This window comes from Pangasianodon hypophthalmus, chromosome 15 (genome assembly GCF_027358585.1).
Source record: "Pangasianodon hypophthalmus isolate fPanHyp1 chromosome 15, fPanHyp1.pri, whole genome shotgun sequence".
NCBI classification, from domain to species: Eukaryota; Metazoa; Chordata; class Actinopteri; order Siluriformes; family Pangasiidae; genus Pangasianodon; species Pangasianodon hypophthalmus.
The window spans coordinates 5,436,750-5,725,107 of NC_069724.1; the positions used below are offsets into that span (position 1 = coordinate 5,436,750).

The following is a 288,358-nucleotide window of genomic DNA, read 5'->3' on the forward strand; positions in this document are numbered from 1 at the left end:
ATTTACGAGTTGGGTAGTTTGTATTTACGAGTTGTTAAGTCGAGTTGGGAAGTTCGTATTTACGAGTTGTTAAGTCTTATTTACGACATCAGGTGAGTTTAAGGCACTTTGGTTGGAGCAAGATGGCGGTGTACCTTTTCTTAATTAGCTACAAAAAAATACGGCAATTTTTTCTAAACTCTACTTCTAGAAAATGAAGAATAAAGAATGCGCATCAGGAGCGTTTTGCTTTTTTTATGTTATTAATCAATTTATGAAGCCACTGTAAACTTTATCATTACAGATTATATTATATCGTAGTTGGACAATGCTATCATATTTTGTGCAGAGACATGGCACTGCTAAATATCTATTCAATTTCAACTAATTTAATGTCAACTCCAGACGTTGCGTCCGTTGATTCCTTTGATTTCTTACTGACACGCCCCCAACCCAAGAAAATCCGGAGTTTCCCACTCGTAATTGCGACTCTGTGGTGGCGTTCATGTGTGTTCAACTCGTACATACAATCTTTCCAACATGACTTGAACGCACCATTACTTATGGGTGTAACGATGTGACGATTTGGATCGCTGCGTCGATTTACAAGGCAACCACTGAAATGAATCGAGGCTACAATCCTACATAGATCATCCATGGAGTATAATTTAGTATAAATCGATTATTATCAATTAGAATTGATCACAAATCATATTTTTAAACTAATGTGTAAGTAGGTTAGAAAGCTGATTTTCCCAGAACTCTGATACTTTTGCTGTGTTCGTGGTGCCTTGTAAGTGGTAACGTGCAAGTTGTAATAACATCCTTTTCTGCCTCAGCGGGACGTTCAACATGCAAAGTGAAAAAAAAAAAAAAAAAAACATGGATGCCTCCACAAAAGCTTGTCTTTTGTTTGCTCTGTCAGAGCACATAAAGCTCATAAAAAGCTACTTTGTCCACCCTGCTGAAAAAAACAACAGAAACCATCACAACAGTTCTAATGGTTTCCATTACAAATACCATTACAAACCATCAGCTAACCATTAAAACCATTACTATTACCATTATTGGTCCTTAATGGTATCCACTAGACATAACATGCCACCAGTAGAAGGCAACAAATTACGAGTAGAGACCATTATACAGTTTCCATTAAAACCAATACAATTCCCATTATAACCATTAAAACCATTACAGTAGAAAAAGGGTTTCTACTGTTTTTTTCAGCAGGGCACACTTTTACAGTTACAGACCTGAGAGGCTAATGGTCTACTATAGTGAACTTCAAACATTCACGCAATATTTTGGCCTGAAATTGCAGCACAGCAACAACAGCGGACAATAGTGAGCAGTGTTAGCAACAAGCTAGCCAGCAAACAATAGCAAATAGCATTAGAAACAAGCTAGCCTGGTAACTTTAGTGATAAATATAATGTTGATGATTACCTTCTCAAAACAGTGATTAGTATGATCAGTGTTATGGATTTAACCAAGAACTGTGTCTGTATGTTAAGTGATCTAAAGTCAGTACTGCTTTAAACTAATTTAAAAGTAGAGAAGGGGAACTTTACACTGTTCACAGTGTGACCGGTCATGTTGGTTTGACGTCACTTCGTAAATGGGGAAGGATATTTTAATGGTTGTAGGTGGGGAATTGCAAGTTGCAACATCGCCTCAAACGCAGCATTAAAATAGTCCGTCACTATGTCATCATCATTCGTGAAATAACAGTACGCCTACCCCAGTTTCCTAACAAGGCTGGCCACATATTGATCAGAGGCTACTAAATCGTATCATATTGTATTGTATTGTATCGTATCATAGCAGATTCAATGGTATCATCGAATATCAAATTGTTTCCTTATGAATCGAAATCGTATCGTATCATACAAGATTCACTGGAATTGTCAAGTATCAAATCATTGCCTTAAGAATCAAAATTGTATCATATCAAGTCAAGTCAAGAGGCTTTTATTGTCATTTCAAACTATATATATAGCTGACGCAGTACACGGTGAAATGAGACGTTTCTCCAGAACCTTGGTGCTACATAAAACAACATCGTGTGGAACTCTGAGATTTACACCCCTGCTGTATATACAGTACAGTATATGGTCAAATGTATGTGGACACTTGACCAGTCACACTCGTATGTGCTTTTTGAAACATCCCATTCCAGATTTAGTCCCGCTTTTCTATTATAATAATCTCCACTCTTCTTGGAAGGCTTTCCACCAGATTTTGGAGAGTGGCTGTGGGGATTTGCCTATTCAGCCACAAGAGCATTAGTGAGATCAGGTACTGATGTCAGGCGAGGAGGCCTGGGGTGCAGTTGATGTTCCAGTTCATCCCACAGGTGTTCAGTGGGGTTGAGGTCAGGGCTCTGTGCAGGACACTCGAGTTCTTCCACTCCGACCTTGGCGAACCATGTCTTCCTGGGCCTCGATTTTTGCACAGGGGCATTGTCATGCTGGAACATGTTTGGCCCTCTTAGTTCCAGTGAAGGGAAATCTTAATGCTAAAGCATACAAAGACGTTCTATACAATTATGTGCTTCCAATTTTTTTGGCAACATTTTGAAGATGGCTATCATGTGAGCGTGTTGGTCAGCCCACATAATTTTGGCCATATAGTGTGTATGTGGTGGCCTGAGAAAACAACTCAGATGGTGAAATTTTACTTTTTCTGCTATATAGTTCTGAAAACTACAGGCTTTCCTGAACAAATTTATCTCAATCATGTGTAAAGTTATAGCGTTGTAAAGTCTAGTTACCTGCAAAAGTGAAAAGGGAGAAAATTTAAAGACTGTATTCCAATTCCACTGAAAGACACTCATCCTACCTCTACATTTCTAAACTAATCTACTAATGGCAACACATTGCAACCAATTTGTATTTAAGGAATAATTAATTGATTAATAAAAACAGACATCGTAGCTGTGCTGTTATGGGAAAATAATCCACACCAGGGTAGTGTGATACAGCCTGACTTTGAAAACTGACTAACTGTTACAAATTACTGACACTCGAGACTCCTTTCATAAACATTACATAAATGTCTTGTAACAGAAAACTTCACCATATAAATGATAATATATTTTTCTTTGTTAAATAGCAACATGGTTTAAAATTATTTATTATTAGCCTTAGATTATGTGGACTGTCTGCCATACAAATCTCTGTGAACAAGTTGTTACTATAGAAACAATAATATACTAGAACGAGTGCCCTGATATAAACCTAGCATTTATGTAACAGCTGTAATTATTGTCAGAGTCTTACCATTATTGAAAATTAATCCACACGTTCTAATTGGAGAATTCACCCATGCTGTGGTATAAAGAATTATAAGTTCTCAATGGGAAATGTGTAATCACTTTGATTATCAGCAATATCCACATCAGTCTCTGTCTCATCCCCTGAGTTAAAAAAAAAAAAACTTCAAGTATTTCCTGCTGTGTTAATTAAACTGGCTCCTTGCCCACTGTGATCTTTGCAGGCAGACAGGCAAAGTAAAGTTGGAAAGTAACCTAAATCAAAACTTTCCATATAGTTTTGGTTAAAATACATATTTATGTTCTTCTTAAAAGTATATTATTGGCAGAAAATGAAATTTTTCTATCGGGTGTCACCCAGAAGAGGACGGGTTCCATTTTGAGTCTGGTTCCTCTCAGAATGTCTTCCTCATGAGTTCTCAGGGAGTTTTTCCTTGCCACCGTCACATCTGGCTTTCTCATTAAGAATCTAAATCTACGTCTTTACATCCGGATTTCTACAAAGCTGCTTTGTGACAGTGTCTGTTAGCTCTTCCTTCCATGGAAAGAAGCTTTGTAGTCATTCCAAGGACCTCCAACATAGATTATCTAAATATTCCAGGCGTAGCCTAACCCATTATCTTTACATAATTTGACCTATTCAGCTGTACCTAGGCCAAAAAGATAAAATAATAATAATAAACTAATCCAATTTAACAATGATATCTATATATTTACAGGGATGTGCTGTTTTGGCTCAGGTATAGATCAAACTTAAACATGTGGAGACATTGCAGTTACAGAGTCAGAGCAGAGGAACAACATTAACAACATTAACAATTAAATAAATAACAATAGATATAGATGAGAATTTACAGAGTACAGACATACCCAATATGTCAGATTGGATATAAAGCAGCAGTATGATTTGTATGACAAAGTTCTAGAATCATGGCTTATATAGATTCATTTAAAAGCTCCAACAGGCAAATATTACATATTAGATGTTTACAACTAGATTATGATTCTGCACTTCTTCCTGTAATGGAGAAAAGGTTTCTAGCTTTTTAGGGGTCTCCAACATAAGCTACCTAAATAAAGGATTCCAGGCATAGCCTAAAGTTCTGACTCAGATTTTTGTCATAAACAGTGCCCTGAGTCAGCTCGGTTGTTGTCATTGATTAAGGTGTGATGTGTGGAGGACTGAACAGCAACAAGGAAACACAGTGTCACTGATGAGAAGCACCATGGTACATACCATGCCTATATGCTCCAACACGGACCTCAAACCAATCCCCCAGGGACTGAACACTGACCTCACCCTGTTCCTGCAGGGCCTGAACACTGACCCCATCCTGTTCCTGCAGGGCCTGAACACTGACCCCATCCTGTTCCTGCAGGGCCTGAACACTGACCTCACACTGTTCCTGCACAGCCCATCCTTATACTGTCCCCACACACTCCATCACCATCCCTACCCCGTCCCCACACACTCCATCACCATCCCCACCCCCTCCCCACACACCCATCACCATCCCCACCGCTTCCTCACACATTCCATCATCATCCCTACCCTGTCCCCATAGACCCCATCACCATCCTTATCCCATCCCCACACACACCATCACCATCCCTACCCCATCCCCACCCCATCCCCAGAAACACCATCACCATCCCTACCCCATCCTGACACACTCCATCACCATCTCCACCCCATTCCCACACACTCCCAATCCCTACCCCATCCCCACAAACACCATCACCATCCCCACCCCCTCCCCACACACTCCATCACCATCCCCATGTCTTCTGTATTACTGCTATCCTGTCCTAATAGGGTGCCAATGGCAGCCTCTTATGGAAAAGCCTGTGAAAACTGAATGAGTGAGTGAGTGAATTGAGTGAGGTACAAGCCAGTTACCCCAAGTTTCCAAATGAGTTTCCTCAACCATTCTTGATTTCCATTTTCACTACCCTGTGATTGCTAATGTCTAATTGATTATTTGCCCTATTTCTTTATCCTCATTAATAGATGTGTCTGTGGCTTTGGTCTCACAACATACAAAATAAGTTGTTATGACTCAAGCAATTCATCTTGTTTATTAGTGAATCACTTGAGGAAATGCATTAACTGCAGATATCTACATTTGTGTTTTCCCTAATAGTCTACTAGTGAAAAGTGGACAGTTCATGTGATTGCAGCTTTGGTTGGTCTAATGGGCTACTTGCATTCAGTGCTACGAAGCATTTCTATTTAGAAATAGTGCAGGTCTTGCATTGTTTACATTCGTCAGTACAGTGAGACATCAACTTGTCTTCTAACTAATGTTTGTTTGTTTGTTTGGTTGGTTGGTTGGTTGGTTGGCTAGTTGATTGGTTGTTTTCTTATTACTAATATTCATTTATTTACTTATATAAATTATACATAAATTAGGTATTTTCTTACTTCCATAGTAAGCTTGCATGGAGGGGCTTTGAGACTATTCTTATATACAGTATCTATGTGATTGCCAGTAACGTTTATCTTTGGGAGCTCTTGTTCTGTAAAATATTGGCATTGCGAGTTGCTGCTCTCTGCTGGTGTGAGCAGTATAACATAAACTCTTGAAGTATCATACTGCAACCTTATGAGCTTGAAGCGAAGATAAATATGCATTTGATCATGTGTTTCAGAATGAGAAATCAAATTGGTCAAGTTGGTTGATCTTTTTATTCCTAAAGCTGTCTGTTGTCACCATTGAAGTTATCTCACTTGGATTAAAATATATAGTCTACTCTTCAAAAAAAAAGGTTTCTTAAAGGGTTTTTTGGATAGTTAAGGCTTTCTAAAATTGTTCTACTTGGAACCTTCTCTGTTAGTAGTTAAAGGGTTCAACCTTTAAGGGTTCTATATCTAACGTTTTTTTCCCCTAAAGACTGAACTTATGTCTTTTGACTAAAGCCTTTAACTACTAACAGAGAAGGTTCCAAGTAGAACAATTTTAGAAAGCCTTAACTATCCAAAAAACCCTTTAAGAAAACTTTTTTTTTTTTTTTTGAAGAGTAGGCTGTATATTTTAATCCAAGTGAGATAACTTCAATGGTATATATATATATATATATATATATATATATATATATATATATATATATATATATATATACACTATATTACCAAAAGTATTCGGTCACCCATCCAAATGATCAGAATCAGGTGTCCTAATCACTTGGCCTGGCCACAGGTGTATAAAATCAAGCACTTAGGCATGCAGACTGTTTTTACAAACATTTGTGAAAGAATGGGCCGCTCTCAGGAGCTCAGTGAATTCCAGCGTGGAACTGTCATAGGATGCCACCTGTGCAACAAATCCAGTCGTGAAATTTCCTCGCTCCTAAATATTCCACAGTCAACTGTCAGCTTTATCATAACAAAATGGAAGAGTTTGGGAACAACAGCAACTTAGCCACGAAGTGGTAGGCCACGTAAACTGACGGAGAGGGGTCAGCGGATGCTGAAGCGCATAGTGCAAAGAGGTCGTCGACTTTCTTCACAGTCAATTGCTACAGAGCTCCAAACTTCATGTGACCTTCAGATTAGCCCAAGTACAGTACGCAGAGAGCTTCATGGAATGGGTTTCCATGGCCGAGCAGCTGCATCCAAGCCACACATCGCCAAGTGCAATGCAAAGCGTCGGATGCAGTGGTGTAAAACACGCCGCCACTGGACTCTAGAGCAGTGGAGACGCGTTCTCTGGAGTGATGAATCATGCTTTTCCATCTGGCAATCAGATGGACGATTCTGGGTTTGGAGGTTGCCAGGAGAACGGTACATTTCGGACTGCATTGTGCCGAGTGTGAAATTTGGTGGAGGAGGAATTATGGTGTGGGGTTGTTTTTCAGGAGTTGGGCTTGGCCCCTTAGTTCCAGTGAAAGGAACTTTGAATGCTTCAGGATACCAAAACATTTTGGACAATTCCATGCTCCCAACCTTGTGGGAACAGTTTGGAGCGGGCCCCTTCCTCTTCCAACATGACTGTGCACCAGTGCACAAAGCAAGGTCCATAAAGACATGGATGACAGAGTCTGGTGTGGATGAACTTGACTGGCCTGCACAGAGTCCTGACTTCAACCCGATAGAACACCTTTGGGATGAATTAGAGCGGAGACTGAGAGCCAGGCCTTCTCGACCAACATCAGTGTGTGACCTCACCAATGCGCTTTTGGAAGAATGGTCAAAAATTCCTATAAACACACTCCTCAACCTTGTGGAAAGCTTCCCAGAAAAGTTGAAGCTGTAATAGCTGCAAAAGGTGGACCGACATCATATTGAACCCTATGGGTTAGGAATGGGATTGCCCTTAAGTTCATATGTGAGTCAAGGCAGGTGACCGAATACTTTTGGTAATATAGTGTATATATATATATATATATATATATATATATATATATATATATATGTACTAACTAGTAGTAACTTTGATAGTGATTGATAGTGATCTACACCACTATAATGTGAATAAATAGGCTAAATTAATGGCAGAACCACTGGTTTTACATCAGGGAGCCCATTTTGAGAGCTATGGCTTATTTAACACAAACAATCCCTTGCATTGTTACAACGTATACAGTGCCTTATTAATGATGCTTATGCATACAAGAGGGGTGGCTTAATGGCTAGCACTGTTGCCTCGCACCTCTGGGGTTGGGGGCTCGATTCCCGCCTCTGCCTGTGTGCGCAGAGCTTGCATGTTCACCCCATGCTTCAGAGGATTCCTCCGGGTCCTCCGGTTTCCTCCCCCAGTCCAAAGACATGCGCAGTAGGCTGATGTGCATTTACAAATTGTGTGTGTGCGTGATTGTGCAATGGGTTGGCACCCTGTCCAGGGTGTCCCCAGCCTTGTGCCCCCTTGTGTCCCTGGGGTAGGCTCCAGGTTACCCCCACAACCCTTCAGAGAATGAATGGATGGATGCACATAAGACAGTTAACCCGATGAAATAACACGGTAGGATTCTTAGGCTGCTTTTGAGTTAGATGGTTGAAGGGGCACAAATCCGACCACCACCACCCCCCCGCCCCCAACCCAATTTCCTTCCATTTGTTTTGTTTGCCATTGGGCCAGAATGATGTCATCTACTTGGAAACCCCGCCTTCGCGCGCACACATGCGCAGGCACGCACACGCACATATACACACACACACACACACACACACACAGAGAGAGACAGGCGCACGCGCGCGCGCTCGCACGTTGCACAAGATGCGCGACTCCAGTGAAATTGTGCTGTGAGCTCACACAATCGACCGCGGTGACTGCATGCTTATATGCCGTGCACAAACAGCCTATCCTTCATGTGCGACCTGTAAATGAGAGATCTGCATAAACACAGCTGCTGCGTGTTTTTTTTTTAAGATCCTAGAAGCACACAGCTTTAGATTGGCAATGTAAGCGTGCATGCATCGGAGCGGAATTATCACAAGAGAAGCGCGAGCGTCAGTGAGAAATACAATGACAATCCAGCGGACGTAGGTTACCAGTAACGTGAGTATTTTTAATGCATCTTTTATTTCCATTCCTGCATGTCTGAGCCACGAAAATAGCCATGCCTCCGGTTTCATTAATTCGAAAAATGATAGCAGAAGAGCATTTTTTTTTTGGTATTTAAGCATTTACAGGCCAGCATGACTGCTTATGATTATTGTTTATCCCAGAGATTCACCTCACATCACATCACATCATCCCTCTTGCAAAGAAGCGCATAAGCGCACAGCTGGAATAGCCTACTCCCAGCACAGCTCCAACAAATTTTGCAACATCTTGAGGTCGAATAATCTTCATAATAACCAGAGAGAGAAAGAGAGAGAGAGAGAAAGAGAGAGATCTATTACTGGATGCATCACTGCACTGGCCTAACCAGTCATTTTGGTTTCCTGGATCCCAGATGATCCATCTTTTGGGCTCCAGTCCAATCAGTCCATGTCTTTGACCAGGACATAGACTAACATTTTGGTGCTGGCTTTGGTGCAAGTAAAGCATATGGATAAGCTTAATCGAAACTGCATAGCAGTTTTTGGAGGACAGTTATAGTACTTCCAGGGACAAAGGACCAGTCGCGCACAAAGATGAGAGCCAAACGCAGCTGGTTATCCAGAGCGCAGTGATGGGTGACGGTGCGCTAAATGATTTCATTCTCCAGTCTCCACTTCATTTATCATTATCACATTACTGTGCATGTTATCTGGACATGTGTTGCTACAGAAGAGTAAGCAGGAACAAAGGCAGAGAATCAAACAGGATGATGTGTAACCTGCAGTTACGGCATCTGAGTAACTGGATGAGCATGGATGCTGAGTAGGCCTGAGACTGACGCAGACTCAGTGATTTAAGCTCAATGTTAAAAAGTTGCAGTGAGTGGACATAGCTGAAAATAAGATATTTTTAATAAAGACAGAAAAAAATAATACTAGACAACATGTTACTATAGAGTGTAATGCAATTTCTTTATTTATTTTTTACTCCCTTTCTTTGTATCTATAGGTCAACAATTTTGTCTTTATTTGTTAATAACAAAACGCACCATGTTGCATTACTTTCACAATATTTTCACAGGCAGCTGGTGCACATAATTACTCTGCAGCTCAGCATCCACTTTACTGTAACTCACTGTGAATTTACACTATATATGTGACTTCTAACTGTGATTTTACTGTACATCATTCAAAAACCCAACTAGTACAAATGAATCAAAAGTAAATCTACTGAATTTGTTCAGTAGGTCACATGAGTTCAAGTAGATACAGAATCTCAAGTGGAGGTATGGTCCAAGAATGTTTTTTGCAAGAATTGTACATTCGTGAAATCTTGAAACCCAACAAAGAAAATACCCAAATATACTATAAACAATAAAAATGATTAACATCAACTGAAAATACCAAACCGAGTAATTACACTTCCAGTGTTTAACATTTAAACAATAATTTTAAATAAATAAATAAATAAATAAAAATTCAGATATTTGATATCTTTATAAATTTTCTCTGATTTTGAATCTGATTTGAAATGACCTAAATTTAAAAGTGCATTTTATGTAAAGTGTTATATTATCTGTTATATATATTATTCTGACAAGCTGTTACTTATAAGAGTATAGCAGTAAAACTATAATAAAAAATATCATCATAATAATCTTACACGTACATACAATTTACTTTGCTTTGTCAACATTGTTATGCCATTACTGATTTGGCTCTCTGAATGTAACTTTGTTTGAAAAGCAACGAGAAATGTATCTGTGTTAATGAAAATGAAAAAGTCACTGATTGTATACTGAAATAAGCAGAAGAATTTACAATTTTAAAATCATTTACCAGTTTTGACATGGGATAGTTCTGCCATATTTCTCCAGATCATTCTTGTACCCAAGCAAGATGAAACATGATATATCTACATCAATAAATGAGCCTCTGCTAGGAGAGATGTCAGAGATTCACCAGAGGCTCCCAGCAAAATTTTGCAATTTTGGGCACTCTCTTTATTTTTAAACATTTTTCACATGATCACTTCAACAGGGAGCACTGAAGGAAATGGAGTCATGCACAACCTTCTAAATAGTCCCATCTCAGTTTTACGACAACTGTATCAAAAGAATTAACTCTTAATGCATTGACCGAATATCTCAGGCTCGAGAATCAAAGTACTCCTGTCACATGATGTACATTACAAGATACGAGACATATCACATTAAGTATTTACATTATATTACATATAATCACAGTATTTTATCTTTACCAGCCTTTACTAGTCATATCTGTCCTGTCTGCTTCATTCGAGATCCTGCTCAAATAGCTTTTCGCAAACAACTAGTAGCAGTCATACACTCTGTAAGCTGGAAGGAGGTAGTAGCCAGACAAATGCTCTTACTTGATGCAAATATTTTCCTTGTGGGTTTTTCCTATTTCACAATAGGCACCTATGTTTTTCAAATTCCCAAACGTGTTTCTCTGTCAAGAAACACACGTCATGGAGAACAACAGTGAGAATCGTTTTCCCAAGCAATAGATCTATATCACTATTAAACAAAACAAACATGCTTTTCATATAGACTGCACCTCGTGCTGTGGATAAATGTGGATAAATGAAAATTGGTATATTGTAGTGGAGTTCTAAGTGACCTAAATGACCAAGACACCAATAGAAAAAAATATGTTAGAAAAAACTCCATTAATTTGCACACTGGGCTGCAATATTAAAAAATGACTTGTATTAAAGAAAGAAAAGTAACCTAGACAAATGCAATCAAACATTCCACCGCATTAGTTTGTACTATGGCTTAGTGGTTAGCACTGTTCCCTCCAGGGTTGGGAGTGCGAATCCCACCTCCGCCCTGCGCGCGCAGAATTTGCATCTTCTTGGGGGGGTGGGGTTGTGCTCCAGTTTCCTCCCCCAGTCCAAAGACATGAGTTGTAGGCTGATTGGCATTTCCAAATTGTCTGTAGTGTGTGAACATGTGTGTGAGTGTTTGTGCGATTGTGCCCTGCGATGAGTTGACACCCTGTCCGGGGTGTCCCCCGCCTCCTGCCCCGAGCTCCCTGGAATAGGCTTCAGGGGCTCTGTGTAAGATAAGCAGTATGGAAAATGGATGGATGGTCTGTACTACATTCAAAATACTCTAAACATCTTGTCATTAGCATTTTAAATCATAAGTCATTAGAGCATTCAACAGTGTTGTATATGATAATGTCAACATAAGAGTGATGAAAATGCAAAAATCAAGATTTTTTTATATAAAAAATTTTACCTAGCTATGTAATGGACAAGTATTTAATAGTCAGGGTAAGATATAGCTAGCTAATGCTAGATATCGTTAATGTTACCATTAGTGGTGCTCATTACTACAAGACTGCACAGCTACAAAGCATCACATAATTGGCTACTCTTGCATATTATACATTTGGTGTCACACACTACAAGACTGACCAGCCAGGTTCCAATTTCACAGCAATTTGTTGTCCTAGAAGTATGAAAATTCTGTTAAATCTGTGAATATCTGGCAAGAATTAACAGGAGTGCAGTGTGCATACACAGTAACTGGTCAACATGCAGAGGCTTCTAAGCAAGCACATGCTGAAACAAAAGTTTTATCCAATGTGATATAAATAATACCCATTACACATGTACTTTTTGGGTGATAGTACGTATGAGGTGTGTGATCAAAATGATATGTTACATCAGAAAATTTGGGTCAATGTAACCATCACCCCCTTCACCACAGGCAGAAAAAGGCAACGCTGAAAAAAAGAAAGAGGATGAGGATACCATCACCAGGCTCAGTGCGTGGATGTATGCATGTGTGATTAAACGCATGGTGTGATGACTGTGTCCTGGAGTGTATGTGTTTATCTGAAGTGCAGTTTTGCATGAGTGTCCCTCAGACAAGGTCTGTGGCTGAGTCAACTATGTCATATCTTATATTTGTTCTCCCGGTCCTCCATCCCCCCACTCTCTCTCTCTCTCTCTCTCTCTCTCTCTCTCTCTCTCTCTCGCTCTCCCATCCACTACAGATCACTGACATTACATAAGGCTGATTGCTAATGGTACTGGTTGCCACTACTAAAAATAATAACTTGGTGTGGATTTTTAAGAGATAGCATGCTAGATAACATAATATCATAGATTGTTTTTTTGTTGTTGTTTTTGTTTGTTTCTTGGTGTCCAATTAACAGGAAGGTTGTGGATGACAAACAGAAGCTATGATTAGCTTCTGTGTGGTACTCATCACAATTTTGTAATTGTGTGTGATGTGACTAACATTGAGCAAATACATAAATATGATGTATAACATAAAATCGAATATCAGAATTACCAGCCATTTATTTCTTTTTTTCTTTCTGATCTTCAAACATGCAGCTCTGCCTAGCCCCAGATGCCTCCCCTCCCTCTTGACGAGCGCATAGTGGTAATTCAGCGGCCTAAAAGCTTGGGCTTGTGCGTGGCCTCTCCACCAGCCACCTCTCAGTCTTCCTCACGTCTTACCACCCGCAACGAACCCCCACCCCGCTTACCACACAACCAACTTCCTGCATATCGTCTCCATCAACCCTCTAACTCTTTGTCCCTGGAATGCAGGCACAGGCACTTACCCCATGGGCAAAGAGCCAAGGGCGAGAGAGGTGGCAGTACAGAGGACAGCAGCCGGATCCCTAGTCACTGTCACAGCAATGGGACTGTGACTCTGGGTCCCAGACCTTACACACACACTCATAACATTGACATTAAAGTATCAGTGGACAAAGGAGGGACACATTCAGACAAAAGGTTCAGTAGCAGCTTGACTCGAGGTGAAAGTGGCAGAGAGAGCAGAGCCCAGAGGGTGTCTTCACAATTAGCTCCAGGGCAAAGTGACAGGAAATTCAGAGGAAAGCCTTCAGACACCGCTGAGAGGCACCAGATCAAGGCGCAGTATAATAATCACTATCAGAACAACCTCACAGTGTCACCTGGTGGGGTGTTGGAATTTGTTCCAGCCCAAAGACAACAATCTAAATCTAGGTGGACAAAAGAGGAAGAGTTGTTATCAAATCCACGTTTTACAACTGCCAACTACAGGGACGTGCCTTCTGTTGGTAACAAAGAAAACTCCAAACTGGGAACTGTCCATCAGCCTCCCAAACCCCACAGTCTATCCCATCACCTTAGCTCTACCCCATCAGCCCATGCCTCCATCCTGAACACCCACTATCAGGTGACCCCAAACTCTGTCCCCTTCTGGGCCCCATCTTCCTTCCCACAAGTCAGTCAAACCCGGTCCTCACGTATCAGAGAAACACACCCCCAGATACTTCACAGCTTGCCACTATCTCCAACCTCTTCTCGTGAAGGCTTCCCTAGCCCAGATCATACTTGCACTATTGACTTTTCACGTCCATTCAACTGTGATTGTTGGAGGCTGGTGTGCTGTAGAGGAGGGAGAACTCAGTCAGCTGGCTGCAAAGGGGGTACTGGAAGCTCATCTTCTTCATTTTCCCGAGGCCAAAGAGCAAGTGCAAACAACGGAGGTGACGGTGCCATGGGATTGAAGAAGTTAGGAGGGTGTCTTTCCACGGCTTCAACCACAAACACCTCTTCATCCAACAGCACTGTCTCAGAGTGCCAGACAGGGCTTCTTAGGCCTCTGGGCTGTGCATCCTGTTCAGGGGAAGGTGGAGGTTTTGAGAGTCCTGCTGCCTTTCGCAAAAAATTGGTTGGTGGTTGTCTACCCTGTGCCCCATTCTCTCCATCTGCCCCTTTGCGTGCACTGCAAAGTTGTGTCAGTGGCTGCAACCCCAAATCAAGTCAGGCTGGTAGCTCTACTTGTAGTTACTGCAGTAGTGATCCTATAGTAGTGACTTTTAACCCTCACAGAGGGAAGCCTCCTGGCTTTTCCCACAATGCTGGGGTGCATACCATGGGAGGGCACCAACACGATGATGACGATTACAGCGTGCGCACAATTTGGCCTGATGAACTTGCAAAAAAGATGACTCATTCTAAAACCCAACCTAACCATCGTAGTGTAGGGATGAGGATGGGAACAGGAAACTCTTACATGGGCCATGACCAGAGTGCCAGTAATGGAACCAGCCCAGTCATCCTAGACTGCCGTAATCTTCTAGAGTTTACCCGCTCTCAACTGACTGACCATGCAGGACGACGGCGACTCCAGCAAGGCAAGATGGCAGTTTTGGACTTCATGGGGTCAGGAAACAAGAGAGACCCAGGCCAAGACTCTCTGAAAAGGTTGTTTAACAAGGAAGGTGATGCTGGAATGGGAAATGATGATGGTTTAGATGATATGTTTCCAAGCTCCCCTTCCCATCGCTCTCTCACTTCTGAGTCTTCACCCTCCTTCTCCCCTCCACCATCAGCCCCTGGCACCCTGATCAAGCCCAAACCAAGAGGAAGAGATTGGGAGGGTGGACACTCCTTACCATCTGCTCAGTCACTCCATTTGGTCCTTAACTCATTCAATAGAGAGCAAGAAGAGGAGAAGAGGAGAGGTAAGAGGGTTTTTAGGATTCTTGTAAGTACATCATGATTTTGTTCCAATTTTTATCTTCCTGTGCCTGAAAGGAACTCAACTTCACATTTACTTGTTGTGTTCTTGAAATCTGTTGCTTTAAAAAAAAGCCACAGGGTAACGATTGTTGTAGCTGTGGTTAAAAGAAAACATAAAAAGAGAATAGAGCAGCATGATGAGGTGAATACAAACATGACTGATTAAAATCAGTAAAATGATATTATATTCTTGCAAAGTTCTGTAAATACATGCAAGAACTATTTTTCCATGTTCCTCTGCTCTACTTTCTCTGTGCTCTAATCCCTTCTGCTGTTTGTATGTCATTACAATTATGTAAGCATAACAGGATGCTCAAAGCCATATTCAGAGCTAATGCAATTTCAATATAATGTGCAACGTGGATGAAAATAATAGCATATATTATGGAGTATCTTTTGGATGATGTTCTCTCTTTTACAACCTCCCACTTGCTTTCCTAATTACTAGCTCACTTGCACAACAGGTGCACTTATTTCACACAGAGGACAAGATAATGAAAAGGGTTCTGTTTTTCTCTGTCAGTGCACCTCTCCCTTCCGCTCTCATCCTCCCTCCCTGCATCTCTGTCGGATGAGAGTGTAATGACTCCAGATGTGGAAAACGCGGTGATCAGCCCCATTCTACCTTTCCTTTTCTTGGGGAATGAGAGAGATGCTCAGGACCTGGACCTGCTTCTGCGACTGAACATCAGTTATGTGGTCAATGTCACCACCCACCTGCCCCTCTATCACCTGGACACGGGTCTCGTACGCTACAAGCGTCTACCTGCTACTGACAACAGCAAGCAGAATCTCAGACAATATTTTGAGGAGGTCTTTGAGTTTATAGGTGAGTAGATTTTTGGATAGACATAGTCTGTTTGTCCCACAGTGATCCATCTTGTATTTTGTGCCTAGTTTCATGGATTTTTGGTTTTTGGCTCTGTGCCTCTTTTGTGTGTCACTGTGTGAATCTAAGCTGAAGAATCCATCGGGATAATCAGTAAATGAGTAGCACGTATGTTGACAGGCCATTTTCTTTTTCAGAGGAGGCTCACCAGAGTGGCCGAGGTGTGTTGATTCACTGCCAAGCAGGTGTGTCTCGTTCAGCGACTATCGTCATTGCTTACCTGATGAAGCACACCCTCATGACCATGACCGACGCTTATAAATATGTGCGGAGTCGCAGACCAGTGGTGTCTCCCAACCTCAACTTCATGGGCCAGCTGCTGGAATTCGAGCGAGATCTCAACTCTGGTGTTACACCTCGAATCCTCACCCCTAAGCTGAGTGGCCTGGAAACACAAGTCTAAAAAATCTAGAATAATAGATTTTTTTTAAAAGGGAAGGATTAGAAAGAAATGAGGTAGACAAAGAAAGCATGGATTTACAACATGCTTATTGTGGACAAAAAAGTTTGAATAAAAATAATCTGGGTGGAAATGCAGTAGGGTATGCTAAGGAAATATTTAAAAAATGATGTACTTCCACTCTTTTGAGTATTTCTATTGCATAATTATAGCACTTAAAAAGAAGTAGGCAAATGGGTGTTTGTATAATCAACCTCACAGTGATACTGTGCTCATAATAACGTGCCAAGTTTTATAATGTTAAATACTACATAGTAATACATTATAACTATTATTGTATTCTACGTATTATCAACCTGCCCTCATTGACATAACCAATGTATAAAACAGTGAAGGCAGGGAGAAAATGCAATGTAAGGGCAAAAACATGTACTGTCAAGCACAGAAAAAGACACAAAGTGATGAATTTCTCAGACCCGAAAACTGTAGCAAATTTCTCACACCTTCTCCACTGTGCACAGAACTTTTCTAGACATATTATCCAGTAGAGGGTTCAATGCACTTATTTTCTTATCCCAGTTAACGCCAAGTTAGCTGCTGACAAATATTACCACACACAAAGGTTTATTTTGCATTTTTGCCATTTGAATCATCTGCCACTTGTGTTACTACATTTGTGGTTTACATTCTTTTTAAAAACCTCTGTGTGGGAAATGTGCAATAGAAGTGTATGGACAGTGGAGGAGATATTGAATTTAATTATTCCAGCTTGGACACTTCCATAAATGGATATTTTAGATGGAACCTGAGATACCAGAATATGAATATGGTGAATATGAAAAGCAACATTTTTTTTCATGCACACAGACAGAGAGAAACAAAACAGAGAGAGAGAGAGAGAGAGAGAGAGAGAGAGAGAGTCACAATACTGTGCTTTTAATACATGGTGGACTGAAAAACACTAATGGATTCTGTTAGATTTTTTCTTTTCTAATTGAATTTATGAACTGTTATCTATTTTTTAAATCTCTGCAGGCATGAAGGTGCAAGTACAGATTTTATTTTTCTAAGCACTTTGTATATATTTGTTTTTATGTGTTAAAGGTACTAAATCAAATGGTGTGATATGAGCAGAACAAGAAGGGAATGATCAGAGATGAAGAAAAAGTCCATCATTTTACATTTTGGTATGAAGGAAACAAACAACAAGGTTAATTTAATAATTGTTTAATTTTAATTACTGCTTGTCACTCTGAATTGTAAGACAATAGCTTACTTGAATGAGTTTTATTTTATTTTTAAGTTATTTTTACAGTAGGATCTAGATTCTGTTCTTCAGTCAAAACAACAGACTCAAGCTCAAAACCATTGCCAGTAGTTTTAAACCTATAGATGACTGGCAAATGTTGAATTAATGTAAATGGTATTAGATTCTTACCTACCAGGAACAACAATGTGAATTAGTTATAGTTATTATAGTTTTATGAATGGTTTTAGAAAATACAGTTAAACATACATTTTAAAAGGCAATAGTAATATAAGCAACAGCTTTATATTATTTGTGCTTAATCCTGCCATCTAGATACTGACCCTTACTGCTATTTAAATCAGCTTTGCTTATTTGATGCCAATGATTTTCATAGCATTCATTTGAATAAATCAGGGGAGGAGGCAAACCATCTACCTTTGATGATTAGCTATGGAAAATGTCCACCAGTTTAATTCTTCCTTTCTTACCCTCTGATCCATTGTTTACATTCTCTCCTTAGATATAGATTTTGAACAGTGCTCTTATGATACTATGCACCATTCTAACTTTTCAAATATTGGAGTGTAATCTGTGAAAAAGACCAGGCTTTGTTCAGTTCACTGTGATAAGCTTTCTTCTTCCTGAATATTGTCTAGTTTTCAGCCTTAGTCCTTGAAGTCTCCCTTCATCTGTCTTGGCACGCAGGGGTGGGGGGATTTTGTCTGCTGTCTTTGAGCTTTTATCTGCCTGGCTGAAGCAATGCGCTTTCACCCTCCACTGCCGTGTCACAACTAAGTCACTCTCCCCAGAGATTTCCACTTTGCATTCCAGTGCAAATCAGCTGGGCCAGGACGTGGAGCCACTAAAAATCTGAGCAAAAAAACAATGTGAAGTGTACACTCTGTGTGTGTGTGTGTGTATATGTATGTATGCCTCAAAATGTTTGATTCTCACAAGCTAACTGAAATGAAAGTGGCTTTGTTTAATGATTTAATGCTTCATCATTTGGTATGGCCAGGCAAATTCCTGTTCGCAAAGGAAATTGATGACGCTTACTGAATGTGTCAGAGAGTTAAAAATGCTCTGTGAGATCAGACCAATCTCAGTCTAGACACGGATGCTGCTGATAAACTCAGATATTGAGGACAACAAAACATTTAAACTTGAATATTTGTACTTTGGATAACAGTTCTAAGACATCTGTACTGATATTATTTCTTGACATATTCCTTTTAGCACTTGTTGTATTGTTGTACAGTAAGTAATTCAACTTTGATCGTTGTTTGTATTTTTACATACATGTACAACTGCAAGTGGTTCCTCCCTGCTTAGTCAAATACATAAATGCCAGAATACTGTATAGTGACCTTAGTATTAATTCATTATATTCTCTCATTCATACTTAATCTAGATAGAAACTTATAATACTAAGGTCAGGCTATAGTAACAGTCAATGTAGCGCCTAACAATGGAGAGGAAATTGACACTGCGATATCTTGAAATTGTTCAAATTTATTCATGCAGTGTCCATTTTGTCTGTGAGAGACATGGGGATAGATGATGTGGAAAATGTTTCCTTTCATTTTTTAATTGAAACGCCAACCTTAGGCCTGTGCATTAAACTTGGTGGCACAGTGTATGCAGGTTATGTATGTTGCCACCTCACAGCTCCAGGGTTCCAGGTTGGCTCCCGAGCTTGTAAGCATAGGGTTACTGTCTCTCCAGAGTTTCCCACGTTGTTACCGTGTCTGCATGGGTTTCTTCTGGATTCTCCAGTTTCCTCCGACCTCCCCAAAACTGGTAGGTATGTTGACTATTCTAAATTACCCCTAGGTGTGAATATGTGAGTGCATGGAGCCTGGTGATGGACTGGCATCCCATCCAGGGTGTATTCCCAAGTCTTTCCCACTATTCCTGGGATAGGCGCTATATCCACCATGACTGAAGATGAATGAATGAATGAATGAATGATTCAAACCTTATTATAGGTGTGCAGTACAACAGAGTTTTGCTCTTCCAGACATTGGGAAAAAAAGATACATATTGTGAGCAAATTTCTAAAGAGCAATGTTCATATAGGAACCATTTGAAGTGTACTTTTTATTATGTGTTGATTGATCTCTTACATATGTGTTTTTTTGCACCTAATAATGAACAACCAAATGTAAATTTATGTGTATAATTTACTCAAACTTGAAAGTCAGTGTCTATTTCTGTGAGTTTATATTTATTTGTGTGTTATGCCCTTTATTTATTTTATTATTTTATTTTTTTTACAATATTGTGCTTAGTATTAAAAAATGTAAGGTTTTATGAACCGGCAGTTTTTGGAGGGAAAAAAAGCACCCTGGAGGATGAACTGTGTTAAGTGCTGTCCCATTATTGGTGTCCTGACCTTCCCTGCCTCCCTTGATGAAGTAATGTTGGTCCACCTAATTTGACAACAGTGTTGTACTTCATTGCTGTATCTTTATACTTTACATGTAAACTTTCTGCTAAACTGCTAAATAATGATTCTAATGAGACAGTGTTCTATTTTCATATGTTGGCAATGTTTTTGTTTGATCATTACAATTTTTTTGGTGACTCTTTTGATAGAGGTGTATACAAGTACTTGTGGATGACTGGAATAATCTGAATGCATGGTGTGCTTTTTCTACATTGCCCCTCCATCTTCAGCAGTGACCATGCTATACTATATAGTGTGCGGTTGGATGGTGCGGCGTATTCATTTGGTCCTTGTTGATTTTATCATTGTGAATTTATAGGAATTCTTTTGTTTTTTTTCTTTTTTTTACTCAAATCTACTGTGACTATGAGACTGAACTTGTTCTAAAGTAACAATGATAATCAGTCATAGAAAACTGATTATCACTTGTAAGGACTTTGTGGATGATTTACCTCTTTAAGAAAGAGCAGAAAACAGTGTATATTACCACAAAATTGTCCACCTTTATGATGTATTCGGAAATCTCTGGAAAACTAAAATGGTTTGCTGAAATACATTTTTTACAGTAAATCATCAATATACTGTGTCTGGATTTCTTTGCCAGAGTTGTTTTGACAATGAAATGTGACTGGTAGGATGAGGAACCATGGACGTCACCCAAAACTTGGTTTGAAGACCACAAATTTTAGTACAATAAGTAAATTGCTTAATGACATATGCAAAAAGGTCATCAGACAACATAAAAATGCACAGAAAAAGGGCAAAGAAACATACTTAAACTGTTACCCTCATTACAAAGTCTAGGATCTATAAATTTGCAAATTTAACCCTCTAGATTATATAAAATTTAACCTTACATGCTGAGATGGAAACAGGAGCAAGAAATTATACTAAAGTGAAAGTATAGATAATGTGAAAATTTTTTACTCAGTTAGCAGTGAAAGTATGCAAGTAAAGTCAAAAAGTTAATGTAGTAAAGTATTAAAAAGTAAATGTTTAACCTTTGAAATTACGCACACTATATGGCCAAATGTATGAGGACACCTGACCATCACACCCATATGTGTCCTTTCCAAAACCATGAGCATTAACACAGACAGCATAAGAAGACATTCTAGATCATTGTGTGCTTACTTTGTGGCAACAAACAAAGTTTGGAGAAGAATCACATATGGGTGTGATGGTCAGGTGTCCACATACTTTTGGCCATATAGTGTAGGTCACAGCAGGCAAACTGGCTCGATACCTGATAGCTCTTTCTACATTGATGAATTTGATTGGATGCTCTACACTGAAAGGTGAGCAAAATGCAAATAAAATGCAAAAAAAAAAAAAAGTGCTAGAGCCCATTCTATTGATGTATTGTGTACAGACATTGGCTGGATGAGAGAAGAAAAGGCCGTTGTGATTTGTAACTAGTACATTTAAGGTAAGGAGTAAAAAGTATTTTTCTTGGAAATGGGATTAAGTAAGAGTAGAAGTGTCGAATACAGGACTTGATGATGTGTTCGTGTCACTAACTCTGTTGAGTTTTGCATGTTCAGATTATGGGTTCTCTGGTTTCCTACCACCTCTGTAAAACGTGCCAGTAGGTGAATTGGCTATGCTAAATATCCACTAGGTGTGAATGTGTGTGTGCATAGTGCTTTATGATGGACTGGTGTTCCATCTAGAATATATTCCTGCCTCATGCACAGTTTTCCTGGGAGAGGCTGACCGGGATAAAGCTGTAACTGGGTGACTACACAGTCCTTGTTTTTTTCTACCTACAGTTCATGACAAAATGTAATGCCTTAGTTAAATGTATAATATTTCAATCAACTAACATTTGGTTTAAAATGTTTTGGCTAAAATATGACCACTACCAAAGTTAATATCTCATTCATAAACATGGCTGACGTTTCAGACGTGAATAGCCTGGTCAATAAGGTTTGTCAGATCAGCAGTTTTTCCCGGACAAATGAAGTCACTGTGGTTACATAAGTGTTCGTTTTAATATGTGATTGCTGTGTGCTGTGGTTTAGTGCCCAGAGGGGCTTAAATCGATAGGCTGTAGAGTTCTACTTTAGCATGGATTTACCATTACAGGGTACCTACGGTTACAGAATGACGCTCAGGATCAGCTGTCTTACGGGATCCAGACGCCCACTTTGGTGGTGCTGATGACATGCAATCGACTCTGTGAAACTGATTCAGTGCCAGAGGACGTGGGGGCGGGAGCTTGTTCTGAACACCTAGTCACAGGCCACTTCAGTGTTCGAATGACAGAGCAGTGCTAGAATGGTAGAGTGCCTGAAAGGGAAAAAAAACTGGGACAAGAGCTTTTAGGATATGTCTGTTGGACAGTGTATGGAGAGAAAACAAGAGAAAGAGAGAGAGAGAGAGAGAGAGAGAGAGAGAGAGAGCAGTGGTTTTGAAGGTGGTACCTCGTTAAAGCTGTAAATAACATAACACCTTGCATATTGTTCTAAACCTGCATAGGATAGGATTTATTCTGGATTTATTCATAGGATGCATAGGATTTATTCTGTGTGAGACATCTCTTCTAATGTTAGTTAATTGGAATATTTTATATTTATACACATGACTGATGGCATTAATGTGTTGGTTAGAAGATTAGCTTGGGCCTTTAAAGAAAGGCCTTTAACCCAAGTCAGTTTTGCTGTGCTGGTTCAAGCCATGACATCTCCGTTTTCAGTAATGCAGTGTGAAAGCTACTAACTATATAAAAATAATGGCAGTTCAATAGGATTTAAAATTAAAATTGAAAAAAGGTGTATTTTTTATATTTATAAATTTAATGTCAATAGTGCAGTATCAATGTACTATTAATATTTTGTAATTAAAGTATTATTTTACTGTATATAAAGTGCTTAACTATTGCAATGGTTTGCTATTAGATCTTTACCTAAACGTATATAATTATAAGATATAGGTGATGAAATGGAAACCTTTTTATCAATAAAAATGCTTTCTAGGCTGAAATTTTATTCTTTAGCTATGCAAATAATGCCCTTATCATAACTTTGCCAGCAGCTCGTGACATGGTTGACCAAAAGGTGTGTCATGATGTCTAAACAGGAAGTAACAGGCTCTCTAGTCAGGGTAGAAGAACAAAAGGCATATTGCTAGCGCATGGATTTCCACCTCCTGTTGTTTGCACAGTGCACTGTATCATGCAAATCGCAACTGATCAACCTTGTTGTTTTGCTTATTAATCAAAAGAAATGTCAACTTTCTTGCTCTTTTCATAACAAGAGGCAGTAAAATTATTAGTGAACTGATAACCAATAACTTTTCATTTGCCCACTGATTTAAAATAAACAATGACATTTGTACAATTACTCTAAATTTTTTTCATGGAGTACTTAAATAATAAGCCAATTCAGCATCACATCAAGCTATCATTCTTTATTTTACAATGGCCGTTAGTTCACTATGAATATACACGTTGCCTAGTTATACAACTATACAAATTGATACATTTGTACATTTATATATACAGTGGGGTCCAAAGGTCTGAGTCCACATTGAAAATGTGGAATTTTTTTCATTTTCAATTGGAAATAAACAGAAGGTTTTAGAATATTTAACATTCAGGATTCTGTACTATTTCTAGTTCATATTTAAATGTAAGCAAATTTGTGGTAAATTTTGACCATGTTAACTGCTTTGTACAAAAGGTCAAATTTTCCTCATGCCTAATCTCTTCTATTGAAGCATGTGTTCAGACGACACTCAGATGGATTTGATCTAAAATGGATCATAAGGTTTTGCACAAACTTATGGAGTCCGTGCCAGCTTGAATGCACACTGTAAAGCAAAAAAAGGACATACCAAATACTAAGAAACTCTGAAATTCATGTACATATTTCGAAGATTCTACTTTTCCCTCAAGTGGTTGCCAATAATATAATTTGTAATGAAAATTGTTGTATTAAATTAGAAAAGAATGCAAAATAGAAGCATTTTCACTAGTGCACGCAGACTTTTGGACTCCACTGTACACCTAAATACATCCAATAAACATTATTATATACAAAGAATGTATTTAAATAGCACTGTATCCTGAATGTCTCCTATCCTAAATATAGTGTAACAAAATACCTCAGACTACAATGACCTTATGTACCCTAACACTTCTCATATGCCTTTCTTTTACACACTCACATTCAATTCATCTTTTTCCTGTCTACAGTTTTAGCATACATTCATTATACAGCAACACCATCATTCATTTCTAATCCTCCTTTTCACTTTTAACCCATTTCTTTGAAATCACAAGTACACAAGCTTATTTAAAACGGTAAAGCACCTTTTACTTAATAATTTTAATTAATATTTTACATTATTAATGAATTATTATTATTATAACCAATTATATTCATATACAGTTACAATGTAAATATATAATTTACAGAGAATCTACAATGTAATGTAAAGGCATTGTTACGGTTTGTTTTATATACCAAAGGCCTAATTTAAGTTTTTGATTATATTTGATTTTATTTATGTCTTTATCATATATATCTAAATTATGTGTTTGAATTAATGCTAGAAACATTTCAATGAAGTTAATGGAATTATGAAGTAGTCTCCATACAAATAGGTTCACATCCTGAACACGCCTTTCATGTGGGAGGAAACCTGTTAAGGGGAAGAGACTATAACACAGAGAAACCACGTCCATTGCCAGGAAACATTTACTTACTTGCCGAAGCTGTTCACTTGCTTGCAATTTCAAGTGACAAATTTGTCCTTTTGTTCAGCTGAGCTGCATACAGAGAAAGGATCTGTGTCATGGGAGCTAATAGTAATGCAAGCTTGGTTCTGTTGTGTTGTGCTCTCATGAAAATGCAGGAGTTGACATGAGAACATTTTTGAAACTGATGCATTGTGGAAGAAGGCTGTCAGTGGATATGCAAGAGGGAGTCCAAGACAAGGGAAATTCTTCTCCCTGAAAGGATTGAAGTGACTGGACCACACAATTTGGAGGTAATGAGATATTTAAAATAAACTTTTGTAATACAAAGATGTTATATGTTGCTGATAAAGCTTTTGGTTTGTTTGTTTGTCTGAAATCTATTTTGAGCTTTATGAATGTCTGGTTAAAGTGATGGAAATGAGCTTTGGAAAATATGTGGGAAGAGGGTTGGTTTAAAATCACTGCATGAATAACCGAATCCCCAGGCCAGTTCCGAGGATATTGATCATCCATTTGTCATCATTTAGTTTGGTGTACATTTTTAAGTAAAGCAAATGAGAATGTGTAAACAAGACGTTTCCATCTGCTGGGTAAATGTGCTCTTGAGGTACATGATGTAAATATCATGGGTGCGAGGTGCTCTAATCTATGCCCAGTCAGGCACAGATAATGAGCCCCCTGGGGCAACGCCATAGAGACTAAATCCCCAAGAGATTTTCTGATAATGGTTCTTACTTTGGTACAAACACAGATTTTCATGGCTAACAATGGGCACTTGGATTTAACCTTATCTATAAGCCTTTGAATGTTGAACATATAAATGTAATGTACCCACTTATATAAACATGTCCACCTGTCTACCTTTTATCTTTCTTCTGGAATATGCAAAACATAGTTCTCAAATTCCCTTTTCTCTTGTGTTTGTTCCTAGTCCATGGCACGGTGCAGGTGTAGCGGAAGGGCCTTGTGCCTTTGTCTACTTCCATTTTTGATGATGAGTCATCTCTTGGTGTATATTATGGTGACCATATTTGTCGCTATGTCCTACACACCCGAGCCTCAGCCTCTGCCTCTTCATTTCATAGCTCCTGGAGCATCGTTGAACTCTGGAGCTCTTGCATCACATCCACTTAATGCCTTCTGGAACCTGCGTTTGGTGGAGGGGGCTTTGTGGAACCGCCTTCAGCACCTCAAGGACAGAGAAAACAATCCCATATTGAGAGGTAACACCACAGGAGGCAGGGGATCAGGCACTGAAAGTACCAACAGGCATGGAAATGATGGTTCTCCTCCATGTAAACCTGATCATCTCTGGGCATCTCAACTGCCTGATTTTAACACTATGCCTGAGCAGATGAAGGACTTTGTCTTGTCCATGCATTGTCGGAACTATACCCTCCTGATGAACCAGCCTGACCTGTGTCATGGACAAGATACCAAGACAGAGGCCCCTATGCTATTTATGGCAATCAAGTCCCAGGTGGGAAACTTTGAAAACAGGCAGGCCATTAGGGAGACATGGGGGAAGACTGGCTGGGTACAGGAAGAGGCAGGGGGAGAAATGTGGCAGGTGCGCACTGTCTTCCTGCTTGGAAGGCAGGACATATCAACAGGACCCCATCCGGACCTTGAGGCACTTTTACAGCTAGAGAACAGTCTTCATAAGGACATCCTGCAGTGGGATTTCAGAGACACTTTCTTTAACCTCACCTTGAAGGACGTGCTTTTCTGGAACTGGCTATCCGTGCACTGCCCACAGGCCCACTTCATCTTCAAAGGAGATGATGATGTTTTTGTTAGGACTGGTGCTCTCTTAGACTACTTAAAAGGACATCATGCTCCTCTACAAGGGACAAATATGAAAGTAAAGGATGATTTCCTTGTAGGAGATGTGATTACTAATGCTTGGCCCAGTCGCCAGCCCACAGCTAAATATTACATACCTGAGAGTTTTTATAAAGGCGTGTACCCAACATATGCAGGTGGAGGAGGAGTGGTGTACTCTGCCGCTCTGGCCATGCGACTGCGAGTAGTCTCACACTGGGTCAGTTTGTTCCCCATTGATGATGTGTACATGGGGATGTGTCTCCAGAGACTGGGTGTTTCTCCTACTCATCATTCTGGGTTTTTGACCTTCGATCTACCCGAGGCCAAGAGAGAGAAGCCGTGTGCTTACCGCAAAGTACTACTGGTGCATAAGCGCAGCCCCAAAGAGATGCTTACACTGTGGAGAGACCTAAAGGCTCCACTTGCTGAGTGCTAGTGCAGAGACAGGAGGGTAATGGAAAGACTTTCTCTGATTTGTATATTATATACCACGTATAAAAAGCCATGTCTTTCTAAAAACAAGCCAGATTTGAATAGCTACCTTCAGGTATTTTAATATCAGTGGAGTGTAATTATTTGCATAATAAATAGTTCACTCTGTGGTCTGTTTGGTTTGATTATTAATGCTGGTTACTGAAGTCATTATGCATGAGTACTGTGTCATGATAGAATGAACTATTTTTGTTTATTGTAATGAAAATTTTCAATTTGTCTGTTGTACTTTATTGTGCATATATTTAAAATCAATTTATTCCTGAAAAACAAGCTGTAGATTTATGCACAAAAGGTTTATTTTGATAAAAAATGTGTTTGGTTTATCACATAATTGCAAATTATGCAGTTTTGCATTTTCCATGTGGATAAAAGTTTCATGTTTTATTGATATTGTTTGAATTCTTCACTTTATAAAAAGTCCTCTTGTTCTGAGACATGGTAAGATTCCCTGCCAACCACTGCAGTAACGAACCAGAAATCCTGAAACTGCAATGTCAGCATGGTACAATATCAACCCACTTCTGCCTTTTATTATGGGTTATATACTCATATATTGTAAAGGCATTTGTAGCAAGTTTTTTATATAATAACTAAAATGTACCAGACTAAAGTTTTAATAATGTTTTAATAATTTAGAAAAATCCAATTAACCAAAATCAGACTTTTTGTAGTAAGAGACATCTGATGTTTGCAACATTCTTTGCAACATCTTTCTATATCATCTACAGACAAAAAGAAACTATTATATTAATAATCTATTAAATAATTAAATAAATAATTAATTAATTAATTATCTGTTATTAAAATCAGTTCAACATTATTAAGTTTAATTGGTAAGGTGTCTGCACAGTGGGTTTTGCCATTTTATTTTTTTTTCTTTCTAAAATAAATAGGATTTGCATTTTATGGTATCATAAATCGATCATAAATTATGTAAAATATATTTTTCTATTAGATTGCTTTCTGAAACTCAAAGCACTTTGACTATTTTGACCACTCGCTTATGAACCCTGAGTTATTTTATTATCTTTAGTTATTAATTTTGTAACATAGATAACATTAGATCTATGTTGTGTTCAGTGATGTTCTCTAAGACTTAGATTTAGTCTTAGTCTAGATTTTATCTTGAAATAAAGGTTTATTTCTTCACAAATTGGTTTTATTATTATTTTTTTAATTTCATAATTTTACTAGAAATGCTGGTTAGTTGTCCTGTAATGCCCTGGTGTCCCATATGTGGTGTACCTCTGCCTTGTGCCAAATGGAATCCATCATGAAATTGGCCAGGATAAAGCAGTTACTGAAGAATGAATGAATGAATACTGATTAGTGACCGCTTACATTCCCAACAAATTCTGGTTTTCATTTGAGTAAATAGTTCTGCATTAAAAAGCACTAATATGTTACAGCTATAGGCATGATTCCCAAAACATACACAAAAACACATTTCAAAATCAAATAGTCTACATGCATAGTACAAAAATACTTAAAAAAAAATTAGTAAAGAAATCTAACAGAATCCCAAAACAATGTCTGGACATCATGCAACATCATTCTCCTAGGATAATCTGGGGAAATGACAGCACTTATTCTTTGCATCTTAAATATCAGCACAGCGTTAATGGCATACTGGACTCAAAATTAAAATGAAAACGTTAAATATAATGTTATATTTACTTACCACTCTTCAGTCACTCCACTTTACCGCTAGTTGACAGGATTTCTAGGTGGATTTTAAACTTTAAAATTTATTTAAAACAGTTAATTTCAGTACAGTGCAAAAAGAAGTTATTCAATTCAACAATTGATTTCAAACTTCCATTTACGTTTCTGGCAGTGGAGAGTGGAGAGGTGTTTAAGTTTTGGGTAGTGCTAAGTTAGTTCCAATGCCTATAAGTTTTGGGTTGTAGTAAACACTGTATAGGTTTTGGGTGCAGCTGAGCTAGTTACTACTGAGTATAAGTTTAGAGTAACAGTAAACTCAATCCAAGACTGTATAAGTTTTAGGTGGTGCTAGGCTAGTTCCAATGGCATATAAGTGTCAGGTAACAGTAAGCTAGAGCCAACACTTTACAAGTTTTAGGTAGCGCTAAGCTAGTTCCAACACTGTATAAGTTTAGGGTAGTGATAAGCTAGTTCCAATGGCATATAACAGGTAACAGTAAGCTAGATCCAAAACTTTACAAGTTTTAGGTAGCGGTAAGCTAGTTCCAACACTGTATAAGTGTTAGGTAGTGGTAAGCTAGTTCCAATGGCATATAACAGGTAACAGTAAGCTAGATCCAACACTTTACAAGTTTTAGGTGGTGCTAGGCTAGTTCCAATGGCATATAAGTGTCAGGTAATAGTAAGCTAGAGCCAGCACTTTACAAGTTTTAGGTGGTGCTAGGCTAGTTCCAATGGCATATAAGTGTCAGGTAACAGTAAGCTAGAGCCAACACTTTACAAGTTTTAGGTAGCGCTAAGCTAGTTCCAGTGGCATATAACAGGTAACAGTAAGCTAGATACAACACTTTACAAGTTTCAGGTAGTGGTAAGCTAGTTCCAACACTGTATAAGTGTTAGGTAGTGGTAAGCTAGTTCCAACACTATATAAGTTTAGGGTAGTGATAAGCTAGTTCCAATGGCATATAAATGTCAGGTAACAGTAAGCTAGATCCAACACTTTACAAGTTTTAGGTAGTGGTAAGCTAGTTCCAACACTGTATAAGTGTTAGGTAGTGGTAAGCTAGTTCCAATGGCATATAACAGGTAACAGTAAGCTAGATCCAACACTTTACAAGTTTTAGGTGGTGCTAGGCTAGTTCCAATGGCATATAAGTGTCAGGTAATAGTAAGCTAGTTCCAACACTTTACAAGTTTTAGGTAGTGGTAATCTAGTTCCAACACTGTATAAGTTTAGGGTAGTGATAAGCTAGTTCCAATGGCGTATAAGTGTTGGATAACAATAAGCTAGTTCCAACACTTTACAAGTTTTAGGTAGCGCTAGGCTAGTTCCAGTGGCATATAGATGTCGGGGAACAATAAGCTAGTTCCAACACTGTGTAAGTTTTAGGTAGTGCTAAGCTAGTTCTAACACCTCAGAAGCTTTGGGCTGCATTAAGCTATGCAGTGGGGTAAGCTAATTAACTCAGAAGCTGATGTAATTTTTTCAGCCTATGACGTATCACTAAGTATGTCTACAGTAAGTGTTAAAATGTAGCCAAATAGTTTCCTTGTCTAAATATAAATGACTAAAAATAGTTATTTCACAAATGTGGAGAGAGATTGACAGACAAACTGACAGAAAATAGCATTCTCATGTTTTCTCTGAGAAGCAAAAAACAGATCAATCTTTGAGCTGTCTCTTTGAGTTTGCTCTATTAGGTGAAGTTCACATTAGCGCTTCTGAAAAACTGTTTTGTTGATTGGAAAACCAAGAAATATGCTCAGAAAATCATCTGAATATTTTCTTAACGAAAAATAGGCTGACATGGAATAATACTGCAGTAAGTTTAAGGAAGGTGCACTTAAGCATGCCTAAGGAAATTTTATTGCTGTTGAAGTATCCATTTGCTTTTAAAATATCATGAAATAAAAGATACTGTTGACAGACTCGAGTTAAGTAGAAATATTCCCAAATTTATAGTACAGTAATGAAGTAGGCTACAACCAGTGTAATGTTTTTTAGTAGTGTGTAGTTTAGGACACAGTCTTTGCTTTGTGATTAATAAAGTGACAGCCTTCCTTCATAGGAAAAAAAAAAATGGCGTCAATACATCTCCTTGACACTAGGGGCGCTGAACGTTTAACATTCATTGTGGAGTAGATTTGACCCGGAAACAGTCACAAAGGTCAAACGCTGCATTGGCCAACGACTTGTAGACGATTATTTATGCTGGTGAAGCTACATTATTTTGGTACAAAAAATGATTCGTGCTTGTTATTTAAATGTGAAATACATGCATTAAGTGTAGCAAATGTTAGTTTTTATTCTTATTCCATTTAGTGAGAAAGCTTTTAAGTAGTTTAGTGGTTGATTAGCTTAGCTAGTTAGCTTTATCCTGTACGCAGATACAAACTAGCCAGATTTAAACTCGTCCTGTAGTTAGATATGGGCTCGTCTAAAAAACACAAAGAGAAGGATAAGGATAAGAATAAGGATAAGGATAAAGATCGGGATCCGGAGGAGCGCCATCGGGAACACAAAAAGCACCGACACAAGGATCGGGAGAGGGATAAAGAACGCGAGAAGGAGAAAGAGAAGGAGAAGAGGAAGAGATCCCGCTCCCGGGACAGGAGCAGTCGAGCTGCGGAGAAAGAGAGCAGGAGCAGAGGGGAGAAGAGCAGCGGAGAGCCGCGGGTGAAGAAAGAGAAAGTAGATCCCAGCTATGACGAGACTGAAGGTGAGTTTGCAGACATGCTACAAGTCTGCTGTTGCTGGGACTAATTGTCCTACCAGGTTCTACTGCGCATGCGCACTTCACTTGCGTGTCCACAAACTCCTGCTTCTTTCATGCAATCTAATGCAGGAAGCATTTTCGGATCATAAAATGGCTACCTGTAGTTTTCTGATGAGATCACAGTAATGAACTAGATCAATCAGCCAGAAATGCTTGTGGCTAGGGGTGTTAGGGTTTGAAATGTTCACAGTATGATAACCTGGTGTAGAAATATCACGGTTTCACGGTAATAATCGACCATTTAAAGCACACAAGCCAAAATGTGGGGAAAAAAATGTGCACATCCTTCTTAAGGCTTGTGTAACAAAAACCAAAAGGAAACAAATCCACAGATTATTGTTCTTACTGAGAAAGATATTTTTGAGGATTACTTTTCCATAAAATCTCTTACAAACCGTATTTGTGAAAATTCTGTAAATTCGGGGGGAAAAAACATTCATAACCTACTCGTGCTCCTACTCGTGTGTGTACATTTACACATGAGATGACTCACTAATGTAAACCTCGACTTGATTGACTTAATCATATCGTTTGCATGGATTGCTGAACTTTTATATATGGAATATACTGTCAAGTTTAAATAGCTTACTTTTATTACGTTTACAGCCTTTAGCAGATGCCCCCTTATCCAGAGCGACTTCTAGAAGAGTCTCTAAACACAAAAAACACATCTTCATGCTAGTTCACTAGGACAGGGGCTAAGAATACCTTCGAGAACATTTTGTGAAATCCAGTCGCTTTACATTACTGGCATTATTCTTATTTATATAAGAATATAAAAAAAGAAAGAAAGCGAGCCAACATGAACCCGTAAATTAAGACAAATAAAACTAATCATTCAATTATGAATGTAAACTAAATGCAAACGAGCTGTGTCAGGAACGCATTTGCACTTTAAGGGTGATTGATATATGCAAACGAGTTTGTAGGAAATACTGTTTTAAACATGTTTGCAACAGTAGTGGATTACACACAAGGGTTTTCAGTGCAGTGAGAAACGGAGGTTGTTGTAGTATCAAGCCTACTTGCGGTATTGTCTTACAACAACGTGTGCTAAAGTAGGACAAATTGTTAAAACACCGGCATTGCTCAGTATCTAACACTGCTGCTGCTCTGTTAATGAGATTAGTTTCTCTTTAACAAAAAATTTCTTCCATTTGGCTTTATTTGCAGATGCAGGACCGAAATCAGCATCTGGCGATGCTTCACTCAGCATCGAAGAGACCAAGTACGTCACTAAAATATCTTTTTGTACACAGATATTTCTTGTTAGCTACACAAATCTCATTCCTGTTGTATGTCTTTTTCAGTAAGCTGAGAGCTAAACTGGGTCTGAAGCCCCTTGAGCTGAATGAGGGCAAAAAAGGTGAGAATTGTGTAACTGAAACGACTTCACATTAACAAATCTTTGTTTTGAAAATGCATTTTGTTCACGCAACCTTTGTAATTCTTCAGAACTTGGCACAAAGGAGGAGCCTCTGCTGGCTGAAGCGATCAACCCTGTACAGATCAGACAGCAGAATGAGATTAGGGAGAAGCTGGCTGCTCTTAAAGAGAAACGTCTGCTCAATCAGAAACTTGGGTATGAATCTCAGCATACACAACTTAAATACAGGGCATGAAAGAGCTTCTTTGATTTATAGTTGAGTATTTAACTATCCCGTGATGTTCATCTCCCTTTTTCAGCAAAGTAAAGACGCTCGCAGATGACGATCCATGGCTTGACGACACTGCAGCCTGGGTGGAGAAGAGTCGCCAAATTGCGAAGGAGAAAGAGATGGCAGAGAAGAGAGTAAGGCAAAAGGACATGTCATTTATAAAGGGTTTGTTTTTGTGCTACAGTGTGGTGCCATAGCTCTTAATTTCTCTTTCTTAGGCCAAGCTCCTGGAAGAGATGGATGAAGAGTTTGGTGTCAGCAACTTGGTTGAACAAGAGTTTGCACAAAGCAAACAGGTTGGTAAACTCGCCATAAATCTCTGTTGTTAGCTATTAATAACAACCATTGTTTACCATTTTAATTAGTTAAACTGTGATGAGTTTTTTTTTTATTTTTTATTTTTTGTGCTTGGCGAACCCAGAGTGTTATAAGATGATGTTGTTTTCAGGAGGCTTACAGTTCGAAGGATCTTAAAGGTCTTACCGTACAGCACAAAATGGAATCCTTTAAAGAGGGCGAGACGGTCGTTTTGACTCTACAAGACAAAGGTTTTTTTTTTTTTTTTTTTTCTTAAATAAAGAAATATGCTGAAGCACACGGCCTGCTCACTGTATGCTCACGTTTCAGGTGTTCTGGAGGAGGAAGAGGACGTGCTGGTGAACGTGAACATAGTGGATCAAGAGAAAGCAGAGAAGAATGTGGAGCTTAAGAAGAAGAAGCCTGAATATAAACCTTATAATGAGGAGGAGAGCGTGGACGATATGGTCACGGTCAGGTCAATGTTTTGTTTCACAGATCATATTTCTATATATCAGGTTAAACCTTTTCTACATTGTCTATCACTTGGGCGTTTCAGGATATCAGGGTTTGCACTCGAAAAGTGATAAATACTGATTTCTAGAGTTATGATTTTAGTTTGAAATGGGGTTCATTTTGAATAAACAGTTGGAGAAAGCTAAATTCTTTTTATAAGTATAAAACCAAAAAGTGTTTCATAGCTTTACAGTTTTTATAGTGTATTGTACTCCCACTGAGCCAAATAAATTCTTTGAGAGCTGTGATCTTATGAGGTCGCCTCCTTAATTGTGTCAGATGCTGTCTAAGTATTAAATGCTTGCTAATATTACAACATACCTGGCTGACAAATTCAGCTTAAATTTGGAAGTGGAAAGATTTCCAAATGATTATCAAAATCACCCATACACTACAGATGTCATAGATAAAAACTGTGCATAGATAAAAATCTTAACACTTGTCCTATGTCCACCATCTCTTCAGTTCAAGCCAAAGTCTGTCCTGTCGAAGTACGACGAGGAGATAGAGGGCGAAAAGAAGAAGAGCTTCCGGCTGAGCGCTGGCGGCTACGCTGCAGGGGAGAGAGAGCGCGAGCTGCAGGCCATCAGAGAGACTCTGCGCAATCAGGCCCAGTCTCTGGACATGCCAGCTCTCGCTGTGGCCTCGGAGTACTACACCCCACAGGAGATGGTTAGTCAGCCTGTCCCTCACACAGATACTCGAAACCTCTATAAACGCTTTAATACTGTGATGATGTTAGGAGGAGACAAGTCACGAGCACCGCAGGGCAGTTTTATTTTTTATAAATGAATGTGTGCTGTGAAGTGTCCAGATCTTGAAATGATCATAGGCAGAGCAGGTAGGGTTGAATCATAGGTGGTATTTTTATATGCCGTCTTTTCATATCACAACAACATTCCTTGGCTATTTTTCCCAGAATGCATGGCAGTATGCATAATCTACAGAGAGACGAGTTTATGAAAATTGGCTTAAGCACTGTTCAAAATCACAGACTTTTATGGACGTCACATGAGATGCATTAGCATAATCACTGTAATGGTTGACACTAGGTGTGTTACTGGAGTTAAGCTACACATTGAGCATATAAGTGTTTGAAAGGATTGTATTAATAAAGTCAAGGTAGTTATATATTTTTTTAAATTTTCAGTTTCTGTTATGTGTGTAACTGGTTTAATACCAAACCACATATGGTTCTGTTTTCAGGTGGGTTTTAAGAAAACCAAACGGCGTGTAAAGAAAATCAGGAAGAAGGAGAAACCCCTCAAGGCTGATGACCTCCTCATAGACGACTCTCGCAACACAGATTTTGGCTCCAGGTTACACATCCTCCTCCTCCTCCTCCTCAATGAGCTCTTTTTGTGTCCGTCTGCATTGCAGTCTGTCTGACATGATTTCTGCTTGATCCTCTTCGACATCGTTGCTCAGGTCACGAGGCCGAGGCAGGAAGCAGGCCGAAGTCGACGAGGAGATGGAAGACTCTTGTGTGAATGCTGGCAGCAGTAAAACAGACACGCTGCAGCAGTCTGATGACATCCGGACAGCTGACATGGATATCAGCGACGATGGTGAGAAACATTATAAATCAGGACAGAAAATCAGCTTTTTTTGTGCGTGCTTTGTGTTCCAGTTAAACTTGGTGTACGTTTGACTCTCTCAGATGATTTTGTCCCACCGGAGGCTGAAGCCATCGAGGAGGATGAGGCTGAGCTGGAGCTACAGAAACAACTAGAGAAACAGAGGAAGCTTAAACAGAAGCAGCTGCTGAAAGACTCAGGGGAAAAGGTCAACATGTGCCTTTCATTCACCATAAACTGTATGAAATCTGGATTTTATGATTAAATGCTTATGGGGAAATTCATTTGATTGCACACGCTAGTTAAAATGAAGCGTTCATTTAAGAGCCAGAGGGAGTTAAAAAATCTCTTTGGAGTTATTATGGAACAAGTGCAGACCATGTAGGTTTCATATTCCTAGAAATAGGTGTGTTTTTTCTGCATTTGCAGTCATGTCAAGCGATTAATTTATTCTATATAAAAACCATTTTATGGTCTACAAAATAGTTTCGGTTGACTGTTTTTGCTTCACCTAATTAGTTTGAGTTTTTTTTCTTTTGAACACAAACAGAGGCTCCTTAATTTTACTAATATGTCCCCTTTTTGTAAATCAATCCCAGGTGGTGGAACACCTGCAAGTGCTGGGGAGACCTGGAGAAGATGGCGCTGATGACCCAGACAAGAAAAACAACATCGTCTTTAATGCCACGTCCGAGTTCTGCCGCACCCTGGGAGACATTCCAACCTACGGCCTGTCAGGAAACCGAGAGGACCAGGAGGACATCATGGTAAATACAAGACATGCATTGTTGCTAAGCCAGTGTTAACTGCATTGTTCTTGGATCTGGTTTGAAATGAAAAGTGATTTGTGACTGACTGAGCAGAGGTGGTGACTCGAATGCCAAGGCCAAATTTTGTGCTCGCTCTTGGAAACGTCTCCGTGTTTTCACTCTATGACTGTTGGGTGTTATAGTATTTTTTTAATTCTACAATGACAGTCAAAAAGCAGAAGCCTTTTAGAGTTGGCAAAAGTTGCTGCATTTTACTGGAAGTACGAGCTAAGAAGAATTTTGTCAAATGATTAGTACAGATGTTCAGTCTCACTAAGACATGAACTAACAAGTTTAAAAAAAACATCAGATTTGATTTCAGGTTGTCTACGTTACACTATGCAATACATGCACAAGCTTGTATCAGGTGTACTCTAATTTGTAAAGCAATGCAATAAAACGTTTAAATGATTACATTATATGTCTTGCCATAACAGTAACAGTGGGTACTGATGCAGAAAGACACATTACATCCACTAATTTTACAATGTGTAGAGGAAGGAACTGTTTATAGCTCTTCAGTAAGTAGCTTTGCATTACACTGTATAAAATCATGTCTTCAGCTATTTAGGTTTCTAATACATGTATATATGGGATAAACTACTCAAATTGTCTTAAAGCACAGTATTATATCAGAAATGAACACCTGCAGCTTCAAATTTCTGGGACATTGCAGCATTCAGAGAAACTTGTTCATGTGAACTGAAATAGCCTCAATTCTCATTGGGATACATCGTATCTTTGCTGATTTATCTGAATAGCTTTTGTATGGTGGGATTTGTGCAGGACTTTGAGCAGGAGGAAGAGCGAGATGGAGCTGGAGGCTCTGATTCAGACATGGACGATAACGTGGGCTGGAGCACGGTCAATCTGGACGAGGAGCAGAAGCAGCCGGATGTGAGTCTTTACTACATACTGGCAATGTTTTATTTCAAAATATCCTAAATCTAACCTACGTTTGTTGCTGTTGTGAGTTTTCTGAATTACAGAGACATTATATATTCTTGTCTTTAGTTATAACGTTTTAATTTTTTGTTTAGTTTGCCACTGCTTCAACCACCATTTTGGATGAAGAGCCCATCGTTAACTCTGGCCTCGCGGCTGCTTTGCTGCTCTGCAAGAACAAAGGTAAACGCTGAACCTGACTACATTCTGTATAGGTTAAATCTAATCATCTTTATTTTAATAGGCTTCATTAACTCTGTTTTTCACAGGGCTGTTGGATACTCAGGTGCAGAAGGTGGCTCGAGTGCGCGCTCCTAAAGGAGCTTTGCCAAATGACAACTACTGCATTGAAGATAAAATGTGAGCAAAAGTTGTTTTCTGATTCTGAATTTTGTTCCCTCGTGACTTAATATTTAATATACTTCCATGTATTTTTTGATGTATCGTCTTTTTTTATTCGCTGTGTCTGTGTCTTCTGTTCAGGGCCATTGATGACAAATACAGCAGGAGAGAGGAATACAGAGGCTTCACGCAGGACTTCAAAGAGAAAGAAGGCTATAAGCCAGATGTTAAGATTGAATACGTGGACGAGTCTGGGCGCAAACTTACCCCTAAAGAGGTCTGTGCATGCAGTTATTGCGCAACTGCAAGAACAAATGGCTCACTTATTACCCATAATGTGCTTATTGTTCTTTCTGCATGTAGGCTTTCAGACAGCTATCCCATCGTTTCCATGGCAAAGGGTCTGGAAAGATGAAGACTGAGAAAAGAATGAAAAAACTGGAGGAGGAGGCGGTACGTTCTTTCAGCCACCTACCAAGCAGTTTGGACTTAAATCTGTTATGTTTAGTATCATAACTGGATCTTGCCAGAAGAAGAAGTGGACTCAGGGTTGCTGCATGCGTTTGTTATTCATGCTGTGATTACACTGGCTAAATTCTGGGTCTCATTTTACAGTTGCTGAAGAAGATGAGCAGCAGTGACACTCCTCTAGGTACTGTGGCCCTGCTGCAGGAGAAACAGAAGTCCCAGAAAACTCCCTACATTGTCCTCAGTGGTAGTGGGAAGAGCATGAATGCGTAAGTAATTTCAGTGTGTTGGGTTTGTACAGTTACCAGTTTATTAGGTACACCTGTCCTATACATACCTACCTACATACATACATACATACATACATACATACATTAATTGCCCAAAGTCAGGCACACGTAGTCTGCTACTATGCAACCTATGAACCCCTCTCTGCTCCATCCACTGGAAAGGGACCACCATAGGACTACCACTGACCACATACTAATATTATAATGTGTGATGGACACTGAGATGGTAGTGACAGTTTGTTACAGCTGTTTTCATCTGGCAGATGACAGTTCAAGTGCAGACCTGGCAAAGTATTTCAGCAGACTGAACCAAGTACTTTGAAAAAATACTGTAGCAGAGCCGATAAAAGTATGGAAAAACTGTCTGTACTTCAGTGACTCCAGTTTTCACAGATTGTGTAACAGATCCTCATGTGCAGCTTATCCAATCACATGCCTTCTTATAAATTATTTAGCTGCAGGAAGTGGATCTGATGAGAGACAAGCTGCATATCTAGAGATATTAGGTCAGAAAGGGAAGAGTTTTCACAGACTTTCATAGATTTTCATTTTATTTACTCTCTCTGGTCTGAGTACCAAACTGACAGTATGGACTGTTGAAAAAACAAGGTTTAAATATGATTGGAGAGACAAGCATGCATTTTCTTCCCTCCTTGCATTAAATTAAAAATATATTTGTCTATTGGTAAAGTGAAGCAACATAAAGCAAAGCATAATCACTTTAAGTTGTCTTACTTTTTAATTCTTACTGTAAGTATCTGTTTCTGCCATTCAGCCATGTTAGTTATTTATCTGGACACAAGGAATATTGTGTAGCTGGACGTTCAGAAATTTTAGCTCATTACCCCTGACTTGGTGTGTGTGGTGCTGATGCAAGTTTTTCAACTTGTGTCTGTTTTCGGTGAACACTTGGTAGTGCACTTTTTTTCTATGCACAATTTGCACAATTCCTCTAGCTTTTCATCAGGTCAGCATTACTGTTGGCTGACACTGTTCTCAATCCAGCAGAGACATTTTATATATATATATTTTTTAAAACCCCAGTGAAGATGCTGAATCTGGTAGTCGTATCAGTGCCCCACTACTATGCCACTACTGTGTTAGTGTGATTGAGTGCCTGTGAGGAAGGACCGCTACTGACCAGATGATATTTGGGTGGAAGACCAATGGTGGTCCCTTGGCATTGATGGATGGGGAAGAGTTGAGCTGACAAACTGCATAGCAACAGATGTTCAGAAATTATATACCGACACACTTACGTTATGGGTGTATCTGATAAAGTAGCCAAAAAGTAGCTACAAGTAATTAATACTCCAAGTTATGTTATATGAGTGTATAGGTTCTTCATTATATTGTCATTTCTTTTAATTGCTACAGATATAATACTAAATATACACTTTTTTTTTTATATTTTTATTATTTTATCACAGTTTTACATTCTTCTTTTTACAGGAATACCATTACCAAGTAGAAACATCCGTGATCAACATTCTCCTGTACAGTGGATCATCTGAAAAATTTTTCCCTTCAGCAAATATCAAATAGTCACACAGTGTTGTGTGTGTATGTGTGTGTGTGTATATATACAGACATTGTTTAAATCTCATTGTCTCAATCTTTTTTTCCATTAAAAGCTGTTGCTTTAAACTCGACTTCATGGACTGTTATTGTGCTTGTTTTGCCCTTTTATAAAGCCTACATGACTTGGATGAAGTGTGAAGAGTGGGACTTTTTAAAAATGTGACCATAAATGAAAGTTGTTTGAATCAAATGTCATAATGTCTACTGAAAAATAAACTGAAAAAAATTGCATATGATGCGTCTGATGTAAGCATGCTTGTATCCAGCATGTGTATGCCTGTATAGTGTACATATACTCTTACAAAAATGGTTCTTAGCCTTCTAAAGGGATTCTACTTGAAACTCTCCCTGAGAAGGGAAACACTGCTGTAGGTAATCCCAGCTTGCAGGTGTACTACACTTTAGCATATAGTATGAATAAATATCTGCTATTGCCATATACTCTATATCTAGCCATTAAGACTATCATTAGTTTCAAATGCCATAATTTGTTTGACACTAATTACTTTTCATGTTCACATTTAAGGAATACTTAAGCCAGATTCAGAAATATTATTCTTGAAGGACTCCAACTGCTTTGGGATGGATACTTTCCCTTGAGCGATACACCACTACAGCTAGCTAGCAGCACTAATGCATTTATTAGTGTATTCCTGATTTTATTTGCATGGCATATTTATATAATGCATGTTGGGTGTTATATTCTGACAAAGCAGATGGATAAAAGCACAACACCAGTGCAAAACTGTGAATTCTGAGGAATACACTAATATTGGAAAATACACTAATATATCGAATACTACACAATATGACAACATTAAACACAACCATTAAACACTAATTGTATTACCTAATGCTAATATATATACCAAACATTTCACAAGACTGGTTAAACAAAATAAGACAAAAATAGGAATGATTCCACAAATGCAGTGCAATATAGCCCTTGAACTTGTTAAAAAATATTCAAAATTTTTTTTTTTAATTTTTGAACATTGAACTTGAAATTAACAGATTTGAGGGTATTTTAGCATAGAATTAGCAAATATAAAAAAATGTGATTAGCTAGCATCTGTGCTAATGGCAGAAGAACATTAAGGATATTCTAATGATTTGTTAAAATGATTTTTTTTTAATTATGTACTTTCAATCTGTAATTTGCATAACAGGGTTTGTACTTTCAAAGGACCTCATCGGTCAATATCACAAGATCACTGAAAATAATGAAAAAAGAATGAAACAGCTTACATTTCTTCTTCCCATGATCTTCAGGAAATTTGGTTGATGCAAATTCCTGTTGAAAATTTGACTTGTGGAATATTACAAATATTTCATGGAGTTGAATGTGTTCAGGTAACAGGGTTGTGGGTTGTGGACACAAATATGTACATGTTTCATAACCTATAATGGCTGACTCATGGAGCATGAGATGATAAATGGATTCACACATTAATGCATAATAATATGATTTTTCGAAGAACTTTACAGATTACATTTCAATATATAATATATAACGGTTAAGTTATATGTCTGAATTCTCTTTTACCTTTAAATACATATTTGTAAATGGAATATCAGCGGGACACAAATGTCACCCCAATTGTGGAATCACCCGTAATGTAACTGTACTGTGGAAGTGTAATGCATCTGGCTCTAAGCACATTTTAGACATTTATACAGGCTCCTGCATCACCTTCATTAGTACCAGCACCCCCATGAAGCAACCTGATCCAGGACATTGGTGAGTTCAGTCCCTTGAAGCAAGTGTGAAGTGGGTCCCAGGGGTGCATTCACTTCACATTCCCACCTGCTCAGTACAGGCAAGTTAACTAGCATTGAGGGCATTTTTTCCTCTGTGTTTTGGTTGCTATGTTGCGTTGAAGATCCCAGAGGACACCACGAGAGCTCGGCATATTTGTAGGCCAAATGCACTGGCTCTGCGTAACTCTGGCTGCAAGTCCAGACTGTTCTTCCATCTGACAGAATGAAGGAGATCATATGATGGAAAGTTTACATTTTGGAAATTAATGACTACATATGGTAGTAATACTATACTGTACTGTACTGTATGTCTAAGTTTTATGTTTGCCTTACCAAAATTTTCTGAGGAAGATTTAGTGAGATGTTGAGAGACGTCTGTCCAATGATCGCTCTTTTTTTCAGGAATGGAGATTTGATTCTTAAACCGCTCCTAATTCAGTAAAATATTCCATTAGCAATTAATTATCCAGTCAGTTTACATTAAAAATCATAATCATGGTTATATTACCTGTTGTTTTTTGTTCATTGCGTGTGTGCTCTCATGCCATTGGCTTGATGAACTGAGCATACGGTTCTCGTTTATATTTAGCCTGCATCAAGAGAAAATTGGAAAGGAATGATGGAAAAGAGAAGGATAAATCCTACACATTGCAAGCAGCTTCTAACAAAAACAAACCTGTGGAAACAGATTGCTTCTGAATCTGTGGGCAGCTTTTGGTCCAGAGTTAACCATGTCTCACTAAGAGAGGGCGGGTGTCTGTTTAATACTGAATCACTTGCCACTCCATCTAAAATAGGAGTTAAATGGAAGTCCTCTTCATGGGTGGGAATGTATGGGGCTAGACTATCCAAATCCAGGTCACGCATGTCCTAAAAGAAAAAAGTGAGCACATTGTTTTCGCACAAATGTCACAGTGTAAGGACATCTGTATTTGATAAATTGTTTAAATGATTAAATTGTTTAAATGGTTAATTTTGAATTTTGAAAGTCAATATCAATATCAAAAGCTGACATAACTACTGCTAGAAAATCAGACCATACTGAATGACAATGAAGACACTACCATCTTTTATCACAGTGAGGTGTATGTGTAATGCTAGCTTGTTGCTAGCAAGTTGAAAGAACAGCGCAGCTAATATGCAGAATATTATAGCCAAAGACATGCTGCTGTTATGTTTTGTCCAACCTAAATGATATTAATTTTAACCAAATAAAGTTGAATGAACAGTGTTGCATTTTCTTCCATCTGATAATTAGCAAAAATGGTTTCAGTCCATTTTGGCACAGATTTGAATTTTAAAAGCCGATGAATTCTTAATAATGAAATTTAAACACCACTGAGTTCATAGCACTGAAATATCTTACTTAAAAAAACACACATCTGATTGTATTTGTTTCAACTGTATTTGTATTTGTTTCACAAATTGACTTTCAGTAATCAGTTTTCAGATTCATTCATTCATTCATTCATTCATTCATGTCAAATTCAGTTTAAAAAAAAAAAAACAAGTAAAGCATCCAGGCTACCTAGGGATATGCAAAGCCAATTGGGATGTCAGTTCATTCCAGGCTTGATTATTAAGAATTCAATGGCATTTAAAATTTATAGCTTCCATTCAGCTGCTGCACTCCCTTTGTTCTTTGTGATTTCTAAAGCCCATAATGTTATTGTTGTACACATACTCACGTTGGAAAGTGAGCCACACAAAGCAGTCTTGTGCAAAATCTCAGTACAGCTGTTGGTTGGTTCGTCTGGAACAAACAATGATTTAACAATGAGCCTTTTTTAATCCTGAAGCTGATTAATGGGATCTGATCATGTCTGATGGTTTACCTCTCTCACAGGGAGAGGCCACAAGGCTGCTGTTCTTGTCAGTGGTTTTAGATGTTGCCTGATTGGTCTCTTTACGTGTCATCGAAGTGTACGGTGCATGGAAGGCATTCAGCAGGCACTGTGTCTGTTCCAGTGAAAACACCACATCTGGAAGCTCCACTCCACTGAAGTTAAAGACAGACAGAGGGAGATTAGTGGCTGTGATAGCCTATACAATGGCTAAATAGTAATCCTTTTGTGGATGCAATATGTGTGGTGGTTTGGGAACACCCACTGGATGTCGTTATGGCTGAAATTGCAATGATGTCCAATTTTCTCCCTTTTTACTTTTGGATTTCAGATTTCAAAATGCTAGAGGTTTACTTGTGATTGAGAAACGTGCAAAAGAGAAACATATTTTAAACATATAGTTTTCAGAACGTAGTCGAAAAGAGTAGTCAAAAATTCATCATGTGAAGGGTTTTCCCAGGCTGCCACACATATAGCTACAAATACACATTCAAATTCAAACCTTAGAATATAGTTGATGCACACGATTCTCTCTGGCTTCCCTGTGTGAACGTTGTACACAACTGTGGCGTCCGTCTCTACCCAAACGTAGCCACCGTGCTTCTGTAGGAGCCGATACTTCCCAGTGTACACCTGGCCCTTTGAGAATACTGTCCAAGACATTTAAACACCTTTAACACTTTAACCACTTTTTAAGCACCTACAAATTATGTATCAGAAATGTATATTAAAATGCTGGAAATATAGGAAAGATAGCATCAGACACAATCCAAAAGCATGTTAGCAAATGTTGGCAAATCTTGAATAATATAGAGAAATCTGATCTTTATTATAATGGGATTATTATAAAACATGTCTAAGAATATTAAACCTATTTCTATAAATTTTGTAATTTGAAAATTAAAAATAAATTGTCTTATTCTATTGGCAGACAGTTTGGCACATCTCAAGTATTTCTAGAAAGTAGTAAACTTATCTGCCAAAACACCTTTCAAGCTTAATGTTAGTAAAATGTCTAGAACATAGGCTCAATAATCTTATATGTGAATATTTGATTTATAGCAATCAGAAATCTTCAAGATAATTCCATTTGCTAAGATTTTTTTTTTGCTGTGTATATTCATCATTACTTACAACAGAGGTGTGCCTTGAAGATATGCTGGCAATCAGAAGGATGATAGTACTGGTACACAGACTGACCGTACAGCTCAATGTCACTAAAGCCAGTCAGTTCCAAGACCCTATACATGAGAATCCAAAGAAGCACCATGAAAGAAGTGCAACTTGAAGAACTGAGTGTAAAGAATAATGAACTTGACCACTTTAAGTACCCAGAGTGGCAGTAGGTGAACTTCATGTCTGGCTCATGGATGCTCAGGAATGTTTTGAAATTCAGATGAGCCTCCATCTCAATGACTTCTTGCACAGGTAATGATCTGCACAGGAGAAGCAGATAGCTGGATCCTGGAATAGATGACGACCTTTTGTTTCCAGTGCAGTGAATCACCTGTGGGCACAAAGGCAGGTCAGATATTAAAAAGCAAGTAGTGAGGGGTGGAATTTCTTCATTCTGCTGTCAGGAAAAATACCAGTATTTACCTTTTGGATCTAATAGGCAGGGAAAGAGGGTTACCTGCCAGGGAGTCAGCATGTTTTTGACTGCACCTTTGATTCGGAAGAAAACCTCACACTTCTGCTGGTCTTCGCTCCCTCAAGTTGAAGAACAATTGTATTTGGGTTACCAACGTGAAGTCCAATTTAATTTGCCATTTTTATCATTGTATAATAGATGGGAAAAAGAAAGACTTAATAGCATGCCTACCTATTATGCTTGTAAGAATCTCTTTGATCTCCTTGTGATCGGATGGATGAATAAAATCAAACAAACTCCGGCCAATCAAATCCATCTGAAATGCAGAAATAAACCATCTCTAAAATAATGTGATAAAGAACATGTCACAAGATTGAATCTGACATCAGTTGATCTCAAAATTTCGATATATCACATCACAAACATTGTTAATAGCTCACTGAGTTGCCATTTTCTTAGGTACACCTACCATCTAAACTCACTTTATAACTGTATAGTTACTGACTGTAGCCCATTTGCTGCAGTACACAACTCCTCAGTGGCCTCCTACCCCATTAATCTGTGTAAAGGGACCACCACAAGACCACATCTGATAAGATATTTTTGGGTGGTGGACCATCCTTAACACAGCAGTGACACTGACATGGTAATGGGTGCGACGTTGGTAAGAGTTTATCGGGTGCTACAGCTTTGTTGTTTTTCTTCCTGTTGGAAAATCTAACTTTGTCTCACCAAGTTCCAGCTGCCAAAACACAGGTCAAGCTGGTCAAACTGGTAGACCATCTTAGCCAACTGAAAGGTTATTTTCCAGCTTCCGTATTACTTGACTAAACTGATCAATAAATATTTGAGATTTCTAATTGCCTTACTGTTTTTTTATTTTTATTTTTTTTTTTAAAACAATTTGTCTGCAATGGGTCATTAACAGCAGTAATTCAGAAACTGTTTCTACCAGCAAGCAAAGATGGTCTATGAGCTTGGCCTGTGTTTTAGCAACTGGTGGCTGGTCAGACTTAGCTGGATTTTTTAGCAAGATTTTTGAGGAACTCAGTGTCACTGTATGTTTAAGGATTGTTTTCTAACCAAAAATATCTAGCCAATAGCAGTCTCAGACATCAACCACTAAAGAAGGGTTGGAGGATGACTAACAGGGAAAAGATGAGCTACAGTCTCTAAGGGGACTGACCGGCAGAATAGGTGGCCAGCGAGTGTACATAGTGTTTACAACCCACAGCATATCCAGGGTGTCCGAAAAGTCAGGAACCAATGGGAATATTTTGAACAAATATGTTGATCTAAAAATGTGGAGCAAACTCCTCAAAAACATGATACAACGTCTGGGAAAATGCATAAAGGTGAACATGTAGGGCATATGTTGTAAATAATAAATACAAAATTAAGTATAACTAACTGGGAATGAGGTGGTTGTGATTAGAGGTCCAGGGGAACAGTTCATTGCAGGCTGAGGATTTTGTGGGTGAAAATGCCTTTTTGATGAGGGAGGTCAGAGAATAGCCAGTCTGGTTTGAGCTGACAGAAAGACTATGGTAAATTAAATAACCATTCTTTACAAGCGTGATGAGCTCAGAACACCTCAAACCTTGAGGTAGATGGGCTAAATCCACAGAAGACCACAGTGGGTTCCACTCCTGTCAGCCAGGAAGATGAATCTGAGGCTACAGTGGGCACAGGCTCACTGAAACTGGGCAGTTGAAGATTGGAAAAAGACCAGGCAAGGTTTTTCAACTCTTCAACTGTCCATTTTTGGTGAGCCTGTGCCCACTGTTGCCTCAGATTCCTGGTAAAGGCATGGTCAAAGTCACTGTGATCAAATTTTTTACCTCATTCTGATATTTGATGTGAACATGAAGCTGAAGCTTTTGACCTGTATCTGTATGATTTTATGCATTGCACTACTGCCACATGATTGGCTGATTGGATAATTGCATGAAAGTGCAGGTAAACAGGTGTTCCAATAAAGTTGCTGGTGAGTGTATGGTAGGTATACCTGATTTTAAAAAAAATGGCAGACATCTCCATGTATAATGACATTGTGATATATTGCATCCAAGCTTATTTTACCTGTTTGATTCCTATATGAGAGATGACATCCTTTGTGATGAAGATAATCTTGCCACACAAGGACATTAAGAGCAGGAATCCTTCAAGTGTATCTAGTAACCACTTCTTGATTGATTCTGGTAACTCCCCTGCAAAACACTTGGGATTGTGAAGTTCTGACTTCTTCAAAGTTGTTATTTGGCCAAACAGCAGCTTTTCTACACTTACCCTGACTTGCTGAGACAGGATGCATCATAGCTTCTACTGCAGTGGAGTCAGGAATGCCCAGTAGAGCTCTGAGGTGCAAGTAGGAGATTGTAACTCTGATGACAGAAGCTTTATCCAGCTGATCTGCCTCATATGGGGCCAGGGGCAGCAGGGCCGCTAACTCTCTAAACAGCTGGCTTTCTTTCTCCCGTCTGCTCTGAGCTGCCACACGGGATCGGGCCTTCCTACACTCTAAGCACATTCTGAAAAAAGAAAGTCCTAAAAGCTCAAGCCAAGTGTGACAAAAACATGAACACATTTTTTAAAAATTATTGTTCCAATTTTCTCCCCAATTTGGTCACCTGTCAGTGCTCACTCACCAGCTACCAACCAACATTGGAGCGTGAAGGCTAACACGTGCTTACTTTGAGACATGACAAGCCAGCCAACTGCATCTTTTTGAAGTCACAGGGTAGTGTAACACACTCTGAGTATGTGCTATCTGCCCTCTTCCACATACTTGAGCTCACAGATGCCTGCTATTGGCTAGTTTTACTGTGATTGCCAGGGGATAGCAATGCAATCTCTCCTACACAGAGAGCATGGCCAATTTTGCTCCCTTGGCTCCCAGCCATGTATGGCTGTGGCATCGTGTCTGGATTCAGAGACGCAGTAATATTTTGGCTACTAATTGGAGTTCTAGATCTTTCTTATTCCTTAAATGTCCAACTACACGAAACATTAGGCCATAGTTGACATTATTTGTAGGCTATTTGTCTTTGAGTTATTGATTAAACCCATTCAGTTCAAGTGACCAGTCAACTGGCTAATAACTACAAAAACTCAGTAATAAATATAAAATCACGGACCTCCTGGTTATTCTTCATGGACCTCAGGAGTCCCTTGGACCCCAATTTGAGAACCACTGCTATATGACATTAACAAATATACTACAGTCATCCATAGTGGATACACATGCTGCATACCAATTATGTGAATGTACAATTCTGTAAATTCTCTAAACGTCTCTATCACAGTTTCAATATGCTTCAATATGAAGTTACTAGGAACCACTGGAGAATTTTTAGTTGAGAATCAGGGGCACTCATTAACCATGTTAATGAGAGGAGAGAAGAAGTTACTACAAGGCTCATTTTGCGTGCGAGTGCTTGCTTTGGGACGTCAGAGCTGCGTCACTTTGTCTTATCACTTCCCACACTGGGGACCTGCATTCCCTGATTACAGCATTAAACCTCATACAAAGCGTAGCTTCACTAAGGCGGGTTTGTCTACTGTGTCATTCTGAAACAATATCATAAATATCATATGCAAGATGTCCATATTTAATAGTATTCCAATAGCCATACTTACATTCATATAACCTGAAGCATTCCATGTTTGAATGTATTAATTTGAGTATAGAAAAACTGGACATGATATTTCTGTATTATAAAAAAAATAATATACAAATTCATAATAGCCAACTTAGGGATGATAAAGAAAACTTGGAGTGCAAGTGGATGGTCCACCACCCAAATAATCTGATTTCATAAAATATAATCAGTGCTGGAATGTGCTTCAGTAATTATACTTTGTAAGTTTATACTTTATACTTTATACTTTGTTAAGTTTAATTTCAGGAGATTTATACCTGAGTATAATTTTTTTTTTAAATATTTGTATTCTTACTCATTTCCATGAAAATACCCACACATGAAAATGCACATTCTTTTTTAAGCTTTTATATAAAATAACATTTTATTAAGACACTTACAAGTACTTATTAAAAATATCAAAGATTGTGATCTAACTGTCTTTTCTTTGTACTGCTATCCAGTCAATCTCATTTCTGTGCATTCAACTTAATTAATTAACTATATTAAAAACAAATATATACCCTTTTGTATGGCTACCACAACCATCATCTTTGCACAAGGACAGCTTATTAATCTCAGTTGCTCTTCTTAAATGAAACAAACAAACAAACAAACAAAAAAAGAACTAGAAATGGGTGTGAATTCAAACAATTCAACTTAATTATTATTATTTGCACCCCTCAATATGCACTGTTAATGACCAAATTCTTTTAACATTTCATGGCCCACGGTTCTGAATATTTTACCACATTACAAAAGGTTTATTTTTGCAAACAAGTCATAAGTCCTTACCTCACCCTCTTCTGCTTACTGATTTCTGTGCCTGACTTTCCTTGCTATTGGTCAGAAAAATCCCTCAGAACTGCTTCAAGTTGCACTGTTACATTATGGCTTCTGACTAAGTCTTGAAACGCGGAGAGTAAGAATATGAAGGCTTTCAGCTGGCTGGCCAGTAATGTGGTTAACCAAAGATATGTTTATGTTCACACCCATTTCTGATGAGGGGTCCTAGAGCTCCCCACCTACAGACTGTTGTACTGAGGCATGTAAATAAATAAATAAATAAATAAATAGGAACTGGAACTACACATATATAGTATGGCTCCTACTTTGAACACCCAGCATTCAGCCCAAAGTAGCTGAGTTGAATCTGGTGTGTTAAATCATGTAGAAGTCTAAACTCACCTATAATTCTACAGTGCTGTGGCTCTCCAGGAATGGAGTCTGACACCCCAGGCGCATCTTTAGTAACTGCTTTATCAAGACAACCAAAGCGAAATAGCCACAAATGATGTTCACTGGATTCTGAACACTGCTTCGCAAGTGGAAAATTCATACAAGGTTGCATAGCATACTAGAAGCTAGGTAGATGGGCATACCATTCAGGTTTTATGATGAGGGTGGCCATGTTTTTCAACCAGTCAAGTAAAGACGAACAGATTGCAGAATAAAATTTCAACACAAAATTGACAAAAGTTTATAAAGAAGTGTTTATTTGAATGTTATAACCATGGCCATAACTAGCTGTGAGGACACTGTGGTCCAGACAGTGATCGTTTCTAATTTTTTTTAACCTCCCACATAGCATGTCCAGTCGTCATAAGGAAACAGTGTTGTACTGATAATGTAGTGAAAGAATGTAGTCTACTATGTGGAAAAACATACCTGGTACATACTGGTACATTCCATGACCCAGTCAACAGTGTGATATGTTCTCATGACCTCAGAGCAGCTGAGCTTATGTCTAGCTTTTGTTAAATGATATCCAGTGCACATATTATAGGCTTATTATTATAAGGCAGATTATTAACATCTGACTTAGCCATGATAAAAATGTTTGAGTTTATGAGAGAACATTATATAAATATGAGTTTATGAGGGTAATTTGCAGTTTATAAAATGTAATGTACTCATAATACTAGCCAAATTAGCTTGCTAGTTGCAGTAAGCTGATCGCCGTTACATTAGCAGATGTGTCCTGCATTAGCTGTGGGGTATGGCATTTTAATGTAAGCTTGTTCAGTAATCAGTGAGGAGAAGCAAGAAAGAAAATAGGATGAGCACATGCACAGAGATAACTGTAAACCAAAATCATTAAGTCAAACAAATGAAACAGTCTGGAGTCAGAGCAGTTTATGGAAGAATGGAAATATATGACTTAAGATTAGAAATGAGCAATTAGTTTAGTAAATTTGGCATTGTGGTATATTGTGATATACTAACAGGAAAAGAGATACTGCACTTTTAACTACACTTAATGGTAGAGCACCTTTGTACCTATCTGCATGTCCAACAAGCTATGCTCCAACCTGTGCTTTCAAATCATCCAGTGCTAGCCTTCTCCACATTCCATGCATGAAACATAAAAGGAGTGGCAGCAGTCTTTTTTTTTATCGACCAGAATCTGGTACTATTAAACTATTAGAAACTGTTAAAAACTGGAACTATTCGCATGAGGCCTTCACGCCTAGCATACTAAATAGCATTTACATTTGAGCATTTAGCTAGTTTTATCTATAGTTCTATTAACATAGCCTAATTTTTCTCTTCCTTCATTTTTAATTGAACTTGTTTTATTTAAATATACTATATATTTTTTATTTTTTAAATTGCATTTGTATACTTTTAACTCTTAATTCTTGTTTCTCTTTTTCTATTTGTAACTCTTTCCCGTGTAGCACTTTGTGCTACTCATTAAATAAATGAAATGTGCTATATAAATAAACTTTAAAATTAAGTTCAAGTTTATTTTAGTAAAAAATAATTGTTAATATTATGTTTTTATTTTAATAAAAATAATTGTCATATATATGTTTTAATATGTCATATTTATATATATAGATGTGTGTGTGTCTGTGTGTGTGTGTGTGTGTGTGTGTGTGTGTGTGTGTGCTTTAATGTATTTAATCGCTGAGATTAAGCGTTAGTAAAAAGAGCCAGTATCCAGCCCCACTCTGTGACGTAACTCTCTGCTGATTGGCTGAAGTGCTAATCAGTCTTTAGTTCTCACACTTGATTGGCTCCGAGGCGGGACATTTATTGAATGAATAGCGGAAGTCGGGGTAGACAGTGAGGTTGCATTTTGACAGGTTTGAACGCAGAATTAAGGTACAAAGTACATTTAAATGGGGGTAGCTGTTACACGATAATAAGCTTTGGTTGAATGGATAAAATGCGTTTAGGTAGTAGCTGGTTTGGACGTCTTACTGTGGGGCTAATTCGGTAACAAATACGAACAATACAGCTGCCAAGTTAGCGAGCTGAGCTAGCTGTGTTAGCTTTGTTAGCTGGAACTAGTCAGCCTTGAGAAAACTGAAAGTAGAAGTCCATATCTGTTACTAAATAAGCATGTGGTTTATTAAAGCATGCGAGACATTCGTTACAAAGAGATAGAATTTATATAGGTCTAGAAATAGATATAGGTATGTAATTCATTTCAGTTATAAAATGAAAGCTTGTTTTGAAGAGTAAATTTTAGGACAGATAGTAAATTCCACGCGCAGGGCCAGGTCGATTGTTATCAGATGGATTTGGCTGTTTATCTCTGTCTCTCTGTGTACTTGGGGAATTACTGTAAATGAGGCAAAAGTTAAGAGAAATACAAAGGTTTTTAGAGAAAAGGACGTTTCTAGGTGTTTTTAGAGGGAAAAAAGCAATGTTTAAAAGAAACATCTATATGAAATGAACAAACAGAAGCAAAAAGATGTCTGTTTTCTTAAGAACTGTGCTGTGCTGTGTGGACAGAGATGGATAGATTGATTGATAGATAGATAGATAGATAGATAGATGTGGTAAAAGTTAAGTACACAAACCTTTCAGACATAACTTGTAAGTGCTTTTGAGCCTGTAGGAGGTGAAACCATTTAATGTCATATACTTCGTGTAAGTTTTACCACATCTTCTGTACTTACATAAGTACATGCATTTACTCCCTGGAATCTTCTTCAGATCCATGTTTTCGACTGCAAACTTACCATCATGACTATCATCAAGCCGCGAATGTCTCAGTGAATGAGGACGATTGTGCAACTCTCCAACCGACTGGACTCTTCCATCTGCACGTCTGCTAGCTGAAAGCACTTGGACTAAAATCAGACTGGAACGTCCACTGATTTCACCTCCTACAGCCTCAGAAGCACTTGCACAACTGATGCCTGAAAAGTTCTATTTTCTCTAGAAACTTTGTTTACTTTGCTCTATCTATCTATCTATTTGAGATCTTTCACTTTCCGTGGCGAACAGCAGCATTCTAAAGAAAATAATCATGTTGCTGACAAAAGGGTAATAACTTTAACTACCATTCCTTGTCACTGGGGTTGTACTCTCAAGTGTACATCTTTTGTATGTTTATTTAACCTAGAAAGATGCACATAATAAAGAAACTAAAGATAAGGGTGCCATCCCAACGGCAAGGAAAGGTACAGTTTAGTACCCTTTTTTCTTAGGTAGATATGTTGAATCACACATATTTCTCCTACAGAGTCCCTTGTGAGTTCAGTCAGAAGAGCACACTGCTTGTAAACCAGCATGGTGGATTCTCAGTACTACCTCCCCAATGACATTGGGATCTCGATTCTGGATTGTGCCGAGGCCTTCCGGCTGCTGTCATCTAAAGAGCAGCTGTACGCACATTACCTCTCGCGGGCAGCTTGGTATGGCGGTCTGGTGGTTCTGCTGCAAACCTCACCAGAGTCTCCATCCATCTACGTGCTCCTGCAGAGAATCTTCCGGAAGCAGACGCCTGCACAGCTGGACACAGTGGCGGCTGCAGCGGGCCTGAGCTCAGATGAATACCAGGTGAGGAATGGACTTCAGTGGTCTCAGTTAGTAGCAATACAGTGTGAGCGCAAATATCGATATTTGTTTCTCTTTTGGATCAGGCATTTCTTGTGTATGCTGCTGGGCTTTATGCAAACATGGGAAACTACAAGTCATTTGGTGACACGAAGTTCATCCCCAATTTGCCAAAGGTAAAGTGTCTAGAACTGGTTTGCTAGTAACAGTTCTTTCATTAGCAGGTCATCTAATTAAAGTCACAATGACTTTAGATATATACATACTGTTGAGTTTGCCTCTCTCATGCTTTCTGGAACCAAAAGAAAATATATCTCTACTTTTTTCCATACAATTTTCCTTTCATTCATCTTCTGCTTTATCCTGGTTAGGGTGGTGGTGTATCTGTCGTAGTTTATATCCAAAAAAAAAAAAAATTCAATAAGTTAAGGGAATGTGATTATATCTGACAGCAACACAATAATACACAACAAAGCAAATTTAAGCAAGAAAATATTTTGTCAAGATCCTCTCCAGGCATGATTTGCAGGAGGTGCTGTATGACATCTGGCCAAGTGAAAAGAAATGGGTCAAATTGGGGGAATATTATAACTGAGAGTATCCAAAAGATGAAGCAGAAATGCAGAAGATAAACAAAGTAGTAGGAATTAAATCAAAGGGTGTAAAATGTTATTAGAGAATATTTATATCCTGTTCAGAATGTGAGATGCCTATCCATCCATTATGCTGGTCAGAGTCATATTGGATCCCGATCCTATTCCAGGAGCACCGCGTGCGATGCAGAAAAACACTCTAGATAGGACGCAGTCCACTGCAGGGCAACATACACAGTCTCTTACACACACATTCACCCCAAGGGCAATTTAGAGTACCCAGCCAGTATCCATGCTTTTCGGAGGTGGGAGGAAATTGGAGGAAACCATGTGGACATGGGGAGAGCATACACAGAAACTCCACACAGATAATAACCTGAGGGTTCACCCATGCCATACTGATTTCATTTTTAATTGTGTAACTTTTAATATGTGATACGCAACACACTAAACGTCTGCAAACTCTTGCAATTACTTTTGTACAGAAGCTATTGCTGAGTTTAAGAACAACTGCATTCTGACATAACCTACTGAGTATTGAAGGACATGAAGATTTATAAGTCTTTGTTCCATGTGCAGGAGAAGTTTAAGGCAGTGGTGTGGGAAAGCCAGGCCTATAAGGAGAACCCTGCTGAGATGGAGGCTCTGTGGAACAGCTGCTCCCACCTCCTCTACTCCCTGGAAGACAAGCAGAAACAGCTTGGGCTCGGGGATGAAGTCAGTCTGCTCTAATAAACTTTAACCTCCTGGCTTTTTGATAACTCTGTCCTGTATAATCAGCAGAATGAATGATTTTGTCTTGTTTTGTCTTTCAAAGGGGATCTCCACATACTTCTCAGGGAACTGCTGCTTACAAGATGCAGAGTTGGCCCAGAAATTTCTAGACTCCAAGGTGCAATATTTAGACAGTTCTTAATATCTGCAACACCTTTTTTCATTTTTGTGATGTTTTGTGATCTTTGATAGCGTTTTACTGGCATGCTACTGTGCATTTTTAGCTCTAAACTAAAAAAAAAAAGTTTCATTTTTCTTTTTTTATTTTTTGTAGACGCATTACATAATTAAAACCACATGTCTTCCTAGTGGTACTGCTTTTGTTCGAGCACTTTGTTAGCAAATCTAATTGTAATACTTGACATGCAGTGTATATTGTGATAGGTTATTTTTACCATATTGCCTACCCCTCAAGTTTGTAATATTATCCCTCCCCAGAACCTGAGTGCCTACAACACACGTTTGTTTAAGAAGGAGAAAGAAGGGAAACGCTGCTACGAGGTGCGCCTTGCTTCTGCAGTGAAGAAGGGTGAGGAAATAAAAAAGCAGACTGAAAGTTCCAAATTTATATAACTCATGTCAGGAGAATCACCTTGCTTCATGGATCTGTTATGGCTTTTCTCTGAGCTTCTTTCTCATGCCAACCTTACTATATTTTACAGATTGTGCTGTTGAGGGTGAGGGAGAGACTTGCTGTGGCACTTATGACTTTGAGGATGCTACATTTTCTGTTCAGAGAGGAGACTATGCATATCTTATGGAGAAAGTCAGCCAAAACCTGGAAAAAGCTAAGGTGGATTATATAAACCAAATGTTTTCACTGCAGTAACCCAGCTCTTGTGGAACCTTAGAGAAATGTAACTGTTGCTCTTGCTCTTTTTCTTGTCCCTTTGCATAGGCTTACGCTGCCAATGAGAACCAGAGTCAAATGCTGGAGGAATATATAAGAAGTTTCACCTATGGCTCTGTGGATGCACATAAAGAAGGCTCCCGTTTCTGGATAAAAGACAAGGGCCCTATTGTAGAGAGGTGAATATAGAGCGAAAAATTTGGTCTGTGTAATTGAAACTCGCCTGCAGTATACGTCTCGATTGCTTTGCATTTGAGTCATTCCATATCTGGTTCCATATCCAATTACACCATAGTTACACCACAGTTTAAAAAATACGTATTTAATTTACTCCTTTTGGGGAAACGTACTTGAATGCTTTGACAATCTTCTTAACTGAACATGTCACAGGCAAATGTTATTGCGTCACAAAATATAAAAGCCAGTCATGTTCCTATATGCAAATACAGGCTATGCAAATTACTGGAAAGTAATTTGTGCAACCTTGTTATTACACCAGCTTGTAGAGAAATAGGGTTGGGTGGTGTCCAATTGTCATAAACCCAGAAACCTTTTTCATGAGGATAAAAGTATCGTTGCTTCTTTGTCTTTTTGTGTGGTCTACTTATATTGTTTTATGGGCCTGCCATGTCAGAGCAATTTATTATTCAATCTAAAGAATGTTTTGCGTTTTAAGTATTCTGAAATAAAATGAATTATCTCTAATTTACCCCAAAATTCCTCTGCCTGATAGTTACATTGGCTTCATTGAGAGCTACAGAGATCCATTTGGTTCAAGAGGCGAGTTTGAAGGTAAGTAAATTCTCATTTTGCTCTAGATATGCATGATTAGTGGTGCAGATAGCTTGTTACATATTCACGTTTCTGCCCTCTCTCCTCAGGTTTTGTTGCTGTGGTCAATAAGGCGATGAGTGCCCGGTTTGCACAGCTGGTGAGCTCAGCCGAAGTCTTGCTGCCCGAGTTGCCGTGGCCTGCTGCGTTCGAAAAGGATCGCTTCCTCAAACCGGATTTCACCTCGCTGGATGTGCTCACCTTCGCTGGCAGTGGCATCCCAGCAGGAATCAACATTCCAAACTGTGAGTTCCACCATTCAGTGTAGTTTTCAGTGAATTTTGCAGATATTTTGCCATAGTAAACATTGTCTCTTTCTCCAGATGATGATATTAGACAAACAGAAGGCTTTAAGAATGTGTCCCTTGGGAATGTGCTGGCTGTGGCCTACGCAACACAAAAGGAGAAACTCACTTTTTTGGAGGAAAAAGACAAGGTAAGTCACAATGCTTGCTAAAATTTTTAGCAAATATTTCTCCTTGTACATTAGTTTATATGCTATATGTCCTTCTATATTTAAAAGTCCTTCAGTATTGTTCACAGTAAATTGTACATTAAAATGCAATTGATTTTCTTTGTGTAGTGTTATTTATACATTAGTACATTGTACAAGGGTTTGGCCTTATAATGATTTTACCTGTTCTCTTGTTCTTTTATGCCTGCAGGATCTGTACATCAAGTGGAAAGGCCCTTCTTTTGAGGTGCAGGTGGGGCTGCATGAGCTTCTGGGGCATGGCAGTGGCAAACTCTTCATGCAGGTGAGTGAGTTGTGTCTTACAATATGGCCTGGTGTTGTGAAAATGGAAAAGCTAAAGAATATAGGGATTAGAGTGTGGCTCACCGCCTCACATCTTTTTGTGTGTGTAGGATGAAAAGGGAAACTTCAACTTTAATCAGGCTGAGGTCTGTAATCCAGAGACGGGGGAATTGGTGAGTCTATTACACTACACTCTGCTAACCATTTAACTGTAGATGTTAATGGCTGCGTTTGTAACCAGCCTAATGGTCTGTTAATACAGACAGCAGCATTAGAATTCATTTTTTAGAATTCATTCCCGTGAGTTGAGTTTACGTTGCCCATTTTAAAAAATGTTAAAATGATTATAATGAGCACCGACTAAATAAAGACCTCTAGATTGGCCTGATATACAGCAAATCGTCACATAAAAATACACACATACAATACATCTGTCAGAACAAATCATGTTGGTCCTGGTCCTACCTGATATGGTTTATAAACGTGTCTATCCCTTATGTCCAAGTTATGTTATAAATCTAGATATCCGATTACGGTCTGGCAAAGATGTCTTGTTTTTCACTCTTTGAGCTCTGTACTCATTGTGATTATGCTGATGGAGTGTGAGATGCATCCATCTAATATTTTGAAAGAGGATGATGCAGGACATAAATGATTATTTTTGGCTCTTTCTGTTCAATAAGGACATTTTTGAGAAAGTTTCACTGACCTGCATATAATCTAGAATTTGTTAATCCTAAAAAAAAACTCAAGCAAGGCATTTGAATACTACAGTAACATTCTCAGCAAATATTGTTACACCTGCATTAGACTTATCAAAATGTTGACACTAAATGCCTAAAAGAAATTTGTTTTAGCCTATATGTCATGCTTTTAAACAAAGAATGTACATTTGGAATAACTTCATTCTGACCGATGAAAATCTTTGTATAGCAAATCTAGTGAATGTAGCCATTTGATTCCAAACCAAACCACTGCACTGTTGCTAAATTGACAGTGGTTTGACTGGGTTGATGCTTAACTGCACATCTTTGTTTTAGATTACCAGCTGGTACAAAGGCAGTGAGACATGGGACAGCAAGTTTTCCACCATCGCTTCGTCATATGAGGAGTGTAGGGCAGAGTGTGTGGGGCTCTACCTCTGTCTGAACAAGCAGGTGCTGAGGTAACACAAATGCTGACCCACACACACATTCAAGTGTTTCATCTTGTGCACTGTAATGTAGCTGAGATGTTTGCTATGCTTGAATGCAGCATCTTTGGCCATGAAGGTGAAGCAGCAGAGGAGGTAGTGTATGTCAACTGGTTGACCATGGTCCGTGCTGGTCTGCTAGGCCTGGAGTTTTACACACCAGAGAGCAAGAGCTGGAGACAGGTTTGCAACAATTTTAGTTCCAATTTATTGCGCTTTATTGGCATGACTCCTTTACATGCAAAATTGCCAAAACAGTTACATAACACCAAGAACTATAATAAGATCCCAGTACACTGCATTTCTAGTTAATTAGCTGCAACTATCTAGTATGGAAACTTTTTTTAAAAGGTAGACTGCTGTTGGCTTGGTTTTAACATAAGATAAAAAGCTGCACAAGTGGAAATTTGCATTATTATTTGCTGAAGTGATTAGACAAAATCTTAAATCAGATTATAAAGTGCATTTCAGCATTAAACACTGCTCACTCCTTCATGAGGGTGTACTTGCAGACAAATATCCCAGACCTAACAGAGGGATCAGAACTCAAACTGTATTTTGTCTATATCTACAACTAACGGGATAAAAACTACCGAATAGTGTATTTAGATTTTTTTTTTCTGAGCAGACAGAATTTAACGGGATGCATCTTGGCTTTTATAAATCCTTTTCCTAGTTATTGAGAGCCCTTGAGCTTTGGGTCTTGCTGTGTGTGCATTCCTGTGTGTCTTTGTATGTGTTGTAGGCTCATATGCAGGCTCGTTTTGTGATCCTGCGTGTGCTGCTGGAAGCAGGAGAGGGTTTGGTGACCTTGAGTGAGACCACAGGGGCGGATGGCCAACCTGACGCCCTCATCACGCTGGACCGCAGTAAGATTCACACAGTGGGCAAGAGTGCCATCCAGAAGTTCCTCTGCAGTCTGCAGGTACATTAATGCCAAGATTGTTATTTGTGCAGTTTGTGTCACTTGATATACCAAAAAGGTCCTGTGTAAAAATGTAATAAAAACAGGACATAATGGGATGCAGCCTGTCCATTCTGTAGATTATGTACAAGGTGGTGGGATAAGTTTGGCTCACACCATAGTTTCATTTTCAACTTCAACTACTGAAGTGTTGGAACCATTTGATGAAAGCTTTTTTCAAAGTCGAATTTTCCCCCAAAGTTAATAGGAAATTATTAATTTTTTTCTTCCTCGGGCTAAATGAAAATTACTGTGGCTCAGTATTTAAATAATGATAATAATAATTTATTCAGCTGATTGAGGAATAAAATGATTCTGTTCTTTTTCGTTTGAATCCACAGAAAACAGCTTTTTCTTTTACATTGTACATTATAAATCTCTACCTTTCAGATTTGTTAAATCTTTGAAATGAAATAAATTGGCTGTAAAATGCAATGAAGCAGAAAGAAAACATAAATAGGGAACTCATGTTTAAATGCCCCTGTCAGAAATCATGCCCAACATTAGCTAGTTAACAAACTTTAACTAAGCTCATAAGCTTGCTATTGATTCATGAAATTGGTAGACCAAATCAGCATCTCAATAATGATTAATTGTGCAATCCTAATTTTCTGCTGTGTGCCACCACATTATTTATTATTCAGTGACTGACACTGACATGGCTTTAGACACTTTGAAACAAAGAACGTAGAAGTTACAATATCAGGTCTGTGATATGAATGAAACCATTTTCCCCAGGTGCACAAGTCCACGGCTGATGTGGAGGGAGGCCGAGCGTTGTATGACCGCTACTCTGCAGTGACAGCTGATGGAGCTCACAATTTCCTGCGACTCCGTGAGACGGTGCTGCTTCGTAAGGAAGCTCGCAAGATGTTTGTCCAGGCTAACACTCGAGTCAAAGGTCAGCTCTCACTGCTCTGATTCCCTGATTCTGCTAACCAGTGCTCTTTTAAGCCCAGAATTTGCTGCATATGTCCCTGTCTGAAGGTTGCATTCATATTTTAATTACTTAAAAAATATTAACTATTTGCATATTAATGAGCCTATAATTTTATACTTCAACAAACAGAATAAAAAAAGCATCCACAGCTCAAAAATAATGTTATAAAGTTTTTAATATTTTCAGGTGCATTTATTTACTTACACCAGTGTATGTGCATGTGTTTATATACATAAATACATACATACATACATATACATATAGATAGATAGATAGCTTTGGCTACTTGACTTCAAATTTACCCTTTACAACACGGCTTTCTAGTCACATTGTTTTAATCAAAAATATAAACACTAAAAGATGCCACGTATGCAATATTTTAGACCCATTTTCATACGACAAGGGTCGTTTAGTCTAAAATGGAAATTTCTAGCCCTAATCTGATTAGGAGTGTATCAGTGTTCATGGAATTAATGAAATGCTCATACACATTTCATACCCCTCCTCACCAGCCCCCCCACCCCCCCACCCCCCTTTTTTTAAAAGCAAACATTGTATTGCATTCTTGTGTGTTACTATTGAAGTATTTGGTGTGTTTCAGGCGAGGCAGTGGAACTGGAGGAGTACGAGGCGAGTGCTGCCGGACTGATCCAGTCTTTTTCCCAGCGCTTCACTGACGATGCTGTGGAACTGGAGGCTCAGCTGCTGGAAATGGCCTCCAGAGACGTAAACTGCTGGTGCTGAGGGGAGCACTGCAATCTTAGAGCCAGTTTCTCAGATGATAACTGCCATAAGCGTGCAGGTGCAAACTGTATCAGAGAAAGAAATGATAAAATGAGATAGAAAGAGGTTGCAAAGGGTATCTTGGAAGTGATTGTAGGAAAATGCCAAAAAATAAAAATAAAAAAAATCAGAAGCTCAGTTAAATCAGATTTGCTGCATACACATGCACACTGCTTAATGCTTTGCTTGTTCTTCCACAGACAATGTAACAGTTAACTTACTTTTTCTCTCTGCTCTGTGTACACCAATGTCAGTAAGTCAGGTTTTTTATTTAGAATATGCAATCACTCCTCTGTATTTGAGATGGGACCACAGCCTACGCTTCCCACACAGATGGATATGTGTTAAAGCATCGGTGAGAGAAAATGTGCTGTGTGAAGGCGGAGTGGGAGAAGCACTTATGTAATCTAAACCTGTTGCACTTGTGTGAACGTTTTAACAAATACGCTCTGCGTAATCATCTTTATGTAGTGATCAGCAATACATCACATAATCAACTGACTAGTCAAGATGCGAGTTTAGTGGGATGTTTCCTCAGAAATCAGTGATTTACTGGACTTCGATTTTCTTGAAGGCACTTAGAATAAAAGAAGACTATGTGATTGCTGACGAGGCAAGCATTTCCTACCAAATAAAAATCAAACATTTTTCAGAGTGTCTTCTTGTTATCTCTTTTCGTTCCAACAGCAGTTACACTATTAAACATTTTATTACATAAAAACAAGCTTATTATTATACTGTCAACAAGCACTTCGTTGTCTTGTTGCTCTCGTGCATTCATAACATTTGATGCAACACTATATTGGAAACCATTAAAAAAAAATTTACCCAAAAGACAAAAAAGGAGAAACTAGTTTTTTTTTTTTGTTTGTTTTGTTTATTGACACCTCAAAGACATTGATCTGCACAGTGTCACAATTTTAAGTTGTTCAGCTCACTATAAACAGCAAACCTTAGCATATATTTAAGTCCATGTGACTCATATAAACAGGGTAGGGTTTTCCCAATCCTGCTCCTGGACACCTGCACTGCATATTTTACTGTAATACAGTTCTAACACTGATTTCACAAGGATTTTTTTGTTATTATTTGATGAATGCCGCAGGTACGTTGTGGGTAGTTTAAACACTAGAATGTGCAGTGCAGAATGACTACGAGGCAAAGCGTGGGAAATGTTGGACTATACTATACAGAGAGTAAGTAGAAGCGTCACTGTCATCATACATCTGTCTTAGTATTATTACTGAAAAATTAAATAATCATTTTGCAGAATCTACAAGAATCTCTCGCAGATCCCATAGGAATGAACTACAAAACCATTTGGCACGAAATATAAATAAAATACAACTAGTTGTACACAACTACAACCATGTAAACAAGGTTTCCAGTTTTAGTATTCACTTATCTAAAGATAAATTAATAAAACTTTTCAGAAGATTTATCAAATGTACTCCGTTATTAACCAATTATTTAAAATTTCCACTCATTGTGGTTTGTCAGCTGTTCTTTTGCGAAGGTACCGTTGTTCAGCCTCCTCGGTTCTAGGTAACATTATGAGGCTTCCCCTGAAAGGTCCAAAGCTCCGCCTCTGGTCAATCTACTGGATTTCATATCCTGATTGGAGTGCTGGTAAATGAGTGGAGCACTGCTGGTACCCACGTTCTGCAGGTCCTGAATCTGATCATCCAGGGAAACTGGTATTAACTTTCCACTACTTCTCCAGTACAGGCCATACTCGTCTGGCTGGTCCACTCCAAATTTGATGGCGCAGAGTTGTGCCAAAGCTTCTCCACTGAACCCTGCCTTCCACTGCAATGTCTTCACCAAACTGCACTCTCCATCTTGAAACAGCACCTTTACAAACCTCTGTAGGATAGAATGATATTACCACATGTTATATTGTATCTTATATATTATTCTACAAAATAATAAGGTTATTCTGTAAAAGAAGACCCAGTAACTGACCTGTTTTATGGCATTCTGGCTCTTGGACTCTGTGCTACGACGGTGGCTCCACTCCTTCAGGGATTCTTTGACTTGGTGGGTAAGTCCACTAGAAGGTACAGCTTCTGGCTCACTCTGTATATAGCTAAGGCTGGCATAAACACTGGTCAGATAGTATCCACCTGACAATGATGTCAGTGATGAGTTAGTAAAAGTACAACAGAGCATGCCTTATGTAACTTTCTTGTTTAATAATGCATAATATCTCTACCCTCTCCTGTGAGCCAAGAGGTTTCTAGCAGCTCCATCATGTACTCCACCTCTAGAGAAAGCTCAGGCATGTTGCACTGCACTATCACATAGGAAAGAGCTGGAAGGAAGTCATCAGCTCCAAACTCCTGGCCTGTTAAGATTAAGATTAAAAGGAGTACTACAAATTTTAAGGAAATACAAAAAAGCATTTTGGACATTTTGTATGATTATAAAACTAAAAAATATATATAATTCATAATGATTTACATATCTATTCTGTCCAAGTGAAAAAATTCACAAGGTGAGTCACAAGTGATATTCAAGTACTTCAAGCAATCCTCACCAGTATTAGTCTTCATGGCTTTATAGATGAGCTTACAGATCTGCAGGAGCAAAACTACTTTGTCAATGGGTGAATAGGCACGTCTCATGAGAGACATTTTGTGCTTTATCTTCTCAATGCCATGAGCATCAGGCACAGCCACCTGGACTCCAAAAAGGTCTCGTGGAGAAGCATCTCTGGCTCTCTTCATACTTTCAGCCAGTCTCTTAAAGGAGCCATCATGTTCGCGCACATTATAGAGTGCTGTATCAATCTGCCCTTTCAGAGGTTTTAGTACACAGCGGAACAGGGCTTTTTCCAGTGTCTGATCTGCAAAAACACATGTATAGACACACCTAGCTTATTGTCATGAAGCCTAGAATTAATGTGTTATATAAAAGGCACTTCCAAAATTGTTTGGAGTCTGTGCTGTGTACCTTTCTCATCCTCAGGCACTAGGGTCTCAATGGGGGGTTCAAGCTCTCCACACTCCAAGAGGAACACCTTAGCCTGGTTGATAAAGAGACGCAAACCCTGCAGCAGCTCCACAGTGGTTGTCAGGCACTGTGGCTTCAACACTTCCCTTTGCTCCCTCAGGAAGTCCTGTACCAGAGCCCCAAATGCCATACGCCTGTCATGAGAAAGGTCTTCCACCAGCCGTATGACTCTCTTCCCTGGCACAAAGAAGGACACAAAGGCTGCACTCATTTTTCGCAGGGCCGAAACAGACTGGTGGGGAGGATGAGGAGAGGGGATGATAGGGTTACTAGTGCCCCGTGTGAGGGAAGGCTTCTGAGGACTCTCCTCAGTCTCATCAAGGCTGCTAAGGGAGCTGCTGCTGTCTAACTCGGTGAGGGATGGTGCCTTTCTTTTCTCAAGTACTAGTCCGATGTCTTCATCCTCATTTTCTTCTTCACTCTCCACTGTGATTTTTCTTTGTGCCTGTGTATATATACACACAAAAGATGTAAAGCAAATAAACCCTTCAAATGAAACTTTGCTCTGCATTGCATTTGCTTAGGGAATATCATATTCAGAGCATTAAAGTGCAGTAGTTAGTTATATGCTGATGGCAGTTTTGTGTTTATCCTAAAGTGTGATTGAGGGCAGAGTGTGTTATACCTGCAGAAGTGCTTTGGGCAACTGGTAGTCCTCCTCCTCAGCTGTTGGAGAGAGGGTCGTGGTGACTAATGCAGAAGTCTTCTTTGGGAGAGCAAGACAAGGCTGTACATAATCTGAATCTCCCTCAACAACTTCAGCATTGTTCTTATCCTCCTCGTTGCTCTGAACCACTTCATTTTGCTGCACATTCTTTCCTTTACACTTGGCTTTTGCAAGTAGTGGTGGAGGTGGTGGTGGGGTGACAGGGGGTGAGAGTGAACTGGAGTTTTCAGTGGAGACCCGAACCTTTATGCTGCGTTTAAAGTGATGGCGCTTGTGCATGGCACCACGAATGGGATGCTCTTGTAGGAATAGTGGGTTGATGAAGCATAAAGCTCCCTGCCCTGCTCCCAAATCAAGTTCAGAAGGACTTCTGGTGTGAATTGGGCAGAACTCCTGGAACAATGTTGTACTGGTGCTAGTAGATGCGGTAGAATGTTGTGGTTTAGGATTTGGGAGTACAGGTGCATCAGGTACAGGTGGAGGACCATTCCGAGGACCACGAAAGTTTAACTGGGAACTCCAGAACTCTGTATGAAACATGGCAACAGATCATTTTAATGTTCATTGTTATGCTGTACAAAAGTACTTAAAGGATCTTAAAAATGAAGGTTTTGACCATTTTTTATATCTTTGACAAATTTTTATATCATAGTCCAACCTGGGCTTCAATGCTGAAACTAAACCTAACCTATGCTCATACCATAGCCTACATTGTTATGATAGTGACAATCTATATTTACTAACTGACTTTCCACAGTCTTTAAATGACTTGGATGACCACAGTCTACAGTAAAACCACCATGTACTTACCCACACCCATATGAGAGATGGATTCCAACTGTTTGTGGGATGACGCCTTGGCTATGGCCTCTGGCAACTCCAGAGTGAAGGGAAGAACATCCCTAATGTAAAGTAAGTTAAATACATAAATGACCTGAACAAAAACAGTAAAAAGAATTGAATAAGAACTGTCAGATATTAGCTGATTAATACCGGCTGACACAGTAGAAGGCAATGAGTCTACAAAGATCTGGGAAACTTATAGCTGAGCTCTCCAAAGAGAAGGCTGGGGGGTAGAGGTTGACAATTAGTGAATATCCATATTCATCAAATGTAACTGTTCAACACCAAACTCTGTCCAATTGGATTAATATTCATAAATGTATATGATCATCATGTTGTGACTCTTGGTTATCATATTACTCACTTGAGTCCTTCTCCCGGATGACAAACTGTTTGACAAAAGATGGCACACTGTCATCTGCTAGCCTGAGACACAGCATTTTCTTCTGGGATGTACTGGACTTTCGCACCAGGAAAGTCTACAAAAGGTGGAGTAAACATTACATTTGACAATATATATATTTTTTTGTATTTTGTCCACGATTCTTAATCTTTGTGAGCCTTATATTATTTGAAACTGAAGCCATTTCCAAGGAACCACATGAAGACTGAGTTTCTTGTTGACGCCAGAACTATGGGAGTGCAGAGCACCTTAGCCTTTCTGGAGGTTGTGACAAATTTGAACAAATTTTGACTAAAATGCATTAGAGCATTTGGCAGGATCAATTTGTGAGTGGGTATTCCTCACCCCTGGGGGTTCACGCTGTAGGATGTGGAGTGCTGTGGCTGAGTTGATAGACAACTGCAGCCATACGGGGTACGTGAGCAGCAGGCGGTCCAGCACACTGATGCTCTTCAAGGAGCCTCGTTGAGGACATGTCCTCTTCTCTCCTACTGGATGGGCATCTGGATAGTCATACACATGGTCCTCCTGCATCTAAAACATATTAAACAACACCTGAGCACATGACCCGCACAAGCACGCTTCTATTTTTTCTTGGTCAGTCCAAGTAAATATCTAAGGTCTCAAGAATTGCCCCTTAAGAATAATCCTATAGGGTTCATTGTGCAACGAAGTTCGATGAAATCTCAGGCAGTTGTTTTGGATTATTATGTGAGCATTCTACAAAAAGCTTCTCATCACCAATGCTAATTATTTGTAAACAATTTATTACATTTAAATACAAAGAAATAATTATTCTGTAATTTGAATGTAGATAAGAATGTATGAAAATGGTGCAATGCTCAATTTAAATACAAAACAATTGCTTTAACTCACTGAAGTCAAAGAATGCTTAGTTATTTCTACCACTTTCATTAAACAGAAGAATGAATTTGACTACAATTCACACTCGAGGCACCTATTGGCGTAACTCTGATTGATCAAATGTGTAATGATATCATGTCCAAGACTAAGATGAAATGGTTTTCATTTAGTTTAGAAAGCTTTCAGACATGTAACTGGCTGTTTCTGATCTTTTCATCAACAGCATTATTACTACTACTAATTGTACATGGTGTACATAGTGGAGCACAATACATTAGTCTATTTCAAAAGTGCTAAAATATGTATTTATTTTTAACTCAGATGAGTTTGCTTATTTGCTATCTTTACACACATTTCTCATTTTGTGATGCTAAAATGTCATAGTTTTCTAATAATATGATCGGCATGAAGCATGTTTACCAGGGCAGCAGATATGAAATGGAACTTTTTTTAAATAAATTTATGTAATGATCTTTTTTTAAATCCTAACCATTAAGGTCCTGAGATGAACAGTTTAACCGTTTTATTATTAAATTAAATGTTCAGCTGTAAAGAATGTAGTGCCTACAATGAACAACTGAACCATTCTGACTCTCTGAACTTCCCTTTCAGTAAGTATGCTACCTTTTTTAATTCTATTTTCCAGTCATCTCATAGGGATTGTGTAACTTTTTCCATTAATGGTTATTTTCTACACAAACATGTGCCTTATTTCTCCTGCTGACCTCTTGTTCTTACTGGTGTTTGGAAACTCCCCCTGGGGCTCATTCCTCCTCCTGGTCATGTGAGTGCTATTTGTCATGACCTGACTAATTTCCTAACATTTCTGTGTTGGGCTTCTCTGACTGAACCTGTCTATTCTCAGTCCTAACATATCTTTAATATCAGCATAAAAATAAGAAATGCCATTTTATATGATATTTCATTTATATATTTTTATGATGAAATTAGAATTTCTGTCAAACCCAAGCTTTGCATTCACTCCATGAACAAGTTATCCATTGTATGATGTGAGCCTCATGTTTACATCTTATGATGTAAAACTACAAAAACTTTTGCATTATACAGGGTATCCACAAAGTCAAAGATTCCACATCTATTTAGAAAAATAATTATTAAACATGCTGTATGTATGCACCAATGGGTTACACTGATAATTGCGGTTCTCCACAGTTCTAGTCATTCACTAAATCTGAAATCAAAATAAGAATTGGGCAATGTGCAAAAAAATGAAACAGTATTTGAAACTATTATAATATAAAATAAAATACTGATCAATTTGTATTGTATACTGATAGTTTTGGTAGTTCGATGACACTTTGTGTCAAAAATTAAACTTTTTTTTTTCAGATTCGGGATACGTTTTCAGCTAGTAAATGAGCATGTTTTTGCTACCCTTTTTGTGAGAGTGTAGGTGCACACAGCAGAACTGATCAGTAGGAAGTTTTTAGTGTTAAAAAGTTTGGGTACCCCTGGCATGGGCTCTGAGTGGGATGGTGAAGAATAGCAGCAGATGGCTGCTATAGCAACACTGGCCCACACATCCTACTGGGCATTCCCACCCACTTACACACACTAATCTGAAAAAACTTTCAAACTCACTTTAAACTAGTACCTTTTATAGCTCACGGATTTTTACAAAGGACGTTTGGAGAGGTATAGGAGAGAATTAAATGTTGTCTATTGCTTAACCATGTTCTGCATTATAAAGGTTTTACAACATAACTTTTTGTGGTATATTTTATATTCTGTTAGGATGTTTCTATAATTTATACTATATTTTATTTTAATACACTATAGTTCTACATACAATACTATGTACATAGTTCAGCCTTTTCTTAAAATCCTCTAGACATTAGATTTAAAAGAGATTTAAAAGATGTTCTCGGAGTTGGCTTTTCGACAAAAAAAGAAAACAAACCCACAGAAAGATGGGAAGAGATTACAGAGTTCGTGTTTAGGCAGGAGGCGTAGAGCACAGGTCTACTTATAGGGTGTGTAAATGAGCCTAGCAAGTCCAGGCTTGGTGGGGTGGAAGCCTATAAGTATGTGCTTTGGAGGTGTTTGTGGTAATTTTGCATAACAACCATGAGCCTTTAAGTAGTATCATGGAACCATTTAAAATACCGCACTGCTAACTGACTCAAGGTTTAGTATTTGGTTTGGGTTATGTACACTCTCAGAAAAAAAGGGTATTAATAGTACCTTTCCTTGTCGCTGGTGTGGTACCTACAATAGACTATGTAAAGATTTACGGTACATGACTGGACCATAATTACCTTTTAGAGTAAAGCTTTAAAGGTGCATTATATATACTACAAAGGTATACAGGGTGTATGCTTGAGGGTACCACCCCAGCAACAAGGAACGTTACAGTTCTTTCCTTTTTGTAGTTTCTAGAATAAAAATATATTCATGACTATACACCAAGACACACCAGAAGACACTAATCAGATTTAAAGTCAACAACATGTCCAGAAAATGTAGACTTATGTTGATCCAGTCCTATTTTTCCAGGTGCTGGAAAGTGAAAACAGTGTTGTAAGATCACATGAGTGTGAATGAATTGCAGTCAGCACACACATCTCATTTTCAGGACAGACAACTCATTCAAGCCTTGCAGTTGTGTATTTGTGATTGTCAGTGTGCTTTATAAAGCAGTGAGAGGCAGTTGCAAGTTTCTGACTGGGTGTATGTATGAAGAAGGAAGTTTGACACAGTGCTCAGATAAAGTTTAGCAACAACACTAAAGAACTAACCTGTTAAAAGCCAGAGATTTAGAGCTGGGAAAAGAAAGCAGCCACTTACCTTTCCACCTCCTCGAGTTCTCCACTTACAGTAGCTGAAACACTGCCTCGAGCCACAAAGCTGTCAGATCCATGAAATGTGCTGGACAGCAGGATATTAAAACTAATTCTTGGTTTCTTTTTTCTCACAGGGAAAATCGGCAGGTTAGTTCCTCTTCCACGTTTGGGAGAAGATGTCGTCCAGCTTCTTTCCCCCCACTGGGTGAAACTGTGATTCAGGCATTATTCACACTGCGTCTTCCTCTGCGTGCTTTCCACTCTGATCTTTGTGAATGGGCAAACCAAAAGTTCCTGGGCTTTGCTGAAGTCATGTGCGCATGCGCCTGGTTTAACCTGGAAAGTAGCCTACACCTTGTGGGCATTATTATTATTATCATTATTGTTGTTGTTGTTGTTGTTGTTGTGAGCTGGACGCTGAGTCAAGTTCAGAGCAAAACTGACGTCAGTAAAGGCGAGGGAAATGTTTCCTATGCGAGTAAACTTCAATAAAGCGTTTTAGGAATATGGCTCAACAGCTAGTTTGCAGGGCTTTATATTCCACAGTAGGTGCTTCCTGTGTCGCTTTACTACTACTACTAATAATAATGATCTTCCGGCTGCTGCCGTTAGGGGTCGCCACAGCGGAGCTCCAACATGGAGATCCGGTTTATGATCCGCACGTTTGATTTGGCACAGGTTTTACACCGGATGCCCTTCCTGAAGCAGCCCTCCATTTTATCCTGGCTTGGGCAGTGAGAGTGAACCAGCTTGTGCCACTCCAGTGGCTGGGTTTAGTGCCCAGCGTGGGGCTCGAACCCACAACCCTGAGATCATGAGGCTACTACTTCTAAGTACTACTGCTACTACTACTAAGTACTTCTACTACTGCTATTACTGCTGCTGCTGCTACTACTACTACTATTACTGCTACTACTACTATTACTTCTACTAGTGCTACTACTACTGCTGCCACTACTACTACTCCTACTACTACTATTACTTCTACTACTATTACTGCTGCTACTACTACTATTACTGCTACTACTACTATTACTTCTACTACTATTACTGCTGCTACTACTACTACTATTACTTCTACTACTATTACTTCTACTACTACTACTACTACTATCACTTCTACTACTATTACTACTACTATTACTTCTACTACTATTACTTCTACTACTACTACTACTACTACTACTATTACTGCTACTACTACTACTACTACTATTACTTCTACTTCTACTACTACAACTACTACTACTATTACTGCTACTACTACTATTACTGCTACTACTACTACTACTATTACTTCTACTTCTACTACTACAACTACTACTACTATTACTGCTACTACTACTATTACTGCTACTACTACTCGTAATACTACTATTACTACTGTTACTACTGCTACCACTACTATTACTGCTACTACTACTTCTACTACTATTACTAATGCTGTTACTACTACTACTACTACTACTACTCCTACTACTGATAATAATTCTTCTTATTTTTCTCTGCTAAAACAAACCGTGCAGCCTAAACCCTTTTAGGTAGATGCAGTATCTTAACCACTACTCAGCAAAGTGAGATGACCAAACTGGGCCTAAAGGTGGCGCAAGCATTTACATTTTGGCCCACATCTTGAGAACCGTAAATCCTACAGCCAAAATTCTCCCCTCAATAATGCAAATTATTATTATTATTATTATTATTATTATTGCTGCTGCTGTTGTTGTATGATCATTACTAATTAATAACTTATAATAACTTGGAAGTTGGATTTGTAGGAATCTATATTATTGTTGTGTTAAATGATGCTCTTCATCTTTTCCCTCTATCACAAACTGATTTTTTGAAGATCTCATTTCATGTATAGTTAATTTAATAATAGGAAATGGGGAAAAACAGGCCAAATTATTGTCCTAAGTCACAATAAGTTCATACAGACCCACTAAATAGTACACAGTAACATACAGTAGAGCTGCATTTTTCGAGTGCCAAAACATTAAGGAAAATAAATGGCTTAGGAAGATGTGTCATGTAAAAGCTACTGCACCAGCTAAACAATAATTTAGCTAAGAGTTAAGATTAATAATAATACAAGTTGTTCCTAAATATAGATTTTATATAATTTCAGATTTCTGAGATAACTACGGTGCTCTTGATTTATACAAGAAGTTATTCTCAGATTTGGCAAAACACTATTCAAAGAATATTTCCCCTTTTTTTGACAAACCCTCACTAACCATGGGCAGTCAAACACTGCCAAAGAGATTGTATCTGGCTGCAGTTAATATTAAAAACCCTGCAACAGCTGGACCTCCGTTCTTTATCACAGCTTCTTAACCATTTAGCACTTAATCTCCTTAACAGAATGAGGTTTTGACTCTGTGACCTCAATTTGTTGTTGGTTTTCAGGAAAATATTCCTTGCAGACATTTAAATTTACCCCTTTCATGCACCCTCTCGCAAGCTCCATGGCAGAGTGTATAATAACACGCACTCGCTCACACACTGTTGTAGTTAGTTCAGGTAAATTCTAAACCTTATGTATTATATAAAGCACTATTCATCTATCAACTATTATATAATTATATTATATAAAGTTGATAGATGAATAGTGTATTATATAAAGCACTATCAACTATTAATATTCTTCTTAGCTAATATTTAAGATTTTAACACTCTTGACTTAATACATTTACAATAAGTTTCTCTTAAAATTCTAATTTTATAAAATATATTATGGTATGAATTGTTGGTTGGAATGTTTATTTCTTCTTTCTCTTCTTCTTCCTCTTATTGTTGTTGTTGTAAAACATCTTCAAGGTTTCCTGAAAGAAAAATGCAGAGTGGTTTTACTCTACACAGTATGTGTGTGTTTCACAACCACATAGTGTGTGTGTGTGTGTGTGTGTGTGTGTGAGACAGAGAGAGAGAGGGACTGCTTTGTTGATGGAACTCTACAACTCTACAACAAGAATTTCATACGACTGTGATGTGATAAATACGAATCGAATACAAAATATTGTTGTGTATCACATAACCGATTATCAGCACATGTCCAGTTTTCATTAAAGATCCTCACCGGCTTGTGACCAGCTTCTCTTGCCTTCAGGAGAGCGTCCATTTCATCCACCTACAAAAAAAACCCACACACATATATGCATATATCATGTGTGCAAATTATTGTGATATGCATATAAAGATTGAATAGGGGAGTGAAACAGTTGGAAAAAAAAATAGTAATAGTGTGTGTCTGTGTGTTTGTGTGTGCGTGTGTGTGTGTACACACCCTGCCACGCAGGAGCTCAGGATCGCCAATCATGTTCATGATCTCATAGTTGTTCTCGCCCTCTAAAAGCATCCAGGTGATCTTATTGGCCAGAGTCGGGTGGATTTTCTCGACCAGCGGTAACATATAATCATCTGCAGACAGAGAGGGGGAGAGAGAGAGAGAGAGAAAGAGAGTGTGTGAAGTGTTTTTGAGAGGGAGAGGGAATAGTGATAAAGTGAATAGTCTCATGAGTGGGGTTCAGGCACCAGACCCTTTCTATGTACTATTAATGTGTAAAGCAAGAAGAGTTAAAAGCAGGTGCTTGTAGAAGTTTCAGTCCACACACAGAAACATTTGGGGAAATGAAAAAAGTGCATTAAAATGCTGTGCTGCAGAGCAGGAGTGTATATGAGGCATATTTATGTGTGTGTGTTTGTGTATATATGAGTGTGAGACTCACGCGCCATCTGGATCTGGTCGTCTACCGGTGCGGATTCCAACATGTAAATAGTCAGCACCTTCCCAGCTGGTGGATATGTGGGTACATCCTGGGAACATAGGATATTATTATTATTATTATTATTATTATTATTATTATTATTATATTGTAGTATTAAGCATGCAGAATAGTGTTATTTTGTGTGTGTGTGTGTGTCCATCCAAGGGCTTCTCTGTGTTTTGTTTTTCAGTTGTATCTTTGTCCTTCTGCACTTCACTTACAGATGCTGTAGATGTAGAAGAAGCTGTATCTTCATCTGCAGCTGAAGCTGGAACCTCAGCTGCAGCTGGTTCTGGAGCTGCATCATCAGCTGGAACTTGAACCACCACTGCAGCTGGAGGTGGACTTGGAACTGCAGCTGGAGCTGGTTCTGGAGCTGCATTATCAGCTGGAGGTTGACCTGTACCTGCAGCTGGAACTAGACCTGGCACAGTATCTACAGCTGGAACAGTATTTGCATTTGCAACTGTATCCGCAGTTGGAACGGCATCAACGGCTATAACTGTGTCTACAGCTGGCACGGTATCCACAGCTATAACCGTCTTTACAGTTGGCACTGTGGCCACAGCTGTAACCATATCTACAGCTGGCACGGTATCCACAGCTATAACCGTCTTTACAGTTGGCACTGTGGCCACAGCTGTAACCATATCTACAGCTGGCACTGTGTCCACAGCTATAACCGTATCTACATCTGGCACTGTGTCCACAGCTATAACCGTATCTACAGCTGGCACTGTATCCACAGCTGTAACCTTATCTACAGCTGGCACTGTATCCACAGCTGTAACCTTATCTACAGCTGGCACTGTATCCACAGCTGTAACCATATCTACAGCTGGCACAGTATCCACAGCTATAACCGTGTCTACAACTGGCACTGCATCTACAGCTGGAACTGTATCTGCCACAGGAATAGAATCTGCAGCTGTGGGTGTAGTTGTGCTTGTACACACTTCATCCAGACATGGCACCTGACTGGTTGTTAGTGTGAAGATGCCATAGGTCTGCTGATGCGTTGTTGCAAATTGAATCACATCAGGCGTATTCTGGACTACACTGGGCATGTGGTGGACATCTACATAAAGATAATAAGATAATATGAGCCAGAAATAAGCACCAAATGAATAGATATAGTTACAGGCTGCATAGCAGCCATGGAGAGACTCGAACACACACTGTGTAACAAATGTAACACTGATATACAATCAGACAGCTGTGGCTCACATTGAGGCTGGATGGTCTGCACAGTACAATGAGGAAAAGTCATCTCAACCACTTGGCTGCTTGCATAATTGGGAGCCAGTTTCTCAGTCTGTAACACACACATACACGCAGCCATTAATACACTTTATTTCATCTTGTTTCTCTCAGCTCCGAATCACAGGTTGCAGTTAGCTATCCTCATGTGGTAACTCAGAAGTATTAGCTAGAGTAGCTTAAAGCCAGGGTTCTTCAATCTTTTACAGCCAGAGACCCTTTAACTAAAATTTTGAATCATTTTAGATGTTGGTAGATGTTCTGTACTATGTTAACACCAACCTGCATGCTCGCCATCCTCTGGATGTTCTGATGGGCGAGATAAGCCTGGCGTTCCTCTTTGCGCTGAGCCACACCCACGTATAGCACCTTCCTGCCCCACAGCCTGCCGTTCATCCACTTTATGGCATTCATGGCTTGCTCAGGAGACAAGAAGTGCACGAAGCCAAAGCCTTTGGAGCGTCCATTCTCCATCATCACCTGTAGTGGACAGTGAGGAGACGCATTAGGATAAATGTGCTAACGTGGCTAACCATGACTGAGTGTACACCCACAAATATCAATGAATATCACAAAACAGGAAGACGACAGCTATGTTTTGTTAGCGTCAAGGTTCTGTTTTTTTACCTCCATACATATAGCAGTGCCAAGCTGTGGAACCTTTTCATACTAGATACACCCTTCAGAGTCAGTAAGTGGAAGTAGATACCGGTTATTGGGAAAGGAATAAAATGTAGGGATTATTAGTAAGTGACCTTTGCATTGATTATCGTTCCAAATGGCGAGAACTCAGTGCGCAGACGCTCGTCATCCACACTACCATCCAGGTTCTTCACATAGAGGTTGAGACCCTACAGCAGAGAGGGTAGAGTCAGCATCCTGTGTGTGCGTGTGTGTGTGTGTGTGTGTGTGTGTTTACCTGCTCATACTTGTGCTTGAGTTCAGCCTGTCTCTCTACTTTATTCTGCGCTTGGCCCACATACACCTTGTTTCCGTTCAGCTCTTTCCCATTCATCTCATCCACAGCCTGAACATGCACACAAACACATAAACACACACACACACACACACACACACACACACACATACCATTCATCACTGTTTTTCCTGCTTTAAGGAAACTTTCCACAAGGCTGTACGCTAGTACACTTGGCTGCTGTGTACACTCACCCTCTGCGCATCTTCATGCCTCTCAAATCTTACGAAGCCAAATCTTCTGGACTTCTCATTCTCATCGGTCATAACTCGAGCACTCACCACAGGACCTGGAACACACACACCAACAATTTTAAGGCTCCATCCAAACTCTAGAATATGTTCTAATAAAACTTTTTCATAGTGTTTATTTCAAGTGCATATCTAATTATGTTTACGTTAATGCATATAACTCATAAAATTCTATTAAGGATCCTCACCGAACTTGCTGAAGATGTCTTTCAGCTCTTTGTTGTTCATTTCGTCACCAAAGTTTTTGATGTAGATGTTGGTGAGGACTTGGGGACGGGGGTCTGTCTCAGCCTTGCGCTCCTCACGGGACTTAAAGTGTTCAATGAACCTGTAACACAACAGAGACACTGCTATTAGAGTCTTTTTCTAAACACTGCTGTTAGTCTTTATGCCAATGCCACCAAAATTACAACTTGATGTTGACTGACACCCTCATATGACCCTCAAAAGGGCAAATGTCAAAAGAAATCTGACATTTGAACACAGGCTGATAAAAAGTCATAATTTACACATGGCTTACACTTTACGGCCGTTTAGCAGTTTGCCGTTGAGCCTCTCCATCGCCAAATCCGCTGCCTCAGCAGACTTGTAGTGGACATAGCCGTACCCTTTTGACCCCTTCTCATAACGTACAACCTTCAGGAGAGACACGTCACATCAACACATAGAATTAATATCAAACAGAGCTAATACAGGACTTTAGTTTTATTTTTTATTGTTAATCATACTACACAGATACTATTCAGACTAACAGTTCAAAGCCCGAACCTTGCACGACAGGACCTTCCCAAAGATGGAGAAGGTGTCAGAAAGGGCCATGCTGTCAATCGACTTGTCCAGGTTCTTGATGAACAGGTTTCCAATGCCGGTCTTCCTCAGGGATGAATCCCTCTGAGACCACATGATTCGCATGGGCTGCCCCATAAGGAGCTCAAAATTGAGCTCTTCCAGTGCTCGCTCAGCTGAGGAAACAAAAGTGAATTAATTTCAAAAAAAGGCTAGGTGTCTAACACATGTATATACAGTCATATCCAGAATTATTGGCACCCTTGGTAAAGATGGGTGAAAAAGGTTATGGAAAAATATCTTTGTGTTTAATTAGTCTCACACTGAAATTATGAGAGAAATCTAACCTTTAACTATAGTATTTATTCTAAGAAAATTAACAACTCATAAAAATATAGTTTTGAACAAAACTGCATGCCATATAAGGCACATAACTTGGCCTTACCAGTCTAATAAAATAGTAAAAGGCAAAAAAAGGCAGAAATAGTGTATGGAATAGTGCTGTCTTTTGTTCGGTATGGTTTATATTACCGTCGGCCTGATGCTGAAAGTTGATGTATGCGTAGCCGAGTGAGGAGCCTGTCTTCCTGTCCCTGCAGAGTCGGATGGAGTGAATGGGTCCTGCAGGGCTGAATTTCTCCACAAGCATGGGCTCTGTCACATCAGAGTGCAGATCCCCTACATACAGTGCAGCCATCACAGAATTCGTGTTCGTTTCACCTAAAGCAAAAAAATAAATAAAATAAAATAAAAAACTCTGATTTTAAGTGGTGGAGAAAAGCAATAACACCAGCTGAACTGCCAAATGAATATTTAGCAGGCCTACCAACACACAAACCTACTGTTCAACAGACAAACCTTAGTATAAGTACACTAGAAAGTACATTTCTCCACAGAAATCGGGGGAATCTTAAAACATAAAGGCCTAGAAATTCTTAATTGTATCAGTATATTAATAAAATTAAAGAAAAACAATGATAAACAGTCAGGGTATTGTTATGTGTAATATTAGCATTAAATAAATAAATAAATAAATAAATATTTACATTATAAATCAATAAATTATTAAAAGGCTTCTTACCAGAGATGTAAAGTACAAATTATCACGATGCTTGCTGCTGCGAATTACTGCTAATCGCTGCTAATCGCTATCGCTGCTGATCGATGCTTATCACTGCTAATCGCTATCGCTGCTGATCGCTGCTTATCACTGCTAATCACTATCGCTGCTGATCGCTGCTTATCGCTGCTTATCACTGCTAATCGCTATCTGAAGAGATTTCTCTTTTTGTATGTACAGATTATAGGGACAGATTGTGACGCAACAATAGGAGCTTATTCACTCGTGTCATTGTTGCGTCACCAGATTCTGAATTCTATCCAAATTTTCTAACCAAACCAGTAAACATGGCACAGTTGAGACCATCTGGGAGCATGAGTCCCAAGTAATTTAGTAAACTAAGCCCAAGCTCACACTCCAAAAAGAAATAGCTTGAACTATCAGTATAGAAAAACTGTTTTTAATCCTGTCTGTACACAAAAAAAAAACGAACAGGCCAAGTTGCAATAATTCCCACTTATAATACTCTGAGTGACTCTGTTCTGTGGTTATGAAGTGTTTCAACAGTCTGTGATCTTGCATGTTAATTGGCCACAAGGCTTTCGATTATTATTATTATTACATTATTATTATTATTATTATTATTATTATTATTATTATTTCCCACAAACCCCTTTTGTATATCCATTTGTTCCATTTGTATACACCTGATGTATAAACCAAGGCTGATTGCAAATTGACCTTATTAAATAATATCAAATAACAAATAAATAATCTTGTACACTGTATGTAGTGAAGCTGATGCTAAATGTGAAGCCATTTGACTTTCGCCCAAAGTCATTATCAGTTGGGGGTTCGTGTGGAAAGTACAGTGTCTCCTATGACTTGTAATAAGCTCATGTTTGAGCTAAGGATGTTTTACATTGAGATTGAGATTTTATACCTTTATTTATTTACTCATTTGTCTGGTAGTGTGCAAAGGAGCAAACAAAGGAGCTAAAGCTAGCAGGCTAGCAAGGTTCAGTGCTTCCAGTACCGAAGTTAGCTAGCTTTGAATTAGCTAAGCTCTATATCTATGTAAGAGTTAATTACATACCTGTTAAGAGTTAATTACATAACTGTATATCTATGTAAGAGTTAATTACATATTAAACAAGCACTGTTTAGTGTGTAACTTAATTGAATTAGATGTACAGTTCTACAGTGTTTTTTTTTTAAAAAAGATTGCTAGCTTATTGTCTGCTAACTAGATTCCAGATAACGTTAAATGGCTGCATGCGATAACAGGCATTATCCTCAATAATTAATATACACACACCAGAAGTATTATAGGTGTAAATATAAGCCTCTGAATTTGTGTTATAAACTCAAAGACATTTCAGCACTCAAGATTTCTACCTAAAACTGACGAGCCCCAGTGTGGAGCTGTGAAATTTGAGATTCAAAATTATAATAAAGGCCTTGTCACCTAAAATAAAAACATTTATGGACATGGAGTCTGAGAACTAGATTATTTTTATACATCAGCTTACTGTGTTAGGTATAACTCAGTAATGCAGTCAGTGTGTTTGGGTCATAAGAGCAGGATAGAGTTGTGACTTGAGTTGTGATGTTACACATATTTTACTAACATTATAAAATGTTCAAATGTTACAGTTGTCCTAAATTATTAATTGTCATGTTGTTATAGAAAAATAATCCACGCCGGGGTGGTGCGATGAACCAGAGGAGCCTGATTTATACTTGATATTTTGTAAAAGATCTTAATATTGCTAAACTGATATTTTTGAAAATGTTTGAATTACTTTGTGCCACGAAGCATCACATATAATATTTAATATTACATTTATAACAATTATAAAATGGGGATAAAATCTGGCATGTTAAAAAGTAGTAGGGAGATGGAGCAGCAGCGTGGCACAGTGGGCAGCATTTCTCTCTCACAGCTCCAGGATCCCATGGTTCGATCCTGTGCCTGGTTTACTGTCTGAGTTTCTCCAGTTTCCTCCAACCTCCCAAAAACATGTGAAGAAATTTCCCCTCACTATGAACGAGAGTGTGTGTGTGTGTGTGTGTGTGTGTGTGTGTGTGTGTGTGTGTGTGCATGGGGCTCTGAGATGGACTGGGGTCCCATCCAGGGTGTATTCCTGCCTCACGCTTAGTGTTCCTGGGATAGGCTCAAGATCCACTGTGACCATAAATAAAGCGGTTAATGAAAGTGAGTGAGAGAGTTTAATATTAAGGGTTTGGGAATGAGGTTTCAGGTGGAAAAAAGCAAGTCCATTGGTGTTTTTTTTTTTTTTTTTGGTGCTAGTTTAAATGTAGTCATTGGCTGCAACAATGTTGTTTTAAGGCAAATACTCTGAATTAAATCTAATCAATTTCCTCTAATAAATTAAATATCAAACAAAGGGAACTTGTAAATGTGTGTTGTAAGATACACTCACCATCCACTTTATTAGGAACACCTGTATACCTGCACATTCATGCAGTTATCTAATCAGCCAATCATGTGGCAGCAGCACAATGCAAAAATAAATAAATAAATAAAAGATACAGATTAAAAAGACACAGATCAGTTAATGTTCATGTCGGACATTAGAGCGAAGAAAAACTGTGATCTCTATGACTTTGATTGTGGCATGGATGTTGGTACCAGAAGGGCTGGTTTGAGTATTTCATAACCTGCTGATATCCTGGGATTTTCACACACAACAGTCTCTACACTTTACACAGAAATGTGCGAAAAACAAAAATCACTGAGTGAGTGACAGTTCTGTGGGTGGAAACAGCTTGTTGATAAGAGTGATCACAGAATGGCCAGATTAGTTCGAGTTGTAAGGAAGGTTATAGTAATCACTCTTAATAGTCATTCTTTACAACCGTGGTGAACAGAAAAGCATCTCAACATGCACAAAATATCAAACTTTGAGGTGGAGGGGCTACAACAGCAGAAGACCACATCAGGCCTTCAGGGGTCTTTTTGCGGCATTTAACAGAATCTGAGCATGGATAATGCAATATTTTTTTAAACCCCTTGAATTAAAGCTGAAACTCTACACTTCAATCACAGCTTGACTGCTTAATTTCAAACCCATTGTGGTGGTCTACAGAGGCTAAGTTACGAAAATGGTGTCAGTGTCCAAATACTTATGGACCTGACTCTATACAACGCCATGTCAGCCAGGGCCGGACCTTTACCTACTGTTGTTATTTGTATCAACACGGACTTGTATGAGGAGCAACATCCGCCAACCGGAACTCGGATATGAAGCATTCCGTGCGGAGTTAGGTAAGATGGTAGCTAATTAACTAGCACACTTCTGTGCTGTTTGTGATGTTTTTTTGTTATTTCAGTTTGATATTTTTGGATTATACTTCGTCGTGGGTGATTTTTATAATTAGTTTTCATAAACTGGGTGTAGTTCTTTGGGTTGGTAGCCTATTTATGTACCGTTTCCTTCACAGAAATTGCTAGAAATGCTAGCTACAGATTGCTAATAAACCACGGCGCGTCTAGCGGGCTTACATTGTAAAATAAATAAATAAATAAATAATAATAATAGTAATCAGTTATAGCTGTTTAAAGCTTTAATTGAAGAACTCCCGTTCATGAAGAATGTTTTAAGTTAGCTAAAATAACTTCAGCAAGCGAGTCTTTTTCGCGAATTACCAGAAAAGACAATCAAGCTAGTTAGCCTGTAGTAGCCTGTTAACTTGAAGCTAATTTGAAGGTTTGTCGGGTTTGTGGCGGGTTTACGGCTATGACGTTAGTTTGTGAGCCAGACCCGGAATCAGCTTCTTTATTTATTTATATCTTGTCGTACACATTGTCCAAATACAATTTTTGAAATAACTATTCTTGAAATACTTAATTGCAATATCAAATTATATATAAATATATATATACACACGCTCCTCCCTTTTAATTTTTTTCCAGTTACTTTACATATGTTGTCATGTTTTAACACTTAAATTTCCTTAAATATATATAATATGTATATTCCTTAAATATATATAAAATGTATGTATAGATAGATAGATAATATACAGTACTGTGATTTTAGGCACCCTATTGTTTTTTTAGTACAAACATTGTTATAGATTTTTACTTTATGACTTCTACATTATTGTTTCAGTACAAAAACATTTTAGATTTCCAAACATTAGTTTTCCAGCACAAAATTAAATGTTACAGAAAAATGTTTGTATGTCAGTAAAGAAGCAGCAGATTACGTAAGACACCACTTTTCGAGTCGACAGTCAAACTCTCCAGAAGAACTGTGGCTGGATCTGCAAGATGCTCAGTAACACTTACAGCTCATTTCCTTATAAAACTGTGCAAATTGTACCTGAGACTACTATTTTATTTTTTCAAATTCAAATTTTATTTGTTACGTGCATAACCATACACAATACGACTTGCAGTGAAATGCTTTTTACAACTGTTTTTTTTTTTTTTTTTTTTTTAAAAAGCGAAGGATCGTCACACCAAATATTGACTGTTTCATTTATTACTCTTTGTAGTATTTTTTTCATGTAGAAATCTTTGCTCTACAGCTTTTCTTTGCATGTGCCTAAGACTTGCATAGTACTGTATATATATATATATATATATATATATATATATATATAAAGCATTAACAACTTAAAAACATGACAACATATGTAAAGTAACTGGGGAAATAATGGGGGAGTTGAGTTATGCATATATGCTGAAAACATATTCTCGTGATTCAGTATCCAGTGCCAATATAAATCAGCAGGGTGACGTGGACATCAGTGTCTGAGGAAAGTCCAGGAAGAGTGCAAGTTTATCATCCATGTTTAGAATGGTGAAGTAAAGTTTAAAAGGTATGCTGCATGCAGACAGACAGTATCTGTGAAATTGCTCCTTTCTGCACAGAGTCTGGGGTATTCTTCTGCTCAGTGTTGATTGTTTCATGGACTGAGTGGGAGTGTTTTTCTCATGATGTCTGAGAGCTTGGCCAAAATTCCTCCCTTTCACCATGAACCAGAGAACCAAGGTTCTGAGCCTTAATGAGTTTTGCTGCCCTTTGTAGTGATGCTGCTGCTACAGCACGTAGCTGCATAAAATATAACCAGTGATGATTTTGTTTGATTTTGCATCGACATGTGAGAATCTTCCTGTGATCTTTGCTATATGAGCTGTTTAACCAAAAGATATTAATAATCTGTTCCTCTTGTAGGTTCTACGTCGCCAACGATACCAAAGTGCTCTTAGGTTTTCTTCATTACTGGTTGCACAACAGAAATGCCAGTCTAATATCCCTCTTCTAACATCTTGTATTAGATCTAGGTTGTGCTGTACAAAGAAGTAGAAAGTGAGCCGTGTTCCCCATTTCTAGGTTTTTTTTGCTTGGCTGCAATGGACGACAGCAGTGTGGTGAAGCTCTTTGTTGGGAATCTGGCATCGGAAACAACACAAGATGACCTAATAGCACTTTTTGCCCCTTATGGAAAGCTGGAGACGATTACTTTACTGAGGCAGTTTGCCTTTGTCCATCTGCAGGGAGAAGGGGCTGCTGACTGTGCCATCCGTGGTCTGAATGGTATAGAGTTTCGTGGTCGCACCCTTGTTGTTGAAGAGTCTCGAGGAAGGCCTCAGAACTCTATCAAAGTGTATGTGGGGAACCTGAGTGCTCTGTGCACTACTGACGAACTGCACGAACTGTTCTCTCGTTTTGGCAACGTCTTGGAGTGTGAAAAAGTGAAAAGTACGCTGCCTTTGTTGAACTGTTTTGTTTTTAATTGTTTTCTGTTTCTCATATGATTTGATTGTCTCTCATATGCTCACCTGCTGTGATTAACCTTTAGAGTACTGTTTTTCTAATATTGCTTTTTGTTTTCTTTTCTGTGTTTTCTGTTGCAGCCAAGCCAAACTCCTCAGTAGGTTACACTTTTGTACACATGGAGCATCAAGAGAATGCAGAGAACGCCATCGAGGCCCTCCATGGGACCTCCTACATGGGCCGCCCACTCTCTGTGGAACTCTCAAAAGTCCAGCAAACCAAACCAGCTGCCATGTCCAAGGTGCCGTGTGCACGTTGCGGGACACAGGGACACTTCGCAGGTGAGTGTCCCACCAGGCCGCCCATGGAGCACCATCAGAGTCAGGCAGCCGTGCTTGCTGCTGCAGCCGCTGCTGCTGCTGGACTTCCTATTCAAGTACAACAGAGCGTGCACAACTCTTTCTTTAACACCAACACCTCTGATCCGACATACGCAGCTCTAAAGGGTCTGACCGAAGCCAGCGGTTCAGATGGTAAGCCAGTGAGCGCTGCAGTTTATGGTGCCCTGGCAAGTCAAGTGTACGGTGCTGTGGCTGATCAGGTCATCAGCCAGAAAACAGATGATTCAGGCTACCCAGCTGCAGGAGAGGCACCATCAGCCACTACAGCCATGAACCCTGCCTATGGAACAAACTCCTCCTATGCAGGCCCTGCTTATGGGACCATGGGTGGGGCGGAGCCTGACCCGCAAGCCGTATTTGAAGCCGCTCGGCAGCGATTCATCGAGCAGGGACAGCAAGTGTTGGCTGAGCAGCAGGCTGTTACTAAATCAGACCGGGACAGGAGCCCAGTGAGACGTTCTGCTCTGCTGCCTGACCCTGTTCCTCAGCCCATCAGTGCGGCGAGACCCAAACGCCGTGCTCTGCTGCCCACACCACCTGGAGGACCCGAACTGCCTGCTATTAAAGAGGGAGACCCTATTGCGAGGTACAAGCGTGCAGTAATAAATTTAGTCTTTGCATGGAAAGTTTGTCTTTTAAAGAAATACTTTTGACAGTAGGGTTAGGTTTAGTCTTATCCTCTGGCTAGAATCATAATAAAGATTATTTTCATTATTCAGCCAATTTAGAAACCAGATATTTTTGTTGTACATATATAATCAGAAAATCAATAGCCTTTTCATACATTACGTTTTGTCTGTTTCATAGACACACATAAATTCTTTCACATTTCTAAATCTTTGAATAAAAATAAGATAAAAAATGCATTTTTAAATACAGAATATAAACAAAAGTTGATATGCCACCAGATCATGCAACCAAATAGCCAGTTAAATAAATAGGGAACTTGTCAATAGAAATCAAAATGTTAGCCATTTAGCTAAGCTCTTCAATATTAGAGCAATCAATATTATGTTTAATAAATTGAAGAATGCAAAAAAATTCAAGCTCATGATTAGTAAATAAGGGTGTTATATTAGACCATCACACCCATAAGTGGTTCTTCCCCAAACTGTTGCCAAAGTTGGAACCACACAATTGTTTAGAATGTCTTTGTATACTGTAGCTTTAAGATTTCCCTTCTTTGGAACTAAGGGTCCCAAACCTGTTCCAGCATGACAATGCCCCTGTGCACAAAGCGAGCTCCATGATCACATGGTTTGCCAAGTTTGCACTGGAAGAATTCGAGTGGTCTGCACAGAGCCCTGACATCAACCCCACTGAATACCTTTGGGATGAATTGGAACACTGACTGCACCCCAGGCCTTCTCGGTCGACATCAGTACCTGACCTCACTAATGCTCTTGTGGCTGAATGGACAAATTCCCACAGCCACACTCCCAAATCTACTGGAAAGCCTTTCCAGAAAAGAGGAGGTTATTATAAAAGCAGAGAGGGGATTAAATCTGGAATGGAATGTTCAGAAAGCACATATGGGTGTGATGGTCAGGTGTCCACATACTTTTGGCCATATACTATATTTTGAAACTTAGTCCTGAGGTTTGTTTGAAAGAAAAAAAGGGAATTAAAATAATTGTTTACTTTAAATGCCTACTCATTTGAAGATGAACAATTCAATGAATTCTTGCCATTTCATCTTATAAACATGCCACAAAATATGTTGTAATTTCCATCTAAGACTTGAAAAACCTTTAGGATATGAAAATTGTTGAGTAGATGTGTAGAAGATAATTGACCAATAATAATCCGTTGTTTACTTCTGAACACTAAGCAGCAGTTTTTTTTCCCGTGTCTTTTTGTACTAGGTGCTATGCAGAGTATGTCCAGCAGTACCAACAGTACCAACAGTACCACCAGTACCAACAGTATCATCAGTACCAGTACTACTATCCACCACCACCGCCACCCCCACCTCCCCAGATGCCCACCATGCCCATGCCACCTTCAGGGCCGATGGATGCAAATCACTTGGCGGCTCCTGGAACCGGCGCATCTCCAAGAGCGTATGAGCCACCTCCACCACACAAGGATCCCCACCTCCGCAATCCTGACTACTCCCACCACCACATGCCAGAGCCCACATACCGATAGAGCTCACCACCTCACGTGTGTGTGTGTGTGTGTGTGTGTATGCGTGTGTGTGTGTGTGCGTGCGTACGTGCGTGCTTGTGTACTTGACAGTGCTGAATGTGTGTGGCAGTGTTGGTCCTTCTTTATAAGTGATAAGGATAGGGATGCATTAAATCTTTCCATTGGCTTTATGTACCAAACTTGTGTTATTGTTTCATTAGTCTATTAATTAGACCTCTTATATTATGATAAGTTTAAACAAATTTGTTGTGCCTAATCTGACACCAGCCTGTTCCAGGAGCCTTGTGAATTTCTCATAGACAGCAAATGATACAGTTTTGAGCACAGAGCTTCATTTGGCTGATTGGTGGAGGAGTGGTTAATTATTTTCAAGCTTTATGTGCTGTAGTTGTATGTAACTACAGACTTTTTTAAGGAACCAACATTAATGATTGTTGCATGAAGGCAGTAGTGGGAATTTGAAATACAGAGAGGACCTGTGTGGATGATGGTTGAGTGTGCGTGTGTGTGTATGTCTTTGAATATGCCAGATTGTTGAGAGAAAACACTTTCACTTGCAACAGAGCCACACAATAACACACATGAGATCACCTTCTGTATCAAATGGGTGGGATTTGGCTTTGGGCAGAGACATACTCCATCAGTATCGGCTAAATAATACAATAGAACTTGATGTGTTTCTGCCCATTAGGCACAGCCTGAGGGCACAATACGGCATGACCTGCTCTCAGCACGAACCTCAACTCCGATTATAAAATTCACCTGTTGGAATGAGGCTAGGCTACAAAATGGATGGCTAGTGATTGTTAGTCTATCTAGCATTCATCAGCCAGGAAAAAAAAAAGTCTGACTTTTGACTAGTGTATACTCATACTTAATACTTAGTTGTTTTCTTGTTATTTCCATATCTTTATTGACTCTGGGTTGGAGATACCTTTTGTATAGCCTGCAGATTGTGCTGCAGGACTATAAAGGAATAAACTGCCATTCCTAGCTTTGTATCCCTCTCTTACATGGACAAAATAATGTGTTCAGGCGGCTAGTGATGATTAATCTCTCAAATGACTCAAATTACTTTTTTTTTTTTGTTTGTTTGTTTGTTTTTTGTTGTTTTTTTTTGGTCCAAGACCGCAAAGTCCCCTTTTTCTTTCCTCTAAAGCTTTTGAGTCCCCACTTTTTTCATGACAGTACATGTAGTTGCTCATTTAGATGGTTTGATTTTGAGGTTGTAAGGTCTATTGCATTAGGCCTCCAGTTGATTTGAGTTTGAGAATAAAATACAGTGAATATAAATATCTGATGTATTTTTGTTCAAAAGAAAATGTGATAAACTGGTGGATAAAGGTTTTCAGGCAGTTTGAATTAAACTCAGTTCAATATAAAATTTAATTGGCTCTTTTGCTTTCAAATGAGGTTCCCTAATAAGCAGTATATTTGATACTTTTTGTTCAAGTGATTGTTCTCATTTGATTCAAACCTGCCTATTTAACTTAGAGACTAGAGGAAGGAGTCTACATGAGGTTTTCATAACATCTGACCTGTAATGTTTTAATAAATAAATAAATATGCAGGCTGCCAACACATTTTCTTCACAGATCTGCATAAATTGCAAGCAAGAACTCATTGGTTATTATTGTAGGGGTTTGGCTTCAGATGTTATGGAGAATGTTGTAGCATTCCTTCAGTGTGCTTTACAGACCTCAGTAAAATGATTGTAATGAAAAAAAAGGCAGAGAAATCTCTCTTTATTTAATGATCTTATGTCCTCTTTCCTTTAGAATGCACCTCAGACTGTCTTCAGTCTTTCATTCCAACGCTGAGAGATGGTGGGGTACTCGCACAAACACAAACACACACACATGCACAACATGGTCTCACTGACCTCTATAGGCCTGGATACAACAAACCTCTTGTAACATAATAGGCAACAGATTGAAATGACCTGCAATAATTAGATTAAGTATTACCATTTGCATTTTTCAGTGTATTATGTTAGGGGATTGCTTTTGTTGTGTATGATTAACACATTTCTGAAAGACACCTGATAGAAAACTTGCAATGCCTCCTAAGTGTATCCAGGCCCTGATGTTTACAAGACTCAAAAGGCAGATATTATATTGGAGTGGTCATTGTTTTCACTCATAACATTTAGTGGAATGGTGATGGAAGGGTAGCTCTTTATAGTGCATCAGGCTTCCACACATTAACGCTAAATGTCTGTAAAATTTTTGCTAGATATAGTGCATGACTGGTTACTCGTGCTGTTCTTCCAGCCACATTTTCCCTTTTCGCTAACTACAGCTAAAATGGCTCCCGGGCCTCAGGACGCCAAGTTGCACATGACGGGGGAAGAGAATTAGAGTCCCACAGTGGCATGGATGCACTCCCCAGAAAGGTAAAGCCCTCTGGCCCCAATCACGCTTGCACCTTGACCATACACCACTTCCCCTAAATCATCTCCTGCTCCAACTCAGCTCAGATCCATCTTCTGGCTGAAGAACCTGTACAAAAAAATGATGGGGCTGTAATAGTGCCACAGCTTAGGGTTAGATAAAATGACAGTTTTTACAAGCAGAGAAACCAAGTCATTTAGCTCAGGCACACAAAGTACCCCACGTGATCTTGGTTTGGTTGTCTGCAAATGTTTCTTTCTTTCTTTTTTTTTTTAAACATATTGGTTAAAGCCCCAGTGGCACATCCATTCAGAAGTTACCATTACCTTTGTATTCTTTTTGAGGCCAGAAGTTATGACAGTGTCTTACAAGAAATCTGCTCACAAAAATCCTTTTTAAAGAAAATGGGAACATGTGAGATCAGGGGAAATTGAATTGTTGGCTTGTTCTGTGGCATTTCGTGTTTCTTTTAAGCATTTTCAGTAAGACGAGACGAGATGTGCGCACACACGCTCACAACTGAGGTTCCCTGGCTGTGCTTTGAACTGTTAAGAAGACAGCACAGCTTTAAGGGGGGCGCAGTGCCATCCAAAAGGCAAGAGGTGGGGCTGTCGCCTGGTAGGTGAGTAACCAGTGCGCCACTGTCCCACTCAAACCTATTCCTGCCCGCAAACTCAACACTTCACCTGCCCCATCACTCTGACCTTTAAGATTCTATACATCTCCAATTTTAAACACATGCCTCAGGGAACGATGCTTTTAGAGTTCACTTTCAGAAAGTAGTCAGGACCAGGGTTGCGTATGAGGATTGATGCAGAAATTTAAATGTCTTCAAAACATTTGTTTAAAAACCTTTCAGAAGGAGTCAGTTGGGTACCTGGAGTTCTGACTGGATCGGAGTGTCTGACTTTCGAGACCTTCTGATAACTCCTCCTTAAATAGTTGAGTCCAACCTCTTCTGAATTTACAGTTTAACAGTACATGAGTGAATCTTGATGTCAGTTTTGATAGTTCAAATTATTGTTTCCTCATTGTCCATGATGTATTGCAGCTTCTACTTCATATTTCTTTCACTGATGATGTGTATAAGCTGTCATTTGAACAGCATGCGTCATTTTCTAAGTGTGGTTTGAACACGTAAAGCATTGCTTGTGATTAATTTAGGTCAGGAAATAATTATTCAGGGAGTATGCTTTAGTTGAGCTAAATGCTACCACTTTTACTGAGATTGGTTTACTTCTTTTGCTACTGTCCCAGCAAAAAATGTCAAATCTTTTTTGTCTTTGTAGTCCTTCTCTAACCTTGTAAAACTAAATTAAATACATTTATAAAAACTACATTGGTGTGTGTGTGCATTTGTAGAGAGGTAGCAGAAATTAGTTACACTATTAGTTACACTATCACACTATTTACAGAGGATATTTTGGGACAAAGGTCGGCTGTACAAGCAGAGTGTAAAGAAAAAGGCTTGCGTCCATTTTGCTGGGGAAGCTGTTCCGATGTCTACTACCTAAAATCAGGAACACTCCTTGATCAGAATCTGTGAAAGATATGAAACATGCCAATTTTAAAGGGAATGGAAGAAAACATTTAAGGAAATAAAAATTTAGTGCAAATAATTTATATAAAACTGTACACTCACTGTCCATGTTATTAGGAACACTTGTACACCTGCTCATTAGCCAATCATGTGGCAGCAGCACAATGCATAAACTCCTGCAGATACAGGTTAAGAGCTTCAGTTAATGTTCACAACAAACATCAGAATGGGGGAAAAGTTTGACTTTAACCATGGCATGGTTGTTGGTGTGCTTGATGGGCTGGTTTGAATATTTCAGAAACTGCTGATCTCCTGGGATTTTCACACAACAGTCTCTAGCATTTATACAGACTGGTGCGAAAAACAAAAAGCATCCTGCGAGTGGAGGGTCTGTAGGCCGAAGACTGGAAAAAGACCAGGGGATCCCCCACCCCCCACAAACTATCTTCAGCTGTCCAACTTGAGTGAGCCTGTCCCCATGATAGCCTCAGATTCTAGTTCTTGGCTGACAGGAGAGGAATCTGATGTGGTCTTCGCTGTTGTAGCCCATCCACCCCATGGTTCCATGTTTTGTGCATGCGGAGAGGCTTTTCTGCTCACCACTGTTACAAAGAATGTTTATATGAGTTATTACATCCTTCCTGGCAGCTCGAAACAATCTGGCCATTTTCCTCTGACCTCTCTTACCAGCATGGTGTTTCCACCCACAGAACTGTTGCTCACTCAATGTATTTTTGTTTTTCACACCATTCTGTGTAAACTCTAGAGAATTTTTGTGAAAATCCGAGATGATCAGCTGAAATATTCAATATCTGAAATATTCAAACCATCTCACCTGGTACCAATATCCATGCCATGATCAAAGTTCATAGAGATCATACTTTTTCTTCATGCTGATGTTCGGTGTGAACATTAACTGAAGCTCTTGACTGTATTTGCAGAATTTTATGCATTGCGCTACTGCCACATGATTGGCTGATTAGATAACTGCATGAATGAGCAGGTGTTCCTGATAGAGTGGATGGAGAGTGTATATAATTATTTACTTATTTATTATAAAAAGAACCAATGATGTGTATTTCTAAATACATATTTTAAAATTAAGCAATATATCTAATGTTGAACATTTTTAACCAATGAAGTAAAAAAAAAGACATCAAATGCTAAAATTTTATTTACAACAAACGCATAGGCTAATTAATTTTTTCATTGTGGCACTGGCTAAGCAGACAGCGCATTCTTTCCAGGTTTTGTGCTAATCAAATTTAAAATGTTCAATGTGTAGTGGCTGAATAAATATAAGCCTACTCTAAATCGTTATTTATGCCTGTTGCCGTGGTTACATCTTATCATGAATAGTAATCAGGCACTTTGATTTTGAGCATCGATTATATTTTAGACTGACTCTGTATTGGAGACATTGTGATACAATAAATTATTTACACATGCCAGCCAAAAAGAAACAGCTGTTTTCCATAGCCATTGTATAAATACATTTTAACATGTTTCTATTAGGAGGGCAAAGGAGGTGTGAAGTGTAGAGTATAAACAGCTGTGTGAGATCATGGAGCAGGTCAGAGCACAGCTGGCCAGTGCAGCATCAGTCATTTCTCATAAAATGAGATGCTAATGGTCTCCTTCAGATTCTTGTACAGAACAATATTTGTTTATTCTTTAACTATAACACTTCAGTGAAGTGATGTGAGGTTATACTGTGGACATCGACTCTGCTGGAGGGAAGACAAAGACACTGAAACAAACTTTAGAGTGAGTAGACAACAGTAACATGTAGTGAATGCATGACCTGACAGGCACGACAGTTTTATTAGAAAAATGTGAAAAACCATAAAACTGACCTTGATTCAAATGAATACAGTATAACCCATACGAGGGATAAAATCATTAAAAGCATAAAAAAAAAAGCTGCTTTAAAAAAAACACAAAGTTATACAGTGCAACATTAATTCAAAACACTGACTAAAATATTCTTTGGGGAAAAAAAAAACACACCATAAAATACACCCATAAAAAAGAATAATAAAAAAAAATTCACACAAGTCTCCCTTTTGGATAATGTTAATGGGCTGCCATTTAATTGTTACACCACCCTATATTATCTGATTACTCTTGGCCAACATCATCAAGATTACATGATACACCTGGGTGAAGTATAATCATCAGTTTGAAGAAATTATGGTCCTTAGGTGCCAGGAAGTGTCAGCTGGCCCCAATGATGAATAAATATTACAGTATAATTTTGCAAATATTTTTGAAGTTGAATTACTGTGCTAACAATGCCAGAAATGTTAGAATATCATCAAAATTTGTTCTGAATCAAAGCACAACACAGTAGAATAGATGCTCAAATAGCAGTAACATGACCAGTGAGTGATCACTGAAAACTATAGCAGTTTTTTCAAGACAAATGAGAATGCACCTCCAAGCGACAGTCCCAAAGCCAGGAAAAAGGTCATCAAAGCCCCAGCTGTCTCTGCATCCTTCGACCTCACCAACCTAGTGAGCAAAAAATGAATGAGGATTATACTAATAGTATTCTGATTAAAACACAATTAACAAAAAATGCACTATATGGCCAAAAGTTTGTGGACACTTGACCATCACACCAATATGTGCTTTTTTTAAAATCCCATTCCAGATTTAGTCCCTCCTTTTCTGTTATAATAAACTCCACTCTTCTGGGAAGGCTTTCCACTAGGATTTGGGAGTGTGGCTGTGGGAATTTCTGGCCATTCAGCCACAAGAGCATTAGTGAAGTCAGGTACTGATGTTGGGTGAAGAGGCCTGGGGTGCAGTCAGCGATCCAATTCATCCCAAAGGTATTCAGTGGGGTTGATGTCAGGGCTCTGTGCAGGACACGTGAATTCTTCCACTGCATCTTTGGCAAACCATGTGTTCATGGAGCTCGCTTTGTGCACAGGGGCATTGTCATGCTGGAACAGGTTTGGGCCTCTCAGTTCCAAAGAAGGGAAATCTTAATGCTACGGTATACAAAGACATCCTTTACAATTGTGTGCTTCCAACTTTGTGGCAACAGTTTGGGGAAGAACCACTTATGGGTGTGATGGTCAGGTGTCCACAAACAGTTGGCCATATAGTGTAAATTATATTTCATTTTAGACAATAGTTTTATTGAACTAACCTATTAAATTATGGATTTTAACTGATTATGCTTTAAGAGAGTACTGTGATGTGTAGTATTACTTACTGTGGAGCATAGGACATGGAGAGACAGGCAAAATATCCATTTGTCATGGCAAACAATGACATGATGACTATGTAGGCAAACTCATGTTTGAAATGACTTGATAGATAGGTGCGAGATGGAATGTTGCACAGCATGAGCGCAGGAATGAAGATCATACGAGCTGCCACAAGGATCGGGAAGAGACAGCTGTCCTTTCTGGGCTACAACCACAGATAGCAATTATTACTTTCTGACAGGAGCAAATTCATGGTTAGATGTGCACAAACTAACATTATACCACTGTGATGTTAATCTGACTGGATTAAAAGCAGCCCTGACAGAGTGTAATTCAAATCACAGGTTTATTCTATTCAATTCAATCTTATTGTCATTATACCAATACAAGGGCTGTGCAGTGTAACAAAACACTATCAGGCTACTTCTCTGATGCAAGATAGTATAGAAAGACAGTAGAGAATGAATACAAGATATGTGCATTTATTATCATTAATATGTTATCCACTTATTATTTTTCTATAACAATACACCCTGTCTTGTTTTATTCCTTACTTACTCTAATAGCAGTAACTCTTGGTGAGTGGACTTTTGACATTTCACCACTCATCATCATCAGTTCTACTGAATGTTGGGGAATTCCTAATATTAACAAGCTAGGAGATTGTGACATTTGATTCAAAGGTGTTTGCTCCAATTTGAGAGAGGGGGCCTCCTTTACTCCTCTTTTAAAGCAGTTGCCTTCACTGTATGCATTATTGTCATTCAAGACAAGTCTCCTTCAAGTGTGCCGACCTGTGGACTACCTTGTTTCCTCCACACACAAATTTACATATTCCCCTCTATACTGCACTGCAAATATGCGAAAAGTCAGGAAGTAATGGGAATATGTTGAGCAAATATGATACAGATGTATGATACAATGGCTGAGGAAATGCATTAAGAGTAAGGATGAACATGTAGAGCATGTGTTGAAAATAAAAAAATACAAAATACAGTTTTACTCTCGTTGGTTCCTGCCTTTTTGGACACCTTGTACAATGTTTGCTTTTCTTGTGCTTAGATGTCTGGTCCTTCAAATATATTGTCCTTCAAGTTGCTGGGTTTGAAATACACAACACTGCGATGTTTACTGAAGAGTACTGAAACAGTTGGTCAAGTTGGTCAATTTTTCCAGCCATCAGAGACATCTGCACTTCACTTCTCTACAGAACTACAGAAGGCTACAGAACATCTGGCCACATCTCCCAGATTCATGAAGAGTTACTTCCCACAGGCCATTAGACTCCTAAGCAGCTCTGCCTTATCGCAATGCCACAACAAATCACTTCACTCTGCTACCCTACTCAACTCACTGCACTCAATCAGTTTACATGAGAGACATAATATTTAACCAGACACATTTTCTTGATGCTGCTCAGGACTATTAACAGAGATTATACTAGTAGCAATACTACTGTTCAGTACAGTTTGATATTGCAGTGATAAATATAGACACATTTCTACATTAAAATAAAAACATTCTATTGCTGCATTTTGATGAAATCTCAGGGGAGGCCGGGCTTCTCATGTCTTAAAGCAATCTCCTGTGCTGTATCATTTGTTAATGTATTGTCTGTTGTATAGTCTATTGTCTGTATTTACTGACTTTACAATGTCTATCACTGTGTTACTTATCCTGTTGTCCGACTTGTTCATGTTCTAAGAGAGTTATATTTCGTTTCTGTTCCATCTGTCTGCGATTAGAGCAATTACAATAAAGCCACTTGACTTTTCTGAAACCCGCACCACATAGTGAACAGCAGTGTTCTCCTTGTTTTCTTCTTTTCTACCTCTTATTGTTCCTGTTGAATCTTGTTGCAGTATTGACACAAGACCAATTTGGGTAACGACAGGCTTTTAAGGTTTTTTTCCCACATATTTGCACTAATAGCTTGTTGAAACATTTTTTATAAAGACTTTTATAAAGTCTGTCCTGTGCTCATCTCAGGGCTTCTGCTCAAAATATGTTCATAGTGAACATCTTTTCAGAACTAATCTAATGCTGTTGGACTTTAATTTTCTAAACCTCTACACACTAATGATTCATAATCCACCTATCAGGTGACAGACAGAAGAGAAGGTTCCCTTTGGAGTCTGCTTCCTCTAGGTTTCTTCCATGTATCATCTCAGGGAGTTTTTTTCCCCATGATACTGTTTCCTCTGGCTTGCTTGTTTGGGATCTAAATCAACATATGAATTTTGAATTTTGAATTTTAATTTTGAATGTCTATTGTTAAAAGTGCTACAGAAATAAAATTCAACAGAAATGAGTAGCAGGAATTCCCTACCAGTCAGTAGAACTGAAGAAACCTCTGATATGAGTGGTGAACATTGAAATATAATTTTACATGAAATGTATGCATAGCCTTAAAGGGTCAAATGTTTTTGTCTTACCCACTGAACAATGGATGTGACACTTCGGCCAATCCAGTCCATCACATTGAAGACCATGAAACAACAGAGGGGTGTAAAAATATCGGCTGTGAGAGAGAGAGAGAGAGAGAGAGAGAGAAATGAAAAGAGAAATTGAATTCATGCTTTACTCTGGTTTCTTCTTTAGTACTTGGAAACGAGTGCGTTGTAATAGAGGCCTACCCAGTGTTCCTGTAAACAGGCCATTTGGCTTCACCAACACAGTGATTGCTGGAAAAACTGACAATGTGACTGCGAAAACACACGTCACACACAAGGCCATCACCCAAATCTAAAAAAAAGAAAGAAAAAAATTTTGATGACTAAGAACATTACCCACATAGAATATTATAAACTATGTGTGGTAGTCTGGAAAACCCCTTTACAACAGGGGCGTGGGAATAAAAGGCATTTATCCACTCGAGAGTTAAAAGCCGATCAATAAATGAATCATTTGTACTACAGAAACTAATCATTTGCATGATTAATGCATTTTGGGTGTGTAAGTGGACTTTGGTGTGTGTGTTTTGACATGGAAGGGTGCTGAGCAGGATGTGGACTCTGGTATACATGTATTGATGTGGAGGGATGCTGAGTGAAGGTCTGCAAGTTTGTGTAACTGTCTCTCAAACCAGTATATAAACTGTTCACCTGTCTTAATGGGTAGAGATGAGTGGAGGTATAGTATGTGTGTACGCTCATATCTCCAGCTGTAAAATTGCAGTAAAGCTCAAATTATTGGCATAGATTTGGTGTTCTGGATATTAATTTATTAAATTTCTTCCACAGGAGTGTCAAACTCAAATTCTGCCCGGGCCACATCAGCATTTTTGTGAGGGCTGTAATGGAAGTCTGTATACTGTATACACAGCAGTTTATGGTAACTACCCTTTGGATATTTAAAAACGCTGTAAAAAAGAAGCTTACTACTCAACGGTTTTAGTTAAGCACTATGAGACGTGTTCACATGCACTGTGCAGTTGTGGTTGCTACACTACGGATCTGCTGTGAATTTTGGGTAGTGTGAAAGTGTTGAGCAGTAGTGTTGGCTGGATGTGGCCTGCAGGTACTACCAGCTGATCTGAACTCATGGATCTAAGGGACCTGCTGGGGTTTATATACTCTTACAGCAGCATGTGTATCATTATATAAAAGTTTTTTTTTTTTAATGTACCTTTTTAAACACTGCCACCACTGGTGACTTCTCTTCTTGTTTCTCTGCTCTCTCCACAGTCTTGAAGGCTTCAGCATCAGGGTTAGTTAACATGCTTTTACCAGTGCAGTCTGGAGTGTAGTCAGAATCAGTGGGATTCACTTTGACCAAGGTCACATTCTCTACAGCAACAGACAAAAATCATTTACAACATGAAAGTTCCTCAAGTCTCAAAAGTTACTAAAAGTAACTTTTATTATAAATGCACAAGACAGATATATTATTTGGCAATGTCTGAGACCAACCCTTTTGTTTTAGATCCAAATCTGGCATAGTCTCTTTATTTCTAGTTCCGTCTTTTAAATATACTCCAGCAAATTTCTGAAAAAAAAAAAAATTATAATAAATAAAATACATGTATAACACAGTAACTAAGTTTAGAATTAATCAGTTGCTGTTCTGTGTGACTAAGGTGTGTGTCTGTGCTGTATAGTGTGGAACTTATTAAGATAAACATGATTAGATTACATCTTATAACATGGGTTCTCAAATGTTTTGGATGCAGATGAGCCATTTAAATGTAAAATCACAGCCCTCTGAGTATAATCCAAACAACTCAAATATTAGTTTGAACTGACTGTAATGAGTTAATACAAGCTATTCACTTCACCTGCCAGTGGTCTTAATGTTATGGCTGATCGGTGTGTTGTGTCTCTCTCTCTCTCTATACATATATATATATATATATATATATATATATATATATATATATATATATATATATATATATATATATATATATATATATGTGTGTGTGTGTGTGTGTGTGTGTGTGTGTGTGTGTGTGTGTGTGTGTGTGTGTGCATGCACAGTATACTGTGTATCTCACAGACTCCCTGGCTATGCTTCATAGACCACTGGGTTCCCCCGACTCCACTTTGATAACCACTGTCTTATAACACCCTAAATGTTTTCATGAACTAAGAAAGCAGTAATGATGGAACGTACCAGGTGAGGCAGCACTGAGTAACAGCACAGCGTGAGGAGTGTGGCAGCACAGGGAGTGATGAAGTAGCCTAAAGCCGCACTCTCATTGTCTGTTTTAGCTGAAGATACAAGGCAAACTCAGTCAAAGACAACTTCCAATAAGGAACCACAATAACATATTAATTGTTTCATATTGTGCAAATGGAGCTCAGTGATACTCACAGATCATAGACATCAACATGGCGACTGCAGAGAAGATACCAGCCATGGCCTGGCCACTCATAAACCACGAGCTATATTTTGGGGGAAACTTCCCAACCAGACCAAAGAGACTGCCCTGAAGAACTGCCCCAAACACTATAAACAGAGAAGTTTACAATTATCACAACACTGACAACTTTCATGTAATGCTAGCTGTATCTATTTATTTGTATTAAGCCATAATGTGGCAAGACATACTGTTGATGAACCAGATGGTTGCCATTGTGATGGAGAAGAAAAGATCCTGTTCCATTTTAACTTTCACTAAAGTGGCTGTGAGGATGAAGAGCAGTAAAATGAACACCATACTGCCAGCTATCCTCATCCTTTCTGGAATACTGCAACGCAAAATAAAGAGACATCACATCCCACACCCTCCAAAGCAGTCAGAGACATAGTTTGACCTTTTTTTATCTGTAGTGTCCCTAATACTGCACATGAACATGGGAATATGTACTTACTGCTGGTAGAGAAATGAGTTCAGGAATGTGAACAACAGCAAAGGTAGCTGGGAAAGCAGCACACACATGTTGTCGAACATATACGGATCTCTGGTCTGGTCAGATTCCGAAACATTGCTTGACGTTGTTGTATTTAGGCGTTCATTGAAATACTGTGAAAAACAACAAATGAGTGCTATAGATTTTTGCCAAAAAAAATAAAACTATGCAGACATAAAAAGCATAATGTACTCTCTCAAAAAGCCTCTCAGGTTCTTACATCGAAGGCAGTGATGAAGAAATTCCATGGAAGAAGTGTTCCCATGCCCAGTATGAAAAAGATGATGGCCACGAGGCCTCTGTCAAAGAAAAAGCAACTTAGTTTGGTATTAGGGTAGTTAGTTTTACTTAGTCATAAATCTCTCAAATTCTAAAACCAAAATGTGGGTTATGAGTATAAGCATATGACCCACCTGTTATCTGATGCACAGAGCATGTTTATCCACCAGTTCTGCCTAAAGACAGAGAGAGAAAAGAAACCTTCAATAATAAATAGAATGATATGAAAGAGGAAATTAGTTCAAAATTATGGACTTAGATGTTTATTACCAAATTCTCACTGCCCATATAAAATCTTATAGTAGGCTAAGTAAGGAGTAAAACACGTCGGATAATGTGCTGTCATAGGAAACCCTGAAGTTGATTATTTTCAGTTAATTTTTTTTTATTTCTTACAGAATGTCATACTTTTATCCATTTTCAGTTATATTTTATAATGTGCAGCATCTGCAAAACAAGTTGTTTCCTGTAATGACTTCATTTCAGTATAATATAGCCACTTCCATGTGGGACAGGGTCTTTGACGCTACTCACAACAAGTAGAGAAGATCTTGACATTTTATTGGAATAAAGAATTCACAAAGCTAAAAACAAGGGAGTTAGGCCATTCAGAAGTACTCTCCAATGTAGGTCAAAAAAAACGTCTCCTTTCCTACACCCCATTACCACCACAATTCCTGTTTAAAATGGTTGCCCACAGGAAGTAGCAAAGGCAAGTGCAATATCTATCAGCCACCCGGGAGGGAACACAGAACACACAACCATATATTGAAACAGACATTTAATAAAAAAATTGATACATTATCTAATAATTTCATAGCTGTAACTTTATAGCTCTTACAGTTCCTGTTATGACTTACAGCAGCTATAAGTTCCCTCTCTAGACTTTTCTCTCTTTTGAAGTTAATAAGACAGCTTGATATGTCTCCAGATGTCTCCAGAACAAATCCCTCCATCGTGAAGACATTACAAAACTTACTATTACAATGCACTGATGTGGTATAACAGGAATATAAAAAAGGGCTTCAAGACTATATAAAACTACAATCCCAATCCCACCTTCTCCCCAACGTCATTCTCACCAACTCCCACCCTTTTCCGTGGTTATTTCTGTTCATACTCCCTTGCGGTACATTCAAATGAACTTCATTGTAGCTTCATTGTAGTCCATAAAATAAGATGAGGAAATGAATAAATGAGTAATCTGGTTTATATCTGTTGTAGTTCAGACGTTGACACATTTGTTACAGCTTAGATAGTTCAGCTCCTTGCCATATGACTTACCAACCACTGAAACATTTTCTTCAAATGTCTAAGTTACCTATCTTTTTCACTGTAGTATACAGACCAACTGCTTCTTCTAATACAAAGACCTTTCCACTACTAATCCAGCATAAACAGATCGCTCATACCTTCCCATTTCTCTAAGACAATTCTATAAGAACCACGTTGCCGCGAAGATCTTGAACACACTACTTCCTCAATTCCTGGCACTACTTGCTATTCATTCATGGACACCGCTTGTTAATTTTGATAGACCAGCTGTGTTCTAAAGGACTGCTTAAACATTTAACACTATTCAGAGCAATTCTGTTTTATTCGTTAACTAAAATGTGATAAAATGTGATTCTGTGATGATTTGTAGATGAATCAACTGTAACATTTCTCTGGTATACTACACTTTAAGATAAACCCTAACCTAACACAAAAAAAGCAATTCATTGTCAAAAACAAGCAGAAAAAATGTAAATACACCTCAAAATAAACTAGATAAAACCAGTACAGGACTTCACATGCCCACACCCAAAAACCTCATTTAACCACTTAAAACTATTCAAGCAAGTTAAACTACAGTTTATCTATTCAAATCAAAATATGGATAAGAATGTTTATGATAAGAATAGTGTGTGTAGGTCATGCTATCTAAAATAGTATCTTACCTTGGGTAAGAGATTCGGACGTCAACTTAGTCAATTCAAGTTGCCTCTGAGTTAAACACGTGTGCTAAAGCATGGCAAGGTTGTTTCACTTTACCTACAACGTGCATAATGATGACGTAAGCCATTGTATGCCATTGTATGCCATTGGGGCCAATATATGTGCAACCTGTTGCATGTTTTTTAGGAGGTAGGAGGAAACCCACATTGAACTGACCGTGCATTCTAGGGGGTGTAACCATACATTAGATTCAATTTGATTTATTTTGAAAAAAAAAAAAAAGTTAAAATTATGACTGAAAAGTCTCCATTTTTTTCCATTTCTGAACCATAAACTATGCAGATCAATGTGCATTTCTGTCTGTATAAAACAAACTAAATAAAAACATTGCTATGAACAGAGGTTTAATATTGTAAACAAAATGTTCTACAGGTTCACCATGTCTTAAAAATAAATAAATAAATTTAGAAATTCTCCCCTAAATTTGATTGAATAAGCAAAGTCTCTGATCTGGGAAAAATGATCCACTGAAACATAATGAGCTCCATGGCAGCGTCTGAGGCATAATTTTAACTGGAAATAGAGCTCCAAAGTTGGCTAAAATGCCCAAGTTCAAAAACCTCTTTCTTGGGCACCATAGATCGCAGTGGTGCAGGGCTGGTGTTGTTTGAAAGGTCCTGAAGAGCTCTTTTTAACTGCTATAACATGGCCGTGTAACCATATTACATAAAATGCAAATTGGGACCTCTCGTGTTCAAACATTACAATTGCATTAGATGCATAATTAACAGTATGCCGATTTGCACAATTTGAATCGCACATTTTCACGAAACTTTTTGCATCGCAATGCATTGTGTCATGATGCGTCGTTACACCCTTAGTGCATTCTGAATATTGCATTTTGTCCTGCCATTTCTGAATTTTGATTCAATGTTGTATCACAGTTGAAATAACAAAGTAACCCAGTCAAGTTATCGAGAGACACAAATAAATAAAACTAAATCAATAAAACATAAACATAGGGCTACATCAAGAAATTATGAAGTAGCAGTATTATGAACAAATCAGTTACACAAAAATACCTTGGAGTCACTACGCATCTTTATAGCCTGTACAGTATAACAACAAGCTTACAGTAACAGATACTGTAAAATGCTATGTATTGACCTCAGTGGCCTTCCATAACTACATCCTGCTGCTATTGATTCCGTGGTTCCTCTTCCTGATCAACCTAAATATAATCTTTGTGATATATTTTGTATATACACAACATATATGCATGGAACATGGACCTGTATGGCTATATATACGTAATATATATATGTATATAATATATGTATATATAATATATATACATAACCATAATTTCATTTCATGCAGTTGCCTATGGGAGCATAGGGAAATATGTTAATATGTTAATATGTTGATATCTGGTTAATAGGCACACAGACAGATTATCTGGATATGAACGTACACTTAGTCCTTCTTCTGAGTATTTATTTAATCCTTAAAGTGCTGTGCGTGAAAGCGCGCGCGCTCTTTCACGCACATTTTGCCGCCAATTCAGTTATGCCGCAAAGTGAAACCCATTATTCTGAATGTTTATTACACTACTCTCGAACACCGATGCAATACATACAGCACTTCAGTAAGCATAATAAACTGTCCACGTGCTTATTTTGTTTCAACTCCTATTATTATTATTGTTATTATGCATAAGCATAATAATCTCACCTTAGGCTACAAAACCTGGAACAAGCAATTTTATTTTATCCATAAAAAGCTATAAAGATAAACAGGGCAATTATAGAGGTTTCATTTGACCTTATCTGCACTGCCATCTTAGCCTAGGTTCACATATATGATCAGAATAATACTTACTTGTGAAAGGTGCACAGTGCGTAGTAGTGAGACCTGTCACAGCTTCAGCGCGCGCTCTGTTTCAAAATATTGGCGCGCGCGCATCATGTACAGCCTGACCACGTGCTTTTTCCACGTTTCCTCTTCACCTTAAAAGGTTCAGTAATTTTACAGCCTGCCGCCTGTAGATGGCGCCATAAGCGCTCTAATATCAGTCGTACAAGACTAAAGGCTCTGAATAAAAATGGGAAAAGATCTCATTCTCAAAGCATCCTCCAGATTTGATCACAACAGTCATAGACACAGTGTAACACACTATCAAAACACAAATGAGGGCGCATGGTGGCTTAGTGGCTGGCACGTTTGCCTCACACCTCCAGGTTGGAGGTTCGAATCCCGCCTCTGCCCTGTGTGCGTGTGCGTGTGTGTGTGTGTGTGTGTGTGTGTGTGGGGGGGGGGCTTGCATGTTCTCCCTGTGCTTCACGGGTTTCCTCTGGGCACTCTGGTTTCCTCCCCCAGTCCAAAGACATGTATTATAGGCAGACTAGCATTTCTGTGGTGTGAGATTGTGTCCTGTGATGGGTTTGCACCCCGTCCAGGGTGTCCCCTGCCTTGTTCCCTGGGATAGGCTCCAGGCTCCCCTGCAACCCTGTTTAGGATAAGTGGTATGGAAAATGAATGGATAATAATAAATAATAATGGCTATGTCTCAGACTATCATTGGCAAAGTTCTCCTTCTGATTACTTTCTGATGCCTCACCTCATCATTCTCAAAATATCTCACAAAGATATAAACTGCATATGAATCAAAGTCTACCCCCTATCGAAAACCTCAACAAGAACTAATTTTACTTTAGGATTTTTTAATAATAGCACTGAAAACTTGGCATGTGAGACTATCACATTCTGCAGGTAAATTGCACTTTCTGCTCATTTCCTAAGCAATTATCTCCTCAGTCTCAAAATGTCTCACAAATCCGACAGTTGCATATGAAACAAAGTCTAACACTTTATTAAAATCTGCTAGACTCTCATGTTTTTGTTTTGGCCACCAAATGTAAACAAGCAAAAGTAAATTAGCACTGAAAATATATTTAAGATACGTTTCATTTAGTACATGTAGTTTTACAGATGGAGTTATGAAACATAGAATGTACTGAATACATTCACCAACCACTTTATTAGGAACACCTGTACACCTGATCATTCATGCAATTATCCAATCCAAGCAACGCATAAAATCATGCAGCTACAGGCCAAGAGATTCAATTAATATTGACGTCAAACATCAGAATGGGGAAAATGTGATGTCAGTAACTTTGACCATGACATTTGTGTATTTCACATTCTGCTGATCTCTTGGGATGTTCTGAAAACTATAGCCTTTCCTGAACCAAAATATGTTTCTATTTTGCATACGGTTCTAGCATTTTAAAGTCTGGTTCGCACTAAATGTGAAAAGGGAGAAAAATCACACTTCCACTGAAAGACTCCCTGCCTACCTCTACATTAATAACCTAATCTGCTTACAGAAAAACAACAACAAACTGTAAAGAGTGATAAGTTTAGAATGGGAAATAACTTCTCATTTTGATTATCATCATCACACATAAGTGAGAATGGAGTTGCAGAGGATGAGTGACCTGAACATGTTTTGATAATTAAAGTGAAATTTGTTGGCTAAGCACATTTTTCAGGGCACATACTTAGAATTTAATTAAGTATACTTGCTAGTATAGAGAGTCTGATGGAAGAAAAAAATGTAACTTTTAACTGGCATAGTAAGAAAACATATGCTACTGTGGTTATCAACTCACCTGATGGCCATTTTGAAGCCACTTTAAACAAAAATAAGCCTTTAAAAACCTTGTGAGCAATAAGGGTACTTAAAAATGTTGCAACGGATGAAAGCATACGTAGATATTTAATCAACAATTTTCCTAAATCTTTAGAATATGTAGTGCAACCTGTGATGAGTTTTTTATATATATATTTATATTAGTTTTAATCCACACCCATATGTGATTCTTCCCCAAATTGTTGTCACAAAGTTGGAAGCACACAATAGTCTAGAATGTCTTTGTATGCTGTAGCTTTAAGATTTCCCTTCACTGTTACTAAGAGGCCCAAACCTGTTACAGCATCACAATGCCCCGTGTACAAAGTGAGCTCCATGAAGACATGGTTTGCCAAGATTGTACTGGAAGAACTCAAGTGGCCTGCACAGAGCCCTGAACTCAACCCCACTGAGTACTTCTGGGATGAACTGGAATGCTGACTGTATGGAGGTCTCCTCGCCCAACATCAGTGCCTGATCTCACTAATGCTCTTCTGGCTGAATGCCACACTTCAAAATCTAGTGGAAAGCATAGATCTTCAGAGATCATAGATTCTTCTAAATGATCTCAGTCTTCCGTAAATTCCCTGAGTAATGAATAAATACGATTTGATAAGAATTATTATCATGTATGTTCTATGCTCTATGTTGCTCATCTAGGATTTGCTTTTGGAGTATTCATATGCACTCTGAGAGTTACATTTTGTCTGAGTCACTTTTGTGCTGTTGTTGAGTAATCCTGTTAATAATGGGAAATACTATTAACCCCAAAGATTTCTGGACTTTGTACTTCAGTCTGCACAACAAACTTACGAGAACTCTTTATCAACAACTGGCACAGGATTGTGTGGATTATGGGAATTAGGATGAGGTTTGTGTGTGTGTACGCGTGATTGTGTGTGTGTGGACTTTTTTCGGTGTTTATTTTTCGCAAGAGTTCACTTAACTTTTCAGAGTGTCTTTGCTTTTAGTAACATTTTCAATTCACCATTTGGTAGATAAATCAGTGTGTAAAAATGTGCTCATGTTTTCAAGAGGTAACCATGTACTTGTTTCTTTCAGTGTAAGATTACCACCATGATCATTAGATTTTTATTTTTAGTAATTATTTTTCATGCAATTTATTGTTTTTTTTCCCCCTGGTTGACATTACTAACTATCTTATCAATCTCTCAATAGTGTTGATGTTGATGATTAACAAGTACTATTTTGTAAAAAAGGAAAGAATTTCATTTTGAAATGCAGAGGTGGAAGTTCCTTTACATTGCAAAACCAACTCACTCAGCATTCTGCATATTTTGTTGTGGTAACCTTGCATGCTGTGTCAGCATGTTTCAACAAAAGTTTCCTGAAATTCACAAGACCCACGCCCATGCACTGAAGGAACAACTCTAGTTAAAGTGACCAATCAGAAGAATAAGTAAATGGTAAATCGTCATTTTTTATTTTACATGTAACCCTTAAACAATAACTTAATCCTAAAAATAATTCAATATTTTTTTTCATATGAACTGCTGGTACTATCATCTCTTTAACTACTGATTCTACCATCATCTAAGTTGACACCATTCAAAATTGCATGCAGGCACATTAAACTAGGGTCACTCAGCCAACCATGCATAAGGTGAAAGGTCACTGAGTAAGACTTTTTCTTTTAAGAAGAAATTAAATTCACATAATCAGTTTTCTTAGACAACTGCTACTAGAGACACTTAAAGGAGCTTAACTTAAAAGACACAGGACATGTACAGAATGGATTTGGCTAAATTCAGATTAGTGATCATTCATTCATTCAGCTTCTTTAACTGTGAATCTGGAGCCAATCCCATGCAAGGCTGGAATACACTCTAGATTCCATAACGCCAAGCACATATACATTTGCACACCCATTTACACCTAAAGGCAATTTAGCATAGGCAATCCACCTACCTGCATGTTTTTGGGAGGTGGGAGGAAAATGGAGAACCTGGAGGAAACCCACATGGACACAGGGAAAGCATGCAAAGCTCACACACGCACAGATAGTAACCCAAGCTCTGTAATTATATAATTACATTATAATGTCCTAGGAAAGCATATAGTTTCATATAGCATATAGCATATATAACAGCCTCAAATGTGGTCTTCAGATGCATAAGTCAAGATGTAGTCTAGCTAAAACAACCCAAATGCCATCCTGGGAGAGGAGGTACTGTTCTATTTACATATGCTCACATTTATGGTCTGTTTACATATACACCCACAATAAAATCTTTACTGTAATCTGTAAAGAGCCCCTAAGAAGTAGGACTCCACTGGGAATAACCATCACACCACAGGTTCTGAGGAGCAGAAGTATAGGTTGATGACAGTACCCGTACTGCTCTTCATTTTATTATAGATATGACCTTGGATATGACCTGCTTGCTTTCTGAGCCCGTCATGTGTTATGAGGAGGACTATGGTAATTAAAGATAAGGCCAATTATACACACTTGCTATCACTTGTGTATACTGGAGAAAAACTTTGATGGCTAATGGAGATGAATGGTGTCTGATGAAGGCATTTATATGGGAAATTATATTATAATGAGTTGAAATCTCAATTCTATTAAAAGTGAAGGTATTCAGCAAAATATTATGAGCAAAATTACTTTTAAATGTACTCAAATATTAATATATATTTAACTGATGAAATTAAGTTGATATCAGGTTTTCATGTGAAAAGTAGCATACGTATCTAAAACAGTTAGAAGATGTTTTTCGTTTTAAAGCAACTATGCCATTCTGCCAGAAAACATCATTCAAGCTAAGTTTGCTGGTCATATGAGTGACTAATACTCTATAATTTGCTAAAGAAATAATCTGAAGTAAAATATCCTGTAAATAAAAAAAAAAAAATTACCATTAGCTAAAATTTGACTTGCTGCCTAGCCAAATTGTTTTATAGATACTGGAACCAATGCTTGTCTAACCTGGTATTAGCAAATATTGCTAATTTAGATTACAAGTTAAATGGAGTTAGCCAGGTCTTTTTGGGAGGCAAACGAAACGGCTCTTTTTGTGTTTTCTAATGGAAATGTGATTAAATAAGAGTACAAGTATTCAATTTCAATAATACTCAGGTAAATACACCAAAGCAATACTTAAGTATAGTAACTTTAAGTATAGTAAAGTTCAAATACTCAAGTATTTTCCACCCCTGATATTCAGTGATAATCCTCGGACTCCCAATGCTCAACTCGTCATCTTTGAGAAGACATTCTGTGCTACCAGGGAAGGTCTGGTAGTTCCCTGTCTTGTAATGTAAAAAATATTTTAAATTATTTTATATTTTAAGTTATTTTTGCTCTGACACATATGACCTTTGTACTTTCATATCTTTTGTGATTCCTACAATAAATACAAAATTTGAGAAAGATTTTTATTCAATTGAAGTTTTATTTGCTTTGTTGTGCCTCAGTCATACTACTTTCCAATCAGATATACACATATTTTTTTCACTGATTTATTTATACGTTTTTATTTTCATGTTTCATTTTGCTCCCTGACATGACTTGAAAAAAAAATACTGATAATCACTTTATACATCGTTGGTCAACGGTCCTCTTTATTTGACTTGGGGTTAAACAGTGACCGTATGGTATGAGTTCTGCCCTCCATGTGACCCATTCAGCCCCCGCTTTATAAGTATGCCTCTACCTGCTAGTTCCTTATTTTTCTTTTATTTTTCAAGTGAGGTTGAAAAGGCAACATGCAGTCTGTGCTTTTTTGGAGTTCATACTTTTTGGTGGTTTTAAGCCAATTTTCCTTTCTATACGGTAAGATTATTGACTTTGTCTTTACAATCGGAATGTTTTCATGCTTATTTTATGTTTACACTTATTCCCTTCTATAAGGGCAAATATACTATATTTATTATATATTACATACTGAGTAGGAAATAACTTGAGGAAATGTTATTATCCAGCACTCAAAAATTTACTTGGAACAACAAAATTAAAATATCTACACTAAAGGAGCTAAGCATTAAAAATTAAAATGAGTATAGATATTCAATCTACAATATATGTAATCTTTAACAATTACTATGAAATTACAATCACAAATTAATTATAGATATTTTTCTCTAAGTTTACTGCAGTTTAAAATATTGCTCATTTGTAAACTAGTTGACTAATAAAAGGAGGTAAAAAAAGAGAGTTGATTTCTTTTAATTGTAGTGAAGTAAATGTTTAAACTATCTAAATGTATAATAAAGAATAGTACAAAAACATAAAATGGTTTATAAATACTGTTCTGCCCTGCTTACCTTTTAATGTTTACTTTGTTGTTGAGTTATGTCAGATAAAACTTCTTTTGAATCCTGAATTTTACATATAGAAAAACTAATCAAAACACCTTCGTTTTTTGAGTATCTTCCCTTCATGTATTACTCAAGTGTCTGTTCCTTTGTAGGTGCTCCGGCTGAATCTCAGTGCCCTAACAGCAATCTAGATATCACTGGGGGCAGATACATCCTCTCCAATTTGTATAATGATGGTAGTATACTAAGATACGTCTGCCCAGAAGGTTTTTATCCACATCCTGTAAAAAAGCGTGAATGTGACAGAGGCCAGTGGGTTCCCAAAGTCAACACAAAACCTCCAGTGTGCAAGAGTAAGTAACAAACCATTCTGCAACAGCCCACCTTCACTAAATTGTCCTTTACACACAGCTGCAATTATTTCAGTATCTCCCTGACTCTTTCAGAGGTCACATGTCCTAATCCAAATGTTCTGGAGAATGGAGTTGTGCACCCTTTTAATAAGTTGTACTACGTGAATGACACAACCACCTATAGGTGTCATTCTGATTACACATTTCGAGGATCTGCCACCCGTGTGTGTCAGGCCAATGGGAAGTGGAGTGGTGGCACACCAATTTGTAGTCGTAACAGTAAGTAATGAGCTTCACCACTGTTAAGTAATTCATTAACTCTCATACAGTTCTGATGAAATTATTATGAGAATGCCAGCCAGATCTTATAATAATATATACCCTACCCACAGCTGATCACTGCCCAGACCCTGGCACTCCACCTGGGGCCAGCAGACAAGGTCACATTTTCAACATTGATGACAAAGTTACCTACACCTGTGATAAGAATCTAAAACTAATAGGTTCCAAAGTGCGTGTGTGTCAGGATGGAGGCTATTGGTCAGGGAAAGAGCCGGAGTGCTATGGTGAGCATCCTCATAGTACCACAGACACCAGAGTGCACTCCAAATTTCTATAGCGTAGAAATACTGTAATACAGGATCATATTTCATTTGCCTGATCTCAGCTTGGTGGTATTTGGATATAGTCCTCTTTTCTTCATTTTAGCTGATTTCACGTACGACACTCCTGGAGAAGTAGCGGAGGCTTTTAGCAGTTCTCTAAAGACTACTATAACCTTGCATGAGGAATCAGGTACAGTAGGACTGCACAAGTCACAATTTCCTTTCCATTTTAGAAAGTGACTGTAAATGACCTGGTTTTATACTGAGTAATAAATAGCAGTTCATTTTTAAAATTTCAGGTCAAGCTGGAAAGAAAATACGTTTGGACCAGGGAGGAAATCTTGACATCTACATTGCCCTGGATGCATCTGACAGCATAGATGAAAAAGACTTTAATAAGGCAAAGGATGTCATTAAGAAGCTCATAACAAAGGTATATTAGAATAAAACTTGAAATTTTAGGTTTTAACAATTGAGATCTTGTTAAGAGTAAAATTTTAAAATATTTTTAAATCAATGGGTAAATCTTGTACTCAGTACAATCAACTCTGTACTTGTGATTTTGTTTTAAAGCACCTTGTAATCTAGTAATATTCACATTTTATAGTGTATGGCTGTCAATCATTTCCTATCACACCATTCCAGGTCTGAATGGTTATGCCTGAGTGTTCCATCTTGATTGCTCTTTTATCTCATCATCTTTTTTTTTTTTTTAACAGATAAGCTATTATGAGGTCTCTCCAAATTATGAAATCATCATTTTTGCCACAGATGTGACAAAAATTGTTAGTATTACTGATTACAAGAGGGGTAATGAAACGAAGTTAATGGACATTCTCACATTGTTAGAGCGTTATAAATATGATGGTGAGTTTTGACCTGGAGAAGCACTGCTAAAAATCAGTGTAATCTCTGTCTCACATACATGGTCGTTAAATGGATGGAGTTTATTCAAAGCCTAAATCTAAACTAAATGTGGATAGTTCTAATTAGTTTAAGTTCATTATTTAATAAATAAACTAATGCATCCTCTATAAATAGTTGATAATTTTTGGATAGTCAACTGTAGATTGTCATAAACCAGCCTATCAACAAATCCTAAACTATATGTCAAAAATGTATAGTTGCTTATTGTTTAGTAGATGATCTATAAACTTTAACTTGTCCCTTTGCTTTTTACTGTATTTGGAGGATCCCGTTTATAGCTTTTAATGTGTAGTACCAATCCATCCCTGGTCCTATCACAATTTTAAATTCAGTTCATGTGGACTCATTGAAACATTGTTCTTAACAGACAGATAAACATTATGTGACAATATTATTGTTAAGAAGGCTGTTTTATGACATTCTATAGACAAATAAACAGATGAAGTGTTACCAATTTTTTTTGCAAGCACATAAGTAATTTGTTAATCAGCTAAGTGATGTTTTTTTTAAATTTTTTTAAATAACTTTTCGAAAACTGTGTATTTAATATGTTGTTTGTTTAAAATTGGCAGATAAAGGAGAGAAAACAGGAACCAACATTCGCAAAGCTTATGAAGCTATACTAAGGAGCATCAGTTTCGAGAAGGCACAAAATAAGACAGCCTTTGACAAGACACAGCACGTCATAATCATGTTCACTGATGGTATTAATCCCACCTTCGTAATTAAATTCCATGATGATGATTCAATGTTACATTCCACATGAATTTTTATTATTATTCTAATTATTCTTATTCTTAATATTTACAGTGCTTCATATTTCACTATGTCTACAGGTATTGCCAATATGGGAGGAAACCCCAAACCTGTTGTTGAGGAAATCAAGCAAACAGTATACAGTGGAGATATGAAACGGGATGAATATCTTGGTGAGCAAAACATAAATGTTTCTCAGGATCCATTTATACTATAACAGTGAAGATATGTACATGACATGTATATGTACATTGTTCTATATACAATTCTGAATTATTATTTAATTAATAATTATTATTTAATAATTATTATTTAACAATTATTTAATTCTGTTGCAAGGTAAAATTTTTGTATTGGCTCCTTGCTCTTCATACATGAGCAGTAACCTGGGCCAAGAGGCAGCTAAATGTTTTTTTAATGTTAAATGCTTAAATGTCAGTAGGCAACCTTTATAAAAATAGAAGTAATTAAAATTCTATATGCATATTCTAATACAGACCTGGTTATGTTACAGATATTTATGCATTTGGAGTGGGTCAGGATGTTGAGAAAGAGAAAATTGACGAGTGGGTGACAAAAAGAGATAACAACGAGAAGTTTTTTTTCATACTTCCAGACATGGACACAGTTGGAGAGACATTAGATGAAATGATTGGTATTGAATTTTTTTTACCTATTGTGTCTAAAATCAGCAAAATTTACATGATGTTTTTTTCCCCTCAGCTCTTTCTATCTGCGAATGTGATCGTGTGTTTGTGTGTGTGTGTGTGATTGTGTGTGCATTTTACTATATGCTTTTCATCCTTAGATGAGAGCACTAGTATGTCTCTGTGTGGACTCTACAAAGACTACTATGACTCTGAGTCTAAATCAAGTATGCGTCTCACGTACCCCTGGCTGATAAAGATATCTATAACTGTAAGATTTGTTTTTATATTTCCCCCCATTTTCTCCCCAATTTGCCAGTTCCCACTCATTAGCCAGCTCTCCCATATCACATGACTGCTATCAAAATTTTTCAAAACTGGAATTGATATGATATGTTCTGATTTGCTGCAGCAAATTAATGATGATTCTCTTATAATAAACATAAATGTCTTATAGCATAAATGGTTTGGAGTTCAGTTGATGTCAGTCTTTTATATCTTGGCATCTCTACATTTATAATGATATTGTAGCTGAAAATTGTAAGTATGATTCTTTTTTTTCTGTTCTTAACAGCATGACAATGGCCAGTCAAACTGTATAGGATCATTAGTCACTCCCAGGTTTATTCTAACTGCTGCCCATTGCTTCAGGTTTGATGATAGTCCTGAAAAAATTCTACTTTCAGCACCCAATTCTAAAGGTATTATATGCAATCGCAGCACACACATGTGTATAGTGGTCTGGGAAAACATGTCACACGTCACTGATTTCCCACTGAATTCTGGGAAATCAGGTTTTGGCTAAAATCTCCTAAAACACTTGACACCTTAACTTCAAGAAACCATAAGTATAACATTTCTGTGATGCTTCTGCATCACAGATCAAATGGAAACTTGAAATACAGTTTTCTCCATTTTCACAATTGGGGTGACTAGACTTTAATACTAGAACTTTCCTTGTGGTTGAGATAAGATGCAAAAGAGTAACTTATTTCAGGTCAGGAATGCCTGTAGTTGTCAGAACTGTATATAGTGGAAAGTGTCAAAATTATACCATATCAAGGGTTTTCTCTGGCTGTTACACATATAGGTCTTTTCAAGAAACTGGATGAATATAGAAGAACTGTGTAATGTTCAGTAATTGTTTCTTTTGTTCTGATTAGATACCAAATTACCAGAGGTGGAGACTTTCTTACTTCATCCTGACTACAATACCCGGCAGAAGGAGGCAGCGGGAATATCGGAGTATTATGAATATGATGTGGCTCTCATTCAGTTAAAGAGCGGTGTGAAAATCAGTCCTGACCTCAGGTGAGGAATTTATGCTAATCCAGTTTCTTATTGGATAAAAGCAATTTTGCCCACTTTAATCATTGAAGATGAGAAATAAACACGCACAACACCTTAACAACTTATTTAATTGACTTACAGAAATTTAAGAGCTGACTCTTATGACAGAGACTTATGCGAGTATAATGCTGTATTACAAATAAAGTAAAAAATATATATATACACAGCACTTTCCCAAATGTTACTCTTAAGAATGAGAGACTACAGTTCTCATAACTCCGTATTCTCTGTGTATCCTAGAGCTATTTGTATTCCCTGCACTGAGGAGACGAATGGGGCTCTGCAACTGTCTGCCAGTGATGCGACTTGTGAAAAACATAGTGAGTTAAAAATCTTTTAATCTTTCAGTGCAACACTACTCTTGCTGATGTATATACTGTATATCATACACATAGAGACAGGGAGAAAAGTCTAAAAAATAAACCAAGTGAACATAGTGATGTATTATGAAGAAAATGCATAGACGTGTAAACAGGCATTGCATTCAACTACACCACTTTAGGCAACTGCAGGTTAATTTTAGCTTTCCATTTGTTCTCTTACAGGGGAAGTGCTATTGAACAGTGATCTTGTGAAGGCAAATTTCATAACACATAATATTGAAAAGACCAAAAAGCCAAAAAAAAATGTCCAAATCCGGCAGGGGCAACAGGTAAATATGTAGTGTTGTATGTCTGAAATTCACGAAGATGTTATGTAATGTTTTAACTCTAAGAGATTTAAAAAATGAAAGATATTTGGTAACAGAGTTGGGCCTATAGATTTTATATTCAGGTGATTACGAGATTCACTGACCAACATTTTCACTTAGCTATTGTTGTCATTTCTGGATTTTTGTTCTTTTTATTCATTTTAATTTATATATGGCTGGTTATCTTTAATTCTCTTGGTTTAAGATAACTTTTTAAATGTTTGTTTTAATGATTGAACAATCCTCATATTATATGAGTAATATAGCAGGAGTTGCTCAAGATTATGAAATGTACCATATTTTGCACAGTACTTTGTACAGCTGAGGTAAAACGTTTACTTACACTTAGGCTAAAGATATTCAATCTCAGTTTTTTACAACTGCATACATTGCATTTTACTATACATTTCTTTTGGCAAGTCAATTAGGGCATCTACTTTGTTTATATCTGAGGTAAGTTTTAAACCTATATTTAATCACTTTATCAGAATTCCAGTGGGTCAGCAGTTGACATACACCACGATGACTGTCTCTTTAAACAGTCTGGAAGATTGCACAAAATTATGTTAGGACTTTTAGAAGCTTCTGATTGGCCAATTGTCATATTTAGGAGTTAATTGGGTGTGCACCCTGGGAGTGCAGTTCCTTTACATCCAGTGACTTTTTGCTGTTGATACCATGAAAAAATGCAATTTCCAAGCAATTGAATTTACCACAACCATCTGTACAAACAATTGTATGCAAATATAAAAATCATGGGACTACAGGCACACAGGATTATTCACGAAAGTGGCACAAATTAACTCCCCAGAAAGAATGACCTTTGGTCCAAAAGGTTCAGCTGAAGCCTAGACAACAACAAAGGAACTGCTGAAGGAGTTGGAGGCATCAGGTATAAGGATGTACATCCACCATTGGCTTGAAAGGCTGTTGGGCAAAGAAGAAGCCCCTGCATAAAACAAAAGTCAGACTGAAGTTTGCAGGTCATCACCAGATGAAACAAAAATTGAACAAAACCATGATCCTAAGCATTCCTCTAAAGTTGTAACAAAATGGCTTAATGAGAGCAAAGTGAAAGTATTGGAGTGGTCGCCTGACCTGAATCCTATAGAAAATTTGTGGACTGAACTGAAAAAGGGTGTCTGAGTGAGGAGGCCCACAAACCTGAATGAGTTACACCTGTTCTGTCAGAAGGAATGAGAAAAATTTCCAGCAAAGTATTGCGAGAATCTCGGGAAAGACTACGTCAAGATTTTGATCAAATTTCAAACAATTAAAAGTCAGCAAACACTTACAAAGTGCATGTCAATATTTGGCCCACTGATAATCTGATATAGTAAATAAAAGCTGAAACAAACCTTCCCCTTAGATATTATTTTGAAAATTCCTATTACGAAAATAAATTAAATACCCTAATTGACTTAACATAGTAACACGAAATATGCAGTGTTTGAATGTCTTCAACCTCAGTGTACCTTGGCCTCAACTGTATACAAAGCTAATTCATGTTTAAAATTTGGCACCAATCAGTCTTTTACGTATCACTGCACAAAGTTGCTAATGTCATGTTGTGGTTCCTCATTTCTTTAGAGAGATGAATGTGTTCAACAGGCTGAAAAGATATTAAAAATCGGAAAAGAAACTGCAAAGGACATGATTACAGAGAACTTTTTATGCACTGGTGGAGCTTCACAAAATTACATAGATGATGTTACTTGCAAAGGTAATATGCCATGAGTTTTTACTAGCACACAACTCAGGGACAACTTGCAAGACATAGATGAAATATACTGTAGACTTAATACTGTAGGAATATATTAGTATGCATAATGGCAGATGCTTCTTCATGTTCCCCTTAAATTTAGTTACACTGAATCTTTCTTATATGAGTGTAATGAACCTTTACTATTCTGAAAAGAATTCACATCAGTTTATCAAATTATGTCCTTACTTAAATGACATTTTTCAACAGGCGACTCCGGCGGTCCTACTTTTGTGGAAAAAAATCGTTTGATCCAGGTCAGAGTTAAATCTCTCCTCTTCAAATTCATGTTTGATCTAGCTTATTGTTTAAGTGTCCACATGCAAATGGCTCAGAATAGCATTATAACAATTTGGAAAATTAAATGATTGAGCCCAATCTATATACTACAGTATATGAAGTACAGTGCACAGATAAAAGTTTTATAACGATGTTGATTCATTATAAACAGCTTGGAGTCATCAGCTGGGGTCTGAAGGATATATGTGTTACTGGTGGGGATTCTACTGAAACCAGAGACTTCCACACAAACCTCTTCAGTCCAAAAGTGCAAGACTTCCTTAAAAAATACCTGGGCAATGGGGACATTGATACACCTTTAAACTTTTTATAAAGGTTCAATGGATGACTATTTACATTTTCTGTAAACATTTAATTATTTACTGTTTGCTTCTCTACTTAATAGCTACTTAATGCCATTAGAGATTTTCTTATCAATGTATTCAACATTAAGGACAGTATGACAATAAAATTTTGTAGGTTTATTATTGTCACGTCTCAATCAATTATTATAATTACTTATTTACAAAAGAACACTGCAGATCAGTTGGTGATTAAAATTAACCCTGCCCTGGTGTTCATCTAAACCAAGGGTATTCAACTAAATTTTGTGAAAATCCTTACAAAGGTCCAGATCAGCAACATGACTGAATGGTGACAAGATTTACCCTTTAATGCTGAATCATTAATGAGTAGTTTATGGCTATTAATTAGACAGTTTGAAGTGGTTATGATTCGATTCATAGTGTGGCCTCCTGTTACCATTTTGGACTAGCGCCATGGACTCGGAAGAGATGAGACACAACTGTTTCAGCTTAACCTGAGGAGAATAGACACATGATACTCTCTATTTTACTTTAAGCAGTTTATTTTTGTCATTGACTTATCATCAATTTAAATTAAATAAAATAACTAAAAATTTTTAAAAGTCTATGAAATACTATGAAAACTCTCCCCTTCCTGACCATATACGTACATTATCAAATAATGTGGGCTGTACAAAAACAAACTCTGTTAATGCAACACGTATTTCATTCATGTGGAACTGATGTACACATCAAGTAAATTCAGTGACTGTTTTTTTTTTCAGTGTAGAAAAGAACAACCAAAGATAGTACAAAAGCTACATTAAAAAAAGCTATTTGAATTTCTGAATAATGAAGTAATTGAATTACGAATGTGTCAGGTTACTCGTTAATTTATTGAGCATGAACTTGTTAATTAAAGAACATTCTATCGAATAAGATAACAAATTACTTTTTAAATTACTGCTGCAATTGTTTTGGGAAACCACCTCCGCTCGGTTTGTTTACTGATATATTTTGCTCGGTCTGAAATGGGACAGCAGTCTGCCAGCTGATGACCCCTGTATTAAATGGGGTTTTCCCTGATTAGGCACATGGGACAGTTCATAAAGGGCTTGATTACCAGAAAAGTTAGAGCAGGCGTTAGAGCAGGAAAACAAGGTGTATTGCTTAATGCAGGGGTTCTCAAAGGTTTTGCAGTCATGGGCCACTTTAACTGTAAAATAAAGTGTTGGCATTATTTATAATATTTAGGCAGATTTATTTTTGATTTATCAAGGTTTGAATTAAACTCATTCAATTAAAGGTAGACATTTTAATAACTATAAGAGCTCAATAATAAATAATAACCCCATAATAACATGATTGTGAATTGTGATTTTCTGTAACAGATATACTTTTTTAAATTCAAGGACCCCTGGGGTTCCTTGGACCCCACTTTGAGAACCACTGGCTTAGTGTACCCAAGACTGATATTGTGAACCACGTTTAGACATTATCAGCCCTAAATGGAGTGCATAAGTTTTAAACTTTTAACCTTGTATTACTAATCTGCAAACTGTAAACCATCTGTATGAACCATGTAAATCAGTGCCTTTTAAAACTGCCATTTACCAGTTTTAAAACTGAAAAGTTTATTCTATGCAAGATATTTTCCTCTTATAGAACAAACAAAAGAAAGGGTAGCATTGTTACCTCACAACTCCGGATACCCCAGTTTGATCCTGGGCTCAGGTTACAGTCTGAGTTTCACATGTACTACCTGTGTTTGCCTGGGTTTCCTACAGGTCTTCTGGTTTCCTACCGTGTTCCAAAGGCATAGCATTAGGTAGATTGGCTCCACTTAATTGCCCCTAGCTGGGAATGAATGTGTGAATGTGTGTACATAGTGCCTTCTGATGGACTGGCATCCCATCCTGGGTGTACTCCCCCTTCACACCCACTGTTCCTGGGATAGGCTCCGGCTCTACCACCCCCCTAAGGGCTTACAGAAGATGCATGAATGAATGAATGAATGAATGAATGAATGAAACTAAAATGGATTGCAATGTACTGAAATACATGCCATAATATACCAGACAACGTATTTTATTATGCATGTATTAATGTATTAATACTAATTGTATAGACAATGATGACTGTGGTACATATTTTAAGGGTTTTATTGTCATACACATAAATACATTTGAATATAGACACCATACGGCCAAAGGTGTGTGGATACCTGACCATAACACTCATATGTGCTTGTTGAACATCATATTCCAGCTCAATTTACTGTTATACCAACCTCCACTCTTCTGGGAACGCTTTTCACTAGATTTTGGAGTGTGGTTCAGGGGATTTGCCCCTTCAGCCCCAAGTGCATTAGTGAGATGAGGAGGCCTGGGATCCAGTCAGCTTTCCAGTTCATCCTAAAGGAGCTCATTAGGATTGAGGTCAGGGCTCTGTTCAGGTCACTTGAGTTATTCCACACCATCCTTAGCAAAACATGTCTTCATGGACCTTGCTTTGTGCACAGGGGCATTGTCATGCTGGAACAGGTTTGGGCCCCTTAGTTCCAGTGAAGGGAAATTGTAATTCTGCAGCATACAAAGACATTCTTTACAACTGTGTGCTTCCAACACATGCCTTTTAAATAGATTACAAGGAATAAATGTTGCACAAATGATATTGTCATATTGTCAAAATTTTTTTTGTACTTACAGGGTACAGTTGCAGTCTCCTAAAAAGACAACCTCCAAATACCTTATATAGTCCCATACAGATTCCAATCAATATAGTCCAATGTAGAGTTCATGTAGTTACTTAAACTTATCGGTGTACATGCATGTGTGTATATGTGTGCGTGTGTGTCTGAAAGAGAGCAAGAGAGAGAGAGAGAGAGAGAGAGAGGGAGAGAAAGAGAGAGCTTTTCTATTTTCAATAAAAAAAATAGATGCAGCCTAGTGTAGTTAACCCCTTATTATCAAATTTCTAACTGTCACCTGCATGGATACTTATAAATAGTTTGCTACATGCATTAGAATGGAAATGTCCTACCCCAAGGAGGTAGGTAACTGGCGTTTTGTTTTAGGGAGACTGCAGCAACGGCATATCTGCATCTACATGGACCTCTTATCTCAGGTACATTGAGCTTTATTCTTTCTCCTGAGGAAAAAACATATGCCAGAGAATGCTGTACTCTTACCATAGTGTGCATCCTTTTAGTATGAAAGCTAGTGAAATACTTCATACAGCAAATTCATATCTGTCACTTTCACCACATTTGTCAAACAGCAAAAAAGAGCCAACTTTTTGGCCAATTTAGTAAAGACATTGTAAAAACTACCAAAAGATGTTTCAAATCTTTAAAAGTTTAAAGTGACTGTTACTTGCACTCAAATACGCCTACACACTCTGTACAGATAACAGCAGTCAAAGGTTTAAAATATTTTCATGACCTAATAAAAATATGGGGCATTTAACCAACAGAATAGAACTGAATGAATTAATCAGTGATTGCTTCAGCATCAGTGTAGTGAACAGAGATCAAAGTAAGAACTCATTTCCACTGGAAACTACTATAAACTTATTTTCCAATAAATTTCTTTTTCCATAAGTAGCATCAGTTTACGGATGTAATTGGAACGGAACATTTAAATGTGATTTTCTCCCATTTCACTGTTGTTTCACTCTTTTGTCTGGGTAAACTTGAGGGGTAAACAGTGCTGTTAATCAATTAGTAAAGTCACTGAGTTGTTGGTCAATGATCTCTGTTAAACTGTGACTAAATAGAGTTAGTTCTGTCTTTAAAACAAATTGGCTCCTGCCATGTAAATACAACTCTACTTTTCTCAAACGTTTTCTGTCTCATTTACAGTAACCTGGGAAAGACAACATGGGTCTTTGGAGTTCATTTATTTTTGTGATCTGCCTCTGTCCAATAATAATTGGTAAGTTCTGTAACTTTTGTCTTACAGTCACAATCTGTTCCTCATGGAATACCACGACACACAAAATGTTTGCTCATAGGACAACTGATTTTTATGAATTATACGGAGTTTGTTTAGTATGTGGCAAGGCTTCTATGGTAAGTCCAGGCAACATGAAACATTTTGCCTTGCTTCAAAAACAACAACTAAGAGGGGAGGACTCAATACTAACCAATAGAAATGGCAATATTGGTCATAAGATCCTAGTAAACCTTGAACCTTTAACTAATGTGCCAGTCAGTTTTCATTAAGATAAAATTTTGATCCATGTTTATTGATAAGTCAAGATATACTTTGAATAACTTTATATCAGAAATATATAAATGTGTGTTAGAAAATTATGGAAATATAATTTCCATAACAAAGTACCATAATGGAATCACACTAGGCCATAACAAAAGTATTAGGTAGCTATGTAAGTATTGCATTTACAAGCAACATAATTAGAATGATCTGAATATTTTTGCATTATAGCCATGAATTACCTGTTCTTAAAAATTTATATATTTTCTTTTTTTTTTCAAATATTATGTTAGAATCATAGTTTGTTCTTCTTTTTTCGGCTGCCCCCGTTAGGGGTCGCCACAGCAGGTCACCGGTCCGCATATTTGATTTGGACCTAGGGTTGCACATGGCAGAGCACTCCCAGTGCCGGTCTCAAGCTCGGATAAAATTGGGGAGGGTTGCGTCAGGAAAGGTATCCGGCAACGGCACTGGTAGTGCACTGCCGTGTGCAGCCCTAGCTCGCAGGGCTGGTTCCCTGGCCAGGAGACCTAACCATTAGTCCTCAAGGGACCCATGTTAGAATGAAAGTACATTATTCTATTATGTATAAGATGAATACTTCTTTGTTCTACTGAACTTTAAAGAAGTATAAAGCAGAGGTAGCACTCCCAGCAGATGATAGTGAGCACGAAGATGATGAGCAATCCTACATGGAGAAAGTATGAGTGAGGCTGAGAATGAGAGTATTTTTACTTTTTGTGTCTTGCATCTTGACCCGCATGTTTGTTTAGGTTGTTGGATATACAGATTGATGTTTTAAAACTAGTTTTCATTTTTTCTATGAATACATCTATTGTTTCAATATTTCTATATTTCAATATTCTTCTATATTATGTTCAATTATTCTATTTTAATTAAAAAAAAAACATTATAAACATTTTTACCCAATTGGTACTGTATCATAATGTATACTATATAAGGCTAGGAAAAAAGATAAGTAAATATATAAATTTGGTGTTAAAGTTGAAAATATTAGATCTCCATTGTGTCCTTGTGTAATTAGAAATTTTACATAACTTAATTACTGTTAAATGCTAAATTATGCCAATAACTGACTTGCTGGCATTTTCTGGTGTCAGTCTTTAAGAATTAACTTGTCATGATGTGTTAATTCTCATCAAATGAAAACCTAATTTCACAGATGTCAAAAGTCATGAATACTCTGTGCTTCTGATTTTTTTTTTCTTCAGATTTTTAATATTTTTGGCGTCATTATGTATGTATCCATTTCTGTATAGGTGTTCCATCTTTGCCTCAGTGCCCTAAAAGTAATCTGGCTATCTCGGGAGGCAGCTTCACCCTCTCCAAGATGTACAATGATCGTAGTATTCTGAGGTACATCTGCCCAGAGGGTTATTATCCACATCCTGTGAAAAGACGTGACTGTAAAAGAGGCCGGTGGCATCCTGCACCCACTACAGAACTACCAGTGTGCAAGAGTAAGCAACAAACAATTCTGCAGCAGTCCACCTTCACTATTCCTAGGCCATGTTGTCTTTTTCACACAGTTGCATTATTTAAGTATCTCTTTATTCTTTTAAGATACCACATGTCCTAACCCGAATGGTCTGGAGAATGGAGTGGTGTTTCCCAATAAGACATTTTACTATGTGAATGACACAACTACCTACAAGTGTCTTTCTAATTACACATTCAGGGGATCTCCTACCCGTGTGTGTCAGATGAATGGGAAGTGGAGTGGTAGAATGCCAGTTTGTGCTATAAACAGTAAGAAAAATGTCTCTGCCTTTTCCATCTTGTTTTCTTTCAAACAGGTAACATGTGTAATATCATTATGAATGTACCAGCCTAGAAGGTGTCTTATGAAAAAATATACCCAACCCACAGCTGGTCACTGCCCAGACCCTGGCACTCCACCTGGAGCCAGCAGACAAGGTCACATTTTCAACACTGATGACAAAGTTACCTACAGCTGTGATAACAAGTTGAAGCTACTGGGTTCCAGAGTGCGTGTGTGTCAGGATGATGGCTATTGGTCAGGGAAAGAGCCGGAGTGCTATGGTAAACATCCTCCTAGTGCCCAAATGCCAGAGAGCATTCTACAGAATACAAATAATACAGCCACCATGACTGATTCTACTAATGTTGCTTGGATTACAAAAAAGTCTCCTTGCTTTATATTTTAGCTGATTTCACATACGACACTCCTGAAGAAGTAGGGAAGGCTTTTGGAAGTTCTCTGATGACTACTTTAAACATGCATGAGCAACCAGGTACAGTAGGACTCCACAAGTCACATTTTCCTGTTATTATCATGGACTGTGGTATGAAAAGCCCTGAAAATATTGCATTGGTTTTTATTATGGATGCACTGATACCGATACTAGTATTGGGTATTGGTCCGATACCATGTTCATTCACTTGTACACATACTCATTAAAATTGCTCTCATAACAATATTTGATATCATTATACTATGTGAAGCCTAGTGTATGTCACGATAATGAACAAGTGACATGGAATGACAGCAATCTGGATGTATTTCCCCATGAATGATCAAAGCAAAACAAATTCTCCAAACTGTGGTCTGCAAAAATATCAAGAGAAGGAGCTTCTTCCTCCAATATGTAACCTGATAAAACATCTTTATGGCATTTAAACAGTATGTTAATTAGAGATTTTGAGGACAGCAGACCTGAGCAGAGCACTATTTAAAAATGGCCTCGAGGTAACAGGAATTGCACGCACACAAAGGTATTCACAAGCATGGAGCAGTGAAATGAGTGCACAGAGAAACTGGCAAATGTGAGGGCATTTCAGGCCTAGCGCTCTCTACTAAAGATATTGTTTAATTGCCGTAACATCTTAAACATAAATCTGAGCACGAAGAGTTCATTGCTAGCAAACAACATAAACAGAGCTAAATAAAATCTTCCCTTATACCCCTTACTGCTTAATAGTAAGTGAGTAGACTCGTTTCAGGCTCAATATTGGTATTGGTATCACGAGTACCAAAAAACATGTACTCAGTTTGAAAAAATGGTATTGATGCTTCCCTAGTTTTGTGTAATGTATAATGTAGCATTTGAATTTTCTGGTTTGAAGAAAAAAAAAAACCAGTGAGTTTAGTTCATACATTTTCACACTTGACTACATAAATAACTAAAAATAGTATACTCCAGCTCAGCCTGGGAAGAAAATCAGATTGTCCCAGCCATCAAACCTAGATATCTACATTGCCCTGGATGCATCCGACAGCATAGAGGAAGAAGATTTTAATAAGACAAAGGAGGTCATTAAGAAGCTTCTAGTACTGGTATGTGCATTGATTGGAGCTTGAATTTTGTCCTTACTCATGTTTCATTGTTTCAGTTTTGTGTGTCCATATACTATGAAGATCGGCTAATATATATATACTCATTTGCTTTGGCACTATTACAAATCTGAATGATTTTGTATGAGTCTAACCTGTTTTTCAACAGATAAGCTATTATGAGGTCCTTCCAAATTATGAAATCATCACTTTTGCCACAAACGTGGCAAAAATTGTTAGTAATGGATATTCTATACAAACCATTTTCAAGTCACTGGATCATGGTAAGTCTTTCATCCAAAGATGGATTCCCCTTTAGAGTCTAAAACTACAGCAACTTAATATCTGAGAGGTGATTAAATTTATTTATTAATTATGAGATTTATTAAATTAAATTAATACTTACAGTATATATACATACTATATATATAATTTTGTTGAGGTTAAGGACTCAAATAATACTGTAAATATAATTTTGTTGAAAAGGACTCAAATAATGCCACAGTTTAAGCTGTTGATATTTTACAATTGACAGCAGAAGGACAGAAATCAGGAAGCAACATTGGCAAAGTCTATAAAACAATATTAGACTGCATCCGTTTAAAGAAGACTAGAGACAAAAAAAACTTCAAGGATATCCATCACGTCATAATCATGTTTACTGATGGTATAGTTTCTTCATCTTTTATTGTACACAACAAAAATTTAGTTGAACCATTGTGAATATGCTGACTTTTTATTTGCCTATGTGTATTTCATTTGTTTTTGTGGTTGCATGTATTGTTAATGATCAACACATTTATATAATAAAAATATAAGCAGAATAATGTAGTTTCGGGCAATGATTTGCCACTTTCTCTATAGGTGTTTACAATATTGGAGGAAATCCCAAAACCATGGTGGAGCAGATTAAGGAAATTGTCTATGATGGAGATGAAAGAAATCGTGAAGAATTACTTGGTGAGGAAAAAGTGACATTTGGTATTCAGCTTATTATTTATTTATTCCTCTTAAAGCATATTTTAGTAACTAATTAGTCAATTATGCGATATTGAATTTGAAACTCTCCAACAGGTCCTGAGATCAAACAAATTCAACTGTTGACAAATAGCAGAAGTTTTGCACTTATCTATTGTTGTGATACAATTACTAGAAGTTCAACTGGCTAATATAATTATGTTACAGATAGCTATGTGTTTGGTGTTGGTGTAAATGTCCCACAAGAGGCTGTCAATGACTGGGTCACAAAAAGAGCATATGAAAAATATCTGTACTTACTCCCGAACATGAAGAATGTGCCAGAGATCTTGTATGAAATGACAGGTACTGCTATAGTGCTCTTTGTGTGTTTCAACTTATAGATATGGCTTGCATGAAAGCATAGTTTAGGAAAGTTGTCTTCCAAAATGTCCAGCTTAACAACAAGTTGTGTGTTTTTTATTGCTGTGTGTAGATGAGACCACTAGTGTGCGTCTTTGTGGACTCTACAAAGACTCTGATGATGGGACTGAATCAGCCATGAGGAACAGATATCCCTGGCTTATAAAGATTGTTGTAACTGTGAGTTAATTCATTACATAGGTATTTTGTATCTGAAATTAAAATCTGGTGGAAAGGTGATTCAGCAGGTAGCATTGCTGCCTCCTCTGCATTCCCCAGTTTCTTTCCACCTTCCAAAAACTTGCCAGTTGGTAAATTGGCGACTCTACATTATCCCTAGGTATGAACATGTGTGCATGGTTCCCTGTGATGAACTGGCACAACTGTATTGTAACTGTTCAATTAATATCAGTGTTTCACATCACACTACTGTTTACTCTTCTGGAAAGAGATGAAGAACAGTGTAAGCAATAATGTCTTTCTGCTCTTCACAGCATGAGGATGGCACAACATCAAACTGTTTAGGATCACTTGTCACTCCCATGTTTATTCTAACTGCTGCTCACTGCTTCAGAACCGATGATATTCCTGAAAAAATTAAGGTTGAGGCCCCCTATGCCAAAGGTATATGCAACCAAAGCACACCAATAGCCATTTGACATTCAAAATAAAAAATGGAATGGAAGTCAAAATGAGTAACTAATTCATTTATTTTTAAATTTCTATTAGAGACAAGATTGGCAAATGTAGAAAATTACATACTTCATCCCAACTTCAAATTTAGAGGGAATACAGAGGGAATATCAAAATATTATGACTATGATGTGGCTTTAATTGAAATGAAGTGGCATGTAAAAATCAGTCCTAATCTCAGGTAAGGAACTGTATATGTTACATCGTAACATGTTACATGACATATATTACATCACAGCTATAATAATTGAACTGCTTTTCCCAACACATAGACATCAAAGCAAATACTTAACCCCACAGGTAATGGCTCAATCCCTTGCCTTTAAGCTCCCCCTGAGCCACTTATTTAATCGAGCCACAGAAATACAATATATAATGTGTAATATATATTCACCCTGATGTGAAGTGAAGCCCAGAAGTTGATTATTTATCCAATAACATCATGTCCGGAAGTGTTTTATTTCTGTTATACCGCAGCAATTTACTTAATGAAAGATAGACACATGGTACTTTTATTCATTTATAGTTATGGTTAATGTTGTAGGATGTTTCACAATTCTAATAATTTCACATTCATATTCTATTCTATAGAAAATTATTCAACACATTCTGGCTGAATTGTAAATTCAAAAGAATAGAACACTTTATTAAAAGTTTGTGGCCCAGAATGGAAAAGACACACCACTTTGCCCAAATTGATTCTAAAGAGCCTGCTGTTCTCATGACTCATTGTTCTATGTATAACTATGTGCACCCTAGAACCATCTGTATTCCCTGTACCAAGGAGATGAATGCGGCTCTAAAGCTGTCCACAAGTGACACAACATGTCAAGAGCACAGTAAGTAAAAAATAAAACCTTTCATTGTTTTAAGAGAATATTGCTCCCAAGTTCGTATAAAGCAGACTAAAAGTCTAAATTGTCTAGCAACATTGTGGCACTCTTTCAGAGTAATCTAGCAATAAACTACATTGCACATGTACTGTAATGCATGTAATGCTGTACCTACAAACAAAAATACATAAAACAAACATAAAACATTATATGGCTTTATTTGTTTTATTACAGAGGAAATACTGATGAACAATAATCTTATAAAGGGTTATTTAATGTCAGCTAAAGGACAAGGTGATTATTTTACAAAGAGCAAAGTCCTAATCAAGCAACAACATCAGGTAATCACCTCCATATGCTTTTCATAGTCTATGTTTGCAGATATTGATTATATTTAATTCTGATTATTTACTTTAAAACAAGATATTGGTGGCCACAGATTATTTTTAAACATGATTCTGGCAACCCGGTCTGAATAGCTAATCCATGTATATTGAATTGTATTGAAAACATGCTAGTTTATGTTACAGAAGATACTGATTACAAATCCAATGTTTTACTTCTCTTTCCATAGTTGAATGGTTGCACTGAAGATGTGAAAAAGGCTTTAAAAATTACAGATGAAGCAGGAAAAAACATTACAGACAATTTCCTGTGCACTGGTGGGATGGAACAAAGTCATGTTTCCTACAAAGGTCATTGATATTATATTCTAAAAAATTGTTAATTGAGAGCCCTTATTGGTGATTTATCACTTTGCCTAAAAGCTTTCGCATTATGCAGTGCAATCTTTTTGTTTAAGAGCTTGACATTTTCCAACAGGTGATTCTGGTGGTGCTACATTTGTGCAGCTAAAGTCTCGTATGATCCAGGTCAGAAATCACATGATCTCACCCACTTTTTAATAGCTCATAATATAGTTTTGCTTTTAAATACTAAAATTATTGGATTTTCACCACAAAATGATCTAGCCTATACTGAGCATTGCAGTAAAGCCATAAAACCAAAATCACTGTGAGTAGACAGAGGTTTTACAACACTCGATTAATCTTAAACAGGTTGGAATTGTCAGTTGGGGTTTGAAGGATGTACATGCAGCTGATGCAGCGTCTGAAGAGACAGCCAGAGACTTCCACACAAACCTTTTTAGTCCAGAAGTGCAAGCTTTCCTTAAACAATACCTGGGTGATGAAATAACAGGTGAACCTCTAACATTTCTGGAATGATGGAATGATATGTTGTAGTTTTTTTTTTTTTTTTTCACTGAATGTTTTAAACAATTGTGGACTGTATACAATAGAATGTTATGAATGTTCATTAGTAGGATATGGTCATTCGTTTGGATTTGAAGTCTTACAATCCAAATGAATGTAATTAATATGGAGAGTCTCAATTAGTGCTGCTTAACTTCAAAACTCAATAAGAGTCACATAACTAAGAATCCATTTAATGCTTAAAATCACCAACGTTTCATTATAACTGAAATATAATTTAGGCCTTTTAATATTCAGGATTGCTTTGTTGTAATGTAAAATATCACTGAATATTTTGAATAGGAAAGACAATTTTAGTTAAAAAATAGTTATATTGGCCATTTGTATAAGAGATTACCAAACAAACTGATTTTATTTATTCATTCACTAATTGATTTGTCAGTGACAGTGCCCTTTAATAAACACTATCAACTGTACTGTAAATGAACTAGAATTAGCCCAAAAGTTTCATTTTCATATGTAGTCCCTGACCCACCCAGGGACTTTAAAATACATTAAAATACAGTGTAAGACTATTATTAACATCCAAAATATATTAAATCTAGTGAAGTATATAGACGCACATAACATAGAATCAGATAACATACAGCTGTTACACGGTTATGCAGGCAACACAGTATGCCAGGAGTTGGAGCAAGTAACCTTTATAGGTATAGTAGCAAGCCACTCAATTTTTATTGCAGTAGTTTACTATACATTATACATTAGCAGTGTGTCTATTATATAGGTATGATTATCTTATAAATTGGCCAGTAGTGTAGCTACATGGTAGATACTAACAAACTATCAATTCAACACCTCTACTCTCTGTTCCTTCCAAGCAGTTCACACTATTCAATCATTGTTTTGCAAGTGTTGAGCACTGCATGTACTCCCTCCTGTGTATTTAAACTGAAAATAACAATAAATGGTTAAAAAGCATCACATGTCATTCATTAATAAATTTTAAAAATGTAATTGCTGGAAAACTGTTGTGGTATAAGAGAAATGAAACACTTCTCTGGACATGCTGTTATAGGAAAATAATCAACTTCAAGATGGTAACAATGTTCCTGTTACAGCCCCAAAGTGTTTTATTTGTTACACACCAGCTGCTGAGGACAGACCAGCCAATGCACCTGTGCAACCAAACTGCAGTGTTAATAATCATTTGAGTGTTTCTGTAGCCTTTGCAATGACAATCTTATTTTTCACAATGAATCAATGACAGTCAATGGCAGTGCCATTTTAAACAGTTATATTACATTGACATTATTTGGGGTCATGTACTTCATAATCAGGTGCACACTTGGGATCTCTTCCTGCGTGATTCCTTCATTCAATAATAGACTTTTATAGATAAATAATAGAAAATACCGCTCTGAAAATGATGTAAACAAAATCCCTAAACAGCACCCACAGTTTAACTCACAAGAAATGCCAAGGCGCCTTTGAACACTGGCAAATGTCAAAGCTCCGCCTATTAAACCGAACCGATCAGATGATTCACTTCCTTAACGAAACAGCGAAGTGATTCATACGTCACGGGTCACGTGATCATAAGCGAACGTCGGCACAGTGACACAAGCTGTGGAACTGTGTCATATAAGCATACAGCGCATGCGCAAACTCATGCGCATGCGAGTTAATTTTCACCGCGTCAACTATTTACGTAGCACCGCTACTCCACTGATGGGATTTCCACGCACAAGCGCCGCCCTTGCTGTTACTATGGAAACGTGGAAAGCCGATCTAAGGATTACAGACATGCTTTTAGCTTGCTGGTTGTTATCATTATATTACTGACAGCACCTCTCTAGAAATTCTTACATCACAGCTAGCGCTTAAAAATAAAAGCTAGCATGTCGTCAGTTCCTATGGAGATGAAAGACAGGTTGGTAGCTGGCTAGCTGTTTAGCTAATCTAGACTACATGCTAAATTACAGCGGCTAGATGGCTACTTCGATTAGCATATTTTCTGTTTACGAAAATAGTTACTAGCTAAGCTAATAAGTGGAATTAATTATTTGATTAGCAGTTTTGTTGAATGTAGCTGAACCGTTATGCACTTCACTAAATGTTAGCTGCTTACTGTGAGCCAGGAGTGAAACCATTTTCCTGCAAACGCCCTGTATAATGTATTTATCTGCATTTAAATTTTGCAAGTAAAGTTAGCAAACCGTTTACAGGTGAATAATGTTGTGGTGGTGTGTAAATTCATCCTGTATTGAAGTGTTGATGGAAAGTTGCATGCTCTTTTGCTTTTTTTCTTCCAGTGCAGTGTCCAGTTCCAAATGGCTTGATGCACACTATGATCCAGTTGCCAATTTATATACGTTTTCTTCATGCATCAGTAAGTTTGCATTCAACTAACTAATCATTCCCAGGATCGTTGAATCCTTGCTAAGTGATTTAAAATCTAGACCCAGACATGAATGATGTTTTGTATCTCCTTCTCAGCTCTGGCAGACTTGCATGGAGATGGTGAAAACAAGGTCAGATTTTGTCTCAATCCATTTTCATGTGCACGCGCTAAGATGTATACTTGTATGATATGCACCTACCATGTAGCCCCACTCCTTATCAAGTGCACCTACCATACACACTCTTTTACATTTATGGCATTCGATAGATGTCCTTATCCAGAGCGACTTACAGAAGTGCTTTGAAGTCCCAATCAATAAACACATCCTCATACTGGTTCCCTAGGTCAGAGACTAAGAAAAACTCTTTTGGAGAGGTTAATATACTCACCATGCACTTTATTAGGAACACCAGTTCACCTGCACATTCATACGATTATCCAAATTTTGAAGATGCAAAATAATTGGAAATTATGAAGACGCAAGTCAAGAGCTTCAGGTAATGTTCATGTCTGACATCAGAATGGGGGAAAAATGTAATTTCAGAGACTCTCACAGTGACCATGACATGGCTGTTGGTGCCAGACAGCCTGGTTTGAGTATTTCTGAAACTTCTGATCTCCTGTGAAGCCTATAATGTGCACCTACTGTTTCTGGTGTAATGTTTGTCACATTTGTCACACACCGGCTTTTCTTATTTCATTTGATGTTTGTATGTGTTTGTGTGTGTGCATACATGATAGCTGGTGGTGGGTGATCTGGGTACAGGAGCAGGCAACATGAAGCTGAAGGTGTATCGTGGCACTGGGCTGCTCAGTGAGAACACCCTGTTGGACTTGCCCACCGGTCTGGTGTCCTTCCTCATGGACCAACATGAGCCTCGCACCCCCGCCATCGCTGTGGCCTCAGGCCCTTTCATCTACATCTACAAGAACCTACGGCCCTATTTCAAGTTCACTCTGCCCACTCTGGAGGTCAACCCCCTGGAGCAGGATGTATGGAATCAGGCTAGAGGGGTGAGCGAGCCTTCCATCACACCTGATCTGTCTAGCTGTGTGTCTACATCCTTTGTGTTGCATGTGATATTTAAACAGGGGAAGCTTTGCAGCAGAGAACTGCTACTGACTGGTATTAGTTGAATGAATGAATTAGTTGCACTGTGTATCTTACATTTATGTGTTCTCTAATAATGTGGTATTATCTATTAAAATAAGGTATAGTGTCATATATGTCATGCAACAATACACTATATGGCCAAAAGTTTGTGGACACTTGACCATCACGCCCATATATGGACCTTCCCAAGCTGTTACCAGAGAGTTTGTAGCACATAGTTGTGTAGAATGTCACTGGAACTCACTAATGAGTTCACTTGATCAATAATGAGTTCACTTGATCAATAATGAGTTCACTTGATCAATAATGAGTTCACTTAATCACTCACTAATGCTCTTGTGGCTGAACGAACAGATCCCCTCAGCCACACGCCTTCCCAGAAGAGAGGGGGATATTATAACAGCAAGAGGGGACTAAATCTGGAATGGGATGTTCAACAAGCACATATGGATGTGATGGTCAGGTGTCCACATACTTTTGGCTATATAATGTACCTTAGAGAGAAGACTTCATAAGAATTCATAGTGATTTAATTATAATAATAATTTATATTTAAATTTAAAATTCTGAATTTCAGTTCAGAGAAATGTGTCAGATTCTTGTCTCTGGTAACCGCATATACACCACACATGCAGTAGATGGAGATTAAGTGATGGAATATTTCTTTAAATGATAAATCGTTGGCAAGTTTTTTGAATTTCTTGATATTTTCTAGGTTTAAGGGTTAATGCACATGCTCACTTATTTCAAGAATTCTCTCTTGTATAAAAAAACTTCGTCATTCTTTGATTGATGAAAAATGTGATTCGTAATTTTCAGCATGATCTTGTAAGCACTTGCTTTATCCACTGTGTGCATCTGCGTTCGTCTGCGTATGTGCGCCTGCGTGTGTGCGCCTGCGTGTGTGCGCCTGCGTGTGTGCGCCTGTGTGTGTGCGCCTGTGTGTGTGTGTGTTTACATCTAATCGTCTGTTGCATTGTCTCTCAAGGACATGATTGACCCAATGACACTAAAAGAAATGTTAGAGGGTATAAGGTAAGTTGCATAACTGTACAGATTTGCTTATTGTCATTTAATTGCTCAATAAAAGAAAGAGGCATGCTTGTGAAAAATGCTTGTTAAGCATTTCCCTTCTGTTCTTTAGAGATAAGGCTGACATCCCACTATCAGTGAGATCGTTACGGTAACATTTTACACAAAAACAATTTCACACAGTTTCTTCAACTGCCTGTGGACATTTTACTGTTTTGCCATCAGATCTAAAGCATTTTGAAATTCTGCTTTAATATTGCATTATATTTTAGGTTCCTCATGCTTGAACCACAGGAAATGGAGTCTTACGTTAACCTTCACAAAGAGCAGCCCATACGCAGACAGGTGACAGGTCTTGTCTTACTCTCACACACTCACACACACACACACACACACACACAGTTGTGTATGTATAGTAAATACAGACAATGACCCTTATTTTATTAAAGTTGTATAGAAATGAGTGCAGATTTGAGCACAAGGCTTAAATAATCTATTAACAAATCTGCCTCGAATTCATGAAACTGTTGTATGACATCAAAAGTAAAACCAATTACCTATGATTTAGTATAAAATTCCTGTGATTTAATGTTATTACTTGGACTACTCTACCTACTATACTTGGTATACTTATTAATGATCTTGACTATGATTATTAAAATGCAAGTCAAGCATTTGACTGTGCAGATAGAACAACTATGAAAGTGATGAATAAGGAAACAGACTATGGATGATCCTTATTAGCTTAGCTAGTAGACCGTGGGCTCTTTTTATGATCAGATTTGACTGTATGCAACGCTGATGAATAAGGGCTGCTGTGTGTAATTTTTTCCTTACTTTTAGACGGTCATTACATGCATAGGGACACTGAAGAAAAACATGGCGGATGATGATGCAGTCAGCTGTCTGGTTATCGGCACAGAAAGTCAGGATATTTATATCTTGGACCCGGAAGCCTTTACTATTCTCTCAAAGGTCAGTAGTTGAGTTTTATTACACCAGTATTTCCAAGGTATAGATGGAATTTAAAAATGATCTTTGTGTCTGCAGATGTCCCTTCCCAGTGTCCCTACACTCATGGATGTGACTGGTCAGTTTGACGTAGAGTTCAGAATCATTGTAGCCTGTCGTAATGGGAACATCTATGTACTGCGCAGGTATGTGAGCAACCAACCAGTTCCCAGCCACGCCAGTGTTGTTCATGTGCAATGACAGATTACTGCATCTAACCTGAACAAATTTGGAGTTCTTGTGATCAGCAGCAGTGCAGTGCACCAGAAGACACTGTATCCAACTGATCACATCTTGCATTGGACACGTTTTTTGTTACAGGGACTCGCAGAAGCCCAAGTACTGCATTGAGCTGTCCTCTCACCCTGTTGGACTGGTCAGGATGGGAAAGAATGTGGTGGTGGGCTGTGCTGAGGAGACTATGCAGAGTTTCACTCAGAAGGTCTCACTATCTCACCTGAACACACGCACAATGATCGATTCATCCATGTCACCCAGAGCTTCTTAAAATAATACAACCACTGCAGCTTTTCCTTATAATGTAAAGAATTGTAAATGTCAAAATTGTGGTACTAGCGTTCAACTATACCGACAATCTGACTTATTTTGTTTTGTTTTTTGAAGGGGAAGAAGCTGTGGACGACTTACCTGCCTGCTCCAGTCACCACTATGGCCCTTCTGGACTTGCCCACACGGGGCTTCCAGGCCATACTGGTGGCCCTGGCCAACTGTGAGGTCCATGTGTACCGGGACAAGAACGTAGTCAGCACCATCAAAACACAGGTAAAATACATAGTGAGAGCTGAGATAAGTGTACATTGCTGGAAACTATAGTAAGTGAAATGGTCTTGGTTTCACTATTTGTGGTAAACACAATATTTCATCCTAAAATATTTCAGGCAAAGTAAATGCACACAATAATCTATGGAATGAGCACCCCAGCGTTTTGCATCCCTTCATATGCTTCCTGCTTTCTGGTGCTGTTGGTACCAAACAGTATTATGTGCTTACTGGGGAAAAAAAAAAAAAAAAAAAAAAACGGCTGTTCCCCATTATTATTATGATCTACTATGTATTATTCAATTATTCTAAATATTATTTTTAAAAGTTTCTTGTTTTTAAGTTGCACCATATTGCAGTTGACAGAATAATGCACCCCCATTTATCAGACCACATTTTTGATTGCCCAAAAATTTTTTTGCACAGTTTTGTCTTTTAATAAGCTGAACTACCCTCACTTGAAATACCTTATGTGTATTACATCTTTGCCTTACAGGACGTGGTGACCAGCATTTGTTTTGGACGTTATGGTCGTGAAGACGGCACCCTAATCATGACCACCAAAGGTACTGTTAAAACACTGTTGTTCCAACACATGTACATTTTATCAGTTTATAGTTACCTTTAATGTTGTGTAAAGTCCATGAAACAAGTTAGACGTAAATCTCAGTGTATAACATCTTAGTATGTTGATAGCATAGTGGACTTAACTTCATCTACTGCACTTTATCTACTGCTTTGAATTAATTTCCTTATTGTTGTGCAGGAGGGGGTCTGATCGTTAAGATCCTGAAGAGGACAGCTGTGTTTGATGACAAGGACTCCATCTCTGGTCCCCCAATAGCTCAGAGCATTCGACTAAATGTGCCCAAGAAAACCAAGCTTTATGTGGACCAGACCATGAGAGAAAGGGAGAATGCTGTGGGTATGTACAGCCACCCGAATGACCCACGTCTGCATAGTTATCAGAAACAGTTGAAGGAAGAGCTTTATCATACTTCACTGTAATGGTTCATGCTGTCTATCTCTGAAATGATATCGTCTGTGGATTGTTGTGTAGCCATGCACAGAGCCTTCCAAATGGACCTGAGCAGGCTGCGGCTAGCTGCAGCCAGGGCCTACGTCAAAGCCCTGGAGTCCAGCCTCACTCCCATGTCAACCAGCTTGACAGAACCTCTAAAGATGAATGCAGTGGTGAGTGTAAACATGTTCATGGTGACATTTTGCCAGTTACCAGTTAATACACCTTAAGTATCTATGCCCATGAACATTGCCAGTCAACCATTTTATTTTAATATTTTCATTTAAACAAGCAATGGGCTCATTTTAAACACATTAAATTTAGAAGATTTTAGTAAATAATATATACAAGTAAATGAAGAAAGGTTTGTGACCTTTTATTGGAAACAATTTAGATCTGATTGGAGACAAGGCCTTCTACAGCATACAGATGGAAGACAAATTGAAGGCGAAAACATGTTAGTATGTGTAAATAAGGTGTTTGGTCACCACAAGCCACTGGAACAGCTAGAGTGAACCTTGGTACAGATTCTACAAGTCTCTGGAGCTGTAATGTAGCAATGAGTACCGTTCTCCCATAATGATATTCCCTCTGATGATGTTTTGATGATGGTGGTGGTGATCGCTGTCTAAAATGTCAGTTCAAAATCTCCCACAGGTCTTGAAATCTCATGACCAAATGCCATAGCATATGATTTAACTCATTTTCATTCTCATCAAACCATTCAGTAAGCCCTCGTGCCCTGACGAGTAGGGGTCATCCTGGGAGAGACCATTCCCATCAGAATTGAAATATTTCAGAATAGGATAAAGTAGAGCAGTCAGAAGAGCTTTGTATTGATTTGCAGTGTCCTTTCTCTCTAATGGGACTAGTGGACTCAAACCATGCCAGAAAAATGGCTACACTAGCATGCTCGATAGGCCTAGCTGGTTAACCCTTCACCTGCCTTCAAAAAGATCTGACAGCGATCAGTTAATACATGTAGTTACATCTTTGGTGGAACACTAGTTTCATGTTTTTTTTTGTTGGTTTTTTTTCTCTATTCTGTTGCATGAATAGTAAGTAAACTGTAATTGAAATACTTCTAAAAAATGTGACAGACTGTTTTCTTTTTTTTTTTTTTTTTTTTCTTCTCTGAGTTAGGTTCAAGGCTTAGGCCCGTCCTTCAAACTCACTCTGAACATCCAGAACACCGCAGCATGCCGCCCTGTAATGAACCTAGCAATCAGTTTCCTGTACGATGAGAATTTGTACAGCATGAGGACAGCCTTCTTTAAGGTAAGCTACACTTTTTGCTCAAATTCCTCTTAAGTAGCATGTAATGAGTTGAATGAGTATGAATTGGGTCATGCCTTATTTTGCTGTGTCTGTAGATCCCCCTGCTGGTTCCAGGGCTGAATTACCCCATTGACACATTTGTGGAGTGTCTGAGTGATAAAGGGATTTCAGATATCATCAAAGTGAGATTTTCATTTTACAAAATGTCTTTTATGTCTTCTGATAAATACAGTATATGTCCGTTTTAAAATGCTGCCATCTTTATTTGCTGCAGGTGTTTGTGCTGAGGGAAGGGAAGAGCACCCCGCTCCTCACTGCACACATTAACATGCCTGTAAGCGAAGGACTGGCACTCAACTAGGAGACATGGACAAGATGGCCTGCGTGTGCGCTAGTACTGGATGAGATTGTCGCTGTGTCCATGTAGAGGCAGGGCTTAGCCATTATGCCGCAGAGACTGAAGAACCACTCACTGCAGGTGATCGGAGAAGCTTGTGCTGGCCGTAGAAGCCGAACTTTAGGTTAAAACAGAAAGAGGAGTTTTGATATGATTGCTGCAGTCACAGGTGTTTCATTATAAAAGGCCACAAAGTTGGGTTGATGATTGTGTGTGTGTGTGTGTGTGTGTGTGTGTGTGTATGTGCGTGTGTCTAATTGCTTTTTTGTAATATAGTGTTGGAGTTAGTATGTGTATTTGTAATCCATTCATTCATTCATGGACAAATAGGAAAAATCTTTTCCAATCTTTAGGTGTCCAGTTTTGGTAAGCCTGTGTCCACTTTCTTGTTCCTGGCTGACAGAAGTGGAACCCAGTGTGGTCTTTCCAGTACGTGAAAATCCCAGATCCAAGTAGTTTCTTAAATACTCAATCCAACCTCTCTGGCACCAACAACAATGCCACAGTCATAGTAACTGAGATCACATTTCCCCTCCAGTACTGTTTAATATCAATATTAACCAAAGCTCTTGACCTGTATGTGCATGATTTTATGCATTGTGCTGCTGCCACATGATTGGCTGACTGGATAATTGTATGAAAGGGCAGGTGTTCCAAATAAAGTAGTTGGGGAGTGAATATTATTTATTATTCCCATTAGTATGTATGGTATTTTTAGTTTAACTCTAACTGTCATGTTTAAAGGAATAAATTGAAAGAGTGAAATTTAAATCTCCAGTTTTCTTTCACCTAGGTGTGAATGTGTGTTTTAATGTGTTTGTGCACTGGTTGATTTCCAGAACTAACCAGGAGTGACATCTGATGGGTTTTTGCAGACTGAAACACACATATGTGAAGGGAACTTGGACACAACATCTGACTATTGGGTTTGCTGTTGTTTGAAATATGTTGTGTTAAAAATAGACCAATGGAGGCCGACATGACTTGCATAAACCATGCTATGTTAGAGAGCTAACTTTTGGATAGCTATAATCCCAAATTAGCTATATTACACCCCACAACTGGCAATGTGTAACCACAGAATATCCATTTGTAAACACAGATTTGTAAATACAGAATATCCAGCCTTACAGATTCATTCGTGTGTGACTAAGACATAAGAAAATAAAGGAAGAATATACTTTCTTATGTTTTATTCATTCAGAGGAACAGTTGCTATACAGTGAAAGACAAAAAATGCATCATAAAGTTTAAAAAACTAGGTTTAATTAGTTAAAAATAAATGCAGATGAGGCCAGAGTTTCACAGAAGAATCGGTTCAAGTTAAGGCAGCTCAGTGCACAAGCATTTCATAATACAGACAGCACGTTTTTCACATAACTGCTTAAAGATTCAAAAGCACAATCTTTGACATGCTTACGATTATGTGCAGTGAAAAAGAAAAACATCTATGTAAACATGGTAAGGGAGATCCACTGAAAGAAGAGAGAAATAGAAAAGATATAAGTTTTGTCTGATAACTGTAATGCAACTGAAATGTAACTTAATTGCTAATGAACAAGTGGACAAACCTGGGAGAAACTGAAGGACACCACTCCATCTGCATCTGTGTCCATGGTTTTAAATGTTTCTGTTGGGAGAATATAAAGCCGGAAAAAACATCAGTAAAAGGCTAAAGCATTATATATATTAGCCTATATGTAATAAAACCATGGAGAAATTTTGAAATATGAACAATATGTTACCATATTTTATCTTATACCACAGCACACTTAAATGCTTAAATCTAATTGATCACAAGGTTCATTTATTTAGTAACATAGACACTTGTATGGCAGAAGCTAACTTGTAATCATCGATATGGTGAATTCTTCTGTGAGGAGATGTTTATTTAGCATTTTTGGAAGGAGTCTCCAGTGTTAGCGCTTTGTACAGTAAAGCTGTAACTTTACATTTTCTCAGGACAGAGGACTTTCCAGTTACTCTGTAACAATGCAAGCTGTATTTCTTGTCTTATTGATATAGTCTTATAGATACATTGAATGTATCTATGAATGGATAAAAAGTATGACATCGTTCTTTAATAAATAAATCATTGTAATCAGCCAGTTTGCTGTGGTGTAAGAGGAATAAAACACTTCAGGACAACTAGCTTTGGGGTAGAAACGGCATCACACTGCACCGTCACTGATTATTTTCCTGTAGCAGCATGTCCTGTTATGTTTTATTCTTTACTTCTGATATACAGCATGTATGAGGTTTGTTTGTATGACCACTCACTGAACATGCTCTCCAGGCGGATCAGACAAGTTACGAAACTGTCGAAGTCCACATTCATGTCTGGCTTAGCATAACGCAGGATTATTAACTGGAAAATGTGGTTCGTCAGCTTGAAACCTGACAAATGAAACGGACATTTAAGCACTGTTCAGTTTTCCAATAATTATAACTATTATGCAGTTCTGTATAATGAGGTGTTTGTACCTGTGGATTCTAAAGCCAGGCGCATTTCATAGGAGCTCATGGTGCCCGACTTGTCCAAGTCAAATTCTCTAAACACATTCTAATATTTTTCAGCGTAGTCATTTGAAAGAGAAGAAAGAAATGTAAACAGTGGATAGGTGCATATTCAATGCAAGACGGAAAATCAGTTTGAGTGTTCATACAAGGAATAATGATTACTAACAAGATATCGTTTAATCTTCTCCCAAAGCACATGAAAATCTGTTAAACCCAACCTTCCTTTGCCAGTTGTCTGCACAGACCATGTCAAGGCTATGTGTAGAATTTTTGCACTACAGTAGAGTTTCTACAGTGGGAAATACAGTACTCAAAGAAATAAATATAAAGGCATGCTTAAGTGATGAGAAGTGAAAGGATACATCCAGGAGATTAATCATGCTTCTGCAGGCCTCCTTGTCAAAGCCATTTGTTTTTAAGTCCTTGTCTGTAAAGAGAAGCAAGAAGCTCTCTTTAATGCTAGTTCAAATAGGTCAGGGTCTACTATAAGCAAGGAGTTAGTACGGGTTGGTAGAGGAATATATTTCTTTTTGTATTTTTTTAATTCTGTTTTGGAAAATTTGAATAATTGTATGTAATGTTTATTTTATACCTTTATGTTGACTATATATTTAAAGTTGATAAATGCTGCTAGCCACAGTAAAAGAGGTACTAATGTAAAACCATGTCCTACAATGCATGCCGAAGGACACACTTAAGCTTGCTTACGTTTGTTTACAACACGGTTCAGAATCACCTGCAGCTTTGGTGTATCAATCTCCATTTCCTACAGGCCAAGAGAGGAATATTTAAAAGGGGTTTTAATGTGTCAGTAAATTCATGACTCAAAGACAGAAGTCTACTTTTCTATCCTCACCTTTCCAGCCAGCTTGAAGAAAAGAGCTTTGAATCCTTCATCAATCTCACTTTCCTGTAGTATGGGCTACAGTAGTCAAAAGTAGTAATTATTAATTATATAGCACTTTTTATTTTGAATTCAAAATCTCAAATTGCTTTAAATAGAACAGATAAAAATGTGAAACCAAGTGGACATGATAAAGTAAATTAATGAAACAATCTATAATCGTTAATGAAATATTTGTAAATCTATTAAAAAACGAACAGTAATAAATATAATCTATTTTTTAAAATACAAAATTCATATAAAAGACCCAATATGACTACTATATTTGTAGTCAATATAAAACTTTAAAAAATATTAAAGCTGCAAGCAGCATTTTCGGGGGCCAAGCACCCAGACTCGGTGAGCTGTACATTCATACCTCCGCTACACTTGTTGCCTAAGCAATCACAGGAAAGCAGAGCCATGCCATGACTTTAAGCAAAGGGATAAAGAGTGATTTGTAGTTTCACTCATGATGTGTATGTTTTGATCACAGACAGTGGTGGAACTCTCTGACTGTAGGAGGAAAGGTCTAGATGAACAAAGGGTCAGCAGGGTGGCATTGCTGCTGCAGCTGCCACTACTACTGTGACCTGTGGAGTTGTCTGTTGCTACTTTGACCTTTGGTCATTATTGCTACTGCTCCGACCTACAATTTTTTTTTCTTCTTGCAATTTAAAAACATCTAAGGTATTTATGTTTTGTCTGATCAGTTGAGACCTTTTTTCCCCACTTTGGGCAAGTTTAGACAGGTCTTAATATGATGTGATCCAAATTTGGTGAAGATTGGACAAACTTTGGAGGAGGAGTAGCAGTATTGGGAGTTAGATGGAAGCATTTTCAGCATGTTATTGTAACTCACTTCCTGTTTGGCAGCTTCGCTGTCAGATTTGTTGGCCCGTTAGGGGGAAACCGTTTGCAGTAATCAAAATTCTTTTGATAATTTTAGTGAGGCTTACTTTGAAGATTATGTATGCCAAATTTGGTGATGATTGGACAGAATTTGTAGGAGGATTAGCAAAAAACAGTTTTTGACAAAATCCAAGATGGCAGAAAATCTAAATAGGCAGAAATTGACGTCATAGGGTGCACTGGACTCGTCTCAGCTCAGGGAATCCAGGCTTTTACAGTTTGGACACATGGTTCAAAAGTTATGACCATAAACGTACTTCCAAATTAGGCCAAAATTTGACCCAATTGTGGCACTAGAGCATTGGCAGCACTTGGCCCAAATTTGGTCAGAATGTTCCTTAGACCCTCCCCAATCAGTCTGCCAAATTTCACAACTTTTTACCAGATGGTTCTATGAGCTGCCATAGACACCCTAGCCAGAAGAAGAAGAAGAAGAAGAAGAAGAAAAGGTAGAATAACAAAAGGGTGCCTATGCACCTTTGTGTGCGTTTGGGCTTTTTTTCTAGGTTTGGTTGAAAAAACCTCATCCACTTACCTCTTCTGGTACATCTGCAGAAAGCTCATCATCAAGTTCCCTTCAAAAGACAGACGGCACCTTTTTTATTATAATCTGGATCTACCAAATGTAATCTTTTATGGGAGCATTAACATAAGATATTTGTTATTATTTTATTTATGAAAATACAATTAGTTTTCAAACATTTGAGAGCGCTTGAGTTTGTGTAACTTGACATATAAGACTCACTAATGTAAACCTTGATTGAACTGCTTCAAATCAAATAACTGGCTTTAGTAAGTGCAGTGTTTTATATATATCGATTATGTTGTCAAATTTAAATAGCTCATTTATTTCAACTGTAAGCACAAATTTAATGACAATATTGTGAAACTCAAATAACACTAGCCATTTAATTAGGACAAAATGACGCCCTTTATAAAAGGAGGAAGAGTCAGTGTGTGTCTTTTGTAGATGACTCACTGCAGTGGCTGAGCTACATTACTGGAAGATTTAGTACTTTTTTACTAAATGTTTGACAAATGAGGCCCATAATTATGATTAACATATGGTTCTTCTGTATGTTCTTCAATGTATATCATGTTGATATAGAACACATATTTTGTAATTGTGTATTTAATAATGGCAGAAACAATAAATGTAATCACTCACTCGGAGTCTGCGGCTTTTTCAGAGAAAACCCTCAACACAAAATCGCCCTCTTTGTGTGGCTGGAAGGTGGAGGGAACGATGATGTACTCCCCTGCAGGCAGACAGAAGCGTGAGCTCACCTCCCGAAGGTTGATGAACAGCTCGGAGCGAGCGCTGGACGTGTGCTTGAGGAAGAAGTCACGCTTCAGATGCACACCTGTGCTGCCCAGAAACTACCGAGGACATACAGATCTCGCTAAGGATTTTTTTCCCATGCAAATGGATTCCTCCTTTTCAAGTATCCTAGAGCAAAACTTAAACCAGAGAATTGCACCAGAATAGAACAGGCACTGACCTGACAGCATTAAGATCAGCTCATGGATTACTCTAGATCAGACATAATTTCATTATTGTTAGATGTGCATCAAACCCATACCTCTTTGGGAACCTGCAAATGATTGAAAAATGAAAATTAGTGAGATAAAAACAAACAAGTACACAAATGCACAGTTCTTATCTAACCCCTGAACTCAACAGCTAATGTTCAATCTCAGAACATGCCTGACTTTATAATCATAAGGGAAATAAGCACTGATATACTGTACATATAGGATCAAACCTCGAGCTGTGTGGCAGCAACACTACCCACTGCTCTACCACTGGATGTAAATTTAAAAAAGTAAATTTACACTTACAGGAACTACACAATTCCTGTTCCAACAATCATTAACTAACCACAAAATGGTTTGGACTTCCCATAAAGTGTTGCTTCTCAGGAATTCCTTATTTTTCTGAACCAAGGCACATCACATCGTAAGTATATACAGTTTTTGTCTGTGATGTGTGTTATTACCACAGGAAACAATTTGTGAAAAGAACAGAAACCCTGTTGACTTGAAACTCATTTAAAATATATATCACTAAAATTCATTACTACAACCACTGAGAAGGACATTAGAATTTTCTGTTCTTCTCTCAGTAAGGGGTATAATATAAAGATTAGGTTGAAAAACACATTGAAGTGTTCTTTCAGGAACTGTGCTCCTCCAAGACTAGAGGTGGGCAACTCTGGTATTGAGCATCATACCAAAGCCTTGGCTAAGAAAATCTATCTTATGTCCCATATGTTATATTACAAGATTCAATTTAGCTTCTTACCTCATAAATGGCATATCCAATCGTTTCCATGTCTTTGCCCTCTCGTCGTAACAGCCGCCGATTCTTCTGCATGAGTGCCACCAGAAAACTGCAGCCATCTTGGTCCTCAGTGTCTGGGTCCTTTAGCACGATTTTATACTGGGGGTTGATCCAAAAAGTTGCTGCATGCATAATAAAATATGAAACCATTGTCTGAATTCTCCATGTTTTGGAATCTACATAGTAAAAGTGAGAATAAAGTGATTAAATTAATACAGATAAACTAAAATAATGGACATAATTAAGCCTTAGTACCGGGGTAGTTCCTGCAGCCTCCAGCCGTGCTGCCTCTCCTCCACTCTCCTGGGTACAGGGCCGAATTCCACTTCTTCAGCTCACTGCTTTGCAGTGCATCTGCTGTTAGATTACAGATCTCCAATCTGCTGAACTCCTTCATGAAATCACTATATGACATCCTGTGTTGTGAGGGACAGTGTAAGAGAAACTCCAAATAAAAACAGCGACATCTGAAAAAGCCATTTTGGAATTATTTTAATATCTTATCTTTTTGTGAAATGAGGAATAAAATGCTATTTGTACTTATTCCACAGTGCTGTTGAATTAACAAATCTGATTGGTCAGAACGTATTGAATCATTTTCCTTAACAGCATGGCTTTATCCTTTCTATAGTAACAGCTAATTCACTGGGACTTGTATGGTGGACGATCTACATAATCTAACGCTAATAATAAACAGATTAAGCATGTGTTGCTACTTAACAAAGAAAAACGTATAAATGTTGGTATGGTGAAGTTTTCTCTAAGGAGATATTTGTTTAATACAGTATATACGAAAGGAGTCTCCAGTGCCAGTGCTTTGTAACAGTCAGTTAATTTTCTTCAGGACAGAGGATTTTGTTCTTTTTCAGGTTTCTCAGTAACATGATGAGCTGCATATTTTTCTTAATAACTTCAAGAAAGAGAAAAAAGAGAGGCTGATGAGGGAATGACTTATAGCTGCTACAATGTAAGTGATAACAGGAACTGACTTGTCTCATGGACATTCCACAACATAAATGTAACTATAAATGGACAAAAAGTGATGTGTTGATGTGTTGTTCTTTAATGAATTCAAAATCGTTTATTTTCCTATAATAACATTTTCTAAGAGTGTAATAGTGGGTGAACTTAGTGTAAATGACATCTTCCAACAATTAAACACTGATACTGCACCAGAACTCGCCATCTTCATAGCGGTTATGCAGACGGGCCCTTATGGAAGGGTCAATCCCATTCCACTCCTTGGAACTAAATGGGACAAAGCATAATTAATGACATCATTACTTAGTTTTCTCTTGCTCCAGCTTCTTCCATTTTCATTGCCCTTCATGTATCTTTATGTATTCATTTAATCTGTGTTCTCACTTGTCACTCCAGGCTCCAGTCCATTCCACCTCTCCCCAGGGGTTCCGGATGCGAAGCAACTTTACAAGGTTTCCTTTAAATTCCACCTAACCAAAGGGAGTTCAGTTCAGAGATAAGTCACCAGTAAGCATTGGTTATGCCAGCCAACAATTTCCTTGCTCACCTCCTCCACTCCTGTAACAGAATAAGCATGGCCTTTCACCAGCTTTTTGAAGGTGACTGCCTCCATGTCAAAGAAACCTGTGATCTAAATGTGAGAATGTCTTTAAAAATCATTATTAATGCAGAATCTCATGTACACTGTATGTAAAGTAATGCATGTATATACTTACATCTATAGAGCAGCCCATCAGAGATCCTCTTTCTACAGCTCTTCGGATGATGCTGAAGAGGTTAGCTGGAGCTTTCTTTAGTTCATACATTTCTGTAACACCGCCAGTAAAATCCTCAAACCCCTCAGAGGTGCAGCCTCCAGAGAGCGCCTCGTAACAACCATTTAACCTGTCACACACGTGCATTATTTAATATACACTCATAGGCCACTTTAATAGGAACAGCTCTACCCATGCTCATTCATGCAAATTATCTAATCTGCAGGCTCACCAGAACTGTACAGCTGAAAATTGGAAAAAACATCTTTAACCATATTGGTTCCACTCACAGTTTAACCCATCCACCTCAAGGTTTAATGTTCTGTGCATTCTGAGATGCTTTTCTGCTCACCACAGTTGTAAAGGGTGGTTATTTGAGTTACAGTAGCCTTTCTGTAAGCTCCAACCAGACTGGCTATTATTCTCTGACCTCTCTCATCAACAAGGCATTTCCACCCACAGAACTGCCATTCACTAGATGTTTTCTGTTTTTCACCCCATTCTGTGTAGATATCAGCCCATCTGGCCCCAACAAACCATGCCATCATCAAAGTCACTGAGATCACATTTTTCCCTGTTCTGATGTCTGAAGTGAACAGAGTGAACTGTTAAAATTATGCCAAACTCCTCTTACTTGGCATATGCCTTCTCCACTAGTGCACTCCAGAACTCCGCCCCTTCAGCTGAGTGGACAAACAGAAGCTTCCCATCTCTCACTGGCAGCCGGTCATCAATCACTACATCCACCCATTCCCCAAACTGCCAAAACTGCAACAGAGACGTGAGAACACTGATTATTACATCAGGTCAATTAGGGTGATGATCAACATTAAAACTGACCTTTTTATCCTGTTAGCTCATAATCATTCATATCCAGATCAAAACACACTTCATTTACCAATACAGTGCATGATGTAAAAAAATCACACAGCCTTATATACAATTTTTTTTGGACGAATGACAGAACACTGCATAGAAAAACAATATCATGTACAGCAGGAGCATTCATACTATACAGTTACTTCATTACTGTACATAAGCATGTTTTTTAACTTAATACTTTCATTCACTACATTAAAAAGACTACTTTCTACATACTACAGTGGATCACATACTCTTTTTCAAGTCACGAGGTGACTTTTTGCAAGATGGCTTCAATCAGTTCAAGTAAACAAAAAACATTAACCAAAAACATATTAACCAAAAATAACGTTATGTGCTGTGGGACATAAGTAAGCTCCCATGATTAGCTGTAGATCAGCGTCTGGGTATATTCATTACATGGACACTGAGTCAGTTACCCTTGAACCAAATTATAAAATACTGAAGTATTTGTAATCCTGTCCAAATAGTTTCAGAGATAGTCAGTGGGTTTGGAAAGCATGTCACATATTCACTGGACTGCTTTGGCAATTTTTCACAGCAATATTACTACACATCACAGCTTGCATATCACTGCAGGGTTTGTAGTTCCAGAAGATCTCAGGCTTTGTGGCTCAGGACTAGATGAGGTCTACAAGCAGGAAAGTACAACACTAACAATACAACATTACTCCACAATTCAATGAACAACCAGTACTGTTAGTCAAACATAGCAGACTATCATAGAATAGTCAGCTTTGCCCTCTTCAACAACTGCTGATCCCCACATGAAAGCTTTGCCACAAGTCTCAGTGAACAATCCATCTGTTTTATTCAGATGACTGAGTCTAAATAGGCTAAACAGGTTTGTGAGACAGACAAATGCATGCTACTGGAATTTGACAAGAGGGCGCTAGCTCTGTCCTGCCCTGGTGACTTGTAGGCGATTGGGTATCTGTTTCCCCTTAAATACTCCTTGTAAATATAGCTAACAGTGAGGGGGGTTGAATTGCTGTATATGCAGCTCTGCTGAATGCTGCTCTGGGGGATGGGAAGGAAAAGGCCATGCATTAAATCAGCAATTTTTTTGCCCTGATGTTAGCGGATGGACCAGAAATAATCGCATTTTCACATTAGTAAAAGAGGTCTTGTTGTCTTTTGATGTGATAAATTGTGACATGATACCTGGAAGTGAAAGATTCCAGCATATTGCTGATGGAAGCTCTGGCCATGAGGTACCACACGGCGCAGCAATGGCTCGTTCAGAGTAAGACACGCAATGGCCGCCAGCAGCCAACAGTCCCCTGTATCAGATAGTGATAATTAGCAACATATAAGAATGAAAGTGAATACTAGACTATATGTCTAGTTACTAATAATGATATGTTACAAAAAACTTATAGTTTGTTTCTTAATTTTTCTGGTCCAGAAATTAGCTCCACTCCCATTGACCTGCTCAGCTTTGCACCTTTAAAAAAAACAATTATCTTCCACTTCTTTCTAATCATATTGTTTGGCTAAAACATTCTTTACATCCCTACTGGGTGCAGTGTTGTACCTAGAGCTCCTTGGCAGATGTCTGTGCGTGTTGCTCCATCTACAATGAAATGTGGGTCTGTACAGAACTCCTGGAGTGCACAGAGAAGACCTATGGGTCAGACAGGGCACAGAAGTGACTGGAATATCTATGAGGTTTGTAGGTGTTTGGACGTAAACTGTGACAGGAGGCAACGGAGCCTCTACAGGTAAGCAGCCTGTGGGAGGTTTCCATACTACAGACTCTCACCGTGGGTCTCATCCAGCACACTCCTTTGGTTTTGGCAGAGCCGGGTGCCAGCTCCTTGAATCCTAGTGAGGAAGGTTGGGTTGGGAATGTTTCGTCCTCATATAACCGGCCAATCCGAAGGCAGCTGGCACGCAAAGACTCAAAGTCTTGACCGAGGAACTTCAGAGCCCTATCATTCTGACCAAGACCTTCATTGCGATCCCACTCACTCCTCAGTCGAGCAGCCACTCCGGTGGCATATATAGGCTCCATGGGTCAGTAGCTATTAATTCTGACATTGGCATGGAAACTGATTAGAGATCCATGAATTTAATGTTGTACCAAAATCTAAACATTAAGTAAGTAAATTATTATTATTAATGACAGCATCATGCATAACCCCAATATGATTTCATTAGGAATGATGACAAGAGGAATTTACTATTTAAAAATTACTGGAGGGTTAAAAGACAAACTATTTAGAAACAGATATGTAGATGAAATATTATTTCCATTACATAGGACATTAATGGTTACTCTCACAGAAATTAAAAATTACCTAGTAGACATAGTTAGTACCACTTAAATTGAACAATGCCTACCTTTAGATCCCTAGTTCTGATATTCTTGACTCTCCAGTTGACATTAAAAATCTTGATAATTGCTTATCTTTAATCAAGTTAGTTTATTTTCTGCGTAGCCAGAGCTGTCCCAAATGCCAAGCCCTCTGTGTCCTGTACCAGTGGTGCTAAAAAAACAAGCCTGGGCGAGTGGCTGGGTTGCCAGATTTGATAAACTACCTCCCTCCCAGTCATGTTTAAAGCCTCCTAATTCAGTTTTAATTGCAACCCAAGTTGCAGTTTTGTTTTTCTACAGCCCATGACTAAGAGGTGTTTCAGTTTGATTTAAAAAAATTATCCAACTGAGCTGTATGGTTCAATCTGGCATCACTATGCAAGCTGTCAGCTCTGTACTTCATGGGTTGGGCCACTGCAGTGAGGAGGAGCTGTGAGCAGACTGCAGACCGGTGGGCGTGTCTTTCAGCAGCCTTTCAGACACGCCCTTCAGACTATTCTGGGTAAGCTCTTCTTCTGTCTCAAAATTCACTGCGAGTAAGCTTTCAGACATGCACAATGATAGGGTAAATTCATATATTCTGGGACTTGCAGTTAATAAAACAAATTCCTATTACATGATACATTTATGAAATTCTTAAGGTGTTATCTACCCATGTGAAGGAAAAATGTTTATATCATATTCGAAAGAAGCATGGTTTACCCATTTGTGAAAAACTGACTGAAACCCATTTCTAATGACATGTTTGGGAATTTGGTACACATATTTCCAATGGTTTAGGTCCTTACTTTCATTTTCAATGGCATATTTAAAAATGTGTAATTATTAATGACATAAAAAAATACTGACATAAAAAATTCTAATTTCAATACCAAGATTTGATATAATCTTCTCCAAATTTATCAACATATTTAACATATTCTAATATTACATGAACACATTCCATCCCATTCCAGATTTTAGTCTGCCTTTGCTTTTATAATAACCTCCTCTCTTCTGGGAAGACTTTCCACTAGATTTTGGAGCTTGGCTGAGGGGATTTGCCCATAAACCTGCAAGAGCATTAGTGAGGTCAGGCACTGCTGTCGAGCGAGGAGGCCTGGGGTGCAGTCAGTGTTAAAATTCATCCCAATAGTGTTCAGTGGGGTTGAGGTCAGGGCTCTGTGCAGGACACTCGAATACTTCCACACCAACCATTTCTCAACCATGTCGCTGAGCTCACTTTGTACACCAGGGCATTGTTATGCTGAACATGTTTGGGCCTCTTAGTTTCAGTGAAGGGAAATCTTATTGCTAAAGCATACAAAGACATTCTAGACAATTGTGTTCTTCCAACTTTGTGGCAACAGTTTGGGGACGAACCACATATGGATGTGATGCTCAGGTGACCACAAACTTTTGACCATATAGTGTATATAGTATATAGTATATATAGTATATCACCACTAACTGGTAAGTAAGATTTTTATTTATCTCTTGACTTGAAAAATAAAGATAAAAACATTCTCTAAAATTATATGACCACAGTAAACTAAGTAAAAGTCTCTGCATACTACATTTTTCTTTGTACTCTCTCTGGATCTGATATGCCTGTATAATGTATCCTGGGTAGAACTGAGTAGCAAATGTTTTCCCTTCATCTGTAAAGCTGTGACATAGCCTGTTTATAGGCAATTTTACAGACATTGGGAATGTAAGCTTATTAGCAATTAATAGGAATAACACTTTCGATTTATCTCTAATCAAGGCTTAACAACCAATAAACTTAATTCACACTGTAGGCCTGTAGGTTACAAGAAGACTGGAACCAAGTACCAATTCTTCTAGCTGCATGCTTACCAGAAATAAAGCTGAGCTATTATTACTTTATTTAAATTATTTTGGCTTAGAGTTTGCATTTTGTTCTTGATTATTTCTAATATGTAAGTGCCATTTATTGTAATAGAACCATGCAAGCTATTTCAACAAAGTCACCCAAGCCATAGATATGCTAATGAAATGGTTTCATGAGATGTCTGCACATTACCCATCTGATGTCTTAGGTTCAAACATTTTGACATTTGACATTCAAGGGGCGTCAGGGGCTCCCTTAAGTCCTTTAGCTACACCTCTGAGCTACAGCTCTGAACAGACCATCACGGTGTCATTTGCATTTTATTCCTGATTGCATTTTATTCTTGATTAGAGTTTGCATTTTATTCTTGATTATTTCTAATATGTAAGTGCCATTTATTGTGATAGAACCATGCAAGCTATTTCAACAAAGTCACCCAAGCCATAGATATGCTAATGAAATGGTTTCATGAGATGTCTGCACATTGCCCATCTGATGTCTAAGGTGTCCTTTAGCTACACCTCTGAGCTACAGCTCTGAACAGACTGTCACAGTGTTCGTTTAGATTGTGCTTCCCCCTAACACCAAATGACTGAAAAATGAATGAAAGCAGTTCCCCTGCAAACATGGAATGGTCTGAACAGAAAAACCTGCAATGTGGATAATGTGGCGTTTTCTGAAGATTAGATTAGTTGTGGTGCAGGTTATTACAGAAATAATGGTATCAGTCATTGATGGGGTTATGAGACACTGGTTGGGTTTATAAATAGGTAGTCTGGCCATCCAGAGTTATGGTCTGGAAAACAGGCTCATTTCATATTTTCCCCACTAGGGGGCAATAGTAGGCTACAGTATAGTGTGACTGTCACCTGACAGTATAGCCCCATATGACCTAAATCTCACAAATCTCTCAGTACAAACAGGAGAGTACAGAAAGAAAGTGATGGTGAAGTGGTTTCTGATACTGGTCTGTAACATTAAGGATCACATATTTACCTGTATAGCCACTGAAATTAAATGCATCATGATAGTCAAAACCATGTCAGATTAGAACAAAGTGGAATAAACAGCACATCTGCTACCCTAAGGATCTAATATTCCCCATCTGCTACTGAACAGGTCAACATGAACACAGCACTGTACTGCATGACTACTCTCGTGTGTTTTGCAGTTCATGTGCTGCTTAAAGCCCTGTGCTAAAAATACCTAGATACATTTTCCCAGATAGAAGAAATACGTACTTATGCTGTCAAGTAGGTCTGTTGTTGGTGAGAGTAAGAATGGTTGAAAATCTTTTCCCCCAGTGTTATATTCCTGGTTAATCAGCAGCCTAGTTTAAGCACCTTTCTTCTGCAACACTTGCACACTTGATAACACTGTAACATTGTAATATTTACCTTGCAATTTTGCACACATTCCGTAACTGCATCTATGTCGACATGCAAATTTGATCTACCTCTACACATTGTGCTGTTGCTGCTCTGTGGAACTGCTAAAAGTAGAGCAATGTGCAATTTTATGTGTAAATTGTATATTGTCAATGTGAGCTCCCAACCTATAATTTATGTAGCCTACTCAGCCCATGCACTTTGTATGTGTAGGTTGTGCTTTGTTTACTGTCATATGTATAGGCAGAATTATACAGTGTGTACCAAGAAAAAATCCATAGTGGTGAATAAAAATGCCTTAGATTTTGATTCTGAATGTTTGTCTGTAAATCCTCTGAACAGCAGCAGCAGAAGCAGCAGCAACAACAAAAGAGTAGTAAAGTATCTGAATGCAGCTTCCAGACCAGACCAGATGTACATTTATATGAGGGATGCTGGAAAAACATAATGAGTGAAAATGTTTCTAGACGGTTTTCTAGACAACATCCTACCATGCTCTTTGGATATATAAAAAGCTGAGCAGGCCCGGTTGACATTGATTTTGGATCAAGATGGCAAAAAAAAAAAAAAAAAAAAAAAAATACAGTGCCTTTTATAAGTATTCTCCTCCTTGACCTTTTTCACATATTGTAATGTTACAACCCGGAATTGAAATGGACCTAGTTGTGATTATATGGCATCAATCTACAGGAAATAACCTATAATTTTAGTGTGTGTATGCGTGTGAGTGAGTGTGTGTGTGTGTGTCTGTTTTGGGGGGGGTGGCAGCGGGGGTGTCAATATAATTTGCAAAATTAGTTACAAATAAAAAGTTTGACTGGTTGGTGTGAATACCCTAAATTAATTCTTGTGTAACGAGTTGCCATCAGAAAACACAAACTATTATTAGTTGAATGTAAAATAAGACTTTGAAAGAGGGTTATTTATTATTCTTTGAAGAAGGCATGGATGGCAGGAGCTTCAGGGACAAAGACTGCTCAACTAGCATATTGAATGAACATAAAGCTTGTGCATAAGAGTGATATGTAAGGAAAAACAGAAGAACATCTGAACAGGTGATTGAGAATGTCGATGTAGGATACGATCAGACTTTCAGCAAGAACAATCCACTGACGACTACATGTAGAGAGATATTATATTTGCCATTACATAGACAGATGCAGATTTAGGAGTTCAGTGATGCAAAAACCACAAGCACTGGTATAGAGATGTGGGGGAAAAGTGATCTGGTCAGCTGAGTCATTCTTCATAAGCTCGACAAGTGGATGAGTATATATGTGTGATTTCCACCTGGCTTGAATGCTTGATCCCTACAGTGCGGGGGTCCGGTGTCTATGTTCTGCTGTGGGAGGCACTTTGCTGGCATGATTTTGGTGCACTTGTCCGCTTAGACAGAGGGGTCACTGCAAAGCAATACAAATACAGAAACATTTCTATACTGATGGGAATGGTCTCTTCCAAGGATGACTCCAGCCCCATCTACAGGGCACAAGATCTCACTAAATGGCTTGATGAGGATGAAAATAATGTAAATTATATGCTATGGCCTTCACAGTTACCAGACCTCAACCCAATCAAACACCTGTGTGAGATTTTGGAGTGACGTGTTAGACAGCACTCTCTACCACCATAATCAATACATCAACTGACAGAATATCTTCGGAAGAATGATGTTTACCCATCCAGTACAGTTCCAAAGATGTGTAGAATCTATGCCAAGGAGTATTGATGCTGTTCCTGGGGCTTCTGGTGGCCTGATAGCTTACTAACATATTATGTTGTTTTTTTTCTTTCATTTATCACCCAAAAATTCTATCCCTGTAGGAAAAAATGTTTCAGACATGATGCAATTTCCTTCACTTTCCTCATTACAGACTGTGAGCAAGAGATAACGGATGGAAACAGCATTTTAGATGCTGCAGCCATTAGAGACACATCAGTAGAGAGAGAGAGAGAGAGAGAGAGAGATGAAGCTCCCAGACTGTATCTCATCTGAGCTTTCCTGTTGTAATGCGCATGAGTACACATAGTATTTAATGATTTATATATACTATTTGGCCAAAGGTATGTGGACACCTGACCTGAGCTTTCCTGTTGTGATGTGCATAAGTACATATAGTATTTAATGATTTATATATATATACACGATATGGCCAAAAGTATGTGGACAGCTGACCTTCACACCCATATGTGGGCCTTACCCAAACTGGAGCACAGAATTGTCTAGAATGTCTTTGTATGCTGTAAACAATAGTATTTACCTTCACTGTAACTACAGTGTCAAACCCAAACCTATTCCAGCATGACGCAATGCCCCTTTGCGCAAAACAAGCTTTATAATGTCATGGTTGGCCAAGGTTGATGTGGAAGAACTTCAGTGGCCTGCACTGACCTCAACCCCATTAATCACTTTTGGGATGAATTGGAATGCTGTCTGCACCCCAGGTCTCCTCACTCAGCATCACTGCCTGAACTCACTAACGCTCTTGTGGCTGAATGAGCAAATCCCCTCATCCACACTCCAAATTCTAGTGGAAAGTCTTCCCAGAAGAGTGGAGGCTATAATAAGAGCAAAGACAGGACTAAATCTGGAAACGAATGATCAACAGGTTCATAAGGGTATGAAGTCAGGTGTCCATATAGGTGTCTTTTGGCCATATATGAGAGTAAGTCTGGAAATTGAAATTCCTAACCAACGTAACGTTACTGTATGTACCAGTTAATCGTCGAGACTACGGCGCACTGCAGCCTGTTTGCGGAAATGTTGCAGGAAGCATCGTGCTCTGCATGAGAAACGCACGGCAAACGCGCAGGCGCGAGCATCTGCACCGCTTCACGCTCGAGCGCGCGAGGAATCCTCAAGGCGCTCTCGCGCTCCTTTAACCAGAGGCGTCGCTGTTCTGTGGGATCGCAGAGAGACAGATTTCCGCCTTCCTGCTGCTCAAAAAGCTTCACTTGTCAAACACTAGAGCAGGTTGTGTGCTGGACTGCAGCGTGTTCGGTAGACTCTGTACACTCAAGTCTAAGATGAGCGGCGTTGGGAAGGAGGCGGTGCGGGCGACAGGGACGCGCATCGTGACACGCGCAGCGATTTTTCCCCAAGATGCGGGTAACTGAGAGCAAAGCTTGATCAACAAGACTTGTACTGCGATTTTCCCCCCTCCACCGTTAGCATGTCGGAGCGAGGAGGAGTTCAGCGAGCGGGAGTTGCGTCTCCCCACCTGCAGCCCTTCAGATCGGTCAGCATTTCATCAAACCGCCCGGTTCAGATGAACCTGTTTGCGACATGGGAAATCGACCGCTCCTCTCCCAGCTGTGTGCCAAGGTACGCGCGCGCGCGTGTGTGAGTGTGTGTGTGTGTGAGTGTGTGTGTGTGTGTGCGTGGAGTTACAGGTTGCAGCATTGCCGCCTTGTCACATTTTAACTCCTGTCACGCTATGTGCAGGACGCTGTCACTCATATGAAACTTCACATAAGAAGTCCTTCATTACATGATGCACAGTTTTCCCCAAACATTGTTTCAACTTTGAGTAAAGTAAAGCTCTAGACATAAAGGAACACTCCACCCTGAAACACAGTAAATGTTCCTATTACAATATTTCTGGTGTGATTAGGAATTTTGGTGCTAATTTGTTGGCTGGTCCTGAATTTTTGTTATTCCCCTGAGAAGTTAGCTCTTGTGTTCCCCTCTGACGTCACAGGGGGACATGACTAGCACAGTTACCCAGGCGCATTAATAATGCCTTGGAATGGAGTTTGCAGCTTGTATTTCCCCACCTCTAGCCAGTAAAAGCTAGAGAAACACCCGCTCCACTTGAAATTCCAACTCGTCAACTTCTTCTCAACTAGTGCTGCATTCGAGGTGAAGTTGTAACTTGTAATTCCCTGCCTACAACCGGTAAAAACCACCAAACTTGCAATTTCAGCTCGTCTACTTGGGGTAGTCTTCTCAACTTCATGGCTGCACACACTGTAAATAGAACTTCAGATTAACACTTACAAGGAAAGTTGAAGGCAGCATAATAACTGGGAAATGTCTCATCCACTTTAAAAATACATTAGTCACTAACCAAATGACTTAATCTCCAGTTTTTGTAGACAGTTTACAGTGAGTATTAATTTTATTTCTGACTTCAGATGGCTGAGCTACCGTGAACCCTCAAATGTGGGAAGTAGTTTTTTTTTTTCCCAAGTTGGAGAATTCCCTGAACCCCTGGGACCCCATCACCACCACAACACACATGCAAAAACCAACCAAAGAAACAAACAAAAAAAAAAACAACCAAACACACACACATACACACACACACACACACACACACACACACAAAAGTCAGTCTTACCTTAGGCCAGTGGTTCTCAAAGTGGGGTTCATGAAACATAGCTAGGGGGTCTGTGATTTTTTTTTTACATTTACTTACAGTAGTGGAAATCAAAATCCATCATTATCAAAGTTATAACATTTGAGTTTTTTTTTTTTTTTTTTTTTTTTTTTGTTTTTTTTTACTTATTAGCCTGCTTGACTGGTCATTTGAATCTTTTAATCCAAACCTTTAACCTCAATAACTCAAAAAACAAGAAGACCTATAAATAATGGACCTAATGTATTCTGTTGTTGGGAAATTCAGGAATATATGTCTATATGGCTGTAATAAATAGAAAATATTATCATTCCCATTTGAATAATGTTCATGAAATAAGTCTGTACTCAGGGGATCCATGGAATTTATTTTACAGTTAAAGGGGTCCTAAGCTACAAAAAGTTAGAGAACTGCTGTCATACATGTCTGGCTTCTTTCTTGCTTTTTTCCTCACAAACTCATCCAGCAAATCTTCAGAGTCCAGCTCTTTAACAGGCTCTTTAATGACAGTATGTTGAGTCTTCTTTGACCATTTTTAGTTCAGTCTGTTTTTAATCTGATCCAACATCATCTTGCTTCTCTTTTCGTTTTTCTTTTCATTGACCCACTTAGAGTGGGTTTAGGGTTATCTACCTTTTTTTTTCATCAAAGAGGCCAGTAATTCCCATGTGGACCACGAGCTAATTTTCACACACTGTGTTTATTTGGCTATGAAGTATCCTTATTTGCTTCACTTATGGGTCCCCATGTGCTTTTACACAGGGGCTGGGAGTTACCTGTGCAGAGTTGCTCACGTATTGTGTACTAGTACTGAATACTAGCACTTAGTCTAACCCTTGCTTTTAGTTGTAAATCTCTGTTCTTTCTAACAATCGTTTCTGGTAAATTAGTGTTGCAGCATGTCCCTGTCAGCTCCTTCACTAGCTCTATCCTTGGACTGCATTCTGCCTCTCTTTGGATAAAAGCATCTGTCAAATGAATAAGTAATGTAATGTAATATGGATCAATGTTTATGAACAAACCAGACTGCAGCTCCACAGTTCCATCCTCTCTGCTGAGATAATAAAATGTAAACTACAACACGGTGTACATAATCAACATATACTGAAGATCTGGGCTGTGTTGGGGATTTTTACTTAAAATGAAACATATTGTACATGTTAAGTTTTTTTTTTTTAAAATGGTGCAGTCAGCTACTATTGTATTCTCCACTAAAAAAAATTCAATAGAAGCACCTAGTCATGAGTTATGTTAATGTTATGACAGCCTATTAATTCAGTGTCACGATTATTCTTTGTTGTTTGTCTCTAAATTTAAACCTGCCAGTTCAGCATGGAGCTTGCAGCATATTTTGCAGCTGACATAGAACATGGCCGTGTAAATTGTGTCTAGGAGAATAACACTCATAATTGTTAATACTACCAAAATAGAGTTTTATTTACAGTTTGATTAAATGCCAGGTGGAGGGAAAAAGTGATATGTGAGTGTGACTGTAAATTGTGATACAGAGGACACATGCAAAATGAAGAAAATTGTCTACATAAAGCATTCTTCAGTCCATATTTTAAGCCTTTGCTCCTATATTTCTTTGACCATCACCCAGTGCAATGGCAATGACAAAGCATTGTCTTCCCTATCATACAACAGCTACCAATCATGGAGGATGAAGATTATAATGTGCTTCCTCTGAGACACGTGAAACCAGCCAACTGAATTTTTTGTAATTGCTGCTTATGCTGTGGCACGGGGCGATGTAACACATAGGGAAGAAAGTGGTATCTGCCCCCTTCTGCATGCATGAGCTCACAGATACCCATGATTGGCTTGTGTCCCTGTGATTGACAGGGGAGAGCAAGTATACCACTACTCCCACCCACAGAGCATGGGCAATTTTTGCTCTCTTGGACTCCTAGTCGTGGATCGCTGTGGCATCATCAGGATTTGAACTTGTGATCTCCAGACAATAGGGCAAACACTTTTCTGTTGTGCCATTTAATATTGTGGAACAGCCACAAAACAAGTTACTTCCTGGAACCGCTTAGGTTATAGTAGCTAAAAATTAATAAGACAGGAAAAAACACAGCTTGTTATGCTACAGAAAAACCAAAAACCAGAACCTCTGTCCTGAAAAACTTTCCCTGACACTGGAGACTCCTTCCATAAATCTATTGACAGAACGCTTAACCATATCATAGATTATATGTTTTTCTTCATTAAATAGCAGCACATTTTTAATCCATTTATTATTAGATTAGATTATATGATTGTCTGCTGTACAAGTCCCTGTGATTTACTTATTACTATAGAAACAGTATTTTAAGTGCATTAAAATAAACCTGTGATTTGTCTTGCCAATGGAAATACTGTCAGATGTGTGCTGTTATAGCAATTAATCACCATCTGGCCAATACAAGTTGAGGATTTATCGGCATTGTAGTATAAGAAACAAAAATATTTTAATAAAATATATTCTTTAAGATAATGCAATTCAAACCCTAGGTATAGGAACAGAACAAGAATGCAAAACAATGTTCCAAAAAAAAAAAAAAAAACTTAGACTACAGAGAATATTAAGCTGCTACTAAAAACAAGCAGGTGATGCTGTAAAACCTCTTTGACTGTAAGTGAATGAAGTCACTACCATTTTTTTAATAGACCTTATTTAACAAATCTGCTAAAAATGTAACAAATCTTTTGCTTTAGCTGTGGAAAACAGCCCAACTTTGCCTTAACAGCAGAAAGTTGAAGAAATAAATTAGGCCTAATGATGTTGAGTCACTACAAAAACAAGAGACCTTTCCACGCTCAGTACTTAACCCTGTACTAACCCTGTAGTAATGCAAATTGGTCTATTGTAGATTATGATGGAATGGACTCTTACATAACAGAACAAGCTGACTTTTATATATGTGTGTGTATTTTGGAAGGATAAAATTTCTTTTGCTAACCTTATTATTGGTCAGGAGGTCTCTCTCTCCCAAGCCTTCTGACTCTGGCGTTACACTTCATTGAGACAGGGGCAGTCAGGTGAATTATACCGGAAATCCCGGAGAGGTCGCTGTGAGCACCTCACTTTGAGAAGACAGTTTGACCTAGTCAGCTCTGTGATGTGATGGTTAAAATCCTTTGATGTTGGGAGACACAGGCAGGTATAGAAGATGATATGGAGCAATGTTTGCTACTTTATATTTACAAGCTGTTTGTTGGGGATGTTTTTGTAGGTGTCGCAATCTTTCTCTCTTGTGGTACTAAAATCCAGATTCACACTCCATTTCCTGACCCATCTCTGCTAACAACTTTAGCTTAGAACATTTTCTGGACATTGTGTTCTGAAATTGTTTATATGTAACATTTATAAATGTTACTACAATGTCACTGCAGCATTATTAGTTGTAGGGTCCTAACATTTCTATAATGTTAGTTTTGTCTAACTGAGAATGATCTGTGAGCAACGCTCTAATAACATTATAATTCAAACCATCATTATAGCAGATACAGGAACCTTATTTCTGAAAGGTAACAGTCTAATTTTAGAAGCTGTCAAATACTTACTTACTCTGATAATATTCTCTGTTAGCTGGGATGATGCTTACTTCTTGTCCTATAAGTGGTGTGGCAACAAAATGATGAAAAGGTTCATGATCTGAGGACATGGTGAAATTGAAGGTTTTGATGGTTTCAAGTTAAGACATCTTGCGTATACTTTGCTTGAAATTGCTGATCTACAGGGCATTTTTCTGATTTGTTAACACAGTTCACTTCACACTGCATTTGTTAGAGATGTCTCTGATTACCCAGACTGTAAAGGTCTATACCAAACTACAAAGAAGTTTATAATTGTTTCATGGTAGTATGTTGGTGAGATGTCAAGTTAAATATATACTGTATATATAAATATATGTATGTATATATAGAAAATCATGTCCGCAGAGTAACCCTTGCATATGTTAAAGTTACAGAACGTTGCTTCTGCTGCCAAAGTGAGATGTTTTTAGAGTAACTTTGCCGCTCTCTCTCTGTCAGACTCCTCAGTTTGACTCTTAAAAAACTGGTGATTTTAAAGGACCTTGACCGAGACCTCACATCAGTGGTCATTGCAGTCAAACTTCAGGTAAACCCCAGAATTTTTCTCTGTTCTTTTCTTAATTAAATTATTTTTTGTACTGTTGAAATTATTAAATTATTTTTTTGATTAAAATTTATTTTTATTTATTTACCTACAGTAAATACCTATATGACATATGTTGCTAATATTTAGCTTTATTTCTTAGGCTACACAGGCTCTACAAAATCTGCCATTTCAGGAATAATTTCTTAGTGCCAGTAGTTCACAAATGGCTTCCTATTCGCTGTATGTGCTCCCCTCATAGGATATAACATAATGAAGTTGTAGTACATAGTGCATTGTATGTTTCATAGCACACCATTTGAAATTCAGCCACAGAAAACGTGTGACCATAATAAGTGCACTGAAAATGGTTTACTTGTATGTGATATCAATTGACATGTTCATTTTTTATTTTTATTTTAAATCAAAAATAAAGTCTTTATTCACAATGCTGTTTATACATAAAGCTAGAATCTTCAGTTTTAATAGACTTACATTAGACATAACACAGACCATCATAACATTTGAATGTGGAAATTTGCCTTTTAATCTGTCCATTTTACAAAAATCCAAATGGTATATTGAATAGTCGAATTCATTCTGTCATTCCTAACAGATATGCTTAATCTTTTATATTGATATATATATCTTCAGCATGTCATTCAAAAAGTAATGCAGCATCCCACTGAAGGTACCACCTCCAAGTCTTAAGACTCTAACTCATTACTTGCATGACCTTGCAGGGATCAAAGCGGATTCTGCGCTCTAATGAAATCCTCCTGCCATCTCCTGGGCTCACAGAGACAGATTTACAGCTCACTTTCTCTCTTCAGGTTTGTTCTTGTGTGTCTTTGTGTCTTTGTATTAATTTGTCACTTTTCTTTTTCACTTTGCAGGTATTTATTTTTTTGTTAGACAAAAATTTTTGTAACGTTTCTTAGAGTTTTTTTCCTGCTTTTATTCCAAAAGTATCCACACTTTTTGAAGAGAGATGCCAACAGGCTGCAGATCATGCTCCAGCGAAGGAAAAGGTACAAGAATCGTACAATCCTGGGGTACAAGACACTAGCATTGGGCCTGATTAATATGGCACAGGTGAGCAATGTTATCACAGTCTACTGCAAAAATTAGCAGAAAAAAAACTACTACAAAAAAAACCCTACAATAAACACACTTCACTATATTCCCTAAATTGCCATCCCTAATAGCTAGCTGGCTAGTTAACAGCTATTAGCTCACAGTTGTTGTCAATACAAATGAGATGGAGTCTCTGCACTGTCATATTCTCAGCGATTTATATATCACTATCCAAATAAACTACAACAACAAAGTTTTGTCTATAATCAGGTAAATTAGCTAGCTGGTTAGCCAGTTGGCAAGCTAACCGCTAATAAATTAGCTCTCATTTCTCACAGGTAGACACAAGAGTGAGTTCACTCTCATTTTGCATGGTCATATTCTTAGTAGTAGCCAAACTTATTAAAATATCCAATACCAATTAAAACATTTTATTCACTATCATTAACTAACATAGCTAGGTGGCTTCTTTTTTTTTTTTACACAAGTCATGAGAAGTTTATTAAAGTTGAAACATGTTTCAATAGACTTACAGATAAAATGTGGACCAACATTCAAATGTGGAAATTTGCCTTATAATATGTAAATTGTCTGGTATTTGAACAGTGAAATTCATTCTAACACACCTAACAGATACATATGCATCATCTTTTATATTTAATTTTTTTATGCCTGTCTGGCTTGTCATCTAAAAGGTGATGCAGCATCCCACTGAAGGCGCTCAGGTATTGCGTTTGCATACTAAAATAAAGGACATGGCTGTGCCTGTGGCTGAGATCAGGGTCTACTCAATGTCCAGTCAACCTGTAGACCCAGAGGGACCAAAGGCCAAGCTGTCTGGTGAGGGAGTTTCACTTTCATACAGATGTAAATGTAAAACTAATATGAATAAGGTTACATTGCTGGCTTTCGGGTAGGCTTGTGTAATATATGATTTAATAATCTATATGTAAATGTGCTAAATGTGGTCTTACTAAGTCTGTGTAATATGTTTTAATTATTCACAATATTTCAAAAGCAGATGGATTCTAATCTCTGTTCTCTGTTAATTTATTCTTTATCCTTTATGCTTTTGTGTATTGTACTCGTTTTCCCTCTATCACTATGTAGATCGATCCCCTGACATTGATAACTACTCTGAGGAAGAGGAAGAGAGCTACTCATCTGAGCAGGAAGGAAGTGATGACCCATTACATGGACAGGTTAGAAAGAAAAAAATGTCAAATGAGGTAATAGGTCAGGTTTAAAGTATACCTGAATGATTATTTCAAACCAGTAAAAGTATGTATTCACAATTTTAAAAAAAATACTGATCAAGAAACTACTAAAATGGCCTAGGAACATCTCTACCCTCTTACCCTCATAAAAAATGCCAGACTCTCTGAATATACAGAAGTAATTTGGAAACACTCTCATTCTCATGCAGTCCCTAACAGCTAGCCGACTAGTTAACAGCCAGCAACAAAGAATTTGTCCATAAGCTAGTCAGCTAATAAACCGCTAATAAACAAGCTTGTATTTATCTCAGTGTAACTGAAGTATGTAGTTTTGCATCATCCTATTCTTAGTGGTAATAAAACCTATTAAAATATACCATAACAATTAAAATCATGAGATTATTAGTGAAATTATGCCGACCAAACCTACAGTATTTTATTCCCCTTTGGCAGTATCTATATGACGATGAAGATGAAGTAAGGAAGAAGAAGCCTCGTCGTAAACTTACCTCTGCTGCTTCCATTACAAGAGCTAATGTGAGTTACTGGAGCAGGTTACTGCTTCTGGCTCTAGATGGGCTTTTTATGCTTGTTTACAGCTTTCACCTGCTTAATCTTAGTCTTATCCAAGACAAACAACTACAAAGCTGTTCGCTGAACACCCATCTATTACAGCTTGGGAAACATGCCCATCAGTGTTTGTTTCTCTACTCGAAGGGCTCCATTTCTTCAAATTGACTCTAATCCCAGGGAACAGGCCTGTGTGTTTATGGTAGCCTGAGGTCCCTGTTGGCCTTTCAACAGAGCCTGATAATTCTAATGGCTAGAGAAATGTGCTGAGACATAAGCAGGTCAATATGTATTGACTGTGTCGAAGTGCGAGGTTGGGATATCTCTCTTCACATGCTTGTATCAGCTTGTTGTTTTGATTAGCTGCACGATCTGTCTACTAGCTGGTGATGTGCTAGATCGTGTGCCAGTTCTGTAAGCATTCTGCCTGTTACTGTCCTTTATCCTCCTCCTCTGCTCGTTGCTATTTTTGCTGCTTGTGTCGTACAGCCTAATTCGTGTGGATTTGCTTTTCCCACTTTTCTGCCTGACGTAAAGTGTTTTATATTCAGCAGCCTAACATCAAGCAGAAATTTGTGGCACTGCTGAAAAGGTTCAAAGTTTCTGATGAGGTAAACTCACATTAATCTCACTCCATGTTCCTCTCTGTGTCTTTTTCTCTATTTCCTGTACTATCCCCCACCCATCCTGTTTATTTGTGATATCTGTGATTTTTTTCCCTCCTCCCTAAACATGGGACTTGCAAATCTTTATTGGAAATCTTTATCACAAATCTGTCCAATCATTGCCTTTATTTGATGTTTTGTTGTAGAGTTTGCTTGACAATGTTTGATTGCTGATGTGGTATGTGTAGGTGGGATTTGGCCTGGACCATGTGTCTCAGGAGCAGATTCGTGATGTAGAGGAAGACCTGGATGAGCTCTACAACAGTCTGGAGATGTACAACCCCAGTGACAGTGGACCAGACATGGAGGAGACAGACAGTGTCCTCAGCATGCCCAAGCCCAAACTCCCGTAACATACAATAACACACTTACGTTCACACTCACAGTTAGATGGACGCTTCTTGGAGCTTAATCAAGAAGACAATCCAGACCGATCACGCTGCATTGGCAGAGAACAAAAGAATAGAAGAACAAAAGAACAGAAAAGCCTATACAAATAAAATTTAATTAAAGCCTTACAACATAAAAACCTTAAGACAGTCTGAATACCCCATATATCACACAGGCCTTGCATAGTTTAGGAAGAACAAAGGATTAAAACTGAACAGATGTTGATGAAATGGTGCAAGAAAGCCATTCAGGCATATAAAATGAGATTATAGAAAACAAAGAACGTTGAGATCAGAAATAAGGTGTGATATAAAAGATTCACTGGTTCTGATATATTATACTTTTGTGAATGTGTTCACCTTCATGATCATTTGGATGAAGTGGGGAAGCGAAAACCTTCTCAAACTCGCAATAACAAAGGCATGATATTGTGGTACTGACTGATGAGGTCACTTTGAAAGTACAAAATGCTAAATGTCAGTGCAATTGTGGAATCACCTTATTAATGTTAGATTGTTAAAAAGGGAATCTCACTGACTGACGTGACCGACTGTTTGGGCAAATATTCACAATGAGAGCAAGGGCTTTTCTTTAATAAGCACATATGAGAGTTCCGTTTGTTTATATAAACTTTTAGCAATAGCGATTTTGTAAGTTTTAACCCTGTAATTTAACAGAAAATGCCTTGGTAAACCACACCCACACAACTCCACAGCTCTGAGAAGTCTTATGTAACAAGCATCTACTAAAGCTGCTATACAAATCTTATACAAGTATTTTTCTAGATCTTGATCCCTTGTGAGGCCCCTGCACCATGTGCGGGTGTAGCTTACGCCATGATCAGAGTACAGATTTGCTTCTCTGACCTAAAGCCAAAGATAAAAATACCAACCATGGGCTTCTCATAAACGTCTATTGCATTACACATTACTCCACTGCCTCTGACTGTTCATGCATTTTATCTGTCTTTGTGTGTGTGTGTGTGTGTGTGTGTGTCTAGGCCATTCTTCGAAGCTGTGTCTCAGTCCAGCTCTCACAGTGAGTTTGGCAGTCTGAACAGCAGATGTTCTCTAGGCAGAGACACACTGAATCCTGTGAGTGTCATATTTAGGGAGAACAACCGCAAATCTCACCTCTAACTTAAGATCAGTTTTTCTTTCATTGTAGGTCAATATTTCCATTGATCCAACTATCCATTTATTCAACTTTCTCTCCACATCCATCCATCCATCTAACTATTTTTATGTTTATCTGTTATCCATTTTTGTTAATCTACTATTTATTCATCTATCCAACTATCCAACCATCCATCTGTACCTCCAACTACTATCTATCCATTTATCAATCCAGTCCTCCAACAATCTGTCTGCTACCTTCATCCATTTATCTTATATTCATTCATCCAACCAACACATTGTCCATCTATCCATTTAACTATCATCCATTCATCCATTCATCCCTTCCTCTCTCCCTTCAACTATCCATTCATCCATTTGTCCATCCACCTATCTGAAATCTAACCATCCATCCAGTCAAAATTTACTCACCCACACAACTATCTATTCGTCCATCCACACTTTCAACAAAGTACTTATCCAGCATTCATTAATTTATCCATACCTACAGCTTCAACTCTTTAATTATCTGTCCATTCATACTTTCAATTACTTATCCATTCATCTATCTGTCAAATATCTAAATCTAAATATCTGTCCATCTCTCTATCTCTCCAGCAGCAGGGGGAACAGACGGCATCAAGTAAAATTCAGCGCTCTAGTAGTGCACACCTGGATGACGCCTTCTCCGAGACAGACACAGTGGTGGGATCATAACCTTTTCGTCCCACCTTCCCTTTATGGCAGTTTTTGTTGTCTTTCATTTCCACTTCTGTTTAGTCTGTCTCTTTCGGTCTCATCAAGAAAGCTGTGTGTAACTGATCTGTCTTTTGCCCCCAAGTGTCATGTAGCTGGTAGGTAATGTGTAGTTGGTGTTGTAGGAGCTGAATGAGGTGGAGGTTTTGAGCGATGGAACTCCCAGCATCACTGTTTCTGTGGCAGAAAGACCACGAACCCCACAGAGGAGCAACAGCCAGACCATGCCCTCCCCAAGGCTGGTACCACACACATACACACAAATGTGCTCACCCAACACACACTGTGTAATACCTCCTTTTTCACTGTGTAATACTCATTCCCAGGCTGGATGGTGGTCACACTCCTAAGCATAAGCGAGGGACTCCCATGAAGGAGAGGCAGCTGTCTAAACCTCTCAGCGAGCGGACAAACAGCTCAGACAGTGAGCGCTCACCTGAACTCAGCCTCACTCCACAGGTGAGCTCCTTCCCCTCCTCACATGGTATTAAAGTTCTCGATGGATTGTCACAGTGGTCTTTTTTTGATAGAAAGCTTGCCAGAAAGATACTTCAGATACCAATCTGAAAAGTGATCATGCAGAAAGGAACAAGTTGTGCCTGCATCACATGAAAGCAAAAACCTCCCACTCACACAACCTTTTTTTGCACCTCATGAGATCCCAGTTATGATGGGATCTGGTCTCAAATAAATACAATTTCAGGCGAGTTTCCTTAAAAAACCCAGACAAAAGCGAATAGTGCGCCATCTATTAACATAAACATGAGCGGTCCTTAGTAACCACATGGTCAGGGTTGCAGAGGTTTAGAAGTTGAATAGATACTGTGTACATACATGCATTACATTAACTGTGTGTGCAGGATTTAAAAAAAAAAAAAAAAAATAGCTCACACTCGTAATTGGGATCAATAAGAGCCAGGAATCATCATGAATTCTCTATGCTGACAGTGCTGTTGTTTCTACCTACCTCAAGTTTATTTTCCCAGTGTTTTTCAGTCAAACAACTCAAGATTATAAGAAAGATATTAAGACTTGGTGAGTGATAAATATAATGTCAGTAACCGGCAGTATACCAGCAAACATTCATTCTTTTTCAGTATGTATGACAGTATGACATGAATGACAGTATGACATGTCCACATATGGACTACTTAGGTTACCAAAGAATTCTTCATTGTGAGAGAAGAATAAAAATAAAATATTTTTTATCAAGAATTGACAAATTACATATTGCGGATATATGACAGTTAGAGAGAGATAATATTCAGAAATCTAAACACACTGGAAGTCACAATTTTGCCTGTGGTTCCTGGCTTTAATTAAATTCACTATTCAATTAAAACCATTACGTTCATGCTTTTTTTAGTTTTCTAATGTGATATGGGAATGTGGCGATTAATGGCAAAAGTGTAATTACAATTACACAAAATTTTCTTTTACATAGTAAACCTCTGCTTCACGTAATACTTTAATTTTTTAAATACTTTAAAAACATATTACATTAACCAAGTGGATTTTTTACATGCTAAATTTAAACACAATTCTTCTTTTAAAAAATAATTTATTAAGATATACAGCATGCATATACAGGATTATCTAATTAGCTGACTTTAGCTGTGTGCATAGTTGATGATTAATTAATTAAGGAAGTTAAAAAGGTGATCACATTTAATCATGTAGCTCTGCATTATTATTATTATATTAGTAATAAGTTCTGTGATATATTGTTCAAATATGACTACATATGACTACATATTTGATTTTAATAATAATATATTTGTTCATTAAGATTTTTTGTTTCACTTTAAACGCTGCGTTTCTTCGCTGTGCCAAAGAATCTCGCTAAAGCTCTGCAGAATAAACAGCTCTGGAGGGTCCGCAGTAAACATGGTGATTCATTTGGGCTGTAGATTTGAGCGCGGGACACTCTGAGTGGGTGTGCTAGGAGCAGAGATGCAGAGCGTGGAGCAGAGTGGGCGCTCAATCTGCTTATATAACAGCACATTGGCACTGCAGTGAGTCAGTAATTGGCTAACATTGCCACTATTGTTGCACAAAAATATCTGAATGCCTCACTAGCGTATGACGTTTGTGTAGGGTGAAGTGCTATGTTTTAATTCCCACTGTGGTGCTGTGCCTGTTGTGTTTGTCAAATTGTCAGCTAAAAAGATATAAATAGCAGAGTTTGGAATGTCGAATGTTGTTTTATGCATTCATAAATCTGCCTTGTAATGGTGCATGTTTGAAACTGTCAGCATATTTATCCGACAAACCAGTATCAGCGTAATCATTCTGCTCTGTCAGTGCTGTGTGTGCTTATTCTAAAGAAACAAAACTCACCTTTTCTCCTGCGAATATGTGTAGATGCCGAGGAAGATAGTGTATGACCAGCTGAACCAGATCTTGGTGTCTGACACGACCCTGCCTGACAGCCTCATCCTCATTAATAGCAGTGACTGGCAAGGACAGGTAGTGACTATGCCTCAGAACTAGCTAATAAGAATTTCTTTGTTGTATTAAATTTAAAATGAAACCAAAAAAAACAATGGTTTTCATTATATGTTTTAAAATGTGTTTAGACTGGCAATTCAGTTTCAGCTTTTTCCAGCATATTTATTATATTTTTATACATATGTAAGCTATGTTAACCAGGACTAGATCAGTCTCTTTCAGCCAGCTGGTAGCTTCTAGAAAAACAACCAAATAAAATTAGGCTTAAAGAAGACATGGTTTAAATAATTATGTTGAAAGGAAAAATGGAAAATCTGTTAAGGGCAATGTACACTGGTCTCTTAACGCAGTTATACTGATATTTTGTGTGTGTGTGTGTTTGTGTGTGTGTGTGTGTAGTATGTGGCAGACTCCCTGCAGGCACAGAAGCATCCAGTGGTGTGTACTTGCTCAGTGTCTGAGATTCAGGCTGTGCTCTCAGCTCTGCTCACTCGGATTCAGAAATTGTAAGTGGTTCAGTCCAAGTTCAGTCCTAGTGGATGTGCACTAGCTATTAATAACTAGCGTAGCTATTGTTAATATTCAGCTAGTCAGCTAATATACAGCTGGTCACAATATTGCAAGGAAGAGCTAAAACAATTCTACCTATCATTAAATCAGCATTACTATTATACACCTTATAGTACTGGGCAACATCATTTATGATTTGTCTTTTTGTAAAGTAAAGTTTTTTATGTCATGTCTCATCCAAATATTAAACATGGTAAACAGAAAAGCTGCACTAAGCCAGTTTTTTTCATTCAGACCACACAAATCTTACAGCTCTGTCATTTGTTTCAACATGTAATTTGTACTTTGATTGGTTTGCATACTTTATTTACTTCTAGTTTCTCTTCCAAAGGCATTTTGAAAAATTGTGAAATGATTCAGAAATTTTCATAATAATTAGGCGTATTATTGTATTTCACATGCATCATCACAGTCACTGCTGACAACATGTTACGGATGTGTCAGCAAAGTGAGCTTAAAGCTGCAGTGCACACAAAATCCAGGGTTTTTTTCAACAGTTATAATCACTTGATATAACTATCAGCAGTAGTCTGTGTCAATCTACAGTCTGGACAAGAAACAGCTCTGTTTGTTGAAAAAAGAAATGTTCCAAAAAAAAAATGCAAAAAAATGTACATCATTCTAAGCAATACGACTAATTGGTATGAAACTTCAGTATGGTTTTATATCGCATTGATAGACCATGGAGACCATGTAGAAACAGAGATATAGTCATTTAAAGTTTTGTAAATAATTATACATAGTTTGATTTATCTTTATTTTACCTATTTGTTTCTTTTATTTGTTTTTCATTATCTTACATACATTTATAAATGTCTGTCTTACATACATTTATTTGTGTGTTTTTATAGAATGTTTAGGTGAAAAAAGAATGATCAGGTCATATTGACTAGGGGAAAAAAAAGATAAACATTTTTCATGATTTTATATATAGGCAGAATTAAAAGCATATAACACCAGCCAAAATAGCACCAGACTCCAAAAGGTTACTTGTGCTATGCCACATATTGTAACGATTGATGTTTTTGCCCTCGTCCTTCCTGCACCTCCACGCTTATGTCGTCTGTGCTCCTGCTCTCTGCAGCTGTAATTGTAACTCTGTCACACCTAAACCTGTGAAAGTGGTGGCTGTGGGAGGGCACAACTATCTGGGAGCCATCTTGCGCTTCTTCGTATCTCAGCTAGCCAACAAGACATCTGATTGGCTGGGGCATTTAAAGTTTCTGGTGGTTCCACTTGGTAAGTGGTTTTTCAAGGTCTTTAAAAAAAATAATTGAGATGGGCTTGCTTTTGACTCAACTGAGAAGTCAGGTTGAGTAAATGACAACTTCTGCGCAGGTTCTCACCCTGTGGCTAAGTACCTCGGCTCCATAGACAACCGCTACCGTTCAGCTTTCCTAGACAGTGCGTGGCGGGAGTTCTTCTGTCGGACAGATCCTCCACAACCTGGTACGTAACTGCTGTTGTTGCTATGGTTTCAGTAGTCTCATGTCAGACCGCAGCTTCTTTAATTCTGTCTCTGAATGTGGTTGCGTATCTGTCCAGGTTTATCATCTGCAGAGGGTTTGGACGTGGCCGGACGTATTGGTCAGTATATTGATGGAGCCACAGTCACTCATCAGCTGCCTATCGCTGAGGCTATGCTAACCTGCAAGCACAAAGTGTGAGTGGAACCACAGTCATGTATGGCTTATATTGTACAACATGGGTTATTATTTGTCTACACATTGTTAAATGTATGACATAATCATATATATAGTGCATGGTTATGTTCTTGTTTCCTGCTTTTTCAGACAAGAAGATGATTCCTATCAAAATTTTGTCCCCTTTGTGGGTGTAAGTAAATTTTTAATTAGCATCGCTGCTTAACAATTCCCGTTGCTTATCATGTGCACTGTTAATTTTTGTTTTGTTTTGTTTTATGTCAATCAGGTGGTTAAAGTCGGTTTGATTGAGCCCATGTCTGGATTGGCAGGTATAATTGATTTTTGATGATGCATTACCATCATAACCTGCACTAAAACTTAAAAAAATTCTTGTAATAAAATTTGATAATTTGATCTCCTTTTCTTTTCCACAATAGGTGGAGACTGTGATGAGGGCGTGTCTTTGAGTCTGATAGTTCCTTCAACCTCTCCTCCTGCTCATGCAATGTCCACTGGGATGATAAAAGAATCTGCCACCCCTCCCCCTTCACCATCTCTCAGTGGTGTTCATGGGTAGGTTTGGTGACGATCTAACAATCTTTGAGCATATTACACATATTGCATTTGTTTATACCTGGCCATTTTTACTGTAGCATGTCTTGAAGCTGTAGATACTTTATTTACTCAGTTATTTCATTAAATAACATGAAAAAACATGATGAAATGTATAAGTGGGTGGTGTGCTTTGGCCAGATGCAAGATAGAGGGCTCTTACCACACCTAGGTTGATTATTTTCCAATAACAGCATGACGCTTCCTGTTTTATTCCTTTTATACCACGGCCATTTGCCAACACTAACAATTTTTTATTTATTAAAGAATGATGTCATAATTTTTATTCATTTATAGTAATGTTTATTCTTGTGCAATGTTTTGGGGGGGAAAAGTTCCTGTTCTCACTTAGGTTATAACAGCTATAAACTGCCTCTTCTTTAAGTTAATAAGGCAAAATAATGGAGATGTCACCGAGAAACCTCAAAGCCCTCTGTCCTGAAGACTTTCCTGTGTCTGAACAGTTCAAGGAACAGCTTTACCTCTGACTATTACAAAGTGCCGACACTGGAGACTCCTTCCAAAAATGCTAAATAAACATTTCCTCAGAGAAAACTTCATCATATCAGCAATTACACATGCTTTTTAAATCTATGTATATGGAGTCTCCTACATGCAAGTCCCTGTGTAAGTAGTTACTATAGAAGCAGTGTATTAGGATGAACACATTAATACAAACCTGTATTAAGTTTGCCTTGTAGCTGGAGCAACTATCAGAACTGCTGATACAGAAGATCAATTAATTCCTTCTGATCAATCAGATTTGGGAATTTATCAGCACTGTGGTATAAGCATCTTTAATTAATTAATCGACTACTGGTTATTGCAATCATTGTGAAGTTTAGAAATAAAACATGCCTGTAAACCATTAAAAAGAACTAGAAAAAAACTGAAAAAATATGGTCTCGGGATTGATTTTTTTTTTTGTTCTGTAATTCCCGATGAGAACCTAAATAAATTTGAATAAATTCTTAGTCAAATTATGATGAATTGACACATCATTGTTTTTGGCCAGGAGTCCCAGCATGTCTCATGGAACAGACGCCATAGGGCTACAGGTGGACTACTGGGTGGCTGAAAAGCGTAAAGATGGTGAGAGGAGGGACACCAAGAACACCCTTAAGAGTGCTTTCAGGTCTTTGCAGGTCAGCCGACTGCCCAACTCCTCCATTGGCGAGCTCCAGCCCAGCTCTTGCACCATGGCCATGACTGTGGTCACCAAAGAGAAGAACAAGAAAGGTGAGCACTTTGCCTATCAACCTGCTGTTTGGAGCTGTAATGATTTTCTAAGGGTTTTTAATTGGGCTAATTTACTTCTCTTTAAATGTTTTAGAATGTTTAAATATTTTGGCAGTTTACACACTGTGATATGCTTACTCAAGTTTTTTTTTTTATTTGCTGTGATATCTGTGAAAAACATTGTTCGCCTCCATCAGCCCTTAAACTCTGATTAAAAACAGCACACAAACATTTGTCTACCACCAGTCCCTACTATTTTTCTGGGGAAGAAGCCAAAAGAGAGGGACACAGAGTCCAAGAGCCAGGTGATCGAGGGAATCACCAGACTCATCTGTTCTGCTAAGCATCAGCAAACAAGTCTTAGAGGTAAAGCCCTTATGTGCATTCTTCAGCTCAAATTACAGACTATATGGAAAGCTTATTATAAGTAAAGAGACATTTGAGAAAATGTTCAACTCACTTTCCTAATATGGGTCTAAATATATATATATATATATATATATATATATATATATATATATATATATATATATATATAGACAATTTGTAGTTTAGTACAAATACCTGAGTTAATCTTTTTTTTTTTTGCCTATATTGCAGTATCTGTTGATGGGATGGAGTGGAATGATGTAAAGTTTTTCCAGCTGGCATCCCAGTGGCCCACTCATGTGAAATATCTGCCAGTTGGTCTGTTCAGCAACAGTAAAATTGCCTCCTAGTGGAGTTTCACCTGAACCAAACCACAGGAGCTGCCATTTCCAAACGATCTTCCAGGCAATATATAGGGACAATTGTTTCTTTATTTGGATATTGGTGTATTTAGGTAGACAAGCATCTGAATGATTTGTTAAGGAAAAGCAATTATAGCGTTTTGAGACCAAGAATGGATCACCTCCAAAGGTAAAGAGAGGATCTGTTATTCTTGTGTGCTGTTATTTTCTGCTGTGCTGTGCAGTTAACAATGCAATAACCTCCATATACTATATGGTTGTGCAATTATTTGGTCACCTTTTCAATGTTAGTGATTTAAGAATATTAGTGATTTAAGAATATATTGTTTTCACTTGTTCTCAAATTTAGTGATCAGGCTCTGCATTTGTGGTTATTTTCTATCAATGTATACTAGAGTATAGTTAATATCTATATAATATAAGAGCAATTTTGCAATATTATAGATATCTGAGGCTTCTCAAATATTTTCTAAACATGAGCAAAACATATTTTATCACAAAATAGTATTGTATGTTGAAAATAGGCCATAAGCTATTATACTTTGCATATGTGTGTGAAAGAGAGCAAATGAAATGAAGATATTAAATGTGTACAATGTACATTTACCTGGTAATCTTTCAGGATGGTTGAATCTGGCTGCCTCATTTCCTTCATTTATTTTCATTCCTTCTCTGATGTTGATATTGATGTTCTTTGTACAGTAAAATTAGCTCTATATGTAAAAGGTCATCAGTGTGTAGCCTACCTCCCCTATCACATTACAAATGTGATGATCCAGGATGACTGAAGATGAAGCCTACACGAAGCCTACAAAACTCATCACTAACTTGCATTCAGGTGTTTAAAAAGGTGTAGTGATCCCTTGTTGCCTTTGATATATATTGTTGTATGCAAATAAGTATTTTGCATGCAGTAATTTTGTAATGGTATAATGTTCTGGTGTAATGGTTGGTATGTATTCATAAGTCAAGTATTTTTTTAAATTATCTTTTCACATTTACACCAATCATGTGCACTGATAATAAATGCATCCTAACTGGCTTTTGTTCATCTGACCATTTTGTATGTATCTGAGTGGAAGACATGAATGAGCACAATTTTCAAGCATGCTTCTATAATTCCAAAATATGGCTGCAAGCAGAAATCTTTGGCGGCCAAGCCCCCTTCACAAGTAGGGCCCCAGTGGCCAAATTCTGCCATGTTAGACAGGATAATGAAGAGAAAATAGATGAACATGTTTTTTAAGATATGTGATCAAGTTTCCTGTTGGGTCTTTGCTCCCCACCAACTACTAGCACTGGCTCATTAATAAGAAAAACCTGAACAATTTGAATATTTTCTCCAGCCACTTGTGCTTGGACCCCTAGAAATGGCACCTTTTCTTTTCCTATTAGTCAAGTTGATCATATTTTGCCTAACTGAAATGTAACCGATCAGCTGATTTGCTTTTCAAAGTTTCTATGAAGCTCTAGCGGAAATCAGTGTTTGTAGATTACAGCCAGAGATTCTCTAAGTGAATGCATATGCAGGGAAAGGCGAGGGGAAAGGGAGCATTCCTTTGATTGTCCCTTAATCACTCAATTATATTTGTGCAGCGGGTGAGGAGCAAAGACCTGGATAGATGATGCACGCACACACACACACACACACACATACACATACTCCTAATGATGCATGGCTCGAGACTATGGTTCTTTAGGTTCACCTGCTTGGTGTTTGAATTTCTCCAGTATGGTGAGTGAAACTTTCGTGTCCATTTTTGTATCTGTTTATTCAAACTAATTGTCATTTAATGAAAATTTACATATAGCAGTTTATATGTGTACTTTAACAAGGGAAGACCAATTGAATTTTTTATAAAATATCGTATAATCAGCAATAATGAATTAAATAATAATAATTTTTTTGATCAACTTGACTTTAACCTTTTTATCAACAAAAGAAAACTGTTTTGACGTTAAAAGGACGCAACTATCTACTACCTACTAAGAATGATTTAGAGACTGTTATTGTTTCAGTTTTGTGTAATTTATAACATTTGATATTTGAACTATTTAGTTATTTACGTATATGCATATATTATTAAGAAAATATTTGAGATATTGTCACGAACCATGGACCTTGTTCTTTCTAATGCAGTGTGCATTGTCTAGCTTAAACTGTCAACAGTAATTATGGCTTGATATTCACGATGGGTTCCCACACATACACACACACACACACACACACACACACACACACAAGAAAGGGCCTGGAGATGGTAAAGTGGTGGGGGTGGGGCACATCATTATTGTAATGAGATATGAGCATGCGTGAGAATGAAGGTCAGGGCATGATGAGCACTGCTGAAAGAAAAGGCATGCATATTTGTTCATACATTATTTTTTGTGTTTCTGAACTACATTAAAATATCAGTTTAGGCTTCGTCTTATTTTCCATGCTTGTTCCGGAGTATGCAAATCTTTCTTTAGGATGAATGCTTAATAATGCAGATTTGCCTTTGTGTGATTTACTATTTATGTAGTAATATTCATTTCTTTACATGGCACCTTGGCATATTATATTTCTAGGAGAAGCACCTCCTTTTGAGGGAAATAAAGTTAGACTAAAGCAAACCCTACAAAGAAGCACCCAGAACGTATTTCCTAGAACACACTGTTGTGAATGACTTATTTATATATACTTATTTTAACAATCTAATTTAAGTATATATTGTGATTGATTATTAGTTAGTTCTCATTTTTCATGTTCATACTTTTCAAACCTTACACCTTTTTGTTGAGTATGTAACTTTTTATCATTTACATTTGCACATTTGTCTTAGTGGGTTTTGTTCCATTGATTTCTTATTTAAGTTGTAAGAAAGTGTTCTTTTCAGAGCTCTTGTGTCTTACAGATGTTTCTTTACTGACCTTTTAAATATTTATTAATGCTTTACAGACTTATCAGAACACCACTGAGACAGATGCATACTACATTTTACTTGCAAAACTAATTTGCCTTTGTGCATAGTTTTTTTAGTATGCTTATTCATTTTGCATTCTTACTTTTTTTATGTATTCATACTTATTTTTGAGTATGCATACTTATTTTGCATACTTGTTTTTAAGTATGGATTTGAAGTATGCATACCTATTTTTAAGTATGCATATTTAGTATGGATAATGCTTTTATTTTAATTTTTTCCATATCAATTCAGGATTTGGACAATAAATTCCTTTTTTTTTTAAAGTATTTTTGTCTAAAAATATTTTTGTCATGCATACTTATTTGTAAACTTACTGTTTATTTTCCTTAATTTTACTTTAATTTTTAGTATGCATGCTTATTTTTTGCATTCGCATTTTAAGTATGCATGCTTTTTTTGCACATAGGAACATACTGTTGTGAATGACATTCATATTAAGCAATTAATATTTATTTACTTCTTAGCAAATGTAGAAAGTGCAGGTATATATTGTGAGTAATTACTAGTTAGAACTCAATTTCCATGTTTTTGTTCATACCTTCATGCACTTCCACTTTTCTGTTGCGTATATAGCTTTTCGTCTTACAATTACATTTATATTGTTACATTTACACATTTGTTTTTTTTTGGTAATATTTCATTGATTTCTTATTTAAGTTGTAAGATTACTTTACAGAGCACTTGTATTGCAGATGTTTCTTTACTGACATCATAAATGTTTATGATTACTGAAATTAATTAGTTAATTTCAGTCTCTGTACTTCAAAAATAAGTATGCATAATTTTTAAGTATGCATACTTATTTTTAAAATTAAATTTATAAAAAAATTAAAATGACTTAAATGTTTAATTTAATATTTTAACTTCTTTTTAAAATTAATTTGATTAATTAAATTGTGCATCAATTCAGGGTGGTCTTAACAATATATTTAATTTTTCTTTCAAAAACTAATTTAGCATATTAATTTATGTTGTTATGTGTTGTCATTATTATTATTATTATTATTATTATTAATAATAATATTTTACAAATGCATTATTTTTTTGTATACCTATTTTATAATGCGGGTTAATTTTCCTAACTTATTTTTATTCCAAATTTCAGTATGCAGTTTAAAAATTTTGAACGTATGCATTGTAAGTATGCATACATTTTAAACAATGTATTTTAGTATAGAAGCTTTTTTGCAAAATAAAAAAAAATATATTCCTTCAAATGTTTTAGTGAATACTTGAGAACTAGGAAAACTCTTGCATACTTAATTGTACATGCTTAAGTTTTTAAGCATGCATTCTTATTTTGTATAATTTTTTTGAGAATGCATGTTTATTTTCCATGTATATATTTTTTACTTAAATTTTTAGTATTCATACGTAAAATTAATTATGCATACTTTTTCAGTAATTTCATTTTAAGCATTATTTTCTTTATATTTATTTATTTTTTCTATATTTTTTTCACTTATGGAAGCACTAATTAGGCACAAGCTTCATTTTGCTTACATTTTACTTGCAAACCTAATTTCCTTTCATGCATATTTATTTTTTGAGTGTGTATTCCCATTTTGCATACTTAGTTTTAAGTATGCATACTTATTTTTTGAGTATGCATACTCATTTTGCCTACTTCATTTTTAAGTATGCATACTTGTTTTTTAAGTATGCATTTTTAGTATGGTCTCTTTTTTCAGATCATTTCAGGATGGTGTTAGCAATATGTTTCCTCTAAATGTTTTATCAACATTTACTTGAAATATAGGAAAATTCTTGCAATAATTAATTTGCATATTTATTTATTTTGTTATGTGTTTTTATTATTATTTTTTTTTTTCACAAATGCGTTATTATTTTATATTTGCGTTTTTTAAGAATGCAGGTTTATTTTCAATTCTCATTTTTTACTTAAATCTTTAGTATTTATATTTATTTATTTGTTTTACCTATGCATTTCAAGTATGCATACTTGATTTTAACAAGGTATTTTAGTATAGAAACTTTTTTGCATATCTATCCAGAATGGTTCTAAAAATATATTTCCTTCACATGTGAGAACTTGTGAACTAGGAATACTCTTGTATGTTTAAATTTGCATATTTAGGTTTTTAAATATACAACCTTTTTTTTCTATAGTCATTTTGTAGAATGCATGTTTATTTTCCATATATTTTTTTTACTTCAATTTTTAGTATTCATACTTACAAATAATTATGCATACTTTTTTGAACATTAATTCAGCACAGGCTTTTTAAAAAATCATTTTTGTTTTTATGAAATATTTGAAATGTAGTAAATGTAAAAATTGAAAATATATATTGTGAATGATTACTAGCTAGTACTTATTTCCATGTTTTTGTTCATACTTTCATGTGTCATTTGTTATGTCTTGCAGTTGTTTCTTTATTGACCTCTTAAATATTCAATGCTTTACTCATTTATAGGAAAATTAAAGAGACAGACGCTTTCTACATTTTGCTTGCAAAGATAATTTGACTGCTTTCATGCATACTTATTTTTTGAGTATGCATACTCATTTTGCCTACTTCATTTTTAAGTATACATACTTGTTTTTTAAGTATGCATTTTTAGTATGGTCTCTTTTTTCCATATCATTTCAGGATGGTGTTAGCAATATGTTTCCTCCACATGTTTTATCAACATTTACTTGAAATATAGGAAAATTCTTGCAATAATTTATTTGTATATTTGTTTACTACATTCTGCATAGTTATTATTATTATTATTATTATTGTTATTTTTACAAATTCATTATTATTTTGTTTACTTTTTTTTAATTATGCAGGTTTATTTTCCATACTTTTTAAATTAAAATTTTTAATTGTATTAATTAATTTTTAAATGTATTAATTTTTTTTTTTACCTATGCATTTTAAGTATGCATTCTTATTTAGCAATGTATTTTAGTGTAGAAATTTTTTTGCACATCTATCCAGAATGGTTTAAAAATATATATTTCCTTCATGTGAGAACTTGCATACTTAAATTTTTAACTATACATTTTTATCTTCTATACTTATTTTGTACAGCGCATTTATTTTCCATATATATTTTTTACTTCTGTTTTTAGTATTCATACTTATGATTACTTATCCATTCTCTTTTGATCATTATTTCAGTGCAGTGATTTTTTTTTTTTAAATCCTACATATATTTTACAAAATATTTGAAATGTAATGAGCAAATGTAATGATTGGAAATATATATTGTGAATGATCACTGGCTATTTCTCATTTCCATGTTTTTGGTCATACTTTCATGTGTCATTTTTTATGTCTTGTAGATCTTTCTTTACTGTCCTCCTAAATGTTTATCACTTCTTTACTCACTTATAGAAACACTAAAGAGACAGAAGCTTTCTGTATTTTGCTTGCAACCTAATTTGACTGCTTTCATGCATACTTATTTTTTGAGTATGCATACTTATTTTGCATACTGAATTTTTAAGTATGCATACTTGTTTTTTAAGTATGCATTCTTAAATGTTCTAACGATACACTACGATGCATTCTCTCTTGCCGGTGTCTAGACGCAGTGCGTGTCACAGTGAGGGAGTCCAGTGTGGAGGTGGTGCAGGGCGACTCAATCACTTTACCCTGCTCCTTTTTCACCATGAGCCCCCTGATCCGCCTCAGCGTCATCTGGACCCTGACTCCTTTTTCTGACCAAGACAATCCCACACAGGTATTACACTCTGAACACTGCATGTGACATACTGTTTACCATTTAAATAAAAACCATCACAACTAGACACTGACGATTCATTCATTTTCAGTAAGCACAGTAAGTCACCTGTGTAGCTCAAAACCAGTGAAAGTACAGCATTTGTTAGTGATGAATTGTTTACATGTGTACTCCAGGTGATCGTATATGATCAGGGGCAGGTGATCGAAAGCCCCTCCTTCACCAGCAGGGTGGAGTTTGCTGACATGCCCTGGAACGCTGATATCGTCCTGAATGATACACGCGTTTCTGATGCTGGCATCTATCGTTGCGTGGTGAACAATCCACCAGAGACAGGAGACCCTGGAATCGGAGAACTTAGCCTCAGAGTCCTGGGTAAGAACCATTTAACACTCGGTTCCTGTGAAGTCTGTCTGAAACTACACTGCTTTAAGTGGTCATGTGTCACTTACCTGGCATGCATTCTGAGAGACTGATGGCTGTCAACAAAAATGTCCACTTTTAGAAAAAGGATTAGTGTCTTATTATTCCTTTCACTGGAGCTGTATGAGTTTCTTCTGTAGTGAGTGCCTGCTTATATACTTTATCAAAAGATTGATTAAAGGAGCAGTTTATCATTTTTACGGCCCTCTGCTGCCCACAGGGCGAACTGCAACTTAAATAAAAACATTTTCTCTTCCACACAAATGACCAGGCCCTCTGCTGAAACTATGTATTCCATGTGAATTGCCTTTCTGCAAAAAGAAGTAGAGCTGAGCAGATTTTGCATGTGGGGACATATTTGTGGGCCAGAAAAAATCACACACACACACACACACACACACACACACAGGTTGCTATGTACGTTATATAACGTAATGTAAAATATACCCGACTTACTGGATGGTGGTGTGTCTGCTGTAGTGCCCCCATCTCTGCCTGTGTGTATGTGGGAGGGAGACACTGATGTAGGTGGCACCGTGACATTGACATGCCTTGTAATGGAGGGTGTCCCCTATCCACAAATGAGTTGGGAGAAGCTGGAGCCAGATCACATCACCTTGCCCATCAGCATGGGGGGTAACAAGTACATTTCCATTATCAGATTAAATATGTGAAGCAAAACCTGACATGAACTTAACGGCCTCTAAGAGATCAAGGCCATGTCTATGTATTTGTGTCTTTTCTTTAGGGGAGTTAATGGGTTTGGTGCAAATTGCAAACATGTCTGCACAGGACTCTGGTGTGTATCGCTGCTCCGTGACCAACGCTCTAGGCACACAAAACTGCTATGTGAACCTCTCAGTGTACAACCGTGAGTTTCAACCAGATCTCTCTGTCCAATCAGAGTATTTCAGAATAAATCGGAGTATTTCACTCCAGTGCTTGCAATTACTTTAGCTTAAACTAGTTAGTCAACAAACTCTGTACAAACCTTTTGTTGATTTGTTTTAATAATTGTTTCCCACCTCAAAGAATCTTCTAGATAATGTAAACATTTATGGTAGGACCCTATTCTTCGGTTTTTGGTGGATCCAACAAAACTGGTTAAAGAACAATCCCAGTCAAGAACCTCTTCTGAAGAATGTAGTTAAATCAATCATCTTGTCATTTTAGCCATGATCATGTTGCCCTATGATAACGCATCTGTGAGAACAGGGTTCCTATAGCCAGTCTCTCTCCTTGTGCAGCTACAGAGAATGCCCCAGGCCTCCTGCAGGGTGTGCTAATCACAATCTCCATGGGCCTGGTGCTGCTGACCCTGTTGGCACTGGTGCTGTGGCTCCACCGCTCGGCTCGGGAGAGCAAATGGATGGACGGCCATGTGGAGGAGCGCTACGAGATCACATACACTCCCTCTGTAATCAAGCGCTCATTTGTCTGAGATTTTTGGACTGGGACTGCATTTGAATCAAGGTTCTATTATGTTCAGATATTTCTGAGATGCAGTATGTGGCGTGCTACAGTTGGTCGCTTATTAAAATAGGGAATAAATATTGTACCTTTTGTAGTGTAGACTGTACTCCTTGGTGCTGTGTAACACTATACTACTTTTGCTGAGTAAAATGCTGAGTATATTAATTTTTCTATCAAAACTATTGCTTCGAGGCCTTAATAGGTTTCTGTTCTGATTTTTTTTTCCCAAAATGAAATGTGCATAAAAAACTGTAAATTGCACATTTTCTGTAGTTATTTTGTGTTCCAACACTAAAGACATTAAATAAGAAAACAATAAATTTCTTTCTTGCCATGTTCCTGTTTGCTTCTAAATTACACCAACGACTTAACATATCCTCTACCATCACCCACTCACACCGTATTAGAAAGTCACATTTAAACACTGCCTAAACAAATATTACTTTCAAAATTAGATTATTTCGGCCAAGGGAAGTTTGGGAGTGTATCTAAACAATCATAAGCTCATAATCCTAAAATGAAAGGAACATAAAGAAAGCTGTTAGGCAAATGCAGTTCACATAACCATTAAATGAAGTGCCATTTTCCCAGCAGGCCTGGTATTACAAGGCTCAGAAACAAAGAAACTCCCCTTTAATGTTACGCCTTAAGTTACAGTAATCCTGTCCACTATTACATGTTCAAACAGCTCCTGAGCAGTGTACTTATTTAAAAAAAATATATATATAATGTATAAAATAAAAATGTATCATTCTAAAAATAGTATTTATATTGGAGCAGTATTAGAAAGTCAGGATTAAATACAGGACTTTTCTAAAAGGAACTTTTACTTAACCTAAAAGAAATGTTGAGAGTAAGCATGACTTTCAATTAGACTGTACTCTGTTTTCTGTTGAATTCTCAAATCTAATTGGTCAGAAGCTACTGATTAATTTTCTATAACCACAGCTCTGACAATAGTGCTGGCTGTAATTCAAATCACAGGTTTATAATAATACATTTGCTGTAACACATCGTTTCTACGGTAACAGTTCCTTCACAGGGACGCTCCATACAAGCTAAGACTAATAAAGGGAATAGAAACAACAATGTATTCATAAAAAACGTGTATTAAGTGACGGTGTGAAGCTTTCTGAATGGAAACATTTCTTGAATATTTATGTAAGGAGTCTCCAGTGTCAGTAACAGAGGTAAAGCTGAAACTTTATGTTTTCCAACACAGGAAAGTCTTAAGGACATAAGCTGCATTTTTTGTTCTTCTTAACTTTGAGAAAGAGGGAGAAAAAAAGAGGCTAGTGAGGGGAGAACTGTTTGTAACTGTTATACTGTAAGTGATAAGAATTTACTTGTTTCATGGTTTTTACACATTATCTGTGACTATAAAATAATGACATGTCAGTTGCTAATAAATGAAACCTCAGTGTTATGTTAGTGTTGGTAAATTGCTGTGGTACAAGAGAAATAAATCACTTCAAGATGTTCCTGTTATAATGTGGTATATAGTAACTCAACTTACTTCACTTATGTCAGGCCACATCACACTGCTCCATCGTTGATGCTTTTCCTATAACAGCATGCCCTAAATTGTGTTATTCTTTACTTAAATACTCCTCTATACCTGCTTAAAACTGAAATCCTTATTATTTTGAAAGTAACCTTCTCAACCTTTCTTCATCGTTCTGGGGAAACTAAATTTTCAGAACCAGCAGTAAGGATTTCACACTAGACACTAACTAGCAAGAAAGAAAGAAAGAAAGAAAGGGGGGGACATTCACAAAGACCGCTCTGCAAATGATGACAAAAAAAAGCTTTAATTTAAATAGAAGAAAAAAGATCACATTAAAAAAAATCTGTACAACTTTGAATATTGAATAACAGCTTTTAAATAAAACAATACCCCATACATAACTAAAAGGTGATTTAAAAAAAAGTGGGATGTTGTACTATTTTACAATACGTGTGCAAAAGCAGTATTAATTGATTTCCTTCCCAAAACTGCATGATTCAAAGGTCAGAGAGCGCTTTAGGTACAGCTCCCCTAAGATAGTGTCTTTGAAAAATAACCAGTAATCCAATAATAAAATAGATTTATATACTTTTACATATATATATATATATATATATATATATATATATATATATATATATATTTTTTTTTTATATACAAAACATACCGTTTATAAACGGCAGAAATTCATTCAATCCCTTTTATTACCGACACCAGGGACTGTCCAGTAACTTGTGCTTGCCTTTCTCCAAATCAGAACAGGAACTCCCTGTAGCTTTGGAGAGATTACACTAAAATGAGAGAGATGGAGAAAAACAAAGAAATGGTGCTAATGGTGATACAAATGTTTAGGCCACTGGCCAAATCGATCTGGGATCATCTATAGGAGTTACAGTCAAAATGATAAAAGGGTCATTGGATGACCCATGCTAAGCATGTGTGAGAACAGAATGACCAAGTTGGGTCTCGCCAAACAAAAACAAAACAAAACAAAAAAAGATTTAAGACCTGAGAAGGGCAAGATAAAGCAAAGGCTGCCATTACCACAAAGTAAGAAGGTGGCTGCCACAAGGGCCCACCTAGTGAACTCTATGCCTAGTGTTCCACTAACATTTATTGTGATATCTATGTGCTACCATGCATGAAAAGAAAATTCTAGATCTGAAGGATTTAAAAATCATCATATTGCTGTGGTGATCACCACAAAAAAAAAACAAAAAACAAAACAAAACTTTAAAGTCTAAGGACCTTGGTACTGTTTCATTACACCTCCCAAAACTTTAAAAGGTTGTACGGAGTGTGACTGCAGAATACTGAAATTAGCTTTTGGGTCGTTTAGCATGGCAATTCAATTTTTTTTTGCGAATGCTCAATGACTTCCGAAGTGTAGATTTAACATTGACCTAGGTGTAGTGAAATATGAATAGCTTTTTTTAAGAATATATACTATTAGGTACAAGTGGTCATTCTTTCTGACCGTAACGAGAACCACTGGGTGGATTTCCCATACCCTAATTTGTAGAAGTCACAAATGTGCAGCCCTATATGTACAGAACAATAGACAAGAATAAAGCAGGGACAAAATGAGAAAGAATGAATTTCTCCAACTGAACCATATTCTATTGTGGTGGGAATGGTTTCAATGCGAAGATGAAGTCATGCCCAATCTTGGGCCTAATTCCAGTTGAATTATAAAGCAAACTAGACACTAGATTGAGTGTGTGATAGAAGACATCTAAAAAGGTCCCTAAAATCAGAGTAGAATTACCTTTCCAGCCTTTCCAGTTAGCATTAGCACGTGACAACCAGGTGCAATAAACAAAACAAAACAAAAAAAACCCCACACCCTCCACCTTCAAACAGCAATCAAATAAATATGTATTTTTTGTTTTATACGTGTATATCTTTATTTGTTTTTGCAAAGTTCTTCCAACTAAAACGCTGGAGATTAAAGGTCAAAAGGAGCAGTAGTTTGGTTAGTTCCATTAGTAGTAGAGGGGATGTTGCAGTAGCAGTAGTATCACAGTAAGAGAAGCTGTACTGCAGGTGCTTGCTGATCGACAGCAGTAAGAGGCAAGGGAGCCAGCACTGTATCCCTCCCACTCCAGCAAGTCCAGAGACCATTGGTAGGCCTTGGACAGGGGAAAAAAATGGTCACAAGCAAAACTGTGGACTAGATATTAAAGATTTAGAGGAGTAAAGATATACCCACATTGTGATGATGTTAAAACAGGTTTGAATGGTTGATCCTTTTGCTTCAGGTTTGAACCCTGGTCACATTCAGGGCTCTCCATTTTGTCCTCTCCTTAGTGGACTGTAAACTATGCAGGGAAGAGCACCAAAAGTCATGGGAAGTGTCTGAGCTTAAGTACGTACACATATATATTGACATCTTTTCCCTGAAACTAGCTAACACAGTGGTCGTGGGTTATCAACGTCGACCAAGACATACCTGCTATCTGTGGGCACTGGAAATTAAAGTGTTATGCTTCATTAATAATTGAATTGCTTTAAGTAATGTCTCCAGAGTGCTGTACATGAACTCTAAACAGGAACAGTGGGGAGAAGGAGGATGGGGGTGTCTAGCAAGATCCATGCCTGTAGAACAGTAATGATGTTTCTTCCGTTTCTTGTGTAGATGAAGACCCTGCTGACTCTTTTGGTGCTCAACAGCCCTGGTGGATGGATGGTGGTTGCAGGGAGAAAGAGCTTTCAGCCAATGGTCTCTGCTACAGATAAGACTTCCCTTTTTGTTGAAGCAAAGGATTCATATCCAGTTTCTAAAAATTTTCACAAACCCACCATTACATGGGAAAAATTTTCTTTAGATTGTACTGGCTTGGCTTTTTTTTTTTGGCTTTTGAGCCATTAAGCCAAAATAGTGATCAGAACTATTATAGCTTTTTAGTTTGGCCTTACAGGGGTGTGACCTGAAAGCTATTTTGCTGTGCAGGACCCTTTCCTAATGTGCTCCCATACAGAACAAGCAAAAAATGCTTCAAATAATATCAATCATTGCAAAAGCACAAAGCGCAAAAAAGCGGTTGAGGGTTAAGCTTGACCTCAAGTAACAGAAAGCTCCCAGCTCTCTTCATCAGCTGGAATGAGAATGTATTCACCAGGAGACCGGCTCCGGATCCCAGCTTCACTTGGTCTAGGCCTATTTGTTAGTCTATGTAGAGGCTCAGCGCAGGTGCTCAAGTAAAGGCAGTTCGGTAGCCTCCTCCCGTAAACTGGGAGGATCTGATGTAAGGGGCGTGGTCTCTGTGGGCACAGAAACACTCACTGCATCCAGTGTTGGGCTGACGTCTGGGGGTGGGGCAGGTGGGACAGGCTGGAAAGCCTGGGAAACAGAGTCACATTAATAAATTAGTTTTGCCAAACCAACAGCAAGACTGTAATTACAGAAGAAGCAGAAGAAGCAGAAGCCTTTATTTGTCACATATACATTACAGCACAATGAAATTCTTTTCTTTGCATATCCCAGCTTGTTAGGAAGCTGGGGTCAGAGCACAGGGTCAGCCATGATACAGCACCCCTGGAGCAGAGAGGGTTAAGGACCTTGCTCAAGGGCCCAATAGTGGCAGTTTGGCAGTGCTGGGGCTTAAACCCTGACCTCCTCAGTAACCCAGAGCCTTAAACACTGAGCCACCACTGCCCAGTACCACAGAACCAAACCAACTACAATTAAAGGTTTAAGCCAAATTCACAAGGAATAGTGAATGCTAAATTTTTGAACAAAGACTATATTACTGTGGGGAAAAAAAATTAAGGTAAATAAGCAACCCTGTCTCCTCACCTGAGTGCGGATGCAGTGAGTCAACCCTCCGTCCCCTTCCACTGCCGCTGGCCCATTAAAGCCTTTCCTGCCAGACAAACTCCACTTGCTATAGATAGCATCATAGTGCAGGCCGCTTCCATGGCCAAGCCCCATGCTGATGCCCCGCTGAGAGGCTCTGTGGCTGGCACTGTCCTGCAGGCTGCCTGGACAGAAGCGCTCAGTGGGTGGCACAGCCACAGATGCACTGAAAGACAGCTGTGAGCTGGACAGGTGCTGACCCAGCAGGCCCTGAATGGAGGAAGTGCGCTGGAGAGAGTTTACCAAGCCTGCGTCCATCCGGCCCTCAGATTGGCTAAGCAGGGTCAGGGGAAGGGGCTGAGAATGAACAGGCCAGCTCGGTCCAACAGGATTGTCAGTTCCTGTTAACAGAGATCAGGGGTTCCAGTACTGAAATTCTTAAAATGAATTTATTTTAATCTTAAGAAACACATCAAGAGCATGGACTCAAATCTATAGGCGCATATCTGAAGGGACGTGATTACTGCAGTAGAACAGAGCAAGTAAAGCGCTAGTGTCGCTGTAGTCTTACCCATTGATGGCTGCACAGTGGTAAGGTGGGACTGAGACACAGTGGGCGCTGTGCTCTGTGGAGGAAATACTGCAGGATTGTTACTGATGGAGGAAGATCCACCACCGCAGTCAGAGTCTTCGATATTCCCTCCACTGTTGCAGCCTGCACCACAGCCCTTCTGTAGCCTGCAGGAGAATACAGCGTGTTAAAAATAGAATAGTTGTGAAAGTCAACAGAAGATCCAGCTAGTTATAAGTGACGCATGTCATTGGGAATGTCTTACTGCACTGGTAAATTTAGATTGCAAATAAAGCACACTATCAGTGAAAAAAAAAAAATGGAATTCTGAAATCAGTGAATATTTTGTGACCTGTCCCAGCTGCTGATGAACCAGGTGTAGATGTTGTGGGGGCTTATGGGCCCTCCCCAGACAGACCGAAGCTGGCTGTGACCTCCAGCGTACGAGGTGGTGAGGGGGGAGACGTAGATGGGGTATCCGATAGGCTGATCGCAGGAAGAGTTGATCATGTTGCGCAGCGCCTGCTTGGCATTCTGGATGCTGCCACGCTCAGGGTTTCGGTTCCGCAGGAAGACCAGCTCCTGCTGCTGCCCAGCCCAGAGTCCACGCACACATTCTCTGTTCACCTGTAAAAGAGTAGAGATATGTATAATGTGACACAGGCATTGCAGGCACTTTGAACAGCCGTGAATGTATACAAAAAAGCTGCATCATAAATGTGTTTGTTCCAAATTACACTTGAAGGAAAAGCTTTGTTCATTAACATACTACAAATGTTTGCTCTCTGCTACACATTATGATTTATCTGATCTTCAGAATGCAATGAACACAGCTGGTGTCTTTAATGAATTTGAGAAAAATATAGACAAAACCCTAACTGAATGAAATGTTGAATAAATTCATTTTTGGATTCATTTCAGGTCTTGTGTTCATAATAAATAAGAACTGACACTTTGACAGCTGAGTAAACCAAGTTCTGCCACTAGAAGCAACTGGCATATGGTGGCCATAAGTAGTGGGAGGGAGTACTACCTATTGACCTAAGTTTCAATAAGTTGTTTTTAAAAACAACAGAGTTTCAATTAGGGTAGGACCCCTAATTACAACCAAATTGTCTTTGCTGGGAAATCCAAAAAAGCAATCCAATTCTGAGCCCTTCTTTTTTTTTTGTGCAACATTTCAATTTTGGCCACCTTTTACATAATTTTTTTCCAGCTAAACATAATATTCTAATGACCTGGATGGTAAATACACAGATAAGATAAGATAAGATAAGAGCAGTATTTGGGAATTTACAGTAGCGAGTGTACCTTTATGACTCGGAAGCTGAGGAAGCGCTTGTTCAGCATGATGATCTTGTACTCATCGCTGCCATCATCCATGACATGACGCAGGGCCAGGAGTGAGGGCATGTTGGCCAGAATGGCACTGCGCCAAACCGGGTCTCCTTCATGAGAGATCAGCATCTTCTCTTCATTAGCAGTGATGGCATCATACAGCACAGCTGGATCTTCATATTCATCCGGAGAGGTAAAGTGGTCCTAAACACACACAAGAGGGAGTAACAGACTCACTCTTTCTGAGGTATAATATATAGAGCAATTGTCAAATGCAGGCCTATTTTTGTCTTAGCTATGAATACACAGCAGTGTTATCCCAGAAACCTGATTTAAGCTAAATGAAATTGGAGGCTAGAGGTTTTACCTGGTGCAGTTTGAGGGACATGCGCACACCAGGCGCCACCACCCGGTTCAAAAGGTCCATGTCTGCAAACACCCACTCATCCCTGGGTGACGTGATCCGGAAATCGCCTTTGAACAGAGCATGGAGGCCATAGAGGAATGGCTCCAGGCTGCGAGAGGAGTGGAGGAGTGGAATTCAATTCTCTTTTATAGGAGATCGTTAAAACACAACCTGAAAATTACCAAACTATTAAATGTCAATCATTACCTGGCAGACATGCTGTGGGACGCTGTGCCAAGCGCCCTGCGGCCCAGAATGCAAAGCCCAAAACAGAGCGTGACCAGAGGGGAGTCTCTCTCACTGTCCACAGGCTACAACACACAACAGCAAGGGAGGGAGAGGGAATAAACCATTAAGACATCATATGTCCTCACATATCAATTTTCCACTAGTGGTGTTAGTGTTGGGATCTAGTGTGGAACCATTCCACAGGTTTCTACCACAAAAGAGTCAGTTCTTATCCTGTAAAACTTTACTGATCTGGTACAACTTGTTCGTTTCCTGGAACCAAAAACATGGCTTAAGAGAGGTACAGTGGATTTCAATGATTTGTTTAACGGAAAAAAGCAAAATTAACTTAGCTAATGCTACTGGTTCTATATGAAAATAGAAGATCTGCTTTAATAGAAACCTTGCAGCCAGGAACTACTGTCAGAGCTGCTGTTACAGAAAATTAATTAATACCTTCTGACCAATCAGAATTGAGCATTCAACAGCTCTGTGGTATATTAAAATGCATCATCAGTGGAAAAGAACTAACGGTAGTCTATGGCCCTATACTGACCTTCTGCCTGCGGCTGTTGCAGTACTGGATCCAGTCCAGATAGACCACGCAGAAGGCAGCTGGGGTGATGCCAGAGGCTCGGTGGTCATAGTCTTCATCAATGTTCAGGTTAAAGGTGGGGTCACTGTCAACGTAGGAAGCACTGAGACAGGGTCTTAATGCCTCCTGCACCGTCTCATTGGACAGCCACTCCTCCAGTTTGGGTGAGCGGCTCACGTAGTAGATGATACTCTGCAGGAGAGACTCAAATTAGTATTCAGACTCAGATTTGTGGTATGCTCAAAAACTGTATTGGACCACGATATTTACAAAAAAATGAATACTTTAGCAAGTGAACAGAAATCTCCTGCGAGAGGGATAATGTCAGCAATACCTTGACATAGTAGGTGATCAGAATCTTGCGTAGATCAAACACCTGCAGCATGGAGGCAGCGTTGTTGTCGCTGATGCTGTAGCCTTCCAAGACATACTTGGTAGCAGCAACCTCCCATGCGAGCCAGCGCTGGCCAAAGGCTGCGTTGAAAGACAGCATGTGGGGCAGATGGCCTGGCTCACAGCAGCAGCAGCCCTCATCCTCCTCCACACCTTCAGTGATGGCCTCCACTTCTCGCTGCTGACAATACGTACCTGTTTGAACACACACAAGGAAGAGATGGAAATGGGACTTAACTACTAATGAGTACACAATCAAGTAACATGGTTTAGGATTGTTAATGAAGATACCTAAGAACAAGCAATTACAATGAAACTTTCAAACAAATTCAGAATAAATATCTAGAAAGCCATAGTGTGTTTTTTTTTCTTTTTTATAAACCTGAACACCCTAATATTTTGGGGAAATGTTTTTGCAAATTCAAGTTAATGTCAAATATGGCCTTTCATTGACATGACTAAAATCCATCCTGCTGATGAAGAAATCTGATGCCTTACACCCTGTACAAAGTGGCTCACCTCTGAACTCCAGGCCTCTGAGCTGGAAGGTGACAAGCCCATTGCCAATTTCAATGAGGTGCACAAGGGCGTTGAGGTAGTCCGATGCCAGGATGAAGCAGTCCCCCGTGCTGTAGGTGCCCCAGCGGCCCAGTAGCAAGTCTCCACACAGAGAATGCTGCAGTGAGCGGGTCAAGTGCTCATAAAAGATAGAGTTTAGGTTGTTGTCATCAGCACCTTTATGTGGTGGAGAAAGGAAGTCAATGAAAAGGTACAAGGGAAAAACAAATGCTAATGCAAAAACCCTTATGGCAACACTTACCAGGGTTACGGTCAAGCTGAGTGGCCAGACGTGTATTAGAGTGATCCACCCTTTTTGTGCTGCATAGGGACACAATGAAGGTTAAAAGGGGAAGGAGTAACAGGGGAAAATTAAAAAAAAAAAAAAAAAAAAAAAAAAAACCTGATGAAATATTTTGTCACAAAAAAGGAAGCACTTACTTGTAGTCCCGCTCCCAGAACTTGACAGGGCGTGTGTAGGAGGTGACAAAGACGGCGCTGCCCAGCACAGGATTGAGGGGAGTGGAGAAGAGGGCAGAGAACAGAGCCTGCACAAACAACATGGCCGAGTCTGACAGCACAGCAGTCATTAAGGAAAACGACTTACTACCAGCTACAATACAGCAAAATACTTCAGTCATCAATCCAATAACATTAGGCTCTATTCTGAATTTAACTGTTTTAAAGCATTATGAACATAAATTGTGGCATGACTGAGAAGCTGAATTATTAGAAAGGTCAGGCTTCATGCCACTATACACAAATTAATATATCATATACATCATAACATTATATGCAACTGGACTGGCTTTGCTTGCTTCAGTTTTTCTTAGAATACTAGTGCAATGATCTTTTTTCTGTTCAATTTTTTCTTGCATCATTTCACATCATTCTACCCAATGATCCAGCACAATGTAAAAATCTGGAGGCTGTTTTCTGAGACTAAACATGGTGGACTGATGTTACCTACTTTTCACATTCGAATAGGACTTCAATACACATTGTTATGGTAATGCTGACACTAAGTGGCGTTCCTTGCATGCACAGCCATATTGTTTGATTTACATGCCAAGAATAAGGTACTTATAAATAATTAATTCAAAATCTGCAAAATAAGCTCATTCTGTTTAAAGAAATTCTATGTAAGTAATTATTAACCATAATCAAATTCAGCACTTAATTGTTCAAGGCATTAATAATAGAGTGGAGGATACGGGGCACAGCAAATGGCTGGGCGAAGGCATGAAATGCAGAGCCCCAAGTAATCTGCCACGGAGCAATGTAGGTCAGCACAAAACGCAGCTTATACAGTAGGTCCCACAGCTGCACAAACACACAATGAGATCATTATGTCAATAAAGCTAGGTGAAACAAAATATGTTGTAAATAAAAAAAACATGCTAATGCTACTAAATGCTACAATGGTGATAAAGTAAGTATCTGAGTGGAAAGAGGATGATATCAAACCTTGCTAAAGAGGATGGACATGAAGTAGTAGTCGAGCAGGAAGGTTTCGGAGAAGCGTGGATAGTCGAACTGGAAGAAGAGGACGGTGAAGCAGAGAGTGACGTATTGTTGGGAGGGGGTGCAGAAGGATGAGCGAAGCAGCTTCATTCCAGCCATGGAGATGAACAGAGCTCGGCCACTGGGCAGATGAGAACATTGTTAACATTCATTACCAAAGTGGGAGCATAAATAAAATGCTGACTGCTTAGCCTGAAAATCATTTAAACTTGCAGTATCTGGCTATCTTTAGGCATTAGGAATTTCAACTGACGGTTTTAAGAACTTTTTAAGCCATCATTAAACACTAAAGACAGTTCATACAACTTATAAAGCTATAAATAAAATAAAAAATAAAACAGAACCAACAAGTAGTCATGGGTTTCTAATGATTTAATGACCTGCAGAGATCCTGTAGAACTGAGATTCTTAAGGCAGCAATGGGTATTATATTTGTATGAGAATGAACTTACTAAGTGCCAGGCTTGTCAGGGTTCTGGCTGATGGTGTGGGCCTCTGTGGTCAGGGAGTTGAGCACCACAGCAGGGTAAATAAAGTACTTCTCTACACACTGGAGCCAGGCATAGAACTTCTCAAACCACATGAGCTGAGCTGCATCTGTAACACACAGGAACATAAAACATGTTCTTGCCTTTCAGAGGCAAGAAGTCTTGTCTGTGTGTGTGTGTGTGTGTGTGTGTGTGTGTGTGTGAGAGAGAGTGAGTGAGAGAGAGAGAGAGAGAGAGAGAGAGAGAGAGAGAGAGAGAGAGAGAGAGAGAGACTACTCACCCCGAACCTCGAACTGGCTGTACTCGCGAGAACGGAGGACTGGGTGGGCCAGGCAGAACCAAGGCAGCTGCTTGCGAAACTGAGGCAGTAAGTAGTGAGTAAGGAAGCCCACCACCCCAGCCAGAATATATAGAACAAAACTAAGAGCAGGCTGAAAGAGAAAGAGACAGAAGAATAGAGACAATTCAGGGACCAACCACCAGGCATATATGATTAAATATTAAGCCCTATCCTATTTATTTATAAAAAAAAAAAAAAAAAAAAAAAAAAAAAAAAAAGGATGGTGGACATTTACATAGACCCTGGGCCTTAAATGAAATGTACAATCAAGCCAAATATCTGCAAAAAATATTACTGTGGGCAGAAAAAGCAAATAAGCCTAAATTAACTAATGTTTGTACCACCAATTAATAAAATTTAAAAAATTCAACTTCATTCATCTATTATTTAGTGCCTAATAAATAATATAAAAAGATATCAATCCACAATATTATACATGCACAGGGTAAATGATCTTACAGAGAGCTAACTAACCTGCAGAGCAATGAAAACAGTACTGGCACTGATGGCAAAGCTGATAATGGCCATGAGGGGACACATGACCAGGTCTGAGTGTAAAATCTCCTTCTGTAAGAGAGAAAGAAGCAGCGTGAGAGTAAAAAAACAGACTTTCACAACCAATGATCACTTTTTGTCCAGCAGTGATAAATAAAGGTACTGAATGTCCTGAATACCACAGAGTTGCGCAATTTCTCTGGCAGTGGGTCCTTGATCTCCAGAGGAGGCTCCTCGGGAGTCCTGCTTTCCAGCTCTGGAAAGAATTTGGAACGGACCAAAGACCTATCACATCACAGGAAAAAAAAAATATTAAAACGAAGTTAACATCAGCCTCAACACAGACACCCACAAACATAGGTGTCTGAATGAGAGTGGCGCATTCAAATCATCTTCAGGCTGATACTGACCACAGGACGGTGGGATCACTGCTTTGCCTGCTTAAGTGGTATGATAAGGCAAGGAGGAGGCCACAGAATACAGAGAAGAGCACTGGAACATGAGCCTCACCCCATGGGGCCTAAATACATTAGAATACAATAAAAGAAAATGTGCATCATGACATGATAAAATCAGCTTTTGTAGGTCTCTTTGTAGCTCAAAATAGCTCACTTACATTGATAGCACCAAGGCAAAAGCCATAAACCAGAGCTGCTACTAACACACTGCGTAACAGACTGTAGAGTGAGGACAGGGGGCTTGTAGTGGCTAAAACACAAAGACAGATTAGACGGCACACTAAAAGAAGTATGGTCTATGTCTACATGTGTGATGATTTCTTACCAGTTCCACCAAACATGTGCATGTCAACCTGCTCCAGCAAACACATGAGAAAGGTGTTGACCTGAGGTAGAAGTCCAAAGAGGAAGATGACTGGAAAACACAGGGTGAAAACTGCAAAGAAAAAAAAAAAGAAAAAGAAAAAAAAACAGGAAGAGGGCAATGTAATCATTATTCAAGTCATGAAAGTTTGACATTTACTACTATATATAGCTCTGAAAACTACAGCCTTTTTTGAACACAAGTAGTAGCATTTTAAAACCCAAAATGGCATATATTCACAATACATATAATAGTGTTGCAGAATTTACTGTATGCCACTGAACACTGATAGCTTAATTATTAACTAATTTTTTGATACAAATAACTTGCATTTATTCACATAAGCAAGAAAAACTTACACATTCAAAAATGCACTATATACTATGAATATGAATCTGAATATGTAAATATTATGAAAATTCCACTAGTATTTGAATAGCAGACCCAAACCACACTAATGTATATCTGAAGGAAGGACATGGAACTGGGTATCAGGGCTTTGACAAGTGACAAACCTATGAGCATGTCTCTGGCACACAGCAGGAAGTGGGCAGAGAAGAAGGTTACTCCATAGAGGGAGAAAGGCTGCAGGTTGCTGGAACGGCCGGCAAGGTCAAAGACCCAGATTAGCATACAGCACAAGCAGAAATACACCGGCCGGCTGTACACGATGATCCAGTTATGGCCCTGTGCAAGGACATCACACAGCATTTACTGAGAATGATCTTACAGGTGGCTGAAACAGCTCTCTGAGGCAGTGAGCAAAAGAAGAATGCAGAGGGGCTGTGCTTACTCACATGCATTGGGGAGGCTGCGTCAGGCTGCACGCTCTTGAAAAAGACACATGTAGAAACAAAGACTAATGAGTAAAAATGTAAAAAAATTGATGTAAAAACAATAAAATTTCACACTCACAAAGTGTGTTAGCATGCGATTTGTTGAGTCTGTGCTCACCTTCAATAAGGAGTACTGGCAGCTGGCGATGACGAGGCAGAACTGGAAGACCCATATGTCCCTGAAGAAGCCGTGCAGCAGCAGCAAGAAGCCAAGAAAGGCCACTAGGCTGGCCAAAACCACCGCAAACACATTCTCGCCAACCCGCCGATTCCTGCAGTGCAGACAGCTGTAGTTAACTAATAATAATGCTATATGCTATTGTTCATGCAATATTAGCTACCACAACTTTAAATGTAATTATAATCAGTATGACTGTCAGTATTTAACGTCCAAAAATATTACGTTTAAATCCCTTTCTGTGTGCACTCACACACCATAGAATATGCCAAAGGATTGAGCAGAACAAGACAAAACATTTAGATTTTAAGTATTTCACACATAAGTCCATAAAATAAATAGGATCCACCAGGTAAAATAAACTTTGAATATATTTTGATATACTCCGCAGGCTGATATCTCCCAAACAGTGACCCTAAACTTGGATTTATTTATAATATATACCACATGTGATGCCAGCGGGGGAGAAAATATGCTTTCTCGGGATATCACTAACGTTTAAGAAAAATTATGCATTTTCTACTTCTCCATGTAAACTAAAAGTGGTTTCCATGGATGCATGAAAGCATTGATAGAAATATTACTATAAATGGACTATACAAGATAGAGCCTATAAATATGTGAATCTGTATAGATGTCACTCACCTATCCAGTAAGGCCAGAAGGGCCAGCCGGTCATAGCGCACTCTAAGCCACTTTCCCGGCAGCACCCAGAACTTGTAGTACTGTTTTGGCTTGGTTTTCTCATCGATCATCAGCGTGTTTTCCTGAGATTCCTGCAGGGACTCATGATCCAGGTCAAACTATGCAGTGAGAGAAATAACAAGGACGACCAATTTAAAACATGGCAGATAACCCGGCTCGTCAAGGTGCGAGAAAATGTCAGGTTTAGGCTCACCTCAGGCATCTCCAAGGGCACCCTGCGCACCTGCATGCCCTGGAGTACCACAGGTCTAGGCTGCAGCATGGACAATGCTGGAGCCACGTCCTGCACATCAGTGGAGGTAAAGCTGGAGGACTGGGACTGTCTCTCACGCTCCCTGGAAAACACCAACAGAGTTTAAACTCTGAACCAAGTGACCACAGGCTAAGGTTTGGAAAGGTAAGAAAGGCTGTTTGGTGAGACTTACTGCACTGGGTCCTCATAGCCTCCTCCTGCAGGTCCAAACGTGTATGATCTTTTTATACCTGGAAAATATTTAATCGCTGATCAAAGAGTGGCTCTCTTGCATTAAAGTACACCTGAATGTGTAGTTTTAAAAATAAAATGCATTGAATAATCAGCTGTTTAATATGTATTGCATACATACTGAGCAGCTGATTATTATGTATGTAATACTCATGAGACAAATAAAATGCCTAACAACATGCCTCTCCACCTTTATCCTCACAGAATGCAAGGATCTATAAATATGCATGATTTTGCAAATTAATCCCCATTTTCCTGCCATTCCAATCAAACCCCTTCCCCCCATTAGCCTGGTAACTCTATGCTACTACCAATGCTGTAATTATTCTGTAGAATAATCTCCTTGAAAAAGCAAGGTGACATTTTTAAACCACTGACTCTGAAGAGAACACATCTGTGTACCAGCACTGGAAAGCTGTTGATCCATCAGTATAGTAAATTCAGTTATCGATTTGCATATTCATTCAAAAGACAAAAACAGTGAGCAATAAAGTCTGTCTTTACCACTCTCATCGTAAAAGTAGTGCACAGCTCCCTCAGAGGTGTCGTCAAATGTGGAGGCTTCATGCACTCCACTGCGGGGGAGCAGCAGGGAGGAGGCAAACTGTAGGGCTGTGGGGAGGGCACGTGCACGGGAATGCGATGAGGCACGGGCCCGCTGAAGATCTTGGAGGCTGGGTGGGGAGCCCATGGTGGAAGGGGGTGGAGTGGGGTTACTGCCTGCATTATGTCTTCTGCGGATGGCTTGAGTTCTCTTGACACTGCTTACGGGGTCCCGTTTACTTCCTTCCTCAGAGGCCAAAGCTGCAGAGGACACATTTAATTTAGTAATAAGATAATACATAGATATGGAAGTATTTTCCGGACAAATTTCAAAAGCAATTGCAAATTGCATTTGTTATTGCGTTTCCTATTTGTGAACGCATAAATTGTGACATAATTCAAATGCAAATTGCGTATTAGCATTTGCATTTTTGTTTACACGAATGTACAATGTCTGCCAAATTTCAAATGAAAATGCAAAGTCCATTTGCACTGCATTTCCCATGTCTTACGAGTTATGGCCTTGTCATATTGAAATAGCAATTACCCCGTTTGCTATTTTGCTTCGTCGGCATAGCGTGTGGAGCCTGCTAAAACTCAAACGCAATCACAATTCTCTTTACATTTCCGATGCCTTGCACAGAAACCTGCCATTCAGCGTTGGGGGTGGGAGTATACTATGGGGTGCGTTTGTATTTGGAAGTGACGTCAGTCACAGTCGACGACCAAGGAGGAAAACGTGCAGACGACTGTCCCGATGCTTCATTCCTGCATGGAGTGTGCATGACCGACCAGTGTGGCCAAAAGATCATCCTTAATTTCGGGTCAGAAAACAAAATAAGTGACAGTTGCAAACAGAGTAGCAGTTGGATTTTAATAATATAGACAACCAAGGCAGAATGTAGAATATGTAAGGTAAAAATATCATATCAAACAGCGTCTACTAACAACCTTCACAGGCATATTAGAATTGTACATCCAAATTTGCACACTGTAGTTTATTTTTTATTTGTTATATGGCACACCACATAACCGTAATCACCATAGTATGATTTGTTTGGAATGTTTGTGTTTTGGATAGTTCAATATAAATAAAACTTTCAATACACGTGTAATAGTGTTTGATGTTTTTTCATTATTTAAGGTTTTTATACCAAACACAATGTAAATTTATGGTATTCTGGAAATTATAAGGTTTAGTATAATTACATTGAATACGTTCAGTGATGTATTTGCATGCATACCAGTCGTAGGTCAAAACATTGCTAAGTTTGTCTGAATTATAAAAGCCGGAAGTGGTACTAAATGAAGAGCCGTTTGGGAACCGAAAGAGCCAGCTCTTTTTTTTTTTTTTTTAAATTCAAGAAACATAAACATTATACACTTTCATTCAATTGCAAATATTAAACATTATACAGTTAAGTGTGCCGCCTCTTATTACTGAGCTGAGCCAAACGATATGGCTCAATAAAGAGAGCCAGAACTCCCTTCTTGGCTGTTGACTGTGACGTCACTTCCAAATACAAACCCACCCCATAGTATTCTCCTACCCCCAGCACTGATTGGCAGGTTTCTGTGCAAGGCATCGGAAAAGCAAATGCAAAGTGAATTGTGATTGCATTTGAATTTTGGCAGGCTCTACACGCTAAGCTGAGGAAGTGAAATAGCAAACAAGGTAATTGCTATTGCTATTTTGATTTGACAAGGTCATAACTTGTAAGACATGGGAAATGCAATTGCAAACAGACTTTGCGTTTCCATTTGAAATTTGGCAGACATTGTATGCTCGTGTAAACGAAAATGCAAATGCTAATACGTGATTTGCATTTGAATAATGTCACAATTTATGTGTCTACAAATAGGAAACGCAATAGCAAATGCAACTTGCAATTGCTTTTGAAATTCGTCCGGAAAATACTTTCATATATAGGCTTGCATTAAGACTAAACTGCAAAATTACTTTGTGGTAGTTAATTAAAGAAAGTTCAAGTAAGCATTTAAAAGTAACAAAATAGGCTAAAGAATTATAATACATACTAATAAGCATCTTCAGGTTATTGACAAGCACTGAAAAACAAACCGTAAGATTAGAATGCTTTTCAAGACTACACATCAAACCGAAAATATGAGAAGTGTGCGCTGCCTACCTCCTCCCACAGCACCTTCTTCCAGCAGTTCTCCTGCCCTCCATCCAGTCTGGTTTCCAGCCCATGAGCCTCCCAGTGAGTCGAGCCTGTGAGCCCTGGGAAAAACCTCTGAGTGTCCAGTGCGAGCCTCCAGGTCAGATTTTGACATGGTAAGGGGCCGTGGAGCAGGAGTGGAAGCAGCTGCTAATGGCAAAATGGTGGAAGCCAGAGTTCCTGTGCTGGTGTGGCCTCCACCAGCACCATCCATGCTGAGCACCCTGGCATGAGTCTTGGCACTGGCCGTGCTTGCTGAGCGCTGTGCACTGCGAGTGTGTGAGGGGCCTACTGCAGCTGGCTCTTTCCCCTCATTGGGGCTAGGCAGCTGTGGAATGGGGACAGGTTGAGAGGCAATTCCAGGATCTGGGGAATAGCAGGAGGTAGACGAACTTGAGTCGTCCTCATCCTCGTCGTCTGAACTGAAGCGCCGCTGTGAACCCAGGCTGGAGGCAGCACTGGCATCACTGCCATCGTCCTCATCACTGGAGTCCTCGAACAAGCTCTCGCTGTAAGCTTTGGCGCCTAGCCTGCTGCGCACAGGCACATAGTCCCTGCGTTGGCTGCGTCCATGATGACGGCGTCGATACGAGCCACAGTCAAAACTGCTACTGCCAGCAGCACCACGTTTACGCGGTGCTTTCCTGCGCCCGGGCCGCTGGGCCACGCTGCCACCAGCACGCAGAAGTTTCAAGTCTTTGGGCCGCACTACTTGCTGCTGCTGAACCTGTAGGGAAGGTGGCTCAACCAGCAGGTAAGGTGCAGAGGTGACAGCCAAGGCGGGTTCCGAGCACACCAAACCTGAGGGCACAGAGCCAGCCTGGCGTGGAGGAGGCACAGGGGGCATGGGTATGGCCCGAGCCTGATTGCAGGCCTCCGAGGGGCCACTGCTGCTAGAAGGGGATGAATCTTGCAGGGATGGGAGCTGTGCCGGTGCATCCTCACCCTCCACCAGTGTTCGATCCAGGCCCTGACCAGGGTGGAGCTCTTTGGAGGGAGACCGTAGCAGTTCGCTATCTGAGAGATCATCTGTGTCGCTGCCTCCCAGGAATGCGGGGTCCTCTGGTTGCTGGCAAGAACTCTTACCCAGAACTGCAGAGGAGGGCATAGGGACCGACTGGTGCTGATGGCCCAGCGACGGGCTTTCAAGCTGTGTAGAGTCTGTTTTCTCACTTCGGTAGCTGCTGACTGTGCTCAAAGTCTCTCGGTCAGTGGCCACACAGCTGTCTGTTGATCCGGCTGTCAGTGCCACACCACTGCGGCTGCATGGCTGCTCTACTCCAGGTCCAAAGGTCACTGGGTCAAGTCCAAGGCCCAACAGGTTCTCACTCAGTTCTTCGCTCAAGCTGCTCTTGATGAGAGGGCTGAGAGGGGCATCGCCCAAGCTTTCAGACTCTGCCGAAGGGCCTAGTGGGGAATAGCCACCCATTGGAGGCTCCTCTGGCCTTCGCTGTACCTGCTGTTCCAGCACATTGCTGCAGGCTACTTCCGGCTCCTTCTCTTCTCCATCCTCCTGGCTGGATGGTGAGGGGGGAATGGAGGGACAGTCTGGCAGGGGCAGGCTCCCAAAGCCTGCTGACCTCACTCCACCCACTCCCATGAGACTGGGAAAATCCCCTGCAATGGCCACAGCAAGACAGGATTGAACCACACCACTGGCTCCTGTTGGGTCACATGCCACAAATAATCACCACTTTGCTTAGTAGGGATGCCTTCTAACTGAGCAAACTGACCTTAAAACAATAATCCTGTTATTCTTAAGGTTAAATGCTTAAACTGTGTGTGTACAATGTGTGCCACTGCCTGAAGAGTAACACTGATCATTGCTAAAAGTACAGTGAAAATGGTTTGGGGGGTCTTACTGATTGCATCCTGAGAGTTGTGCCGAAGAACCTCTCTGTGTGTCGAGATCAGACCGTCACCGTCCTGCTCTTGCATCAGCTCTTTGAGGTCTGTCAAAAAAGAAAAGCATGAAATTAAATCTGCTGCACTTTCCATCTGGGATATACACATGTATTCTTTTGGATTTCTGTGCTTTCAAAATTGTATTGCTATTGCAAAATTGTATGCAGCATGCACCTATGCACAACAAATCTAATTATGCTGGCATTATTAAAGATACAGGCCTTCTGGACTGAGTATGCGACAACAAATATACATACCTTTAGAGCCTCCAGGGTCCTCAAGTTGTGGTAAAAATTCCTTAGGAAAAGGAGGGAAGAAAAATGACCAAAATGTTACTTGTATCACTTTGTACACAAAGTTTAAATATTAAAATTATTCTCACATTAAAAGCTTTGTTTTTAATGTAGAATTAACACAACAATTGAAATTCTAACAAAAGTACAGAGCAATAGATTCTAGTTTTGCAGAATTCACAAACTAATTCTGAATTTTCATGTAGATGCAAGCAATGTGTTCCTAACACAAGATTTTGCAGGTTCTCTGTAAAAATAAATGTCTAACTGTCTAAAAAGATGCAGTTAGTCACACAGACATAATATTGACTCCCTCGTACTTACTTTCCAAAAAAGGGCGAAAAGGGCTCTCAAACAACACAATCCAGATATACTAAAGTTCTCAGATGCGGAACCTAGTTATGGCTATAATTAAACATGGCTTACGGCATCTTATCGTGAATGTGTTTTTATGATTTAGAAGGTTTTTTTAAAAATTTTTTTTATTTTTTATGTTTAGTTGCATGTAGATGTAACTAAGTGACTTTAATTATTACTGGGCATAGCGCAACGTGCACACATAAATAGTATACCATCCCACAAATGCAACTGTGGTTGTTTTGCTTTTTGTTCTAGTATTAGAAAGTGCCAGACATTCCAGTTTACATGAAGTTAAAACGACAGTATTAAAAAGATGTACTTTTTGTAATTACTTTTGATTAAATAAAAGTGCAGTCTAAATCTACAGTCTAAGGTAAAATCAAATCAAAATTAAATCCCAAAAATATGAAAAAAAAAAATGCACCATAACACATGAGTTCTAAAAAAGTAAGCAGGGTTTTACTGGCATTAAGTGCTAAATACCATTCTTACCGACACCTGGTTCAGACCAAACAAGGAATGCTGGGAGCTGCAGCGCACTGGAGGGGTTGAGTTCACCTTTCTGAACACAGTCATCTCCACGCCAACACCACTGCCCCTGATGAACACACACACACCATCAGAACTGCTTAACATCATCAATAGCTGAAATCCCCAAAGACTAAAGACTGAAGCTATAAATAATAAAAGCCATTAACAAGGTCAGCTTCTCATAGAGCTAAATAACTTTAGTACTCTACCAGACAAGTCTCTGTATAAGTTGTTACTATAGAAACAATAACATATTAGAATAAAAGCATTAATTTAAACCTTACACCTGACAAAGCTGTCAGAGCTGTTGTTATAGAAAATTAATCAACCTTCTGACCAATAAGGATTAAGAATTCAGCAGTGCTGTGGTATAAAGAGAATTAGAAGTCTCACAGTTTAACAAACTAATGCTAGGCAGCCCCAGATATTTTTGTGTACCTGTGTTGGCTGCTATCATGAGCTCCAGAGCCCTCATCTCCTTCCTCCACTCTCTGAGGGTCTGTGGTCAGCGAGGCCTGCCTCTTCTCCACAATCTCTCCCAGGTCAAACATCGCATGCAGGCGAAAGTTCACCACTTTTACAGCAGTGAAGAAGACGGCCACCACAGCGCAGTACACCCCAGCTACTACTACAGTGGGTGGCAGTGCCTGGAGAATATATGAGAATAACAGAGCAAAAAGAATAAAAATAAATAAAGTTAGGCCATTTCAAATCTATATAGATTTTACACTCATGAGTGGAGTGGTTAAATAAGCACTGCCGCGACTGAATGAGTTGATGAAGATTTCATTAAAATTTCCTCTGCTAAACTTTTCAGATTATACTACTACACAAGAAGAACACAACATAAAAAAAGAAGAGACACCACATTTAACTTAACTTTACTATTTAGCAATGTGTTTCAGTCTAGCACTTGAGGACTCGACCCATGTCCCAGTGTTGGTTTAGCCTGCAGTGTTTAAATATCCTTATTCATATTTGACTAGTTTTACATAAGGTGGTAGGGTAATGTACTTGTTCCTGGAGTATCTCGGGTGTATGAATACATCATTGTCAGTAATTGTTTCAAAATCAAAGTGTCCCAAGAACCTTGAATTGTCTACTGTTGTGTTAAAGGATATTTTACCTTTTAGAGGTTTAAAGGAGTTTTATAGCATTTGAAAATTAGTACATAAACATGTTATCCCAAATGCAACTCTATTGATTTTCAACTATAAAATGTTTACGATGCAAATAAACAAAATGATCACTGCACTGCATTAAGCTCTTTGTCAATCTAGCTCAGTAATTATGCAGATATTTAAGAAATGGTTCTGATGTCTGACTTTTTTTGTGCAGAGCACAGAAGCCAATTACACAAGAGTATTTTTATAGAGACTCTGATTCAATGATTCATCATACAAATATTACTGGTATTTGACAGAGGATGGTGACGCTGCGGTTGTACTTAGGTTAGCAGTGTTAGCAATAAACAGCAGATAGGGATCATTACAACAAAAAGCAGTTGTGATTACACTGGAAATGGCAAACGAGTACAGAATAGCAGTTTATGTTTAATGAGATGAGCTGGCTATATTGTTTATAGTAGAAATTCATATGACAATACAGGGCATATAAAAAGTGTCTGTTAGATTAAGACATCACAGCAACACTGATCAAAAACTCTCTGAATAACACCGACACAACTTCTTGTGAAACTAGCACAAATTAACATGAGCAGTATCATGAGTATAACCAACAATCACCAAAGAGATTATTGGCTTAGATTAATCTTCATTTACTCCTTGCATATAAGGTAGTAATTACCTGAATTCATATATATTATCTTTTTAACTATGGAGTATTTCCCTAAGGACAGAAACCAATGTTTATTTTAAATACAAGACAGCGGAGTGCATTTAATCTTAGTCACTGCGGCTGCGACTAACCATCATTTTAATAATCGAATAATCTAGTGACTACATTTTCATATCTTGTTTCAATTATGACAAATATCTTAAAATGCGAACAAGACCTAAATTCCCTGCATCACTAACTGTTATGAAGGATAATTAAGAGTGAGAATTTCCAGCTTCAAGTGTTTTCAAAGTTTGTAAAGAAGGTACAGGCTGTTTTTTTTTCCCTTGTATAAATAAGAAAAAGCAGGCAGAGGGACATTTTACTTATTAGTTTTACAAACACAAAACCCTAAAGTTACTTTGGTAATTAGCATTCCACACAACTTGCCTGGACACGTCTGCCAAAACATCCTCACAAGTCAGACCTTTAGCTTTCCCTGGTACATTTCTTTATTCGCTAAATATGGCCAAGACTAACATATTTCCACAAGATGAGGCTTTTTGACTGATGCTGAAAACAACCAACCTTATCTCCCCCACTACTGGTTTTAAAAGAAAAAAATTCAAGGGAAAGACTTTTTTCCAATTCAGTGAGTACATGTTCATCTGAAAAAGCTCACTGTTTCAACAAACTTTATTTTTCTGTTGGACATCAACATACAGAAATGTGGTGAGCCAATCAGACTGCAACCTTCAAGATTCGGAAGATTGTGTATCTAGAAAAGTGTACAAGTCAGACGTGGGTGGAGCATCAGAGCCTAAGAACAGCCAAATATAATTACGTTGGGATGTATGATTATGTTGATTATGAAAAATTATCAAAGATTTTTGTATGTGATGTATTGTTTTCTTAACCAACAATAGAAACGTGCTATAAAATGTACACAGAGTTCTGTTCCTGGGTATAATGCAATACAATGGTGAAGCCGTTTGGGGCAATGGCACTGCTGCTATTACACCACATAGCGCTGTGCCCAAAGCCGTTAAGGCAGTTTTAAAGATCACCAAAAAAAACAAACAAAAAAAAAAAACATTGAAATCACATATTCCCATAGATAGAACTTTGACTGATGGCAGGAACGAAACTGCAAAAAAAAGAGTCAAAAATGCAAAACCTAACACAGTGATAGTGTCATTCAAAAAGTAAAAGCATGGCACAATGTTTGTACACAAACATTAAAAACAAAAGCTCAAAAACTGCTTGGTGAATGAAATACAAACAACTGACTTTATAGCCTCATATTATATTTCACGGAAGGGGCTTGAATGCAGTAGTAAAACGTGTAGTAATTTCATAGTTTTATTATGAAGCTGGTTAGGTTTTTCCCTGTTTAATTTTGAGTCGTTAGACTTGATGATGGGACGTCCATGTGATTTAGTACCATTAAATAAAGAGGTAGAGGGAAAGATTGATTATAAACACACGAATTTCAAGTAGCATTTGTTTTAAAAGCAAATTCATTATCAAATTACCTGCAATTTATTCGATTGTTATTAAAAGTAAAGAGGTGTAATCATTAGATTAGTCCTGGAGGAGAAAGTCAGTAGAGGAACAAGAGGTGAAGTTGTTCCTCACACTTTGCTTTACTTTATATTATTAAAGAAAAGAAAAAAAAGAAAGAAAGAAAAAAAAAAGAATAACCAAAATGCCAAATTTTTGTTACGGAGATTCTCATTTATACATCATATTTAAGCAGATTAATTGATTATTTGTTAATTAATTCATATGAATAATCAACTATTAAAAAACATTTGTTTTTTACAGCCCTAATTACACTAAGTCTATTCTAGGAATGATGTCGTCACTCGCTACTCGTTTAGATTAAGGAAGACTGTGACGCGCGCGCACGCACACACACACACACACACATCATCTTCAGTTATCAAGAGCAAAGTCTCTAGATCGTAATAACAGTGTAACATAATTGTGAAAGGCAACTGCAAAGTACATTTACACAGCAGCTTGTCAGGGTGCCAATGTTTTTTTTTTTTCCTGGCAGAAATACTTCCACTAAATATCTCAAGATTGATGACGCCAGTGTAATGAAAAGCAGTCACTGATACGATCCATCAACATAATAGGGTGGAGAATAATGTCTACACAAACATTCCTTATTAGGAAGATAAAACAACTTCCTGGTCTTGGACCTTACCACCACTCACCATGTACAGAAGAAAGGGGAAGGCCAGAAGGAATATCCAGAGGTAGAGGTGGAAGCAGTTGGAGAAGGTGCTCTGATGGGGGTCGACGTACCAGCCTCCGGTCAGCGAAGCCCACACCCCCTGGCGCAAAATCTGTAGTGCTTGAGAGCCCATCTTTTCAGCGCTGCCTCCTCCACGTAGCTCAAATCCCTCCTTCCTTAAAGTCTCTGACTTAACACTTCCATTGGCGACGACTGCTGGACGTTCATCAACTTATCAAAGAAGGGTTCCCCGACGATTCTCACTGACTGGTGGTGATGGACAGAGTCCTGATCACATGCTTCTCTGTTTGACCTTTGACAGTGGAAAAGGTGGTCTTTGAAAGATGACCACATGAAAACGTTGCCTTTGAGCCACCACCAGTCTGGGTTTGGTTTCTTTACAGCTGTCCCAAAAAACGCTTCAATAAATACAAACATTCAAAGCAAGGAGAACTTACAGGCTTGCATATGTGAAATTAAAGCCTATCAGTCCATGAAGTGAGTGACATTTGCACCTAAATACAGAGAACCAAGCCAGCTTTAAGGAAAGGATTTGCTTATATTGTGCGCATTTAGAAATTTCCAGAGATATGAAAGAGTAAAAGAGCAGGAATATTATACAGGGGTTTAAGACTACTGTGTTCTACATACAAACATGGAACACAACTTCTTCATAATCCTGAGATCTCCAGCATCCCCAGCTTTCAGAATAAAGCTGGAAACCTGGTCCATTTTGTAAAGATATGCAACATTAAACACGCAGTGATGCTAAACTTACTTAACATTATTTATTACGGCTGGTTATCTGGCTTAATATCTCACTGTACTGAGGCACCAGGTCTAGGCCGGAATAATATTAGCCACCGTTTTATCACCTCATTCTAGCTAATCTAACCTCACTAAACTCCACGACTAGCTAAACCTGTAGGACAATTCTAACTGCTTTCCAACAACATTACAAATTCACGCCATTTAATTATCCAGCTCCGAACTAATGTTAGCAAGCCAGTGTTGGAGGTCGGCTAACGCAAACAGAGCTAGCTAGTCACTTCTGTACTGTATATTCATTTAGCCTTGCTAGCTAGGCCACTTTCTCATAAACGGGGTTTATGATATACGCACCTCGACAGCGCTAAACTCACACACGCACCCAGTAAAGACAAAACAGTCTGGAGATTAAATAACCAGACATTATCCTACTCTTTATCAGCACTTCTGCTTCACGAGCTAGCCAGTGAACGTGCCTGCTATTTCCTAGGCTAGCTGGCTAGCTAGCTTGCTAGCTAAGCAGCTTTCTGGCTGATCATTGTATTCTATGGAGCTAGCCAGGTTACCCAATAGCCTGCTAAATCCCTCGAGTCACTCAAATTATCCGCGTGTGGAAATTAAGTTTTCTGCTCATTTGCTGTTCGTTACAGTGGCCTTTTTTGGCACGTCCTCCGTTACGGCGTTTGATAATTCCCTTTTTTTTTTTTTTTTAAAAAAAAAAAAAAAAGCTCGTCTTTCAACCTGCTAACTTCCACTGTCGAATTTGTCCATTCACACAGGTAGCAAACACCCACTTACCGGAAGTGAACAAAGCTTAAAAATGATTGGCTGAGTCACCGATCCGTCTTGTCATATTCGAGCGCTGATTGGTTGTTGCAGTCAGCTAGTCCTGCGCAACCTGCTTCCTGTTTCACCAACTGATCAGAGGAGCGGTGTTGCCAGATCTTCGATATTACCGTCCTGATCCTAAATCTGAAGAGAGAAATCCAGGGAATAACTGCTTACTTCTGTGTGCTTAACTGTTTACTTCAGTAATAAATGTCGAATTAGTAAAATTCACTTTTCATTTAAACGTAACTTCTTTTTTTTAGGTTGACTGTTATTATTTAAATTTGACATTTTTATTTAATTGTGACCTTTTTTTTAAAGTTCTATCCTTTTGTTTGAAGTTTTGCAAAAGTTATTCCTTTTCACTGAAAATAGATTTTTAAATTTAATCTTGATTTTTTTTTTAAATTATAGTCCATAATATATTATTTATATATATTGTTTTTATTATTTAAACTGAAAAAAAAAATTAAGTTCACTTTTTGTTCAAATCTGACATTTTTAAGGTGACTATTTTATTTGAAGTTGACTTTTTATTTAAAGATGATTTATTTGACACTTTTTTAAAATTAAAAGTAGATTTTTTTGAAAGCGACTAGTTTATTGAAAGTTATATGTTTTTATTTAATGTTGACCTTATTTACATTTTACTCTATTCATTTAAATGTAACATCTTTTTGAAAGTTGTTTTCAAATGTTTTCATTTAAAGTTGATGTTTTTTTGTAAGGTGTCCTGCACTGTAAATTGCAGCATAGTACACACATTTTATAGAGAAACAGAAAGTTTCAGACAAGACACCTTCATCAGCTGTGTAAGCAGAGTGTGTCTGAAGCTGTAGCTGATAAAGTCAGTTTATAAATGAGGTAATAACTGTTGTTAAACATGACACACTCCATGGGGACAAATGAATGCAAACGTGTGCAAACATTTAAACTATAAACATTAAAAATTTAAACATGTAAACATTTTGACTATGGATTGTCTAACAATCATAAATGACATAACATACTTGCATAGTTTGTACATCCATTTTTTATGCATGTTCCTGTACTAATATTTCTTATTTCTTTTTTTATTACTTCTATTTTTATTTTTAATTTAGTTATTTAAATACACAGTGGGAAGATGCCAGGTTTTCATTTCACTGCAAGTTATGTACTGTATATAACTGTGTAAGTGACAAATAAAAATCTTGAATCTTGATGCCACTGACCATGTTACCCCTATTGAGGGAGCGGATGCTGACAAAAACATTCCTTTGGTGCTTGTTTAGGATCCTAAACATTCATTTATTCAATCACTCATTCATTCATTCTTCTTATATAACCACTCAATCCTGGTCAGGGTGACATTAAATCTGAAGCCTATCTTGGGAACAGGAATACATCCTGGATAGAAAGGCCAGTCCATCACAAGGCACCATGCACACACATTCACACCTAAGAGCAATTTAAAGTCACCCATGCACCAATCATTTTTAAACTCACCTCAACTCCTACATCAAAGACATACTTGTGAGGAGGAAATTAAATGATCCATCTAATAGAAGCTATGGCACATTTGCATGCAACAGTGTAAGATGCTGAACATGCAAATGTATTAACACAGCCACTAAATCACAGGCCCTAAGTATCACCCATTCATCACTCTGCATGCATCACCTCAGGAGTTGTTTACTGTCTCTTTTGCAAGCAGTGTAATCATTTGTACATTAGAGAAACCAAGAGGAGACTGGTTGATCATTTTATTGATCACCTTCGAACCATCAGAATGAAGGATTTCTCAGTTCAAGTGGTGAGACACTTCACCAGTGATGGACATAACACTAATAACATCCTGGTAGTTGTTTTTATGGGAGAAATGAAGTGAGGAAGCTAAAGGAAAAAGAGCTCATCTACATTCTCAGAATTTTGGGACTCCATTGAATGAATGTCATGTTTTGACAACAATTACATCATCAAGTATTTCATATATAAACTGGTTTTCATCTTAAATAGCTTTGCAGAAGCACTTTGCTTACACAGCTGTCTGAAAAATACTGTAGCCAGCTGCCTGATATGAAAATAGCCCATTTGTAGTTTATCCTATGATCCCATATGTTTATATGTCCTCCTACCAACAGTGGATCATAGACCACAAAAAAGACTTCCTACATAATCATAATCAACAAAATCGTTATAATCATAATAAAAAAAATAACAAACAAAACACAGTTATAGTTGGTAAACATGCACATTTTTTTTTACCCTAAACAAGTTTTAAGTTATAACTTGGAGCTTTGTCAAACTACTCGACTTTGTACAACTGTTAATTGCTTAGTAAATCATAAACTCGATTGTATGTTCAAATTAGGCTACAATAGAGCTTATTGTGAGCAAGTGAATGTTTATAGCTGCTTTAATATAAGTGATAACAGGAACTTACTTAACTCTTGAATGTTCCAAAATATTAAATGTAACTATAAATGGATAGAAAGCATAGCATGTCATTCATAAATTTATCAATTAAAAATTCTAATCGTTGTCAAAGTGCTGTGGTATAAGAGGAATAAAACACAATAGGGTATTGGAAAGTAATCAACTTGGTAACAGTGGCAATGACTTCACACAACCCAGATGATGCTTATTTTCCTACAACAGCAACAAATGAGCTACAGACAGGAATTACATACATTACAAGGCCAAAAGTATGTGGACATCTGACCATCACACCCAGATGTTCTTGTTGAACAACACATCACCATGTTTAGTCCCCTCTCCTATATAAGCTCCACTCTTCTGGGAAGGCTTTTCACTATATTCTGGAGGGTGATTGTGGGGATTTGTCTACTCAGCCACAAGAGTATTGGTGAAGTCAGGCACTGATGTTGGGAGACGAGGCCTGGTCTGCAGTTAACCAATTTATCCCATTTATCCAATTTATCCCAAAGGTATTCAGTGGGGTCGAGGGCAGGGCTCTGTGCAGGCCAGTGGACTTCTTTCACTCCAACCTTGGCAAACCATGTGTTCATGGAGCTTGTACAGGGGCATTGTCATGCTGGAACAGGTTTGGGAGCCTTAGTTCCAGTGAAGAGAAATTGTAATGCTACAGCATACAATGACATCCTGTACAACTGTAACTTGCAACCTTGTAGGAACAGTTTGGGGAAAGCCTACATGTGTGACAGTATGATGGTCAGGTGTCCACAAACGTTTCCACAAACCCTAACCCTAACCCTAACCCTAACCCTAGGTGTCCACAAACTTTTGGCTGTGTAGTGTATAATAACTGGGAAGAATGATTAAGTCTGTGTGTTCTAACATAGTGAAGATCTTAATGTATGTCCTTTAACTAACTACATAGATTTGTCTGCATTCTATATTGTGAAGCTTAATTGTTATTCTAATCTCATCAAACTGGGAACTCTTAATTGTTATTCTAATCTCATCAAAACAATGATATGTGTTCATGTTTAACTTCTTCTAAAGCAGGCACTGCCATCAGTCACTTGGAGCCCATTTCAAGTTGGGCATGAAAAATGGGTAGCCATTAGGTTATTTTAATTTTTGTGTGGCATGGATTGGATAGAATTTTTATATCCTTTTGTAAACAGCAGAGGGCAGTCTCATCATTCTGTACTTTTTAGCACTAGGAGTTGCTGTATTCATAAGCTGTACTCAAAATCTGATTTCCCACACTGCCATAACAAACCTGTGATTTGCATTCTAATTATGTAGCTCGATGTTCTGAATTTATATTTGATGTTTTTTTCCCACATGTCCTCTTTTGTTTAGGCTACGACTCTACTGGAAGGGTGGAAGTGCCATCCTGAAAGACAGTTTCAACCCATGCTTTATATGAGAGGATGAGTCATTATGTAAGATGGAAATTCAGGTTGTGACTCATCAGCCAGACAAAATCACTATCATAGTACAGTTGGCCTGAGAAGAGTTAGAGGGAACAATTCCAAGTGTAGAGTAGATAGGGACAAAAGCTGTCTTGTTGGGGCCGTCATTGACGGCTCTGCAATGCATTATTGCGTCACTATTTAGTAGAGTGGTATTTGTTTTTGCATAAATGTTTCTACACACAGATCACAGCCTGAATTTAAATGAAGTAAATTATGTTTCTGTGACAGGTTTGCATGTCAATGCTTTATTTATTGCTGGGTACAAAAGCTTGCTTGCCTCAGGGTTTCTGGGCAGGGGAAAAGAAAATATCTCTCTCTCTTTTTTTTTTTTTTTTTTAAAAAAAAAAAAAAAGAAATCTGTTAGATGAATTCCTGCAACAAGACTACAGGCAAAAACATATGGCAAGATCAACAGAAGCATTTTTTCCAGGTTTTGCCATCACCTATTTTTTCCAGGTTTTGCCATCACCTATCGGTTTCAAGACTAAATTTTAAAAAGGTAGTATATAACATCTGGAACAGTTAAAACAATTCAATTCAATTTTATTTGTATAGCACTTTTAACAATGGACACTGTCACAAAGCAGCTTTACAGAAATAAATACATTCAAATTAAATTAAACCAAAATAAACTGTAAATATGTAAATTTATCCCTAATGAGCAAGCCAGAGGCGAAAGTGGTGAGGAAAAACTCCCTGAAACGATATGAGGAAGAAACCTTGAGAGGAACCAGACTCAAAAGGAACCCATCCTCATCTGGGTGCTAACAGATAGTACAATTATAAATAAATCCCTTCTATAACTGTGTACTACATGGACAAATAGTGCAATTACGCAACCAGCAAATTCATCAAAGTTTTCACATTCCAGTTTGTTGAACCTATCCACTGTCCAATGATGGAATCCTGAGTACAAAACTGCTCGCGGCAACCGCATCCCCAAAGCCACCACTGCAATCCCAGTCCCAAGTCATCACAGTACAACTCCTCACATGAGATCCCCAAGCCATCTCCATGGCCCCCAAGTGGCACCATCCCCAGCAATCCCAATGATCTTCAGGCCGTCCATGTGGGACCCCCAGCAGCAGCAAGTGATCTCAACCGATGAAAACTCCAAGCAGAAGCAGGGCATCAGGATGGATCAGGCAGGTCCAGAGAGCAGAAGGGGTCAGGATCACTGGTATCTCAGGTGTAAACAGATCTGGTAAAACAGATCTGTCAAGAAGACTGGACAAAACTTCATCAAGCAGAGTTAGAACAGAAATGCTCAAAAAATGGGACAATCCAAAAGCTGTTCAAAGAATACAAGAGGTAGTAAACTGTCAAAGAGGTAAAGGTTAAGCATAGAAGTTATTTGCGGAGGATGATGCAAATTTTTGAACCAATATTAATTTGTATTTTTTGCACTGTTAATATCTTGACATACACTATATAATCAAGTTTGCTGTGATAATGAAGGAACATCTGTGAGAACACATTAAATATCTTCTTGCTAATAATTTAATTAAAACGTTGTCATAAATTACGCTACTTTGTCTTCTCCATTCTGTTCTGGGTTATGCTAATTTTTGCACCCAGTTAAAAGAAGATAGATAATGTCTCAAATCAGCTTTACAGAAATCTGGAGGCAGGTTTACTGTACATCCCTAATGTGCAAACCAAGGTGAAGGTGGCAAGGAAAAAAACGCTATGAGATGATATGAGGAAGAAAGCTCAGCGAACCCATTACCTTCTGGGTGACACCTAATAGTGTGATCATAAATCATTAATCTTCTAGAACTGTATATGAGCATATTGTGAACACAAGTCGTGGGATGACTACAGGACAGTGTTTTGATTGCAGCAGCAGTTCAAAGACAGGAATCAAAGACAGATAACACTGGCAAATAAATTCAAAATGATACTCAGTAAGCATGGTTACCAGAACAAGAAAAGGGTCAGGCGATCAGCAAACATCGGTATCAGGGCAAAGTCCAAAATCTCAAAAAGGATCATAGCAATGTCAAAACCAGAATAGTAGTACCCACAAGTCAAGGCTTGGCAAGTTCATGTAAATGTACACTGAACATTATCTCACTAAGTGGATATGATCATGCAGTCCCTATATACTGCATGGTAGTGATTGTGTTCAGGTGTGTGATTAGAAGGCCAGTGATTATTAACGTGACAAAATCCGTGAGTATTGGGAAGTGGAATCTGTGGCGGCCATGTTTGTATGCTGTGCTGTGTTCTGAGAAACAGAATTTCTTGTCGATTCTGAAGCTGATGTGACAATAGGTAGGTTCAGAGTGGATACCAGGTGAGATTATCCACTGAAGCAAGGATGAGTCTTGGGTATAAATTATTTTTGGAAGTGTTTAGGAATTCCTGTTTAGATGACCCTTATTGCATCATGACAGTGAAAGGATTAGAATTTATTGCAAGCAACATGGGACTCAGTTTCATATATGCCAGACCAAACTTGTAGATTCTCTTGAGAATTACCTAGGTCCCTGGAGGACTAGTTGTTAGGTCACAGCGCTCTCACCGCTGTGGCCTGGGTTTGATTCCTGGCCGGGGAACTGACCCCAGCCACTGGGGCTGTGTGCAACAGTGTGCTCTCAGTGATGGTCCCAAGCCCAGATAAATTGGAGGAGGGCTGTGTCAGGAAGGGCATGCGGCATTAAAAACTGTGCCAAATCAAATATGCGAACCAATGATCTGCTGTGGCGACCCCTAACGGGAGCAGCTGAAAGAGGAACAACAACAACTCTTGAGAATTACCTAGAATTGGAAAAATTTCGGACAACAGATTTAGGCATATAATCGGGTTACCACTAGAAAACAATACAAACAGTATTTGTACAATCCACACAGAGCATATTTTATATAACACCCAAGTTGGCCGAGACAAATCCAAGTACAAATGGCAATAAATCTGAGGCACAATACAGAAGACTTCTTGAGACTGGACTTGAGTCCAAGATTGTAGTGTGAACCCTAGTGTGAACAGTATTGTCCTGGCACTCAGTATGTCTCCTGATATCCAATAAGTACATTAAAACTGCAATTTTATCTGAACATCAGCACTGACTGAATTCATCCCTTTATGGCTGCCACACCTCCATAATAATAATACACCATGTCCCTGCCATACAGGGATGAATTCACCCCTTCACTGGACTGCACAGTGCCCTCATCTCAACCAACATTGAGCATATTTGGGGCAAGGTAAAAAGAACTAATCATAGAAAGACTGTGCGTCCATCCAATTTACAGCAGTCATTTTCACATGGCATCACATTACTGCACAACACATCCAATATCTTGTAAATCCATGCCAAGCTAAATTTATGCTGTTTTGAAAGCTGAAGGAGGAACACTATATTTTATTGGTACCTAATAAACTGGGAACTCAGCATTCAAAACTGCATTTCAAAAAAAAAAAAAAAAGGTTGTTCATAACCTTTGAGCAAAATCTCTGCTCTATATCTCAAGTTACATCTTGATTTTCCAAGTTACTGTGTGTAGAGACTGACTTGACATTACAAATCACCAAACAGCAACCAGAAACCACAAAAGAGTTTTCTTACTGGTCATTAAACAGCATCTTTTAATTACAATTATCCACACTGATGAGTAAATTTCGAGCAGAAGAGAAATCACTATACCTTGTGGTACAGTGTAGAAGCGGTGTGCATCAGTTGTACACCGGATTCATGGTGCACTATGGGTAAAAATATAGTGCACAGTGCAGGAAATATAATTTGTCCACATAGAATTTGGACACTACAAAATGGCTGCTCACCAAAGATGCAATATAAGATGCAATATATCATATATAGGGAATGAATTTAGATACAAAATTAGTGGCTTGTGGGAGAAACTACATCCATATTCAAATACTACTACATATGATGGCATACTAGTATACTATTTAATATAGTGGTGCTGCATTTCAATACTTCTGTTCAAGGGAATCTTCACCATCATCCTAAAGGCAATTTTAATGTACTTCATCAGTTAAAGTGAAAATTTTTGAAATCTGAGGTAAGGAATTATAACATGACAGACTTTGGGAACAGATTTTTCCCAGAAGGAATAGTGTTCTGATGCAATTTCATTTTCAGAAAAGCAAACGTGGCAGCCAGCAATGATGGCTGGTTATATAAAGAGAAATAATAAAATAGGCTATACAACTCTCTCTCTCTCTGTCTGTCTGTCTGTCTGTCTGTCCCTCCTTACTGGCCTTACTGGCCTTATATTTATCTGTTGTTGAAATTCTTTCTAATAACATATAGGCTAAGGCTGTGAAAGATAGAGATTGGTTCGAAATTATTCCTTTAATATTTCAAAAATACAACATTCAATTTGCTATGTTCAACTTGGGTTTTATGTAACTAATCCATTTACATATAGAAGCAGACATGATTTCATTATTTTATTTCTCCAGTTAGTTAGTGGTTATTTAGCACTCAGGATAGTTAACAAAAATGTATTTAGAATTCTAGGTAATTGGTGACTCTGTAAATAGTACAAATTGGCAAAGAAACAATTTGTCTCAATCACATTGTGCTTCATGCATTCCAGCTGAAAAGTCCACTTCTGTTCAAAGATGTGGAGGTATTTTTGTTGCATAATTTCCAAAGAAATCTGAGTTACACAAAACCAAAACAAGATTCACAAATTAATAGTAAGTGATTTACATAAATATAATGACCATGACAAAAGAATAAAGGAAATACACAAAGATTTTTTTATTCCACAAAATAAAAAATTGTTCACAAATAAGTTATTTGTGGATTGTTCAACATGCACATGGCACATGTTTGATTTGTGGATTTCCGAAACATTTCTCATACTGATGTGTGCAGATAAATCCACAAATGTGTGTTTTTTCCACTCGGTCTGTATTAGCCAATCAGGTTACAAAGCACATTTTCGCTAACATTACTTTGACCAGTCATATATATGTGGATCTTGGTACATTTTTGTGGAAATCTTTTAATTCATTTTCCCAATTATGCAATAAACATATTTCCATACCTTACCCCCTTGTACTGCAACTATCCACTATTTACAGCCTCAGATGCTCCGCCTACAACTCACAGAATGTATGATAGGGTTTGTATTTGTAGTCACATGTTCGCCACATGTTCACATGGGTTCCCTCCATGTTCTCCCTTACCCCTATTCCCACTGTTATATTGTATGTATGGTCTATGTATTGCTTTTGCTATGCACAGTCTTTGGAGCTGCTGCATCTCATTTTACTGCAACTTTGTACCTGCTATGAATGCGCAGATGACAAATAAACCTTAGAAATCTTGAAATCTTAAAATCTTGGTCATATTAAGCTGGATTTTTCTGCCATGTTATCAAACTGTCTGGTGAAAGCTTGCAAGGTGAAAGTCTGGCTTGCAAGCCTACCACTTGTGACCTTATGACTTGTGTTTCTGAGTAATGAAAGTTAGTCAACAAGAGCGTTTTAAAACAGCACTGGAACTCAGGAGTTCAGTCATGACTCACCAACTTGCACCCTAACCGCAAATCTCACATCCACACTTTCACACCTCAGCTTGTGAAATTACTGTTTCAGAGGAGAGCAGAAACCACAGCACAGTGATGATTAATGGCTGGAGAGGAGAGATCTAAGTAAAAACTTAGAATGACTCTGCTGTTTTTAGCACATTTACATTAAAATCTCATTGTGCATGTGGGCAAGCGTGGTGTTTCCATGACTTCACTGAATTTGTTTAGAGTTGATTAAAATGAATAAACAAATGACCTGGAACTATGCCAGAGCATGCCCACTGTTTGGTCTGCTTCATGCATGCTGAAGTTTGCTAATTAAAAATATAATCAATTCAATAAATATTGAACTATATGACTGTTATTAAGTAAAGTGCATACAAAAACAAAGACAAGAAAACAAGAACCATAAACATGAACTGCGGATACGAAGCAAAGAACATACAGGCTATAGACAAAACTGTGGCATACATGACAACAACGACAACTACAACAACAAAAGCTTGACAATGAGACACTGAAAAGTTGGAACTTAAATAGTGGTGCTAATAAAGGTGAAATAAGAAACAGGTGTGAGCAATTAGTGACATGTGATGTGCTGGGGCTGATGGGTAGTGTACTTCTGCATCCATTGGCATTACCAAGACAGAACCCCCCTTAACGCACAGCTCCGGAAGTGCAAAACACAGTCAAGAGGGGGTCCTGGACAGCCAGGCGATATGTCTCTCAGCTGATAAGAGCCCTTAGACCGATAGGATTCATTGGGAGTGCTACCCTTAGTGTAGACGGCAGGTGGTGCGACGTCCTCCATAAGGCAGCGAGGCGGAGCCATCTCTTCCGCATAGCTAAGGGTGCCACAACATCCAAGGCGCAACATGAGAAAGGCACGACGGCCACTGTGCAGCCAGTCCTCCATGAAGCCAGAGGGAGGATCGACGTCCTCCATGAAGCCAGAGGGAGGATCGACGTCCTCCATGAAGCCAGAGGGAGGATCAACGTCCTCCACAAAGCCAGAGGGGGAGCAAAGTCCTCCATGAAGCAAGTGGGGGAGCGACATACACTGCGAAGTGTCAACGGGCATAGAAATACACTACCCATCAGATGCAAGATGCTGAAAAACTGGAACTTAAATAGTGGTGCTAACCAAGGTGAAACAGGAAAGAGGTGTGAGCAATTAGTGACATGTGACGTGCTGGGGCTGATTGGTAGTGTAGTTCTGCGACCACTGGCGTTACCATGACACTGATGAACATCCTGTCTTAAACAGGCTAGAAAAAGTGACAGACATATGACATAATCTGTGAAAAGATGACAGACATAATCTGTCTTTATTGGTCTCTTAGGTCCAGACAATTTAATGCAAACGTTAATGACTATGTTCATTGTAGTGGCAGTATCTTTCAAACTGTCACATTAACGAAAAATGAAAACATTTTCCTTTTATAGAGTCAGTGCTTCAGTTTATACTTTGTTTCAATGTGCTATCATGTCTCATGTATTGATACTAAGTGTTTCATGACATTTGACAAAGGTTTTCTGTGATTCACTATATGACTGTGCCTTGCCTACATGTTAGCATTCAGAGATGATCTGTATTCACGTTCTTCTCAAAAATCTGCTCTTTGTGTGCATGCACTTGCCTTATGGGATAGTAGCATTTTATATATATGTAGATCAAGTCAGCGTGGGAGTTACTTTTCTTTCATATCATACAAGCTCATAACTGCAGAAGTACAAAGCCTTGTCCTTAGTTTGGAGCTGTGAAGGGAGGAATGTAGAGACTGTGCTTTATATCACCATTCTGTGGCTACTTCTCGGCCACAAATCCATCTGTAGCAAAAAAACAGATGATGAAACTGGGATGCAATAAAGTGCTTTGCTCCACAGTTTTAAAACTTGCAAACTGAACTAAGAGACATGCTGAAGATAGGAGTCATTCTATAAGTAAAAGTGAAAGTTGTATTAAATATGTGTAATGTCTAATCTAATATAAGACAAAAGTGCTATTTGGATGGGATTATGTTTACACAGTGACCTGGAGTAACGCCATTATTTGCAGGTGCTCGTCTGTGATTTTATTTGCGCCCACGTCAGCCATTTTGGTGTTTTTCTCCTTCCTCCCCTGAGAAAATTACAGACCAGGTTACATTGGCCAACTCTATGTCTGATAATTTAAGAGATGTAAGTGATTTTTGAGGTTGATGCCACCTCTTGTTGCAAAAAAAAAAAAAAAATGTAATCACTGTTACTCTCTGTATTTAATCACCTAGCATGTATATCCACTTCCTGGAGCGAGAAAAGATGAAAGTTTTGAAGGATTATCTCAGCAATCTACTTGCTATGGGTCACATAACGTCTCCATACTCCATACACTGTGAGCTCATTAACAGGAGAAAGAAAATAAAATCAATCAAAAGAGTTCAATCCTAAAGGCTGATTAAAGGGGCTGTTTATATTTACACAATCCACAATATCAGGCAAAGTTTACTTTTACTTAGACAAATGAATGAGTAGATGCGGCCAAATAAATAAACGTGATCACATGACCATGCATGAAGCAAACATCCACGTTCGTAGATGAAACAACCTGCTACAAACTCATCTCTCCAGCGCAGAGGTGGTAAAAGACCCCCCTCAAGTAAAATTGCAATTATTTGTATAAATAAGTACTTGGGTAAAAGTTGAAGCACAGCCTTAAATTCCTCACTCAAAGTAGAAAAGCATAAACTCTTAGATTAACTGAAAGTATGAAGTAAAAGCAGAAGAAAAATTCACAAAAGAAAACTTCTGTAGTGGCTTAGTGGTTAGCATGATTGCCCCGCCCATCCAGGGTTGAGGGTTTGAATCTGGTGTTTGCACATCCTCTCTGTGCTGTGGGGGTTTCCTATGGGTACTCCAGTTTCCTCCCCCAGTCCAATGACATGTGGTGTAGGCTGAATAATATTTCCAAATTGTCTGTAGTGTGTGAACGTGTGTACAAATGTGCCTGCCCAGGGTGTGCCCTGAGTTCCCTGGGATAGGCTCCGGTGACCCTGAGTAGGAGAAGTGGTATGGAAAAAGATCTTACGTACTGATGGTAAATTAGTGCCTTGTTCACCAAGGAACATGTGGAAAAATGTTAGCTAGCTAAGGCAAATTAACAAAAGCTTTATTCCTAATCTTTTGAGGTCCTTGCTACAGAACCGAAAGTCCAGAGGGTGGAGCTGGACCTGATCCTTTGGTTTGACTCTGCCTAGGGTGTAAGAGTTGGATCAGGTCAGACTCAACTCCCTAGACTTTTAAATATTATAACTACCAAATTAACTGAAATTTAGTAGTTAGCTATCCCAATAAAACTGTCTTGATACATACAATGTGTATGTAGCAGCAAATAGATTACAGTGATGGGTATCGGCTCTCATTATCACTGTCACATCTGTTAAAGCTCAGATTTGTTAATTTGTTAATTTATAATGACTCCTTGAAGCTATCTGATGCTAAAAAGTCACCTTATGACATTACAAATTACAGAGAAATGCAGTGATATAGTGTTTGAGTAGAAAGTAAATTTGTTTTGAGTCAAAAGTAGTAGGTGAAAGAAAAACTTTTGTAAAATATAGATACTTAAAAACCATATGTAAGTACAGTAAAAAAGTGATTGCACTTTGTTTCTTCCCACCTCCTGTGTTAATTTATTTGCAGTTCAGATACAAGAGGTTTATCACAGAGGAGACATGGAAAATTATTAACAATGCCTCACAGTGAAACTAATACCATTCAGATAGGGCTTTAGAAGTAAAATAAATATTATTTTCTGTTAATAATTTTTATGTTAATCCTATGGTTGTATTTCAAAGATCCATGATTCTTCGTGTCTTGGTTGCTTCTCTGACTAATCCCCTCTTTACCCAGTCACTAGCTTCTGGTGGACGGTCTCTTCTAGGTACAGTCATTGTTGTGCCATATTCTTTCTATTTTTTAAATTCTGGGTTCTTCCAGGAACATGGTGTCTTTATATTGAGAACACATGACCCTTTAATTACACACAGGTCGTGTCCATTCAACAAATTATATGACTTCTGAGGGTAATCGATTGCACCAGTACTAATTAGGGGTTTCACAGAAATAGAGGTAAATACTTATGAAATCACATTTTTTATTTGTAAATAATTTTGCAAGCTATATTGATTAGCCCCCCGCAATACACACATCAATATTATGGCCAATTTTGTGTAGATTCATGGCATATAACCCCAATTAATTTCACTTCCAAGTTACACTACAAAATGTGGAAAAGTGCAAGTGGGGGGTGAAAAAGCCATAATGAAAAAAAGAGTGACCACACTAACAAGAATTGTAAGAAGTATATAACCAAGTGTATTTTTTCCTCTGTCAATGTACACATATTTAAATTCATCTCACGGGAACACTTTACAATAACAAGTAAGAATGGGAATATACTCTGACTGTTCTATGTAAATGGCAACCATGTTTAAAAAAAATCCATACAACTTTAAACAATGTTTTAAAAATAAAATAACAAAAAAGGGACATATGGCTAAATTCTTCTTCCTGATGGATTTTAAAGAAAGTGAAAATAGATTTGCAAACATTTTATTTCATATGATTCCACATTTGAAAAATCACCTGATGTGACTGAAACGATCATTGTTGTGAAAACCACATTTTGTGTGGAGAGATAGGATTTAACAGACCTTTCTCTGATAACAAGTATGGCCGTTTTGGTAAAATAATAATCATTGACTGTGAGAAATATCTAGACATTACATCATTTTTTTCTTTTCAGGGATATGCCCTCTTTATATATAAAAAGTGTAGATTTTGTAGACTTGAGTTCCTGTAGCTCTATACAGAAATGCTTTTCACGAGAGCAGTTCTCGGTTGACAGGTTACTTTTTATCCCCACTTCCTTCAAAACAGGGCAATAGGAGAGCCAGCATTTTGACACAGAGTTGGTCATTTCCTTTTTTTCACAGCAAGGATGCCAGGAAAAGTTCTCCACATATGACTTCCCTCCAAGCAGTATGCACTTCCTGCAGTCTCATTCAGTAGGTGTTGGATTCTAGTTTTGTTTCTTGAAGAATAAAGGGGCAGAGAAAGATGTCTCAAAGTCTAGTTAGGTCTTTCTCATGCTAGAGGACGAACAGGGACGAAACACTCACGCGCACACGCATACAGACAAACCTGTATCCTGATGTATTGTCAGCAATGTCCACAGAATCTTGTATTTACATAAATACAACGTTTTTTTATTGATGCTAATTGCTCCAGCTTTCTTAGGTTTCTTTAGCCGAGATCTTTTTTCGTCCATGACAAGGTGGTGCTATGAATCTCTCTAGGAACAGGGCGAGAGTTGTCCAGTAGGATGACGATCAACTTAATGATTTCATATCAAACAACTCTCTGACCCAAAAGTTAAATGTGAATACGTCATGCATGGAACACCAATAAGTAGCCTAATAGATAATGACCATGTTAGCACCATGGAGAGTGAGAGAGAGGGAGAGAGAGGGAGAGAAAGACAGCGCATTGCTCTTTTACACTTTTACAATACCTTTGACCCTTACAGTACCACAACCACATTTTCTGGACCATAAGACACTTTTTTGCTCTGTAGCAGGTGCTACAATTGTCAATGCAAGGTGACATAAGTATATATTAAAATTTGTGTATTTTTAGTCTAATTGTAATATCCATATATGTCCAGAGTGGTGATATGCTACAGTTGGTGCTAAAATATCAAAAATCCCATAGGAGTGCTAGAGAATATTATCACCATCACAGCAGCAGCAAATGTTAAAAAAAGAAAAAATCTACTCATAAGTAAATTACATGGTTTCAACATTAAACATTGATGGATTATAACTGTATCCTAAGGACAGAACATTTTCAGGCCTGACAGACAGGTTTAGATTTAGATTGAGGACTGTAGTAAAGGCTTCAGCTCAAGAAACAGTGAACAATAACGAGACAAAAATCAAACTCCACTTTACCAATAGTGCAGTTTAGTTGCTGTAAATATTAGGGATGCATCGATACTGATACTGGTGTAAGGTATTGGTCTGATACTGATCTTATTTACTCTTACTCATATTCATAAAAGTGTCTGATTCCAGCCTCCGATATCACACAATACTAGGTGACGTAGGCTTGCTGTATGTTGTTGCATTAATGAAGAGACGACACGAAATGACAGCGATCTTTTACGATTAACGATGGAAAACAAAGCAAAGCAGACTGCAACTGTGCTCTGTGAAAATATCAAGAGGAGCTACTAGAGCATCTTCCTACAATACAAGTAACCTGATAAAATATCTTATGATGTTTAAACATCATATCTTTAATAAAAAGTGCAACAGGCAGCTGACCTGAGCTAGCAGTGCATTATCATTAAAATGAGTACAAGGTGGCGTGAATTCGTGTGCATGGAGCAGTGAATCGAGCATGCAGAGAAATCATCACACTCTCTCTATTAAAGATACTGTTTAAACACCATAACATCTTATATCTTAGGTTACTCATTTTGGTATCAGTATTAGTATCGATGAGTATGAAAAAAAAAATGTACTCATAGTACTCAGTCTGAAAAAAAAAGGTATCGATGCAACCCTAGGAAATACAAGACCAAATTGCCTGGTGCATTAATGCTAGTACAAGTGATATAAGGCTATAAAGAAATCTTTTAAGCAGAGGAAATTGGGTGGGGGTGAGGTGGTTTCAGAAAATATGGTAAGGTGTAGCAGTCAAGCATGTCACAACTCCATGTTAGCCTCTTGGCTATAAATTGCAGAGAATATACAATTACATTTAAATGCATAACAAGTCAGATGAGTCATATATAGATTTCTTAAAGAACACATGCAGCTAATTAGCACTCTCCTTTTACTTAAAGTTGGCCAAAAACTACTCAGCACATACTCAAAACTTTTTCTAATACCCCATAATGTGGGAAATGTGGTCAAAGAAATATTGAGTGTAAAAGCTGTCGGCCTGTTTTTCTTACCACGCACATAATTAAATATCTGAAAAAAGTGAATTAACAGGAACATTTGCTTGCCTGATACTTCACACAGTATTTACCACTCAGTGTGAATAATGACATCAAGGGTAATTACATTTTTTATATAGTTCAAATTGCAGGATATAATCGATTTCACATTAAAATTAGCCAAAGGATTCAGAAAGCAGCAGACACTAGAGAGGACTGCTGATGAGTTAGTGTGGTGGGAGTTCTCTCCCTTTCCATGGTGATTCATTAACCTCTAAAGTTTCCTGCGCTCTGGAAACGGCAATTTTCATTGCAAAGAGAATGAATGGCATTTCATCATCTAGAATGTAATGGATGATCTCCTTGAGGCACAAAAGGGGATGAAATAAGGTTAAAATGGCTATGTTCGACACCCAGGACATGGCCATTCACTTCCTTTATCATTAGTACTTTCCCTTACCTCTCTCTCTCTCTCCATATTTCCCTTACTGTGTCATAACTTTTTGAAATTTCACTGAAGGCTTAAATGTTTGAGAATGAGAATGAAGAGGAGGTGATTTACGCTCTAAAATCATCAACCCACCATTTTTCTCTCTCTCTTTCTCTCTCACTCCTCTCTCAGACGTAATACTCCTTGTCTTTGTTTTTCTTTCCCTTTGCGACGGTCTTGGACATGGAGGCGGTTGTGCCCGGCGTCTTCTCCTTGACTACAGCACCGTTGCTCTCACTGCCTGAGCCGCGCCTCTGCTCCACCTGGTAGGATCCCTCGTCACGGTTGCGGTACTTGTACATGGCGTAGAGGAGGATCAGGATGCAGAGGGCGGCAGCTGCAACGATACCCACCACCATTCCTGTGGTGCTGCTGGACTCACGAATCACCTCCACTGCACCGGGGAGGCCCCTCTCTACTGAAGCCGAGGGCCGAGCTGTGGGCACACGAGGGAAATCGGGCGGGTAAGTTAGTCCCGGAGTGAGGCGGGAAGATGGGGCTGGGGGGAGGAGCACCTGGTCACGGGTGTTCATTTTACCCGCAGGGATGTGGAGCTGGTCAGGGTGGGTTGTTGGGGCAGGGGGGGCAGGGGGAGCATGAGGGCGATGGGCACCAGGCTTTTGGCCTCCACTTTTGCCCACGCCAGGGGGAGGAGGCAGCACTGTCCTATCAGTGACCATTGGGGAGTTTTTATAGAAGTCCTCATCATCGGACTCAGTCATCTCCCCCGAGCCGAAGGCTGACACCTCCATGGGCTCGCCGCAGTCCTCCTGGTCTGGAGGGCATGGCGGCCGTGGCTCAGAGAGGACGAGGGACTCTTTGGTGGTCTGGAGGGGGCTCAGAGATGTAGGGGGAGGGGGAATGGCAGGGTAATGCGGGGCCACAGACTGGGGGTCTTGTGTGTCCATGGTAATTATGGGCAACACTAATTCACCTCCTGTGATGGAAAATATAGAAAAAAGACAGTAAGGAGCAAGAATTAGTGCACAACAAAGAAACCAGCACTACAATCTCATTAATACTACAATACAAAATAACAGATTATCTAACAGTAACATTCATAATATACACTGATACAAGATGTCATAATCCAAAAACAAATACTGACTAATATAATCTTATCATATGTTCTTCAAATGTAACTGTTTGAATAAATAATAAGCTTCTTCCTGGTTCTTCTTTGGTAAAGCAAAATAACAAACCATGGAGTTTGGGTCACTTACATCAACAAATAGGCCGGATGATTTTTGCATGGGGAAAAAAAAGCAAATTACACAAAAGAAAGCTGTGTAAGATGATCCCTTAAACATACAACTTTTCTCCCCCTTATATTTATCTGAACATTTTTGGTGCTTTACTCCTATATTTTGCTAATCTAATTACAAATATAATGTTATTACTCAAAGATAAAGACAGACAAAGAATTCAAGGAAGTCTTTCTTCATTCAGATATTTCGATAGATATTAGAAAAAAAAGCTAATAAAACTGAAAGCAAATTTGTGATCTCCCAGCTGTCGGCAGCATTCAACTGTAAATTTATAGATCATAAAGACTAATCAATATCATTTGGAGGCAGAGTTGTATGCCAGTTTGTTATTAGAATTAAGTCAAGACCATTTATACAGGTTCATTCATGGATATAGTCTGATTGTGACATTATACAGTGTTTCCAGTATGAGGCACTGAGATGTGTTAATAAATTTGCCGGAAAGAATGTGATCGAAAAGTTCTGACCATAATGAATGCCTCCACTGGAATCTAGTCACCCAGGGGAATTAGCGTTTAGCAATGTAAATTAGCCGGAGAAGTGGAGCATTCGCTTTGGGTGATGACTCTCAGCTATGACTTCCCCACATACACTGGATCTGGGTCAGTTTTTATTTCAAAGCTAGACTCGCTTCATGATTTTCTGAGCTTCATGTTGTTATTAAAGGGATCATTGCTATCAGTGGTTCAATTCAACATTAATACAGAGGAAAAGCAGAGAACTGATTTTTGTATAATTCAATTATGCAAAATAACACAATTCTGTAATTTATTGAATATAATACTATTTCTGCTTCTGATTTGTACTCATAGTTACAAGAGAAATGCCAGTAAACCAGCCTTACCCTAACAACATTTGATCCCACTTCATACTGTAGCTCTACTACCTGTATAGCTACCTGTCTGAATTATTCTTGTATATGTGGATATGTGTACAGTTACAGCTGGATTGCAGCAGTACACATTTGTAAATATACATTGAAGTTAGACTTTACAGTAAGCATACAGTTTCTGTGTAATTAGTATGTAGATACTGTCACATTACAGGTAAAAATCTGTTGGATTTTGCTGTGTTCACATGTTACAACACAACACACGTACAGATAACTTACACAAGATGTAGAGCTGTAATACATTTGTAACAGTACACACATCCTCAGTATTTCCATTATACACTCTTAGAAATAGGGCTCTTTCTATAGTTAAGGGTTCTTGGCTTCTAGTTCTAGTCTGAAACCCTTTCTAATGTTGTAGACTTCAAGTATAATTTATGTGTAACTACACAGGTATTACAGACACTTAATATAAAGTGGGGGTGAAAATGTAAATACCGTGTGTTCTTATAGCATATTGAGAGGCGTGATTTCTCTAGGTGAATGTAACACCACACTGTAAGGATGCTGTTCTGCAGTGTTTTATATATAGATAAATCGCACCTCTCAATATGCTGTAAAAACACATGGTATTTATATTTTCTGCATGGTTCCTCAGCGGGCTAGATAACAGTATGACACTTCAGAATTAGTGTCCCTATTTTCCAGTTTATAGTGATGATCAAGGATGTGTGAGGAAAGCCTGGCCTTGCACAATAAAAGTGTGGATGATGGAATAAATCAGCAATAGAATGATATGTTAATTTTATCAAGCCGATGTCTTTCTGAAATAATAGCTCTGTTATATTACAGTAGGGGTGTCCAAATCTTTTTAATGGGGGCCAGATGGAGAAAAAAACATGAAATCACTGCCCACAGTCTATCTGTAATAGTAAAAAAAAAATTATAAAGCATAATATGTTGGTTCTAAAATCTGATTGGCTGAGCCATGTCTGAAATCCTCGCTATACACATACCTGTGAATGCATCACAATTAATTCTGCATTAATGCGCCAGATTTTAAAGCAGTAATCCTAATCATTAAGCCATTGTTCTCTCCATAGAGTACCTTAATCTTTGCCTGTTATGTTGTTTAGCATCTAAAGCTTACTGTTAACAGACTACACTTCGTATTTCATTATTTATTGAATTTTATCATATTACTTTTATAAAAGCAATAAGTACAGGGAGTACGTTAAGGTGATTTCATCATAGGTATGGGAGGTGTAGGCTTTGCGTCCTGACTAAGAACGTCCTTACCAGTGATAAAATCATGGTAACGTATGTGCCTTATTTTTTTTTTTTTTTAGTAAAAAGCTTCTTGCTTCTTCAAGCTTCTTGCTTCTTCATCTTTTGTATGTTGGAATAATACATTATAAATAAATTTTCCACAGATTCCTTTATTATATCAACTGACTCCTAGATAATTATACAGACACACTGTTCTTAACTAAAAGTTTTCTTTTTCCTTTCGCTTTAAAAAAAAAAAAAGTTTTTTGGGGGAGATTTGGCACTATCAAGTATATGCAACATATTAAGATAAAATTAACACTGTTCCTGTTTGGAAGAACAACCATCAGGAGCTATTGTATGTGATGGCATACTGCAGTGCTTTAGTTCACTAGAAACGTCCATTATTCAACTTAACAGCGTTGGGAACTTTAATTTTATGTTTAAAAAGCTTGTGGACCATTTAAACACTGGTGGCAGGCCCCAGATTCCCTGCTGGCTATAACTCGGACACCCCTATATTATAGCTACATTGTGTTTGTAATAAGTTTTTTGCTCTCATGGCTGGAACTATAGAGATATAATATCAAGTTTCTCAAGGGAACCCTCAGACAGTCCATATTTTAGCTCTTTCTCAGCTCCCAAAACAACTATTGTAGGTATTTGGTGTTCTTGATTTCTTGGTTCAGGTATATTAAGAATAGGAATAAAAAATGGACTGTGTTTTGACTGGATTGGGAAATGCTGCTTTATAGTTTATAGTTTATAGAAACTAAGGCACATCATCACCAGTTTTGACAGCTGCTGGTCAAGCCCATCCCAAAAATGATACTAAATCAGCACTGGCTTGGCTATGTGACATTCAGACTGTTCTAAATGGCTAGCCATTTATTAGTCTTGTAGAGCGGTGTTGGGGCTTAAGTGTGTGTAATGAGTGGATCTGGAGCCTGTGCTCTTCTGGAGAGCCACAGTGCTGTTGGCCGTTTCCCTGTGTTCACTCACCAGTGCCAGGCTCACACTCCTCCAGGTCCTCATCATCACTGGGGCACTCTGCCGATGCCACCAACAGGTCATCAGAGTTCTGGAAAGTTAGAGGTATGTTAGTTGACCATACAGTCTATACAACTATACAGAACTTTTTGTTTAATGTCCATAAAGTGATGTGGCCATCATGTTATTAGTGCTCAGTTAATCTTTTATTTTCTTGAATTTTATAGCTGGACAATCCAGCTGTTTACAGCTGTGCTGCAACTTGTATTGTTTCCCAGTCTGGAGTTAGAGAGCAAATTAACATTCTGCACATGCACCTCATATTCATAAAACATGTAATTGGATCTGGGCTGTGACTGATTTTAATGCATCAGTTTGTTCGCTCCTATCAAGAGGTCATAACAATTTCACTATTCACTTGGACGAGCACATCGCTGTTTATTGCGACATCATCTACACCTAACAAGCTAGGCTTGGAGTATAAGAGGATTCTTATCAATTGTGACATTAATATTGCTATTTGCAGTCCCAACAATCATCCCTCAAGAAAATTCATACCAAAACCTGAGAATAAATTCCGACTCTGTGTGGACTATGACCTTTCATATTAGAAAAGCCCATAAACAATAACAGCAGAAGCTTATTCAATCAACAGTGCAGCAGGCTGTAGGACACTCCTGGCCCCGAAGCACACCGCGCTTGCACGACAAGCTTCTTGCCATAAAATGAAGGACATTATCGTGACCTTCAATATATTTCTCATTCATCAAGATTCTGGCTGCTACGAGCTGAATATATGCAAATATTCTCTCCTCATTCTATACATGAATATTAGCACTGCAGCCATGACTGACATCCATTTATTGATCGAATTACCATGCAGACAGTCCTAACCAGCTTCGGCTAAAAGGTCTCTGGCTCCATGTGACTCCCAGCATGCACTTCGAGCAGCGGGGCATAAAAAACTTCTATTTCTACTTATCTGTTTCTAATCCATCTGCTTTGACCAAATCTAAAAGCATGTTATGTGTTTAAAATTAGTAGCTGTTACTAAAATGAGTCAAATTAAATATGTGCCAAATAATCAAAATTTACAAAGACCCTTAGCTTTAATATCATTGAAACATCTGAAATGCATCATTAAGCTCTGATTGTCCCTCTATTCTATTACCTCACCACTATCATTATGGAAATCAACACAGACAAATACAGTAAGCTTTTAATTCTTCAAGTAATGCTTCACTCAGTTACAACTGCATTTACACAAATGCATACTGGAAAAAAAACCAAAACGATCACCATCCAAGTGTGCATTACACCACAAAAGACTTTATACAAATGTCTTTTTCTTGCAAATGAAATGCCAAAATAAATTTGCTTTTGACTATGATTAAGTACACGCGCGAAACACTGATATCCTGAGCTCCTCATTAACAGACGCACTCCAGTGTTAGCTTTGCCTGGCTGCATTTATTAAAGCATAATGAGGACCACTCTTATCTGCAATTCTGCACAATGCGTTTGTGTTTAATAAGACAAGTTTATGAAGTGTGCTGAAATCGCTGGTTACATTTGTTTCAATATGTGTGTTTGGTTCTGACAAACGCACCATAACTAATTTGTGACAAGCGCAAAGACAAACATGGAGTATTCCTAGCGGAGGACACTTAAATTGCTGTAATCCCATGGGCACAAACAAAACGCTATCGACTACATTTTGTACTCAACTGGAGCTTCAGTTGGCTCAATTTCAGAGCCTTAATCACAGTTTCATTGTATATGGTGCATCAGAGGTGTCCTTAAGTCCTGTAAACCAAACTGGAGGTCACTCAAAAGCTTTCCTAGAGTAATGTGCACAATATGGCAATGTTCTTTAATTCCACTACCACTTCGACAAATTAGTCATTTAAACAGCTGTGACCCTGACCAGGATAAAGCAGATGATCGATGAAAGAACAAGGTATATGTGACACACAGCGCTGTGCGGGCACCCAATGAATGTGGCCTTTCTTTGTCTTGGGAGCTACATATCTGTTGCCTGCATATGAGGAGAAACTCCCGTGACTTTTTAGTTGGGTCCCACGGGATCCCAGTCCTGATCCACACCTCTACTTGAAACGATCTCAGCTTGAGCCCATATTATGTACTGAAAAATAACAATGAGCTCTGATTTATTTTAACATAAATAGAACAGATTCTGTTTATAGGGGGCAAATTCTGTTGGTCAACAAAAACACTGACTTCATTAGGATAATTCATAAATTGTCCATGTTGGCAACTTCACAGGCAGTTTTTCCAATCTGTCACATCCGGATCTACTTAGCATCCAAGAGTCACCATTCCTTGTGCCCTATTACAACCCTGGCACTCATCTAACACACTCGTTTCTTGTTTCTCCTCAATTCCTCTAGCTATGTAAATAGCTCTATCGTGTATATTCTTTGTGAGGTTTTGCTATCTTTTCAGTGTACAGCGCTAGCCAGTATTTCCTGACTGGTTCCATGCTTAGACGCTTTGATTTCCCTGTTTGTTTGTTTTTTTTCATTTTCTCCCAAATTTCATCACCTGCCAATTCACACCCAGCGCTCCCCTGTCATATGACAGCTACCAACCGGGGATGATGAAGGCTAACACATGCTCGACCTGCTGCTCATGCTGTGTCACAGGCTATCTGCCCTCTATCGCATACAAGAACTCACAGCCATCCATGACTGACTCGATGTGACTGATGGGAGAGAGAGTTTGACAATCCTCCCAGCCAGAGAGCAGGCCAAGTTTGCTCTCTTGGCTTTTGGTCATGGATTGTCACTTCACAATATGACAAACATTTTTCTGTTGTGCCCAAATGTATTTGAAATCATTGTTAAAATTGTGTTTATAGATATCTTAGGTCAAATTCCAGACCTCTTCCAATTTTCTATGTAATACACTATAACATTATTAGAAAGCTATTTAGGATTCTTCCTGCAGTGTAGCGTTGTACTTTTCACACTTTATTTCCATCCCACATCTAGGTCAGGGTCTAAAGATGTAATAGCCAATGTATTTGTCAGACTGCTTGGTTTAATGGTGTAGCCTGCTTGGCTACTTCTATGTAGCTACAACAAACTGTGCATTATCCAAATGTATTACCTTCATAATTACAGTTATAAGCATGGAGACCGAAGGAAAATATCACTGTTATAAATACTTTAGTAACATAAGTTGAAAACCAGTCAAGGCTGTCACATTCTGCATCAGTGGAAGGCTACATTAGCTCTCTCTCTTTTTAATACACCTGCCATATTGAGCACTATGCACAATCCCATTCACATTTCAACCAATGATCTGTCTCCTCCCTTGAAAATATCTCTGAAATTTCTCACCTGAACATTTGACATATAGGTTTTGACATAAGTAAATTTTTTTTACCACCTATCCATATACACACAGACATTAGGATAAACAACACACTATATAATCCCATTTACATCTCTCACATCTCTCACCTTTTTGGGAAGTGAAGAGAGAAAGGAGCTGTGCATTGGGGGCCCCTCAGCACTAAGGCATCTCTCTTTCATTCCCATTTTGCATTATATTCCTATTTATATGCATTGAAGCCTGGATTAGTAGGATTCTTGGCATACACACAGGCCTGCATCTGGGTCTGTCCATGTTTACGCAAAGTGCCGCCTCTTATGAAGCCTGACAGTTCAGCTCAGAATGACACTGATTGTTATTGAGCGTGCCCTTTATTCATATCAGTTACCATCTCTTGATCAATGGTGTTGAATGGCGCACGAATAAACCCTCTGATGCTGGGAAGAATACCAAAGATGTGTGAAGGCGTTCCTCTCTGAGCTGACACATTACAGGAATTGACACAAAGGGAATGATGCCAGATATGACAATCAATAGGAGACACATTAATGCCTCCCTGCTCCTGCATGCAAGATGAAGCTGAGCAAGCTGTTTACATCAACTAACGTAGAGATGAAGTGAGACCGAATGCTTTAGTTCAGCAGATGTGCTGCAGGAACAACAGCAGATACAATGCTGACACTGTAAGGAAGAATAACAAGCATGCACATTTAAAATGATCAGTAGCTAAGATTTAGTTTGACTAAAAATAAAATTTTAACAGCAAAACTGAAAATAAGCAGTGCTTAATCCTGGTGACAGATAAATCATATGTGAGTGTCGTTTATACGAATGGTTCAACAGATGAACAAATGCTTTCATTTAAATAGGTTTACCATCCTGTCCATATCTTCCTGTTCAACCAAAAGTTGATTACTTTCCTATATTGGGAGACTGAATTTCTAACAGCAAGTCATAATTTGTTTTCTAAAATGTTGTGTTGTGCTTGTTGTATGTCAGACTTGGAAGTGTTCATAAACATATTCATTTTTACAGCATACCACTGAATCGGACACCTTTCCAAGTCTTTATAATGGTTATTTTATAAATATTGTGTGGAATTCATTCTTTAAGCGATTTACACATAAACCAGGTTATGCACTTGCGTTGTTAAAATTGTTCCAAATGTAGTTCATAATGTTTATTTTTTGTAATCATTTTTACTCATTTTTATGATGGATACAAATATTTCTGTAGAACACTGTATTTACACAGATAAATAACCAGAAAGTCAATTAGTAGCCATCTCTTTTCTTCAGCAATGAATACTGGTAACAGTTTTCTTCTAGGGCAATAAATGATTGTGCTGCCTCCCTGCAGGCCAAGTTACCCTATTAGCCCTACTTCCGTCCATGACTACTGCACGTCTTATATAATAAAACTGACTTTTGATTAACATGACATGCTGCAATGCCAGAGGACAACTGTGGGTTGCTGTTTAAAGCTGCATCATCTAATTCAATTAAGTGTTATTTATAAAATGCTTTTTTTTTAAAGTCAATGTCACAATTCAGATCCAGACCCATATTGACTAAGCCAAAGGTCACTGTTGTGAGCTTGTCTGAGATTTGAGATTGTGAGAGAGAAATCTTGTGAGGAGCTAAAACTCAAAAGGCAACTCCATCCATCTATATAACTGAATTATAGACAGAGATGGAGTTAATAGAAGTGAGATTTAGCAGGGATAATCAAATAGTATAGAAAAAGATCCATGAGATAAACCAGCGATCAATGTTAAAAGACTGTCAGGTCTGTAAGGACTATCTAGGAGGATCTGATTGGACTTCAGCAGCAAAGGTCAGAAAAACATTGGTCTTGAAGACCTCATGCACCGCACAAAGCTAACAGAACAAATTTCACTGTTTAAACAGTACTCAAATTTGCAAGATTTTAATACTTTTTCATAGGCAAGAAGTATACATTTAAATGTCTAAATAGGGCTGGGGGTTATGATGATATAAATATCTTTTTTATGAATTAAAAAAAAAATTATAAACTGACTGGAAGCAGCTGATTTGATGTGAAAAGTTTGTACTTAATATTTAAAATTGTAAAATGAATATATAATATTTTAGTATATAATATTAATATAAAAATGAATACAATATATTGAGGATTACTGTCAGGAGATTGTGAGTTCAAATGCCAAATGGCATTCAAATGCCACAGCCATCCATGGCTGGTAGCCAAAGAAGCAAAATTGTTTGTGCTCTCTGGGTGGGAAGAATAGAATAACCACTTTCCCCTGTCAATCACAGGGAGACTAAGCAACTGTGGGTATCTGTCAGCTCATGTATGAGGAAGAGGGCAGACAGCACTCTCCTTTGAGTGTGTTACTAAACCCTGTGACACAGCATGAGCAGCAAGTCGAGCATGTGTTAGCCTGACTTTCACCCTGATTTATGATCGAACTTACGTTCAGCTGGTGCAACTGGCCCCTGATGTTTAGCTGATTGGACGGATGAGGTGTGTTGAGGCAGAGAGAGAAGACAAAGAATCAGGTTTGGGTGCAATTTAGGAACCATCAGTATTACAACTCTAAACTACTGTGAATGTTCTGGACTGTTCTCTAGCTAGACTATGAGGGTGTTAACACTCTGTTCCTCACCTGTGTTATGCTGTCCTTGAGGCTGGGTGAGCGCTGCCTTCGAGTGGTAGTAGTGGCCATGGTGGTGGTGGTCTCCATGATGGTGGTGGACATGTCCATGGCGGCTGGAGGCGTGGCCGAGGTGGTCTCTGTGGACAATACTGATGGTGCATCTCCCACCAAGCGCAGGTTGCCCTCCACTTTAACGCTGGGGTCACCCTCAGCTGCCAGCTTCAGCACCTGCAGTCCATTATAGTACAAGCCTGAGATTTGACCCTGGAAGGGCCGGCCTTTGTCTTGGCCTCCGATCTTAATGGCTGCCTGGCTGTTGAAGATAGTCAACTGCCGACCTGCGGTGGTCCCAAAGAGGAAGGAAAGGAAGAGGGTGAAAGCCAGAGTGAGAAAAGAAGAGGAGGAAGAGAGGCAGAACAGCAGCAAGACAGGAAGAAAGAAACATTAGTTTGACTAAAAGGAAGGTTTTGCATATTTTAAGACAGGGTCTTCCTGCATGAGCCGATAACACTCAGAGCATTTGGACCCAGTGATGGAAATCTCCAGTTTTAATGAATATAGACTTCTGACTCTCACAGAGCATGAATCAAAGTGATATATAAATCATGAAGTCAGCAATTAGCTACAAAGTCTGCAGCAGTTTAGCTATATGGAAGAATAAAGGAAAATGCACTTATTACAGAATACAGCCATATACATAATTATCTGTGCCACATTAATAATAATAAAGATAATGAAGAGAATAAAAGTGGAAAACTATTTATGAATATGCAAAGGACTTTTGAAAATGTTTTATTCAGAGGACTTGTTGTTGCTAATCTGCATTGATAAGTGTCATCTGGCATCTCCAATGCTAATGTGTTACCAGGGCATGAGGGGTTTCTTCCTCAACCTCAGGCCTCATGCACAGACACAGACAGAGACACAAACATGCATACAAACATACTCACACACACATACCCCCACACACTCATTTTCCATTTATTCTCCACTAAGTGTTTGGTCCCCTCAACTCTCCATTCAGTTCTCTCACTACCACTTATTCCTCTTATTCTGGTGAAAATGTAACAATAACATCATCTTAAACTGCTTTATCTTCTATGTTGATCTTCCCCCCCCCAATTTAGTCAAGGCCAATTCCTACCCATCAGGCAGCTCTCCCTTATCACATGACAGCTACCAACCAGGGAGGACAAAGGCTATCATATGCTTCCAACTTTCTCTTTTCAAACAGCTGCAATGTCAGGGGGCAGCGTAACACACTCGGAGGAAAGCGCTATCCACCCACTTCTGCATGCATGAGCTCAAAGAGGCCCATTTTGATTGGCTAGTGTTGCTGTGATTGATAGGGGAGAGAGACTATTCCACCCTTCCTTCCCTAAAAGTACAGCCAATTTTGGTTTCTTGGGTTCCCTGCCATGGATGGCTGTGGACTCAAACTCACGATCTCTGGATAAAAAGGGAAATGTTTTTTGTTTGAGTTTAAATTTTAAAAAGTGAGTTTGTTAATAGAGTATTTCAAAAAAAAAAAAAAGGTTGAACAATGGGTAAGGGGTCTTGGCACTCCACTAAGCACAGCCAGGGGATCTGCAATTTTTAAAATTTGTTAAAAAAATTTGTTAAAAAAGTGTTGGAAATCACAACCTATTAATATCAAAGTTACTATATCTATTGGCAATTAAATCATTATTAGCCAATTTGACTGGTCATTTGAATTGAATGGGTTTAATACAAACGTCAGTAAATCCAAAACAAGTTGGCTTACAAATAATGTCAAACTTGGGCCTTTTGTCAGTTGAACGTTCAGGAATAAAAAGGTCTGTGGCTCCAATAAATAGCCAAAATAATATTGTATTTAAATAGTAAGCCTTATATTTTAATAGTTAGATTAGGTTCGTAAAATAAACCCATACTGAGGAGGGGGGGTATTTTACAGTTGAAGGCATCCCTGGCTGAACAGTTGGAGAACCCAAGGGGTATCTGTTCAGCAACAACCGTCTCGTAAATGTATTATTTTAGGGAGTCAGGTCTAAAGGAGTTTGACCAAGTGAGAGTAACAACGAGAACAGAGGCTGCTAATCCAAAAAAAATCTGAATGTAATTAGATTCTCCTAGCTTCAAACTGAAAATTGTAAATCACAGGTGTTATAATTGGATAAACCCAGCTGAAAAGTAAAACAATCAAATTGTGCCGCCAGAAAGATTCACTACCTGCTAAACTTTAAAAGCAGTTTTAAAAAGCCTAAGGGGATAGCTGATTGAGAAACAGGCACTTGCCAGTGAATTCTGAGAGCCGGACTTCAGTTTCTACTTATTCCTGATGAACAGCCATACAAAGAGTACTCTGCCACATTTGATTATGAAGTGGGCAGTTGTTCTGGCCTTAGAGAGAGCCTCTCCAGGCCTAATGCGAGGTTGCCTTTCACTACAAGTAGGCTCCACTTTTTAATAGCGAGATGGTAAATAATGGTAGAAACAGTGAATATGGGAAAGTCTAGGACTTGTCAGGAGGATATTTATCTGGCAGCATAAACAAATCCAGTTCCTGCTCTTTGTGTAAGAGGTTGTTGTGAGATTCCATAAATGGGTGTACAAATTGTGACTAGTGAACAACTAAGAACCGAGCTGTATATAACTGTTATGGCAGTTCTGTGTGCACTGTGCACAAAGGCCTAGTGTAATCTACTGTTGCTGAATTTGCAAGAAAAACAGGTTGCAAATGCACAATCAGTCCTGTACAGAGCCACTGAGGTGACATGGAGGTTATTTTTTATTAAGGCATGGCCATGAATTAATATTGAGTTAATATTTCAAACCCACAAACTAAGCAACATATGGCCACGAATTATTATGTTGTGACCACGACGTACCAAAGCTGTTGCCATGAATTAACCTGAAGTACACTGAGCCCATGAATATGTTGTTGATATGTTATACTTAAAATGTGGTCAAATGTTTGGTGGGAATGGGCAAAATAGTTTACTTGCTTTGAGTATTTGCGTAAGGCAGATCTCCAGCTCTCCCTTCTCATGTGACAGCTACCAACCAGGGAGCGTGAAGGCTAACGTGTGCTTCCTTTGTGACATGTGAAGCTAGCAGACCAATCCTTTAAAACTGCTGCTCATTCTACACCACGAGGCAGCGTAACACATTCAGAGGAATGCGCTATCTACCCTCTTCCGCAAACAGGAGCTCACAGACGCTTACGATTTGCTAGAGTTGCTGTGATTCACAGGGGAGATAGACTATGTCGTCCATCCTACCCAGAGAGCACGGCCAATCTGGCTGCTTTGGCTCCCAGCCACAGATGGCTGTGGTATTGTCTGGATTTTAAACTGTGATATCTATATTAATTTGTGTCCACATTTTATTAAAAAATAACCACCTTCATCAGCTCTTTAATTCTGTAATAGTCAGTCTGTAACCTTTTTTGTGTTGTTTCTCAGTAACATATTTACATGCTCTAGACTGCATGAGTGACTTCACTGTTTCACTCAGATGTTACCAGGGTTTGATTCCAATGAAAACTAGGCTGTCAACGAGAGAAAATGTTCAGCTCTTTTTAAGGACCACATTTTGCCGACCCACTTTTGTATCCCGATTCTTTCAATGTCTCATTTTCTTCGGCGTTTTCAGCATAAAATTGTGCACAATTTTATGCAATTGACCTTTAACTTTGGATTCGATGGTCATTCAGTATAAGTACCTGTGTCGTGAGGCACTTGTACAGTGTGAGCACTTTGTCATGTGATTTCTGCAGTGTGAGTGGTAGTAAGATCACTAATCATACAGTGTAAGCCCAGTTATAGTGGAATGATTTTTGTTGCTCAGCTCACACTTACTGGAGATGGCAGAACAGCCTTGAGGCTGTAAATGGAAGCTTTGAGAGGGACCAAAGACTTTCTTATACATACAAAATCCACAGTAACAGAGAAGTGATGAGCATAAATTTGTCTAAACCCTATCATTAAAAGCAACATTCACACAGGACATCTTTACTGAGATATGAGAGGTTCGGTATGTTACAAAAGCTTGTATGTTACATGTTAAAGGGACATTGTTTAGGTCAACTGTATATGTATATATTTAATTACCTGATTAGGGATTAATTAGATTTATTTAGTTCATTTATAGTTAGAAAATGTTTAACCCTCTGAGTTATTGAGAAGTAATTATGCAGTAGTTTAGGTAGTAGTTACTTTTGGTTTATTGACCTATTTAAAATGAAATGCAAAATTAAACCTACAACGTACGAGTAAGGCACTGTCTCCATTGCCTATGACGTGATGTGTGTGGATGTTGTGTATTGTTTTATTACAGGAGTGATAAATTACATTGCAATTCTTAGCATTTGTTTTCAAATTAGATTAACTGAAATATGCAGAAACAAAAAGGTCACTTTTATTGGCTGTTGTGTAGATGTGTTTATTCTACACTTAGCATTTTGGTGGAATGCTTAGCCATCAGAAGAGTTTGCATACAGATGACTTTAGTGTAATAAATGGAAAAAGTTTAAATTTGTGAACTTTAAATGGTACATATTACAGTTTTAGGTGACGATGCTGATGTTCTCACATTTGCATAACAAGGACAGCTGTTTGATAAAATACAGAACAACTGTAATTTACCTGTAAGTTTTGGAACAATGCTTTACGTGTATGTAAATGTTCTTGCTTTTTGTTTTTACACTCAAAGGGTTAAGACATATCAAATGTGGCTTTATGTCAAATTTATGTACAGTTTATTGTGCAGAAAATGGCACCCGTCCCTTTAACTACTTGGAACTGAAATTGGAATGTTTAGGGCTTTTCTATGTGTTAGGGATTTTTTTAGGAAATCATGTTTTAAGAAATAATGTTTGAGGTGTTGTAGGGAAGACAAAGAAGAGAAAAACAGAGCATAGAAAGCAGCAGACTATTTACAGACAGTTACTGGAGTTATGGGGTGTTGGTAAAGGGTTAGTCAGGGATTATGTTATGTATTAAATGTTAATCTCTGAAGTGGTGCAGTTCTCGGTTTGGGAAGGACAGTAGTGCCTTGGAGAAAATAGACAAAATGCCAAGATGGGACTAAGAGATGATCAATATAGTGGACATGCTGAGTGGGTAGCTACAGTTACAATTCTGCTCATCAATTCGATCAATTTGCAGATGCCAATTCTGTAAACTTCAGGAAACTGCACCTCTTCCAGAGCCTTAATAAGTCATTAATTCACTGTTTAATTAATCAGTTTTTTTTTGTTTTTTTTTTTACCTTTGTCGAGTAGCCACTCGTCAACTACCCGACCGAGTCTGTATGGGATTCTTTGCCTGGCTATAGCCAGCCGTTCATTATCAAAGTTGCCTTCAAAGAATTTAGAGAGACACATAGTTAGAGGTTAATATCTGGAAGTTCAAGTGTCACAAGGTTAAAAACATGGCATCAAGATTAGCAAGTTTTTTCAAGTTAGGAATAACCGAGCTTTAGGATTAACATTATGTTGGTTTAAGATGAACTAACCTTAGTTATTAGACAGTTTTAGAAGCTGGAGACTATTTATAAAAGTTTAAAATCTGGTTAGAATGTCATGGGAACATATTTAGTGATAGTTTAACATATAATTTGATCATGTGGTTAATTTCACTGTAATTTCATTGCAAGGGAAGGACACTTCAAAAATCGAATACCATCATAATGACATAAATGGTCATTTTAACACAGGCTTAATATGTAATACTCAGGAAGACATTTTCAGTTTTCTGCAACAGATTTTCATTTAAAGCCAAGCAATTATGTCCGAATAAGATACGCTAGACCCACATGTGATTATATGAAAGAAACCTCCTGGTAATTGACTTTATGTCTTGGTTTTCCCAGATAAGAGATGATGTGTATCTCATGAGCTAGTTTCCTTTGTCCCTGTGTCAAAGAGACAGGATCTGACAGGTCTTTTTACCGGGCCTAAAATGAGCTCTCAGTACCAGTCATCCTTTGAGAGGGAGGGAGATAAGTATCTCGTCAGATTACAGTTATGTCAGCTCCGCTTTCTCCGCTGCCATCTTCTTTCTTTCATTCATCTTAATGCACACTTTGAAACTCCTACCAGTACCACAGAGTAAGGTCATAGAAAAAGAGATGAAAAGCCTCTGTATTTAGATTATGTATATAGGTTGATATATTAGCTATGTGACAGCATTTGGTTTGACAATTAATAACACAGCATAGCTACAATAATGATCAACAATCTGTATCTCTATCCATTCCCCTTTTCCAGACATCATTTGCATTTCAATAAAACAACTCAAGGTGTGTTATTTTTAGTGATAATGTAAGAAACAGTCAGCAGTAACTGACAGGACAATGTGTTGTGTTCATACTGCAATGCCCGGCTCATCACTTTTTGCACTATCCTTCCTCACCATACACTCTGAAAGGGGCTCAAACCTACCGCTTCCTTAATCCTGTTAGAAGCTCTCATGTGTGACAAATTCTCTGCTAAAACCTTCAAAGGAAACTTGAAATAGAAAACGTATCCATCAATAAGCAGCTGGGGAAAGAAAGGTAGAAAATCTGGTCTAACCAATGAAACATTTACTGATGCATTTTTATAAAGGATACTGAGTTTTGACAAGAGCGTATCAATGAAAATATTGTGTTTATTTCTGGTAAAGCCCTTAAAGAGATGCAAGTGGGCCTGTCTATCCACAGACAGCTTTAAATCTACCATCAGACACCATTATCTAATCCTTCATTTTAATTAACTGAATTAACCATGGCTGCTAATCTCAGCTGAACACTGAACACTGCCAAGTTGGTTTTCACACAAACTTTGTGCATCGTGGATCCTGTGCTCAGCTCTTCAGGAGGAAAACATGCTCTAGAAACTAGAGAAATATGCATAACTCATGTAGAATGGCTTTTGACTACTTTAAAAACAATTCCTCAGCCTTATCCAGCTGAGGAATTCTCAGGTGGATTAGAGCAGCCCTGGTGGCTTGGAGGCCTGAGTCCCGGCACTATAAAACCACTTTTGCCCTTCAGAAATAATACAAAATCTCAGACAACGGACAAACCTAGCTGTTCAACCTGTAGCATTTGGAAGACCAGCCTTTACTCTGCGGAAATGATAGGAAACAAGCAGGTGGGAGAATCCGGAAGAACCAGGTGGAGCACTTTATAAATAATTTTTCCCTCTCTTGTTGTGATAAAAAAAAAGGCCCTTAAGTCTAGCAGCAGGTCTGGTGTGTATCAGTGTATCCAGAAAGCAGATTGAAAATTGAGGATTGGGTGAGAGTGGGAGCAGTTATTATAGACCGAGAAAATGTCTTCCTGTGGAACATCAGCTATGCGGGTCCCCGAGCACACAGTGCAGAGAGAAAGAAAGAGACAGAGCGAGAGAGAGAGAGTTTGCTTACTTTGCTTATGTTTCTCTGCTAAGTGCAGAAGGGTGGGTCACTGCAGAGGAAGAGCTACAGCTCCAAAGTAGCAACATCACAGCATAATCAGGTTTATAATATTTCAGCTTCTGATACAGGGTGGAGTTTATTTAGTCTTCAGCTAGCTGGGATTCTTAAAATTCTTCAATTTAAAGGAAAAAGCCACCAAAAAAATTCGTATATCAGTAATTATAATCATATTTGTGATCTTCAGAGTTGACCTTTTGGGTTAAAACTTTATTATTACAATTAGCTTTAATTGACAAGTTAGTCTAATTTCACCTTGGATAACTGTTTCCTACATTGCCCACAATGCCAATGGATTACTTGTCGATAATGGTCCAGTGGAATTTAGATCTTGCTTTATCTCTACTTAAATAGAGCGATACAGCTGCACTTTAGTCCTTTAGTTTGTCCTCCTCATCTGTACACTCTGCTCAACCAGATCAGATTCCAAAGATTTAGCTTTCATGCTAAAACCGGCATCAATGCCATCACATTTGTCATCTCGTAACTCACTAACTAGCAGAGCCGAGTTTCAGTCTGAGCTGTAACTCAGTGTCATATACCTGCATTGCATTCTGAAACTTGGAATCCAATATTTGATGTCTCTTTTACTTCTACATTGGATTTCTCATTAATATGACACTGAATATCACTGGACAATGGTGAGTGAGAAAAGAAACTCTTGCTCTTTTGTTTTTGGAGCTAGCAGCAAATTCTGGCCATTATCTGTTTTATGTCTTATGTTTGAGGTCATTGAATTTTTTCTTTTGTTAAACTCAATTTGCTCACTATACAAACAATATCCCTCTGTTACGTCAGTATGGCATACGAACCATTCACAGGAATAACAAACATACAGCACCAACCTACAAATTTGCACCAGAATCCATAAGCACATACAGCTGGGAAATATGATGAAATAATATTAATATTGTAATAAATTACATTATGTCACAATACACTTTTCTGTATTAATTTTTTTTTATAACAATGACAGGCTCTGATGTTAAAATTTTGCACTGAACATTTAAAATTGTAATTTTGTTTTAATTTATTGTTAGAATGTATTAAAAGTATTTGAATTATTTCATTATTTTAATTCAATTATTATATATTAATTTTTTTAGCTTGAAGTAATTTATTTTTGTAGACATTGTAGATGTAAAAATGTTTTCCATAATTAAAAAAAGGCAGTTGGTTACCAAACTTATATATTGCAACAAATATGTATTGTGCATTGTAAAATGTCTTCATGTATCGTGATACAATATGTTTTCATATTGCCAACCCTTATAAGTACACCACAAATATTTGAGAATAAAAATATATAATGTGCTTCAGGGTAGAATTTTCCTTTAAGAAGACAAGCTTATTTCAGCCATTTTAGTTGCCAGTAAAAATGAAAGGCTGCTTTGTGATTTCAAATTTGTCTGGAGGAAGGTATTCAGCAGCAGCAGTGCAGATTCACTCCTCAGGCTGCTCAAAGCAAAGCTGGCTGGCTACCTACTGTAAAGGATCCAAATTCATCCTGGGCTGAATGTATTAAGCGAGGCAGCTTGGAGTAAAATGTGTCAATTTGCAATTGTTATTAGATTGTTCATGAGGTGGTTATTTAGGCCCTCCACTCGGTGAGTCAGAGCCTGGGAAGAATCTGAAGGCAAAATGGCACACTTGAAAACCTAATGACGTGCATTCACAAATATAAATCAATTTGCACTCTGGCACGAGGTAGGCCGCCAATATGCTTCCAAATTGATGCCAGTCTTCAAACAGCATTAGTCAGATTTTGAAGGACAAAAATGCACCCGTCATGGTTTATTTTGAGAGGTGATAATTGCGTCTTTGGAGCTAGCTGTGCCACTCCTCTTTCTTTATCTTTGTCTCTCTCCGACTCTCTGACTGTGTGTCCGTGGTCGTGCATGGTATTGGCCTCTCTCCAGCACACAAACAACATATCACACTTCTCATGTTGGAGGTTCCCTCCTACAGTCTGTTATTTGCTGCCAGCAGCAGGGATTTACCTGTTGGATAGCGCTCGATGACGGGTTGGTTGTCCACCTGGAGGGTGGCATTACCCCCACTGCGGGTGAAGCGCACTACGTGGTACTTGCCATCACTCACAATGACCGCTGGCTCATCTATGGTGATGTCATCAGTGCCCACATTGAAGATGACACAGATTTTTCCTTGCTCCTGTAAGAGAAGGGAAAAAATTCCATGAAGAAAGAATGAACAAAAATGCAAAGAAGTGCAGAAGAAACTGCCAAGTCACATGCAGACTTGAAAGAGAAACATCTGTCTACCTGGTCATGCTGCACTAACTCACCCTTGGGAGAGCAATGCCCTATGTAATGCAGGTGGGAAATGAAGTGTGTCTCCATGTTTTACATTCATCACCCTTCCCCCTTTCTCACTTTTCCTCTCCCCCCTTCACTAGCATCTCTCTGACATGTATCAGTTCTGACACTTTCCTGCTGTTTCTGTTTTAGGCTCATCTCCAGCCTCCAGCGCAAACAGCCCGTGTGTTAAATCAGGTTGCCGCTGGGTGACGCTGCTGAGAGGCAGTGAGCTCAGGGCGGGGTTCGCCATGGTGCTAGCTCTCGTCTGCTGCATTGGGGGAATTGCAGGTCGCAGTGCTAATATGGCAGGCTGCGGAAACAGAGAGAAAGCTCAGCTGTTTTACAGCCTTGTCATGACCCACTATATCCGACAGTCCGAGGCTGGTGGGAAGAAAGCCAGAGCTGGCATTCACAAACTGGCCCTATCTGTCTGCTCGGACACAACGGAGCCAGGCTGATCAAACTTCCGTCCACGTTCCAAGTTCGGCTATAGTCTTCCTTCTCTCTGGCCTTAACTGACAGCTTCTCATTTAGATGCTGATGCCTGACAAATATCAAATGCAACATATGATGAATATAGAACAGGTACTGGAGAATGAAAGACGGATAACAAGCATCAGTGTCTAAAATCACAACTCTTTACCATACAGATGAGGATAAATATACATGTAAATTAGCAGCACTACATTGTAGAAGCCAAACAGCTCCAAACACCAAACAACTTTTGTAAGAAGTGTTGAAATAAAAAAAAATCTGAATGAGTCGCATTCCTATTTCTGAAATTGTTAAGAGACTCCACGTTCACACTAGCAAGGGACAAGTCATTCCCTTAAATTTGTCTCTTGCGGATGTGTAGCAACTGCTGTCGCGTGTGGGCGTGTACTGTCCAGTGCTCTGATGAGAAATGTCAGGAGCTATATACAACATCTACAGCTAACTAGTTAAACACAGATTAAATAATACATTCATATTTTGCACAAAATTAAGAAAATCAAATGTAATATTACAGTGTTAACAATAGTATTACAGCTGGGTGCTGTGGTAAAAATATACTATCATGCAATGGCACATGGAGAGTTACACATGTTAGAAGTTACAGTAGACACACTGTACCAAAAAGGATGTGATTCAGTGATTTCTAGTTTATTCTAATGAGAAACACAAGCAAAATAAAGCCACTGGTAAAAGAAAATGTAGATAAAATGAGATAATGGCAATGTGGGCTAAAATCCAATCGGCTACTTTTTAGATTGGCAGTAGGAAGTAAAGTGGTTACATAAGCTTGTAGTAAGGCAATTTTCATTTAACAGGCTTGCTAGAATTGGTCTAAATCTCTGTTTTGTTGAAACAGGTTTGTCAGTGATGCAGCAAGTAAGTATGTTGCCTCACAGTGCCCTGGTTCGCTTATGAATTCAAGTTACTGTCTTGGGGGAGTTTCACATGTTCTCCTCATGGGTTTCCTCTGGGTTCTCCTGTTTCCTCCCACCTAACAAAAACATGCCAGTAGGTAGATTGGCTACTCTAAATTGACCCCAGGTGTGAATTATTGTGTGCATGATGTCTTTAAACTGATTAGTGTCCCATCCATAGTGGTTGCAGGGCAGAGCAACTTACATTTACTGTATCTCAGTTATAGAACTGAGTAGTTGAGGTTTAAGGACTTTGCTCCAGGGCCCAGAAGCAGCAGCTTGGCAGTGCTGGGATCTGAACTCAGGACTTTCAAATCAGAAGGCCAATAGCTTAACCACTGAGCTACCACTGCCCATAACACAGGCTATATTATGCATCTCAGTTAGTAATTTCTCTCAGAATACAAGGTTTCATTTAGCACACTAAAGGGTTTCTCTGATTGTCCCTCTGGGCGAACCCTTAAAGGATCTATGCAGGACCCTACAACACAGCGTTTCCGCATTTAGAATAAATTTGTTTAGAAAGCTAAAAAAAACTTTATTCATCCAAAGAACCCTCAAGGAATCCTTTTCCTTAAAAGAGCACTTAAGTCACTAAAGGCAAAATACTACATCTGGCTCCTGACAGAGTGCTGGTGTAGTGCTTAATACTATCAGCTGGCACTCAGAGGATGGAATTCTGCCATGTGCTCCTTATCAGCCTCCTCTGCTTCCTCTCCTGCTTTCCACCTGTCTGTCTTCCTCTCTGACAGGCTCTCTTCCAATAGGCTTGCTATCTTACTTGTAGACAACTCATTAGCCATCTGCTGAAACATGCCATGCACTGCTCAGAGCAAGGAAATCATTTCCTTTCAACACTGGAATAGTCAAATTTTGTTTTGCAGTAAACCTCGATTCAGTTATTGCACAAGAGAGGGCCTCATGTCACACTCCGGCTTCCATGAGTTCCATCGTACTTTCTAATACTAGTTAATACTAATACTATTAGTACTTTCTAATATTAGGGGGTCATCAACAGACAAAAGCCCCCAACACAATAGCACTTTCTGGATCAACAGGCTTACAGTGTTGAGAAGGTTAGGTGGAGGTGAAGCTTGCATCAGTAGAACAACAGCACTTATTAGATGCATAGCTGATTTAGGGGTTTGTGCGTCTCCTGCTTGTGACACAGAGATGCTGACGGCAGCCAGGGAAAAGTGGGGAGAATGAGTAATCTCTTCAGGGCAGCTGGTAACGAGCAGGCGGTGCTACGAGCCAGAGGAGAGATCGCCTGTCAACAGGCTGTCCCTGCAGGCTAGCGTACAAAACACCCAGCTCTAATCCCCAAATGCCAAACATCCTGCAAAACAAGTCTGACAGTCTGGGTTGTGGTGATGGCCGGGGGCTTTTGAGCAACGTGAGCGTCCTGCACACATGCTCTTTTCAATCACCGCTGACATTCAACACTCTAAATTGGGTTCGTTTGGCTTTTTCTCTATACACAAGGAGCCATTTAGTGGAAACAAGCAGTGTAGTTTATAATAAGTAATGCATTATAGTAACATACTCAATTCTAGACATCTGTATTCCCTACGATTTCTCTGAAGCTGCATTTATCTTGCAGGAACATTTTCAGGAACCCAGGAACTTAAAAAAAAAACTTCAGGTGTATTTTTTGAAGAACCAGGGCTGATTATATTTCCTGGGCTATAGTGCCATGAACCTTTTTAGTTCCTCCTCCAGAGTAGGTACTTTGCTGAGGACCAGAAATGACTGCTGTAATTGGACATACTTATTGGTCAAATGCTAGCTTTACAGAACGGCTAATCCTCTCATCTGGCATTCTGAAAATCTGAGTTTAACTAACAACCATTTACTATTATTATATCAGAGGTGGTGTGCACAACTGGTGTGTTAACTGTGACATAATGGCAACGAGGAATGTTTCCACACCGATTTTCCTTATAAGTGAGTGGTGAGTCAGAAGTGGTGCATCCAATTTATAAAAATAGGAAAGATGAAGAACAAAAACCTTTAATATCAACCTCTTCCATGTTTGCTCCTTCTACATTTTGCTGCATGCTGAAATGTATTGCCTCCTTCACGAATGTCTCATGCAGTTTGCTTAATGAATGGTAGTGGGAGGCTAAATGCAAGTGTTGTACAATCGATGTGTTCTTTATTATATGGAGCCCAGGAATCGTGGTCATGATACATAGCAGGGGTCAGCGTACAGGCTGACAGGTTTATCGGGAGTGAGACCCTGCAAAACAGTCATGGGAGTGGGCATATTTTACTTTCTTGTGGTAAGGTGTGGGCAGTCAGATATGAAGCTGGGACAAAGAATGGCCATGTTCATTAAACATGAGAATGTATTGGATGCTTAGGGTTAGGGTTAGGGTGCTGCAAAATGCATTTACCACTTTCATTCATTCATCTTCAGTAACTGCTTTAACCTTGTCAGGGTTACAGTGGTTTAAATGATTAATTTGTTTATATTTTGGGAAATATATCCAACGAAGTTTGTAAGAGAATATTGCAGGCAGGTACAATCAAAAAATAATAACTGCAGGAGCGGACGGGATGGGTCATAGTTCCTTAGTGGGGGAAAAACAGTCCTGTGCACACCTCTAGTGGAAATATAAACCAGGAACATATCCAGGAACTGTGTAGTTCTTGTTAAGGATAGTTCCAGAACTCTTTATTTCCTTTCTAGTTTCTGGAAACACACCTCATGGAATTGCATGCAGCAGCATCCCATTGGTTCCGGTCAGTATTGCCAGATTAGCTCGACTGAGAGCACTCCAGACTCCCTCACTCTTCAGATATCCTGCTATATTCACTGTTTAGTTTGCAAAAAGGCCTTGATTCAATGTCAGAGCAGCCTAAATTCTGCTAAAATGGACCTGATGTTTTAAGGTAACTAATTTTTGATGTATGCCAGTTGCATTTGGTGCCCAGTGAATACTACTAATACTCGGTGTCTTCTTATGAGCTGGAACAAGGTTAAAACTTATATATAAAGCTTACATGATTTGTGCCTACAGTGAAGGTACCTCCTCTCTACTCTGAACACAATCACATCAGCCCACTGCTCCTTGCTGTCACACATCTGCCTGCTCAGCCGGTGGGCTGCTGATTAGAAGTTTAGGAGTACATGCTAGATGCAGATGAGAGTGTAGATGGGAAGGTGAAGAATCCCTCTCCCTATCTCTTCTTTCTCTTTATTTCCCCATTCCTCCCTTTGTCACTTAGTGGTTAGGCTAACCTGAAGGGTTTTCTTTAAAATAGATTACCAGTTAGAAGGTGTGAGGCTTAGTAACAGAAATTAAAAAATGAAACATGGATGGTTATTTGATTATTGTTCAAAATTCTGACAGGAGAAATGAAAAAGCAGTCATTTCTTGACTTTATTGTCTGAAAGAGCAGATACAAAATTAGGGCTGAAAATAATTAGATCAAGGCCAGCCAATGCGGCTATCATTCTTAGCTAGCTTTAGGTATGACTTTGGAAGTGTATTCCGAAATGAATGATGAAATGGCCAGAAGAGGATTGCCCTCCACGAAACTATCTGAGATTATGTGGATTGACTGAGGTGAAGCAAAATGCTTTTCTTCAAGGGCTATTAGGAACGTTTGTGCTGAACATGGTTTAAAATTGACTCTTCAATGCACATTTGGAATTAGAGGTGGCTAAAGCTATAAATGAAGTAAGCTCCTGGACCTGGCAGACCTAGATACACTATATCTAGCCAAAAGTATGTGGGCACCTGACCATAACACCCATGTAGAATGTCTTTGTATGCTGAAGAATTAAGATTTCCTTTCACTGTAACTAAGGGGCCTAGACCTTTTCCAGGATGACAATGCCCCTGTGCACAAAGAGGGCTCCATAAAGACAAGACTGCCAAGGGTGGAATGAAAGCACTTGAGTGGCCTGCACAGAGCCCTGACTTCAACCCCAATGAACACCTTCAGGCCTTCATGCCAGACATCAGTGCCTAACCTGTTCTGTTCTTATGGCTAAATGGACACAAACTCCCACAGCCAATTTCCAAAATCTAGTGGAAAGCCTTTCCAGAATAGTGGAGGCCGTTATGTCAACAAAGGGGGAACAAATCAATATTAATGCCCACGGTTTTGGAATGGGAAGTTCAATACTCAGGTGTCCACATACTTTTGGCCATATAGTGCACCTTTGTACTCTGATGACTTTATTTACGTAAATAATATATTTAGCTCGTTTGGGGAAGGAAAGAGACCTAACCCTGAAAATAATTACCAAATAACCATTCTTTAATTTCTGTTACAACACAAAAATAGAATGACTTAAATGTACACAGTACCTTTTCTTTGTGAGTAAAAACTGTGGCTGCTTGAGATTTCTGAGATTTCCAAAATGCTAATATTAATATTACACATCTCATTTCAAGATCAGATGCATTTGGGTGGGCTTTCACATGCATTCTATGTTTATTTCTCTCAGAGCATCTCTAGGGATACTTAACGTACCCTTGAATTTCCTATTAATGTTACAAGTGGATGCGCAATTGCTTTGAAGCACCATTAAAGCCCTATAGAGAATGAATTATAACATCTGAATGGGTGTATTTCAGGCACAAATGCTGTATCTGCCCTTATCTTTACACTCCTCTCTGTAAACTGAGCTCATGCTTAAAGGCAGCGCAGCTCTGATTTAATAATCCAGCACACCCGGGTTTCTGATTTGAACTCTAAAGTTGATGCTGTTTGGCAGAAAATAGATTGCAGATTTCTGGAAGGACAATAACACCCATTAGGCTTCTAGCACCTAATCTGACTGAAATAATCAGTGTGAATATAGGAAATGGCTAACACAATGCGACAGTCTTTGCTACAGTCACATTCATCCATTTACCTCGGCTGCCTCTCAATTTAGCCGCTTGCCATTATTTTTCGGATGATTTTCATTTAAGGAATTCCTTTTGTGTGGCTGATGTGGGAGAAAGTGTTTGAAATGTCTCTATTGTAACCCTTCTTAAATATATAAAAGACGTGAGAGAGTGTAGCTGGTGCAAGATGGGAGCGTGACATTCTTTTCAACATAAAAAGATACCGATGGGGAAAAGAGACATTTCAATTGTCATGAAGTTTTTATTATAGGGACGCACTATGTCTTGCAGCATAGGGTCTGCATTTAAAAGTCTGACAAGCATTCATGTTCTGCGCTGTCCTTGTGAAGAAGCCTCCCATTCTTTGAAAAAAGCTGTCCTACTTTTTTGTGTCAAAGCCAAGAGGTAAGATTGTAATGATGAGAGATGCTGATGTTAATAATGGGACGTTTCTGATAAGAGACCGCTGTCTAGCGTGGAACATGGAGATAGCACTGATTAAAGACAAATATATCTTTCCAGTTCATGGGCGAGGGTTGCCCAGGGAAGCTGACATTTAGCCGGGCAGCTCATTGTGAGCACCCACGAAGCTCACCTGCCTGTTTGCTCACAAACACTGCATGTTAATAGGTGTCACAGCACATGACCTTCACACTTAATCAGAGCCCAAAGATAAGCCTGGACAGCCAAGGCTCTCTCATTACGTCCTTTCCCCTACCTCTCCCCCCACCCCCCCAAGCTAATATGCAATGGGCTTAAAATAACTAGAATTAAACTGATTACATGCCACGACATTCAGCTGATTTTCAAAGACTCCTAAAATGCCTAAAATGGTGAGAAAGCCAGTAGGTGTCTGGCATGTTTCCTAGTCCACCTTTCCTTTTTTTTTTTAAATTGAGGGAGGTCTTCTGCTGCACCTACACTATGAAGACCTTCTCTGATGATGATGATTCAGGGCTTCCTGAAGGTGGAGCTCTGGAGCTGGAGAGCATTGAGCAGGACTCAGGTGGCTGATGTGGGCTTGTAATGAAACACTTCCCTTTACATCGCAGGCATCTGAATATAGAAAAAGTGGGACAGAGCCCGGATTTGTATTCTTGGTGTGTTCCCCAGTTGATTTCCTTCTTCATTTTCTTCTTGTGGTTAAGCTGTCTGCCACGTTATACTCTCACGTTTCACGTCACTCTGCATCACGCATACCAATGGACTGTGCTATGCTCAAGTGGGCTAACCTAAAGGTAATTGGCTGCATTCTCATTTGATTTGTTCTAAGCTGCAAGACTGGCAGAAACACTCTTCAGTCCCCTATCATAGATTTCGTCTTTTAGATCATTTTTATTTCTCACGAGATGTTTCTTTAGCTTGATCTTAGGTGGTGATCATATGGATGGACAATCAGGCTATAGAATCTAAGAGCTGGATGTGGAGCAATAATTGCCTCGATTTAAATGACTGTCTAGACATTCCAGTGCATGATCATGGTTTTCTTGAGAACAGTAGTGATGGATCTGCACTTCAAATTGCTGAGCTACGCTCCTCTGACTCTTTTATAGCAAATTTAGGGCCTCACTTAACATAACTAATGCAACTCAAAGTGGTACAAATGTTGGAATTTATGGGAGAAAGGAAGGAGAGTCTGGTATCAGAGTCTGAGCCGAGCCTGAAGAAACAGCCTGGGACGAGTCTAGCCTGAAGGTGTAGCAGGATCTCTGTAAATGCACCTGCAGTTTTTATGGGAAAACCAAACATAGGCAGCCTCACAGTCAAGTTACAACAAAGCCATCAGTAATACTGCCGCCACTGACACCGCACAGGCATAAGAGTGGCTGGGGATAGGCACTGGTGCAGTTAGGGTCACTGTAATATGTATGAAGTACACCAATACTATAAAGTACACCATACACACACATGCTATTAATCTAGCTACTAAAAACACATTCTACACATTCTAATGGGAAAAATGGTAAGGGTCTGTGTATGCTGTCTATGTCATACATTTGTCAATTCACAATAAAAAAAAAATGCAAAGAAGATGTTTAGAAAAGGTATTTATCACATTTTTATCAAAGCTTTTATAAAAACAGAATAAATTTCTAGACTACATATCTTAACCAGAGAATAGTCTGTCGAATGGCCTACCTGTATTTCCAGCTCAACTCTGTTAATGATGAATTGTACTGTAGTGCGCATTTTTTAAATCTTTGGGTTCATTAATATTTGATTTCCAGACTTTGTGTAGTGAAACAAGAAAAACCAACTAGAAACAAGTCAATATTTTATTTAAAAAAAGAGAGATGAAAACTTCTCAACTTCACATACAGGTGCAATTTCAACAGAAAAAACAATGTTTGACTTTGTGTAGGAGGACATACATGGTTTAGTCTATATATTTTAATTCCAAGTAATGCAATACACTCTCTCATGAAAAGATGTCAAATGGACTTGTGTATGAGCTTCTGCATTGACTCATTGCAACTTTTGTTCAGTTTCAACAAGGAAGTGGCAAGTCACCTTGTAGATTGCCCTCCTGGTTTCCTTAACGCACACCAGTGCAGCTCTGCAGTCATGCCACAGGCGAAACATTCCTTCCCCAAAGGCACTTCATCTTATATTCAGAGCACAGAGAGTGGCGACTCCGGGTTAGAGCCTGACAGTAGGCCCTGCATATCGGACGACCATAAATCATCTACGGCTGCAGCTCAGTGGACTGAGAACCCAACGAGCACATCCAACTTATTTTCGTCCTGGCTGTTTCTGCTGATTCTGAGCAAGGACGGTAGAAGCAGCCTGGCCTCAAACACTCTTTGGAGGAATATTACATGGGAGAGAAGTAGTTTTCATTAGCACTATGGAATATAAGTTTAGAATAGGGCTTTTCAGCACAGCTACAGTCTTCAAGGAAGTATGTCAGGTGTGCCCTTATCTCTTTCTGTGGTTTTGTGCACAGAAGTATCAACACAAACAGAGTACTCTAGTGTTGCACAGATGTGATTATTAGAACAAACTTTGCAGTCATATCTATTCCACAACAGAAGCCTTGTTCCAAGAATTGATTTAGATGTGACAAAGAAGCAGATGTTTCTCTGAATCACTGGTTCACACTTTTAAGTTTATTCAAAGTTATATATAGGAAGAGATCTTCACTGCCTAACATTAATTTAGGGCTTCACATTTGATTTTTGATTGTGATCTTATGTGGCTTCAGTATTGGCGAGCTTTGCTAGAGTTTGCTAAATTTGTAATGTGATGTTGGTCATTAATGCCTTGACAAAATCAAAGCTATTAGCTTAATAGAGTTAGGAAATAACTGATGTTTGGGAGAAAGACCACATGTAAAGCTCCCCCAAGCTCCATTAAGTTTCTGCACATAACACCTCCCTGTCTTTTCTCTACTATCTCTCTATTCTGCAAAGCAGAAGCCCCCAGTACTCCAGCCCAAGTTCTCGGAAATTGCTCCACTTTTCATGTTCCTCAGTCAAACTTCCTGCAGAGGTTAACCAACCACTTTAACCAACACATGGACACCTGCTCATTCATACAATTATGCAATCAACTAATCATGTGGCAGCAGCGCAATTTATAAAATCGTGTATATAGAGGTTACTGTTATTGAGCTTCAGTTATTGTTCACATCAAACAACCGAATGGGGAAAACATTTTATCTCAGTGATTTTGACCATGGCATGGTTGTTGGTGCCAGACAAGCTGGTTTGAGTATTTCAGAAATTGCTGGTCTCCTGAGATTTTCACACATAAGAGTCACACAGAGTGGTGCGGAAAAGAAAAAAAAAAATCCAGCGAGTGGGCAGAAATTCCTTGTTGATGAGAGAGGTCACAGGAGAATGGCCAGACTGTTTCGACCCGACAGCAAAGCGACGGTAACTCAGATAATCACTCTTTACAAATGTAGTAAGCAGAAAGGCATCAGAACACACGACACGTCAGAATTTGAGGCAGCTGGGCTACAACAGCAGAAGACCAAATCAGGTTCCATTGCTGTCAGCCAAGAACTGGAATCTAAGGCCACATTGGGCACAGGCTCACCAAAATTCAGTTGAAGATTGGAAAAATGATGCCTGGTCTTTTTCCAGCTGGCTGGTTGGAAGCACTTGACTGGTTGGAAGCACAAATGACTTGAGGTTACTAGCTTGTTGCTATAGCTCATAATTTCTCTCACTGTCCTGAAAAAAGAAAAAAAAAACCCTGGACAGGCCATTAATATTATGAATGTCAAAGTGCCATTGCCAGTCCAGCAGAAGACATGATAAAGTCAGCTGGATCCTTGTCAGAGATACTGTGGAGATGCCATGGCCTTATCTATGACTTTCATAAACCTGGAGGACAGCTGGTATCTTGCCACTTTTCTCTTTAGCATTAATGTAGCTGTGCTATATCTTTCGTAAAGTAGGCTAACTTCAACTTCAATGGATCTTCTGCTGTTGGAACCCATCTGCCTCAAAGTTCGACGTGTTGTGCAATCCGAGATGCTTTTCTGCTCACCACAATTGTACAGAGTGGTTATCTGAGTTACTGTAGCCTTTCTGTCGAACAAGTCTGGCCATTCTCTGTTGACCTCTCTCATCAACAAGGCGTTTCTCTCTGCAGGACTGTGGCTCACTGGATGTTTTTTCTTTATTGCACCATTCTGTGCAAACTCTAGGGACTGTTGTGCTTGAAAATCCCAGGAGATAAGCAGTTATAGAAATACTCAAACTGGCCCTTCTGGCACCAACATGGTCAAAATCACTGAGATCACAATTTTTTCTCTATTCTGATGATTGATTTGAACATTACCCAAAGCTGCTGGCCTGTACCTGCATGATTTTATGCACTGCACTGTTGCCACACGATTGGCTGATTAGATAATTGCATAAATGAGTAGGTATACAGGTGTTCCTAATAAGTGTATTGTGAAATAATTAGACATACAAAAAATTGAGTAAATGAACATATATAAAATGTGCCAGTTGCCTGTAGCTTCATAACAGAGCACTAGACAGCAGGTCTTTTGACTTTCAGTAAACAAACGTGCATTAGGCAGCTCAATAAGAGGAAAGATCAATGTCTAACTAGTGTATGTTGCTTCCTGTAATAAAAATGATTTGTTTACATTCTGGAGTAAATTGTGAATTGCTCACAAATCTTATGTGGCCCACAGCACCAACGAACAAACACACGGCAGATGGAAACATGACACACATTTTGTAAAAATGACCCGACAAATGCAGAGGTTTTATGTGAGCAGCTTAGAATGTATCACAGGAATGCTAAAATGGCTATTTCAGTGGCAAAACAAACCAGTCAGGCATGTGCAAATGGATTCTACCAGTGTATTAGTCTGAACCATATTCAAGGCACAAAAAGACAATGCCTGGTCAGTATCTCTCTAGTTATTAAAAGAATCAACAGCCTTTTAGGAAGATGCTAATAAAAAAGAAGACCATTCTGAGGCTCTGTTCCTCCTTCTGGATTCACCATTAGAAGCTGCTCATTTTATGATAGCACATTTATGAATCGATTGGTATCTCTTCTTATTATGAGGGAATAGGTTTTGCCTTTAGAGTGCTTTACGAAAGAGACCATCTTAGCATCTCATCATGACCCATGATGACTAGAACTTGGAAAATCCTACCACAAAGTTAAGATACATCATTTCCGTGATATCTTAGGGACCAGTGGTGGCTTGTCCATAGGGGCAGATGGAGCAGAGCCCCACCATATATGTCAGCCATGCAACAAATGTTAATCTTCATAAAGTCCTTATTCACAACTCCTTATTAACAACATACACTTTGAATTCCACTGAAATACTTATTACCTCTTTAGAATGACCAACGACTTAAATTTTTTTTGTCACACTTAAACCAAAGTTTCTTTGATTTGCGTGCCTTTCTAGATGTTGCACAGTCATGGTACAGCATGCCCAATTGCTCCATTTATCAACACTGAGTTATTAATGCACCTAACTGTCAAAAATGCAAACTACAAGAAGCGCTATATTTTGCTCATGAACATTTTCAGTGGACAGGACAGTTTGCTGTGGTTTCATGCCAAATTGGAGTACTTTATCAATGCTCCATGTCCACCAAGATCTTGTTTTATAGCAAATAATCTGAATCTTGTAATATTATAATTAATATTTTAGGCTATTAATCTAATAAATGTTTCAGGCTATATCATTATTAATGTCATCCTGCACCACAAAAATCCATCTGGAAAAAGTTGTGAAATTTGGCACACTGATTGGGTAAGGTCTAAGGAACATTCTGACCAAATTTGGGCCAAATGCTGCCAACGCTCTAGTGCCACCATCGGGTCAAATTGGGGCCTAATTTGGTCATAACGTTTGAACCTTTGAGTGTTCAAAATTTAAAACCCAGGCATCCCTGGATTCCCTGGGTTGAGACAAACACACACTATGACATCCATTTCTGCCTAATTAGATTTTCCGCCATCTTGGATTTTGTCAAAAACTGTTTTTTTACTCCTCCTCCTACTGTCCTTCTCAGGACGGTGTGCTGAATGAACCCAATAAGTTTTGTGACTGCGCCACAAAGTACAACTTTCAACAACTGTAACAACTTTCATTTTTTTTCTTATATCATTTGAAGAATTTGTACTGAATTCACAGTTCTTTTTTCCTGTAAATCCCTTGAGTATGCTAATGTGAATGCACCCCAACATCTGAAATTCAAGTGTACTTCTTGAATTTTGTCAAAAACTGTTTTTTCGCAACTCCTCCTACAAGTTATGTCCAATCAACACCAAATTTGACACACATCTTCAGACCAACCTGGACAAAAGTTATCAAAAGAATTTTGAATATTCCAAACAGTTTCCCATAATGGGCCAATAAATCTGAAAGTGATGCAGCCAAATAGGAAGTGAGGCTATATCTCAGCAACGACTTTGTGCTCTGACACAATACTTAGTAGGCACCTTAGGACCAAGACCTGAGGCTACTGGCCACCGCCACCTACTGGTCAAAAGTTACAATAACACGCTAAAAATGCTTACATCTAACTGCCATTTTTGCTACTTTTCCTCCAAATTTTGTCAAATCTTCACCAGATTTGATTCACATCGTCTTGTGACCTGTCTGAACTGGTGATCAAAGGAATTTTGATATTCAAAACCGTTCTCCTGTAACACACTTGCAAATGCAAAAAACAGGATATGAGGGTGTATCTCAGCAATGCATCTACGTATCATCAATTGATAAGTGTCTTCAGGACCACACTCTGAATGTACCCAAGAGGTTTTGTGGCTGCGCCACCTTGTTGTCAAGAACTGGCATTTTGTCAAAAACTGTTTTTTCATGACTCCTCCTACACATTATGTCCCATCAAGATGAAATTTGGCATACAACATCTTCAGACCAACCTAGACAAAAGTTATGAAAACTCTACTGATATTCCAAACAATTTCCCCATAATGTGCCAATAACTCTGATGCCAAACATAATGTGAGGCTGCATCTCAGCAACGACCTTACATACTGACACAAATTTTGGTAGGCATCTTCAGGACCATGCCCTGAGGCTATGCAACAAATTTCATGACAGCGCCACTTACTGGTCAAAAGTTACAACAATGTGCCAAAAATGCTTCCATCTAAGTGCCATTTTTGCTAATCCTCCTCCAAATTTTGTCCAGTCTTCACCGAATTTGGCTCACATCATCTTCATATCTGTCTAGACAACTGTCTACTGCCATTCTAGCCATTCACTGTGCTATTATACGGACGACACATGACTGACAATGTTTAATATCAAATAGCATTTATTGAGCAATTTTCAATTAAAAAACCAAACACAATATAAGTCAGATACAGTTAGGTCCGGAAGTATTTGGACAATGACAGAGTTTTTGTGATTTTGTCTTTATACACCACCACAATGGATTTGAAATAAAACAATCAAGATGTGATCGAAGTGTAGACTTTCAGCTTCATTTTAAGAGGTTCTACAAAAATATGGCATTTACCATTTAGGAATTACAGCCATTTTAAGCAAAGTACTTCCATTTTCGGGGGCTCAAAGGTATTTGGACAAAGTGACATAATTGTAAATATAACTATAATTTTAATACTTGGATGAAAATCCTTTGAAGTCAATGACTGCCTGAAGTCTGGAACCCATGGACATCACCAAGTTTCCACTGAGTTTCCTCCCTGGAGATGCTTTGCCAGGCCTTCACTGCAGCCACCTTCAGTTGCTGCTTGTTTGTGGGCATTTGGCTGAATGTGAGCAGAGAGTATAGCCCTGTACACCCCAGAATTCATCTTGCTACTTCTGTCAGCAGTCACATCATCAATAAACACCGGTGTGCCTGTTCCATTGGCAGCCATACATGCCCATGCCATAACATTTCCTCCACAATGTTTGACACATGATGTGGTATACTTTGGATCATGAGCTGTTCCTTTCTTTCACCATACTTTTCTCATCCCATCATTCTGGTACAAGTTAATCTTGGTTTCATCAGTCCAGTCCAAAGAATCTTATTCCAGAACATGGGAGGCTTTTTTAGATGTTTTCTGGCAAAGTCTAATCTGGCTTTCCTGTTCTTGAATGCTACCAGTGGTTTGCACCTTGTTGTAAACCCTCTGTATTTACATTCATGAAGGCATCTCTTGATTGTAGATTTTGACAATGATACGCCTACCTTCTCCAGAGTATTCTTGACTTCTGTTGATGTTGTGAAGGGGTTTTTCTTCACCAAGGAAAGGATTCTGCGATCATCCACTTTAGTTGTCTTCCACGGTCTTCCAGGCCTTTTGGTGTTGCTGAGCTCGCCAGTGCATTCCTTCTTTTTAAGAATGTACCAAATTGTTAATTTGGCCACTCTTAAAGTTTTTTCTATCTCTCTGATAGGTCTCTTTTGTTTTTTCATCCTAATGATGGCCTCCTTCACTTGCATTGAGATTTCCTTGGACTTCATACTGGTAGCTCCAAAAATGCCAACTCAATACCTGATATCAACTCCAGACCTTTTATCTGCTTCATTTGTCTTGAAGTAACGAGGGAATGGACTGCACCTGGTCAATTAACTTCTTGTCAGTCAACTGTCCAAATAGCTTTGAGCCCCTGAAAGTGGAAGTACTTTGGTTAAAATGGCTGTAACTCCTAAATGGTAAATGCCATATTTTTGTAGAACCTCTTAAAATGAAGCTGAAAGTCTACATTTCGATCACATCTTGATTGTTTTATTTCAAATCCATTGCGGTGCTGTATAAAGGCAAAATCACAAAAACTCTGTCATTGTCCAAATACTTCCAGACCTAACTGTATAAGTTTGGTGTAGATAGTTGCAAAAAGTGGGGGAAAAGACCCAGGCTGATGAGAAAAAACATAAATACCTTAGATGTTTTTAAACTGCCAAAAGAAAAAAATTTCAGGTCAGAGTAGTAGCAATCGTGACCACAGGACAAAGTAACAACAGACAACACCACAGTTAGAGAGTTCCACCACTGTGTTCCACCACATCATGAGTGAAACTATAAATCACTCTTGAATCCCTTTGCTTAAAGTTATGGCTCTGCTTTCCTGTGTTTGCTTAATCAACAACTGTAGTGTGCCTGTGAATGTGCGGCTCACTGAGTCTGGGTGCTTGGCCCCCGAAAATGCTGCTTGCAGCTTTAGTTACAAATTGAAACTGTGCAATTAAAATTCAATTACTAATTATATGACACATGTAATTAATAAAGCTTTTTTAATTAAACCATTTTGCGTAAAAGATCACGTGTAATATTTTAGACCCATTTTACCGTATTTCAAAGAGATTATTGAACCTGGTCATCTTGTACTTGCTAGCCAATACACACTATCCCAATTTAATAAAATCTCAGATATGCGTAAAAACGTAAAAATATGATGAATATTGGAAAACTGTTCAAAATAAACCAAGAAAAGATAACAAAATAAGAGCATGGACATTATAGTGTGGTGTTGGCATCTGAAGTGTAAATGCACTACAATTCTCAAATATAAACCAATGTTACCATGGTAATAAGTAATCATTTTGAGAAACCTGATTATTTTGAAATAATTATAATAAAAATTCTGGTACCTTGTCAGTAGAAAATGTTGGAAAACAGGTGACAAATTTAATACCTGCCTAGGTCTGTTAACAGACTAGGTCTGTTAATTTTCTCATATAAAATGTGTAAAAACATGTAAAAAAGAGAGAACACATGCTCATTTTGCTGATTTGAAAGACACAATCCTTTGTAGTCTATTTCAGTAAATCAGCTTACACATTTTTGAGGGTTTTTGAAATTTACACACTTAACTCTTTAGTATATTAGGGCTGTTGTGTCTTGCTGAGTCATCACATTTCCATTATATTTTTAAGTGTAGATTGGAGTTACTAAATGGATGGAGAGAAAATGCTGAGTCAATGTGCAGTGCTTTAATTTTGGAGCCCACTGTTTCAGGAACAGGTGCTCCTGTAATTATGAGGCAAGGCACTGCCATTTGACAGATTTTCCCTCCGTTTTTAATCATGGCACATCTGTCCAGGGGATACACACTGCTAAAAAGACTGATTTCCCCTGAGGAGAGCCCTCCGCCCCCTGCATCTGTTCCTCAGCCCAAAGTGCTCCACAATAAGTCAAATGTGAGATGGATGCCCTCAGCCTGAGGCAGAATGGGGGAGTTCGACACTGTAGAACCTCAAGCACAGCAATATTTCAAGGCGAATGGTAACTTTTGTAGCTGCTCTGTGGTCAGGAGTGTAAAAGTTGTGCAAGTATGGAAGCAGGCTAATGCATTTACACCTAATTACACATCCCACAGTGTCCTAAAGATGGGAGTCTATGGGCAATCCAAAGGTGGTGTCCAAGAATTATTCTAATACAAATGGCTGTCTGGAGCAATAGCCTCTGTCAATGTTGAGAGCAGGGCATGGGTGTGAAGACACAAAAGATCAATTGGTTTATTAATCAAACCCACAGTGAGATTGAGATAAATCCACTGGGCAAGATATTTCTCCTACTTAATTTCACATTCATAAATCCTTTTTTGGGCTAGAATCATGTTCAACAGATCCTCAGAAGGGCTAAGCATTGAATCAAAAAGTTCTAGACACCTTCATCTCATTTCATTCATTTTCTCCATAACCAACACTGATCCTGGAGTACCCCTGTTCTGCAGATTTTAGTAGTTTTCCCTGTACTCAGCACACCTGATTCAACTAATCAGCTAACCATCGGCACTTCCTGAAACATTAAACAATGCAGAACAGGGGGTACTCCAGGACCAGGGTTGGGAATCTGTGATCTACACCCTTCCTGCAGCTCAGCTGCAGTGCCTCTCTCCCAGTACTTGCTTATACTGAGCAAACTCAGTCACACAGATTAGAGTGCTCCACTAATCCATCAGCTTTCCCCTGACAAGTGGGGTGGTGAACCCCCACAACACCCTCATTCCAAAATGCCTGTGAGATGATGGAGGCCAGAGTCTCAGTGAAGATCGATACACAGCCACCCTGGAATACCAAACCACTCTGTTGCTCATTACTGGCAGTCAGAGTGGCTGGTCTGCTGATGGCACCGCCTCATTCATCAGCCCACGCCTTCCTGCAGGTCTTAGACTCTGTGGGCGAGAAAGTGGTGCCAAGCATCATCAGCCTGGAACCAGGTAGAGCTAGAGAGATGGGACACTGCATGGATACTATGTGAGGACAAATGCAAGTCCTGCCTGGGAGGTAGAACACCTTAAAGATTTTATCTCCCCAAGGTGTGTGCTTTCTCTTGTTGAATCCATTTCATTGCTGTACTTATGACCAAATGAATTATGTGTCCTTGCTTCTAATTTCTGAAACAAATACTTCTGCATGAAGGACAAGGGTTGAGGCGAAAGCAGTGCTGTCTATAAAAGCAGGGGAGAACCATATTGTAACCCACTTTTTATGCTCACCATAAACTTTACAGACTTGCCTTTATTTACAATGGAACCTCATACATTATACACACCAAATCACAGGTGCTTGATGGTGCGAAAATCAATGTTGAGCGATGTCCTTGTGCAGAGTGAAAATAAGTTCTGGAGCTAAAACTGCATCTAACAGAAAGACATTTTGCAGATGAGCCATCAAAACAACCATCTGACAGAGCTCACACAAACCCACCCTTTCAGCAGTAGAATGAACCATTGTTGAGTTTAAAGACTGCAACAAGCAAGGGGGAGGCTCTGAAAACAAACGCTGCTCTGTGTATGGCCAAGCAGCTGCTGTCAGACTGTTTATTCCTGGACTGCTAAGGAGGCTTCCAATGTGAAAGTCCAAGCTTCACTCCAAATTTATTATTTATCTAAAGATAATATACCTTTTTACCTCACTTGAAGGATAATTGTGAGAAAAATCCAAAGGGTCAGTGAACTTGATATACCACCATATTTTCACACCATCACAGGTCTATTTAATTTTAATAGGCTAAAATATTATCATGTCTTACTGTTACTGTTTTCATGTTCTTTACACTATGCAGATTAACATTCTCACCAGGCGCTTCTAATCTTTAATATGAGCTGTGTTATCGCTTCATCTTATGACAAGGCTAGGGGCAAATGACAAGGCTTATTTGCAGAGCTTGATCTCAGAATATGACCTTAATCCAGCTTCACAATTTTATAGTGCCTTAAAGGAATAACTCAACTTAAGATTTTATCGAACTTTATTCGCATCTGCAGAAGTGACGCACTCATGTCATGTCATCTTAATTGCTTGGACTAGAGCTCCCAGATGATACAAATAAAGTTTATCATCACTTACAGACATACATGAAACTTTTTTATGCTTATACTAATGACAGTGATAATAAACTAAAGTTATCAGTTTACATGTAACTGATCATCAAATCCCTTCATTTTATGGTGAATTAGTCCTTCAACAGAAAAGGGAAGTAGCGACTTTGAGCAGGGGTAAAGTTTGGTACTCACTATGTGTAGCTGAAGGAAGTCTCCCAGGCCTTGCGTGCTCTCCACCTGCACCAGGATGGCATCTTTCAACTGAGTACTAAAGCCCACGGCCAGCCGGTCTGCCCTGGTGCTTGGTCGTTCATTTGGTGCCCATGTGTATGTGATGAGAGCTCCTCCCTTCCCAAATATATATGTGGTCCCAGCTGGCAGAAAGAAATAAAGAGAGAGAGAGATGGATTAGGCTTTTGGTGAAAGGTTAAACAAGGGAGTGTTGGAAAGAACAAACTTTAAAAAGAAAAGGCGTCAGGATGAATTATAGCGTGATAAGACAAGGTGATGCGAAAGAACTCCTTCCCACTTTTCATATTCACTCTGTGCAGGGATTTAAATGAGAAGGAGAAAAAAAAGTCTGTGATTTGCCATCTGTTCCATTGGGCCTTGTGCAGTTAGGCTCATCCTTAATTTGGATGTTCTTTCACAAATATGCATCGGCAGCAAACAAACCATCGCCACCATTGTCAATTGACATGGCATCCTCTGCTGACTTGCAGCTTAACAGCCCTGTTGCTCACGGGAGCTGTGATCATTTTCTAATCAAACTTCTTAGTTTCTGACCTTTTGCTGGACTGCCTGTGCAGTCGAGCGCTAATATGGAACAGAGTTTGGGGTCTGTGGCTGAGACACAGTGGTGTGGAGGCACATAAGTATGTGACACAGAACTAGTGCCAGGGGGTGGGAGAGATGGCTGGCCCACCCGGTGTGGCACAATGCTCCAAAAAATCAGATGTGATACTGTGGGAGTCGGTGCTGCCAGGCTAAAGTAAGAATTCTCCCAATTTACCTCAAACAATAATGTAACATGCATACAAGTGTGGAAAACATACTGACAACTTGTACTTAAGAGAAAGTATCAAAATCTTACTCAATTAAAAGTGGATGAATCCAGCCAAATTTTTACTCAGTGAACATGATTGGATACTAAACTGAGACCATTTGATATATATACAGAGCGTATAGTTATTGACTGGATAAGATGAAGAGACCTGAATGTCTAAATAAAAATGCAAGGAGTAAAAGTAATTTTTTTCTTGGAACTGTAATTAATTAAGAGTACAAATATTCGATTTCATTAATACTCCAGTAAAGTATAAATACAATTAAGTACAAGTACAATTTCTCAAGTATTTTCCACTCCTGCATGCATAGCACAGCAAAATTCAGTGAACAATGTACGGGAACCCATGGAGGCCTGGAAAGCACCATGAGAAAAAAGAACAATCGTGCATTCTGGTGTCATTTACCTGTGGATGCTTGTGTTCAGCTTTTCACTGTGTGTTTAAAATTTCATGTTGCCTGAATTCAACCCAATCGTGTTTATTTCACGTGGGGATCACTTCTCTTTTGTTTTGATGTCAGTTGGCAGCTGAAATAATGCATCTCCCTTTTACCTTTCCAACTCTATCTGTAGCCCATTTGCTCACATTTACTGTAAATCACTTTACACTCCGTTAAACAGGTAAGCTTGCATGTATTGTTGGATCGAACTTGAGAGCCGGATTTCGACACCACCTGTCTTCTCTGGCGCCCGTGGTGGTATAAACGAGCTAAACAGAATAGGTCAGGGGTATGTAATTAGTTGATCTGGTGAGACTGGCTGTGGGAAACAGTGTTGCACACCTGCTCCTAAAATCTACAGCTAACTTGTTGCTAGCACTGGAGCATGTAAGGGAGCCTAGGGAGCCGACACCTGTTAGCGACACGTGGGCACGGAGAGTGCAATGGGCCTGAGACCAGAATGTCTCAGAGATAACAGAGTGCCAGGCAGGGTGAAGTGCAGACTGTGGAGAACAGACAAGGACAATCTGCCCTGGAACAGAGGGACTTAACCTGAAATGGCACTGTGCAGAGAAAAGTTAAGCACTGCAATCCTGTCCTTTACAATTTCACTGGTGGAAAAGCACTGATTTCCTCACAACTGAAACTGAATGTTGGGTCTGTTTATTTAATAAATGTCGGGAGGTGGCCTCCATCTTATATGGTATTAAGGCTGCTATAAAGTAATCAATAACTCCATCAATTCTCATCTGACAATGCAGTCATTTAGTACATCTGTTTAGACTTCATTTGCCTTTGAGGCTGGAAAATTAACTTATTGTATCCAAGTTTCTATACAGTGAGCTATTTCAAAGCCTGCTCCTCCTCAGCTGTTATATTCGGGGCTTGTTTGATCTTTTATAGTCTGAAGTTTCCAGATTGAAGCTTACGTTGCCTCATCTTCAAGGTTAAAGAAACACAATGCATATGTTCTTATATAGCTTGCTCTTTGGAAAGAAAAGAATACAACAATTCATCTTTATCATAACAGAAGTTACCTGATGGAAGTATGGAGCAGTGTTCTAAGACTTATATTATAGTGATGGCCTTAATGAATCACTGCACTGTCTCAATTTTTTTTAACTATTTTAACTGAAGCAAACTATGTATGTTCTAATTTCTGAGATGACCTAATAAAATATATTCACAGTCTTCATAAAAGAAAGAATTTGCATTTGTAAGATGAGAGTTAAACTCCTATTATACAACAGTCACTGCTGAATTCTAGGTTCTGGCTGATCAGAAGGTCTAGTAATTTTCTTTAACAGAAAACTGTTGGGAAATTGCTGCAGTATAGGAGGAATAAAACACTTTAAGACATGAAAATAAATTGCTTTTTGGCATCTTATTCAACTCATCAGCTAATTAGCGAAGCCATCATAGACTGTATTTTGGTGTGAAGAAGGAAAATACACATCTGAATATTTCTGTAGCCCTTGAGGACCTGAGTTTGACATACTGACAAAACCTGATTTGTTCATGCTTGCACCCTCATTCTTTAGACTCATTCAACAGAACGAGCCCATGACTATTGTACAGGTAGTAGAGCCTCAGCTTTAAAATCCTGACAGGTTAAGGATTTGTAAATGGTATTTAATTCGTCCAAGAGCAAATAATAAACACTGTCCACATAAACCTATTTGGAAAGGAAGGGACCTCTCAGGCAAAAAAAATCCATTTTCTTGCTTCACTTGCTTGCTGCGAGTGCAGTAAAAAGCCTTGAGCTTTGAGTAAGATAAGGTATACAGGTTTACTCTTTCTGGCTTGCTACATTCCCTTAGCTGTGTGCCAATCACAAAGCAACTTTCCTAAAGCTTTTTTTGTGCAATTTGACAGAGGTAATACTTTTCCCCCTGCTGGGTAATGTTGGTTTATAGGAAACATGGCTGTTACAAGATACTGAGAAATGGGCAATGAGAGAGGGGTCATTCTGGATGATCAAACACATACAATGTTAAAATGCTGATGAAAATATGGCACAATAGTTAATGGTAATTATCTTTCTTCTCTTGAAATAGGGCCTCATTTAAAACTTTCTACCACTGAGGATAACCTATGAAGCTTATTGGTAATATATTAGTACACCATGATTATGCCCTTTCCACTAAGATTCCCATGAATAATTATTCCTGATTAGGCTGATTTACTTTCACCTTCAGCCAAGGGTCCAATATTAGGTTTAATAAGAGATAGTAATCAAGTAAAGAAATATGAGTGCAACTTTCCTATTTGATTTTAGCGTTAGCAGGTGTCTTTAGGGCTTCTGTGAGACTTACCCATCAGATAAGGGCTGCATATAGACTGATACTGGGGGATTTGGTGAGCACAGAGGTTATTTACTGTGTGCTGCCAGCCTCTCAATGGGGGATATTGGAATCATGGCCAGTGGAGCATGTGTGTGTACCAGCTCAGTTCTCTTCCCAGACACACACCTAGTGTTGGCCATCAAAGGCAGGCGTTTATAAAGCAACATAAAAGCAGAATGCAGCAAGAACCTATCCTGCTGTTCCCATCACCCTGAGAATAATCACTGCACAATTTTCAGTCATGCCCTCACACACACAGCCAGGGGGCTTTACATTACATCAAAATTAAATACTGGAGATTAAAGGGTATACATTACGGAGAAGTCTCAGAAAATAGCACTCAATAAGGAAAAATGTATCAGTTTATCCACGTATCAGTAGGCTTTTTGGAATACGGATTGTGTTACCATCCACATTTCACGAAGATCTAATTCATTTTTTTTTTCACCTCTGTGATGCACTAGAGTTGAAGCCATGTTTTGCCACATGAGAAACACATTTGTTTTGTGGTCTAGGAACACCCACTGGATGTTGCTGTGGCTAAATTCTGGAAACCTCTTATATATAATATATATATAATATATCTCTAGTTTAAGAAACCATAAATATATTTTACCAAAATGGTATGGAAATGTTTTTAATGTAGTCTCATTTGTTAACATTACTTTGGCTGTCTGCCTGAAAAGAAACAGTCAGTCTACCTAAAAATGTTTAAACCCAATCTAGCTAAGTGTGATTTCCATACACATTGAATGCCACGCTTTGATCAAGTTGATGGATAGCTACGGACCTAAGCCTCATCAATTCAGACTGTAAACAGATACCGGTTGTCAAAATGTCTGTGATCCTCAAAAAATTTAAATGACATAATAAAGACAGTAATGACAAGAAATTTAGCTGACAGAACAGAATTGACTGATTATTTCAGTACCAGTACTATTATGACTGATGACCGAAAAGATGGCGATAAGGCTAGTGTTTAAATTTCGTAAGTCATTTTTACCACAGGTGATGTGACAGACACTAATGTGAGTGATGCTGATAATCAATGCTAACTCATTTCCCATTGTAGACTTGCTATTCCTTCAAATTTGGCAGTAATGTTGTTTTTCTATAAAGAGATTGGGTTATAAGTGTAGTAGCAGTGTGTCTTCAGTGGAACCAGAATGAAATATTTAAATGCAATATTCTTAATTTTGGAGGTAACCAGGCTTTAAAATGCTAGAACTTTACTTGTGGTTGCTACATGCAAAAGAGAACCTCATTTCAGTTCAGGAAAGCCTGTACTTTTCAAAACTATATATATAATAGAAAATGTCAAAATTTGATCATGTCAAGGGTTTTCCCAGGCAACCACACATTTTGCTTGTAAGTGGGCTCTGCATCAGATGGAGGTCTGGCAGATGGAGGAAATGATGCAAAACCTCAATGGAGTGATAAAGTTCATCCAATATAAGCTTTTGAAATGCATTGTGAATGAGGCGATTATAACAAATGCGACTGCCCATCATTGGTGGCTCATTAATCTGTGAGTCAATGCTTTTGACTAGAGTAATATTCTTTGTCAACAAATGCAAATACATACATCTCTCCCTGAGCCATGTGCAGAAACAGAAGAAAAGAAATAGTTGCTATACTGAATTTATTAGGCTTAAGGAACAAACATACATGCAAAATATCATTATCAATACTAGCTTCAAAATGGATACAATATTTTTTAAATATCCAGCATAGAATATAGTGTGTAAAAAAACTGAGGAGCTTGAGCAGCTTAGCATTCACTGCAGTGACTCTCATGTTTCTGAATGCAGGCAACATAATATTGACTCTCTCTCAAAATTCCCTGGCTGCCATCATATATTAACCTCCTACATTTCTCAGGATAATCTTCACTTTGGATAAACCACTTCCTACAGCACCGGAATATATGTTAAGAACTCAATACGCTAGTTCCACGTCCAGGCCCATGTCAAAACACACCAGATGTTTAAATGCATGTTGTAAACCAGGTTATAGGCAGGTCTTCTGGTAGAAAATAACAGCAAGCTCCTATGGAAACAGCAGGAGATTTTAGATCACAAATAAACTAGATGATGATTTTTAGTTTCAGCTTTCCCAATTCCATTGGACGCGTAAGTAGAATTTATTTTGTTTGTCAGCTAGGCTATTCACCTTTATTGCCATTATGTAGCAGAATGCCAATACATAACGAATCTTTAATAATATATTATAGAAAAATGATCAACACTGGGGTGGTGTGATGACACCAAAGTTGATTATTTTCCCAATAACAGCACATCCCAAGGTAATTTATTCAATTAATTTATTCTTATACCATATAAAATTGTAGACACATCTTACTTACACCAAACAGGTCTCGGTGAATGAGTTGTTACTATAGAAACAATAATGCATTAGAACAAGTGCAGTAGTATAACCCTGTGATTTGGAATACAGCAATACTGTCAGAGTTAATCAACAACTTCTAACCAACAGATAAGAGAATTAAGAAAGGTTGGTCTAATAAAGCTGTAACAATTTATCCTAGAAAGTGCTTTACGTGTTTACTTTATTTTGAGCAGGTATTTAATACATCTGTCAGTGTAACCACATCAGCAACTCTCTTGGAACCCTAGGTGCTGCTAAAGCATATGTAGAGCTTTCTGAATGTTGTTTGCTTTTCAGATGCAACATCTCCATGTTACACATTGTTCAAATGTTCCCCCCCTCTCTCTCATCAGAAGCCTGTCAGTGCTGTACGTCTCCATGAAGCCCTGCAGGTAAGAACAGCTGTCTGTGCAAACTTCATCAGTTTACCAACTTCAGTTGTAGATGCCTTGTCTTTTCTTTTTAGGCAATGACAACATTCGCAATTAATCTCTACTTCAGCATCAAACTTCAGTTGCAAAGAAAAAAAAGACAAAATCAATCTAGGGTCAAAAATAATAACACTCAATTAGCAGGATCTTATGAAAGGCATAGTGTGAACATTTGATGAATAAACAAGAACACAGGGGGCACTCCTACAGTCTAGATTCTTATGCCATGGAACAATAGCTTGTATCTATACGTTGTTTAGCCTCAAGTTCTTGTCGGACCTAATTCCGCTGGCAAAGCTTTGATAAACATATCAGATTGTGCCCACCAGGGTTCCTGTATAAGCTCACAAGCACACCGTTTTCCTTTCCTTACTCTTCAGCTCTGTCACAGCTTCTAACTCCACATCTCCATTCATCCCAACAGCACACAGGCTGCAAAAAAATAACCCCAACCTCACAGCCTTTCATTAAGAATAGGACACATTTGAATTTAAGAAGCTGCTCTGACTAGGTGCAAAAAACCCTCTGCAGCACTTCCCTAAAATCACTTTTGAACTGTCTTCATAAGCTTAAGCAGTGCCTCCATTTTTCACATAGTTTGATTCACTATTTGATAGATTCCCTTTCTGTATAAAAAAGATTTTTTTTTATTTCTCACTGTGTATGCATTATGACAGTTGTGCATAAAATGAGGAAAATGTGTTAAGAAGAAGCGAGAAGGGAAAAGCAAAGCTGACACGTTTTAGAGACACATTTATCAAGAATGAAAAAATTGAGATATTTTGTTGCACATTATGCCTGCTCTTCAGAAGAAACCGTCAGTTCCTGATGTTTTTCTGTTTAAGTAAGAAACAGTTTTTCTACAGAAAATATGTATTTGGCAGAATCAATTCAAGAAGATATATGTTATGCTTCTCAATTTTAAACTTGGATTTTATATGTGTGGCAGACTGGGTAAACCTTTCACACAGTGAAATTTTGACATTGTATACTATATACTGCATAGTTCTGAAACCCACAGACCTTTAATTGTATCTCAACCACAAGTAAACTTATAGCATTTTAATCAAAAACAAAACCCTGATTTTTCATCTTTTTGGCAATTTCCCTCTTGTCTCTCTTGGTTCACTGTGTACTGGGTCTTGGAAAGACCATCTTCTAGTTTTACTCTGGCAGGATTAGGTGTCATCTCTGATTTTATTTTATCTATCTATCTATCTATCTATCTATCTATCTATCTATTTTCTTACTTACCTACTTACATACTTACCCCAGCAATTACCTAGAGGTTGAGTTATGGTTAATTAGGTTTAGGATTTGCTTAGGGTTAGGGTTGTCCTACAGTCTGAGTTTAAATTCAGACACACTGACAGACGGGTCTCTTTAGACAAACATACATATATGTAGCATGTAGCTTTTTATTAAATAACAATAGTGTTTTTATGTAATAACACAACATTGGTATTCCTGATGAACGCTCTGATTTATATCGTAAAGAAAAAGCTCCTTATTTCCCTGGTGAATTTGAATTGATTGATTTATCCAATGACAAGATTCAGTATTCAAATTGAAAAAAGCTCCTCTTCAGTTGAGAATAATGGCAGGCTGTGCATACAGACCAGAGGGACATAGGAGGGGGGATTACAATCACAAACCTACAATTCAAAGCCCCTCTGAAGGGTTCTACAGATGTCAGTTCAATAATGTTCCAGCGGTTCGACAAGCCTCTCTGGCAGATAACCCTGAAACTCTCAGTAATTACCACTGACAACCATGCAGGAAACCGAAGAGGCTGAGAGAGAGGATATAAAACAAAAACAAAGAGATTGACAGATAGCTGAACAAATCCTGCTGAAGCAAAAAGTATCTTACTACAGTGCTTTGATGGAAAAATAGTTCCCGCTTTCTATTTCATGCCTTTGGTGGCTTAGTGGTGTATACTGGTGTATATTTTTAAACAAATAATATAGAGTAATATGCAGGGAAAATAACAGCTTGGTATTACAGTAGAATTAATGCCTGAATCCGGGATCCATCAAGCCATTTTTGTGAATTTATAATACAAACTGAATTTATAATACATTTCCGTTTATTCTTGAAAGACAGTATAAGCCAAAATAGCACACGAGCACATATGCAGCTTACAAATGCTGTTCTTGTTAAAATTGAGTATTGCGTGCTGAAGTGAGATATTTTTTTTACCCCCTTGTTGTGCTGACACTGTGGATTAAACCACATGGTTGATCACTTTGGTACACAGAATACTTTGACAGGATACAGTGTGAAACAGGTAGGTGTAGAGATCTGAGCATAAAACCACAATGAACTGACTCATCTTAAAAAGATATTGAAAAATGAAATATAAGATGACATGAAACAGAAATAAAAGTTCAATTTAGCTTAAACTTTAACAAACATTGTCTTTTCTATGATCAAATCCTTTGGGTGTGCAGACTTGTCAAAGTGTAACTGCCGCAGTTTTATGGTATTCTATGAAGAAAGAAGGGCTTGAAAATATCAGAGAAAAATCTGACAGGGTGGTGGGACATGAATCGGAGTTAATGTTGCCATGAATATGATTCTTTTCAATAACAGCAAATGTTATAAGAAATGTCTCAAAATGTTGTATTTCTCTTATACCACAGCATACTTTGCCAACAATTACAATTTTTAATTTATTAATGAAATTCTAACCATGTATAAATAGATTTATTGATGTGCAACATCCGTAAGACAATTTACGTCCTGTTACCACTTACATTCTAGCAGCTATAAGTCGTTCCCTCTTTTTTCTCTCTTGAAGACACAAAGACAAAAAAATGCAGCTCGTTATGTTACCGAGAAACCAAGAAGCATAAAATCTCTCCCACAGCGGAAAACTTACTGTTACAAAACACTGACAATGGAGACTCCTCCCATAAATGTTAAATAAATACACATGATAACATATTAGAATCAATGCGTTAATATAAACCTGCGATGTGATGACCAGCGCTACTGTCTGAGCTGCTGTTATATAAAAATAATCAACACCATTCAGCACCAATCAAATAAAAGAATTCAACAGTGCTATAGGAGCCTTATATTCTAATATGCAAATGACTTCTGCAATTACACAGGTGAAGTGAAGTGAAGTTACCCATACTCGGAATTTGTGCTCTGCATTTAACCCATCCAAGTGCACACACACAGGTGTACCTGAACCAGGGGGTTAGCATGAGTATGAATGGGGCTTTTCTGATTTGCATATTCATACAAACTGTATTTCTTGATGAAAGTAAAAAGTGTAGGTGCTTATTCTTCTTCCATCCCCCACCCCCCCATTTTGAAAACAGTGACGTCAAGGAATTTATTACTCAAAATGATGCTTTATCTGCTGTGACAACAATCACTCATTTTTATTAGACTTCTATCAGAGTACAGTGTCTAAGAGTTTAGTTGCACAACAAACATCCATTACCATTTGCCAACACAGATCCCCAAAGAAGTTGACCTGTAGTCCCAATCAGTCTATCCATCTGGAGCAATGCTGAATCTAATCTGAACTGATTACCTGAAGTGATGCAGGCAGCAAGCTGAAGGAGGTGCTCGAAAAAAAACTTCCTAATCTTCATTAAAGCCTTGGCAGCACCGAGGGAAAGCAGTGGGAGGAGTTAGTGTGCAGAGAACAACGGCCCTGGTTCCTTCAAAATGGCGGTTGTGAAGGCACACAGCAGCTCTCACTGATCAGTGTGAAAATGTATGAGTCTATGTTTGGGATTATTAAGGAGTTTGAGCAAGTGCTGGCATGTGTTCCCGCCCTCTTTCAGAGTGTGAATCTGCCCATCCATATTTCTGCGAAGGCTTGCCAGGCTTGAAGGTGCTATTTGTTTCAGCTGAAGTTGCGTTTTTCTGCTTCACTGTGTTGCTTAAGTGGGTCAGCCAAAACATCCCCACCTCTCTCTCCCCCCCTTCTCTCTCCCTCAATACGGAACTAATTGCGTGTCCTACCGCTGTTTTTTATACAGGCCTTCAAATGTGCTGATGTGAGTGTCTCTATACTCCTCCATAATGAATAATTCCTCTTTCGCTGGGATCTTGAGGCCTGTGTGACAGGAAGAGTGGAGAAAGTCTATGAGCTCTGCTCACATGCTCCTCTCTGCAGCATGGGACTGAGATTTCACCTGCTGTTCATATGCTGTCTTGTGTCTCAACCATCCCATGCTGCCTTAAATATCATCATACTTAGTCTAGGGTCTCCATGACTATTAATTTTCAATATTCGACCAGTAATTAAAGAAACAGGAGAATGCCATGTCCATGGCAGATTCTGGGAGCATCTGAATCCCTAAGACATGGTGAACTACTGTACATTATGTATAATTTTCTTCTTAGGGCTGCCTTCTACTTAACTCCAAAGCATCATGGATGGTTCTAGACTTCTAATCTTCACTCTTACAGTACAATATTCGCTTGATCCTTTGCATTGTTTTCCATTTACATACTGGATATATAGTGTTTTGATTTGAAAATATGAAGAGGTAAAAATTAATTAACTTGCCCAGACCAAATAGAGGCCTCATATAGGAAATGCATGAAGAACCAAGACAAGAATATGCTGCTTGGGAAAACACTTCCATGGTGGTGCACACGGCTTGACAAAACATAAGTTGCTATTTATAGTCTCACGAGACTTACGACTGTCTATCACCACTCAGAGCTGTGATATAGACGCCTTTCACTCTAGAGTCTTCCATGACAAGGCTGCTGTTTACTTCACAGTCATATATAGCAGGACTGGCTAATTAATTGAACTACATATGCTAGTATTTAAGACTATGTAATTAAAATCCTACACATAGCATTTGATATAATTAAAGAATTATCAAGAGCACTTTTTTGCCAGTGTTATTTTAAGGCACTAATAACATGGCTTTCCCTCACTATGGTGAGAGGTGATTCATTGCCACACAGTGCCAGTGTCAGAGTTTGTGCCCTTGTCCTGTTGCACTAATGCCTTCAGACCAAGCCAGTTGGCTTTGAATGTTGTGACCTCACCCCAGGGCCATTCCAGTCGTTGTTAAATTAGGTATAACATTAGCATGCTATTTTCAGGCCTGGGCTATTTCTTTTTTACAATGCAGTGTTTTGTCTGGTCGTATTGTTCCTTGCAGGCACAATTATGCCAGCTGAAGAGGACTGGTGTCCCAGGGACAGTTTCTGTCCGACCTCTGTGGTCAGAGGACGTGCTAAGCTGTTAAAATACCCACCAGGGAGCAGCGAGCTCCGACACCGAGAGGTCAGTGAGATGAAAGAGAGAGCGACAGGACCATGCAGGCATCATCCACTAGCATTGTAAAGATGCTTCCTGCATCACTGTGTACAGACCAAACAAGGGCCACTTCACTAAAGTGGAGCTTCCAGTTCTGAGAAAAACATTACTGGCTAGTCTAAAAGCTATGCTAGAAAAATGTCACAAGGAACCAATCTGCCTTGATACTTCCCTGCTCTGTTCTCGCCTCCTGAATGGGACAGCCAACTTAGGACCAAAGCCCTTTCACACTGCGGTGTCAAAATGATCTTGCTCTTTTACCCACGCCTGAAGTGGGCTTTAAACTGGCTAAAGATGAAAATGGTAGGTTTCATATGGGCAGCCTGTCTCACTTCCTCTGTAAGCTCTGTGTGAAATGGGATTTTGCTTTTCTTCACTTCTGACATAGCCGGGTTTTCCGTTCCACTCCTCCAGGCTGCAAGCAGCTGAATGGCCTAAAACATTCAGGACTCCTTGTAGGGATTATACGTATAGTTTACACATGCATGATTTATATACTAAAGGATGGGGGTATTAAATTATGACTACACAGACTCTTAAGGGGTGGTTAAGCGCCTTATATTGGGGAACTGCTTGCATGACAACAACAGCTTAATTGCTTCACAACAGCATCTGTCCCACTTTTTCCTATTATAAATATTCAGACCATGTCTTTGGAAATAGCTGACTTAAAATGCATAAATTAAGGGAAGGGACACTCACTGAGTAGACTTAAGTGTCATGGGCTACTGGGCAATCAATCAGTAGGTCTTACCTGATGTCTTTTATTCAAGACCATACAAAACCAAATTTGTGTGCACTGTTGTATGTTGCTGTTTTTGTAGACTGAACTGTATGAACTAGAAGAGAAAGGAAAATACACCCCATGTTTCAAAATACTAATCAATCTTTAAACATGAGAACAAACCACTAGGTTGTTATCAAAATACACTGTCAAGCTTATTTGTGAAAAGCACACAGTAATAGAACGTTACTTAATAATTTGATCTTTTGCTTAGAAAGGATCTTCTGAGACAGTTAGTTGGGGTATTACCAAGCTGTCCTGCTTTGTAATTCACTGATGACAAATGTCAGGATATGACACATGCATAACAGTGAGCCACGTCTTCACCAATCCTCCAAATTCTGGGAAACCCACAGAACCATGTAACAGTATGGGTGACTGATCTAATGCATGAATTTTCTTCTCAAATAAAATGGAATACCTGCATCCTACCTGCCATGGGAAAAACTTTAGTGACATTGTTTTGTCATTTGCATCTGTTCTGCAGTCACCTGTCCTGTCTCCTCTTTTAACTGGATGAAGAATGAGTGGGAGGTAGAGCCTTATAATACTAAGGTTATTGCATATGTTTCGTCTTGTTAGGTCTTTGCTTATACCCATTTGCTGTATAGTGTTTGCTTGCAAGATGTTGTATCTAGCTGCGAAGTTGTATCTAACTTTTGAAGTTTCAAGGTTTTGAAGCTGATTCATCCCTACCGGTAATCTCAAAAGGTATCTGGATTTTAGGTTGGTCTTTCATGATTATCATCCTAGACAATTCTGTGGAGTGGTGTTTAAAATATTATCATAACCCCCTCTGACCTCCTCACTGTCCAACTATGACCACATCAATTTCAATTCGCAAATAGTTCAATATTTGTGTGGTGGCCTGAGAAAACTCTTTATATGGTCAAATCTGGAAAATTTCTACCACACACAGGCCTGAAATTACAGAAAATTCCAATTTGGTGTATTTCTCCCCCCAGAATTTAACTGCAATGACCCGGTGAGATTTCCCAGACAACCTCACATTCTGTACCATCCATTAGTGTTAGAGGGATCTCAGCCTGTCTCTGTAAAAATGCAATCCTGATACAGTATGAGTGAAAGACCTCCGTATCAGTTTTGATCTGAAAATCAAATTTGTTCACAAAAAATTCTGCAAGATTCCAGGTTCTGAGAGTCAGGATTATTAGTTGGAAGTGATTTTTGAGCATAATGTGTGTTTTATTCTGGGCAAATCTTATAATGTTTGGGTTTGATGAATGTGTGTAATCTGTCATCATCCTACATTTTCAACACTGATTTCAACATCGGATTGTATTAATCTTACAGTGTGGCCTTTTGCTTTCCAGATTTGCCCCTACTATTAAAATTAACATCCAGCCACCTCATAGTTCCTGCTTTCATACAATAGCCAATACAAAGCAGCACCACTAACTTTTTTTTTGAAAGCTGTACAAAGCCAGAGGCTGCTTTTCAAGTGTTCAATCACAAGTGGAAGTTCTGTATCTGATAAAAGACTCACTTTGCAAAGCCTGAAAACAAACAATCAGAGTGCTCTCAGCTACTGTAAAGTATTTCTGGAAAAGACATGAGTCAGCCTTAAAACTCTTGGATGAGAATGCGGTAGAGGACAGCAGATAAAAGAGCCAATACAGGATTTAGTCATCGCTCATGAGGGAAAATACAATCATGGTGCCCTTGTTCTTTCAGCACTGGACTCACCTGCTTTATGCACACTGTAGGCTCATTTCCAATTATTTGTCTGGTAGTTTATGAAAGTAGTAAGTTATAAAATTAAAAGAGATTTTTTTCAACATAAACCATGATGTGCTATAATTTTTCCAATATGGAATTGAGTGTGTGTTCAATTTCTCTAATGAAAATGAAAATCAGATTTATATGACAGATATGTTCAGATGAAAATGAAAAAAAGAGATTTTTCTAATATAAAACTTGATGTGCTTGATTCATTTTAATTTGCCGTGCACAAAACCTTTTTTTAAAAAATCTGATTTTTATTAACAAGTTTTCACCTGAGAGTAACTGGGTGAAATAAATGTGTTAAATATGATTTGCCTTTGCAAATATGAAACAAAATGTGATTTCCATCTGTGTTACATTGCCTGAACACACGCACCTTCCATCAGATGGATCCCTATGCGAAGGGGTTTACCGGGTCTATATGGAAAAAAGTACATGGCTTATAAAATATTGCTAAAAATTGAGATGAAGATAAGGAATAGTGGATATTTAAAAAAAAAACTGTATTGCTATACGATTAAAAATATGGCCTGAGCTAAAATGCATAGTAGTACATGAATGTTAGAGCAATTTTCAGTGCTGGAATGAATGCATAGTACTGATTACGACCTTAATTGAGTGAAAAAGCGAAGCTGAGCTTCAGTGGTGGCTGGGTATTATGATGACAGAGGTGAGAAAGAAGATGGTGAGAGTTCAGGTCCCGATTGTGTTCTGTGTAATTTTCACCTCCACCTCTGTGTCAAGAGATGTGTGTAAAAGAGAAGCCAAGGGTGTTGAAGAAGCAACAAAGAACACAGGATGGCTTCAAGGAGCACTGAGTAGTTCCAGTACTTATTCCCAAAACTCTCATGCAAATATACATGCACAAGGCACAAAGCACAATTCCAATTTGAGAATTCACACCTGGTAAGGTACCAGACATAGAAATGAACAGCGCTCAGAAGAAGAATAAAAATCAGTTCCCCCAGAGTAGAACCAATATTTTAATGTTTCTCTTCTTGTTTTCCATCCCCAGCATAACGCACATTCCTTTTCCATAGGCTGTGTTTAGGCCTAATAGAATAAAATGGTATATTTAGAAAGTTATCAGAACCGGCAGCTGTATCTGTACTGATAAGAACAAATTCACACATACACTAGAGGTGTGGCACTATCTATATCTTTTTAGTGCTCAAAATATCTGTATCTGGATTTGGATTTAAACACAAGTGGGTGTAGCCTAAACTTGATTTTTTAAAATTGAACCGTGCCACTATACCCTTGGAAACACTCGAAGAAAATCAGAGGAAGAAATGCCAACGCTGTTAGCATGGTCTGGGACAAATCTTCATCCTCAGCTACATCAGTTTTCAAGTTCATAATTAATCAAAATATGAGATGTACATGGGACTGTTTTTTTTTATCTTGTACAATTATTACTTTTGTTTGTACCTGCCTGTGATATTTTCTAAGAAATTTAGTTGGTATAAAGAAACTAGTAGCCTAATTTTAACCACTGTGACCCTGACCAGGCAGAAGAATAGTGCACCTCCAATTTATATCTGTATTTGTATCCATATATAATGGGTATAAAAAGTCTACACACCCCTGTTAAAATGGCAGGTTTTTTCTGGTGAAAAAAATTAAACCAAGATAAATCATGTCAGAACTTTTTCCACCCTCAATGTGAAATTATAATATATAAACATTAAGTCCATTGTATAACAGATTATCTTTTTAATCCAAATAATGTATTTGTATTTGGCTATATCCGGAAGCTTCATTAAGTTCCTAGTTTGCCAGAACACCACTATATGCTGCTGCAGAAATTGTACATCAATGGTTATAGGTTTTCACCAAAGAATAAACACACAATAATGTGTGTTCAAGAGCAAAGGAAATGCCTAGATTCCCAGAGTAGAGGTCTGATGAGTATCTGGCTCGTACTGCAGGAAAAGACTCCCACTGTACTGTAAGTGACAAAGCGCAAAGCACAGTAAAGACTGGGAGGCTTTGCTAACAGCATGTCTTTGCTGCCAGAGCACCTGCAGTGGCCGGCTCCGCTGAGATGTAGGGAGGAAGCGGGCAGTGGGCAGAGAGAAGAGTAGATTGAGGGCGTTGGAACTGTGACTGTCCAAAGAAGACGTAGTGAATGAAGGGGGTGGGATGGGATATTGAAATTTAGTTGAAGATACAGAACGATGGCAGGATGGTTGTGGGAGAAGGTGGAAATAACCTTGACAAAAAATTTATTAAAAAAATACCCCCCCCCCCCCCCAACACACAAACACACACACACACACACAAATAATAATATCAGCTCTTGCTTGCTTGGTTTGCTATTTTTTGCCACTACCAGAAAACACTAAATCCTCAGGCTATATTTGCACAGGTGGGTATCAAAGGACACTTGGCATCTAATAAGTGTCAGTCTCTAAAGTGGTTGAAAGTGCAGCACTTAAGCTAGATGCTATGAGGCTTCTGCGATGGAGATGACAGGCTCGTTAATTTGCTTCACTTCGCTACGGGTAATGACTTTCCTGATTTACGGTAGAGCAGGATCCCCTCGTCTTGTCACCAGTGAATGCCAAAGCGAAATGATGTTGCTATTTCTAATTAGCTTCTCTCATTTGGAATAGATTATATCAGTCAGTGGTGGAGAGACCAGGGCTGGGCTGCGACCCTCTTGCCCTCTTCCTTACCTTTTTCTACCATCAACCCGAACCAGTTATGTCTATATTTTGCTAGCTCATGTCTGATCAGATGGAGATCCTGGTTTGTGCCTAGAGACTGCAGTAGAACAGTCACAAATATTTGAGATGAGCTAATGGATGATGCCCAGGCCTGTAACGCATGAGCTCCCAACAGCTGGGATGCAGCTGCAATCCTGAGCTCAAAATTGCTTTTGGGGAAGTAGTATAGATGCTTTGCACAAGGCTCTGATTGGTGCAGACAATCTGCTCTGCTGCTGCTGATGCAGTCTAGAAGCACACTGCACTGGTTTTATTGTACACACTGAAGTCATATTACATGCATAATCTCAAGAAGTGAGCAAGTATGTAAAACTGCAGCCTGGAGAACCAGTGACTGGGACAAGCAGTCAATCATTCAATGCATCAGCCAATCGTATAGGGTTAAGTTTAAGGTTTGGGTAACCTTTAGGCAATTACATAACAGCTATTGTTTGTTAATCACAAACTGCATCACATTATGCATCAGTCACTGGTCTTAAGAAAAACTAAGTAAATAAATCCAATACTCTCTATATTCAAGCATTCTGGAGTAAGACAGTGCAAACAGCAATATCAATTTTTCAATCAAATATTGTTATTACAACATGCAATGCAGAAATTTTTCTCAGGTTTATTGCATCTTGAAATATTTGGGGATACTTCATATATACTTGACATTATTGGATGGAAACCTAACAGTGGTGCAGTGGGTAGCATTGCTGTACACAGTTAGATCCTGGGCTTGGGTTACTATCTGTGTGGAGTATCACATGTTCACCCCATGGTCATGCAGGTTTCCTAGGTGTGTATGGTGCCCTGCAATGGCCCGGCCAGAGGAAGAAATCTGCTGGGGTAATCTTACAGCATTTCTGACCCATGTGAGGAAACATGTAGTACAGATGTAACATTTCCCCAGAAGCCACTGCATGCTTACTTTACCCCACACACCTAAGGCAAAGTGGTATGTAGCTGGAGATTATGAACAGCAGCCTTTTTCTGAGTATGGGTAGGCTTCTCCACTCTCCACCATGAATACCACACCACAATAGTCTCTCATCCCTTGCCATTCACATTCACAATCCTGCTTCCATCTTATCATACTCTCTCCAGCCACACAGTAGGCCCTTAAAATCATAGTACACCATAACACTGGGAAAAGCTTCAGGCTGGGCTCAAGTCACCACACTCAGAGGCCAGCGCTGCTCCTATCAGGCCATCAATTAAGCTGTATGCTAATTGGATTATAAGTCACAGAAGGCGAATGAAAGATGAATTGTGATGAATTGTTCATAAAAGGAATCCTCTGATCTAAATGGTGGGAGATGGTGATTGTTTGTACAAGGATTACACTTTAAGAGATGGACAGAGAGAGACTGGGGGAGAGTGAAGAGAGATAAAGAAAGAAAGCAATAGAGACAGAGCCTGTGGCTGTTGCTGCAGTGTGTCGAAAGCTCATTGACATGGGTAGGATGTCTCTATGAGAGAAAATAATTGTCTATCTAGGGACTAAGTGAAGCTTCAAAGGTGAGAGGTCCATGAAGGACCGCTTTGGTAAACATGAGTGAGGCAATAGTGATATTGATAATTCTCTTTCTGTCTTTCTGACACCCATTTCTCTCTGTCATTCTCCCTCTCTTCTTCACCTTCTTCTTACTTCTCAAATACACACATCCAAGTGGGCTGTTTAATGAACCCCAAGCCTCCAGCGCGATTATAATGTAGAGGGAATATTGAACAGTTCTGTTTTCTTTCTGGAAGATGCATATTTCACCTGATCATATTTTTCTTAGATTCAATCGCTCTGTTTGCTGCAAGGATTTTGAAAATGCAGGCTCATATCTCTGTCAAAATATCACATAAGCACAGAGGATAATGCACAACCAACCACGATGATAAGATAAGCATTTGAATAAAAACAGAATGTAGGAAAAATATTTACTTCCACCATGCTCAAAACATCATCAACTGCCACACTTCCACATGCGTTGTCTCGCCCTTCGGCGGTGAAGGGTATACTGCAAAACTTAATTTCAGGTTCACCGCAAAACAGCCCCTAGACACAGAGCACGTTTGCATTCCCAAGGTGAATGCAATTGCTTTAAAAATGCAGTTATTTAAAAAAGGTGATGCCACTAAAATACCTACAAATATAAAAAAATATGTATAAAACAGACAAGCAGAGCAATTGTCCTGGTACGGCATGCAGCTCACGAATTGGCAGTGAAGCTGTGCAGCTCCACTGCAGAATACAAATCAATTTAGCTTTTGCTGCAAGTCTGCAATCAACATAAGGTTATCGCCCATCTCACAGCTCTAAATAAAACATTGCATGAGGGGTCATGGCTGACGTAAGGTGATGTGTACAAGCAGAGTGGGCCTTAGGTACAGGCCAGGGGATAAGGAAAGTCTCTGATTGCAGAGAACGAAGGATGACGGGACACAGAGGGAAAGAAGGAAATGTATATAGGTATAACAACCTGCTCCTTAAACATTTATTCCTCACTCCTTCCTTCTGTCTTGATAAATGACAGGCCTGGATTAGAATATAAAACATTTTCCTGAACAAACTGGGTCTCACTCCAGCAGGCTGCACAGGCGTCATGGAGCTTCAGGCACTGCGCTGCTGAATGATGAAGGCCTCTGTGGATGCGCCTCTGACAGCTTTTGTTTATGTTTCACTGAGCTCTCAAGTTGTTCAAAAATAACGTCTGCATAATGTATAAAATGCATAGGCGTGTGTACCAGAAATGGCACACACTGTTGAAAAGATCTAACAAGCAAAGTCAGAAAGAACACTCAAACCCAGGTGTATAGCTCACCACTGTTCACATCATATGCCAAACGATGAAGGTCAAGTGGGGGACCTTTCCACTCTGCTGCCTTTTATTGGCCATGAGATGTGGTTCAGAGCTAACATAAACCTTGATTTCAGTCTTACTGCCACCAGTGACGGTTCAGCACTACTGTTTACGATTAACCCACTCATCCCACAGTATATATTCATGAAGAACAGATGGTAACAGGTTTTTTTTAGCCTCCTTTCAGAGCCCACTTACAGCACCACTGGGATGGATAATTAAATAGCATATTAACGGTTGAGGAAACATACATTTGAATTTTTACAGACTTTTTATGCTGTCACAGAAACCGCACAGTTCTTGTGAGGTAAGTCCATCTTGTACACACTCTCTGTGGTACGTAGAAACTGTTAAAGCATAAAGATCTCAAAACCAGTTTATATTAGTGCATTTGGCCTCTATAAAGCAAAGTAATACATGAAGCACTCAATGAAAACCATATGCACACGCTTATTACATAAAGACAATCCATATTTGTTTTAAAAGCTCTCTGTAGAGAGAAAGAGTAATCCGGTTTAGATGTGCAGATTGGATGGATTTTGGCTCCCTATTTTCCGTTCAATATAAATAACAGTGTATATTGATAATGTCTAAGACCCCTGAAGCAGAGGTTTGAGTTTACATTCATAATTTGTTTTCTTAAAAAAACCAAAAACCTTAAAATTAAAAATACTACTGCATAGTGATTTTTTTAGCTGGATTTTTTTTTTTCCAAAAAGCCTTACACTGTTGTGCTCATAAAGAAAAAAAGACCAATAGCTCAAAATGGATGACATGTAATTATTTAGTGCTTAAAGGGCAAAGGCTGGCCTATGTAAACTCATCTTAATTCATCCCAATACTTTAAAAAAAAAGCAGTCACACAATATTAACTATTAAATTATGAATTATTAAAAGTCGAGCCTAATTGATTGACAAGTCACTGCTCACGTCTCCAAGGAGCGCTAAGTAGACACAGAGGTGGCAGATTATTCCTATCATGTCAATCTGACCTTAAGAGATCAATGTGGCTAAATGCTACATTACAATACACCTATGTCTGGGCTGCTTCTCTTCAGGCTCATCAAAGAATTAGATATTTGCAGGGTCCATTCCAGAGCATATGTGAGATCACTTCCAAATGCCAACAGTGAGACTGAGGGTGAGGTCCATTCAGTGTCCACTGCTTAGTGAAGATGTTACATGTTTAGTGGAACAGGTTCTGGAGCTGACGTATCTCTCCTCTGCCTGACGGAGAGCCGTGCTAGAGATATGACAGGTAAAACCCGGCAGCTCTATTCCCCATCCTCTGGACTGCCTCTAATTAAATCGAGCTCTTCGCTTGTCAAAGTGGAATGGGAATTTAGCAGCTGCTTGAGGAGAGAGCCAGGACGGTGAGAGAGAGGCTAAGAGAAGGAGAAGGATTGCAGGGCCATATATTTCTGTCTCTGGGGAGCCAAGCGGCACTTCTGCTGCGCTTTGGAAGGCCCCCGTAGCCTTTTTAAGCTCCCCCTGACAGTCTTGATGCTATCTGAACTACACTGCACCAGAATAAGCCTTCAGCCATAAACTTAATACAATTCCTGATTCCTCTTGAGGATACTGCATATTTATTGGTGATTCCTCTAGTACTGTACACACTGCTGAATGTCCAGAGGGACATAGAAATCTTTAAATGCAGATGGCCAAGCCAAGCCCACCGAAGCCACACTAAATCAAGCTGTGGTAATAAATTACCTCCTCACACAGAATGGCCATGTGTGTATAATGTGGCTCTAAAAACCAAACTAGACTAAATAAAAGCCAGTGACTCTGGATTCCTGAATGTAATTACCTCTATCGATTCCCAATTGACTGCAGATTCTAGCCATTCATTAAGTCAGGAGCCCAGTTACAGGTAACTATGGTTGAATAAACCTTTCCCAGAGGGGAGAAGCAGAAAAGAAACCATCCCCTCATCTATTGATTAAGAAAGAGTCAAGCAATGCACATGCAGGTCTTCAGATAATAGTTTTCTTGCTGAAAGACTTAACTGTATAGTCAATGATTGTGACCACACCCCAAAACACTGGAACTTCTATGTGCAACATAATCTGATTCAAATTTATTTATGTAACATTTTTAGAATTAGACACATACACCCAAATCATAGTGAAATCTGGATGTAGATTTAGATCCCTAATGAGCAAGCCAGAGGTAAGGGAAAAATTTCTTGAAATGACTGAAAAGGGGACCCATCCTCTTCTGGGTGACACTGGATAGTAGGGTTATATGCCATTAGAAGAGTAAATTCAAACCATAGTATGTGTGTTAAAGTGATGTTTAGTGTGAGCATATTGTGAATAAGTCCTGGGATGAGCACTCAGATGAGTCTTTATTATTACAGCATCAGTTCTTCTCTACTGAAGCAAAAGTAAGTCTTGGGGATAAATTGCAAATCTTTAGGATATCCATGTGGTACCATCCACAGGATGAGTAACAAGTGCAGAAATCTCCAAGCAGATAATTCACAGGCAAGTAGATGCTTCCAACCCAACCACTGGGTTTGTACTCTCGGTGCCGGTCCCAGTCCTGGATAAAATGGCAGTGTTGCGTCAGGAAGGGTATCCAGCATAAAATCTGTGCCAAATCAAACATGCGGACCAATGATCTGCTGCAGCGACCCCTAACAGGAGAAGCCGAAAGAACAAAGGCAACAACAACAAGTAGACATGCTTCCTTTTCTTGATTGGTTGCATGTTGGTGATCCTTTTGCGTTTTCTCTCATTTACATCTTCTCTGGTTTCGAACTTACGCTTCACTTCTGTTTATTTCAGTTTGCCCTGCATGTGTTGTTTGAATGATCGATTGACCTTAGCCTGCCTACTGTTTGTGATTACAGCCTGCTGATTTGGATTTGTTTAATAAAGGATTTGCGATTACATACAACCTCTTCCTCTTCATGAGAACTTGGCTCGCCACAAACCCAAAAGATTTTTCTCTCAGCATAAATGTGAGAAAAACTAGACATAGTTTTACAAAACGATGACAAATATTACAGAAAGTATTCTGCCTTTAAACCATCTTCACTGCTGAAG

At 38.5% G+C, this 288,358-nt stretch overlaps 16 protein-coding genes and 2 long non-coding RNA genes across 52 annotated transcripts in view; 10 read left to right on the plus strand and 8 right to left on the minus strand.

Moving 5' to 3' along the window:
• Positions 1-8,420: 8,420 nt before the first annotated feature.
• Positions 8,421-22,261, plus strand: si:dkey-175m17.7 (uncharacterized). Its single transcript, XM_026938984.3, has 4 exons — positions 8,421-8,751; positions 13,117-15,245; positions 15,827-16,132; positions 16,330-22,261. The coding sequence occupies exons 2-4, from the start codon at positions 13,133-13,135 to the stop codon at positions 16,593-16,595; spliced, it is 2,685 nt and encodes an 894-aa protein (XP_026794785.2). The 5' UTR covers positions 8,421-8,751; positions 13,117-13,132; the 3' UTR covers positions 16,596-22,261.
• A 2,647-nt stretch (positions 22,262-24,908) lies between these two features.
• Positions 24,909-28,326, plus strand: si:dkey-175m17.6 (N-acetyllactosaminide beta-1,3-N-acetylglucosaminyltransferase 2). The gene is made up of 2 exons (XM_026938882.3): positions 24,909-25,285; positions 25,927-28,326. The coding sequence occupies exon 2, from the start codon at positions 25,930-25,932 to the stop codon at positions 27,256-27,258; it is 1,329 nt and encodes a 442-aa protein (XP_026794683.3). The 5' UTR covers positions 24,909-25,285; positions 25,927-25,929; the 3' UTR covers positions 27,259-28,326.
• A 2,800-nt stretch (positions 28,327-31,126) lies between these two features.
• sart1 (spliceosome associated factor 1, recruiter of U4/U6.U5 tri-snRNP) lies at positions 31,127-40,313 on the plus strand. The gene is made up of 20 exons (XM_026938649.3): positions 31,127-31,702; positions 32,933-32,987; positions 33,070-33,125; positions 33,215-33,341; positions 33,446-33,551; positions 33,636-33,713; positions 33,866-33,965; positions 34,045-34,187; positions 34,696-34,902; positions 35,437-35,549; positions 35,659-35,798; positions 35,891-36,015; positions 36,407-36,574; positions 37,403-37,513; positions 37,657-37,744; positions 37,831-37,921; positions 38,045-38,180; positions 38,267-38,356; positions 38,519-38,640; positions 40,114-40,313. The coding sequence occupies exons 1-20, from the start codon at positions 31,411-31,413 to the stop codon at positions 40,130-40,132; spliced, it is 2,367 nt and encodes a 788-aa protein (XP_026794450.1). The 5' UTR covers positions 31,127-31,410; the 3' UTR covers positions 40,133-40,313.
• Positions 40,314-40,450: 137 nt separating this feature from the next.
• On the minus strand, positions 40,451-50,024 carry hif1al2 (hypoxia inducible factor 1 subunit alpha, like 2). The gene is made up of 14 exons (XM_026938651.3): positions 49,875-50,024; positions 47,728-47,969; positions 47,521-47,648; positions 45,670-45,754; positions 45,481-45,557; positions 45,179-45,354; positions 44,982-45,088; positions 44,350-44,497; positions 43,839-44,002; positions 43,692-43,756; positions 42,680-42,873; positions 42,512-42,593; positions 42,337-42,433; positions 40,451-42,218 (listed from the first exon to the last, which is right to left on the minus strand). Exons 2-14 carry the CDS (start codon positions 47,966-47,968, stop codon positions 41,941-41,943), a joined length of 1,842 nt encoding a protein of 613 aa, XP_026794452.3. The 5' UTR covers position 47,969; positions 49,875-50,024; the 3' UTR covers positions 40,451-41,940.
• A 2,085-nt stretch (positions 50,025-52,109) lies between these two features.
• Positions 52,110-62,212, plus strand: dpp3 (dipeptidyl-peptidase 3). 2 transcript variants are annotated; one of them, XM_026938912.3, is made up of 18 exons: positions 52,110-52,190; positions 53,563-53,879; positions 53,963-54,052; positions 55,049-55,186; positions 55,287-55,361; positions 55,682-55,772; positions 55,906-56,036; positions 56,142-56,272; positions 56,827-56,885; positions 56,975-57,169; positions 57,248-57,360; positions 57,590-57,682; positions 57,792-57,854; positions 58,722-58,846; positions 58,936-59,056; positions 59,619-59,798; positions 60,576-60,738; positions 61,379-62,212. In XM_026938912.3, the coding sequence occupies exons 2-18, from the start codon at positions 53,610-53,612 to the stop codon at positions 61,519-61,521; spliced, it is 2,181 nt and encodes a 726-aa protein (XP_026794713.1). In that variant the 5' UTR covers positions 52,110-52,190; positions 53,563-53,609; the 3' UTR covers positions 61,522-62,212. The 2 variants fall into 2 exon arrangements, with proteins under 2 accessions (XP_026794713.1, XP_053096281.1); XM_053240306.1 differs by lacking the exon at positions 52,110-52,190 and adding an exon at positions 52,220-52,304.
• A 161-nt stretch (positions 62,213-62,373) lies between these two features.
• Positions 62,374-70,445, minus strand: rin1a (Ras and Rab interactor 1a). The gene is made up of 11 exons (XM_026938452.3): positions 70,161-70,445; positions 66,834-67,022; positions 66,450-66,564; positions 66,236-66,308; positions 66,053-66,144; positions 65,201-65,769; positions 64,516-65,020; positions 64,100-64,408; positions 63,776-63,907; positions 63,526-63,686; positions 62,374-63,426 (listed from the first exon to the last, which is right to left on the minus strand). The coding sequence occupies exons 2-11, from the start codon at positions 67,020-67,022 to the stop codon at positions 63,112-63,114; spliced, it is 2,460 nt and encodes an 819-aa protein (XP_026794253.3). The 5' UTR covers positions 70,161-70,445; the 3' UTR covers positions 62,374-63,111.
• Positions 70,446-81,421: 10,976 nt separating this feature from the next.
• rbm14a (RNA binding motif protein 14a) lies at positions 81,422-90,291 on the plus strand. Of its 7 annotated transcripts, XR_004579599.2 has the most exons (7): positions 81,531-81,548; positions 83,626-83,994; positions 84,150-84,996; positions 86,276-86,473; positions 88,340-88,387; positions 88,863-88,956; positions 89,429-90,291. XR_004579599.2 is itself a non-coding variant. In XM_053240403.1 (6 exons), the coding sequence occupies exons 2-6, from the start codon at positions 83,646-83,648 to the stop codon at positions 88,919-88,921; spliced, it is 1,506 nt and encodes a 501-aa protein (XP_053096378.1). In that variant the 5' UTR covers positions 81,531-81,548; positions 83,626-83,645; the 3' UTR covers positions 88,922-90,291. The 7 variants fall into 7 exon arrangements, 4 of the variants coding, with proteins under 4 accessions (XP_053096377.1, XP_053096378.1, XP_026794455.1 ...); XR_003404186.3 differs by having other exon boundaries at positions 88,340-89,576; positions 89,814-90,291; XR_003404185.3 differs by having other exon boundaries at positions 88,340-88,956.
• Positions 90,292-92,281: 1,990 nt separating this feature from the next.
• On the minus strand, positions 92,282-109,365 carry slc29a2 (solute carrier family 29 member 2). Of its 4 annotated transcripts, XM_026938766.3 has the most exons (14): positions 103,168-105,650; positions 101,289-101,382; positions 99,483-99,524; positions 99,290-99,368; positions 99,031-99,182; positions 98,768-98,907; positions 98,531-98,665; positions 98,330-98,427; positions 97,627-97,702; positions 97,343-97,503; positions 96,352-96,460; positions 96,151-96,236; positions 93,721-93,920; positions 92,282-93,008 (listed from the first exon to the last, which is right to left on the minus strand). In XM_026938766.3, the coding sequence occupies exons 3-14, from the start codon at positions 99,503-99,505 to the stop codon at positions 92,897-92,899; spliced, it is 1,371 nt and encodes a 456-aa protein (XP_026794567.1). In that variant the 5' UTR covers positions 99,506-99,524; positions 101,289-101,382; positions 103,168-105,650; the 3' UTR covers positions 92,282-92,896. The 4 variants fall into 4 exon arrangements, with proteins under 4 accessions (XP_026794567.1, XP_053096380.1, XP_053096379.1 ...); XM_053240405.1 differs by lacking the exons at positions 101,289-101,382; positions 103,168-105,650 and adding an exon at positions 109,274-109,365; XM_053240404.1 differs by lacking the exons at positions 101,289-101,382; positions 103,168-105,650 and adding an exon at positions 106,913-107,129.
• On the plus strand, positions 108,625-117,122 carry LOC113541657 (complement factor B). The gene is made up of 18 exons (XM_026938765.3): positions 108,625-108,782; positions 109,420-109,620; positions 109,714-109,899; positions 110,013-110,186; positions 110,329-110,415; positions 110,525-110,658; positions 110,945-111,092; positions 111,725-111,856; positions 111,989-112,081; positions 112,423-112,563; positions 112,717-112,826; positions 113,130-113,256; positions 113,719-113,866; positions 114,146-114,225; positions 114,451-114,557; positions 116,187-116,319; positions 116,569-116,615; positions 116,810-117,122. The coding sequence occupies exons 1-18, from the start codon at positions 108,716-108,718 to the stop codon at positions 116,969-116,971; spliced, it is 2,277 nt and encodes a 758-aa protein (XP_026794566.3). The 5' UTR covers positions 108,625-108,715; the 3' UTR covers positions 116,972-117,122.
• Positions 117,123-118,794: 1,672 nt separating this feature from the next.
• Positions 118,795-119,787, minus strand: LOC128320512 (uncharacterized). The gene is made up of 3 exons (XR_008304032.1): positions 119,649-119,787; positions 119,233-119,524; positions 118,795-118,926 (listed from the first exon to the last, which is right to left on the minus strand). It is a non-coding gene; the product is annotated as an uncharacterized LOC128320512 (long non-coding RNA).
• Positions 119,640-129,593, plus strand: LOC128316981 (complement factor B-like). 3 transcript variants are annotated; one of them, XM_053240399.1, is made up of 19 exons: positions 119,640-120,068; positions 120,805-120,877; positions 122,440-122,640; positions 122,744-122,929; positions 123,050-123,223; positions 123,349-123,435; positions 124,345-124,478; positions 124,645-124,759; positions 125,011-125,142; positions 125,340-125,435; positions 125,661-125,798; positions 125,929-126,035; positions 126,350-126,479; positions 126,585-126,729; positions 127,308-127,387; positions 127,616-127,722; positions 127,956-128,076; positions 128,204-128,253; positions 128,440-129,593. In XM_053240399.1, exons 2-19 carry the CDS (start codon positions 120,823-120,825, stop codon positions 128,605-128,607), a joined length of 2,226 nt encoding a protein of 741 aa, XP_053096374.1. In that variant the 5' UTR covers positions 119,640-120,068; positions 120,805-120,822; the 3' UTR covers positions 128,608-129,593. The 3 variants fall into 3 exon arrangements, with proteins under 3 accessions (XP_053096374.1, XP_053096375.1, XP_053096376.1); XM_053240400.1 differs by lacking the exon at positions 119,640-120,068 and having other exon boundaries at positions 120,112-120,877; XM_053240401.1 differs by lacking the exons at positions 119,640-120,068; positions 120,805-120,877; positions 122,744-122,929 and having other exon boundaries at positions 122,509-122,640; positions 122,977-123,223.
• A 642-nt stretch (positions 129,594-130,235) lies between these two features.
• bbs1 (Bardet-Biedl syndrome 1) lies at positions 130,236-138,855 on the plus strand. The gene is made up of 17 exons (XM_034311316.2): positions 130,236-130,528; positions 130,911-130,987; positions 131,095-131,129; positions 131,741-132,013; positions 133,102-133,148; positions 133,258-133,296; positions 133,418-133,490; positions 133,989-134,120; positions 134,196-134,302; positions 134,478-134,598; positions 134,781-134,939; positions 135,433-135,502; positions 135,703-135,861; positions 135,997-136,130; positions 137,101-137,235; positions 137,331-137,417; positions 137,510-138,855. The coding sequence occupies exons 1-17, from the start codon at positions 130,497-130,499 to the stop codon at positions 137,594-137,596; spliced, it is 1,767 nt and encodes a 588-aa protein (XP_034167207.1). The 5' UTR covers positions 130,236-130,496; the 3' UTR covers positions 137,597-138,855.
• Positions 138,856-138,876: 21 nt separating this feature from the next.
• si:dkeyp-50d11.2 (calpain-1 catalytic subunit) lies at positions 138,877-149,631 on the minus strand. Its single transcript, XM_026938839.3, has 22 exons — positions 149,256-149,631; positions 148,675-148,945; positions 148,447-148,516; positions 148,074-148,192; positions 146,662-146,795; positions 145,989-146,157; positions 145,820-145,903; positions 145,657-145,742; positions 145,465-145,539; positions 144,547-144,707; positions 144,253-144,413; positions 143,531-143,542; positions 143,116-143,327; positions 142,483-142,522; positions 141,009-141,074; positions 140,861-140,918; positions 140,515-140,579; positions 140,319-140,387; positions 140,117-140,195; positions 139,913-140,029; positions 139,204-139,262; positions 138,877-139,107 (listed from the first exon to the last, which is right to left on the minus strand). The coding sequence occupies exons 2-22, from the start codon at positions 148,924-148,926 to the stop codon at positions 139,081-139,083; spliced, it is 2,115 nt and encodes a 704-aa protein (XP_026794640.3). The 5' UTR covers positions 148,927-148,945; positions 149,256-149,631; the 3' UTR covers positions 138,877-139,080.
• Positions 149,632-153,572: 3,941 nt separating this feature from the next.
• On the minus strand, positions 153,573-155,278 carry LOC117599192 (uncharacterized). Its single transcript, XR_004579634.2, has 2 exons — positions 155,168-155,278; positions 153,573-153,854 (listed from the first exon to the last, which is right to left on the minus strand). It is a non-coding gene; the product is annotated as an uncharacterized LOC117599192 (long non-coding RNA).
• A 100-nt stretch (positions 155,279-155,378) lies between these two features.
• On the plus strand, positions 155,379-175,001 carry pacs1a (phosphofurin acidic cluster sorting protein 1a). 4 transcript variants are annotated; one of them, XM_053240095.1, is made up of 24 exons: positions 155,379-155,776; positions 160,836-160,923; positions 161,664-161,753; positions 161,890-162,015; positions 162,693-162,837; positions 163,108-163,199; positions 163,668-163,751; positions 164,339-164,395; positions 164,638-164,798; positions 165,840-165,933; positions 166,576-166,659; positions 166,836-166,948; positions 167,037-167,169; positions 169,075-169,179; positions 169,561-169,667; positions 170,816-170,970; positions 171,070-171,180; positions 171,277-171,394; positions 171,525-171,567; positions 171,664-171,706; positions 171,815-171,950; positions 173,005-173,228; positions 173,475-173,594; positions 173,829-175,001. In XM_053240095.1, the coding sequence occupies exons 1-24, from the start codon at positions 155,625-155,627 to the stop codon at positions 173,945-173,947; spliced, it is 2,700 nt and encodes an 899-aa protein (XP_053096070.1). In that variant the 5' UTR covers positions 155,379-155,624; the 3' UTR covers positions 173,948-175,001. The 4 variants fall into 4 exon arrangements, with proteins under 4 accessions (XP_053096070.1, XP_026794614.1, XP_053096069.1 ...); XM_026938813.3 differs by having other exon boundaries at positions 155,380-155,776; positions 164,336-164,395; XM_053240094.1 differs by having other exon boundaries at positions 155,380-155,776; positions 166,573-166,659.
• Positions 175,002-175,112: 111 nt separating this feature from the next.
• On the plus strand, positions 175,113-184,230 carry zgc:165604 (uncharacterized protein LOC792578 homolog). The gene is made up of 6 exons (XM_026938365.3): positions 175,113-175,694; positions 180,473-180,627; positions 180,804-181,002; positions 181,531-181,686; positions 181,799-181,921; positions 182,298-184,230. The coding sequence occupies exons 1-6, from the start codon at positions 175,628-175,630 to the stop codon at positions 182,489-182,491; spliced, it is 894 nt and encodes a 297-aa protein (XP_026794166.3). The 5' UTR covers positions 175,113-175,627; the 3' UTR covers positions 182,492-184,230.
• An 85-nt stretch (positions 184,231-184,315) lies between these two features.
• LOC113541414 (pecanex-like protein 3) lies at positions 184,316-209,167 on the minus strand. 6 transcript variants are annotated; one of them, XR_008303822.1, is made up of 37 exons: positions 207,604-209,166; positions 204,041-204,249; positions 203,564-203,669; positions 202,676-202,715; positions 202,376-202,465; positions 200,481-202,175; positions 200,371-200,400; positions 198,295-198,594; positions 197,732-197,789; positions 197,500-197,641; positions 197,247-197,404; positions 196,542-196,695; positions 196,385-196,417; positions 196,103-196,274; positions 195,549-195,659; positions 195,382-195,473; positions 195,176-195,285; positions 194,945-195,050; positions 194,745-194,837; positions 194,211-194,361; positions 193,895-194,039; positions 193,386-193,563; positions 193,133-193,241; positions 192,360-192,489; positions 192,181-192,239; positions 191,880-192,095; positions 191,302-191,555; positions 190,929-191,159; positions 190,352-190,455; positions 190,106-190,253; positions 189,712-189,942; positions 188,753-189,027; positions 188,401-188,567; positions 187,830-188,230; positions 187,093-187,373; positions 186,243-186,351; positions 184,316-186,162 (listed from the first exon to the last, which is right to left on the minus strand). XR_008303822.1 is itself a non-coding variant. In XM_053240093.1 (35 exons), the coding sequence occupies exons 1-35, from the start codon at positions 207,754-207,756 to the stop codon at positions 187,215-187,217; spliced, it is 6,765 nt and encodes a 2,254-aa protein (XP_053096068.1). In that variant the 5' UTR covers positions 207,757-209,167; the 3' UTR covers positions 184,316-187,214. The 6 variants fall into 6 exon arrangements, 3 of the variants coding, with proteins under 3 accessions (XP_053096068.1, XP_053096067.1, XP_034166985.2); XR_008303821.1 differs by having other exon boundaries at positions 184,316-186,351; XR_008303820.1 differs by having other exon boundaries at positions 186,243-187,373.
• Positions 209,168-222,953: 13,786 nt separating this feature from the next.
• The window catches only part of nrxn2a (neurexin 2a), a 342,233-nt gene continuing 276,828 nt past the window's right edge, over positions 222,954-288,358 (minus strand). For 8 of the 15 annotated variants that reach the window (XM_034311208.2, XM_026938618.3, XM_053240211.1 and 5 more), the window contains 7 exons: positions 265,415-265,596; positions 245,898-246,069; positions 241,709-241,798; positions 236,465-236,793; positions 236,273-236,305; positions 230,470-230,548; positions 222,954-227,035 (listed from right to left, as the gene is read on the minus strand). In XM_034311208.2, the coding sequence (XP_034167099.2) occupies positions 226,227-227,035; positions 230,470-230,548; positions 236,273-236,305; positions 236,465-236,793; positions 241,709-241,798; positions 245,898-246,069; positions 265,415-265,596 (1,694 nt within the window). In that variant the 3' untranslated portion in view covers positions 222,954-226,226. The remainder of the gene's footprint in view (positions 227,036-230,469; positions 230,549-236,272; positions 236,306-236,464; positions 236,794-241,708; positions 241,799-245,897; positions 246,070-265,414; positions 265,597-288,358) is intronic. The other 7 variants (XM_034311205.2, XM_026938624.3, XM_034311213.2 and 4 more) reach the window with 6 other exon arrangements.

Coding starts and splice junctions, on each gene's coding strand:
- slc29a2 (XM_053240404.1), bottom strand. CDS start 106,983: ATGCTTTCCCTGTGTCCATGTGGGTTTCCTCCAGGTTCTCCATTTTCC. Junction 99,369..99,482: donor CTCTGTGCATCAGATAACAG/GTGGGTCATATG, acceptor TTTCTTTGACAG/AGGCCTCGTGGCCATCATCT. Junction 97,703..98,329: donor ACTCAGTGCTGCCTCACCTG/GTACGTTCCATC, acceptor TTTTTTTTTCAG/AAATTTGCTGGAGTATATTT.
- zgc:165604 (XM_026938365.3), top strand. CDS start 175,628: ATGATGCATGGCTCGAGACTATGGTTCTTTAGGTTCACCTGCTTGGTG. Junction 175,695..180,472: donor GTTTGAATTTCTCCAGTATG/GTGAGTGAAACT, acceptor GCCGGTGTCTAG/ACGCAGTGCGTGTCACAGTG. Junction 181,922..182,297: donor GAACCTCTCAGTGTACAACC/GTGAGTTTCAAC, acceptor CTCCTTGTGCAG/CTACAGAGAATGCCCCAGGC.
- LOC113541657 (XM_026938765.3), top strand. CDS start 108,716: ATGCAGTCTGTGCTTTTTTGGAGTTCATACTTTTTGGTGGTTTTAAGC. Junction 109,900..110,012: donor ACCAATTTGTAGTCGTAACA/GTAAGTAATGAG, acceptor CCCTACCCACAG/CTGATCACTGCCCAGACCCT. Junction 111,093..111,724: donor AGAGCGTTATAAATATGATG/GTGAGTTTTGAC, acceptor TAAAATTGGCAG/ATAAAGGAGAGAAAACAGGA.
- hif1al2 (XM_026938651.3), bottom strand. CDS start 47,968: ATGTGCTTAGAGTGTAGGAAGGCCCGATCCCGTGTGGCAGCTCAGAGC. Junction 43,757..43,838: donor GGCCTCTCCCTGTGAGAGAG/GTAAACCATCAG, acceptor TGTTTGTTCCAG/ACGAACCAACCAACAGCTGT. Junction 42,219..42,336: donor ATCTTCCTCAGAAAATTTTG/GTAAGGCAAACA, acceptor TCATTCTGTCAG/ATGGAAGAACAGTCTGGACT.
- dpp3 (XM_026938912.3), top strand. CDS start 53,610: ATGGTGGATTCTCAGTACTACCTCCCCAATGACATTGGGATCTCGATT. Junction 54,053..55,048: donor TCATCCCCAATTTGCCAAAG/GTAAAGTGTCTA, acceptor TTCCATGTGCAG/GAGAAGTTTAAGGCAGTGGT. Junction 57,170..57,247: donor AGGAATCAACATTCCAAACT/GTGAGTTCCACC, acceptor CTCTTTCTCCAG/ATGATGATATTAGACAAACA.
- si:dkey-175m17.7 (XM_026938984.3), top strand. CDS start 13,133: ATGCCTCCCCTCCCTCTTGACGAGCGCATAGTGGTAATTCAGCGGCCT. Junction 15,246..15,826: donor AGAAGAGGAGAAGAGGAGAG/GTAAGAGGGTTT, acceptor TTTCTCTGTCAG/TGCACCTCTCCCTTCCGCTC. Junction 16,133..16,329: donor GGAGGTCTTTGAGTTTATAG/GTGAGTAGATTT, acceptor TTTCTTTTTCAG/AGGAGGCTCACCAGAGTGGC.
- LOC113541414 (XM_053240092.1), bottom strand. CDS start 207,756: ATGGGCTCTCAAGCACTACAGATTTTGCGCCAGGGGGTGTGGGCTTCG. Junction 188,568..188,752: donor TTCATCAGCAGCTGGGACAG/GTCACAAAATAT, acceptor ATTCTCCTGCAG/GCTACAGAAGGGCTGTGGTG. Junction 187,374..187,829: donor CTCACTGCATCCGCACTCAG/GTGAGGAGACAG, acceptor TCTGTTTCCCAG/GCTTTCCAGCCTGTCCCACC.
- si:dkey-175m17.6 (XM_026938882.3), top strand. CDS start 25,930: ATGGCACGGTGCAGGTGTAGCGGAAGGGCCTTGTGCCTTTGTCTACTT.
- pacs1a (XM_026938812.3), top strand. CDS start 155,625: ATGTCGGAGCGAGGAGGAGTTCAGCGAGCGGGAGTTGCGTCTCCCCAC. Junction 163,200..163,667: donor ATGACCCATTACATGGACAG/GTTAGAAAGAAA, acceptor CCCCTTTGGCAG/TATCTATATGACGATGAAGA. Junction 166,949..167,036: donor CAGACCATGCCCTCCCCAAG/GCTGGTACCACA, acceptor ACTCATTCCCAG/GCTGGATGGTGGTCACACTC.
- rbm14a (XM_053240403.1), top strand. CDS start 83,646: ATGGACGACAGCAGTGTGGTGAAGCTCTTTGTTGGGAATCTGGCATCG. Junction 83,995..84,149: donor GGAGTGTGAAAAAGTGAAAA/GTACGCTGCCTT, acceptor TTTCTGTTGCAG/CCAAGCCAAACTCCTCAGTA. Junction 88,393..88,862: donor CAACGCTGAGAGATGGTGGG/GTACTCGCACAA, acceptor CGCTAACTACAG/CTAAAATGGCTCCCGGGCCT.
- bbs1 (XM_034311316.2), top strand. CDS start 130,497: ATGTCGTCAGTTCCTATGGAGATGAAAGACAG. Junction 130,529..130,910: donor CCTATGGAGATGAAAGACAG/GTTGGTAGCTGG, acceptor TTTTTCTTCCAG/TGCAGTGTCCAGTTCCAAAT. Junction 133,149..133,257: donor GAAATGTTAGAGGGTATAAG/GTAAGTTGCATA, acceptor TCTGTTCTTTAG/AGATAAGGCTGACATCCCAC.
- si:dkeyp-50d11.2 (XM_026938839.3), bottom strand. CDS start 148,926: ATGGAGCCTATATATGCCACCGGAGTGGCTGCTCGACTGAGGAGTGAG. Junction 145,904..145,988: donor TGATGGGCTGCTCTATAGAT/GTAAGTATATAC, acceptor TCTCACATTTAG/ATCACAGGTTTCTTTGACAT. Junction 145,540..145,656: donor ACTGGAGCCTGGAGTGACAA/GTGAGAACACAG, acceptor TGTCCCATTTAG/TTCCAAGGAGTGGAATGGGA.
- rin1a (XM_026938452.3), bottom strand. CDS start 67,022: ATGCAGGAGGACCATGTGTATGACTATCCAGATGCCCATCCAGTAGGA. Junction 66,565..66,833: donor TACAGCGTGAACCCCCAGGG/GTGAGGAATACC, acceptor CACCTTTTGTAG/ACTTTCCTGGTGCGAAAGTC. Junction 64,409..64,515: donor AGTGCCTGAGGATGAGAAAG/GTACACAGCACA, acceptor GTGTTTTTGCAG/ATCAGACACTGGAAAAAGCC.
- sart1 (XM_026938649.3), top strand. CDS start 31,411: ATGGGCTCGTCTAAAAAACACAAAGAGAAGGATAAGGATAAGAATAAG. Junction 33,342..33,445: donor CTGCTCAATCAGAAACTTGG/GTATGAATCTCA, acceptor TCCCTTTTTCAG/CAAAGTAAAGACGCTCGCAG. Junction 34,188..34,695: donor GCGTGGACGATATGGTCACG/GTCAGGTCAATG, acceptor CCATCTCTTCAG/TTCAAGCCAAAGTCTGTCCT.
- LOC128316981 (XM_053240399.1), top strand. CDS start 120,823: ATGGGTCTTTGGAGTTCATTTATTTTTGTGATCTGCCTCTGTCCAATA. Junction 124,479..124,644: donor TTAAGAAGCTTCTAGTACTG/GTATGTGCATTG, acceptor GTTTTTCAACAG/ATAAGCTATTATGAGGTCCT. Junction 124,760..125,010: donor TTTCAAGTCACTGGATCATG/GTAAGTCTTTCA, acceptor TACAATTGACAG/CAGAAGGACAGAAATCAGGA.